This window comes from Microtus pennsylvanicus, chromosome 15 (assembly GCF_037038515.1).
Source record: "Microtus pennsylvanicus isolate mMicPen1 chromosome 15, mMicPen1.hap1, whole genome shotgun sequence".
NCBI lineage: Eukaryota > Metazoa > Chordata > Mammalia > Rodentia > Cricetidae > Microtus > Microtus pennsylvanicus.
Window position 1 is genome coordinate 16,479,496 of NC_134593.1, and position 288,358 is coordinate 16,767,853.

The window sequence follows — 288,358 nt, forward strand, 5'->3', positions numbered from 1 at the left end:
AGTCAGAGGACAGCTGTGGAGTTGGTGCATGTGCAGCAGTCAGAGGACAGCTGTGGAGTCGGTGCATGTGCAGCAGTCAGAGGACAGCTGTGGAGTCTGTACATGTGCAGCAGTCAGAGGACAGCTGTGGAGTCGGTGCATGTGCAGCAGTCAGAGGACAGCTGTGGAGTCGGTGCATGTGCAGCAGTCAGAGGACAGCTGTGGAGTCTGTACATGTGCAGCAGTCAGAGGACAGCTGTGGAGTCGGTGCATGTGCAGCAGTCAGAGGACAGCTGTGGAGTCTGTGCATGTGCAGCAGTCAGAGGACAGCTGTGGAGTCTGTGCATGTGCAGCAGTCAGAGGACAGCTGTGGAGTCTGTGCATGTGCAGCAGTCAGAGGACAGCTGTGGAGTCTGTGCATGTGCAGCAGTCAGAGGACAGCTGTGGAGTCTGTGCATGTGCAGCAGTCAGAGGACAGCTGTGGGAGTCTGTGCATGTGCAGCAGTCAGAGGACAGCTGTGGGAGTCTGTGCATGTGCAGCAGTCAGAGGACAGCTGTGGAGTCTGTGCATGTGCAGCAGTCAGAGGACAGCTGTGGAGTCTGTGCATGTGCAGCAGTCAGAGGACAGCTGTGGAGTCTGTGCATGTGCAGCAGTCAGAGGACAGCTGTGGAGTCTGTGCATGTGCAGCAGCAGTCAGAGGACAGCTGTGGAGTCTGTGCATGTGCAGCAGCAGTCAGAGGACAGCTGTGGAGTCTGTGCATGTGCAGCAGCAGTCAGAGGACAGCTGTGGGAGTCTGTGCATGTGCAGCAGTCAGAGGACAGCTGTGGGAGTCTGTGCATGTGCAGCAGACAGAGGACAGCTGTGGAGTCTGTGCATGTGCAGCAGACAGAGGACAGCTGTGGAGTCTGTGCATGTGCAGCAGCAGTCAGAGGACAGCTGTGGAGTCTGTGCATGTGCAGCAGTCAGAGGACAGCTGTGGAGTCTGTGCATGTGCAGCAGTCAGAGGACAGCTGTGGAGTCTGTGCATGTGCAGCAGCAGTCAGAGGACAGCTGTGGAGTCGGTGCATGTGCAGCAGTCAGAGGACAGCTGTGGAGTCGGTGCATGTGCAGCAGCAGTCAGAGGACAGCTGTGGAGTCTGTGCATGTGCAGCAGTCAGAGGACAGCTGTGGAGTCGGTGCATGTGCAGCAGTCAGAGGACAGCTGTGGGAGTCTGTGCATGTGCAGCAGTCAGAGGACAGCTGTGGGAGTCTGTGCATATGCAGCAGTCAGAGGACAGCTGTGGGAGTCTGTGCATGTGCAGCAGTCAGAGGACAGCTGTGGAGTCTGTGCATGTGCAGCAGTCAGAGGACAGCTGTGGAAGTCGGTGCATGTGCAGCAGTCAGAGGACAGCTGTGGAGTTGGTGCATGTGCAGCAGTCAGAGGACAGCTGTGGAGTTGGTGCATGTGCAGCAGCAGTCAGAGGACAGCTGTGGAAGTCGGTGCATGTGCAGCAGCAGTCAGAGGACAGCTGTGGAATCGGTGCATGTACAGCAGCAGTCAGAGGACAGCTGTGGAGTCGGTGCATGTGCAGCAGTAAGAGGACAGCTGTGGAGTCTGTGCATGTGCAGCAGTCAGAGGACAGCTGTGGAGTCGGTGCATGTGCAGCAGTCAGAGGACAGCTGTGGAGTTGGTGCATGTGCAGCAGTCAGAGGACAGCTGTGGAGTTGGTGCATGTGCAGCAGCAGTCAGAGGACAGCTGTGGAGTCGGTGCATGTGCAGCAGCAGTCAGAGGACAGCTGTGGAATCGGTGCATGTGCAGCAGCAGTCAGAGGACAGCTGTGGAATCGGTGCATGTGCAGCAGTCAGAGGACAGCTGTGGAGTCGGTGCATGTGCAGCAGCAGTCAGAGGACAGCTGTGGAGTCGGTGCATGTGCAGCAGTCAGAGGACAGCTGTGGAGTCTGTGCATGTGCAGCAGCAGTCAGAGGACAGCTGTGGAATCGGTGCATGTGCAGCAGTCAGAGGACAGCTGTGGAGTCTGTGCATGTGCAGCAGCAGTCAGAGGACAGCTGTGGAGTCTGTGCATGTGCAGCAGCAGTCAGAGGACAGCTGTGGGAGTCTGTGCATGTGCAGCAGTCAGAGGACAGCTGTGGAAGTCTGTGCATGTGCAGCAGTCAGAGGACAGCTGTGGAGTCTGTGCATGTGCAGCAGTCAGAGGACAGCTGTGGAGTCTGTGCATGTGCAGCAGTCAGAGGACAGCTGTGGAGTCTGTGCATGTGCAGCAGTCAGAGGACAGCTGTGGAGTCTGTGCATGTGCAGCAGCAGTCAGAGGACAGCTGTGGGAGTCTGTGCATGTGCAGCAGCAGTCAGAGGACAGCAGTGGAGTCTGTGCATGTGCAGCAGTCAGAGGACAGCTGTGGAGTCTGTACATGTGCAGCAGTCAGAGGACAGCTGTGGAGTCTGTGCATGTGCAGCAGTCAGAGGACAGCTGTGGAGTCGGTGCATGTGCAGCAGACAGAGGACAGCTGTGGAGTCTGTGCATGTGCAGCAGACAGAGGACAGCTGTGGGAGTCGGTGCATGTGCAGCAGTTAGAGGACAGCTGTGGAGTCTGTGCATGTGCAGCAGACAGAGGACAGCTGTGGAGTCGGTGCATGTGCAGCAGTCAGAGGACAGCTATGGAGTCTGTGCATGTGCAGCAGTCAGAGGACAGCTGTGGAGTCTGTGCATGTGCAGCAGTCAGAGGACAGCTGTGGAGTCTGTGCATGTGCAGCAGCAGTCAGAGGACAGCTGTGGGAGTCTGTGCATGTGCAGCAGTCAGAGGACAGCTGTGGAGTCTGTGCATGTGCAGCAGTCAGAGGACAGCTGTGGAGTCTGTGCATGTGCAGCAGATAGAGGACAGCTGTGGGAGTCTGTGCATGTGCAGCAGATAGAGGGCAGCTGTGGAAGTCTGTGCATGTGCAGCAGTCAGAGGACAGCTGTGGAGTTGGTGCATGTGCAGCAGCAGTCAGAGGACAGCTGTGGAAGTCGGTGCATGTGCAGCAGTCAGAGGACAGCTGTGGAGTCTGTGCATGTGCAGCAGTCAGAGGACAGCTGTGGAGTTGGTGCATGTGCAGCAGCAGTCAGAGGACAGCTGTGGAGTCGGTGCATGTGCAGCAGCAGTCAGAGGACAGCTGTGGAAGTCGGTGCATGTGCAGCAGCAGTCAGAGGACAGCTGTGGAGTCTGTGCATGTGCAGCAGCAGTCAGAGGACAGCTATGGAGTCTGTGCATGTGCAGCAGTCAGAGGACAGCTGTGGAGTCGGTGCATGTGCAGCAGTCAGAGGACAGCTGTGGAGTTGGTGCATGTGCAGCAGTCAGAGGACAGCTGTGGAGTCGGTGCATGTGCAGCAGCAGTCAGAGGACAGCTATGGAGTCTGTGCATGTGCAGCAGTCAGAGGACAGCTGTGGAGTCGGTGCATGTGCAGCAGTCAGAGGACAGCTGTGGAGTCTGTGCATGTGCAGCAGTCAGAGGACAGCTGTGGAGTCTGTGCATGTGCAGCAGTCGGAGGACAGCTGTGGAGTCGGTGCATGTGCAGCAGTCAGAGGACAGCTGTGGAGTCGGTGCATGTGCAGCAGCAGTCAGAGGACAGCTGTGGAGTCTGTGCATGTGCAGCAGTCGGAGGACAGCTGTGGAGTCTGTGCATGTGCAGCAGTCGGAGGACAGCTGTGGAGTCTGTGCATGTGCAGCAGTCAGAGGACAGCTGTGGAGTCTGTGCATGTGCAGCAGTCAGAGGACAGCTGTGGAGTCTGTGCATGTGCAGCAGTCAGAGGACAGCTGTGGAGTCTGTGCATGTGCAGCAGTCAGAGGACAGCTGTGGAGTCTGTGCATGTGCAGCAGTCAGAGGACAGCTGTGGAAGTCTGTGCATGTGCAGCAGTCAGAGGACAGCTGTGGAGTCTGTGCATGTGCAGCAGTCAGAGGACAGCTGTGGAGTCTGTGCATGTGCAGCAGTCAGAGGACAGCTGTGGAGTCGGTGCATGTGCAGCAGTCGGAGGACAGCTGTGGAGTCTGTGCATGTGCAGCAGTCAGAGGACAGCTGTGGAGTCGGTGCATGTGCAGCAGTCAGAGGACAGCTGTGGAGTCTGTGCATGTGCAGCAGATAGAGGGCAGCTGTGGAAGTCTGTGCATGTGCAGCAGTCAGAGGACAGCTGTGGAGTCGGTTTTCTCTACCATGCGGGTCTCAGTGATTGAATGAACTCAGTTCTTGAAACTTGGCGACAATCACCTTTCCCTGTTGAGCCTTCTTTGCAGCTCAAGAAGGCATTGTATGATGTAAGTTTATTATCTTGGAGTTCTGAAGGTCAGAATTTCCCTGGCCATAAGTCAGGGCTTCTGCAGGGCCAGTTCCTTCGGGAGGATTTCAGGTCAGGATTTTTCTGTCATCCAAGAAAATTATTTCTAACTCTTTAGATCATCACCAAAATGACCCGGTATGTGTTGGTGGCTCACACTTCTGTCCTGGCTACTCAGGGTGCTGAGGTGGGAGGAATTCTTGAGCCCATGAGTTTGAAACCTAGCTCAGGAACATAGTAAGACCCAGTGAGGGTGGGAGGTGCGAAGAGAAAACAAAAGAAGAAAGTAACCTATTCAAGGTCGCACAGAACAAGCATGTGGCACAGCTACCCCACAATGCCATCATAACGTCACAGTTGCTCTCTGGGCCATGAGGACAGGGCATCTCCCACATTCAGAACTATCCATACGTTGAAACATTTCTTATTTGTTGTATGCCTGCTTCCATGAACTGGGTGCCTGTAGAACTCTTTGGTTGGGGTGTGGATAACATTGAAAAAAGCTACTTCTTTCAATGAAGTAGCTCACTTCTCCGATGAACTGTTTGAAACTTACATTAAATCCATCTGTTATTAGGTATGGGAGCATAGCTACAACCTTTTAGTTTCATAAAGGCTCTTGGGTATGATTACCACACGATCACTCAAACAGGTGCAGAGATTTTTAATTTTTTTAATTTGCAGATTTTGCTGTATTGCTCAAGCTGATCTTATACCTAGAGGACCTTGGGATCCTCAGGCTTTTGGCCTCCTGTGTAGCTGAGACTTTAGGCAATACCCTTTCCTCTTTAGAGGATCCGAGGACTGGGGTTGCAAGTCAGCAGTAAAGTTTTTGATGACCTGGATGAGGCCCTGGACTCTATCCCCACAACTGCAAAAATGAAGGTGGGGGTGAGGAAATGAGGGAGAACGAGAGAGAAATAATCCCTAGGAAAGTCATTGGTCAGCAATAGCTTTAGTCACCCTAACACTTCCTGCTACCAAACACCTGGTTGTAGAAACCGTATACTTAAAATCAGAAACTCAATAAAATGAATCAAAGCAATGGTCTCACACCAAAGCTCTGGTTTTATGTGTTTTATTCCAATATTTACTTTGCTTACTTAACAAGAGTTATAAGCACACACATATTAACATCGTCCCGGCAACTTACTACAGGATTACATTTTTATAAACCCATTGAAGGTAAAAATAGCACAAGTCAAAGTGTATTGAACCCAGGCACGGTGCCACATGCCCGTCAGTCCAGCACTTGAGATAACGTAGAATGACGAAGAGCTGAAATCCAACCTGTGCTGTATGGAAAGATCTTGTCTAATAAATAACCACAGGACTGAGGAGATGACAGGAGAAAGAGTTTGCCATGCAAGTATGGGGACCTTGGCTCAAATCTCTAGAACCCATACAAAGCTAGGCATGGTAGTACAACTGTAAGCCCACCTCTGGGACAAGCTGAAGCAAAAGAACCATGAGTTTGAGCCCATCAAATACAAGTTCCAGACCAGCAAGGGCTCTCTGACAAGATGCATTCTCAAAGTAAGAAAAGTAAATGAACAGGAGTACTTAGAGGTGTATTTTAAAAACATATCCAGGGCTGGAGAGATGGCTCATTGATTAAGAGCACTGGCTGCTCTTCCAAAGGACCTGTGTTTAATTCCCAATACCCACATGGCAGCTTACAACTGTCTGTGACTCCAGTTCCCTGGAATCTGACACTTTCACACCAATGCACAAAAATAAATTAAAATGTGTGTGTGTGTGTGTGTGAATGTGTGTGTGTGTATCAAAATCAGCAATTTAGCTCTTAGAGGTTGGGGTTCTTTAACATGTTATTACTTGAAATAAGGACTATATTTATCTAACATCTCAGTATCATAACTAATCTATGGATAGAATCATTAAAATAAGTAGGATAAATGGGATAAATAGTTATTTATGGGCTTCCTCCTCCTCTTCCTTCTTCTCCCATAATCTTATTGAGAACGGGAACTTACCCTGTAGTCCAGGCTGGCCATGAAGTCATGGTCATCCTGACTCAGCCTCCAAAATATTATGAGTGTATGTCATCATGCTAGAATATAAATGAACTTTTGATGGTTTAAAATCTTAAAGTTACATAATTCCAATTAAGTTGACATACATATTCATAAAAAGTCTGAGTCATTTCTTAGTAAGTTAAAACACTGAATCACCATTTACAAATATAGTATCAACTTTGCCCTTGACTTCTTGCATTCCATAGGAAAGATATATGGGCATATGTTTGGGTTTATTAATAAGTAGGCCTTACAAACAAACTATTGTTATATGATTCAAAATTGCTTTCTTCCTGTGTTCTCACTAGAAATTAAGTAACTGAATTAAAAATTTCCATTCATATGTGTGTGATATCATGTTTGTGCTTTGACAAAATAAAGCTTGTTCGGAGTCAGAGGGCAGAACTAGCCACTAATTAACCATAGAGGTCTGGAGGACTGTACAGAAAGGAAACAGGAACTGATAATTTTATTAGATTAATGCTTCATCTGTTAACACTTCATCTGATTAATCCTCATCAATAGAAAATCAGGAGTCAAATATGGGGATAAGAACCCGGAAGATCAGAGAACCGGGAGCAGCCACTGGTGAGCCACTGGTGACTTCTTAACTCCGTGATTTCTCCAACCAAAAGGGCCGAGATCCTCTGTCCCGCCTTACCGTTCCCCATTTCCTCTCTGGAGAGTCCTCCAGACCTCTATGCTTAACTAGTTTCTAGCTCCGCCCCCTGACTACAAGCAAACTTCATTTTTTTCAGAACACAAAGAAAATATCACACAACACTTAGATGTGTCATTCTATACGTAAGGAATATAGGGGAAAAATAAAGATGCATTTTACTGAGAAAGCCAGTAAGATAGGAAATCTCATTTAGTGGCCCTAACATTTCCTTCTACCAAACATCTGGTTGTAGAAACAGTGTAGTTAATATCGGGAACTCAATAAAATGAATCAAAGAAATAGTCACCCTTTATTGAGAAAGGGTGATTTTTGTCTGATTTAAATTGTTTAAATTAATTGTTTCAGAATCTGCTTTTATAGAAGGAAATTAAGAGAGGGCAGATGTGGGATCAATAAATAGCAGAGAAATTGCAAAAGAAGTTCTAGGTCTAAGGATGGATCCTGGGGAAGAAGAAGAAAAGGAGGACGGGCAGTTTCATATGACAAGTTTTTCATTAGGAAGCACATCTCTGTCCTCCAGGGGATTGGCTAGATCATTTCAAAATGCAAAGGAAGAAATCAAGACCACAGCAGAGGGCTTCATGGGTTGTGAGGTCTCTAACAAGCTGCTGAGCCTTTGTGAAGCAAGAATCTCAGAAAAAAAGTTTGTATATGATCAAATAGGTTATGACTGAAAGAGAAATGTTTTCACATTATTTTAAATTAATTAATCAATAAATTAAAAAAAAGAACCTGGTTTATTCTGTCTCTCAATTGCCTCTACCTCTCTCTATCTCTGTCTCTGTGTGTGGGATTGTGTGTGTATGACTGTATGTGACTGTGTGTGTGTGATTGTGTATGTGAGAGTCTGTGATTGATGTTTATGTGTGATTGTGTATGGTGTATACACGTTTGTGAGGATGTGTGCAGACTGAAGTCAGAGTTCAGTGTCAAGCATCTTCCTCAGTCATCCTCAGCCTTCTTTTGAGACAGGGTCTCTTACTGAATCTGCAGCTCGTGGACTCAGCTAGGCAGACTAGCCAATGAGCTTCTAGGACTGCCGGTCTTGCCACGTGCCTTCTGATTATCCAAGTCAGGAGTCTATCCTCCTACAGAGCCATTTTATTTTGTTTTCATTTTTTGATTTTTGTTTTGTCTCTTTGTCTCTGTGGAATCTTGGTGACTATGTTCTTATTCTTTTTTTCTCTTTCTTTCTTTTTTTTTTTTCAAGACAGGGTTTCTCTGTATAGCTTTGGAGCCTGTCCTGGAACTCGCTCAGTAGATTACGCCGACCTCGAACTCACAGAGATCTACCAGCTCCTGCCTCTCAACTGCTGGGATTAAAGGTGTGCGCCACCACCACCCCAGTAAGTTCTTATTCTTTCGGTAGTTAAATTTCTGAGAAGGGGGTCTCGGGCTTTCAAGAGGCACTTCTGAGCTGTAGAGTATGCACGTTCCTGACCATAAACTCCAACATGTGACTACACACCAAGTCCATGTGCTCAGAGTCACAGCCGGCCAGAAACTATAAAACAGAATGAAGAAAAAACGTCAGTGTCGGGGTAAGACTCCAAAGCTGAGCATTGCGGTACCGGCCGTCATTCCCAGCTCCTTGAGAGGCTGAGGATGAGAACGGCCCAAGCCTAAATGTTTAAGACCCACCTGGGTGAGATTCTACCTTTCAAAACTAAAAGAGAACCAGGTGCAGGCCCATAATCCCAGTTGCTTGGGATATTCAGGCTGAAGGTTGCAAGCTCAAGGCCGCTGTGTGCAATTTAGTGAGACCCTGTCTCAAAATGTAAAAGAAAGACTGGGGATATAGCTCAAAGGTTGAATGCCTGCATAGCATGAGAGAACTTGTGTCCAATCCCCAGTACTACAAAAAATTTAATTGATTAATTAACTTTAAAATGCGAAAGATTTCATATCACAACTTACGCTGCTATTATCCCCTAAAGTTTGCCTTTGTGTACACCTGGCAAGATAAATTTCACAACCAGGGAATGTGGTTCAGTGGTAGAGCATGTGGTTAGCATGTATAAGACCTAGAATTCAACCTCCAGCACCCCTGAAATCAATTCATAATCAATATCTACAAAAGATAACTTAAGAGAAACTGATCTACAGGATCCCTTCGCACACCTGGTGGGTGGGTTTAACACTGCCCACAGAGAAACTTTGTGTCCTACCTATACTAGTACAGCCGGGATTATGATTCACTGATAGGCTGTGTTCTTAGAGAGAACAAGGCCACGGTCTCAACACCCAGTAACCCTTCCCTCCTCCAGGAATGAAAAGAATTTCCAGCTGGTCTCTGTGGAACTCTGGAATCAGAGAAATGTGATTACCCACACCGGGCCCACAAGACTGGGCCCACTAACGCTCTTTGTGGAGGAGCAGGCTCACTAGAACACAACATACTTCACACGTGGCACACCAGGACTGCATGGGGCTCCTACAGGCACCTCATCGGTGTTCACCAGGCTTATGAGGTCCCTCCTCTCACTCAAAATAGAGAAGTCGTTTATGGGTGCTTCTGGGGAGCGACTTTATTTGGGTGGTATAGTTACCCATAAATTGGCCATGCTTTTGTAGGTAACCCCTCACCCACGTTTCTGTGAGTAACACCAATTAAATTCATTAGGGCACCATACTAAACTTGGATGGATGGATTTGTTTTCTAATTTCTTATTACATTCTCTCTCTCTCTTTCTCTCTCTTTCTCTCTCTCTCTCGTGTGTGTGTGTGTGTGTGTGTGTGTGTGTGTGTGTGTGTGTGTGTTTGCCTACCTGGGCCTTGATGTACACATATAGGTTAGAGGTTTCAGGAAGACACCACCACACTTGGCTTCTACATGGGTGCTGGGGATTCAAACCCAGGTCTTCATGCTTGTGCATGAGCCAAACCTCATCTGTTTGAGCACAAGATCTGTTGTCTTACTCCTTGAGATGCCCTTTCCTCCAAAGTCAGACAAATCTATCTATGTTCTTCCTCGGCTTACAGACTTGACAGTGGTGAGGAGGAGAAAGTCACACTCCACAGTGCCTGTTAAATAACATCACTGTCTGTCCCCAGATCCAGCAAGAAGGGTGTCTTACGAGGCGACTCCTACATACATACATATAAATTCGGCCTTATCCTACTCCTCCACTCCTGGGACAGCCCCTGTCCTCCTGCCTGCAAGCCCTTGTTAATCTGGACAAGCTAAACTATGTGGTAATATGAATCTCAGAGTCTTGGTGGTACAGCGCATCAGGGCATTTTCTCTCACACATGCCAACCAGCTGTGGGTTAGGACAATCTATCTCCTTAGCGGCTCCTTAATCAACACGTGTCACTCAGCAAAGCTACCCTGCCCTCAGTCATTCCCAGGTCTTCACTGGAAGTCACACAGCTCAGAGAAAGTGCATTTCCAAGATACACATTTACTGCCTCTACCTAGAAGTGACCCACAGACTTCTGCCAAACAATGTACCTGGGAAAGAGCCTCAAAAGTGCATGCTCACACCCAGTACTTAGAAAGTATTGTGATTTCTAAACCAGGCAGTGGTGCACAGGCCTTTAATCCCAGCACTCGGAAGGCAGAGGCAGGTGGATCTTTGTGAGTTCGAGGCCAGTCTGGTCTGCAAGAGCTAGTTTCTAGGACAGGCTCCAGACTCCAGAGAAACCCTGCCTTGAAAATCAAAAAAAAAAAAAAAAAAAAAAAAAAGGTACATTGATTTCTGCAGTAGAGCTGCTGTCATGAACTTGTGGCTTTAAGAAATGGATACAGAGACTAACAAGAAAGCTCAGCAGGGAAAGAAGCCAGTTGCCAAGCCTGACTGTAAAAGGCAAAAAGGCACGGTGCACACAGATAAGCCCTGGAGAAGCCAGGAAAGGTAAACAAGCGGTTTACCTCTTCAGTGGAATGAGGTGTGTAACTGCTCTTCCTGGAACGCCAGGAATGATGTTGTTTACAATCTGGTGATCTTTGCTGGCTGATGAGACAGGCTCTGCCCTTATCTCCCATAATTTATGCTTTTACTTATCCGAGACCCTTTCCCCCTAAATCTGGAGCACTGCTTTTAGACCACAAACCCACTGTTAGGAATGATGTCACTTTTAGACCACAAACCCACTGTTAGGAATGATGTCACTTGTGCTTTCTAACAGCCTAAGCGACTTCTCCTTAGTGCCAGGCCAATCCCAACACCCACAGACATTGTGTTTCCCTCAGTCTCCCTAGACTATTACCCTGAGCATTGTTTCTAAGCCAACAAGAACCCATCCTATGGATAAAGCCATATGTACTTCAATGTCTTAAAATTGTTATGCACTTGGGATTAAATTAATGTGGGATTCCCCTATGTATGTTGTGAATAGCATCGGTGAATAAAGAAACTGCCTTGGCCTATTAATAGGGCAGAACTTAGGGAAAACTAAACTGAATGCTGGGAGAAAGAAGAAGTTAGGAGAAGCCATGTAGCCCCACCAGAGACAGACGCACTGAAACTTTGCTGGTAGGCCACGACCTCATGGTAACGCACAGATTAATGAAGATGGATTAGATTAAGATGTAAGAGTTAGCCAGTAGGAAGCTAGAGCTAATGGGCCAAGCAGTGATTTAATTAATACAGTATCTGTGTGGTTATTTCAGTTCTGAGCAGCCGGGATGAACAAGCAGCCTCCCTACAACATTGAGTTGTTATCGGAATGCTTTTTTTCCAAAAATTGTGATGTGCTCAAATATGGCTGAAGTAAAATGATATGGGTCAGATTCTAAGAGTTGTTGCCCAGCACAAGTTACAGTGAAATAGGGCTGAGCCAAGTTTCATATTTACTTCACCCTGATCATTTTTTCCCCTGACTGCTGTAAAGCCTGCAAGGGAATCATCACACCTGATGACCTGAGTTCAACCTCCAGGACCCGTATGGCAGAAGGAAAGAATCAAATCCCACGAGTTGTCTTCCAACCTCCACAACATGTGCCGTTGAACACGCAAGGCCCCAAAGGCAGGGAATGTAGATCGGTAACCATGCCTATGCTACTTAAAGAAGACCCTAGGTTGGCTGGTTAGCTGATTGGATTTGAGACACAATCAAGATTTTTCATTGTTTAGAAGTTGTCAACATTTTTTTTTTATTTTCGAGACAGGGTTTCTCCTTAGCTTTGGAGTCTGTCCTGGAACTAGCTCTTGTAGACCAGGTTAGCCTCGAACTCCTACCTCTATCTCCCATGTACTGGGATTAGAGGCATGTGTGCCACCACCACCTGGCTCACATCCTGAATTCTAACCAGTGAGTTTGGATACACATCTGTTGTAACCCAGCTCATAAGGACCTTCCACACCTGTACTTTGTGCTCAAGTTTTGAAGCCCTTCCCCTTGTCTAGCTGGGCTGAAGATGATCTCAGGGTGGTCTTGGAAGCCACATATTAAAGGGAGAAGCACCCTGTCTACAAAATGTTGCTATTCCTGGAGGGTGAGAAGAGGGCCCACACCATGTGCTGTCTTCACTTATAGTGCTAAGGAAAGCCTTCTTCCTCCTGCCTCAGTCTGCATACATTTGGGATGTGTTCCTACTTGATTTAACTGTCTTGTTAGAATAGCCAGCAGCTGCTTATATTTCTCTGTGGGCTGAGCATGTGTAGTAGACCTTCAACAGACATTTCTTCTTTGGTGATTGCCCTTTGGCTGACTGGACACACATGTCCTCAATGAACTTACTCCTTGGGGATCCCCTATTTTAAGCTGCAAAAGTTTCAGTGCTACCTACCATGAGGTCTTGCTAGCTTGAGAACCCATTGCCAGCCTTGCTGGGAATCATGTGACAAACTATGGAATTTTCCATTTCCTCATTCCATCTGCTGAGAGACAAGACCATACAGGTCTCTAAGCACAATGAGGGTTAATAGAGAAAGCGTTTATGTTTATTTTCCAAATCTAGACTGCCTAAGGGAACATCATGTCTCCATAGCTTAATTGTAACTGGTGTCTTCCCAAGTTTTGGTGCAAGCACACACTGCTGAAAAGATCTGAACAAAGTTTTCTTGTCTAAAGTTCAGACTTACCCAAAAATGCAGACAGCCATTCCTTAGAACACACTGGGTGAGCAAATACCCGACTCATCAGAAAAAGAACAAGAAATAAACTGGAGGAGGGGGGGGGCAGAAATTAACATTAAGAAACAATGAGGAGCCAACCAGGGGTGTAGATCATTGGGAGAGTACTTGCCTAGCATACCAGGACCTGGGTTTGGGAACAGAGGGGAGAGCAAAGAGGAAGGAAGTGAGAGATGGTGGGACACAGGGAGGAGGAGATGGGAGGAAGAGAGAGATGAAGAAAGGAAGGAGGAGAAAAAAAGAAACAAGGAAAAACCACAAAATGATGGAAAGATGGAAGGCCCAGCTGGTGGAGCCGGAAGACATTTCTGTTCTGGGTGCACTAGCAGCCTGATTCTTTACAGCTGCTGAGCTAATGAATGTCCCATGACCTTTCACCCACTTTCCCTGCCATGCATATACCAGGGTGTGCAATTTAACTACCTGGAACTGCAACTGGAAACTAGTTTTGCAGCCTGTTTAATCCAGAGTGAAGTGCTGCCAAGGTTAGCAGAAACTGAAGAGTGTTGGGGCTATCACCCCCAAGAGCCGGTGTTGTCTGCCACCAAACAGACCATAAACCAGCACCCATCTAGGCAAAGGACATTGAGAGGCCCGGTGGAATCACACTGACTGTATTAATGACCCAGAGTAGGGCTCGATCAAACTTATCTGATTTAATTGAGTCCAAGATCAGCACCTGACAAACTGTAAAGTAAAGGCGTTTTAGCTGAACCTCTTAGAAATCAAAAACTTTTTTGAGATCCTCAACAGGTAACACTAATGCTAAGATTCCAGCCTCCCCCAACTATATAAAATAGCTGTAAGAAGCTTCTAGATCCTTCCCAAACTACATTATGTGGTCATTAGCCCTACACAAAGGAAACATGACATCTCATGGGCCTCTCTGTCCTTGTCCTTGGGTCATCACTGCAAGGCAGTGATTGCTGGGGCAGGCTGTCTAAGCTGAAATGTCTGTGGCTTGGGTTAATAGTCATGGCCCATTAATCATTACTGAACACCAATATGGTCACACTGTGGGGTGAAACGCAGCACCCAAGGCTGCACACACAAGAAATTATAGCTATAGACTTCTTTCCTGACTTCCTCAGTAACCCATCACATCATTTAATAACATTTTATTTATTCTCTATTAATTTGTGTGTTCTATCATTTCTATTACAATCGCTTTCTAGTTTAATTTCCTTCTCGTCAGATACAATATCAGGGATTATTTCAATTTATTGGTATTTATTAAGACTTATTTTATATTTACAGAATGTCATTTATTTTAAAGAACTCTCTATAACCAATAGGAAGAATGCTATCCTGCAGAGTTTAAAATACCCTGTGATGTTTATTAAATCCACATGATCTCTAATGTCATTTAACTCTCATATCTCTCCGTTGCATTTTTGGATGGCTTGTCCGTTAGTGAGAATGGAGTATTGAAGTCACCCATTATTATTGGGCTGATGCGATTCCTGTAAACAAGAAACCCAAATGCTCTGGTAGAAAACCCTTAGAATTGATAAATACTTTTCACAGGATAGCAGGATGTAAGACCATCTACCACAGTTGCCTTTCTATACAAACAATAGGCATGCTGTGAAGGAAATCAGGAAAGCAATTTCATATGCAATTGGGGTTATATGGGATTATATTAATATGCTTTACTACCTAAGAATAATCCTAACAGAGGAAGTAGAAGAAATCTACAATGGAAATTTTAAAACACTGAAGAAAGAAATTGAAGAAGAAACTTGAAGACAGGTAGATCTCCATACTCACTGATGGTGCAATTCTTTACAGTGAAAATAACTATATTATCAAAAGTGATCTATAGATTGAATGTAATCGCCATCCCAATTCCAATGACAGTCTTTACAGAAATAGAAAAACAATCCTAAAATTTATAAACAAGCACAAAAGTTCCTGGATAGTCCATTCAATCCCAAGAAAAAAGAACAAAACTGAAGGTATCACCTAATCCCAAAACACACTACTGTAGTGTAAACACTACTCTGTAGTGACTACAGAAACGTAGTAACAAAAACAGCATGGCATTGGCAATGGTGCTTCCATGTGGGGTGTGTGTGTGTGTGTGTGTGTGTGTGTGTGTGTGTGTGATCTTCAGATAAATCAGTGGACTATAGCAGCTGAATTTTGACAAAGTTTTCAAAGGCATACACTGAAAAGAAGGGCAGCCCTTTGAGAAATGGTGCTGGGGAAAGTGGACATATGCACTTAGAAGGATGAAAGCAGGCAGCTCTCTCTCACACTGGAACAGAAGTCCATTCAAAATGAGTCAAAGGCCTCACTTACCAGAAGACCTGAAACTCTGACACTGTTGGGAATAGAGGGGAAACAATTCAAGACATAGGCCTAGGCAAAGACTTTCTGAAAGGAACTCAAATAGTTCGGAAAATTGTTTAGATGAGATTGAAAGACTTCCTTGCAACTAGAGAAAAAATTAAAAAAGAGGTAGCCTCTCTGGAGAAAATGGTAGAGAACCTTTGCTAGCTATACTCTGTCAGTACATCTAGCATATGTAAAGAACCATGAAAACTAAAAAAAACTATAAAGAAACTAAAGATATAAACAGTTCTTGAAAATTGAAATACAAACAGTCAATAAACATGAAAAATTCCCAATATCTTTTGAAATTACCTGGCACAAGCGAGAAGGAAACACGGAACACGCAACAAACCCGCTTCGGAGTTTATTAGAGGGGGTGTGTACAGGCCTGGGGAGTCGGTGTGCAGACAGAGAGAGGAAGATGGCGCATCCAGCTTTTTAAAAGCTGTCTAGCACGTGTGCACAGGGGGTTGGTGTGACCATGGCATATGCTGATGACACAGATGACAGGCTCATACATGTGCGCAAGGGTTTAGCTGAGTCATATGTGGATGGAACCATGCATGCGTGCACGAGGGTCACTCGGGGGCCCTTTAACACTCACGCAATTGCCTGAGGGCATGTCTGCACATGCATGGCTCTAGAACCCAGAAGTGCAGCCTTATTTGTGACTGAATAATTACATCTTTAGGTATTAAGGAACTGAAAATAAAGTCACGTTGAGATTCTATCTCATACTGGTCAGAATGGGTTTTGTAAAGAAAACCAGCAACCACAAATGCTGATAAGGATTGGGTAAAGGAGCCCCTATAAGTTGTTATGGTAACGCTAAGGTAAGACCCAGCCTTGACAATCTCAGTAGTTTACCCTAAGGCAATACCTGGTTTCAAGAAAGACTACAAACTGAGACCACCCAGGCACCACCCAGGAACAGACCATCCAAAGGAAATTCCAGCCATTGGTAGCTAGGATCACCTGCCAGCACGCACCCATCCCTTTGTGCCAGGACATCCCTAGACAAATGTCAGCCAATCAGGGGTCCTGAGCCTTAAAAATCCCTCACCCCAACCTCTGCTATTATAAAAACCTCACCCAACTGAGATGGGGCTCCCCGATCACACCAACACATTGGACATACAGAGAGTCCAAGTTTGAACTTGATTAAGAATAAAGGCTCTTTGCTTTTACATACAGGACTCGGTCTCCTAGTTAGTTTTTGGGGAATACTGTGATCTGGGCATAACACTAACTGATCTGGCCACTGTGGAAATCACTGTAGAGTTTCCTCAAAAGACTGAAAATAGCACTCCAATATAGCCCGGCTATACCCCCCCTGATTACACAACCAAAGAGCCCAGTCACCGCAGCACAGAGATACTCGTGTCTCTGTGTTTCTCACTGTTCTGTTCACAACAGCTAAGGAATAAAAATCAGTGGGCATGCAACAAATTAAAAAAAAAATAAAGAAAACGGCACAAATAAAGAGCATAGTTTACTCCAGCCATGAAGAAGAATGAAATTATGTCATTTGGGGGGAAGCTATGCAAGAGGATAGCATCATTATTGCGTGAAATAAGCCAAGACTCGGAAAGAAGCGCCACGTTTTCTTTACTTTGTGGATCCTCTATCTGGCATGAGTACATAAAAACATTTTGTAAAGATATGACATGAAAGTCAAAGGGAGACAAGAAGGAAGAGATTAGTGGGAGGGACAAGGGGGAGAGAATGTGGGAAGGGTAATATGATCAAGGGACACAATAACTTCAAAGAAATTTTCTTTATAAAACCCAGCACTATGCACGAGGAATATACACTAATAAAAAATAAGATGTTAGGATTGAGGGACAACAGGGTAAACATTCATTATCTTCAAATGATCATCTTGTTTATGCAGACAAAGCACACCACAACAGGTTGTGTCGGCTCTGCTGCCTGCCTCTGGCCTCAGTTGGCCTTAGTGCAGGGCTTCAAAGGCCATGGGAGTGTTTGGTTTAATCTTAAGAAAAGCCTCTCCACCAAAACAAGAAACTCTAGTCAAACCAGATTAGACCAAATTAAAATGCCCGTGTTTAATAAATGTGGCACTCTCAGGTGGACCAAGTCAGCATGGCAGGAAGAGGAGCCCACACAAACCCAAAACCACGTGTTTCTTTTCCCTGTGTAAGCCTAAATAGCCTGTGGGAGTGGTCCTGATCCTCCCCGGGAGAGGGGTCAGTGCTTGGCAGGCTGGGAGTTGGAGTCCAGACTGGGGCAACTCCCAGGCCAGGGGCTTCCAACCATCCTAGACTTCTTGGATATAGGGGTGTTAAAGAGCTGAAGTGACACCCCCAACTTAGTATTACATTCCAGACTCTTTGAATATAGAGGTGTGACAAGGAACTGAGGTGATATTTATGACCAACATTTTAGGCTCTCTTTGGATAAAGGGGCATTGGCTCAAGTCTGGCTACTTCCTGTGGGCATGGGGCGACATGAGAGAGGGGAGAGCTGAGAGCTCATGCGTTCACACTCAGCGAGAGGAGTGGCTGGAGCAGCATCTGGTTATCTGGAGAGCACATTGTGAGTTGGTCTTGGCCCAGGCAACAGGAGTGACCTGTAAAATATGCTTGAAACTGGCTGGGGTCAGTGAAGAACTTTAAATCGGAAACCCTGACCCTCTGAAGACACTGAAACCTGTTCATCCTGGACTATGAAGCCTGTTAAAGAGGCACACCTGTCTGTATTTTAGCAGGAAACTTCATTAAATATCATAGATGATGTAATAAGTTAACAGTACCCTAAGTTGTCAAATGCCATTAGACAGATCTGGGAGGAATAAAGGAGTAAAATTGCGACAGATTTTTTAGCTATGCAGGCAATCCCAAGTCCTTTCCTTAGTCCTTGGAGAATACCAGTCTTAGAACCAGTGCTTGCCGATAGTTGCTGAGTACAAGAGGCCCAAAGATTTTTCCTGGGGGGGAGGGGGGAGATTAGTCTACCTGTCTTGGCAGGATGAGAAGATTGATTCCCTAAAAGGCATCCAGGAAGCCGAAGAGGTGGAAGTCCACTTTCTGTTGTGTGGGTTGCTTTGCCAAACCCAGAGGCAAGGCCTGGAGGCGAAAGGTCTTCTGTCTTTTTGGAGGAGCTAAACGGTGCTGCAGAAGCTGCATGTCTGTTGTTAAAACGCCATGTCCTCAGATCTGTAAAGGCACTTGAGAACTAGGTACCATTACCTGTTATTTGAACTGGGCCTATAAGCTAAATTTAGGTGTGTATTTTATCCAATTAGCTACAGTCTAGCAATGCTAGTAGGTGCAAGAAGATTAAAAGGAGTATTTTGAGGACATCACAAAAACACACTTACATAGACTGAGCACATTACGAAAACACGTTTACACATTCACACAGGCATAGTGTGGCCACATCATTTCAACAGACAGACAAGTAAAGCACTTTTGGAAGCCTGTGCTAGAGAGCAGGGAGGGGGCGGGAAGCTGGGAAGCAGAGTGGAAGTACCCGGCAGGTGGGATGAGAGCACTGGCCGTGAATAAGGGGGGCGGGGATTGGGGGCAGGACGAGAACGCGCGGTTAGAAATTTAGAAACCACTGGCTTTTGGAGCATTGTTAATTTAGGTTAGATAACTCCAATTTAAAAGGATTTTTCATAAAAAGGCAGCCAAAGGGAGTTTAGGAATCAGCTTGGAATTGCAAGAAACCTGTTTTAAAAGTGGATGCCTGTGTGACTCAAGCCTGTTGCAGTGCGTCCACCGAACAGAGCCCTTGAGTCAAAACGGAGGTGCATGAGAAATGAGTGACGGATGTCTCTCTCAAGTCCTGTCTCGGCAAAAGCCCCTGGTTTTCGCCATGTGGATCAGGCTTCCAGGCAGACGGCGACTTCAGCGGAAAACCCGAAAAGTGAATGGGTCACCCCAAGACCCTAAGGGCAAGGCAGTTTAAAAGGAGAAACTCACTGAGTGAAACTGAACTTGACTGGAGGAGGGCACGTGGAAAGGGCGTTTTGCAGAAGGCAGCCTTGGGCCCAACAGACCCTTTTCGGTGGGAACCTCCATCTGTTTGGTTTAATCTTAAGAAAAACCTCTCTGCCAATGCAAAAAGCTCCAATCAAACCAAATTAAAATGCCCGTGTTTAATAAATGCAGCACTTGGGTAGACCAAGACAGCGTGGTGGGACGAACTGCCCGTGCAAACCGGAAACCACGTGACGTGTACCTTTTTCCAGTGCAAGAAGATTAAGTCTGTGAGAGCGGTCCTGACCCTCATAAGGGGAGGGGTCAGTGCATGACGGTCTGGCAGTTGGAGTCCAGATGGAGGCAACTCCCAGGCCAGGGGCTTCCAATCAGGGGGCTGTTATTCAAGTTCCTTCCAGCCCTCCAGCCCTTTTTCCTGCTGCTGGTCTTCCTCCTCCTCACAAGATCATTGTCAACTCCTCACCTTAAGATGAGAAAAGAAACTAAGGAATTCATCAGCTCTGAACCGAAGCATGCCTGGTGGTTGAATTGGCTTAGTACCTTGAAAGGAAGAACGAAAATGAAGATTTGTATTATTCAGCCAAATCAAACTTCATGAAAGCTGATGCTAGATGAGCCAATTGTGGAAGGGCTGGTTGGCCCTGTACCCCTCCCTGAACTGAGCCGAGTGTTCCTCTTCTCCTTTTGAACCAACAAAAGCTTCATCTGCCCAGCAAACAAAAGACTTCAAGTGGGTCTCCCCCTAAATACTTTACCCCCCACGAGTTCCTCAAAACGGACAGATTCAGCACTGGAGGAAGTTGGGGAGACACTAATAAACCAACATGTACTTTTCTGCCCTCTGGCAAATGGGTTTCAAAATGTAAGTTAAACTCACCTCCCCCAAAAAAGTTCTCTTTCTTGTTTGTGTGTGCAAGCTTGGGGGCTATGTTTCACCCCCACTGTGTGACCATATTGGTATTCAGTAATTATTAACAGGCCATGACTATTAACCCAAGTCACAGACATTTCAGCTTAGATAGCCTGCCCAGCAATCACTGCCTTGCAGTGATGACCCAAGGACAAGGACAGAGAGGCCCGTGGAGATGTCATGTTTCCTTTGCACAGTGCTATCTTACTTAACTCTTCACATTTTAACGGATTGAAAAGCAGGGCAGCCTATCATTTCTGGGTCTTTGCTCCTCAAAGGGGGACTGCACAAGAACACTGGATTTTGTGCCCAGTTCACACATGGCCACATCCGACCTTACTGATGCCACTCTCTAGCAGGTTGGAATCCATATTTACACAAACTTTATGAGAATGCAGATTAAAATTCTATTTTAAGAATACGATTAGCTCATAAGGAAAATACAAAGTCTAATTGTAAGTAAATATATTTGGGGAACATGTTGCCCTTCCTTACACCTTAGAGATTTATCTGGTTTGGGAGGAGCCGTGCCTCTGACCTGCAATGATGAGCTCATATCTCATAACTTCAAATTTTTTTTAAGGAAGGAACTTTCCAAGATCTTCTAGTCTCTCTTCCTGTTTCTATAATTAATCAGCTGAAGAAGATTCTCTAGTTTCTAAGAAGAGAATGTTGGCTATTACCCATGGGAAAGGTCTGTCTTCTGTCCCTCTTTACCCTACCACATACTTAGGCAGTAGGGTTCAATGCTCTGCATGGCTGAAGGGGAAAGTGGACTGGGAATAAGCTACCCTGCATGAGTTAGATGGAATAAAGCTCACTTGCTCCGTCACCTGCCCAGCATCCATATTTGCCCTCATCTCAGCCCGTCGGCACTAGCTACACCTGTGCAGCAACGACGTGCTTCTGTCTCCTGGGAAGTTTTAAAGACCTTCTGCGGCTATTCTTAGCCTTTGAAAGGAAAGGATGAAGCGATGTTTCCAAGAAAAGCTTGTTTCTATCAGCTCCCATAAAACCCTTGTATAACTTTAATAGAGAACTTTCAACAAACCCTCCTCTCCTTTATGCCCAGAGACAGTAGAGTGAGGCACAGGCTGCATTCCAGAAATACCTGCCCTTTGCTGGCCTGGATTTGATCCTCACATCACCCACTCCATCACTCTGTGACAGCCATTTAGCTCCATTGACTTTCCATCTGCCCACCCAGAAGGGAACTTGCAGCAAGTGTTATCAGTGAGAGTCCAGCTAAAGGCCAGGGAACTGGCTGATGCCTTTGTGGGGACTAGGGAGGCATCAGAAAGGGCTACTCAGTGATAGAACCTAAGGCCACTGTCACAGGTAGAATTTCTTTTTGCTTTGTCACTGGCATCTATGGGTTTCTATTGCTGCAATTGAACACCATGACCAAACATCAAGTGGGGGGGGGCTGGGTATTTAGAGTACACTTCCACATCACCATTCTTCATCAAAAAAAGTCAGAACAGGAACTCAGACAGAACAGGAATCTGGAGGCAGGAGCTGCAGAGGCCACGGAGGGGTCTTTAGCTTGTGTCAAGTTGACTTAAAACTATTAGCATAGGGTTTGTCTATGTCTTTCAGGAGTGAGTTTCCTGCCTTAGCCTCCTGGAGTTCTTGGACTAAAGGAATTCTCAGTTGGGTCTGGCTAACTCTTCTATTTAAGTATTCCCCTTGTTTAGAGAGCCCATCTAGACCTTCTAGAACAATGGTCCCTGCCTAAAGTCAACTAATCGTGATGAACTTCAATCTTCACATTATTCCAGAGCGGTCTCAGTGAGGGCTGCAGTGACTCGTGACTGCTACCTTGGCAAACAAACACGCCATGCTGGCATTCACAGCAGTGTTTATTGCTGCCAAGCCATGGCAAAATAAGATGAGTAATTTCTGCTTCCCCCACCTGAGAGAATCAATGAAATTCGATAAAAAGAACTTCTGAGTGACTCCTGAGTACGCATCAGACAGGATCAAAGCCAGCTTACTAGAGAGAGGCTTGCACACCCACATTAGGAGAGGGAGAGGTTTGCACACCCATATGACTAGAGAGAGGCTTGCACACCCACATTAGGGGTGAGAGAGGCTTGCACATCCATATTCCTGACTAGAGAGAAGCTTGCACACCCACATTAGGAGAGAGAGAGAGGTTTGCACATCCATGTTACTAGAAAAGAGGCTTGCACACCCATGTTCCTGACTAGAGATAGGTTTGCACATCCATGTGACTAGAGAGAGATTTGCACACCCATATTTATTGCCACAGCAGTTACAGTAAAAAAAATTATGGAATTAGCCTAAGGTGCCCATCCACAGATAAATGGAGAAAGGTGGTGTGTGCCCAGAATAGCATTTTACTCAACCACAAAGAAGAATGAAATTATGTCACTTGAAGGAACATGGCTAGAACAGGAGCTCATTGTGTTAAGGAATCAATCTGAAGAAGACGAATATTGATGTTTGATTCCTAGCAGTTATGTTGGTTGGCTCACAAATGCCTGGAGCTACAGCTCCATGATGTCTGGCACTGATAGCTTCTATGGGCACTGTACTCAAGTGCACATACCAACACACAGGCACACGGTTTTAAATGAAAATTGAGCCAAAGCCGGGCGATGGTGATGCACGCCTTTAATTCCAGCACTTGGGAGGCAGAGGCAGGCAGATCTCTGTGAGTTCAAAGCCAGCCTGGTCTACATAATGAGTTCCAAGACAGTCAGGGCTACACCAGAGAGGCCCTGTCTCGAAATAATAATGGTAGTAATTATAATAAATAATGATAATGTTTTAAAATAGAAAGAGTAGTAAGAAGATGAATATGATCAAAGCACACTATGTCACACATGAAAATATAGCAATGAAGATACTTCGTACAGCTACCACGCACTAATACACATTTTTCAGTATGTTTGTGTGAGTGTGGACTATATGCATATGGCACACGCATACATGTGTGTGCAGACTCATGAGGGGGCCAGAGGAGGACATGCGTGTTCCACTCTATCACTCTGTTTTTATTCCCTTGAAACAGGCTCTTTTCCCGTACGTGGAGCTGGGCAAGCCAGCAGCAAGCTCCAGCCATCCTCCTCCACTGTCCCACAGTGCCAGTGTTTGCTACAGGAAAGCAAAACCGTGTCCCACTTTTTACATGGATGCAAGGAACTGAAACTCAGGTCCTGGAGCACATTGAGCCATCTACAAGTTCTTAAATTAAAAAAAGAAGGGAAGGAAGGAAGGAAAGAAGGAAAGAAAGAAAGCTGGAGAGATAGCTCAGCAGTTAAGAGCACTTTCAGGGTCCACACGTTGGTTCACTACCATGCATAACTCCAGTCCGGGGGATCAAATGCCTCCTTCTGACCTTCACAGGTTGCAGGCATGCACATAATACACGTACTACATGCGGGAAAATACTTATACACATAAAAGAAAACAAATCTAAATATTTTTAAAAGAAAAAAGTCAAATAAATCTTGGTGTCTAAACTGTTAAACCTATTAAATAGTCTCATACACACATATATATATTTCTACATAGTTGTAATCAGTAGAAAGATGTTTTCTGCTATTTTTACTTAACTTTGTGTCATTTAGGCACATTCTTAAATTGTATTTTATTAACATTGGTATTTTCTACATATTTGTTACTATCCTCAGTTGATTTATGCTATTCATCAAAATGACCATACTATAGTCATGAGCTGTGGCTCATTCTCTAGTTCCAATTCTTTGTAATTTACTTTTTTATTTATTTATTTATTTTTGTTTTAATATGTAAGAGTGTTTTGCCTGCATGTGTGTCTATGCATCTCATGAATGCTTGGTACTCATGGAGGCCTAGAGAACGCATTGAATCCCTGGGACCAGAGTTACAGATGGTTGTGAGTGGTCACACGGGTGCTTAAAATTGAACTGAAGTCCTCTGGAAGAGCAGTGCGTGCTCTTCACGGCTGCCTCATCTCTCCAGCCCTGCCAATGGTTTGCAATTTAAAAAGCTCTATCAGGCACATAGTTACACAAACAACTTTAAAATTTTGAGCATCCCTGCTAAAGAAGATGTCATCTCACCTAGGTGGGCCAAAAGGCATGAAGAAGCAGGTCACCACAATTACAGCGAGCTGGGCGGCTGTGCAGAGGGATGGGACTGTTCATGCCACATCTAGAACATGCAGCTATTACCCTGCAGCTTCAGTTGGCTTTCCCCCAAGTTGTATCAAGCATGCATGTGCTGATCTTAGAAGACACGGTCTCATAGTAGCTGAAAAGCATCATGTCCTGATTAATAGTGTGCTATCCTTTCTCAGTACTGTGTAAACCATCCACAGCATAGGCCCTCTCATAGTACACTGCTAGCTCACTCTCTTTAGCTAGATGAAAAAGCTACTTGAAAACAAAAGCCATTGTTATGGGCTGGGTGTGGAACTTGGTGGAAGAGTATTTGTCTGGCATGCATGTTGGTCCTTAGTACCACAACAACAAACAACAACAGCAACAACAAAACTGTCAAAGCCGACGCTCTTCGCCTTCATAGCCTCTAAAGCGTTTTGCCTCTGCAGGACAAGCCTGTCCTCTCCAGCACTCGTGGGAGGGGATTTATCTCCCTTCCACATTCATCAAGTTTCCCAAAGAGTTCCTGGAGCAAACTGAGCCTGTGACCTAATGTGCAGGCTTAGAAAGGATACATTATCATAACCTATGGCTTAGCTGCTGGCCAACTAATGCTGTTACATATAATGCTGTTACAAAAAAAGAATTCATCGTTTTTTTTCTGTTGGTTTTTTTCAGTGATGAGTATTGAACTCAAGGACCCTACATATTAGGCAAGCTTTCTACCACTGATCTACATTCTCAGCCATCTTGCTTCTGATTTAATGTTAACTCATAAAAATCGAGCCTGAATTCCCAAAACAAAAATGCAGTAGGCAAGTTCTGTTCTAGAAAATTCCCTTCCGAGAAAGCAAAATGAGGCTCTCGTGCCATTAAGATTCTTAGGGTTATTTTATGGTTAATTAATTTTTAATTTGACAGATTGTAATCATACATATTTAGGTGGTAAAACATAATATTTTTATACACATTGTCATGATCCATTCTGAATAAGTTAACAATGGCTTCAAATATTTCTCATTTATTTACCATTAGGACATTTAAAATCCTCTCTTCTTGCTATTGTTATTTATATAATGTGATGTTGTTAATTATAATCATTCCTCTGCGAAATAGCACACCACAGTCTTCTTCCTTCCTAGGTGTGACTTTGTACCCATTGACCAATATCTCACCCTCCCCTGCATGGCTAAGCCACCATCTACTCTCTGCCTCCGAAAGCCTGGCTCTTTCAGTTCCATGTATAATATCATGCTTGTCTTCCCATGTTAAGCAAGCCCTGGACCACTAAACTGCTTGTCTAGTAAGAGTCATTTCAAGATGCTGAGTTCACATCCGTTGACTATAACGGTGGGGTTTTGACTCATATGTTCTACTCTTTCGCTTTGGGGCGGGAAAGGCTGTACTGTTTTTCCATAGTAACTGTTTTATTGTTCAATGGACACTGTGTCATCTTATCCCCGAGGAAGAAGAGGCTGCCATATGAAACACCAGTGGATATATCATCCTATGATCATGTTCCAGGATGAGGATTCTATGGAACATTTTGGGGAGCTGCTTATAAGAAAATCCTCCTGAATTATGCCTGCCCGAATAATCATAGCTGAGTAACCTGATTCCCTATGGCCTGAGCAGAGAGGCCAAAAGGCAGTCTTTAGACACCTGATTGGATCTTTCCAGCTCCCCAAACTCCAAATACAAGCAGACACAGCTTGTCCTGCATCCTTTATGTTTAGGAAAAGTCTGGAGTATATTTGAAAAGTGCTTATAACTGATACAAAAATTGGTTTGACAACGTACCTGGGCCTCTTTGAGGTTCTTTCTTTTCTTTTTTCTCTTTATCTCTTTCTTCCTTTCTTCTTCCCTTCCTTTCTTTACTTCTTTTTTTCTTCCTTTCTACTCAGTGCCCCAGAGTAGTCCTAAGATACTATCTGGGGCCAGGCGGTGGTGGCGCACGCCTTTAATCCCAGCACTCGGGAGGCAGAGGCAGGCGGATCTCTGTGAGTTCGAGGCCAGCCTGGTCTACAAGAGCTAGTTCCAGGACAGACACCAAAAACTACAGAGAAACCCTGTCTCGAAAAAATCCAAAAAAAAAAAAGATACTATCTGGGCTGTTATTAAAAGTTTTTGCATAAAGCTCCCTATGGCCTTCAACTGACTGGATAAGGCCTACACAGTTTACGAAAAGCTTGTCTGTGTTACTCAACATCTGTGTCTTAATCGTTCATAAAATCTCTTAAAACTATCCTCACAGAAACATCCAGACCCATGTTCAGCATAAACTACAAATAGGCTAGCCCAGTGAGCACAGAAATCAATCCAGGTTTGTTCCAGTTTCAGAGATCTGAAAGGCTGCACCAAGGGAGGGTGGCCTGGGTAAGCATTTTCACCTCTGTCCAGCGCGTCCTCCATCACGCTGATGCTCTTGCCAGAAGACCCAGTTCCCAGCTACTGCCGGGCACAGCTTCTTATTAGTAAGTGGGTGGTTCTAGGGCACAGCCCTGGGAGTCTGAGTCAAGATGTGAAGATGACTCCAAGTCCCAGCCCTTTCAATGCGGAGAGGAATGCCCTTCTTAGGATCCGGTGCATGGTGCTGGAGCACTGAGCCTCCTAGGCCCTCTGGACGGACATCTGATCCCCTCCTTCATACCTTTCAGAACTAAAGCCACCTCCCAGCAGCCAAGCCAGCTTCTGCAACCCTGTGACATCAGGCCAGCAGTTCAAACCCACAGAATTAGAGAGCTGCTAACAAAGCAGGGCTCAGAAACTGAGAGCACAGGTATAGGCTGTGTCCTGTCAACTGTTCTCTGCTAATCTAGAATACTGATAGAGCCCCGCACCCATCTCCAAATGTCAGGAAAGACTCAATCTCTTTCCCTCTTCTCTGCTCCCTATATAACTCATTCTGGCCTATCGGACACCAGGGTTTACCACCACTTGCTGCAGGTATTCAATGAACACCTCAGGCTCCCACTAAGCACCCCTACTAAGGATGCTCAGAGCCTTCTGGCACCAAAGTCCCCAGTAGAGAGAGATATTTGTCACTGGAGCTTTTACCATCACTACCCTCCTTCTATCGACACACACCTAGCCACGAGATGATGCATGACAGTGTGTTGTCCTGTAACTGTAACTCCAGTGACTAAGGTTTTCCCTGGGCGAGGAGGAGCCTGCACTGACCACATTGCTACAGTTAACCAGGTGTGCCCAGTTAGCTCTGAACGTCAGTGCAAGACACAATCTGGGCTCCAATTGGGAGGCATGCACCATAGCAATGTGTTCTCTCGCCTTGTTGTTAACACAGAAATAGAAATTATATCTAAAAGTGCAGGAATAATAGAAACTAGCATTACTTTGGGGTCGTCTTAATGATGTTACTGTAGAATTCATATGTATCTGTATTTATAAAATGTTTTCCACACACGACAGAGATACTCTCACAGAAGCCAGGTAGCACAGGCTGGGATAATTGTCACTGCTGGTGAGACATGCACCTTGCTTCTTTGGCGATGAAACTGACTGTAGCAGCCCACAAATCCACTGCCCATTTTCCTGTGAGCAAGGGAGGACCTTTTATCACAAGAGGTGGTTATGAGACACCTCAATCCACTTAATCCTCTTAATTAGAGCACAACAGCAAAGCACCCTCTTGCAATTGGGTACAGAAAAATCCCTGCGAAGGCACCCAGAAAGACAAAGTAACTAGAGAGTTTTTTAAGTCAGCAAGTGTTAAAGCTAGAAAGTTTGTTTTCTGTAAGATTTTTGACCTGCGAGTGTATGTACAGTTGTGTGTGCACACCTGAGCATGTGCACATGCGTGTATACAATGCTGAAGATTGAATCGCCGAAAAGGAAAGGAGAGAGAGGAAGAGGAAGGAGGAGAGGAAGATACAAAGAAAAGAAAGAAGACAAAAAGCATCATCTTTGTCTTCCAGGAGCACACACCCCAAGGAGACACGGATTTAAAAGATCAGAAGAGTCAAGGACCTAAAGAATCAACCTCTGCGTCGTTAGGATGAACGTGTTTCCAAAGAACACGTAAGGAAACAGTTGCAGCCCGTTTCTTCTTGATCTAGTAGCTACTGTTTTTATGTTAATTGTTGGAAGTGTTTCTCTTGATTCTTTTGTTGTTCTTTGCTATCTTTCTTGCTTAAGACTTCTCTTTTGTTAGGACAGAAAAGATCGTCCTTTGTTAGGACAGAAAGGAAGTATTTGGCACGTGGCTGTGTGGATCTGGGGGCGAACTGTATGTTCACTAGAGCCTGAGTGATTCCAGGTGGCCTGCTGGACTATGAGCTCATCTTTTACCAGAAGCTGGGAGGGTCACAGGACTGCGCCCCCTACCGTTTGCCTTTGAGAACTGAACCCCGGTTCGAGGATCGCCCTGGATTCCCACAGTTTAATTCTCAGACTCAAGAGACCCAAGAATCTCTGCATGGGTGATAAAGATGTTCCATTCTGCCTAAACTGATGGGTGATAACGAAATTTTAAGAACTTTACTCCTGCGCTCACTCACGGTGATAATCTTGGACCCGTGAGCTCCTGTATGGGCAAGGCTTGAGGAAAAGAGAAAGCCTGAAAGTGTTTGTGGTTTTAGTTGGCCTGGCTACAAGCGGACCAGTGGCGCTTCAGCAATGAATGTCCAGATGTGGACAGTCAAGTGGTAAAGGACTCATACCTACGGCTTCTACAGGGAGGAGGTCAGCTAGAGTCAGCAAATAAAAATACCCAACGCCCAGTTAAATATGCATTTAAGTTAAGCAGTGAATAATTTTTTTAAAGAATAAAAGTGTCCGTTCAAGTCCCTATCCCTAACCCAGGCACTATCTCTATTGATGAAAGAGTTTTGATAAAGGTACTGATAAAGAAAAATTTAGTTTTCTCCAATCGAGTCTCACTGGTTATACACATAACAAACTCGTCCGGGATTTGGGAGTTTTGTTTATTTATTTTTGTCAACTCTTAATGTTCCACCTGGGTTTTTTCTTTAGATTTACAAATCTTTTGCTTTTATATATTATTATTCCAATGTTTTTATGGGTTTCCAATGTGTGCTACTGTGGGTCTCTATGTTTGTATGTGTTTCTTTTGGCTATCTTTTTTTAATATCTTTTTTTCCTGTTTATTTTCTCTTTTGGGGTTTTTTTTCAGTTATCTGTTTTCTAATAAGAAATAGATAATAAGATAATAAGAGAAAGAAAGAGTGTGGACTTGGGTGGGGAATCTGGGAGAAGTGGAGGGGAATCAATGATCAGAATATATTACATGAAAAAAAAACATTTTGTTTCAATTAAAAAAAAAAAAGAAGGTGTCCCTTGTTTTTGTGACAGATAACTCCAACAGGGCACTCACTCTGTTTTCTCTGGCAATCAAAAGGAGAGAAATGGTAGATGAGTTTGAGCAGAAATTCCAAGTCAAAAGCAAGCAAGGCTTTCGGATGAGAATCTGGTGCCTAGAAGGGGTGACCACTGAGTTGCTAGACCTGGTATCATAAGTAGCCCCACTGAGACAGACCTAGGATGAGTTTGCCTTGGTAAGGGTTCCTCTGGCTGAACCAGATTCTGGTCATCTTTGCAGGACTTATTTAAATCCTTCCAACTTGAAAACTCTTGTTTAGGAAGAATTGTAAAATGTGTTTCTGGGCTTTAAAATCTTTGTGTTTAAATGCCACTTCTCTTATTGTTGTATAAGGACTCACAACTAAGGCATTGCTTTCTGCAAATTAAATTGGGCCTAGGCCTGGGCCTGCTTTTCTGTCTGTTGTTTTCGGGTCTGCAATTATGCCGCCTGCAATTAGTGAACACACACAGTGTTTGAGTAGCCAATGGCTTCATTTCTCAAGAGGACACAGTAAGATCACCTACAATAAGATCACCCATAAAAGCCCCAAGTGTTTTCTCCTGCATGAACCTGGATAGAGTGTCCTATGGCTGAACAGGGCCCTTCCTATTTCCTACCTCTCTAGAACCAGGAAACAACTGGAGAGCTGGACCGGTGTCTCCTGGCTCCATGAATGGAGCTTCTGCCACCGCCCTTTCTCAGGTGGACCTTCCGATAGCATACGGAAGCAGGCAGCTCCCAATTATCTCTTGCTAGCATATTCTCTCACTTCCTTTCCTTGTTTTTCATGTCCTCATGTTTGTACACAAAATACCTGAAGTTCCAACATGAGGCTTTAATCCTCCTCTCCCTGGTGGTGTGACTCTCTCGACATACTTCTACATCAGCAAGAACTGAGCCTCAGTCTGGAGTTAATGGCTTGAGGGTTTCTGCTGTACTCCTTCTCTTTTGTCCCATTTTCAAGAGGAAGTTTATTATTTTGAGGTTGTGCTTCCAGATATATTCATGACCACTGCAACGGTAGAGGAGCTGCTAATATCTTGATTGGCTGTCACCCAATTAGAAAAGTCGCCGTGCTTTTCTGCAGCTAGAGCAGCTCTGCATTCTTTGGCTGCTCCAACAAATGTGAGCTGCCTGATCAGGGTATCTGTGACTTCTCCATGAATTACTTTTTGTTGTAATTACTGTTCTCTTAACATGAGCAAGAAACTAAGGCCAAGGCTCATTAACCTTCTGTTTTGGAGTAGTCCAGATAATCCACAGTTTCTCCATGATCCGTAGTTGTGCACAAAGGCATACTTGGTCAAAATACTGGGCAGAACCTTTCATCTGTACTAATGCGTCACTGTATTGTTCTACTTCCTGAAGCATGCCTGAATTAATAGGGACATTATTGTTACGGTTTCTTTCTTCCTGTTCATTGTATTCATCATAATATTTTTCTTTCCACATCAAGTATTGTCCTGGGGCTAATGAAGCTTTGCATATTTGCTCATAGTCCCAAGGAATAATAATATCCCCGCTTACATTTTCACACCTTGTATCAGTCAATGCAACATGCATGCCATTGACAGCAACAGATCTTCTGAAATTCTTTAAGAATTTTAAAAGTAAAAGGGTGATATTGACACACTTTGGGGGCTTGAGGATTTCAAATCACAGGCGTTGTAAGGGCTGACATGATTAGAGGTTTAGTTCAATCATTTTCCTGTTGATTAGAGTCCTTGTCTTCCCTAAGTAGTCTTTGAGAGTGAGGCAGCAGAGACTGAATTTCTCAATCAGATTGATGAGAAGGAATATTTCTTGTACATAGATAGAAATTTGGGGGATTTGAGCTGGGCGGTGGTGGCGCACGCCTTTAATCCCGGCACTCGGGAGGCAGAGGCAGGCGGATCTCTGTGAGTTCGAGGCCAGCCTGGTCTACAAGAGTTAGTTCCAGGACAGGAACCAAAAGCTACGGAGAAACCCTGTCTCGAAAATCCAAAAAAAAGAAAAAAGAAAAAGAAAAAAAAGGGAAAAAAAAAGAAATTTGGGGGATTTGAAAGGGGGCAGCTTATCTAAATCACTCTCCTTAAATGTGGGAGCAGCAGCCTTCTACTGAGATGTGTCCAGAGGGTCTTCCTTTCCATAGTTCTCCAGAGGGGGAATCCAAGGAGTAAAGTACTGCACTCCAGACTGCAAAATAATTGACGGGGATTTTTGTCTCCTTTCTCACGGGCTGTTTTTACGTTGACTCCTGTATGCTTCCACTTTTCAGCATCTGTGGTTGCTTGTGTAGGAAACCAAGGATTAAATTTTACAGTTGTTTGTACAAATGCTCTGGGCATTTGTTCCTTAGAGCTGAACAAACCTCTCAATAACTGTATGACATGCTTTGTAACAGAGGACTGAGAACCCATGCTTATGTTCTTCCCTTCTCGCTTACAGTTGTGACCCCTTGGTTGAGAGGACAGGAAACTGTACCCCCTATTCCTAGTTAAGGAAAAGTTTTCTTACTTTCTTTGAGGGCTGAGCCCCTCACATTGGGCACCAGTTGCGGGGCATCTCTACAAACACCAGGACAGGCAGAGTAGTGATCCGAATGAGACAAGAAGGAAATCTGGTTCAACACGACTCTGTAGCCAGTGTTGATTTAAACTTCTAGAGTCTAACACTACCGGGAAGTTTATTTTAGATATTTAAGCACCCAACAACTTTGGGGGAAAGTATATTGAGATTAATGAACTCAATTCCTTGTGTACAATAAAATTTAAGAAATGTTTACATTGAAACTCTTTACAAAGTACACGTGACCTCTTTCATAAAGATGGGTTCTGTTGACTGAGAAGCAATGCTCCAAAGGCCTAACGAGGAAGTGTCTGGGATAAACAAAGTCTCGGAGACTCAGGTGGCCTGGCCCTACAGATAGTGCAGCTCACCAGGCTTTTCACTGCATCGATTCCCGGCCTTCTAGGTGGAAAGCATCCCTTTTGTGGAAGAGATAAGCCTGGGTGTGTTTACATTCCTGGTTTTCCCAGTGCTTACCTGTGAGCACAAGGACTTTGTGCCCTCTACAAGGTTTTAATCCTCCTCCAGTGGCGAGACACTCTCTAGATCTGTAAGAACTGAGCCTAAGCTTGAGGTAGACGGCCCCAGGGCTACCTGCTGTATTCCTTCTCTTTTGTACCACATTCAAGAGTAAGCTTTTATCTCGAAGTTCTGGTTTCAGACACAGTCACAGAGCCAGACCAACTGACTTCATGCTGGCTCTAGTTGTTGAGTAACCATGGACAATTATTCAAAGCACATCAAGGAAAAAGAGATGGCCAAGATAGCTAAGTAATCTTAATCACTACATGTACCTAGCTTGTTGCAACCCTGACTGTAGAAGGTCAAGGTCATTCTTCTAATGCACCCCAGAACCTAGTCTGGCATCATCATCTCAAGCAGGGAAATGTGAAGAATGGGCATGATTTATTTGTTTCACTGGAAAAGGGACAGCAATCTGAAAGATGGCTTTAGTTAATTCCCTTGAATCATCACTTAAAATTGACCTCACTGATGCTAGTAGATCAACTAGCGATATGTACTCAAGAGGAACCATGTATCTTATGATATTCTCTACCTTGGCTCTTAAAATAGCTCTGTTCACCTTGAGAATAAATAGTGCATAAATATGCATTTATTGTGGGCAAGGAAGGGAAGGAGTCATCTCAGCTTTTCTAACGGGCTGGCTGAATGAATATCCTTGGTCTTTTTCCTGGTTTCATTTCGAAGCTCGTTTTGCTTTAGTTTCATGGGACGGGATCTCACCCTGTAACTTGGGTTGTTTGGAAACTAATAATCCTCCTGCCTCACTCAACATGTGGGATGCTGGGATTAGCAGTGTGTGCCACCACACCTAGCTTCAAAGAGTCTTGATAAAGCAAATTATACCTACCGTATTCTCGTTGTGTTAGTTACTTACCTTGTTGCTGCAACACAATGCCTGACAAAGGCACTCTAAGGACAAAGGGTTTATTTTGTTTTCCAGTTCCATTGTAACAAGAAAATCAAGGTAGCAGGAGTTTAGGGCAACTGGTCACATTTTATCCATAGCCAAGAAGCAGTGATGAATGTGTGTGCTCAGCTTGTCTTCACCTTTTCTTCAATCCTGGACCTCAGCCCATAGAATGGGCATAGTTAAGGCAGGTCTTCCCAGTTCAGTTAACCTGATCCGGATAATCTCTCAAAGACACCACCAGAAATTTGTTTCCATGGTAATTCTAAATTCTATCAAGTTGGCAAATATTAACCATCAAGCTCAGGTATGCTTGCGTTGGTTAATTTGGATTGTCAACTTGATGGGATTTAGGGTCACCATGGTAATAAGCCTCTGAGTGTGTGTGTCTGTGAGGGATTCCCTAGATTTACTGAGGTGGAAAGACGTTGTGTAACCACACCCTAGATGTGGTTACACTATTGTTACACCATTTCACGGGCTAGGGTTCCAGGCTGAATAAAAATGAGAAAATGAGCTCAGCACAGGTGCTCATCACGCTCTGCCTCCTGATTTTGGAGTCAGTGTTTGACAAGTGGCTACCCCCAAACTATAATCCAAACCAAGCACTTTCTCCCTTAAGTTGCTTTTGTCTGGTATTTTTATCAGAGCTACAAAACAAGTAACTAATACAGAAAATGAGTGTATAACAGAAGTATGACTGGATAAAGCTGGTCATGTGGTTTTAAGGCCTTTGGAATTGCTTTGCAGGAGACTTATGGAAGGGTTCAGAACTTTGGGCTGGAAAAGCCCTGGGACACTATAAGCAGAATGAGATGAGCTATTCTGCAGCAACTTTGAAGATCAGAATACTGAGATAAATGAAGACAATAGAGCCCCAAGTCATGAGGTCTCGGAGAAGAAGGCTCTATCAGGAGCTGGGCTACACGTCACTTAGATGCTGTTCTAGCAAAGGATCCTGCTCAGGACCTGAGGATGTGAAGTTACGCTTAAGGATAATGGATTGATTTGTTTGATGGGTGAAACATGACAGCAGAAGTGTTCAGGCTGAGGAAGGAGTATTGGAGTTTTGCATGTGCATTTATCCACATTTGCAGTAAAATTTAAAAAAAGCAAAGAATTAAGCAGAAAGGTTTTGGTTTGTATTAATCTACAGAATGACAAGGAAAGAGTACAAGCAAGATTCCAGTGGCAGCCACGGCAGGTACTAAAAAAAGAGGCTGTCACTGTTTAAGGGAAGCCACTCACTCTGCATTGGGGCAATAAGAAAGGTGCCTTGAGGAGAAGACCATCAAAGACTATGACTTATGAAAACGTGAAATTATTTGAGAGGAGGAAGCCACCTCAACTGTGAAAAAAGTCAAAACAACCCTGCTCTATAACAACCCCCTAAGGAAATGGTTCTCCAGTCTGGAAGACACACAGCAGCTAATGCCACACGATGATGTAAGGGGGTACTTGTCCATCTGGAGCTAGCAGCAGAACCTGGCAGCACCATCAACATGGTATTGCTTTTGTAAGCATGAAAGAGACAAGACTGGGATGGGGAGTGTCACAGAATCTCGCTTCACAATTCCAGAAAGCTTCTAAGACCAAGTGATGTGAGGCAGAGTTGGAATCCATACGAGGAGGCCCTGAGGGGCCAAGGAACGACACTGTGAAGGTGAATAGCCCAGGATATTGGTGACACCAACACCGTGTATGGGAGGTCGACAGAGGAAAGTTTTCCGCATGGAGTGGAGTGCAGAGAGAGGCTGTGTGTCCTGTAAACCATAGTGCTGGAGCACAAGGCTACCCAAAGCTTTTGGAGTACAGATGAACCCATCATAGTCCCTAGATGCCTGATGTGGAGCTGTAGGATTTGGTGTTTTCCCTACTGGGTTTCTGCTTCACTTTGACCCAATCCTTCCTGGCTATACCCTCACTCTTCCCTTTTGGAATGGGAATGAGAGTGAAAGGAAGTAACTTGTTTTTATTTTATAAGAGCACAGTCAAGAGATTTCCTGGAGTCTCAGAGGAGACTCAGACTTTGGACTTTTAAACAGTGTTGAAACTACTAAAGACTATGGGTATTTTTAAATTTGTATTAAATATATTTTAGTATTATAAGATGGTTGTGAACCTACGGGGACAAGAGATGGAAGACTGTGCTTAAAAGTGGTAATTTTGTGTGTCAGGTTGACATGGGGTGGAGTAATGATGGTTAATCTTGATTGTTGACTTGATAGGATTTGAGATCACCAGGGAAATGAGCCTCTGAGCGTGGCCTTAAGGGATTTTCTAGACCACATTCACTGAGGTGGGAAACCCTGCACTAAATGTTTGGGTACCACTCTATGGGCTGGGTTCCCAGGGTGAATGAAAAAAGGGAAGGTGAGCTGGGCACTAGCACCACTTTCTGTTTCCTGACTATGGATGCAATGTGGCCAGCTGCCTCAGACTCCTACCATAACCGTCTGTACCCCTAAATTGTGAGGCAAAATAAGCCCCTCCTCCTCTAAGTCACTGTTGTGTGTCTGTGGCAGAGTGGCCATGTAACATAGGTAAAGGTTGCTTACCATGCAGGAAGACCTGGGTTCAGTCTCCAGCACCATATAAAATAGAACACCAGGTGATGGCTCAGATGCCTGATGCCAAGCACAAGGACTTGAGTGCAGTCTTCGGAACACACTATTGTTGAGAACCAACTCCTACAAGTTGTCTTTGGATTTCCACATCACACTCGCACAAATGCATAACCAAACCTGCTGTGGTGGTCTGGATGAAAATGGCCCACAGAGGCCCATAAGGAGTGGCACTATTAGGAGGTGTGACTTTGTTGGAGGAAGTACAATTTTAATTTAATTTTAATCTTAATTGATTATATTTTAGTATTATAAGATGGCTGTGAACCTACAGGTACAAAAGATGGAAGGTTGTGGCTTAAAAGTGGTAGGTTTGAGTATCAAATTGGTAAGGAATGGAGTTATGTGGTTAATCTGGATTGTCAGCTTGATATAATCACCAGGGAAAGGACTCTCTGAATATGCCTCTGAGGGGTTTTCTAGACTAGGTTCAGATTACAATCATTTTTTTTTGTTATTGTTGTTTTCTAACTGCATCTAAAAAGAAGTTAAGCCAAGAGTAGTGACACATATTTCTCTGGTCCCAGAACTTAGGGGGCTTCAGACCAGGAATTCAAAGGCAGCCTGTGCAACATAGTGAGACCTTGTCTCAAAAGAAAAACTGTGGGTTTTTTTTATTATTTTTTAAAACAGTATCTTATCGGGTTAAAAGGGAGGGGATGTTGAGGGCTATAATGGAGAAGGCAAGTAGGAAAATACTTCCAGGAAGCTAAGCAAAAGACAAGGACTACAGTTATACTGAGTGCTGGAACTCTGCTAAGAGGGTAGGTAGCTATGGGCTCTAACTACCGAAAGAAAAAGAGAGAGAGAGAGAGAGAGAGAGAGAGAGATAGAGAGAAGGGGGAGAGAGAGAAAGAAAAAGAAAGAAAGAAGATAATGATGTGAGAAGGTGGATGTATTAACCAGTTGGAATCCAGTAAATCTTTCTGCCTATATCAAAACATCTCTTTAAATAAGATTTATTTTAAGATAGGTATAATGACTGATGCCTATAACCCCAACCCGCTGGAACCTGAGACAGAAAGATCATGGCAGTTCAAGGCCATCCTAGACTACCTGGTGAATTCCGGGCCAGTCTAAGACACAGGAACTTGCTGATCTTGTTTCAAACAAAATAACAAGACATACACACACTTATTTTAAGGCATCTTATTGCTGAAACCAAATGGCAGAGAATGATCACTGGGTCCCAGGAGCTCTACATTTCAGGGGAGCTATCCACAAGGGAGGGGAGACTGTGTCCTGTGACAAACGCATTGGCTCTGCCGAACCCCTGACAACCCTCTCCTGCTTCCGCTAATGCCACTGTTTGCTCTGGCCTCAGTCTTTAGCAGTCCTGAGCAGGGTTTGTACAGAGTTTACGAGTCAATTTCTTCCCTGCCTGGATGTTCATATTCCAATCTTGGCATTTCTCATAATGAAGAAATGAGGAAACAAACAGAGGTGTGTTAGGTTGCAGCTTTGTTTTGCTTTTGTTTTTTCCATTCTCAGTTCAACGTCAGACAGTGCTGGTCAGCAGAGAAAAGCTTGCCCAGTCATAGCCTGGCACACTGAGGAGGTGCAGGTGTGTGGGGAGGGTTTTGGGTGGGGACAGTCCACTGTGTAGGAGAGGCATCCAGAGACAAGGAGAAGGCGAGTGGGCAGGAGAGGCACCAGCCTGTCCGGATGTGAAACAGGAGGCAAAGCTTCCTCTTCCAGTTGTCACCTGGGCCCTCTTCCCTGTTCATTTCAATCTTCAGTCACACCTCACAGCCAGATGGTGAACAGCCCTCGACACCAGACCTTGCAGCCCAGAGGTGGTGAGAGGGGAAGGGGGTATTCCAGGCACCTAGAAGAATTCTAAATCACAGGGAAATAAAAAAAGAAAAGAAAAGCCAGCTGGGCAGTGGTGCACGCCTTTAATCCCAGCACTCGGGAGGCAGAGGCTGGTGGATCGCTGTGAGTTTGAGACCAGCCTGGTCTACAGAGCTAGTTCCAGGACAGGCTCCAAAGCTACAGAGAAACCCTGTCTCTAAAAACCACAAAAAGAAAAGAAAAGTCAAGGAGGCCAAGCAATAAAATGTCAAGCCATCCCCCTACCTTGGTCTGTTTTATTGTGATGACAATATACCTGAAGGTGGATGATTTATCAAGATAAGGGGCTCAGTTTGGTTCATTATTCTGAAGGCTACACCTGGTGATGGTGGTAGACTCTCTGCAGAGAACCAAGAAGTACAACGTATCGTGTGGCAAGAGGGGCACATTGAAGAGACAAAGCCAACTGCATGGCAGGACCCATTTTCCACATTGATTTGCTCATAAACTCTTGACTTGGCTAATCCACTCATGGGGAAGGCCCTTATGACCTAATCACTTCTTAAAGTCAATGTCTGGTCCCACTTCCGTGTTTTCTTTATCCACTTGCTTGTTTTCCTGTATAAGAGAGTAACAACGTACCACTATACTGCATCCCTAGCCCTGATCCCATCTCTTTAGCTAGACTTTCCAAGGGGGATTAAATTTCAGTGTGAACTTTGAGGAGAACATTAAAAACATACTAGCACCCATGGATATTTCTTTTCTTTTAACTCTTAATGGTTTTAGACACACACCATTTAGTTCTAAATCATTTTTCTCTTAAGTCAGTCACTAATTTTCCTCACTAATTTTACCTCAGGGACTCCACCATAATCTCTCTAGAGGGCAGAGAACTGATACAATTTTCATGCTGTTACCCCATGCCTTGTAAGATAATGAATGAGTGAACTCAGAAGCACAAGCTAGGACTATTTCCAAGTCTCGTAGCAAGCTATTCCATTATCTGTCAATGGAACAGGCCCTCGGCATAGGTGGGATTCTTCTGAAAGGCAGGAATTACAGCCTCAAGCAGCAATTCTGCTAGAAGGTGTCCCTGAGAGTGTTCTTTTCCAAAACCAGCCCTTCTGCAAAAGGCCCTCAGATCTAGGTTTCCCAGAGCCCTTTCCCAGAATACCATGGGGCAAAGTCTCCAGCCAAAAGAAGAGGCGTTTGTGCCTAAGAGGAAAAATCCAGTACCCGGGTCTGTAGGTGAAGATCTCTCCAGGTGCTCACAACACACCTAGGGATGCCCAGGAGACTAGAAGCAGCAAGGATTATGGCTCCACTTTTTTTCTTCTTTGGTAGAAATCGAGACTTCCAGATATTACCTGACACCAGCAACTGCCACAAGGGCCAAGGCAGTGGCAGGAGCTAAGACCGTCCCTGGCAGAAGCCAGGAACTGTGCAGGAACCGGTGACGGAGCACAACTTCAACTCTGCAAATCCCAGGAAGTCCCAAAGCGCCTGACAGCGGAAACTGTTGTCCAGTTTGATGCCGTTCCACCCCACACTTGACACAGACACACAACCAGCCACCTTCTAAGTACTCCTTTTGAAGCCCTGCCATCTTGTCATTTTCTCTGAGGCCCCCCCTCTTCTCCAGTCTGGAGTCTGTGTTTTCTCTTGAAATTGCATACTGGCCTTGAGCTAAGAACTACTCTCTGGGATCTCACTTCTCTAGCCTAGCTTGGTCCCAGACTTAAAGGTTGATTAGAACAGCTGGGACGGGGCGGGGGCGAGGGGGGCGCACCTGGGCCCGGGGTTGGGGATGAAGGACAGCAGGGAGCAGACTCCAGAACCCAAGCAAATGGTAGAACAGCTGCTTTGCATAGATTTTGTGGTTCCTTCTTATCTGTAAAATTCTTTCTTTCGAATAGCATTCTCCACTGGAGGAACCAGGGAAGACTCTCCGGAAGTCCACTGTTGCTCCAGTCTGGATTAGAACATAAAATCCCCGGCAACACTAAAGAATCTGTGGAGTGTGTCTACACAGCGAGTCTTCCCAACCTTGAAGAATTGGGACTCGCGGTTGTCTTCCTGGTCTACAATAGGAAAACCCTAGGTTTCAAATTTTGCCCTTTTGGACTACAGGAAGAAGTGAGGGCAGACAGGAGGGGGGCCAAGAGAGAAGCACTTGTGAGGAGCGGTGTGAAAAACAGAGCTATCCTCTAGTGTCATCAAAGTCGTACCCAAAACCTGGGCTCTGCACACAGCAGTCTGCTCCTCCCCAGGAGTTCTGAGCTCCTGCACCTTCCTAAAGCCCCTGCACCTATCCTAGCCCCCCTTATCCTATCTCTTCCAATATTGTTCCAAAACTGCACATTTTTATTTATTTTCTGGATCTTTATTAAGTAATTCAGCTACTCCTTAAAGTCTTCGGCGGTTAGCCCAGGCTGCTCCAGAGTCTCATTTACCTATCTATATGCAAATCCTCTCTAGAGTCGGTATTTATTGCCAGGTCACAATTGTTGATCGAAACTGCAACCCCCAACCCCGCCCCCGTTTACACACTTTTATAAATTCCTTTATTGGTAAGAGAACAGCATTTTTTTTTAAAAGAAAGTGGGTGTAGATTTTCACAAAAGCTCCACAGGGCGTGGGTGTGCCCCTGGGATTCCAGGAGCCCGGGGTCGGACAGACAAGCGCTCGTGGTGCACACGGGGGCAGCACGCACCTGGCGCGTGCCACTGCTGTTGAGCCAGTGACTGAGCTGTTGCCAGACCCTCCCTAAGGAAGACCCCGTGTCCCCCAACCAGGTATCAAGAGGGGCTCCCACCTTAATATTCTTAGATCTTTGGCCACCAACCTCACCCCACCCAGGCCTGTGCGCCCTAGGGTTTCATCCCCAGGGGCGTCCCCAGCCGAATGAGCTGAGTCGCCCCAGGTACGTGGGCGGAGCGCGCTGCATTTAAGGCGCACGCCACAGCTGGCAATTGGCCGCGGAGGTGCATGCAAGGTCCGGGTCCAGGTCGGCGCCTGCCTCTGCAACTCCAACTTCATCACCGTCGCCTCTCAGCAACCAGGACCTGTGACGCCGCCGCGGCCCCCCCCCCCCCCCCCCCCCCCCCGCCACCGCCAGACCGGGACTGCCTCTGTGCATCACTGCCTGGAGTACCACTAAGGCAACGCGCGCGTCTTCATCCCAGCCCGGCTCACCGCAGCACTCCCGCATCCCGTGCCCTCATATCCGTCTACCAGCGGATTGGACTACCATCCACAGAATGCGCCGGGTGCGTGCAGCCTCCACATCTAGTGGGGCCCTTAGGAGACCATCGGGAAGCGCTGGGAAAAGAAAAAGAAATGCCAGGTCTCAGGACAATAGGGGGTGGGCAATCTTAACACTTAACTCACTCCCAGCCATCAAGAATATATATGGCAATTAGTGTTGGGAGTGTATAGAAGTTAGTGCAGATGTGTAGGAAGGGTCTCCAGGGTTGTCAAGCCAGCCACACAGCACCTGCTCTGAAAGCTCAGGTTTGGAGATGACGCTAGGATTCTGTTGGATGCAAGGTGCTTTGAAAAGCCATGCTTACAGTGAGTCTGTTTGGAACTACACCCCTCCCTTAAGAAAAAGAGATGATCCGTCTGGTGCGACCTATCTGGGAATGACCCACAAGGTGCTAGGGAAACTGGCTAACTTTTCTATCTGCCCCATCCCAGAGAAAGGATCCTTGCAAAGATACTGCCAGGACTGTGCCAATCAAGCCTCGTGTCAACGCAGAGAGGAAGAGAAATATTTTTGGAAAGAGGGGGAGGCTTCCCACGATCCTCCACTTCTTCTCCAAGTCAGGGAGCAGGGGGGACCAGCATTTTTATTCCATCTGGGCATCTCCTCACCCTCTGAGAGCCACTTGGCACCTACTCAAGAAAACCTATCTGGGGCTAATATTGCATCTCTGCTTCTCTTCCAGAAAACATTAGAAATTTATTCTGTGGAGCTCAATGGAACTAAAGATGTCAATCAGACAGACCAGGAAGATGACAAGAAGTTCAAGGAGATGAAGAACAAGGATTCAGAACCCAATAAGGGTCATGAGAAAGAAGAGCTTAAGAAAGAGCTTGATCTGGTCAGTCCCCTGAAGGCGAAAGGGCCTGGTGCCCCTTGCCACTGAGAACTTGTCTCTATAACCTCCCTCTCTCTGGTAAAGAAAAACTGGTCTCAGTAGCTTGGGATACCCTGGAAGGCTTCCAACTTCCTTGTTTGTTTGTTGTCCAGAGTGTGATAATATCTTTCCTCATTCTGTCCTGTCCTCCTGTGTCTTCCTGCCTCCACTCATCCTTGTTGCCAAATGCCTGTGCTCTGGTTGGAGGCAGTCCCAGGCAGGACAGGGAGTTAAAGCCTCCCTTGTAAGCCCAAGAGGCAGAAACCATCCCTCTCGTTCTCAGCTGCTTTCTTGAGATATAAATAACTATGTGCCAATCTTCCATGGGCAAGTAAAAGTATTTGAGCTACAGCCTCCAAAGATGGAAAACCAAAGCCATAGGCCTTGTGAGGTTTTATGTGTTCCTGGAAAAACAGCCCTGGGGTAGAAATACTGAACCTGACCAGGCTAAATCTAAGTCCTTTTCTAGGACTGAGCTGTAACTGGGCACAAACACGCTAGCTCCATGGAAACCACCCCTGTCTCCATTCTCCCTATATAAAATGGGAACAAGTTTGTAAGATCTGTGAGGTGGAAATGAGCTATGTATCTTAAGTCAGTCTCTCTGAAGGAAGGACTTTGGGTTATTAAACCTGACCTCTTACAAGCTGCCCTGGATGTGAAGGTTAAGATACCCTTTCAGGAAGGCTAAAGGGAGCCTGAGATTCAGCTAGATTATCCCTGCAGTCTATAGGCCAACCTCAAAGCCCAGTGCTTGCTGGGCTACCATTGGACTGATGCAACTAGGAATGCCTATCCGTTCAGGTTGTGGAGAGGATTAAGTGAGATAGGTCAAGGCCAAGAGCAGTGCTAGATAACACATGAAAAGAATTATTATGTCCTGTATGTCTCTAGCATTTAAGACATGCCTGTTTCCCCTTAAGATTGCTGCTTGACTATACCTCTATTCTCTCATAAGCCTGTTAGTTTTAAATTTTTACCTATATCAAACTATTTATATTCTCTTTGGAGACAGGATCTTGCTGTGAAGTTCAGATTGACCTTGTACTTGATATGTGGCCCAGCTGGCATTGAGCTTGCAATACTCTTGTGCGGGCCTCCTGAGTCCTGAGATTTCAGGCATCAGACATTATGCTCAGCTCTCCCTATAATTATGATGGGAAATTAGAGTACTCTCAATACTGTATAGAAAAATCATTCCCACGGTATTAGCCCATTTTCCTGCTTCGTTGTAAGAAAGGAGCCTCTTGTCCTCCCTCCACTTTCTCAAGCCTCTCACATACGTCCCTCAGTTTGTGACATGATGCTTGGATGCCCTTGAACCTTGATCTCTGCAGCAAACTAGAGCCTTGGAACTAACCCTTCTGAAGGGAGAGCCTGTGCTACCCCGATTCTTAGGAGTGCCGAGAGCATCCACAACCACTGGTGCCTGACTCTACTCTCCCTTCCTTCCTGATCTCATCCCATGGGTACTTTGGGCTTGCCAATCACCTTCGGCCAGTCTTAGCATCCAGCTCTGAGTGAAGCATCCAACTATCTCATAGCTACAAGATGAGGATGCCAGGGCTTGCATGAGGTCAGAGTGTGGCCAGCAGCCATTGCATTGCTCATAGAAATCAAGGACGGGGCCTGGGTGGCAACAGCAAGTGCAGTATGTGCTAACAGGGGTGGAGGACAGGGATTCAAGTCAAGGGTCTCCTGCACCAGAACCTCTACTCCCTGCACAGACTTCTCTGCTTCTCACCAACCTTCTTGGCCCTTTCTGCCTGTGCTACTTCCAAAGCTTTCAAAGTGGGTCAGAGTTGGGGTGGAGTCTTTTGGAATGAGGCCATTTACTCCCTTTCCTTCTGTGAATTCCAGGATGACCACCGACTCAGTAATACAGAACTGGAGCAGAAATATGGTACAAACATCATTCGGGTAAGTCATCAGGGGTCGGATCGTCTGGGGGACAAGCATCCTGACTGTATGAGGAAGAATGCTGGCTTGTGTAGGCTGTGGGTGACTTAGAGCCACACCTGTGAAACTGTCCATTTTCTGGATCCTGAGATAAGCCACTCAGGCTGCTGGAGCTGGCGTGTCTGACCCAAGGCCCCAACCAGGTCCTTTGACTGAGCTAGACGCCCAGGCATAGACAGCAAAGGAGCTGTGGTCCCCAGAATGATACATACTTTTCTCAAGGTTATAGCCAGAAGCTGTTTATGAAGTAAAATGGTGCATGGAACTCTTTTTATTGGTGGCTGGATAGGCCATTGCTAGAAAGAAAAGACCCAGAGTCTCCATCTCAGAGCCCAAGGAACCAGAGCACACTGCACGCCCACGGGACTTTACAAATTCCTCACTGCACAATATTGCTTCCTTCTATGAATTCAAATTCAAGTTCGATTTCAAAAGTTTAAGCCTCTTTTTTTAAGCATTTATTTATATATTATTTATATTTTGTGAGTGTTTTGACTGCATGTAACCACATACATGCAGCACCTGCAGAGGCCAGAGGAGAGCATTACGTCCCCTGGAACTGTTAAAGATGGTTGTGTATCACCACAGGGGTGCTAGCCCAGGTCCTGTGAAAGAGCAACAAGTGGTTTTAACCACTGAACTATCTCTCTAGCCCAAGTTTGAACCCCTTGACAGAAAATGAATATTCATTTGTTTAAATGGAAACAAGAAAAAAAAACTTGTATGTGGTTCACACTGGACTGGCAGTGAGAATAGGTAGATAATCCTTCCGTTGACAGAATCTGTGAGAGCAGAAGGCTGGCTGTACTATTAGAAATATCTCTAGAATTGCCTTGTAAGTTTTCAACAGTTGCTGACAAAAGGAGTTCTGGAAAAAAAGAGGCAAGGTGAAAGGCAATGATGAGTTAGTAGCTCAGAATCCAGCTTTGCAACAAATATTTAAGTCACTACCTAGCGAAAGCATTAGATCCTAGAGCAGACTCCAAAATGAACAAACAAGAGATATTGCCTCTAGCTTACACATAATTAGGAAGAAAGGATATGAACATGATATGGTCTATGATAGAGAGTTTGTGCCGGGTACAATGGCACATGTGTGTTTCAAAGCACTTGGGAGGCTGAGGCAGGATTGCAAGTTCAAGGTCAGTATGGGTTATAGGTCAGTGTCACAAAATAAAAAGTAAAAAGAGGGTTGACTATGATGTAAAAGACTTTCCAAGATCTGAGTGTAAGCCCTAGCACAGTTTCCAAATTATGAAATATTTGTTGGAGACAGATGTTTAACCTAATTTAAACGTTTTGTAATGTATACATATTAAATAACACATGGTACCCCACTGATAAAAACAAAAGTAATCTTTGTCCAAAGGAAAAAAATTAAAAAGTGGGAATTGGGAGAACGAGGTATCCTTCACTTTCCCAGGGCCCTGGGCAGTTGACAAAACATGAAGACAACTGTTTGTTTCTCTGTGTGTTTTTCTTGGCTTTTTCAGGGTCTCTCCAGCGTCAAAGCTACAGAACTCCTGGCTCGGGATGGGCCCAATGCCCTTACACCTCCCAAGCAAACTCCAGAGATTATCAAGTTCCTCAAGCAGATGGTGGGGGGCTTCTCCATCCTTCTGTGGATAGGTGCCATTTTGTGCTGGATCGCATATGTGATCCAGTATTTCAGTGATTCTGCATCCCTTGACAGTGTAAGCAACCATCCTGGGCTCCGCTTGGTTACAAGGAGAAGCAGTCACTAAGCAAGGCTCTCAGTGAGCACAGAGCTGGGCTAAAGCTATTCTACCACCCATGAGGCAGTGGTGAACATAGGGAAATCAGGAATTCTCACACTGTGAAGCAAAGGATGTATCATTTTCCGATGATATAAGTGTGAATTTTAGAATACAGACAAAACAGCTAGTCTGTAATGGAGCCGGGGAATAATGAAGTATTTCTGGAACTCTCTTTCCTCAAAGCTAATCTCTCTCCTTTTCCCATGGAGGGCAGTTATACTGGCTTATACCATAGAATTGAACTGGCTGATACCTTGCTAAGAGAAAGAAACCAGCTGCCAAAAGCTAGGTGTTGTAGGAGGTCACTGGTGTTAAATATCAGATAGGCTTAGCTTTGGAGGGAACGTCCATGGTCCCCAGGTTGGGCACAGTAGCAAAGAGTGAGTGAAAAGAAGTGTTCTAGATCTCAGATTGGGGGTGGGGGCTTGGATGTGTGTCTGTATAAAACAAGATATCTTAATGTTAGCACAAAATTTGTTTCCTTCACAAAATTTGCCCCATCTTTATTGCCTGCAGGTAATTCTTGTCACTACTTTTAGCATCTCTGTATTTGTGACTGGTCACATGAGATCAGGCAGGACTTTTGCACTTTGATGTCACATTGGTAGTTAGACTAGACTGTTTCAGCTTAGGGGTTATTGGGTTAGAGGTTGCTACCCCCATCTGTTTCTCTGACTGCGACCTCTCCTCCCCACCCAGGTCTATTTGGGCGCCATACTTATCCTGGTTGTTATTTTAACGGGGATTTTTGCTTATTATCAAGAAGCCAAAAGCACCAACATCATGGCCAGCTTTAGTAAGATGATCCCCCAGGTGAGTAGGAGCCTCCCAGCTCTGGTGTCTTCCTGAATTCTGGGTAAGGAGGCAGCCCTGACCCCACTTCTTGCTGTCTGGCCTATCTTGGGCAAATTACTTCTGAATAATGTCTCTGATCCTAGTTGAAGGGGTTGAGGGGGTCACAGGGCTAAAGTGAGATGAAGGGAAATGCTCCGTCTAGGGAAAAGCAGGACAGAACATGAGTCATTGCACAGTGTGTTCTGAACCACTTTGGACAGTCACTCAGATGGTTCTAGAATATTTCTCACTGACAGTCAAAGAGATCCATCCAATCTACTCTATTTGTGACTGTTTTTTGCTTTCAGAGCTTGTTGCCCTAAATGTTCCTGTGGGGACCAAGTGCCCCTTTCTCCTCCCAGGAATCATTGTATCTATAGCTAGGAAACCTCTTTGGCCCCAGATGACAGAACCATCAGATAGAAGGGAAGATCTGGGTACAAGAGATGCTTCCTGTAGCACCAAAAAAGGAGCAGGGTACTCCCTCATTAAAGTTCCCCCACCTCGGGGGAATGGCATTATGGCTCAGTGGTTCAGAGAATTGACCACTCTTCCAGAGGATCCGAGTTCAATTCCTAGCACCCACATGGCAGTTCACAACTGTCTGTAACTCCAGTTCCAGGGGACCCAACACCAATAAATATTAAATAAATAAATAATTTCCCCCATCTCATATCTGCCAGGCAACGGTAGATTTTTCTGGTTCCAACTACAGACCTCGAAAAAGATTAGTTCTTGACACCCATGTGAAACAGTCTTCAGTTTTAGCCTCACCACTCTGATAGCCAGGGGTCCCGGGGCCCTCCACTCTGGGGTTTCGTAGGTGCAGACAGTGGAAAGGCAAGTGTGCTTCCCAGGGGCTTAGGCGTCTGCCATGACTTCCTTCCACAGCAAGCTCTTGTCATCCGAGACTCAGAAAAGAAGATCATTCCTGCAGAGCAGCTGGTGGTGGGGGACGTAGTGGAGATTAAAGGAGGAGACCAGATCCCTGCAGACATCAGACTAGTGTTTTCCCAAGGATGCAAAGTGAGTATCCAGGAGCATCTTCCTCAAAGAGCCTGCTGGGAGGTAGCAGGCCCTCTCTCCCCACGAAGGAAAAAGTAGGGGTTCACGTAGCTGATTTTGAATTACTTTTCAACTTTTTCCAGGTAGATAATTCCTCTCTCACTGGGGAATCTGAGCCCCAGGCTCGCTCAACTGAGTTTACCCATGAAAATCCCTTGGAAACAAAGAACATAGGCTTCTATTCCACAACGTGCCTGGAAGGTAAGGCCAGTTGGCTCTCAGGGAAGCATGTCTCACTTGCATCAACTCTCTCTCTCTCTCTCTCTCTCTCTCTCTCTGGGCCCAAGGTTTTTGTCCTCTCCAGTCCCTTGCTGTAAAGCTTTTCCCAGAAGAAATTCAGAATTGAGGGGACCAGAGAACCAACGGCAGCCTTTGTGTTGTCATGTGCTGGCTCACTGTGCAGGCCACCAGAGAGGGCTGTGAGCAGAAAGCCAGGAGGAAAATGTTTTCTTTCCCTGTAGGCACGGCAACTGGCATTGTCATCAACACGGGCGACCGCACCATCATTGGTCGCATAGCCTCCTTGGCTTCAGGGGTTGGAAGTGAGAAGACACCCATTGCCATTGAGATCGAGCACTTCGTCCATATCGTGGCAGGGGTGGCTGTGTCCATTGGCGTCATTTTCTTCATCATCGCCGTGTGCATGAAGTACTATGTCCTTGACGCCATCATCTTCCTCATCAGCATCATTGTGGCCAATGTACCTGAGGGCCTCCTGGCCACTGTCACCGTGAGTTTATGCTGCTAGGTAGCCTGCACCGCCACCACTCCCACCCCACCCCCAGCACTCTTGGCACCTACCGCTGTGGCTGCAGAGCCACGCCTTCTCCCATCTACAGAGCAGCACACACACACACACACACACACACACCAGAGACTACCATGGGACATTCTGAATAGACGGTTTCATTAAAGAATCGTAATGTTTCTAATATCTGGACACATTGTCCTAGAAATTAAATTTTCAAATCTAGCTTAATTCACATAGGTTGTTTCACCTTCTTAACATCTAGAGAAGATGAGCTTTTAACCCCCATTTATAGAATTTCTGGAGGCAATGTGTTCCTCTGATTTATTTTCTAAAACCCCCTCTCCCCACACCTTCTCTTTATGAAGGCGTTAACGCCTTCCTTACCTAGCCTCAAACTTAGCCATGGCTCTCCTGCCTTCTTTTACCCAGATCCATCTAATTCAGTCCTAGACAAAACTCCCTCCTCCCCAAGCTGCTGTGCAGGCCCGTGGGGTAGGGCAGAGGGCTCACATGATAGTCATATAACTACACGAGCGATGGCAAAAGACAAGCCAAAGACAGGAGAAGAATGTTGTTAAGTTCCAGGTCTCACTCCCTGGTTTGGTTTGGTTTTGCTTTGTTTTGTGGTTCTGAACATGGAGCCAAGCACCTCGTGAATGCTAGGCAAGTAATTTACCACACCCCAGCTATTTGAGCTCTCTTTTGAGTTGCATGAATTCCAGCCATAGCTCCATGGCCTATCTTAGCTGCCTGCGGACTTCGGGAGCACTTTCTTCAAAGAAGAGACAAAATGTTCTATAGTTAATCTTTTTTTGAGATTATGGTTAGTAGAGCTTTGGGGTGGCTTTCAACTCACTAATCCAGACTTCCTGTCGTAATATCGCCTTTGGTCTAACTGTATCCTGCTCTCTCCCAAAAGTCAGTCCCAGGTACCGGAGTTCAAACTGATTGTCCTCAAGGTATCTTTCCCCCCATCTTGCCAGGTCACCCTGTCACTGACAGCAAAGAGAATGGCTAAGAAGAACTGTCTGGTGAAGAACCTGGAGGCAGTGGAGACCCTCGGCTCCACTTCCATCATCTGTTCAGACAAGACGGGGACCCTGACCCAGAACAGAATGACCGTGGCTCATCTGTGGTTTGACAATCAGATCTTTGTGGCAGATACAAGCGAAAACCAAACAAGTGAGTTTTGTGGAGGCTTCTAGCCCAAAGACAGGGACCAAGCCAAAGGGCTGCCTGAGTCTCTGGTCTTAAACGAAGGGTGTGACTGGGCCAGGGCAGGCCCAGCACCCTCATTAACCACTGTTCTTTTTCTGTTCTAGAACAAGCCTTTGACCAAAGTTCTGGGACCTGGGCTTCTTTGTCCAAAATAATAACACTGTGTAACCGAGCGGAGTTCAGGCCAGGCCAGGAAAATGTCCCCATCATGAAGGTAGAGCTACCACCATTCTTGGTCTTATGTCACAGGCAGCATGAGGTCACTCTGTGCATCTACCTGGGTGCTTGAGTCAGGCTCTCCAACTGTGTAGAGTTTACCCTGGTAAGAGCAAACCTGACTTATCCTGAGATGAGCAGAAGGTCTTCTTCACTCCCTCCATCACTGAGAAATTATAAGGCCACTCTTGTCACTCTCCACTGTGCCCAGCCTGGCTTCCAGTCAATAGGCTGTCAAAAAGGTTCCATTGACATAATCATTCTGCTTGTCCTTGGGCCAAAGGTTTGGGAAATTATCTTGATTTTTCTTCTAGCGAATGAGCCACAAAGGCCTCCCATTCTTGGTTTGAAATACATACAACCTCATGCCTCTATGATCATCAGTACCTCGCATCTTGATTTCCAAGCCGCTTCTCACTGACCTCCGAGCTTTTACCCTTCCCCTCCATTCTTTTCATTTGCCACCAATTTTCCTTAAACACTGGTTGATCACCTAGCTTTGCTCAGTTTTCCTCTGTGGGTCCCTGTTTTCTGCTACTTGAATCTTGACCACAAACACTTTTCAGGAACCTCCATATCTTACCCTACCCACCTGTACTTCCACTCTGGCAATCTGCTTTCTAGAAGGCCTTTTCTCCCTGATCATCTGTCTCCTATTCACCTAGGCCATAACTCAGGAAGCCCCCATTCCTCACAGAGCTCCCTCTAGCGCAGGCTTCCCTAGTGCCTGTAGGTGGCACCATTGGTCTGTGTTCTTACCATGGTCCTGGCTCAGTCACTGAGAGTCCTGTGACCTTTTCTCTTCGACTGATCAAAGCCTGTTGGTTCATCCAAAACAGTCTCAAAAATGCAAATCAAAACAGCTCTGAGATTCCACCTTACACCTGTTAAGAATGGCCAAGATCAAAAACACTGATGACAACTTATGCTGGAGAGGTTGTGGGGTAAAGGGAACACTCCTGCATTGCTGGTGGGTGTGCAAGCTGGTACGGCCACTTTGGATATCTGTATGGCAATTTTTCAGATAATTAGGAAACAACCTTCCTCAAGACCCAGCAATACCACTTTTGTGTATATATCCAAAGGATGCTCAATCATACCACAAGGACATGGGCTCAGCTATGTTCATAGTAGCATTGTTTATCATAGACAGAACCTGGAAACAACCTAAATGCTCTTCGACCAAAGAATGGATAAGGAAAATGTGGTACATTTACACAATGGAATACTATACAACAGAGAAAAATAATGACATCTTAAAATTATCAGGCAAATGGATGGAGTTAGAAAACAGCATATTGAGTGAGGTAACCCAAACCCAAAAAGACAATTATCATATATACTCACTCATAAGTGGTTTTTAAACATAAAGTAAGGAAAATCGGCCTACAAACCACAATCCCAGATAACTTACACAACAATGAACCCTAAGAGAGACATACATGGATCTGATCTACATGGGAAGTAGTAAAAGACAAGATCTGAGTAAATTGGGAGCAATGAAGATCATGGGAGAGGGTTGAAGGGGAGGGGAGAGACAGGGAAGGGAGCAGAGAAAAATGTATAGCTCCAAAGATCTAGGTGATGAGCTGTAAACATTTTTCTCTTTTGATCCCCAGAGAACTGTGGTCGGAGATGCCTCTGAAACTGCTCTTCTAAAGTTCTCAGAGGTTGTTTTGGGTGACGTGATGGAAATTAGAAAAAGGAACCACAAAGTAGCCGAAATTCCCTTTAATTCTACCAACAAATTTCAGGTGAGTTTTTCTTCCTCTCCTTACACAATCCGTTGTATTCTAGACCATCCCTGGGTTCAAAAGACCTTGGCGGGGTGCGAGGTATGTGAGCACCTGGTAAACTCAGGACAGGTTTGCCAGTGTTGTCATTGTTCTCCTCCTCTTCCTCTTCTTTTAACAACCAAGAAAAGATATAAAGCCAAACTTGAAGTAGGGTAGAGAAACAAAGGCAAAGAGCTTCTTGGGGTCTTCTATTCCTAAGAACAGTGTGCATATCCTGCATGCAAGCTCACACAGAGAGAGGGAGCAAGAGGCTTGGAACACTCTCTGAATACATAGCACTGATATCATATTAGAAGTATAAGTCGCCTAGAGATTCTTTAAGGATTGTTTAAGGGAAAGTGTGCTTATGTCCTGTGTAAACACTATGTCTTGTAATATATTGGGTATGAGGAACACCTTATATTTTAATATTCTTGGGCACTGGAGCCAATCTCCTAAGTACCTAAGAACCAACTAAATAAATCACTTTATTTACTTTATCTAATTTAACCCTTATAACTGATCTATAAGGTAGGACCAGTGAATCCAATTTATGGAGTAGGAATAGAACACTTAGGATGTGTTGAGATCACAGTCTCACAGTGTGTAAGTGGCACCAGCAGTTTTGGCAGTCTCTAGAATCTACAGAGTCTACTGCACCGATTCAGAAATGTCAAACATGCCACATGAAGCAAGCGTGCCTGAGACTGCCCTGGAAGAAGACAAGCCCTTCTGAGGACCAGTCAAGTGTTTTATTTTATTTAGGGTTTTATTCCCGCTCTGTATGCCATTGCTAGGGTCCTCCTTTCTGCCCACTGCTCAGGAAGAACATGGCCGTCATTGCCTAGTGGCTTTGAACCACTATATCAATGGCCAGTCATCAATCATATCTATCCTCTTCAATTCAGGCCAACAAGTTGCCTGCCCAGTGGGATTTCCTACAGAATCCCATGCTGAGCTGAGGGGTATGGCTTTGACTTTGTGGAACAGTAAAGTGTAGACATGCTAGATGATGTCATCGTTGTGTGAGCAGGACTTTGTGTAACAGTAAAGTGTAGACATGCTAGATGATGTCATCGTTGTGTGAGCAGGACTTTGTGGAACAGTAAAGTGTAGACATGCTAGATGATGTCATCGTTGTGTGAGCAGGACTTTGTGTAACAGTAAAGTGTAGACATGCTAGATGATGTCATCGTTGTGTGAGCAGGACATGTGCCACCACACCTGGGTCTAGAGCTTTTCTTTGTGGTTCTGGGGATTGAATTGTGTTATGGGGGGTGGGGGGATGTCTCATATGTGTTAGGCAAGTTCAGCCCCTGAGCTCAGCCCTACTGTCCAAAAAAAAAAAAAAAAGGAAGGCGATAATAATAACCAATAGGAAGCTCCTTGGTTTGGTTAGGTTGAGTTGGGTTGAGTTCTGGTTAGTGAACTGGTTGGTTTTATGCCTTTTCTTGGTCACTGAAAAAAAAAAGGAAACTGGCAAACCTATTTTCTTTCTATTACTTTTAAAAATAATATACATTTCTGATAACTCAGTGTCTAGCAACTATTGATTTGGAATCAACTGCTAATCCCAAAGCGGTGGCAATTTTCTTTATATCTTATTTTCTCCAAAAAGATTTCAAAATCTTCCTGTCCTTGAACATCTGACTCAATGGTAGAGTGCTTGCCTAGAATTTACAAAGCCCTGGGTTTAATTCCCAGCATGAGAGAGAGAGAGACAGAGAGAGAGAGAGAGAGAGAGAGAGAGACAGACAGACAGACAGACAGACAGACAGACAGATACCAAGTCTCTCTGAAATTATTTTATGTGCTGAGGTACAAGTGGGTGTGTCTGCTTGTTTGTCTGACTCTGGGTGGTGCCCACATAATGTGCAGATTTAACCATTTGATTATTATATACTATGATGTATACATATTTTATTAGGCTGATTATCTTAACAGGATGTTTCTAGAAGTAGGCTTGCTGGATCAAGAATATTTGTGTTAAACTTGTGAACTCTGAAGCATCACTGGCTTCTAAAGGCTACTTGTAATCGTTCCTTCTTCCTCTTCGAATTTCCACTGTTTTCCCTTATGTCCAGAGAGTAAAGCTAGATCCATCCTGAGACAGAGAGGCACAGGAATTCCCCCTAGCCCTGGCAGTTCAGTATCTGCAAGTGGTTGCTCAAGGCTGGGGAGATGTCTTAGTGAGCAAAGCACTTGCCTGGCAAACACAAGGACCTGACTTTGATCTACAGAACTCATGTGCAAAAGCTGGATCGGGGAGGCAGAGTCAGACAAATCTCTGGAATTTACTGGCCAACCAGTCTGGCCAATGGGCAAACTCCAAGTCAATGAGAGACCCTCAAAAAACAAGGTGGATGGCACCAAGGAACAAGACCCTAATTTGTTCTCTACCTTTTATACACACACACACACACACACACACACACACATTCACACATGACTGTCATACACACATAGGTATGTACACCTGAACACACATATGCACCCAGACATATACATATGTGTGTGCACACACAAAAGATGGCTGCTCACCACTAGCAGGGAGAGGTGAGACAAGAACCCTCACAATACCTCTGTCCATAGGTTGTTCTGCTGAGGGGTGCATCAGGCCTCCTCAAAGGGCCTTAAAGAGCTAGTGTCTGAAATGCAAGCTGCACCCAAGTGTGGGTTCCAGCTCAGCATGCCCCTCTGAGTCACCCAAATCTAGGTGTTAGCTTCTTAATTAGTTACAAATGCCAAAGGATGGCCATGCTGGGGGTGCCATGATTCTTCCTCTGCTTTTACCCTCGGAGGGCAAATTGAAAGAAAGAAAATGTTTTGCCTGCCTGTCCTATTGTTAACTGGAGGAACCACAGCAAAGATGCCATATCTAACTGGCCCAATCCATGCCCTCCCAGCTCTCCATACATGAGACAGAGGACCCTAACGACAAGCGCTTCCTTATGGTGATGAAGGGAGCCCCGGAGAGGATCTTAGAGAAGTGCAGCACCATCATGATCAATGGCCAGGAGCAGCCATTGGACAAGAGCTCTGCCGACGCCTTCCACACAGCCTACATGGAGCTAGGAGGCCTGGGCGAGCGTGTGCTGGGTGAGCATGGTAGAACATCTGTGTTCATCTCCTGAGAGGCATGAAGAACTCCCATTAACCAGCAGAGTAGCCATGGCAACACAGGGATCATATAAAGAATATGAGGGGCTGGAGTGTAGTTCAGTGGTGCTGCATTTGCCTAACATGTGTGAGGTCGTGGGTTCAATCCCCAGCAGTGAGGAAAAAAGAAAAACACATAAACAAGAGAGAAACGTGTAAAAGATTGCTGTAAGATTTCACTGGGAAGAATGGGGTTCATTCCAGACATAGTCAGGGACTTCAGAGAAGTCACATTTTAAATTGGGCCTTGAGTGGCAGTATTTGGGTGGAAGGAGGGGAAAGAATCCACGGGAGACAATTGCAAAGGCTAAGAGGAGGAAGAAAGGGATCTCTTTATGCACACGGTGAAGCCAGTGGTCCATGCAGTGCTGCGGGATGGATGAGAGGGAGGAGGTGCAGGAAACAGAATTAGGGAGAGAGATTGGGGCCATCACGAAGAGTTCTTAAATACGTGGCGAGGACCTGGAGTTTTGTCTTCCGGTTAGGGGGAGTACTGAAAGCTTTGTCACAACGGTGAGCGGGTCAGTCACAGCCAGGGTTGGTTGTGAGTCATCCTTGCTGGAAGCAGCAAGAGGAGAGACACTGGGCTCCTTAAGAGGTGGCTGCTTTCATTTCACAGAACAAGGGAGGGGTAGGTATTTGACACAAGCCAGGTGGTGGGAGCATGAAGCAGGGTCAGGTGATGGCGCTTTGTGAGCCAGCAGATAAGACTCAGCAACTCCTTAGAAAGGAATGGTGACTTCAGGAATGTTTACTTATCTCAGTTTATGAGTAGGGGAAAGGTAACGAAGGAACTGAGGCGGGGAATATTGGACGTGGAAGGAACTTTAGCAATTCACCACTGAAGTGGTGTGATGGGCAGTGTGTTCCACTATCAGAAGCATGGGTTGACTGAATGGCACCTATTCAGAAGTGCAGAACCAGGAATTCACAGCCCAGGGTTGATGATAAGGTTCGTTAAACACCATAAAAGTGCTTGCCACTTGCCTCGGAATCTGTAGAATGTGTGTTTCCACAGGATATTTGAGTTTGTACAGTAGATAAAATGTGTAAATGAGATGCTAATGAGATGCTAATGATTTAAACACACCCTACATAACCCACAGCACCAAGCAATCTTTTCAAAGAAAGATTGGCCCCCAACTGACCAAAGTCACTCTAGGAACCTCCTGTTTGACCTCTAGGCCTGGTTAGTGAGACGTAGGAAGCAGTGAGCCTTGGTGACGATTATTTACTGTAAAAACTGATGCAAGTCACATGATCTGGGAGTTCTATCAAACACAGGAATGCCTTTGACTTCTGCCCCAGAGAAAAGAATGGTTCTACCCGGTTACTCCTAGTCTTAGCTTAATTAAGGCTGAATTTTCTACCACTCCCCCAAAGACCCAGGGTTGTTTCTTTCCCTGTGCTTGTTTATTTTCCTGAAATGGTTTCCTCACTCCAGCCTTCCTTCTTTAGAAAACATCCATGCTCTGTTCTGACGTGTAGCTCTATGCTACGGTTCATGCCATGTTTAATGTGTTCAGTTGTTAGTCTCACCACTAACCGGAGACATCTTCAGAAATAAAGCACGTCTTACTGGGCTTATCTTGGATGTTACATCTCTAGAGCACAGCATAGAACACCTGACAGGCACACAGGACATTACTTTTGGATGGAATTGGATGAAGTAGGTCTTTCTTTAAAAACATGCATTATGGAATTGAAGGGATCAAACAACTGTTGGTACACACTATATGTTGGTAAAATAGTAAAGGACTGAGTGTGTGTCATCATGTCATCTCCTTCCTGCTTTTGGCTCAGACCCAGCGGCTGACACATGCTAAACATGTCCTCCACCACCAAACCACACAACAACCCCCCCCCCAACTCTTCATCCTCTGTCATACTTAATCCTGGTTTCACTAACTCCAACACGATTGCCCCTTCCAGGTTTCTGCCACCTCTACCTGCCAGCAGATGAGTTTCCCCAAACCTACCCATTTGATGTAGACACCGTAAACTTTCCCACTTCCAACCTCTGCTTTGTGGGGCTTCTGTCCATGATTGATCCCCCTCGGTCCACCGTCCCAGATGCAGTCACCAAGTGTCGGAGTGCAGGGATCAAGGTGAGTGTTCTTTTCCTCTCTATCTATATATCATATCCCTTTCTAAGAAAAAATTACCATGGGAGTCTTTAGTTCTCTTCAAGTGAACATCGTAATTCTCAACTTGGACCTCTTCTTTCACTCTGCTAAGATCTCGGTAACTGTCTTCAAAAAGCAAGACAGTGTCTGTGGGGATGAACCAACGCAGTACCTACAGAAAGAAGAACTTGCCAGTGCCGTGAATTAGACCTTATATTGTCCTGGACTATGATAGATAATAAAGGGTTTTAATACTTTATTTTCCATAATCCATTTGCCTCCATGATATAGAAGTTACATATGAATTTTATTAATAATTCATTTATCTTCATGATATGGAAGTTAAATATGAATTTTATTACTGTGTTAGCATTAAGAAAGACTGTTAAAGTAGCACAAGACTGTCTCTAGGAGACGCCTATAGACCCTTTTACAAAGGAAATCCTAACAAACGGGAAGGCTTCTTCTGGCATCAGGGGCGATATGAAAGAAGCCTGGGCAAAAGGGAGTCCAGACAGGACCAGTGCCTTCTTTAGAAACAGTGGCGTCTGAGATCCAGAATTTCTCATGAGCAAAACCACAGCACTCTCTAGGTCCTTTGAGAGCAGGCAGTATCTTAGTAAATATGACCTATAACCCCTACTTAGCCAGCAAAGCCATTACCCACGAGTTTCTGGGTTCTGTGTCCTAGGTTATTATGGTTACAGGTGATCATCCTATCACAGCCAAAGCCATTGCCAAGAGCGTAGGAATCATATCAGCCAACAATGAGACAGTGGAAGACATCGCAAAACGCCGCGGTATTGCTGTGGAGCAAGTCAACAAAAGGTAACCACAGAACCAACAGAGCAGAAAGTCAAGTTCTTACCCACTGGGCCCTGCTGACTCTAAAGAGTTTTGCTAGTGGGATCAAATTACCCTTTTGACTAATGCCCTCTCAGGGTAGAGCTATGTTGTCTTGATTTATAATTTACATTCATTCGTTCATTGAAAATTTTATTGAGTATCTGGTTCATGACAAGCACTGCATTGCTATCCTTGTCTGGTATTTCAAAATTCAATGAAGTAAAGTTAGGTATAGCTTAACAATAAGCTATGCCCTGTATAAAATGTTAATTTTATTGTTGCTGAATATCCAAGAGTGTGTCCAAAGAAATTAGGATAGCATCACTAGGCAAGATGATCTTATGGGTCCTGCATCATTGACTAAAATTATTGTACAGCACAGGACAGAGATCTGCAAACTTTATGCCTCAGCTTAAAAGAGAAAAACAAAGAGCAGATGAAATCACTTGCTATTGATCCAGCTGTAGGATTAAGGATACTGAGAATCCTGGTTTCATACACCTTAGGTATTTATTTGCATGTTCAGTTGACTTCATAACATGTAGCCATGCAAACATACTGTGCTTTTCTACTTGTCAGAATGGAAGCTTTATTCTGTCAATCATGTCTGTCTTCTGCTCATCCATTCATTTATTCACTTATCGATTAATTCTTTCAACACTTAGTTGTTGCCTTCAGGCTATATGCCAGACACTAGAACACTGTCCCACCAGTGAGAAACTTTCCATCTAGGCAAGGAGAGGGGGTCAAGCGGGGGGGGGGGGCATGGAGAGTGGTTTAATGAGGAGACTCACAGGGAAGGAGCTGCCTAGACCTGGAATAGCATAATGAGTCAAAGACTTCAGAGCGGTGGGTCAAATAAAATGTCACCAGTTGGACCATCTTTCATGCATCAGGGAGAAAGGAAAGAACAATTACCTAGGCCCTTAGGCCTGGTAGGAACACACAGCTGCTGGGTGATAATAATTACTAGGTAGGGTACAACGGTGGCAGCCTCTGGGCACAGCAACAATTGCCCAAAACCAAACCTTGCCATCACTCCTTTGTATAAATAAACAGCCCTCTGCCAAAACTGGGGTGGGGCCTGTTTATTTCTTTAGAACAGTCAGTAAGCGGCCGACATTTTTATGACAGTCACAACATTGACCAGAAGGGAAATGGATTATTTGTTTATTGGTTTGTTTACTTTGTCAGACCTAGACTAGTGCTCTGTCACAAAGCCATGTGACATCCCCAGCACAAGTGACACTTTTTGTCAATATTTTTATTTATCCGCTTCGTCAGCTCTGGCTCCATATCCACACATTCGAGCAGCTGTAGGAAGCAAGGAAATACTCTTCCTTCTTATCTTGCCTTGATATACTTTTTGAAAATACATTTTCATTAGTTCTTTGAGAATGTGCATACAATGTATTTTGAGGCATATTTGCTTCCCCATCCCCTAACTCCTCCCAGATTTACCCCACATCCTCTTTCAACTTCTTGTCCTTTAATGTTGAGTTCAATTTGTGCTGCCAAAGAGCTAGAATTCTAGTATTTGGTATCAACAAGAAAAACAAACGTGAAAAACTGCAAACTTACAAGACATAAAAAAATAAGGCATGCAATGTTTTGTTTCTACCTTATGTAAGCTGAGATTCGAAGGCTAAAACATGAAGTATTAGTTAAGGGATGCCCAAGTGAGAAACGCCCATTCCTGGAAAGGGAGACAAGCGTAGAGACCTTAAGGTAGTGGAAGCATTAGCACCTCAGAACCCAAAGAGGCCGGTGGGTGCGAGAGGAGAACCCAAGACTCTAGGAAGGTCAACAGCTCAAACTGTACTTGACCTTGTCTGCCACATTTGACCTTCAAGGCTGCACTTGGCCTTATTGGCAAGCCAATAAGGGATCCTGGGGTCTGCTCAGGGACTAGCTAGGACTCTGATGAAGAGTTCATCAGAGGAGTAGCACATTTTATCTGTATAATCAAGAGTCCCCGGAGCAACAATTCTCAAACTGGGGCTTGAATGACCCTTTCACAGGGGTCACCTAAGGCCACCAGAAAACACAGCTATTTACGTTATCATCCATAGCAGTAGCAAAATTAGAGTTATGAAGTAACAGTTGAGGGGGGACGGTCATCACAACATGAGGAGCTGTATTAAAGGGTTTCAGCATTAGGAAGGTTATGAACCACAGCCCAAGAACCTCATTTTTATAGTCAGTGGGTAACGGTTGTGCTCCAAGACTTCACTAAACTATTCTTCCAACTTAGCACACTGTACACGGTGGGCTTCTATAAACCCGAAACAACAAAAGGGCACTTTATCTATGTGTATAGGCATAAGGGGAGTCTAAACACCAGAACATAAGAACAGGGTTTGTATGTGTTTGTTCTGTGTTGCTGGCAACCAGACCCAGGGCTTGGTGGTTACTTCAGCAAACTTTTCATTTCTGAGCTCTGTACTCATCCCAAAGAGGCAATTTTCTGCTTGTGTAGTAAAGCATTGCCGCAGGGAATCACCATTTCTCACCCATTTCTAGAAGGAAAAGACTAGTTGACATTTATTCCCATTATTATAGAATAATAGGAAATGGTCTCCTGTTTTAGAAAAACAGAAACCATGCACAGAACTGGGTTTCAACACAAGAGCTGGGCTTTGGCTTCACCCTGTCTCTTCTGGCCTTCCTAGAGAAGCAAAAGCCGCTGTGGTGACAGGCATGGAACTGAAGGACATGACCCCAGAACAACTGGATGACCTTTTAACCAACTACCAAGAAATCGTATTCGCCCGGACATCGCCCCAGCAGAAACTGATCATCGTGGAGGGCTGTCAGAGGCAGGTATGTCAGCAGCAGCTCCCAGATGACTGGAAAGGCCTGGCTACCCCACTGGGAAGTGTGGCGCCGATATCGGGAGGACTGGCGTTCTTTTCGCCTCTGAGATCATCCCATAGCCATGCAGTCTCTCTTTCTTTACTATATCACAAGAACATTGGCTCTGATCGAGAAGCCACTCAAGCACTTGCCGCTGTGGTAGAATACAGATATAGAGAGATTTTCTAAATGTAAATATATATAACAAAGGAAGTGAAATGTAAGAAATGGTCCTTCATAACTACGGGGGAGTCGTTTCTGGAACTCCTACAAGTACAAAACACACCATTGCTCAAGTTGTATTTATAAAATTAACTAATATCTGTATAGAGTGTACTCACACTCCATGTATTTTAAATCATCTTCAGATGATTCATAGTATCTGAAGCATATGTCAGTGCTGCATAAACACCATATAGTCCATATTGCTTGGAGGAAATAATGTCAAGAAAATCTGTGCATGTTCACTATGCAGGCAGTTTTCTTTTTCCAATATTTCCCCTTTTCGTCTCTGTCTGTCTGCCTGTCTGTCACCCTTTCTCCTTTTGTTTATTGAGTCAAGGTTTCCCTGTGTATCCCAGGCTGGCTTCAAACTCACAATCTTCCTGCCTCGACTTTTCATGCAGTGTAAGCACAAGCAAGCATATGCTACCACAGCCGGTTTGGTTTTGTTCTTCAAAAATTTTCTAAATTTGGGTGGTTGGATCTGTGCCACCCAATTCAGAACCCCTCAATATGTAAGGCTGACCCTGTGAAACACCTCTTTGTTTGGGCATGCATGCTGGAGATTTTGTTTTATTTCTTCATTTGCATAGTCTGTGTCAGAGTTTCTAAGATTGTCCATCTTTATCTTTCCTTCCCAAAGAGACCTTCATTTTGGCTCCAGTAGTTCTCCAGCCTCAAGACAAAAGGTGTAGGGTGTGCTTCCTGGTGGACCCATGGTCTCCTCACTTGCCTCACTCTTGTTTTCTCACGGGGTCCCCGCAGGATGCGGTTGTAGCTGTGACAGGTGACGGTGTGAATGACTCTCCAGCCCTCAAGAAGGCAGACATCGGGATTGCTATGGGCATAGCAGGTTCTGATGCTGCTAAAAATGCAGCGGACATGGTCTTGCTAGACGACAACTTTGCGTCTATAGTCACAGGGGTGGAGGAAGGTGAGTAAGGTTTCAGGGTGCCATCCTGATAGCCAGGTTGCCTGGGTGACTAGCAGCAAGTCCTATAAAGAGGCACATCTTCCCCAGGTCGCCTGATCTTTGACAACCTGAAGAAAACCATCGCCTATACCCTGACCAAGAACATCGCTGAGCTCTGCCCCTTTCTGATCTACATCGTTGCTGGGCTTCCCCTGCCCATTGGCACCATTACGATCCTATTCATCGACCTGGGCACAGACATTGTAAGTGGTACTAAAAGACCTGGTAATAACCCCAGGGATATAAAGATCATACCTGTTGCCTCCAAGAGCCACATGATGAACAAAATCAATGCTTCTCATAAGTCTGTGCCATGGGGCCATTTCTCCATCTTTAGTGAGCTTCCACGTGACCCTTATTCTGTGGGTCCACAGGCCATGCTTCCCAGCAATAGACTAGAGATATCGGTCAAGTGTTTGGAAATGAAAATTATTTCATTCCTGGCAATTCTAGATAGAGCCAGTTATAACATAAAACGTCGTTCTTCCCCTTTGGCATGTGTCCAGACCACAAAGCAATGTGGCAGAATAAGACTTTTAAGATAAGAATCATGGCTAAGGATACAGCTCAGTGGGCTTGATCTCCAGTACTGATTTTTTATTCTTTTAAAGACATGGTTTTGGCTCTCTCAAAGAATATGCCTTCATCAGATTCAACTCCTATGGTTTGGAGAAGCAATCACACAATAATACTCTGGGGAAGAGGAAGTACCTGGGGTGACAGCCCACAGTCACCCCATGCTAAGTTAGAGGACAGTGAACCGGAAGGGCCTCACTAAATACACAATGAAATAATGGACTTGGTTTTTGCTGCTGTTTGGTTGGGGCTCTTGCCGGGATATATTGAGTCTCTTTGTCCGGCATTTTCAGAGTTTTGTTGTTATTTCCAACAGTCATTCATCTAAGACTCCCCTCTTACAGCCTGTATCCATTTTTAAAAAAAGCTTCACGAAAGCCCCCATATGACTCTGGCTTATCCAGGCCAAGGAGGAAAAGAAAAGTAACAGAGGGCAAGTCAAAGTCACAGTCCAAGGCGGCCCTGGCCATGGCCTCACTCCCTACGTCTATATAGTACCTAGATCTGATCCCTGCTTTATGAGGAAAATAAAAGATTTTTGTCTTTGAAGGGAGAACTGAAATAACCTTCCTAAAAGAGAATGCATCCATATTCCAACATCCCAAGCCCTTCTACATTTGCTCATTTTCTCAGCCTGCAGTGATTCTCCAAGCGTGGGCCAGGTTTGAAATATAATTCTCTAGCCAAGCCCATACCTCTGCATCGGAACATCTGGATGTGGGGATAGTCTGTCTTTTAAGGGATTTCTTAGTGACAGGACCTGTGAGAGCACCACTATTCTGCCACATTGCTTTGTGGTCTGGACACATGCCAAAGGGGAAGGATGACATTTTATGTTATAACTGGCTCTATCTAGAATTGCCAGGTAGTTTTAAAAAGCAGATAGACTTTTTTTTTTTAACCCAAGGCCTCGCTTGTGCTTCTAGTTAGCATCATGGTGCCACTGACCACACCCTCAGCCCCAAAACACAGACTGATTTTTAAAGATGGAGGCTTGTAAATCCCATGTAGGCAATGCACCCTTGTTATCTGCACTCTGAATGCACCCCCATTCCCCATCTCTATCACCCACTTACTCCTACCACTGGTCCCCCCTTGCTCACTATCACTCTCTTTCCAGAGTTCCGTTTCATGGGGGTCTTTCCTTCTCTAGATTCCCTCCATTGCCTTGGCCTATGAAAAAGCTGAAAGTGACATCATGAATAGGAAACCTCGCCACAAGAAGAAAGACAGATTGGTGAACCAGCAGCTTGCTATCTACTCTTACCTGCACATTGGTATGAGGAGGGTGTATCATCGTTGGCCATCCCCCTACCCATGGCTCATTACACAAGAGCCCTCCCAAATAACACATTCCAGTCCTAGGCAGGGGAGGAGGACGGCTCAGAAGAGCACTAGAACAAGGCGGCCCTCTGGGCCCAACACAGCACTCACATCTGGATCTTTGACTTTTTCAGGTCTCATGCAAGCCCTGGGCGCTTTCCTCGTCTATTTCACTGTCTATGCACAGCAGGGCTTTTGGCCCACCTCTCTCATCAACCTGAGGGTAGCATGGGAAACAGATGATATAAATGACTTGGAAGATAGTTACGGGCAGGAATGGGTGAGTCAAGAGTCCTTCCACCACCTGGCCCTCTTCTCTTCTCACTGCCCACCCATCCTGTCATTGAACCCCCACTCCCCTGAATGGTCTTGATGAGACAGCCTTGGATGCTACTCGGTTAATAAGTCTGGAAGACCTCTGGTGACAATGGGGTCTTTGGGGAAGACACCTCGTCTCTCAAACTCACTTTGCATTAGTTCGGCAGTCGATGTGGAAGCATAACCAAGCCAACTCCCACAATGGGGTAGCAAAAGCTAGTATCTTTCCCTTACCGTCTATTTAAAGAGAATGAACACAAGGAGACAGTCGACGCTGAATCTGGGTGAAGTGGGGAAAGAGGGTCAGATTTCAGTTTTCCTCTGGGAGAGTTTTCATGGTCTCATCCATCTCTACCTCTTGACAGACAAGGTATCAGAGAAAATACCTAGAATACACAGGTTATACGGCTTTCTTTGTTGCCATCATGATCCAACAAATTGCAGATCTGATCATCAGGAAAACCCGGAGGAATTCTATCTTCCAGCAGGGGCTCTTCAGGTACCTCCATGTCTGACCTAACTGTGGCACAGTCTTCTGGGTACATGACCATAGACACATGGAAATTCCACATCTGTTTGCTTCCGTGTGTTTTCCAGAAATAAAGTCATCTGGGTGGGGATCGCCTCGCAGATCATTGTGGCACTGATCCTGTCCTACGGTCTCGGGAGTGTCACAGCCCTGAGTTTCACCATGCTCAGGTGAGTTGCCCTTCAGTGGGATCACGTAGGACACCAGCTTCTGCTTTGAGCTATCACAATCTGAATAAACATAAGGGTTCCCATGGGCTCTTTCTCCAATCTTCCCAAAGAGATTAAATCGACCCCCAAGCTATGGGAACCCATCCCTTGACCTTCCTATTTCCCAAAGGGAAAAAAAAAAGCATTCTTTAGGCCTAACTGGACCATCGCCACTCTCATCCAATAGGGATCCTCAAAGGCCATTGCTGCTTTTAGCAGTCCCATCTTGGGTTAAGTAAGACCTGTCTTGTGTGATGTAACATATTTGCTATTTCCAGTGAGGCAAGGAAAATTAAGAGAAAGCCCCCGCCCCTGCATCCGCTATTGGCCAGGGTCTGGGTTATCTCCTCAGACAAGCCAAGGCTCACTTTCCTCCTTTTGTTTGCAGGGCTCAGTACTGGTTTGTGGCTGTGCCGCATGCCATTTTGATTTGGGTGTATGACGAGATGCGAAAACTTTTCATCAGGCTCTACCCTGGAAGTGAGTATTGAGGAAAACGAATTACGTTTTTGTTTTACTGAGCTGGAAACCAGACCAGCTGTGCAGGGCAAGCCCCTGGTCAATGAAGTATACCCCCATGACTGATGATGCTTGTATCAGCTTGTACACCACCTCCCACAGGCTATTTCTGATTTACCCTTCTCTACCTCCACAGGCTGGTGGGATAAGAACATGTATTATTGAGATCGTGTCGCTCACTGATCTCCCAGAGGCATGTCAGAGATGTTCTTCTTCATGTCTGGCTACTCCCTAGGAGGCTTCTGCACAATGTGAATGCTGTCAAATCCCATACAAGAGGGACTTTCCTACAGAAAACTGTATGAAGCATACATTATGTTTTGTATTTTAAAGCTGAGATTTAACTGTTTATATAGAATTTTTGTCTCTATGTCTGCCTCCTTATTTTAAATTATGTGAAATTCAGATAGCAGCACAGGGAAGAATGTATTTATATGTATATAAGACTCACTGTGTTAAATAACTTTGTATGGTCAAGGTGTGTGCTGGATCTGCCTTAGGCTAGGATATGATTCCTCAAGTCTCACTTTCTTGTCTTTCTTTGTTGTTGTTGTTGTTGTTGTTGTTGTTGTTGTTGTTTGAGACAAGGTTTCTCTGTGTAGCCCTGGTTATCCCGGAACTCACTATCTAGACCAGGCTGGTCTCGAACTCAGAGATTCACCTGCCTCTGCCTCCTGAGTGCTGGGATTAAAGGTGTACGCCACCACCACTTTTCTTAGGCCTCACTTTCTTAACCTCATAGAGGCCTAACAAACCCTCCTAAATCTACCCAACACACTTTTTGCTTACTGGAATTTAAAATCAGCGGAGGGTACCTGTGACTTAAATAGTGATATTTATTTCTGGTAAAACATTGCCATGCACTCGCCAGTGATCACTTTATGTCAGTTGTGTTTTTGTGTTATGACTGCTAGGTGTGTTTATGTGTGAGACGTGTAACTATGTTGAAAGACCCAGTGATACCTTGTTTTTAAGTAAAAGACATTTTATAAAGCAAAGTGTCATTGTGGTATTATAATTCGAGGGTGTTTCCAGAATGCAGCACACAGGACACAAGAAGATAAAATGTGATTTCCATTTTGATCTTGGATTTGTTGTTGGTTGCATTTGTTGGGTTGGGTGGGCGGTGTTAATCCCTAAAACCACTACCATAGTTTAAAGTCAAATTTGAAGCAAGCTTTAATTAAATACTGGCCAGGTAGCTTGACTCTGGCCAGGTCCATCTCTGGTTTCCCAGAAGAAGAAAAAAAATGGCCCTGAGTCAAGTTTTGCAGTGGATTGAGTATTTCCCATCAGGTCCTATCAGGGGCAAGCATACATCCTGGTGCGTTTCCTGCCTGTGAATCGAGGGCCCACATGATCAAGCACATCTGGTGCAGCTGGGTCAAACAAGCTTGTTTAGGAGTGACAACATGTGTCTTGTCATCTCCCATAAACATCAGCTTTGGGCAAGGGGCTGGCAGATTAGAGGCATTGTTTGGTTTCATGGCTCTCTTAGGTATAGTAACTAAAACTCCAGATGTAACTCTGGCACTCACGGTGGTTTTGTTCTTGCTCTCATTTGCCCATGGACAATCTGGGAGTGTGGAGCTTTCCTTCTCAACTCTTTCATCACCGTCCCTCCATCAGGATTCCTTTCTCAGCAGCACGTTAGAGAGAGCTGGTTTCCCAACCTCTCTATCACATGCTGATTTGATGGAACTGATGGTGCTCACTTCCAGCGGGGTGCGGTATCTGCTGCTCTTGCTGCCGGCTGTGGGCCACAGCTCTGGAAAAGGCAATCGGAAACCTAGGGCCATGTGTGCTCAGGGGACACACTTAGGAACTTGAAAGAAGTGAGGGCTACTGTTTGTGACTGTCCTCTGAGCCCAATAGCCCCTTCTTCAGGAGTTTCAGATGTGCAGGTTGCTAAGATCATGCCAGCTGGGCTTGTTGACTGTTTACGTCCCCTCACAGAGGGGCAGGGAGGGTCACAGGACCCTCCCCAGAGTACCCAGCTGTTCCCTACCATCCGCATCTGCAACTCTAATTGCATGGAGGCTTGTGGGCTCAGCAGGAGGACTAGAGTATATGGGCCAGGGAAGACTATGGATTTCCATCTATGTGACTGTGAGCCAGGCATCATTCCTGTTGAGTAAGGACTTTCGAGTACAGCCACACTCCTGTAGCTAACCCCCTATCTATGACCTATAAGGAAGCCCAATAAAACCATTGGTTCCTCGGAGTAAACTTGGGTGGAATCATACTTAAGTTTGCCACTGTAACCTTAAGAGGAGGGGTAGACGTTGCTATGTATCCCTCCCTGGAAAGGAATTTGAGCACAGGGCTCATCACTGAGGTTTATATAAATATTGAAATGTCCATTATATATTGTGCGTCAAGCTACAACAATGTTGCCTTCCTCGTGGTTTTTAATTTTTAGTTACAGTAGCAATTATTACAGAGTTAATCTCTGTCAGTAATTCAGTGAACTAGAAACCCTCTCCAGGGTTATGGACAGGGTGAGGAAGCCCTCGTCCTAGCCCTGAAAGGCAGCTCAAGCTGTCTAGGTGTCACCTGTCTTCCTCTGTTTTCTGCCAGACCACCTGAGTGCTTGTGGCTGAGAGACTGGCAACTCTCAGCTCTGCCAGGGCTGGTGGGAAACAGCAAGCTCTCTGATACAAAGTCTAATATTTAACGTGGTAGGATCAAGAGGGAAAGTATTTAAATTTGAAGTCGATGTTCATTTATTTCTGTCTTTTTTCTTTAAAAGTCTGCATCTTGTCTTTAAATCTCTTGACAGTATCTCTGATTAATTTTTTATGTATTTCTCAAAAATTAAATTAGGAGCTGGGAGGTGGTGAAACATACCTTTAATCCCACCACTTGGGAGGCAGAGGCAGATGAATCTCTGTGATTTCGAGGCCAGCCTGGTCTACAAGAGCTAGTTCCAGGACATGCTCCAAAGCTTCAGAGAACCCCTGTCTCAAAACAAAACTAAATTAAATTAAATTAGGGAATTAAAAGCATTAATTTTTTTCTTAGTTTCAGTGTGTGTGTGTGTCTGTGCGCAGGTACTTATGTGCACATGTATGTGGAAGCCGGAGGACTATTTCAGTGTCATTGTCTGGAATCCACCCATTCTCTTTGAGGCAGGCCCTGTCACCAGGCTGGAGCTCACCAGCAAGCTAGTAATAAGCTTCCTTCGCCAGAAAGGAAATCTTCCTTCCCTGGATATTTACCTGTCTCCACCCTGCCAAACAGAGATTACAAGCACGTGTGACGGCCCCATGCCTGGCATTTTTAAATAGGTTTGAGGGCCAAACTCAGGGCCTCATGCTTGCCAGGAAAGCACTCTGCTGGCATAGCTATCTCCCCCAAAGCACTGCAAAAGTTCTTGATGCACATTGCCAAATTTATACTTAGATAAATCGTACCAATGCATAGTACCGCTGGCAATGATAAACAATACATATATCTTGCCTTTTACGATGTGAAAGCTCTGGCAAGCATCAAATATAAGTTATACTAAAAGCTACATACCTAGCCCTATCTTTTATTTATTTATTTATTTATTTATTTATTTATTTATTTATTTATTTTGAGGCACAATTGTGCCAAGTTGCCTAGGCTAGCCTTGAACTCACCTGGTAGTCTAGAAAGGTTTTGAACTTGGCATCCCTCTGCCTTAGCCTCCCAAATAGTTGTGATTAAACCTGTACTACCCATCAAGCCTGGCTCAAGAGAGGCTTTACCTTCCCGTAGCAAAGGTGAACACAGAACAGAACTGGGGGTGTAGCTCAGTGGTAGAGCACTTGCCCAGTGTTGTGAGACTCAGACTCCAGACTGGAAAAGGAAATGTCCCCAACCCCCACCACACACGCAGAGGGAGGGAGGGAATAGCAGAGAGAGACAGAGAGAAAGCTGCTGCTCTGGTGATAGGACAGAAGAAAATAGTCAGCTGGGCAGTGGCATGCCTTTTTAATCACTGCACTCGGGAGGCAGGTGGATCTCTGTGAGTTTGAGCGAGTTCCAGGACAGGCAACAAAGCTACACAGAGAAACCCTACCTTGAAAAAAACAAACAAAAAAAAAAAAGGAAAGAAAGAAAGTAATCTGAAATAAAGGTTTGAAATTAAAATGATATCACAAGACTGTTGGGATGGGGTAGAGTGTTCCTGAAGAGGAAAATGAGAAGTCACTTGTCAGGAGCAGAGAGAATTCTGGATAGGGACAGATGAGCAAAGCCCTGGGAGAAAAGAAACCAGACTCTCTGAGCTAGAGGATCAGGAAGCGTCTTAGCCTAAGGTCTCTAAGATAGTGTGATGGGTTGGGCTTCCATAAAAACAGGCTAATGAAGCTGACTCACAAAGGTGGGTCCCATCCAGGTGATGTATTACAATCTCTGGATCTTGATGGACTAGGACTCAGTGAGTTTCTCAAGATAGCTCTGGGCTCAGCCTAGGCTGGTGGTGAAAGGTGTGGGGCCAACATGGGAGTCACCTGGTGGGGGCAGGGCTATAACTGATCAAATAGATTCCAATAAGGATTTTATAATGGAGATCACCTGTAGATGTTTCAACTCAGCCCACAAAAGGCTACCAAAATCATCCTAACTGATCACATTATGATCAAGATGAAGGGAAAAGAAGACACTGAGGCAAGTACAGTAGTCTCCCTTTATCCACAGAGGGTGTAGGGTCCATCCCCAGGGGATGCCGATGATAACATTTCTAAGATGTCCTAAATTTAATTACAAGATCTTGAGGCTAGAGCGGATGAGAAATGGGAGGTCGGTCTGTTACCAAACTCCCGGCTGCTGTCAAAACACCAATGCACAGTCTATAATGCATGTTAAAGACTTAACTCAGTTCCTTCTCTTGGTGCTTCTGTACCCCGTTGACAAACACAGCCAATCCAGAAGCAAGGGTGATGTCTCCTTGTGGTCCTTCTGTCCACTGCGTTGTTGTGCCTCACCCCACCCTTTACCTACAACCAGTGTAGGATCAATGTAAGCAATGTATTCCTTCCTTCTCTAATTTTTTTCACTATTTCACTATTTTAAAAAATGCTCAGGGATATTGTTCAGTGGTAGAACATTTCACTGTCATGTTTAGAGCCCTGGTTTCTATTGCCCAGCACTGCAAACTATAATAAATATAATAAACAACAACAACAAATAAAGAACAATGACTGAAATCAATATTTTTTTTGTTGTGCTTTTCAAGACAGGGTTTCTCTGTGTAGCCCTGGATGTCCTGAAACTCGCTCTGGGATTCAGAGTGGCCTCAAACTCAGAGATTCACCTGCCTCTGCCTCCTGAGTGCTGGGATTAAAGGTGTGCGCCACCACCACCTGGCAATATTTGTTATTAACTATCTAATGCCTACAATAGGCCCCATCGACCTCATCAAACTTGCTTCACACCAAGGAAACTGAGCTCTAGAGGTCAGTAGCTCAGTGAATAAAACTTGGGGATGGGGCCACAAAAGGGTTCTGTTTTAGAACAGGGTGTAAGAACAATAGCCTTGCAAAGCAGTGTTTGTCTGTAGATCTGCAGTGACCCAGTCCTGGGGAAAGACTCCCCTCCCTGGAAAAGCCAGTTCTGCCTCCTCTGCACGATCAGTGACGTTCCTGCATTCTAGATAAGCTTGGGCTTCCAGGCTCCTTTGAACCAGTTAGAACAACTATAACTGCCTAGTTCCCTCCCCAAATTACAAGCTTAAATAAAGCCTTTAACACTTGTTTACTTTATATGATCTTACCCTTTAAAAAAATTATCCCTTTGCAATGAAAAGGGAGAGCAAACTGCCCCTTGTTTTCTCTGAACCGCTCTGCAGAACTGCTGCCAGCTGGGCTTGACCTGCTCTGCAGTTTGTTTTCTGTTTTGACTTTGTTGTTTCTTAGATGCTACTTACTTTTCCTACTTCAGACCAGATCTCTCAACAGGCTCCTTTCTCTTAGGGCCCCATTCCTACTTGCTAATCATCACACTGACATATTGGGGCATATATTGACACAGATGTCCCACTGACATGTCTCAGTGCAGAGATTCTAATGGAAATGTAACGGGAAAGCCTACTTGTTTAAAATGAATATACCCCCCACACACACACACACTAGTCATTCTGAAGATAAAGGAGTTACTGCAGAGCACAGCATATCAGCTCTAGAATTTACTGGGATTTCTTTGTGTGATGGCTGTTTATATTTTGTGTTTACAAAATGGAGTTTCTGTTGGAATCCGCTGGCCTCCTCTGTCAACTGGTACCCTGTCCCTTTAAGAGACCAGTCCCGCCCACTCTCAATCCACCCCCCCCTTCCAGCGGCAAACCTATCTCCGTCCTCCTCTCCAGCTCTCCCTCTCCCCCCCTCCCTTCCTCCCTTTTCTGAAGAGGCAGCTTCTCTCTCTCTCTCTCTCTCTCTCTCTCTCTCTCTCTCTCTCTCTCTCTCTCTCTCTCTCTCTCCCCACCCCCACCTTTTCTGAAGAGGCAGCTTCTACCCCCCCCTCTTCCCCTCTTCTCCCCTTCCCCCCTCCTCCTCGTCTCTTCTCTGTAACTTACTAATAAGTAAACTCTATACCCCAGCTCTCTCTGCATGGCGTATCTGTCTGTCTCTCATCCGCCAAGGGGACCCGCCAATGCCTCAGGTGGCCCAACGCTGCCCCTCGTGGTACCGGCTTCGGGTTACCACCTTTTATGAATGATAACAGTTTCTTGTCTTCAAATTCATCCTTTAAACAAAGCAAGTGCCTGCCGAGGCATACCGCCCCATGCTTGCCAGGGTGCTGGCCACTCCAGAGGAGAAATGAAGCTTTGGAAAGAAAAGCCATATTTACCAGGAAGCTATCAATCCAGGACAGGATGTGGTACAAACAGCAAGAGGTACAGTGTCTCCTGAGTGATCAGGGAGACTTCCTGTCAGGCACAAAGTGGTAGTGTTTCAGGGGCTAGCTGAAAGGTCAAAGGCCACAGTAGAGTTCTAGGGAAAGTATCCTTAGGCAGAAACTCATGGCCTGAGCCCAGCAACCACCTGGTTGTCACTGGGGAGGGTACAGCGTCTGCTCACTAAGCCCAACAGAGACAGAAATAAAGGCCCTGCAAGAAGGAAATTCTCATCAGCGCATCAAGGGCGATAGCAAAGATGCACAGAAAGTCACCTCACATAAGAAGAGGCGAGTGAAAGGGCTGCTAGAGTCAGAAAAGGGCTGCTAGCAACAGACACAAAGAGAAGGGGCGGGCCTGGATCCTACTACAGTGATGACACAAAGAGAAGGGGCGGGCCTGGATCCTACTACAGTGATGATACAAAGAGAAGGGGAGAGCCTGGATCCTACTACAGTGATGGTACAAAGAGAAGGGGCGGGCCTGGATCCTACTACAGTGCTGATACAAAGAGAAGGGGCGGGCCTGGATCCTACTACAGTGCTGATACAAAGAGAAGGGGCGGGCCTGGATCCTACTACAGTGATGATACAAAGAGAAGGGGAGAGCCTGGATCCTACTACAGTGATGGTACAAAGAGAAGGGGCGGGCCTGGATCCTACTACAGTGCTGATACAAAGAGAAGGGGCGGGCCTGGATCCTATTACAGTGCTGATACAAAGAGAAGGGGCGGGCCTGGATCCTACTACAGTGCTGATACAAAGAGAAGGGGCGGGCCTGGATCCTACTACAGTGCTGATACAAAGAGAAGGGGCGGGCCTGGATCCTATTACAGTGCTGATACAAAGAGAAGGGGCGGGCCTGGATCCTATTACAGTGCTGATACAAAGAGAAGGGGCGGGCCTGGATCCTACTACAGTGCTGATACAAAGAGAAGGGGCGGGCCTGGATCCTATTACAGTGCTGATACAAAGAGAAGGGGCAGGCCTGGATCCTACTACAGTGATGGTACAAAGAGAAGGGGCGGGCCTGGATCCTATTACAGTGCTGATACAAAGAGAAGGGGCGGGCCTGGATCCTATTACAGTGCTGATACAAAGAGAAGGGGCGGGCCTGGATCCTATTACAGTGCTGATACAAAGAGAAGGGGCGGGCCTGGATCCTATTACAGTGCTGATACAAAGAGAAGGGGCGGGCCTGGATCCTACTACAGTGCTGATACAAAGAGAAGGGGCGGGCCTGGATCCTATTACAGTGCTGATACAAAGAGAAGGGGCGGGCCTGGATCCTACTACAGTGCTGATACAAAGAGAAGGGGCGGGCCTGGATCCTATTACAGTGCTGATACAAAGAGAAGGGGCGGGCCTGGATCCTATTACAGTGCTGATACAAAGAGAAGGGGCGGGCCTGGATCCTATTACAGTGCTGATACAAAGAGAAGGGGCGGGCCTGGATCCTACTACAGTGCTGATACAAAGAGAAGGGGCGGGCCTGGATCCTACTACAGTGCTGATACAAAGAGAAGGGGCGGGCCTGGATCCTACTACAGTGATGATACAAAGAGAAGGGGCGGGCCTGGATCCTACTACAGAGATGATACAAAGAGAAGGGGCGGGCCTGGATCCTACTACAGTGATGATACAAAGAGAAGGGGCGGGCCTGGATCCTACTACAGTGCTGATACAAAGAGAAGGGGCGGGCCTGGATCCTATTACAGTGCTGATACAAAGAGAAGGGGCGGGCCTGGATCCTACTACAGTGCTGATACAAAGAGAAGGGGCGGGCCTGGATCCTACTACAGTGCTGATACAAAGAGAAGGGGCGGGCCTGGATCCCACTACAGTGATGATACAAAGAGAAGGGGCGGGCCTGGATCCTACTACAGTGATGATACAAAGAGAAGGGGCGGGCCTGGATCCTACTACAGTGATGATACAAAGAGAAGGGGCGGGTCTGGATCCTACTGCAGTGCTGATACAAAGAGAAGGGGCGGGCCTGGATCCTACTACAGTGCTGATACAAAGAGAAGGGGCGGGCCTGGATCCTACTACAGTGCTGATACAAAGAGAAGGGGCGGGCCTGGATCCTACTACAGTGCTGATACAAAGAGAAGGGGCGGGCCTAGATCCTACTACAGTGATGATACAAAGAGAAGGGGCGGGCCTGGATCCTACTACAGTGCTGATACAAAGAGAAGGGGCGGGCCTGGATCCTACTACAGTGCTGATACAAAGAGAAGGGGCGGGCCTGGATCCTACTACAGTGCTGATACAAAGAAGAGGGGCGGGCCTGGATCCTACTACAGTGCTGATACAAAGAGAAGGGGCGGGCCTGGATCCTACTACAGTGCTGATACAAAGAGAAGGGGCGGGCCTGGATCCTACTACAGTGCTGACACAAAGAGAAGGGGCGGGCCTGGATCCTACTACAGTGCTGACACAAAGAGAAGGGGCGGGCCTGGATCCTACTACAGTGCTGATACAAAGAGAAGGGGCGGGCCTGGATCCTACTACAGTGATGATACAAAGAGAAGGGGCGGGCCTGGATCCCACTACAGTGATGATCACACACCATGTTTCTTGCTGCCTTCTTCATAACAGCAAGGTGGTGGAATCTGCCTAGGTGGCCATCAAGAGATGACCAGAAGCACAAATGTGGTACATACACTCAACAGAATTATATTTAACCTTAAAAAATAAACATTTGTGGGAAGATAGATAAAATTGGGAAATATTGTTTAGTGTGATAACCTAGGCTCTGGAAGACCAACACCACATGTCCTCTCTCATATATATGTATGTATATGTATGTGTATATATATATGTGTGTATGTGTGTGTGTGTGTGTGTGTGTGTGTGTGTGTGTGTGTGTGTGTTTATGTGAGAATGAGTGGGGAAATAGAACAGGAAAGGAGACCATCAGGCTTTAAGGACAGGTACTAGAACACAAGTGACATGGAAGTGGGGAGGTGATTCCTAGGAGAGGACACACAGGGAGGAGTACAGGGAGGAGTACAGGAAGATGAAGTAGAGGACTGGGTGACAGAGGGAAGACCAGTGAAAACAGTCCATGAGGAATTCCAGAAGGACATTTGTGACTTGCTAGCTAATTAAAATTCGAAGATAATAAGAGAGGAATAAAAATAGGAGCAATGATTTCTAAAGGACAGGCCCCAGGGTTTGTCCCTAGAAGCCTTATCGGATAGATGGGCTTGGTCCCGCTACGCCATGTTGTGGGCACCCTCTGCTGTGCCCAGTCAGGAGGGAATACGACTTGATGTTGCCAGCTGTACCTCAGAGCCCGAGCTGGATCTACTCTGCTGGGACCTCGACTTGCACCATGGAAAGGAATCTCAGGATGAGTCATGGTGAGGTCTGTTAGATTATTGAAAGGCAGCTCCAGAGAGACAAATAGGAGGTAGAAAGAGAGGTTTGGTCAGACCTTAGGCAGGACCATGTTTATTCATGGCAAGGGGGCATCTTTGTCACTCATGTGTTGAGAAGATATAAAAATGCAGGACAGAAGTGTTATTGCTGTTTTCTGCTGATGTCTTTCTTGGAAGGGGTTGATCTGAGTCAACTGAAGAGGGGGTCCTCTGGTCATGTAGCAGGGGGAGAGTCTTAACTTGATCAGCTGTGATGCATCAGGTGATTGCTGTCCTGTATTCCTGAAGAGACTTGGGAAATAATTATGAAAGGCTGGAAGCAGATGATTTGCTTACAGAGTAAAACTGAGAGATTTCCCTGGAAGGTTGAAGGATAGGGAAGAATGTAGGAGGGAGAAAGTGAGCGTAGAGTTGATTCAGGATGACAAGTCTGAAGAAATCTATCATGCCTTCATCTTCTCTTTGAAGCTATAATCGCAGTTGATGCCAGCACTGTCAGGATGGTAGCCAGGATTGGTGAGACAAATTTAATGATATCTAACTAGAGCTAGAGGTCAGGATGGCCTTAGCAACAAAACCAGCAGCCACCAACACCAGGAGACAGTATGAGAACAGAGCAGTGAGTTTTTATTCTTTTGTGATGAGGAAGTCTTCCCTCCACAGAGAAGGGCAGGTAGGAGAAGCAGCAGGTGTGCGCGGCCTCTGCAGGTGTGGGTGCTTACAATCAGAGTCACACCCTCTGGTAGGAATGCCTGGCACTCAAGTGGTATGCAACCAAGAAGGACAGTGTGAAAGCATCACGGAGAAAAGTTTCAGACAATAGGCTATTTACTACTGAAAGTCTACTCTAACTCTAACGCTTGCTTCAGCAGCACATATATTAAAACTAGAACAATACAGACAAGATCATGACTCCTGAACAGGGTGACAGGCAGGTTCGTGAAGCAGTCCATATTCTTAATATATACAACTTTTATTTCTTACCTATTGATAAAAAAAAATAAATTTAAATTTTTTAAACAATAGGGGGAAAAGGTCAACCCCAAACACCCTTTCTTCACTCACATCACCTCAGAGAAGGCTCATGGCCTGGGCTTGGATAGACTCCGCCCTTTTGAGATAATTAATGTTAACTCAGTGTAAATAAACCCAGTCACCCAGAAAAGCTGAGGCAGTCAGCGGTAGTGGATGCTTTGAAATGGAGAGGCTACAGAAGGGTAAAGAGATAAAATCTCCACTCTGTAAGGCAAGGCTTTTCAGTGCATGACACAGGCCAGTGGCATCAACCACCAGAACAGCTATTAAAGCGCACACACTGGAGATTTGCTCCCAGCCATAGAGGCAGAACCTCAGGGTTGCAAGCATGGGTAACATGGATTCTTAAGCACACCAATGTCTAGAAAGAGGAGTCACTCTCTGCTGGCCAAGTTCAAGCTTGAGGTGTACAACCCTGGTTCTCTTCACTAACACATCATAAAAGCAAGAGATGCAAAAAAAGCCTCCTAACTCTTCCCCAAGGCTGCTATGATATCTGTTCACTGGCCCCATATTTCATCTGTTTTCATTCCCTAAATGGAGTCTTCTGAAAATTAAAAAAAATGTATAAATAAAATAAAAATTAAAAAGGAAGAAAGAAAAGTGATTGCAGAGTTTGGAAATCAGAATAGCTAGGGCTCTTACTCAGCCCAGTAAAGTCAGAGTAGTTCTTAGCCTTGGCTTCACCACTCTAAACAAAAAGATGACCAGGAGAGGGCCTTCCAAAGCTTCTTCCCGTCCCACCACCTTTTAATTTTTAAGAAATAAAGGCCAATCATTTCTGAAAAGAGTTGGGTATTCTACCTTTTCTGGGATATATATGGAAAATAGCCTGTACCTTTATTATTATTATTACTTTGAGAATTTCATGGTTTTCATATCACACCCCTCCAGAGACAAAGTAGCAAGTGCAGATGTTATGAGTCCAGTGCTGTCTGGTGCATTTCGAGACCGTGGCACGCTGGTTGGTATGTTCTCCCTACCGCCTACCATCTGGTGGTGCCGAGAAACACAGCACATAAGTATAACAACAGCATTAAACTAGCACTGGGTGCATGCTGCATGTTTACAATAACGTTACTTACTACCTGCTTCCTTAGTAAAAATGGCAAACACAAAGTTATATTAAAGATAAAACCAAAACCAAAGGTGAAATGCTATTATGAAATTAATCTCTCCTTCCTCCGTCTCTCCCTCCCTCTCCCCACACCTCTCTGTGTGTGTATGTATGTGTGTACGCACATGCATTTGCTCAATGTACTTTGAGATTGTATTACAAAAACATATAAAGGATAAATTAAAATTCTCGACACTGTTAAAATTATTGTGTCCTTGTAGTTTGGTTGGTTTTGTTTTTTGTTTTGTTGTTGTTGTTTTGCTTATTTTTAAGACAGAATCTCACTGTGTAGCCCCGGCCATGTAGAACTCACCATGTAGATCAGGCTGGCCTCAAACTTACAGAGATCTGCCTGCCACAGCTTCCTAGGTGTTGGGATCAAAGGTGTGAAACACCATGACCAACCGACATTCAGTGGTTTTGATACCTGGCACCCCCTGCTCATCTAAGAAAACATGAGAAATCAAATTGATTTTTAAAGTGAAGGTAATGGAACTTATGCAAGTTATTTGTGCAATAAATATGTCATGGAATGTGGAATGAATTATGGAAGATAATAAGGAGAGTGTTTATCATAAGAGAATTTTTAAAAGCAAATCAGAAATCTTTTTTTTTTTTTTTGAACATGAATCTTTATTGGCCACAGCTACTTGAGGGGGGATGAAGCGTGAGGAGTGGGTGGCACCGATGCCAGGCCGGCCGTGCTTCACAGGCTTGTAAGTAATGGAGAACTCACCCAGGTAGTGGCCGATCATCTCCGGCTTGATCTCCACCTGGTTGAAGGTCTTGCCGTTGTACACGCCCACCATGCTCCCCACTACCTCGGGCAGGATGATCATGTCCCGCAGGTGGGTCTTCACCACCTCGGGCTTCTCCATGGGCGGCGCCTGCTTCTTGGCCTTTCTCAGGCGCTTGAGCAACGAGTGCCGCTTCCGCCGCAGGCCGCGGTTGAGGCGTCACCTCTGCCTGGCGCTGTAGAGCTGCATCAGCTGCTCATGGGACATATCCAGCAGTTGGTCCAGGTCCACGCCGCGGTAGGTGAACTTGCGGAAGGTCCGCTTCTTCTTCTGCTCCACCTCGGCCATCTTGGCGGCGACTCGGAAAAGGAAGCCGCAAATCAGAAATCTTATTGAAAAATCACAGAAAACTAAAGTGTCTCTAAATAAAAGATATAAACAAAAAAAAAAGTCACAGACCAGAAGAGTATATCAGGGATGGAATCTAGAATAAAGAAAGATTGTCCCATATTTATAAGAGCAAAAAGGACCAAGAGATGAGACTACAGGAGCCCAAATGAATAATAACCTTGAGAGGTACCACTCCACTAAACCAATCACTAGAGAAATGAGAGCAAATTCCACTTAGCAACCTTATAGTATACTCACTGAATTCTTTTTATTAAAAAAATAATATAAAAACTAAGTGGCTACTGGCTCAAGCATTTTCATGGCAGGATCTACTACAGTGGGAGTAAGCAGGTAGACCGAAAGGCAAAGAAATTTGTCAATCTTGTATGACCTTTAGTTCAGAAAACACTCCTCTGGTAATCTAGAATATTTACTTGTCTCCGGGTGGATTTGGAATTTGAAATCATGATCTTTGAGTAATCAGGTAATCCAGGATAAGACAAGGCAGAGAGAGAGAGAGAGAGAGAGAGAGAGAGAGAGAGAGAGAGAGAGAGAGAGAGAGAGAGAGAGAGAGAGAGAGAGTTAATAGAGCATCATCATGGTTAGTGGCATACACCTGTGATTTCAGTACTTGGAAGGTACAGGAAGCATGAGTAGGGATCAGTCTGAGAACTATAGCAAGTGCTAGGCCAGCTTCAGATAGATAGTAACAGCTGTTACTACACAACAAACAAGTGATCTTAAATACAAGATACCGTGGGGCACCAGGAAAAAAAGCAATAAAACTTAGAGAAATGTATTTTTAACATAAGCCTCACAAGACTCCAAGCTAAGTACTTTCAAACTAAAAATTGTAATCAAATAAAAAACCAGGTGGAGAAGCAAGTCATCATGCATAAGAATCAGCAAAAACAATTTATAAACCTATATAAGATATGGTCAAAATATTAAAGAAGGGGCTTGAGAGAAGGAGCCATAGTTAAGAGCACATACAAATCCTGTGGAGGACTGGGGTTCGGTTCCCAGCACCTACATAGTGGCTCACAACTCTCTGTATCTTAGTTCCAGGGGAGTCAGATATCTTCCTCTGGCCTTCACAGGCACCAGGCATACACACTGTGCAAAAAGCTCATAAAAATTAATAAATCTTAAAAAAACTATTAAAGAATAAAAGTAGAATTTAAAAACATAAGAAAGGGATACTATTTTACCCAAAAATATTGTACAAATTTAGAGGTTAAGGGAAAGAAAGTGTAGTCATGGAAATTGTAATATCTACTAGTCATAATAAATATCAAAATAGATGCAGGTGAATAGTGAGTTAAGTAAGATATGGATCTAAAAAAATTAGCCAGAAGGTAGCACAAAGATGTTTAAAAATAAAAACTATGAGCGGCATTGTAAGAAATTAGTCCAATTTGTTGTCAAGAAAAATAAAATTCCAAACAAAAATAATCAGGCTTTTCAAGACCTGTAAGACAAAACTGCTCAAATCCAACAACCACAATCAAATAGGGTAAATTTTATGATTCAAATGTGAAGCTTTCCCCAAAAAGGCCTGTATGCATTGTGAGCCTGGTTCCAAATTGCTTGCACTGTTTTGGTAAGTTTTGAAAACTTAAAGAGGTGGAAAGTGGCTGACAGAAAGAGGTCACTGGGGGTTGTGCCTTGGAAAGTTCTATGTGTTGAAATCTCTACCCACTCTTTTGGCTTCTGGTCTACCATGAGGCCAACAACTCCTCCATACATCCTGCCAGCACGGCACTGCTCTTCCTCACCATGGGTCCAGAATCTATGACACAAAGAGCTATGGACCAAAGTCTCTGAAACCAATGAGCCAAATAAATATTTCATCATTCAAATTGTAATCTCAAGTATTTGGGGCATCACTACACAGAAGCAAATGGTACAATAAATAATTACTGTGGCTATATAGAATGCCAAAGAAATACAACTTGCTTTTAAGGAATGACAATTTAACACACGATTTCTCAATAACAACAGAAATAATAAGTCAAGTCATTTGAGAAAATAACCTAGATGTTGGGGATCACAAAACAGTCCATCAAAGCATGAGAATGAGAAAAATTCCTTTTCATGAAAATAAAAACTGACCCCATTCACCAGTAACAAATTCTTACTTAAATACACTTAAGGATGCCCTTGAAGAAGAAAACTTACCTAGGTGGAAGGTATAGACCACAAGGGAGAATTAAAAACATAACCAACAGTCAGTATAGTCTAACATATAATAAAACGACAACCTAAAACTAAATTATCTTTTAAACTGGTTGGAAGGTACATGGGCATTTGCACCTTTATTCTTTGCTTCCTTATTTTTAAGGGTAAAACATAGAAACAATTTTAATAGCAGAGGGAAGAGAGTTCCAGGCAGAAGTTTCTGAGATTGGAAAGAAATTGATCCACTGTTGTGGGATATTTGTACTCTGTGTGAAGATGTATTGTTGTGATTGGTGTAATAAAAAGCTAAACAGCCAATGGCTAGGCAGGAGGTATAGGCAGGACTTCTGGACAGAGAAAGAACTCTGAGGAGAAGAAAGACAGAGTCACCAGACAGATGTGGAGAGGAAACAGAAGGTGCAAGATGGAAGAGAGGTAACACCACGTGACAGAATGTAGATTTTAAAATATGGCTTAAGTCATAAGGACTAGTTAGGAACAAGCCTAAGCTAAGGCCAAGGTTTTATAATTAATAATAAATCTCTATAAAATTATTTGTGAGCTGGTGGCCCAAAGATCTGACTACAATTACCTATCAAACTGAGAACAGTGTGTCTGGGGAAATGAGACTAGAGAGAAAAGCAGACACCAAAGTTGTAAAAATTTATCACAGTCATTGGCAATAAAGGGTTCCAAACAAAAGACCTAGCCATTGTAGATTAACTTATTAAGACAACTCTGTTTTATTTGTGCATTCTTTTTAATATTAAGTACCTACTATTAGGGTCTAAATGCATATCATTGTATTCTTCACTAGTCCTGATTTATCCAAGATTATTCAATTTCTGAGATTGCCAAAGGCATAATTCTCTGCCCCATGCCTGATAAGTCAGAAATACCACTGATATTCAGAAGTACCACTATCCTGTACTACATCACAGATTGAAATTTTGGCCAAAATGAATCTCTATGCAATGAGAGTCTTATTATTCAAATTATACTACAAGAAGAATAGTGGCGTTTATGCTTGTAAACCCAACAGCTGTGGAAGCTCAGATGAGAGATCACCTGAGTCCAGAAGTTTGCAGCCTGGGAAACAGACTCTTACACAAAATCCAAAAGTAAACTAACCTAGAGGAAAAAGACTGTTGTACGTGCTCAAGTGCTAGTCAGCATGACGATTCAAAGCAACCTACAAAGACTGCAAATACTCCAGTTTGATAAAGAGAGGAAGGGTTGAATGTTTCAGATGCTGGGAGAGAGACCAAACCTCCCCCTCCCACCCCCAACCCCCATAAGAATAATCATAATAAGAATACTGGCTTGATTAGTATTAGGAAGCATCTTAAGTTCCATTATCAATGAGTCAATAAAAACTACTGGATGGGTAAATGGGGACAGATTTAAGCATTCATAATTCTTCTCAAAGGTAACAAGGCACAAGGATTTTGCAGTAGTATTAAAACTTTTTAAGCAGTCTATTATATAAAGTTCTCAACTGGTAAAAGTTGGCTTATTTTCATACCCATAAATATTGGTCACTATTTTCAAAAGACATTCTAAAAAAGCAATCATGTTCATAACAATTTACAAGTAGATGGCACACATCTAGATTCTGAGGTATACTACATGTTCAGTTTTACAGTGTTTCAATGCACATGTACAAAATTCAAGGTACAAAATTGTTTTACAAAAAAATACAAAAATGAGTTTCTGTTCTACGAGGGGTGTGCCTCTGAACACAATTTATATTTTATTTTTGTAACATACAATCACGTACACAACACAGACAGGAAAAGAGAAGCTAAATACACAGGCTTTAGTTTTCACAGCTGAGTCAGTCCTGCCACTTCCAGGCGCTTCTTCTGCCTGATTCTTCCATTCTTTTTTCACAAAACCACTCCGGTGCTTTCCTGATTAAAGAGCGAAGTCCAATATTCAGGATGCTACAAAATTCCCCTCCAAAAGTCCCACATTAAGGAAACCAATACCCTGGCTGAATGATCTATAAATTAATTATTTCTCAGCCACTGTATCTTCCAGCTGAAGTCTCTCCTTGTGTTCTTTCTCTCCGGAATGCGTACTTCCTGTTTTACTCTTATTGTCTAGGGGAAAGCTTGCAATGTCTAGGAAGACTTTCCATACTACTGTAAACCGTTTTGACTTCTTATCTTTTTTTTTTTTTTTTTTTTTTGGTTTTTCAAGACAGGGTTTCTCTGTAGCTTTGGTGCTGGTCTCGGAACTAGCTCTTGTAGACCAGGCTGGTATCGAACTCACAGAGATCCGCCTGCCTCTGCCTCCGGAGTGCTGGGATTAAAGGCGTGCGCCACCACCGCCCGGCTTGACTTATTATCTTAAAATACTTTATTACTTGATACATGCCTCTCAAGCTGGCATCCCTGATGTCTTCCAAGACAAAACCTTGCAGACCAGTCGCAGCAGCTGTTAGTAATGTTTGGAATTAACTGATCTCCCACAAGGGTGGCTAATTGACTTCTCTGCTACAGCTGCTATCAAGGTCTAAGCTTGCTGCCCTGACACAGATCAGAGAAGGGGCCTCCTTTGTTCCAAAGACCTGATGCTTGAGGTCCCCCACGGTGTAAATAATAATATGCAAAGCCCAAATGTGAATCGATTACGGGTGTAACACGGTGACTCCTGGGTAAGTAAACTCAAGGCCTCTTTCTGGAACGCAGGCGGCCAGGATAAAACTGAAAGCCCAGCTCCACGCAGAAGTAACCTGGGGCGGGACCTAGTCTCTCTGCCTCCTGATTGGCTACCTTGGCCACGGGCTCCTATGATTGGCCCTTGCCGCAAGGGCAGCTGGGACTCGCACGTGCTGCTGCTCCCCACCGAGAGAGGAGCGATGGCGGCCGAGGCCTGGACAACGGGGCTCAGCGTGTCTTCCTGCCACAAAGTGGGGAGTAAGAGTGCGCAGGGTGCTTCTGGGTGCCAGTGCACTCGGTGTGGAAGAAAAGTGTCGGTGGCCTCCGGTGAGGAGCCTGGGGGTTGCTGGGTGTCCCCGTGGGGGTAAGCAGGCTGGCGTCTGTGGGAGTTGTACTGGGCCTGACCCAGAGGGAGTGAGGGGCCATGGCTTGTGCGCGGTTGTACCCCTCCAGGTTCTCTCCACACACCCAGAAGGACAGAGACGCCCTTAACCCTTCCCAGGCCACTGCCAAGTCTCCGGAGCACTTTCCCTCACACTTCCGCCAGTTGATAGACTCATGAAAGAGAGGGCCGAGAAGTGTATTATTGACTGGAGTCACCCTCCTCAAATTTTTTACCCCTTTTGCTACAAAAAAGCAAAAACAAAACAAGAAAAAAACAGGCCAGGTGGTGTTGGCACACACCTTTAATCCCAGCGCTCAGAAGGCAGAGGCAGGCAGATCTCTGTGAGTTCGAGGCCAGACTGGTCTACAGAGTGAGTTCCCGGACAGCCAGGGCTACACAGAGAAACCCTGTCTTGAGAAACAAAAACAAATGTTGTGTGATCCTGTGGTCAAGAAGGAATGAAACTTGATTTTCCTGGGTAGTTTTTCTTGTAGGAGTAACAAGTAGACTGAAAAGCACTTAGGTCAATAAATAAATAAATAAGATAAAAAGGCCCAGTTTATCTTAAAGCACTGCTTGGGAAACTATAGATCCTTTTGTGAATGTTGTGATATGAATTTTGTTTTCTGAGGTGACAGTACAGAGTGTTTGCCTTTGTTCACCATACTTCTAGTAAGCTCATTTACAATCTACAAAACGAATATATAAGTTCAGGTTATTTTAATGTAACTTGAGTACTTTAGAGAACTTAAACAGGAATGAGTTGTTGACTCTAAACACCTGGAATGACTAAAAAGTTTTGTTCCTTTTCCTGTTTCTACTTTAAAAGCAAAGGTCAGTGGGCTCTTTCAAAATGGACACCATTTAGGAGACAGAACCTCCTGTAGAGAAAGCTGGTAGCATTTTCCATGGGGAGTATCATCTCTATGGAGGCATTTGTTTTTCAGTACCAGGAAGAGAACCCAGATCCTTGTACATGCTAGGCAAACTAGCTGCCCTTGTTCTAGCCTCCTAAGTAATTAGGATTACAGACTTGTACCACTAGGGCCTGGCCCTATTTGGAGTTTTGATCAATGCTTCTGTTAGAAGATGTCTTTTTTTTTTTTTTAGACGGGGTATCTCTGTAGCTTTGGAGACTGTCCTCCTGGAACTAACTTGGTGTAGACCAGGCTGGCCTGGAACTCACAGACATTCACCTGTCTCTGCTTCCCGAGTGCTGGGATAAAAGGCGTGCGCCACCACCGCCTGGCCTAGAAAATGTCCATCTTAAGGTGAAAATTATTACAAAAGGTTCTTAAGTGTAACCTTTTAAAGCCAGTGGTTTGTCTGTGCATTTGTCTTACAAGATTTGGAAATGCTCAACTGGTAAAATAGTTATGCTTTGTAAGCTGAAGTATACTATAGGCCAGCTTGGACAATATCAGAAATTTTATCAAAACAATTGAGAATTTTTTTATTGCTTTGGTAATATTATCTCTGAAATATAAGTATGACTTTAAAATTTGTTGCCTACTTTCAGTTCAATGAAAAAATAAAATACTTTAGTAAAACGTCAAATTGGTGATATTATAATTCAGCAAGAGTTCCATAAATGTGTTCTATCAAAACATTACTAACTTTAATTTCCTTTATTAAGAATGATTTTATTTTGCGTATAAGGGTGTTTTGGCTGTATGTATGTCTTATGTACCCTGTGTGTGCCTGGTACTTGACGGGGCGGGGGAGGGGGGGGAAGCAGAAGCAGATCTCTGGGGCTTACTTGCCTGCTAACATAGCCCATTTGACATGCTCCAGGCCAGTTGGAGAACCCGCCTCAAAAAGCAAATACATTATCATTCTCTTTGTGTGTGTGTAGTATACTCATACACGTATTCGAAAGCCAGAAGAAGAATTCGCCGATTATGTAGGTTCTAGGGATCAGGCCATCAGGCTTAGCAGACAGCACCCTTGCCCACTGAACCATCTCAGTGGTCCACATTTACATCTTGACATCTTGATACTGTATTTTCAGCCGAGGTTATGGTACTTTTCACAAACGTTAGGTTTACAAAAATAATCTTAATGTGGGTCATGTGTATGAAAATAGTAACATTTGTCTTCTATCCTGGTTTTCATCCTTGCTGACATCTTAGATTACTATGTGAGAATGCTTATCAGTGTTTCATTTCAGCCTTTCCTAACCTTTTCATAAGATGAGAAATGTAAATTAGCCAAGGGTAGTGTTAGCAAACAGAATGAAGTTGGACATGGAAACAAGGTTGGAGTCTGGATTAAACTTTTTAATTAGCCAAATTATCAATATGTTTTTCCATCTTTTGATTAGACATAATATTTGCAGCCAGTTCGACATATTTACAAAGGTCAAATAAAATGTCAAAACATTCTGTATGATTGTAAGAGGTTGGAAAATTCATTGTTGTATAGGTTCAAAACTGGATTCATGCAAATATATAGCCCTGCATGATTTTGCTTCTTATTTTCTCCCCTCCCCCTTTGACTTTGGTCATTTCTCCTAAATGTTATTTTAATAAGTCAACCAATCTAACTAAACTAGGTTTCTTTTCCTGTATGATAGAATACTTTTTGAATTTGCCCTTTGATGGGTAGCTATTTCCCCATTAGATATGAACAAATTGTAAAATGTTTAATTGATGAAATTTCGTCACTAGGTCACCACCATGAGTTTCAGTGTGGACATGCCTTTTGTGAACGGTGCCTGTTAGTAACTCAAGAATATACCACAAGTAAATGCCCTGATTGTGAGGTAAGTTTTATAACCTTTCATATTTAATGATTCCTCTTGTTATAGATAAAAATGTTAGACAACTAAAATGTTTCAAAATCAGAAACTACAAACTTATATTTTGACTGTTTAGTCTCTTCATAAAGAAGCATTAACAGAAGATAAAATTGTCCATGGGCCAGGAGATGGATCTTTAAAGTACATGCAGAGCAAGCCTGAGGACTTGAGTTCACATCCCCTAGACCCATGTCAAAGAGTGATGTATACGTGTGCACTCTCAGGCACAGATGAGTTCACATGTACATAAGACATAAACATTACAATGCAAAGAAAACGCTTTTATCAGTTTTTCATTCTTCAAAGTGATGAAGAAAGTAAAGTCCTAGATAATGCCCATGTATTTTTGACTCTTGGGAGACACTGGTGGAAAACTTACCTCTTTTTATTTACATCAGTGTAATACATTCCTTTCAAAAATACTTCCCCATTTTCTATGCCAAAACCTTGCAAACAAACTTGGAACTCTGCTACTCTTCATCTTTGAGTGGTCGTTTGTAGAGACATGGTGCTGTACAAAGACAGAAAAGCAAAATAACTGCTGGATGGTAATATTTACCCCAGAAATAAGTATATTTCTAAGTATATAGCAGTTCACCTAGGGCTAAAATCTTTCAGCCCTCGAAAGTGAGAACAAATTGGTGTTTTGCATTTAGGACAAATACAAACACCGTTTGGTTTCTATAATACATTCCACAGAACTGACTGTAAAATTCTGTAAGTTTACCGTTCCACTGGAGACAGGGACTGGATTTATAGCCATTGTTCCCCGGCAGGGCAGTATTTAATATGGAGGAGTAGATAAAAATAGAGCTCTTGTTTTGTCAGCCTCTTCTGAGCTTTTGCTCTCATGAGATGGGAATAATGCCTGCTTTTTCATATCATGATTTTAAGAATCACAACTGAATGATATAAACATACTCTGTAAACTTCCAGGGCATTAAAATAACCTTTTAATATTTAGTTGTAGGTTCATTGGCTTCCAAGTTATATACAATCCACCTATATAAGCTATAATTTGTGAATGCTTTAATTATAACAAGAATATCTGCTGTCTTGTCTGCTTTGGAATTACAATCTGTGCCCTTTATTGTGGGAAATTCCTGTACACTTTGATCTTCATGACATGGAATTCTTCGGGTGTGGCGGTTATATGAAGACAGAGTCCCTCATCTCCCATGATTATGGTGGTAGATTTTGACAGATTCAGTCTTGTGATGGAGGAGATGTACATGAAGGGAAAGGAAAGGAGAAGGCACCTGAGACGATCTCTGCCCTTGTCCCAAGTAATCTGTGTCTTATTCTTAGGATTTTGAATAACATAGTATCTAGAATGTATTTACAAGTAATGGCTTTATTTTTAGGGTTGAAACATTTGGACAAGTTTTATTGTTACTTTGGGAGGGATATGAACTGTCTCATCCTTTCCTCTGTATCCCCATCCTTAAGACACAGTCATAAGGTTTATATTCAGTATTTTGAGATTTGCTGGATTGTCCCTATTTAGATCTCTGGGAAGTCTTCCTGAAACTGGTAGCCATTCCTTTTGTGTTGGTACCTAAGACATATTGGAATAATGTATAGGGAGAATAAAAAAAAATCTACTCCAAATTTAGTCAACAATCTGAATTTAAGAAATGTGGTTTATCACTTTGGAATGGTATCTGTGCTCTAAATATTGAGTTTTTTTTTAATACTTGTATTCAAAGATAATTTATAGTTATATTTGCATGGAAATCAAGTGCTGTTTACTTAAAATTTAAACCAGAAACTATTCCATTTATAATTGACATTTTGTTCTTCTGAATTTAGTTCAATATTGGCTTACATTTGTTTTTCCTAGTTGTATGGTTTTTTCCTATTACCCATACCCACTTTTGATTGGTAATAGTTATTGATAATGACCTCTATATAATTTTATACAGCAAAATGACAGATTCTGTACTGTGATAGGATCATATAACTAGCACCCTAGAAATATTGCCATTTTCTTGACCTTTAAACTACTTTCAAAATAGGTTAGTTCAAGGGAAAGGTAAATCATCATCCAAATAAAGAGATAATTAGTATATATTATTAAACTGCCATATGATTAGAAATATCACTATAAAAAATTTCAGATGTAGTTGGTTGTGGTGGTCCATGCATGTCTTTAATCCAGCAATCTGGAGACAGAGTCAGGCCTCTTGTGAGTTCAAGGTCAGGCGAGTCTATAGTGAGTTTAGGATATTCAGAGTTATATAGTGAAACCCTGTCTCAAAAAAAAAAGTAAATTAAGAAATTTTAAGTAATTAAGTAATTTGTTGTCTTGGACAGGAAAGCCTTTTTTTGTTTGTTTGTTTGTTTTGTTTTGTTTTTCGAGACAGGGTTTCTCTGTGGTTTTGGAGCCTGTCCTGGAACTAGCTCTTGTAGACCAGGCTGGTCTCGAACTCACAGAGATCCGCCTGCCTCTGCCTCCCGAGTGCTGGGATTAAAGGCGTGCGCCACCACCGCCCGGCAGGAAAGCCTTTTTATATACATCACTGGGATGAGAATCATAGAAGAAACATGTTAAAGTTGACTTGTTTGTAATCAAGTGGGGAGAAAAAAGACATAAAAGCAGATAAATGACTATCTGGGAGAAGGAAGAGGCCAGCGAGGGGGAAGCTGGGAAGAGCTGGGGTGTGCATGAGTGAGTATGAGCGAGGTACATAATGTGCACATATGAGACATCCCAGTGACACCAGTGCTTTGCATATTTAGTGTACACTACTAATAAGGGTCACTTTTTCATTTATAAGCAACAAAAGTAACAAAATTTAAGAGAGAAGAGTGGCAGGGCTTGGAGAGATGGCTCAGCCATTTAGAGTACCTGTTCTTGCAGAAGACTGAGGTTCAATTCCTAGCACTCACATGGTGGCTCACGACTATCTGTAACTCCAGTTTCAGGGGATCTAACTTCCCCTTCTGGTCTCCACAGATCCCAGATATGAACATGGTATGTAGATATACATGCAGGCAAAACAATCATATACATATATATGCACATGTGCATTTATTTAATAATACGTATTATTAAATACCTGCGTTTTAAGTTAGGATTCTTTATACAGTTTTAACTGAAATCTTGCATCATTGTATTTAATATTTTCTCATATTTTCTAAAAGAAATGTCCTTTATCACATCTGTTTCTGGTTACAGTAACCTCTTACTAGGAAATGATAAGCTTAAGGAAGATTAAGTAGAGATAGAATTTCACAATTAACCAGAAATTAAGATTTTTTTTTTAGCTCTCAGTTTTGAGGATATGCTTTAAAATATCATTTAATATAGTGTGGTTTGTTAATAGTAACATTTTCTTACCTAACTAACTGAATAATATATAGATAGGTAGCACATTTTACTTAGAATGTTGGAAGAAGGACAGGAGAGGGATGACTTAGTGATTATTGGCACAAACTGTTCTTGCAGAGGTCAGCTCCCAACACCCATGTTGGGCAGAACAGTTATCTATAACTCCAAGTCCTGGGGGATCCAATGCCCCTGTCTTTCACAAGTACCTCCTCTCACATGCACAGACACACAAATACAAATAATTTTTAAAAGATAAAAAATAAATTTTGAGGAAAAAAAATCTTCACTTAACAACTCTTCCATACCAAATACTTGCCTTTCACAGTAATGACAATTAATAGAATCCTGTAGTCTGCCTTATCTCTTTACAACATTTACCCATTCTTGTGAAAGTCCACAATAATGGATATGTAATAAAGTAATTTTAATTACAATACAAGGTTTGTACAATTTCTAAAACCCATTCCCATTAAAAAAAAAACCTGTCAGCAAGCTTGTAATTGCTAGTTACAAAATTCAAATTTTGAAATTCATTTTGAATTGTCATGTTCATTTTAATGTTTGGCAGTTTATCACCTTGTTAAGTTGTAATTTTACTTGATAATTGCTGGGGGTGGTGGCACATGCCTTTAATTCCAGCACTCGGGAAGCAGAGGCAGGTGGGTCTCTGTGAGTTCGAGGCCAGTCTGGTCTACAAGAGCAAGTTCCAGGTCAGGCTCCAAAGCTACACAGAGAAACCCTGTCTCAACAAAACAGAGAGAGAGAGAGAGAGAGAGAGAGAGAGAGAGAGAGAGAGAGAGAGAGAGAGAGAGAGAGAGAGAGAGAGAGACCCACTTGATAACCCTGTTATGAAGTGACTTTTCTTGTATCATACATGTGACTTACTAGTTGTTCTCCTTTGAGGGTCCTTAACAGAGCCTTTGCATATCCTCTTTTGAAGTTATCTTTTCTCTTAACTGTAAGGCTACTTTATACAGTGGGTTAGCACTGTCTTGTGTAAATAGAAGACTATTAGAAGTCTTCTCTACCTCTAATGCTTATTGTATTTTGTTTTTCAGAAGTGTTTCCTTCTTCATGGCTTCCAAGAATTTTAAAACCAGACCTTTCTACATCTCAGTCATAAATACGTATATGTTTTAGTACTTGTGTTATAAAGAGCATATATTTGGAGCCAGAAAGGTGGCTTTGCAAGTAAAAGCACTTGGGGCCCGATTCTAGTTTTAAGCCATGGTGATCTGATAAGATACCTGGGGTTATTCCAGTTTTTTGTATCAGTTGAGGTTTGTTTTGTTACCAAGTATGTGGTCAGTTTTTGAGAAGGTTCCATGAGGTGCTGAGGTGAAGGTATATTCCTTTCTGTTTGGATAGAATATTCTATAGATGGTCTGTTAAGTCCATTTGAGTCATAACATCTGTTAGTTTCCTTATTTCTCTGTTAATTTTTTGTCTGAATGACCTGTCCACTGGTGAGAGTGGAGTTTTGAAGTCTCCCACTGTTAGTGTGTGGGGTTTAATGTATGATTTAAGCTTTGAGGGTGCCTTTGTATTGTGGGGCATAGATGTTCAGTATTGAGATTTCCTCTTGATGAATTTTTCCTGTGACTAATAATAAATGTCTTTCTTTGTCTCTTGATTGATTTGACTTTGAAGTCTATTTTCTTAGATATTAGGATAGCTATAACAGCTTTTTTCTTAGGTCCATTTGATTGGTTATTTTTTTCTAACCCTTTGCTGTGAGGCAATGTCTGTCTTTGAGGTTGAGACATGTTTCTTGTATGCAGCAGAAGGATGGATTCTGTTTTCGTATCCAGTCTGTTAGCCTGTGTCTTTTTATAGGTGAGTTGAATCCATTTATATTAAGGGATATTAATGATCAATGATTGATTGCTATTTCCTGTTAATTTAGTTTTTATTGTTGGTGATGTTAATTTGTGTGTTGTTCCCGTCTTTGGGATTTGCTGCTGTGAGATCATCAATTGTCTGTGTTTTTGTTGATATAGCCAACTTCCTTGGGTTGGAGTTTTCCTTCTAGTACTTTGTGTAGGGCTGGATTTGTGGCTAGGTGTTGATTAAATCTGGCTTTGTCATGGAATATCTTTTTTTGTCCTTTTATGGTGACTGAAAGTTTTTCTGGGTATAGTAGTCTGGGCTGGCATTCATGGTCTCTTAATGTCTGCATAATGCTTGACCACAACTTCTAGCTTTCATGGTCTCCAATGAGAAGTCGGGTATAATTCTGATAGATCTGCCTTTATATGTTACTTGGCCTTTTTCCTTTGCAGCTCTTAAGAGTCTTTCTTTTTCCTGTATGTTTAGTGTTTTGATTATTATGTGGCCAGGGGACTTTTTTTTTTTGATCCAGTCTGTTTGGTGTTCAGTAAACTTCTTGTATCTTCATAGGCATATCTTTCTTTAGGTTGGAAAGTTTTCTTGTTAAATAAATTTCCTGTGCTTTTGAGTTGAACTTCTCCTTCTTCTATGCCTATTCTTAGGTTTGGTCTTTTCATGGTGTCCCATATTCCCTGGATATTTTGTGTTAAGCTTTTGTTAGATTCAATGTTTTCTTTGACTGATAAGTTTATTTCCTCTATTTCTTCACCGTTTGAGATTTTCTCTTCCATCTCTTGTATTCTGCTGCTTATGTTTGCATTTGTGGTTCCTGATCATTTTCTCATGATTTCTGTTTCTATAATTCCCTCAGCTTGTGTTTTCTTTATTGTTTGTCTCTACTTCAGTTTTCAAGTCTTTCATATGTTTGATTGCTTTTCCTTGGTTTTCTTTAAGGGATTTGCTGATGTCTTCCAATTTTTTGTTTGTCTTTTCCTCCATTTCCTTGAGGGAATTTCACATTTTCTCTTTAAAAGTCTCCAACATTCTCCTGAAGTTATTTTTTAGGTCATTTTCTTCTGTTTCATCTATATTGGTTGTTCAAATCTTGCTGTTGTAGGGTCTCTAGATTTTACTGGTGTCACATTGCTCTTTGTGGTGTTGCATGTGTTCTTACCTTGTCTACTCATCTTTTCCTCTAATTGGTGTAATTGGGGCTGTCTGTGATTCTGGTGATTAATCTTCTAGGTGCCAGTGGATCCAAGGCTCAGATGGTTGTTCCTTGTGGTACAGTCAGTCAGAGCCATGGTTCTAGTTACCCTGTTGGTCTCTCAGCACTCCCGGTGTTTGCTGTCTCAGGACTGCTCTGGTCTAGTTTGCCAGCTTAGATCTGTTTCTGTAAATGTCCCTGGTCTGGATCTGCTCCTGGTCCTGTGAAGTTCACTATCCCAAGCCCACTCCAGCCCAGGTTGCTGGATCAGTCCTGCTCTTGTGGAGTTCACTGCCTCAGGCCTGCTCTGACCTAGGTCAATAATAACCCTCTGCATTCATGCTCTCATTCCTCTATCAAATGACACATATTAGCAGATTTGATTAAACAACGCGGTCTATTTTCTTCCTCCAAGATACACATCTGAAGATAAACTGTTTTATTGAAAAAAGTATTTCAAACAAATGAAACTAGGAAACAAATAGGCATCTCTAACTTATAACAAAATAGACTTCAAAATGAAACTAGTCAGAACAGATAAAATAAATTCCTGCTGATTAAAAGAGCAATCATGAAAATGCAAGAATTCTAAGTATACGTGCACCAAAGTTCATAAATACTAGATACAAAGTTACAAATTAACTTTAACATGTAATTATTATTAACACAATGATAATGGGTGACTCTCACCAAGATATTATTCTACTGAAAACTAAACATCAGAGTTAAATGATATTATATATAGATCAAATAGATTATGTAAAACACCACAGACTAGACATTCTTCTACGTATCCTATGGAAGTTTCTATAGAACAAATCACACATTTTACACACATTTTAGTGAGACACAAAGTTTCACCAAATAGAAGATAACTGAAATAGTCTCTTATAGTCTGTCTGACCACAACAGAATAAAGCTAGAAATAAAAAGTTTGTTAAATGATGGGTTAGTCACTAACCATTTCTAGAACTGAATAAAAGTGAATATACAACACACCAAAATCTAATAGGATGCAGTGAAACCAGGCTCCATTATGGGAAACACTGTGAAAGTTTCTCAGAAAACTAAAAATATAATTTTCATATGAGCCAGGTTTTCTGTCCCTGGGCATATACCCAAAAGATTCTATATCCTACCCTAGAGTTGCTTGCATGTGCATGTTTATTGTTGCTCTGTTCATACTAACAAAAAAAATGGAAAAAGTCTAGGTATTCATTAGCAGATAAATGAATAATAAAAATGTGATATGTATACATAGTAGAATTTTATTACACCATAAGGAAAAATGTAATTATGAAATTTGCAGGAAAATGGGTGAAACTGGAAAATATTAAATGAGATAACTCAGGTTCAGAAAGACAAACACCATGTGTTCTCTCTAATGCCACTGCTAGTTTCTAACTTTGATATATGTGCATCTTTGTATAAGTGGGTACATGGAGATCCCAGAAAAACTAGGAAAGATCCCGTGGGAGAGGGATTCTTTAAGAAAGGAAAGTAGAACATGTGATTCAAAAGTGGAAGGGTAAACACTGGGAATGAGAAGAAAATTTAATGGCGGGGGGGGGGGGGAACAGGGAGATGGAGGAAAGGATTGGAAACTAAAGGTATATGAGAAGACCATAAGAAAATCTGATACTTGATAAACTAATCACAAATAAGTGTTTTAACAGAAGTACCCTTTGTGAATGGATAAAACTGTCCCCCAGAGGTTTTTTTAAAAAAAAAAAAATTCAGTGCTAGAGTGGCGACTGTAGACTCATAACTGGTCAATTCTCTGAGTTGTTGGTCAAAGAAGACCCCAGAAGCCTCTAAACAACACAGGTAATTGCCGCTGCCTTTGGTTGCCCACCAGAACTCGGTGATAAAATACTATTGCTGAAGACACCGAATGCTTTAAGCAGAGAGCCTAGAGAAATCAAGCTGGCAGTGGGCTAGAAGCTTCCTCCGTGCTGGCAGGAGTTGCGATGGGACTTGCTAAGGCTGACTGTCATCAGTGGTCTTACTCAACTGTAGACCGTGAGTTCAAGCCATCATCCAGGCAAGATGAACCCACTGGTTTAATAGTGGCCAGTCTGTTATGGGTAGTCGATGGCTTCCTGATCAGATCTGATGTCTGCTGCACAAGAGGGAATTCACACGTGGTACTGTAAATCTGGTCAAAAAGCCATCACTGGGGAAGGAAGTCTTTAATGGGGAATCTTCTGCTGTTGATTTGCTAAACAGATATGATGTGCCTTCCAAACAGCTGTGGTTTTGCCCATAGATTAATGGAGCTATCGGCTTTGGTCAGAGTAGCTTCTCTTTTCGGTGGTCAGTGGTTACTGCAGAGACTCATAACTGGTCAAAACACTGATAATACATGACTGTTGAGTGCCCGGCCACAAATGACACATCTCCCAGGTTCAGGGAACAATGGCAGAACAGGCAAAAAGATGTAAGCCAGAGGAAAGAGAACACAGGCTCCCACCCCTAACCAAGACGCTTTATGTAGCTGATAACTGCTGGCAAAGGAAAAATCAGTTTCTTCCAATGAAGTCTGACTGGATATATTAACCACACTCCAGTGTGAGTCCCATTCCTAGGAGTAGTTGGACAAAAGGTCTCAATGGTATTTTTATAGACTTACTGCTTCATTTTGCTTTGTTTGGGGCAATTTTTGTCTTACTGGTACTTTGCTCATTTTGATTTATTTTTTTTTAGGATTTTTAAAAAACAGAGTCTTGCTAAGTTACCCATTGCTGTTCTTGAACTTGAGAACCCTCTGTTTTAGCCCCCTGTAGCTGGGGATACAGGCCAGTGCTACCAGGCTTGACTACTTTTTATATTTGGATAACTTTAGGATTTTAAGTCTATCTCCAGAAAATGGGCATAATTCTTCATTTATTCAATATTTGTTTTATAGCCAATAATGTTTTTAGAGTTTATACTAGATAGTATTTTGCACTTTTGAATACAGTAAAGATATCATTCATTGTATAGTTTAATAGCAAATTTTACAGTGTTATTGCAATAATTTCCTTTAGAATTGTAACTAAAAGTTATTTTGGTAAATTTAATGTTCTGTTTAATCATTAGGGTGCTAATTTTTACCCATATTAATTAATGTAAAACCAAAAGTACAATTTTCCCTTGACTTACAGAGAATTTCAGAATCTTTATAGTTATCAGTTTTATTTATGAATAGCACACAAAAAATAGTTTGGGTTTTGTATTAGCAGAATTTATTGAATAAAGTGAATTTCTTTAATCTCATTTTGTCCTAAGGTTCATACAGCTGTCAGTATGAATCAAGGTCATGGATTTATTAAAGAAGATTCTTCTCTGGAAGCATTGCAACCTAAAATGTATGTTCATGTGGACACTTTAGCATTTAACACTCGGTGTATTTCTAAGCAATTTTAAAATTATTGTTAAAATGTTATTGTTAAATGTGTTTCTAGCCTGTTGTTTATAGAATGCTATTAAGTTCATTAGTTTGTCCTGTTAGTGGAATGTAGGGTCCAGCTTCAAAAGAAGCAGCATTAGTTTGTCCTTATTTAAAATAAAAGAATGAAGAAAGCCTTCAAATAGGAGGCTGAGTTCCAGAATTATTAGTTATTGCAGCTGATAGATAGTAAGTTATAAAGAAAAAAATACTTTTCTGTTGATCTTAAGAATGGTAGAAATACAGTGTGATGATATAATATGGTTGAGAGGTGATTATAAAAAGAAAAATAGCAACTTTTGAGTTCCCTTATTTTTCTATTCTTCTTTGTGATTTAGCCACATAAAAGAATGGAAGAACATAGGGTGTGTGTGTGTGTGTGTGTGTGTGTGTGTGTGTGTGTGTATACTGTCTTTGAATTAGATATTTTAGTTCCATATATTATATGAAGTTTATTATATTTTCATACATGCATATATTTTATCATACTCACCCCTTTTTCCTTGATAGAGATTTTTAAGCATAATTATACAACCACTATGTTGTTATTTTATGGCCTTAATTATTCTTAATTATTTATCTTTTCAAAATCCCCTGCTAGTCTATAACCCTATTTAAGAGCACAGACCCATCTTATTTCTCTCCATACCCCTAGAGCAATACACAGAGAAAACATGTAATGTTTGTTAGGTAAAAAGCGTATTTTTATATTTTCTGTAGTTTTTCTGAACTCATATGTTAGTCCCATTGTGGATAGGGCCACTCCTGAGCTGGGTCTTTCTACATCAATCACTAATGCCCAACAGATTTGCCCTACAGACTAATTTCATGTACACATTTTTCTCAGTTGAGGCTCCCTCCTCTCTGATGACTCTAGCTATGTCAATTGGCATGAAACTAGCCAGTACACTAGCTTTCTAGGACCTTATTTACATAGTTGCTCATATTTACATAGATTTTAACTTTTTCTTTTTGGTTTCTTTGAGATGGGGTTTTTCTGTGTATCCTTGGCTGTCCTAGAACTTACTCTGTAAATCAGGCTGGCCTTGAACTCACAGAGATCCGCCTGCCTCTGCCCCCGAGTGCTGGGATTAAAGGCGTATGCCCCCACTGCTCAGGTAGATTTTAACTTTTAAAATAATATTTAATATAGTAGTCAGTCTAGACTTAAAAATATAGGAGTTTTCAAGGAACTATCTCATTTGGAACTAATTTTATAAATAATACCAAGGAAATTATCCAGATTTACCATATTGTTTTTCATTTACCTCCTACATATTCTTGCTTTGACAGTTTGTTCTATGTCTATTCCGGTCTTCCATCGCTACTACCCTATTTAATTCTCTTGTTTTCTTCTCTCTATCTCATTTCACTTCCATAATTTTCCTTGCTCTCTAGTTCTTCCTGGTCTATCCAGTTAAAATCTCAAATTCTTTGAACTTGAATTACTGGATTTTCACAATACCACCATAGTTTTTCTTTTCATGTTTTAATGAGTTAGAGAGAAGCTAAGTTGTGTCTCTGGGTGGAAAACTCTCACCTGAAGTTTGACATCTAGGTGTTGACAGTCACAGTACTTCTCTCACCTACAAACATAATCATCAGTCACTTTCTTCATGAGGTCTGCAAATGATGAGAACACAACTTCAGGAATCATGTGACTAAGTGATCGTAGATCTTTTCTCCATAGAGTGGCCATTTTTATCAAATTTGGGGTTGCCAATTTGGACATCTGCAAAAATAAAACAGATAATTTATTGAACAGTGTTGACTGAGTTTAAACAAAGAATAGAGATTGTGGTAGATGATGGCTCACTCCCACCAAAGGAGGCAGTTCCTCCTCCATGCTAGCCAGTCATTGCTGTGTTGAGTGCTTTAGCTTTTTTGCTTTACTTCAAAGACCTTTACTTACTTTGGAAATTTCTGACTTAAAATCTCATATAAGCTAATCAAATTGTACTTTTGTCTATATATGTGTAATGTCTAGTAAAAGTTCAAACTTTGTTCTAAATGACCAGTTTTTAAATTAAACGCTCTACATAAATTTATATTAATAGCTCTTCATTCTTAAATGCAATTTGGTTTAGACAGTTTTATTTATGGATTGTGTTATGTGGAGTTTCAAGTTTTCTGAAATAAGGTCTCTTGTTACCCATGTTTATCAGTGCACTTTTAATAGCTGACATTTCTGCATGTAAGTACTTATTTGTATGCATGCATTACTTTAATTGAGGAACTTAAAACATTTCAGTCATTATTAGTATTCCTTCCCCCAAATACCAAGTAAATAAGGTGCTTAAGAAATTAAAACATGGTATTTTAGGAATTTGCTTAAGTTAAATTTATATTAAAATTAAATTATGTGAAAGTAATTTTATTCATGGATTTTCCTTATTGATAATTGAGAACATATTCTTATAAGTTATCATCTGGATTATTTTTAATAGAGAATAAAAATGAGAATGCAATGGAGATTATATTCATGCTTGTATTTCAAATAACATGCTTGACGTTTTCAGGGTAAAGAACTGTTCTTCAGACCTTAAAAAGACGATGGACCAGCTAATTGTTGATTTGGAACATTCATCCTCCATTAACAGGACTGTTTCAAGCCTGTCAGCTGTAATGTCGGTATGAAAAACATTGGTCATGAAGCATTGTGAAACCAAACTTTATGCTGAGTAGCTGAACATTTCCTCTCAGGGTTCCTACAATTATTGATTCTTTTAGAAGACTAAAAGTAACAAATCCACTCTCCTCACTTGAATTTTTTGCTTTGCTTTCTGCTTGAGCAGTTTTAGCCTGTGTTTATAACAAACCTGTTTGTAAGTCCTTTTCCTAAGACATGCTTTGACTGCCTTGATTTTGAAATTCTTGATATTTACATGACTATAGTTTTTTCCCGTTATCTTAGTTACTTAATCCAAATGCCCTGAAACAAGTACAGTTAAAATTTTCTAAATTCTGAATATAGTTTTCCAATTATTTTAATGACAGCTAAGAGGCCTAGTTGCATTTGTTATTGATAATGATGTTTGTTGTTGAAGATTGAATTTTACTTTACGATTCTGAATAATGTTAATGATGAACATTTGCTGAAATTGAGCTTAGAAATAGAACAAACTCTAAAATGAAGCTAAATGAAGTAGAGACTTTTTGTAAAAATCATTACTGGTCTTGAAAAGGGGAGTGAAGTCTAAATTGTATTCATTCTGTTTTGTTTTAACTCTAATTTAAAAACAAAAAAACAGAACCTCATGTTGTCCAAATTGGACTTGAACTTACTCACTACATAGTTCAAGATGATTTGATCCTCCTGCCTGTACCTCCCAACTGCTCTGATTACAAATGTGTGTTACAAATCTGATTATCAAGTTAAACTCTTAACAGAGCCATATTTATAATCATCTTTTCTTAAAAACTGTTTCTATTTATTTTTCATGATACATTTTCTGAGATAATTTTAAATTGGAGACTGGATTCATGCTGCAGTTTTACTGTTAAGCAGTATCTTTATGGTGGCCTTGCGACACATGTTTGTACTAACAGCAAGCGCTTGGGAGGCTGAGGCAGATGACTCGCGGGTCACTAGGTGTGGTGGTCTATTACTGTAACCTCAACACTATAAAGACAGGAGCAGGAGGATTACTGCAGGTTTGATGACAGTCTGGTCTACATATTTGAGTTCCTCTACTGACTGAGGATATAGCTCAGTGGTAGAATGGTGCCTAGCATACCTGAGGTCCTGAGTTTCTATTCATAGTGTGGAAATAAAATTGATATTTTTTTTCAAATTTTAGACAAGCGGGATTGTATTTTTATTATTGTTGCATGCTTTTATACTCCTTTGGTAGATCTTTGTTGCATTTGTAACCAAAATTACAGCTCAAATTTTTACAATTATAATGTAGCTAAACATCTATTTTTGTGTTTTATATTTGTACATTGTTCTTTCTCTTAGGAGACAGAAGAGATCGATGAGGCACTGAAGATAGCAGGCTGTAATTTTGAACAATTAAGTAATGCTGTCAAAGTAAGCATTTTGAATAATTCTACCAGGAAGTAAAGCATGGCCTCTTTATGAAAAAAACCACACTTTTAATAAACTTTATTATAATAAGTTTGTAAATAAAAAACATCATACACCAAAATTCACCACATCTAAAGTCTGTACATCTCCCTGAACTTCTACATGGTTAGTACAGAAACTGTTAAGCTGCCACACCTCATGTGAGATTTTATACTTCACTATTGAATATATACCAGAAATCCACGACATGTTTAGAACTAAAATAACCATTAGCTTCATAACTTCTTCCAAAGCTTATATCCTTTTTCATCTCTTAATATTTACTATTTCTTGTTCTCTTTCTACATGTTATTCTGTACACACTTACACATGTGTATACACATATATTACTGACTATGTTCTGCATATAAGTGAGAGCATGTGCGTGTTTTTTTCCTTCCTGAGATTGTGTGCCTTCACTTAATAAGTCCACTTGTTTCCTCTTTTTAGGGAGGAGGGTGTGGCAGTGCCAAGGATGAAGCTAGATTGTAATGCATGTGAAGCAAGCACTTTGCCCCTGAGCTACAGCCCCAGCCAAATGACCTCTGTAAAAGTGCACACTTGTATGTGTATCACTGAGGTTAGGTTTTATACTCAGTTTTTAAAAGCAATAATATAATAATAGAGAAACATGCAGAAAAATTGAAAACTACCCTGTCCTGCCAGGATTGGGTTTGTAACATTGTTACTCTAAGAAGGAATAAAATCAGAGATTATGAGGAATCAGGATATATCCTTTCTGTAAACTGGATTTTTTCATCTTTGCAGAATTTGCCCCTTGTTTGGCTGTGTTCTCCAACAGAGCTGCTTGCTCTGCCTAACAAGAAACTAGCCCCTTAAGCACCCATTACCAAAAGTTTTAGAATTAAGGATTTCAGTGGTTTTAGCTGGTTATGTTGTTACCACTTTTTACATAAGAGAGGGAGACATTGTAGATTGATTAAATTTCACTATTAAAAAAAAAGTTTTCAATGACTATTCCTTCATTTGTTAAATCTTTAAACAATATTTTTTTTTTTTGGTTTTCAGTGAGCACATATTGAACTTTCTTGTTTAAATTTATGCTGTGTATTTTATTCTGCTTGTTGCTATTGTAAAAGGTACTGCTTCCTTAATTTCATTTTCAAACTGTTACTGCTAAGTAGAAATATAATTAAATACTTCATGTTTAAAAAGTCAGCTTCCTCAAAATGAATTAGAAATGCAATAATAGTAATGGCATGAGAGTTATGAGAAAGACAGACCTCGAGAAACGGCAGGGGCAAAGAATGCAACCTGTGATGACAAGCTTGTGCTCGCAAGCTCCCCTATGTTGACATAGTATCTGAATTTGAATGGGCACAGTTCAGCCCCAAGCCATCCATCTTCTGCTCCAAACCCAATTCCTTTTTTTTTTTATAATATGCAGTGTATCTACCCCAACCTGTCATCCCCAAACCTCATAGTTCTAGTATCAACCCTGTGCCATCAGATGTAGGTGAGACAGTCATCCTGAATTCCTTTCCAGCAGGGGTCCTGTAAAATGCAAAGTAGTGGTCTGCTTCACAGTGCTTTCCTGAGACTGGTAAGGTAGGCGTGACCACACCAAAAGAAAAAATACAGCAGGATAGAGGCCATGGATCTCAAGCAAAAATTTTTAATGTTTTAAAAATAAACATAAAATAGCCAACATTTTTACTCAAGTTTTTTGTTTTGTTTTTTTAATAGAATGTAACATGTAGTGTGTTTTACTAAATACATTTTTACTGAAATTTTTTTCATATATTTTGATCAGATATTTTCCTTCCCACAATTCTTCCCAGATTCTCCTCTTCTCTCTACCCACCCAACTTTTCACTCTTTCTTTCAAAAAGAAAAGAAGAAGCAGCACCAAAGTAACCCACAAAAACACAAACACAAAAAACAAACAAAGACCAATAAGACAAAAAAAAAAAGCCAAAACAAAATGAAACAACAAATTCACAAATCTACCATGGAGTTTATTTTGTGTTGGCCAATTACTCCTGGGCATGGGGCCTGCCCTGAAGTGTAGTTGATATACCCAGTGAGATTCCACTGGAGAAAACGGATCTTCTCTTTGCTTCTGAATATCAATTGCAGATAGCTTATTGTCCACTTCCCCTTCTTAGTGTGGGGCGTTTGTCTTGATCCTGTGTGGATCTTGTATGTGCTGCCACAATGTCAGAGTTCATATTTGCATCAGTTTTTGTTGCATCTAGATCTTGTTTCCTTGGCGTCATCGTTATAGTCATCCATTACCTCTGGATGTTAGAATATTTCTGTCTCCTCTTCCACATATACCTGAGTGTATGTGGGATGGGAGTAGGGGGTTGAAGACATTTCATTTAGGACTGACTGCTCCAAAGTGTCTCACTCTCCGCATACTGTCCAATTGTGGGTCTCTATATTAGTTCCCATCTCCTCAGCTTTTCTGATGAGGGCTGAGTAAAGCACTGATCTATGAGTATATCAGTATACCATTTCTAGTTATTTTATTACTATGGTCCTTTAGCACAGTGGTTCTCAATCTTCCTAATGCTGCGACCCTTTAATAAGTCCTTCTGTGTCTTGAGGACCCATAAATTATTTTGTTGATACTTCTTAACTAATATTGCTACCGTTATGAATTGTAATTTAAATATCTGATATGCAGAATATCTGAATGACTCACAGGTTGAGAACCACTGCTTTAGCAGAAGAAGAATAATAGATTTTCCTCTAGGGCCCATGACCTATTTAGTCTAAGGTTCTCGGTCACTGAAACAGTGACGGCTATGTGTTCCATTTCATGGAGTGGGTCTTAAATATAATCAAAAGCAATTGCTACTCCTGTAAATAACATCCCATGCTACTAAAAAAGTATGCCTTGCAGGTAGGTCATTGTTGTAGGTTGAAGGAGTTGTAGCTTGGTGATACTGATGATTGCCTTTCTCCTCTAGTAGCATACAGAGTACCTTCCAGTACATGAATGCTAGTCAGTTGGGGTGAAGTTTCTAGTTAGGCACCAGCTCAACTTCTCATTGTTTGATGACGTTAAGTAAGCATTGTCTTCAACAAATAAGGCCATACTGTCAGGTTGTAGAGAGTGAATAATACCCTTGGTATTACCCTGTGATGACAAACTATAACCCATTTCTGGCAATAGAGGTTTTAGTTGGTGACATAAGATGTCTAGTCTCTCCCTCTTTGGTGACTCTATATTTCTTTAATACATATACATATTTTTAAGAAGCTTCTGCAGCAGTAGGCTTCCATATAGTTTTACAACAGCCTTTCTTGTTAGTTGTCCTTCCCCATATTCCCTCCTTTACCCTTCTCTTCCATCCCAATCCCTTTTTAGTCCTCCTATTCTAGTTTTCCCATTTTCTTTCCATAACTCTGTCCTATTTCCCTTTCCTTGTGAGATGCTCTCTTTCCCACTAATACCTTACAGGTACCTAACATCTGTTGCTACTTGACTTGGCATACATTTTGAAAAACTTAAAAGCTAAAGAGCATTCACATATAAGAGAAAACATTAAAATATTTCTTTTGGGGTCTGAGTTACCTCACTAAGGATGTTTTTTTTCTTCTATTTCCATCCATTTACCTACAAATTTCATAATTTAATTTTTTGCTTAATAGCTGAATAATCTATTGTGTAAATATGCCACCATTGCATTATCCATTTATCCACTGAGAGACCTGTAAGCTATTTCCAATTTCTGGCTGTTGTGAATAGAGTAGCAGTGAAAATGGTAAGTAATTATCTCTGTAATAGAATGCAGAGTCCTTTGGGTGTGTGCCCAAGAACAGTAGAGTTCAGTCTTGAGGCAGATTCATTCCCAGCTTCTTGAGGAAACACTGATTTCCATAGTGACTGTACCGGTTTGCATTCCCACCAGAATGAAGTGCTCTTGCTAGATTGAGCTGTCATTTGTTTTATTGATCTTGGCCATTGTGACTAGAGTAAAATGAAATCTAAAAGTAGTTTTTATTTACATTTCCCTGATGACCAAGGATGTTGAACATCTCTTTGTTTCTTGGTAATTTGTGTTTCATCTTTTGAGGACTCTGTTTAGTCTTGTACCCCGTTTTTAATTGGGTTGCTGTCTTGATGTTGTATTTTAGATCTTTACATATTTAGAAACTAATTATGTGTAATTGTTAAAGATCTTTTCCCATTCTGTAGGCTGCCCTTTGCCTAAATGATGTGTTATTTGCCGTACACCTTTTCAGCTGTCAAGCTGACCAGCCAGTACAAAGTCTTTAGAGTTAAGTTTTGTGCAAAGTAATAGAACAGGAATCTATTTTCATTCTAATACATGAAGTCATCTAGTTTGACCAGCAACAATTGTTGCTGTCTTTTCTCCGGTGTGTATTTTTGACTTTGTCAAAAATGGTGTGTTCATATATGTGTGGATTTGTATCTGGTTCTTCAGTTCCATTCATCAATGTGTATGTCTGGTTTTGTTTGTTTTGCCAATACCATGTATTTTCATTTCAGTAGCTCTGTAATACAACTTGAAATCAAGGGTGGTGATACCTCCAACAATTCTTCAGAATTGTTTCAGCTATCCAGTTTTTGTGTGTATGTGTTTTCATATGAAGTTAAATTTATTTAAGAGTTGTGCTGAAATTGTTTTATTCTTTCATTCAATTGTCTATATTTTCTTTTACTTTATTTACTTATTTTGTTTTTTGAGACAGGGTTTTTCTGTGTAGCTTTGGTGCATGCCCTGGAACTAGCTGTTGTAGACCAGGTTGGCTTCAAACTCATAGAGATCCACCTGCCTTTGCCTCCCATGGGCTAGGATTAAAGGCATGTGCCACCACCACTCAGCTAATTGTCTATATTTTCATTAAAGCATTTATTTCTATCCTTTTTAAGGTTCTTGAGCATATTTATAATTGCTGTTTTAAAGTCTTTGTTTTATGTTTAAATTGCATTTCTCAGGGCCTAGTACAATGGGTTAATGGTATCTGAAGGAGGCGTATTCTCTTGACTGTTCATGATTGTGTTTTTGTGCTGGTATCTAGGACTCTGCAGTTTGAGGTGTTTCTTCATGTCAATATCAGCAATTGTCTTTGCAGGATAGATATTCATTCTTTGGTTGCTGTTGCCCATTCTGAATCCCAGGCCAGTGTGGTAGCTGTGAGGTCCCTGGTAAAGAGTTGGTCTATGGATGATGATACAAAGGAATAGCGCTGCGGTAGGAAGAAAGGCTGAGAAGAGGCAACAGGAAAAACTAGGGAAACCTGGGTCCACACCAAGAAGCAGAATCCCTGGGGAATGAAGGTGGGGTGGAAGGAGGACCTTCTGCCTGCAGTAAGACTTAAGTTTGGAGATAGGAGTGGAAGAACTGGGGGACCCTAGGTCTGCACCAAGAGCTGAAGTGTGTTTTCCAACTTTGGTTTAGGGATTTTTGTTTTTGTTTGTTTGTGTGTTTCAGTAATTTAAGAAATACTGCTGTAGAGAAATTCTGTTGTCCAAAATGACTTTTGTTCTGTAATGACAAAAAGGAATAAGAAAGAGGTTTTATAAAATCTATCAGCAGATTTTTAGGTATTTTTGATTTTTTCTTTGTTTTATCAAATTATTGGTACAAAAATGCTTAGAAGATGTGATCTTGCTGACAAGCACCAGAAGATAAAGTTGAATTTAATGGTTTGCTCTGTTTATTATCTTATCACCTCCATGGCTATTTTTGAAAAGTCTGAAAAGTATCTTTTACATTCAGCAATATATTGATGATACAACTACTCCAAAGTAAAAATACCAGGTGAGTTTATTGAATTATTTTTTTCAGATGCTTGATGGCACACAAAATCAAACAAGAGAGGAAACACACAGTCTAACAGAGGTTGTGGAGAAAGAATTTGATAAACTTCTTGCTTCTCTTAACTCTAGGTAATAACTTAAAAATATAAACTTGATGAAACCAGTGTTCTTAATATTAACTTGTCATTCTGCTCATTTGTTCAGATAGATGGAAGCAGTAACATGTAACTTTAAAATAAGCTTAGAAGGTCGTATGTGAGCCTTTTTTTTTTCTTTGACAGTATTTCTCTGTGTAGCTTTGGAGCCTGACCTGGAACTTGGTCTGTAAACCAGGCTGACCTCGAACTCACCAAGAGATTTGCCTGCCTCAGCCTCCCAAGTACTGGGATTAAAGGTGTGAGCCACCACTGCCCAGCAGTAGGTGATTCTTAATGGCTGATTTCTAGCTGGGAGTGGTAACTCGTGCCTCTAATCACAGCATTCATTCAGGAGGCTGAGGGAGGTAGGTTTCTGTGCATTTGAAAACAGGCTGGGCAACAGTGTGAGATTCTGCCTCAAAGAAACAAAAAGACTGACTTTCAGAAGTTCAAGTGAAAATTTTTCTATACTTCCAAAATTCTGTCTGTTTTGTAATTCTAAAGCTAACTTTAGAGTTAAAAAGCTTCTTTCATTATGCCTCTGTTTCCCACCCCTCATTTGCACACATATGTGTGTGTGCGTGTGTGTTTAAAGCTAGGGTACCACTCTGTAGCTTAGACTGAGCTCAAGTACATGATCCTCTTCCCCCAGTCTCCCAAGTACTATTACAGGTCTGAGCTACCACTTTTCTTTCTTAAAGCAATTAACAAAGAAAAATATTTTCTAACTCATGTTACAGAATTCACATATTTGGGGAGCTACAAACATCTTTTCTTCTACATGGCCATGTCATTTTCTCATGTCATGTCAATTTCTCATTATTTGCATCAGAAAAGAAGGCTTTCTGATAGGCAATTACTAAAAAGCAATTTAATATTACTTTTTTCAAAGCTATTTGACATGTTATGTTTAATCACATACATCTCAAGAAATGCTCATAAAATTTTTGATAGGACTAAAGCAGTGTGCTTAGTAATGCTATTTGTCCATTTGTCTCTTCACCAGCCCTTAATCTCCTTAAATTTTTATGGCATTTTATGCCCAGCGCATAAAATGGTTGTTTTATCCCCTTTGGTGCTAGAGATTAGACCAAGGCTTTGTGCATGCTAGGCAAGTGTTCTGCCATTGAAGAATGTACCTAGATGCAAATATTTTTATGAAGTCGACTGATTTGTTATTTCTTTTGTTACAGTTTATGCTTTTGGTTTCCTCTCCCTGTGCTTTCTTTTGTAGTTGTCATTCTTAGACCTCTGACTTTGATTCTGCCCTACTTTGCTTTCTATTACTGGCTTGTTCTCTGGATCATGCTTTCTTATACAGCCCAGGCCTACCTGCCCAGGGATGATGGTGCTCACAGTCAGTTAGGTCCTTCTACATCAAATTAGTCAAGATAATCTCTCATAGATATGGCCACAAGCCAGTCAAGGCAGTTCTTCAACTGAGATTCCCTCTTTCCTCGTGACTCTAGTTTATGTCAAGTTTACAAAAACAAAAGAAAAAAAACTAGCAAGCACACTTAAGTTACTTTAGGTCTTGTCTTAGTCACTTTTCTATTGCTGTGAAGAGATACCATGCCCAAAGCAACTTCTAAGAGAGAGCATTTAGTTGGGCACTTGCTTACAGTTTCAGAGGGTGAGTCCATTGTTATGGTGTGAAGCTTGGCAGCAGGCAGGCAGACAGACATGGTGCTTGAGAAATAGCTGAGAACTCTTTCTTTGATTTGTAGACAGAGAGCCAGGATCTAACCTGGGCTTTTGAAATCTCAAAGCCTGTCCCCAGTGACACACCTTCTCCAGCAAGGTCATGCCTAAATTTTTCCAACAACCCACCAGTTGGGAACCAAATATTCAAATATATTAGCCTGTGGGGATCATTCTCATTCAAACTACCACAAACATATACCCAAGACTGTTGTATCTGGGTTGTACAGTGGTTTTATTTTTGTTTTGCTGAGAAACTTCCAAACTCATTTCTGTAATAGACTGGACTCATTACACTCTCATCAGCAGTGTGCAAAAGTTCATGTTCCCTCTACATCCTGAACAGTGTTTGTTGTTTTCTTATTGATAACCATGTTTTTTCTTGTGTTTTTGTTTTGTGGTTTTCCTATTTCCTTCTGTCTTTCTCCTCTCCTGTTTGTCTCTCATTTCTTTCCCCCCTTTTTTAACTGATTTTTTTTCTTTATTTTATTTTTTATGTGTCTGGATGTTTAGACTGCAAGTATGTCTGGGCACCGTGTATCTGCAATTCCCATAGAGGCCAGAAGAGGGCATCATATTCCCTGGCACTGGAGTTCTAGATGGTTGTGAACTTCGATGTGAGTGCTGGGAATCAAATCTGGTTCTCCTGGAAGAACAGCCAATGCTCTTAACCTCTGAGCCATCCCTCTCCAGTCCTTCTCTGCCTCTTTTCTAAGACAGCTTTGCTAAATATGAAATTCTGTTCACAGATTTTTGTTTTTCCTTTCCACACTTTATGTATATTCCTCCATTGCCTTCTGGCTTTGACAGTTTCTCCTGAGAGTTTGACCAGTGATCTTAGAGGAACTGTTGTGTATGACAGGTTACATTTCTCTTCCTGGTCTCATGATTGTTTCTCTGCTTTTCAAAAGTTTGACTGTGTGTGTTTATTTTACGTGGAGTTGGTTCATAGATCTTTGTCCCATTAAATTTTGGAAGTTGTTTTTTCTTGTTTTGTTTTTTTGTTTTCTTTTTGTTTTGTTTTCTGGGTTTACTATTTCCTTCGATCTTTCTCCTTTTCCTGTTTGTTGCCTGTTGATATTTAACAGGTTCTGTAGGCTCTTTTTTTTTTAATTTTTTCGTTCTTTTTGCTGTTGTTGTTGTTGTTGTTGTTATTGTTTCTGGAAACAATTTTAATTGTCCTTTCTTCTAACCTTGCTTTTTCATGATTCTGCTTCCACCATTGCCTTCTACTTTTATTAATGTTGTTTGTTTGTTTAACAAGGCCTTGTTGTATAATCCAAACTGGCCTCAAACCCACCATGTAGCCTATGCTGACCTCAAACTCAGAATTTTCTTGCCTCAGCCTTCAGATGCTGAGATTACAGGTGTGTTCCACCATGCCCAGATCTCCAGCCCAGGGTCTAATGCTGTCCAGTCATGCTATCAGTGAGCTGCACCTGCAGCCCTGATTCCTTTTCATGTTCTTTTTGTCTTGATATTATAATTATTATTCTTAGGCCACTCTTCTAACTTCTACTTCTTTTTGGGGTTTTCCTTTGTTTCTTTGAACATATTTAAGACAGTTATTTCAAATCAGTCTACGAAGTCCATTTGCCTATGCTTCTTCAGAAAGTCTACCTTTCTGTTCTCTTCCTTTGAGTGAGCCATATTATGTTGTAGTTGTTATACATCCATATTCCTTGTAGTGTTTGTGTTTAAACTTGGGCGTGAAAAACTAACAACTTTTTTCAGTCTTTATAGCTCGATTATATAGCTGGAACATTCTAAACTTTAGGATCAGTGTAAGATGAAGGTTTTAGGTCTACTCTTGAGTGGCCCAAGTGTGACTTTGTCAGTTCCTCAGTGTACACAACTACTCTTATATCTTAATTTTTAAAAGAATCTCAGCTTCTCCTAGGTCTCAAGTTGTCTATTGTATATCTGCCTATAATCTCTTACCCCTGTATGTGTGTCTTGCTGCAGTGCCCCTGAGCATCTCCCATGCTTTTCCACTGCCTTAGATCTAAGACAAGAGATCAGTCCTTCAGACAGCACAAAACAGATTTAGCTAATGTCATCAATCAGTTCTGGTTGGAGTTGAGGAATTGGTAACTGTATTCCTGCTTCCAGAAAAAGCCATAAAATGTCTTTTTTAAAAAATGCTATTTCCCAAAGTTCTCATGAAATGATAGTAGCCAGTTTGGTTTTCTTTTTCCTATGTCCCGTGGTGGAATGAGGCTTTCTTACTCCTTTTGAATGTCATTCTGTGTATGTAAGCTTTTAGGAACTTACTATAATTTAACAAAATAAACATGTTTCCTTTAAAGAAACCACTTTCAAAAATTATTTATATGTTACCAAATGGTTTGGAGAGTATCTGTTTACTTCTAAAACCTAGCCCATTTTCTGTAGTATTAGCAAACTTCCTTTGCTAGAGGCTAGATTTGATTTGCAAGAAATAATGAGAGATTGTTTTGTTTAATGACAAAAATACTTGACTTTTTCAGTTCAAACCTTTTAAATTGCTATAATAAAGCAATTTCTAGAGAAGAAAAAAAGATTTATGTATTGGTATCTAACATCTGGTTTGGTACTGTTTATAAGTCTTATTGTGACATGGACTGTGTACCTATGGTAATACTTAAATATGCAATAAACCTTTCAAAAAGTGAGTACATATGTCTTTGTAAGGGCACAAAAGACTACAGGATAGATACAGGCAGGATTTCTCCTGGTTAGGCAGAATGCTCTAAAGTCTCCTTCATGTCTATGACATAACTGTCTTTTAAAATATTTTTTCTTTTTAAGATTAATTTTTTTATTTTTTAATTTCTTTATACCTGTTTATTTATTGTTAAGTATGAGTGTCTTGCCTGCATGTATGTATGTGTACCACGTGTGTACCTAGTGCCCCATGGGAGGTGAGGAGAGGGCATCAGATTCCTTGGTACTGGAGTTAAGAGTCAATTTTAAGCCACCATGTAGGTGTTGGGAACTGAACCCAGGTCTTCATAAGAGCAGCACTAATTATCTAAACCATTAACTCATCACTCCAGCCTCAATTATTTTATTTTTTAATTTTATATTTTAATTAATTTTTTTACTGTGTGGGGACATGTGCATGTGAATGATGGTGATCGCAGAGGCTAGAATGGGGCATCACATTCCCTGGAGCTGGAGTGATAGGTGGTTGTGAACTGCCTGATTTGGGAACCAGGAACAAAACCCAGGTCCCCTGTAAGAAGAGCAGTAGGTTCCCTTAACTGCTGAACCATCTCTTCAGCCCCTTTGTTCTTTATTTACACATGAATTTCAATTGTAATTTATTTCAATTTAGTTGAATGATTCATTTAGCCACATTGTATGTCAAGTTTATCAACTCATAAAATTATCTTTTCAGGTGCTATTTGGTTAGAACATGCTTCTTTTACCCATATTATTTAAATTCATCATCAGTGAAATCATTCTGTTATTTTAGTTAAATTCATTACTTGGTAAAATTAGAGCTACTACTCAGTCATAAATTTACATTTACATAAATGTTAGTAAATTATCACAAAATAACTTTCTCTTAAATGAAGGAAAAAGAGCTTGTGTCAAGAACTTGAAAGGCGTACAGATGATTATTTATCAAAATTAGCAACAGTTAAAAGCTACATCGAAGAGAAAAAAAATGATTTGGATGCAGCTATGAAGATAGCAAAAGAACTCAAATCAGCACCTTCACTGAGGACCTACTGTGACCTGACTCAGGTAATTTTAATGTTCAGTGTGAATTAGTTTTGTCGTGGCTGACTTTATGTACTTTAGAACATAGACTTGGTATATCAACTCAAGAAGAGTTTTTTTTAATTACACTAAACTCCACAGGTACTCCTTGACTTGTGATGGGATTACAGTTTGATAAACTTATTACAAGTTGAAAATATTATAAACCAAAAATGTTTTTAATACAGATAACCTACCAGGCAACATGACTTAGCAGCAGTGTACTGTAGAAGGTCCATTGCCTACTCTTTGGACCCTGTGATTCTCTCTCTGACACTGTTCAGCATTTAAGAAAGGATCAGACTACAGAGGCAAAAGATCAAAAATCAGATTTTGCTTTCAACTTAGTGCATGCTGCTTTTGGAATGTTGTAATACATATATACATATATTTCAAACTAAGGACTGTCTTTTTTGGTAATTGATGCTTCTTAGGTGTTTGAGTTCTTTCTTCTGTTTTGTTCTGTTTGACTCATGCTCTCCTATGTAATCCTGGAACTTGCTGTGTAAATCAGAGTGTCCTCAAACTCAGAGGGATCTCTCTGCCACCTTAGTGCTGGAATTAAAGGCAAACACCATCACACCTGGCAGCATTAGAATTCTAAGACACACACGATTCCATTCATTTAACCTTTTATTATTTTTAATGTCTAAAACACATAATCTGATAGTATGTCAGTGAGGTAAAAACTGATGTTTGTGTTACTTAGATTTTTCACCACTATGATAAATATCTGAGATAATCAGCTTGTAAAAGGAAAGGTTTGTTTTTGCTCACGGTTTGAGAATTTTCACCCATGATTGATTGACTCCTTTGTTTTGTGTCTCTAGTGCACATCATGTAGGAGAGTATAGCAAAACAAAACCATATTTCTCTGGCCAGGAAGGAAAAGAGAGCAGAGGTTGAGATACAGCTGTCCCTTTTCAGTGACCTAAAACTTCATTTTAGTCCTTATCTCTTAAAGGTCCTCACACTTTTGGTAGCACCACTCTAGGGTTCTGTAGAGGACACTTAGGATGCAGGCTATACAAGACACTTTCTAAGACACTTTAATTAAAGGTGAGTACAGATAAGAGCAATAAGCAAAATGAAACTGTTCTCATGAATTTGTAGTTGAACTTGTGGCTTAATTTTTTTAATATCTATTTAAATTATTTATTAATCCCTATAAGGATAGATGTAGTAACACCTTGATAACTGATTTGATCACACTGATGGGCATTATAGCTTCTATGATTAGATCCAAGGATAGGCTATATGATCGAGCTCAGGTCCACCCTTCAGACAAGGAGGGCTTAAATGCTTTCTTTCATTACAATGATCTTTAATTCTTGAAAGTATTTACTTTCTATCAATACTGTGTGCACAAGACTTATATTTTTTAATTTATCCATCAGTTAGCTTTTTTCTTTTTTCTTTTTTTTTATTGAAAAAAAAAAATTTCCACCTCCTCCCAGCCTCCCATTTCCCTCCCCCTCCTCCCCCCACTCCCCCTCCCTCTCCAGTCTGAAGAGCAGTCAGGGTTCCCTGCCCTGTGGAAAGTCCAAGGTCCTCCCCCCTCCATCCAGGTTTAGGAAGGTGAACATCCATACTGGCTAGGCTCCCACAAAGCCAGAACATGAAGTAGGATCAAAACCCAGTGCCATTGTCTTTGGCTTCTCATCAGCCCTCATTGTCCACCATGTTCAAAGAGTCCGGTTTTATCCCATGCTTTTTCAGTCACAGTCTAGCTGGCCTTGGTGAGCTCCCAATAGATCAGCCCCACTGTCTCAGTGGGTGGGTGCACCCCTTGTGGTCCTGACTTCCTTGCTCATGTTCTCCCTCCATCTGCTCTTCATTGGGACCTTGGGAGCTCAGTCCGATGCTCCAGTGTGGGTCTCTGTCTCTATCTCCATCCATCGCCAGATGAAGGTTCTATGGTGATATGCATCAGTTAGCTTTAAGTAGCATACAAAACATCAGGTTTGAATACAGTATTTTCAAACATTTGTTTTCATTGAGTCTTGTCCCCCCCCCCCATTCCACTGACCTTTCTTGACCCTCTCTTTCTAGCAACCTCCTTCTCGCTTCCATGGCCCATGTTTTTTGTTGCCCTTCCACAAGTCCTCTAAGCTTCTTTCTGTCCTATAAAGGTCCATAGCTTACAGTCCCACCAGCATCCACATACATCCATTTTTTTATTCTTTTAACATTTACTGATTCTTTGTGGATTTCACATCATGCATCCCTATTCCACTTATCTTCCTATTCCCTCACATCTATTCTCTGCCCTTGTAACCTCCCCTTCAAAACAGAACAATTTTTAAAAGAAAAATAAAAAGACCAAACAAATCAAATAGACCAAAAAGAAAAAAAGAAAAATCACATCATGGAAGCTGTAGTGTGGCCCATTGAGTCATACAGTTTACTCTTTGGTTCATTCTTCTTTACTTGTATTTATTGCTGTGAGTCATTGATCAGGTTCAAGGTATCTGACTTCTGATACTATCAATAGTAGGTTCTCATTGGGGCTACTCTTGGGCATCCTGTTGTCCTGTGTCATGGAGATCTTGCTGTTTTGGATGTGTAGGTTCTACCCCTTAACATGTGCCAAGAGTTCACAGATGAGGTGGATGTTGGGGTGGGCCAACTCATAGCCCTGGTTCTGGGCCTGGGTAGTATCAGGGTTTGTCAGCCTACTAGCTTTTCCTCCTCATCGCTTCCCTGGGTGAGCTCTCCAACACTGCCTTGGCTAGCTCAAGCTATGCAGCCTGCAGCAAGGAGCAGGGCCACTTCTAACTCAAGATCCCATTCTTCTTGTCTTCTTATACCTTCAGAATGTACAAATCAGGAAACAATTACTTCATTCATCTCTTGTCTTGTGCCTAGAGAGAAAAGTTGTGCAAAATAGAAATGTCTTTCTTATAGCACAAATTGACAGGACAAGATTAACAATATCCTCTTTGCTAACTCGACTTCACTTTCTAAGGGAGGGAATCTTCTCTAGTAATCTTTGTGTCCTCAGAGTCTTATTTCCCATAAACAACCAGATGCAAATGATATACTGAAGTACAGAATTGGAATCTATTGATTTATTGTCTCCATAATCTCTAACTTCAAATGAACAGTGGAGAATTTGCCAGTATCTTGTTACTGATTCTCCCCTAATGTGATTTTAAAAGCAGTATGTTTACATGCAAGATTTTGGAGAAAAATGATAATAAAACATGGTCTTTACTCTGGCAAATTTAGTTAGGAAGATGAGGCAAGAAGAGGAAGCATTTAGGGGCTGGAGAGATGGCTCAGTGGTTAAGAGCCCTGGCTGCTCTTCCAGAGGTCCTGAGTTCAATTCCCAGAAACCACATGGTGGCTCACAGCCATCTATAATGAGATCTGGTGCCCTCTTCTGGAATAAAGGCATACATTTAGATAGAGCACTCGTATACATAAAATAAATAGAATCTTAAAAAGAAGAGGAGGAGGAGGAGGAGGAAGCATTTGACAATACCACTGGTGCTTAATGAATCTGACTGGAGCTTTGTATGTCTGGATGGTTCTAATTACTTGTTGGGGTGTCTGTTAATGTAGGTCTCTAAACAACTTTCAACTCCATTAGAGACTGTTGTAAAGACTGATTTCTACCCTTTGCTTTGAGAGCTCAAAAAATAGCCTTGAATTTATCAATTGAATACCTAAAAGGCCTTTTCCCTCTAAAATCCTCTTTTAGCAATATTTTAATAAAAGAAAATTTACACATGAAGTATACATCTCTCTTGATTCCAGATTATCCGGACCTTGAAGTTAACATTTGAAAGTGAATTGTCACAAGTTAATTCTGTAATTCCAAGGAATCCCCCGAGGTGAGTAAGTCTTGATTTAGGAGCCCATACCAAGAGTTATTAAATAGCAAGTGATTATAATTTGAAATTTTGGATCATACATCTTTCCTAAAGTAACAACCAAATTAAAATAATTGTAATTTGTGAAAAATTACTTAAATGCTTTCTTTTAAGTTAGCTAATGTTGGCTACTGTTGTATAGAGGAGTAGTAAATTTCTAAGAACATTAATTTATGTACTACATTTTTTAGGTTGAATATAAATTGCAGCGAGATTATCTGCATGTTCAACAGTATGGGAAAGATTGAATTTGAGGACTCAACAGAGTAAGTGTTTTTAAGAATGGCAAAATGTTCGTATCTGATAGTGCCTAAGACCAAGAGACAAATGAATGGTTAATTTAATTCAGGAACTAAAATTTATCTAAAAAGCTGCATTTCTATAGTTATGTTTGTAGTGCTTTTTAAAAAACCTGGAAGAGATTAGTATTAGTGGTTTACACACTGAAGCTCTTTGAATTCATTCTGTTAACAAGCATGAACACTGCTTTTTTGTGCTAGACCCCAACGTTCTAGAAGGTAGTGAGATAAACAGAGAAATTACAACGCATAAAATAGAAATGAAAAACAAATAAAATGCATTATGGATGTGATAGTAGATGTAAATAGAGCTGTTGCAGAAAATGGAAGGATCATTTCTTCTTGGGACAATCGAGAATTTGGAAAGGGATTTTATTTTCACTTAACTGTGAAAAATGAGTGTCAAGTAGAAAAGAACAAGTGGAAGGCAGGTGTCTGAGCAGCATATCGGCAGTAAACTAGCATGCCACACTAGAAAGCCTGCTGCAGTTCCATTCTGTATATCCCTGTGTGCATATAGAAGCTAAACCTAAAGACTGTGCTGCTGTCTGACAGCATTTAAAGTTTATTTTCTATTTATTCACTGTTCAATATGATAGCTACCAACTAGGTGTTGCTTAAATTAAGCACAAGTTAATTGAGACTAAATAAAATGACAGATTCATTTCTTTGGTTTTATAAGCCAGATCACAAATGCTTAGTTGTCACATGTCTTAGTATAATCTTGCTGTTGTAATGAAATGCCCAAATAGAAATTTGTTTCCTCAGTCTAGAGACTGGAAAATTCAGTCAGGGCACTGACAAGTTCACTGTCTGGTGAGAATTCTTGTCTCTGCTTCCGAGATGGCAACTTACTAGCATGCATAAGGCCCTATATTCAAACCTTAGTCCAAGGATGGGTGGATAGAGTTGACACCTTCAGTATTGTTGGCCTCACAGGGTGGAAAAAATGGAGTGCACAGAGTAGAAACAAATGTAGCATCATTTGACAGAACAACCAGGGGTTCAGGACAGTTCTTTCCATTTCATTATTTTGTTGTTGTTGTTGTTGTTGTTGTTTTAAAGACAGATTTCTGTATGTATTTTAAACTGACCTTGAACTTGTTGTGTAGGCCAGGCTGGCTTTGAGCTTGCAGTGATCCCTCTGCCTCAGCTTCCCTCACTATCTGTCGCTACACCTGGTGTCTCCATCCATTTTAAAAGGTACAACTCACAGTCTAGCAAGATGGCTTAATAGGTAAAGCTGCTTCCACCAAATCTTTGATGGCTTGAGTTCAGTTCCCCAGAATGTACACGGTAGGAGATAACTGATTCCCACAGGTTTTCTCTAACCTCCACACATACACACCTACACACACATGTACACATGCCATGGTACATGCACTCATGCACAAATATATACTTAATAAATAAGCAAATGTGAAAAATATTCTAACATACAATGCCATTCAAGGGAGTGGGGTCTTGGTATTACCAGCATGAAATTGTTTTGAGCAGCATCTCAGTACCACCAGCATGAAGACTGTTTTAACATGAGTGTTAAAGCATTGTTAGTTCATCACATTACTGCTATCACTAGCAGTTCTGTTGGTGATAACCACTTAGAAGATTTTTAAACTTGAAAACAATAGTTAGATTGCTTTTTTTATTTTCTTAGGATTTTCTTTTTTTCTTTTTATTTTTTTATATGTGCTTCTTTGTGTGTGCATATGAGTGCAGGTACCTGTAGAGGCCAGAAGAGGGCATCTGATCTTCTGGAACTGGAGTACAGATGACTGTGAGCTATCTGATGTGGGTGCTGGGAGCTGAACTCAGATCCTTTGGAAGAGTAGCAGGTGCTCTTAACTGCAGAACCACCTCTCCAGCCCCTCTAGAGATTACATTTTTACATGTTAACTCTGGCTAGGTGTGAACACCTTTAATCACAGAGGCAAGCAAAACTTTGTAAGTCTAAGGTCAGCTTGATCTACCTAGCAAGTTCCAGGCCAGCCAGAGCTACATAGTGCTATAATCTGTCTCAAAAGAAGGAAATAAAGAAAAGCTGTTTTACACACACACACACACACACACACACACACACACACACACACACACACACACACACTTAGGAATATAAGAATAAAAATAAATTGAAAAGGGGGATAGGCATATGTTCCCTGTCTACTGGCCATTTGAGGAGAAAGGTGGAGGGGACACTTGAGTAAATGTAGTAAAGTTTAAGGCAAGATCTTGGACTTGATCCCAGGTTTAGGTTATTTATGTTATTTATTCAAATACCCAGAGTAGGAGGGCGCTTGTTCGTTTCCCGGCTGCCCAGACTCCCGAAATAGCCACACAGAAACTGTATTAATTAAATCACTGTTTGGCCTATTAGCTCTAACTTCTTATTGGCTAGCTTTTACATCTTAATTTAACCCATTTCCATTATTTTATATTTTACCATGAGACTCGTGGCCTACCAGCAAGGTTCCAGAGTATCAGTCTCCAGCGGCAGCTCCATGGCTTCTTCTTGACTCCACCTCCTTAATTCCATCATTCAGCTTAGTTTTTCCCATCTAGCTCTGCTCTACCCTACCACAGGCCTAAGACAGTTTCTTTATTAACCAATGGTATTCACGCATACAGAGGGGAATCCCATATCAGTGAGGAACCAAATTATCAGGAGTTTGTTTGTTTGCAACTTTGTTTGGAATAATAATCAGTGTCCTGGGTAGTCTTAATTGTGAGTTTGTGGCAATCATCTGATAGGAGACTCTACAGTTGCCTACATCAGGCTGGTTTGAGAGCATGTCTATAAGAAATTGCTTTGATTACTAATGGATGTAGAAGGGCCCAGCCCAATAGGTTTCACCATTTCTAGTTCAGTGGTCCTTTTGTATGAAAAATACAGTTAAGAATGAGTCTATAAGCAGGTTTTTGCTTCAAGCCCTGCTTGGGTTGCCCTGACATCCCTCAGTAACAGACTATGACCTGGAAGTAAAGGCCAAACAAATTCTTTTCTCCTCAAGTTGCTTTTGGTCAGAGTGTTTTATCACAACACCAAGAAAGGAAACTAGCACAGATGGCACCAGACTGAGATAGCCTATTATCCTCTTTGTCATAGAAAGGCCTTGCTAGAGGAACAAGGGCACGCTGGGTACCAGTCTTCCCACAGGCAGTGCCCTGGATTAGCTTTGAGGGCTTCCATGGATAGTCGTAGCAACCTTTTCAGGCAGTGTGTTCTTCTAGATAATTTTAGAACTTGAATATAGTTACTATCAAATTTCTAAGGTTAAAACCATTCTGCCTCTTTATAAAAGTCTTTGCTAATCTTGTGTTGATTTTAAATGAATACTCTGAGTTAAATTTAAAACTTTTTTCTGAAAGCAAATTCTATACGTTGTATGTCGTATTTATCAAATGACAGCTTAGCCTGATGACGCAGGTACAGAAAAGGTCAAGGGTAGTGCTCTGGAAAATATTTAAATCTATCTGCCTCTTTATAAAAGTCTTTGCTAATCTTGTGTTGATTTTAAATGAATACTCTGAGTTAAATTTAAAACTTTTTTCTGAAAGCAAATTCTATACGTTGTATGTCGTATTTATCAAATGACAGCTTAGCCTGATGACGCAGGTACAGAAAAGGTCAAGGGTAGTGCTCTGGAAAATATTTAAATCTAAAACAGTGGAAAAGTGACCTGAAAAATAAATAAGACTTAGATGGTGCATAGAGAGAGAGGGGATGAGGCAGACAGAAGAATGTGGAGCCTGGAGAGATGGTTCAGCAGGTAAGAACACTTGCTGTTCTTCCAGAGGACTCAGGTTCAATTTCCAGCACCCACATGGCAGCTCACAACTGTCTGTTACTCTACTTCTAAGGGATCTGACACCTTCACACAGATACCGTCAAAACACCAATGCACAGAAAATAAATCTTAAAAAATAAAAATGTGGTGTTGTAAAATGAAAGGTTAATTAGACTAGAGCCTAGTTAACTTAAAAGTTGAGTAAGGTCTGATGAGAATTACTATGGAAAGGTCTTTATAATACAAGGTTGTTTACACACAAAGACCTTTCAGAAGAGCCCTTTGTACAACTTAGATTGATTCTCCCTAGTATCAAATGCATACCTTCTGTTGGAAGGGACAGGTAAATGTGTTATTAATTCAGTTGTGTTTCTTTAATTCGTAAGTTGGCATACTAATATTTTGTGAAGAAATAAAATCCATTATGAGCTAACTAAAATGTAACTTTTATCGACTCATTCTCTTGCATTTTAAAATTTCTAATTATAATTTGGTAGCCTGAAATTGTATGGATATGAAGAGAAGGCAGAAAAATAGGAAGTAGGGCTGAGAAGATAACTTAGTCAGTGAAGTGCTGCTGTGTAGCTTACCATGCAAAACCTGAGTTCAGATCTCCACACCCATGTACAAAGCTGGGCACTGCTGAATCCAGGTTCTGTGAAAAATCTTGTCTCAGCAAATAAGTAAGATGGAGAGAGACTGAGGAAGATACCAGACATAAATCTCTAGCTTTCACACGTGTCTGTGGTACACACATGCATGCATTCACACATGAGTCAGCACACACACACACAGACTAAATAAACATGCCATACCCAGAGGATTCAGGGAATATAACTATGAGCCTGGTGGAAGATTCTTAAGATTTATATTCACACTACAATCCCAGAGAACTTAGACAACAATGAAGACACTAAGAGAGACTTACATGGGAAGTAGAAAAAGGCAAGATCTCCTGAGTAAATTGGGAGCTTGCGAACCCTGTGGGAGGGGTGAAGGGGGGAGGGGGGAGGCAGAGAAAAATGTAAAGCTCAATAAAATCAATTAAAAAAAAGAAAAAGATTTATACTCAACATTCTTTTCTATACCTATTTTAAGATGACAAATTAAGAAACAATCTTAATATAATTTAAATGAAACTCTTAAGCCAAGTCAAAATGACTTATTTGGGAAACCTATAATATTTTAGGATCAGATTATTATGATTTTTTATTGATCATACATTCGTTTTCTTGACTTTTTAAAACCCTAAAGCAAGCCAAGTGTGCTGGCACGCAGAGTTTAGTAGTCTGAGGCAGAAGGATGTGAGTTAGAGACCAGGCAAATCCCAAGCCAACGTGTACCACTTAGACCCTGCCTCAAACAAAACAATAAAACAGAACAGCCAGTCCCAAAGGTGGCTTGTGGCTTTGATTAGGCTGTTTCTTTTGGAGTTTGAAATGGGTAAGAGGGTTTCTTTAGGGGTAATGACCATGTTCTAAAATTAGATTGTGGAAAGGTTATGCAGCTCTTTAAGGTTACCTTGAATTGTTTAGTGTATTTCTGCATCAGTGAAGATGTTTACACACTGATTTCTGGTATGGGAAAGAAATAACTTAAGGGTCAAAATTAAAGTAGTCCTGCTGTGTATTTTTAAACAGATGTTACCCGCAAGAAAATGAAGTTGGACAGAACGTTCCAAAGCAGTCTAATAATAAAGAGGAACTTGGTTGTGCTGCATTCTCATCACTAGAAAAGGAAAGGGCAGGTGCAGCTGCCCTGGCTGGTGAAGCACCTGTACCTCCTTTGCAAGCAGAGACCCCTGACAAGCAGCTAGAAGGAAAAAGCAAGCAGCCACAGAAAGAGGTGGCTGTAGTGATGTCTCCCAAAACTATTGCTGTGCTGCCTCAACTGGGATCTAGTCCTGATGTGATAATTGAAGAAATTATTGAGGAAAACATAGAATGTGAGTAAAAACAGAAATGGGAGGATCTGTTATCTGTAGTTGAAAAGAATTGCTGTCTTTTGTTCATGTGATCAATAGAAGCATACTGCTCTGTGTATCTCATATCCTCATCATGAGTTCGTATCTATTGATCCCATACTCCTTCCTTCACATATTCCAAAGCTGGAAAATTTTGTTTTTTAGCCTTTTATTTATTTATATTGGGTTTGGGGCTGCTGGAGAGGTCTCACATTGTAATGCAGTCTGGCTTAAAATTCACTAGATAGCCCAGGCTAACCTTCTTTTTATTTTTTATTACTTTATAAATAATACCAATCAAAATTTCCACTTCCTCCCCTCCCCTCATTTCCCTCCCACCCCCCACACCCTTCCCTCTTACCCCTCCAGTCCTGAGAGAGGGCAAGGTACCCTGCCCTGTGGGAAGTCCAAGGCCCTCCCTCCTCCATCCAGGCTTAGGAAGGTGTGCATCCAAATAGAATAGGATCCCCAAAAGCCAGTACATGCAGTAGAGACAAATCCCAGTGCCTTATCTTTGGCTTCTCAGTCTGCCCCAACTGTCAGCCACATTCAGAGGATCCAGTTTGATCCCATGCTCATTCATTCAGTCCCAGTCCAGCTGGATTTGGTGAACTCCCATTAGCTCAGGTACACTGTCTCAGTGGATGGACCAACCTCCTCCCGGTCCTGACTTACTTACTCATATTCTCCCTCCTTCCGCTCTTCAACTGGATCTTGGGAGCTCAGTCCAGTGCTCTGCTGTGGGTCTCTGTCTCTATCTCCATCTGTCACCGGATGAAGGTTCTATGGTGATATTCAAGATAGTCATCAGTAAGCAGTCCTCCCACCTCAGTGACTTGAGTGCTGGGATTACTGACATGAGCCACCATGCCTGGTTTGTTTTTTAAAGGCCTCTGTTGGCAAAATCCTTTAATTCCAGTAATCAGAAAGGAGAAGTAGTCAGATCTCTGTAAATTTTAGGCTATCTTGGTATACATAGTAAGCCCAGGCCAGGCAGAGCTGCACCTTGAGATGCTGTCTCAAACAGAGCAAAAACAGACAAACAGAATTGGGCCTGGAGAGTTGGCTTAACAATTAAAACCTTATTACTCTTGCAGAGGACAAGAAGACCTGGATTTGGTTCCTAGCACACTTGTGGCTTACAAACATTTGTAACTCCAGTTCCAGAGGATCCAGCACCTTTTTCTGACCTCATAAGGCACAAGGCACCAGGCACCTACCATGTACTGCACATAAATACCTGCAGGCAAAATATCAACACACATAAAGCAAAATTTTTAAATCTAAGAAAAAAAGAAAACTTCTGAGGTGCAACTTTAATATTTTATTTACTTAGAGTATTTGACATTTTTATGTTATATATTTAAGCCTGATACATATAATGCAAATAAATGGTACATGAAATTTGTGGATGCAGTTATATTATCCTGTTCTTAAACTAAGAACACCTTGCTGGGCAGTGGTGGCGCATGCCTTTAATCCCAGCACTCGGGAGGCAGAGGCAAGTGGATCTCTGTGAGTTCAAGGCCAGCCTGGTCTACAAGAGGTGGCTCTGGGACAAGAACCAAAGCTACAGAGAAACCTTGTCTCAAAAAAAAAAAAAGAACACCTTTTAAATATTTGTTCTGAAATTCAGTCTGTTTGGAGCTAAACTGTTCTGAATATCATTTTATAACAACTAAATATTAATTAAATATAAAAATATTTTTAAATTAAATAAAAATTGTTTGATAGTATTTTGTCCATTTTTATAGTAGTGGAATGCTACAATATGTGATCTTGCATTAACCATCTTCTTTTGACAATTTTTAATACCATTGTCTGTTTTATTGGTTGACTTTGCAGAAGTTTTTAGTTGAAATTTATTTGAAATATTTTAATAGAATTTTAAAAACAGAAGAGAAACAGAGATAGAGAGTAAAAGAGACATTTTTAAAGGAAACAGTAGTGCCCACTCAAAGTGTAGGCTTCTCAATAGAGACCCAGAATGAAATTTTAAATACAAAAAAAAAAGAACATATCTTCCTCTAAATTATTATCATTGATGTTTGAATTACTGTGATTGCCTATCATGACTTATAAGAAATCTTGCCAACCAGGCAGTGGTAACACATGCCTTTAATCCCAGCACTCAGGAGGCAGAGACAGGAATGAGTTTGAGTCCAACCTGGTCTACAGAGTGAATTCCAGGACAGCCAAGGCTACACAGAGAAACCCTGTCTCCAAAAAGAAAAAAGAAAAAGAAAAAGAAATCTTGCCCATTCCAGTATTTTACCAATTTATTCACAGCTTTTTAGACACTAGTGTCTGATCACTATCAACATTAACAAAACTCCTAAAGTTGTCTTTTTTATTTTGATAAAGCATGCTTCAAAGATGATCCTATGGAGAGTCCTGGATACCAAAAAATGCCTGCTCAGAAAGAGCCATCTGCTCCTGTTGGACCAAAAACAGGTATGCAAAAAACTGTCCACACTTGATGGAGTGGCATTTGCTTGCTGTATGGCAACTCTTTCCTAATATGTAGTGTACACAAAAGCATTTTACTACCTAAATCTATTTTCCTTTTCATGTTAAATGTTTTTACTATCTGAAAAATTAATTTAAAATTGATAATGTTTCTCACAGCTATAACTTCTAGTTACATAGTTACTTGGGTTCTTCAAATTTTTATGTCAGTTTTTAAATTTATGAAGTACAGTAATAGGTTTTCTTATGACATTCTCATACATATGTGTCTTTAAACTTTGTTCTCATTTTTCCCTCCTGCCACTTGCTTGGCTCCTTCCTCTTCTCAGCTGTTCTTCTTCTGCTTTCATGTCATGAAGATGGAAGTCACAAAATAATCCCACACCAGCTCAGAATTATGAATAATAAAATGGTTATTTATTTAAGGGAAAAACTTATAGATTACTGTCCTAGATAACAGTCCTCTGCACAAACAGGAACAGAGTCTAGCAGCCAGAAGCAGGAGCCGGAAGCAAGAGAGTGGGCGCATGCTTTACAGCTGCTTTTTACAGTATCAGAGACCACACACACACACACACACACAAACACACACGCGCACGCGCGCGCGTGGGCTGGTATCTTAAAGGCTGTTGGCTGAAGGGGCAGAATGTGCTCCCACAGCACTTCCCCTTTTGTTTAAATGAGAGAGTTCCAAACCCAATATAAAACTATATACACTAGGAACAGATATCAAGTATAATTATAATTACAGCCAGCATAAACAATATTAAGCAAGGAACGTATGCTAAATGTTTTAATAAACATCCTATCCTAAGGAGTCTTAAGTCTTGTATTGGAAATGGCTTGGCTAGATTATAAGAGTACAGTAACTATGACTATCTAATCTTTAACCCCATCGAAGGCCTGAGAAGGGAGATAATATTGCTTGAGCAGGCAGGAAGCGCAATCAAGCAGCTTCCAAAGTGAGCAATATATGATGGAGACAATTAGCTACCTGAGCAATCACCCAAAGTCTCATTTTGTAATGTTGAAGCAACCAGCTTTGGCTAAGGCCTAGTGTAACTGACAGACCATTTTCAGAGGCAGAAAAATTTTCATAACTGTCTTACCCTGTCTTGGCAAAATTTGACAGTCTTTTTCTTTTTTGTTCTGCTTATCCATTTCTGGAAACCATGTACTTTGTCAGTGGTTGAGGTATGGCCAGTTCCTTGCCCAAAGGCCAATGGTGCCAAGAAGAAAACAAACTCCAAGTGGAGTGTCTTTGGTGCTCAACATTCTCTTGGGAATAGATTGATGCTGTCAGGAGCAATCATGTCTCATGTCAACAGAACCCTAAGTTATTTAAATGCCATGTTCTACAGATCCTTGAAGTGGTTGAAGATTACCTATCTAGACAGAATACAATCTCTATGTATCTAAAGAACCTAATTGATCTGACTGTACAACAAGCATGAACAACTATTGATCTATAATATTTTATATCTGTATAAATTAAAGATTAAAACTTCATGTCAGAAAGTTAAATAATCTGTAAACAAATGTGCAACTAATGAGGACAATGACCTCAAAATGTAAACAATCTGTAATGTTGGCTATAGATGACCTTTATTATGTTGACATGTTCCTATTTCTAGCCTTTTCAGGTCTTTTATTGTGATATTGAACTTTCTCAAATGCCTTTTCTTTATTGAGATTTTCGTGTGATTTCTACCCTTAAGTCCATTTATGTGTGTTGTATTAAACTTACCAAGATATATATGTTGATCCAACCTTGAAGCCAACTTGCATATGGTATATGATCTTCTTTATTATTATTATCACTATTTATTTTCATATATATTATGTCCCAACCATAGTTTCTCCTCTCTCCCCTCCCCCCAGCCTATTCCCCTTCTCTGTCTCCCCTTAGAAAAGAGCAGGCCTCCCAGGAACATCAACAGACATGGAATAATATGTACAATACTACCAGGCACATATCATCATATCAAGGCTGGATGAGGTGACCCAGTAGGAAGAAAGTGGTTCCACAAACAGGCAAAAGAGTCAGAGACAGCCCCCTACCCACTGTTAGGAGAGCCACAAAACCACTTAAGCTATTCAGTCATAATTCATATATGTAGAGTATCTAGGTTATACCCATACAGGCTTCCTGTTTTCTGTGAGCCCCCATGAGTCCCAGTCAGTTGATTCTATGGACTTTGTTCTTTTTTTTAATATTTATGTATTTATTTATACAATATTCTGTCTGTGTGTATGCCTGCAGGCCAGAAGAGGGCACCAGACCTCATTACAGATGGTTGTGAGCCACCATGTGGTTGCTGAGAATTGAACTCAGGACCTTTGGAAGAGCAGGCAGTGCTCTTAACCGCTGAGCCATCTCTCCAGCCCCTGGCCTTTGTTCTTACAGTGTCCCTGACTCCTCTGGTTCCTCCCATCCTCCACAGGACTCTGCATATGCTCCCATCAGTTGCTGGATGCAGTCTCTCTGAGGACAGTACTGCTAGGCTCCGGTCCCAGAACACTCTGCAGGAAGGGCAAACTGCAGGTCAAAGGTTTTGTAGCTGGATTGGTGTCCCAGCCCTCCACTCATGACCTTGCCTGGTTATAGAAGATGACTGGTTCAGGCTTTGTGTCCTCTATTACTGGGAGTCTTTGCTATCGTTACTCTTTTAGATTCCATGGAATCTCCATTGCATTATGTTTTCACCTTGCCCCTGAAATGCCCCCAATTCCAGTCATTTCTCCTAGTATTTTCTCTTTCCCTCTAGTATATGATCTTAATGTGCTGTTGAATTCACTTTGCAAGAATTTTATTGATAAATTTTACTTTTGTGTTTATCAGGAGAGGTTGGTGTATAGTTTTGTTGCTGCTGTATGCATAAAAAAAAGAAAAATAAGCACTCTTGGTCAGAAAATGATTACAGATACGCAATAAGACAGATTCAAACAAACGAAAGAACTGAATGGGTCACGGTACTAGATAAATGTACAGGGCTTATGAGAGAGAGGAAAGAAGACAGAAAGTGATAGATTAAAGGAGTAAAGATAATAAAATATGAGAGGTAAAAATAACTAAGCCCCGTAAAGATGGAATGTACACAGAGAGTTTGGATTTTCTGGCTGCAGAGAGGCATTTGATTCTGGAGGCTGCCAAACTAAACTAACATATATTTTAAAGCTATCTTGGCTTCAAATTTTGAGTCTAAGGATATGTTGCTTTGGAAAAGAGGTTTTACTTTTGTTTCCACAGAAGGTGAGAACCTATGGATTCCTTCCAGGCTAATGTGGTTTGATGGAACAAGACCCCAAAAAGGTCTCTGTGAACCCTAAAAATATTTTGCCCAACAAACAGCAGAAAGCAGTTGGGAGAAAACAATGCCCAAATTCCCAAAATGATTGTTTATAAATGTTTGTTTTCATTTTAAAAAGGGTTGGTTATAAATGTTTAATGGAAATAAGGAGGATATGCTATAGAGATGAATATTTTGCATTGGTATGGATCTTAGTCTATTGATACAGATTTAAGATCGATTTTGTTACACTGTGTATATGTATTTCTGCTCTTGTTTAAGATACTGTATACAGTATCTTAAAAATGTAATGTATGATTAAAAATTACAGATCAATAGTCATTTATAATAGTCAAACTTGTAGTCATGTCAGTTAAGTTTTCTAGATATGCAGAGATATATTTCAGTTAGATAATCTTCAACGCTTCAAAAACCTACGGACTATGGCATTTAAAATGTTTTAAGAACTTAGACTTTTCTCGACAGTGAGACATGTCTGCTTCTGGCAGCACCAATCTACTTCAAGAGGATGATGGGCATCAGAGAGGTTCCTTATGGAGTTTGCTAGCCATTTGGGCAAGAAACTACTCTTACCTGGACTGCTTGACATTATGCTATATAAACTGGACATTCATGACCCACAGAAAAATGATTGCTGAACTTGTCAAAAGAAGGTGAGACAGTCCTTCAGGGTTCTGTTCCACAGAAGAAACTGCCAGACATTCTGCAGGACACAGAAGAAAATGACTGACAGAATTTGCCATTACAAAGCAGAACAGATCTTCCAATTTCCTGCTTCACTGAAGTCTTCCAGATACTATTGACCCGTAGGCTATGGATGCCCCAATGTAACAAAAGAACTTCGGGTGACTGTCCAAGCAGCGAGATGAGAGGTCTCTGTCATTTCTAGAACTTTGGAAGTTGCTTACAATGCACTTCCTGTTTACTTAAGTAATATTATAACCTTCTGGGGTCTTTGAAAACAGTTAGGTATAATAAAGATAAATTAGATATGAAACTTTAGACTCACAAAGACAAGATAGATGATAGAATATTTTCCTTAATTTTTGCCTTATATAAATAGACTATTGTAACTAATTTTTGCTTGATAATTGTTTCGTTATATGTAATTTTACTATGTTAAAGTAAAATTTTTCCTCTTTATTTAGACAGAAAAAGGGAGAGATGATATGGGAATCCTGTCTGTATGCTATGAATATGCTTTATTAACATTGGTTAATAAAGAAGCTGCTTTGGCCTATGTCAGAGCAGAATACTAAACTGAAAGTAGGGAGAAAGAAGGCAGAGTCAGGGAGATGCCATGTAGCTGCTGAAGGAGAAAGATACCAGAACCTTACCAGTAGGCCACAGCCTCATGGTGGTACATAGATTAATAGAAATGGGTTAGTTTAAGATGTTATAAACTAGCTAGGAATATGCCTAAACCATTAGCCAAGCAGTATTGTAATTAATATAGTTTGTGTGATTATTTAGGTCTGCACAAACAGGAAACTAAATTACAGCCTCCATTTACATGAGGTCTTTCTGAAGGTGTGGTATGTTGTCTGAAGTTTTTGTCCCGCCCAATCCCACACAGCTGTTTAGTCCCAAATAAACACAGAGAGGTCTACGTTAATTATAAACTGATTGGCCTATTAGCTCAGGCTTCTTATTGACTCTTATAGCTTATATTAGCCCATAATTCTTGTCTGTATTAGCCACATGGCTTGGTACCTTTTTCAGCAAGATTGTCACATCTTGTTTGCTCTGTGGCTGACTTCCTCTGTGTCTGGGTGACAACTATAGACTGAAACTTTTCTCTTTCCAGAATTCTTGTTGCCCTACCTCTCCTTCCTGCCTGGTTGCCCCACCTCTACTTCCTGCCTGGCTACTGGCCAATCAGAATTATATTAAAATACAATTGACAAGGTACTGACCATTTCCCCACAGCAGTGATAGAATCTAGCAGTAAATACATCAGATTCTCAACTTTTCTAAGGATACTGCTTATTACTGCTTCAGTCTAAATGCTTTTTTAATTAAGATTTTATTTAATTATTATGTATCCAGTGTTCTACCTGCATGTATGCCTGCAGGCCAGAAGAGGGCACCGGCACCAGATCTCATCATAGATGTTTGTGAGCCACCATGTGGTTGCTGAGAATTGAACTCAGGTCCTCTGGAAATGCAATCAGTGCTTTTTCACATCTGAGCCATCTCTCCAGCCCCCAGTCTAAATGCTTCTTATAGATCTTTTTGTTTATATCTTCTTGATTTAGTTTTGCTAGTTCCTGTATGTCTAGTATATGTCTAGTAATTAATCCCTTTCTTCTAGGTTTTCCAGTTTTTTATAATATATGTTTTCAAGGTATTTTATAGTAATCCTCTGGATTTCACTGGAATCTGTCTTAGGGTTTTTCTTTCTATGAAAAGATACCATGAGCACAGCAACTCTTATAAAGGAAAGCATTTAGTTGGGGCCTTGCTTATAGTTCAGAAATTTTTTAGTCCATTGTCATTATGGCAGGAAGCATGGTGGCTTATAAGCAGACATGGTACTGGAGAGGTAGCTGAGAGTTCTATATTTGGATTGGTGGACAGCAGGAAAAGAATGAGACACTGGACCTGGTTTGAGCATCTGAGACGTCAAAGCCCCAGTGATACTTCCTCCAACAAAGCCCATACTCACTCCAGTAAGGCCACACCTCCTAATAGCACCACTCCCTATAGGCCTATGGGGGCCATTTTCATTCAAATCACCACAACATCCCTCTTTTTTATTTCTAATTTTATTAGTTTGCAATCCTCTCTTTTGGTTAGATTGGTCAGGATTTGTCAATTTTATTTATCTTCATAGAGAACCAATTCTTTGATTGTATTATTTAGTCTTCATTCTAAGCTGATCATTTATTATTTCTTCTGCCTGAAGAATTTAGCTTGCTTTTGTTTTTCTGAAACCTTGAAGTACATTTACTTGAACTTAGTCTAATTTTGGGTTTTAGGGGAGTTGATACAGGGTCTTATATAGTCCAGAGTAGCCTCAAACTCACTATAAGTGAAGATAATCTTGATCTCCTAATCCTCTTGTCTCCATCTCCCCACTTCTGGGATTACAAGTGTGTATCACCATGTATGGTCACTCATTATTTTTAGTGTGAATGAATACTCAGTAACTATAAACTTGCTCTTAAAACTGCCTAATAAGTTGTAAAACTGTTTTCACTTGATTCTAAAAATTTTGTTATATTTTGAGACTGGCTTTCACTATGTATCTCTGAAGGTTATCCTGAAGCTCACAGAGATAGCCTCCTGAATACTGGCACTAAAGGAATGTATCACCACACTCAGCTTTTATTCTAGGAAATTTTTAATTCATTCCCTCATTTCTAAAATATACTCCCACATTTCTTGAGGTAAAACCAGTTTATCTAGAGTTCAGATTCCAGGTATTTGTATAGTTTCATCTATGTCTCTCTTTGTTTTCTAGCTTTAGTCTACTGTTCTGATAAATACAAAGAATTTCTTAATTCTCGTGTATATTATATATGCTACTTTGTATTCTAAAATGCTGTCTATTGTATGGAAGGTTCCATGGACTACTGAGAAGAATGTATATTCTATATTCGTTAAATAGAATATTCTGTAGATAATGATAGGTCTAACTGTTGCATGAGATAATTTAACTCTTGTTTCTTTGTTGATTTTTAATTTAAATGAAAGGGTATTGAAGTTGTCTGCTATTATTATATCAGTACCTGCCTGATTTTCTATGCCTTTTAACGTTTGTTTTATGAAAGTAGAAGCACCAATACTTAGTATACATATATTTATAATTGTCATATTTCTTTATGAATTGTTCCTTTTGTTGCTATGTAGTGACCTTTTAGGTAATTTTGTTTTGAAGTCTACCAGATATAATAGATATACCAATTTAATTTTTACTCCTTTGACTCCTAGTCTATGGATATCTTTGTCAATAAGATGCTTTTCTTTGACGATAACAGAACAGCCATATGCTTTGTAATCCAGACAGCTAATTTGTCTTTTAATTGGTGACTTGAGACCTGTCTTGATTACTATTTTGTTGCTGTGATAAGACACCATAGCCAATACAACTTATAGATTAGTTTATTTGGGACTTATAGTTTCAGAGGGTTAGAGCTCATGACCACCATGGCAGAAAGCATGGCAACAGGCAGGCATGACATTGGAGCAGTAGCTAGTATCTCTCATCTTGAGACATGACCATGAGGAAGTGAGGGCACAATGGGAATGACATGGGCTTTTGAAATCTCAAATCCCACTCCCAGTGACGCACCTCTTTCAACAGGGCTACACCTCCTAATCCTTCCCAAACAGTTCTACCAAATGGGGACTGAGTATTCAAATATATGAGCCTATGGGGACCATTCTCATTCAAACCACCACAAGTCTATTTGCATTTAATGCCATTTTTGAGAGGGGTTGTGCTGTTATTCATGGTTAGGGTTGTTTTTATTGTTGGTTGAGTTACTGTTTATTCTTTTCCTCTTAGTAGTATCTAGGGCCTGCTGCGTTATTGTGTTGGACATAATGGACCCTTCCTATATATCCTGTGTTTATCTCTTTTTCCTTATTGAGATAAAGTCTCTTCCTTATTCTTCTTATATATTCAGTATAGTATTTCTGCTAAGTACCTTCTGCAGTTCTAGCTTGATGCCTTAGTTTGGGCTTTTTTTTTTAATGTCTTTATATGTTCCCACAGATTTTAGTAGAAGGTTTGCTGGATATACGCATTTTGATTGACGGTTGTTTGCTTTCAGATTTTGGCATGCCATTTCATGCTGTCCTGGATTTTAGGGTTATTGATAAAGATCTGATGTTATTCTGTGTTTGCCTTAGTTGGGGAGTTTGTGTCTTTAAGAGAACAATCAACCTTTACTTGCCTCAGATTTTTCCGTGTAATCAACTTTTAGAATCTAAGCTAATATATAGCTATAATCTTAAATTATGTTCTCTTCCATGCCCCCCAACCAGATAATGCATGTGTATTTGCTGAAAGCAGAAAATACAGAAGTTGAAGCAACCTTCTAAAACCTACCATAAAAGTTGAAAATAGCTAGGCAATGCTGGCGTATGCCTTTAATGTCAGTACTGGGGAGGCAGAGGCAAGAAATCTTTGGGAATTACACAGAGAAACCCTGTCTTGAAAACAACATTTATGGATATTGGTTGATAAATAATGATGTTTGTTATTTGGGACAGTTAGATTAGTAAGAAACCATGACTTAAGCCTTGTAAGACTACTAGAGATTTCTGTAAAGAATCCCTTTCCTTCCCCATGTGATGCTTTCTGTGCTGTTCAGTACATACAGAGTAAACCCTTTGTGAGGGACAGACACAGATACAGATGTAGGCATATATTCACATTTATGCAACAGAAGACATGGGGGCATGAAGTAGGGAGTTCAAATCTGGACTTGCTCTTTATTAATGGATCCAAGAAGTGCTTTTATTTCTTTCTTCAATGTGACACCGATGCATTACTGGTACTCAGAGTTAGTCACTAATGTATATAATCCTTGCAGTTGTGAGTTGCCATGTAGGTGCTGAGATTTGAATCCTGGTCTTCTGAAAGAGTATCCAGTTATCTGAGCCATCTCTCCAGCCCTTTCTGATCACTATTCTTTTAATTGATTCTATTTTAAAATTTTTAATGGTTATTACTTTCAATTATGTTGTTAATTCTATTTGTTACCCATTTGTGGAATTACTTTAGATGGTTACACAAGCCTAAGACCACAGACTACCACTTCTATGTGGAGGTAGGCCAGCTTCCTTACCAAGACCTCAGATTTCTTTTACCCAATTCTTAGTATTATTAAAGATAGTCTGTGTAGTTTATATTAGGTAGTTCAAATGGTCTGTTGCTCAGTTTCTGCCATATAGCTATACTTGTCAGTTCTAGAGCTTATAGCCTTTGTTCAGTAAATAAGTATATATTAAGTAGTCAAAAATGCTAAATATATATGAAAATATTCTTAAATTTATATTGAAACATTCTCAGTTGTCTTGCCACCTGTGCTTATTCTGTTCTCTATCTCTTTGTATAATTTATTAATGTATATGCAAATAAATACACATATATTATCTTTTTTAATACAGAATGCATTATACCATATACACTGTTTATGGCATTTCCCCTTAGCATAATTTGGATCTCTTTTTATAGAAGTAGAAACAATTGGACTAATTATTCCTATATAAATAACAAATTTCACTGTCATTAAATTTCTCTGTTCCATGTACACCAAAGTGCACACTTCTCTAACTATTGTTATGTACTTTGTTGACTTTGCGTAGGCATTTTGCCTTTTAACTTAATTTGTAAGACCTGGATGCAGAGTAGCCATAAGCTATATTGCTTTTGTAAGTATTTATATGCATTGACCTGGTTTTGGTGGACTCCATGGTATTCTAAGGTCCAAGTTCAGAAAAAACACTGAAGGTTTATGGTAGAGTTACAGCACATACTGTGACTTTATAACCTTACATGAACTTGTTCCACCTATAGAAAATGTTTGTCAGTCAGACAAAATGTTTGCAGCTCTTGTTACTAAAGAGTTGATAGTAGAGGCACTTGTAGTTCAGTGGTAGGAGCATTTGCCTAATGTGCATGGCAGCCAGGGTTCTGGTCCTGACCCCATACACACACACACACACACACACACACACACACACTCACTCACTCACACACTTGGGGACTTGGGGTTTAGACTCTTTGCTGAGGCCTTATTATTTTAGAAATGCGTCGCTATAAGACAGGTTTGTTTTTTGTTTCTATTTGTTGTTATTTGTTTGGGGTTGTTTGCTTTTAGGAAATTACAGATGCTCACCTTTTATGGTTCTTTCCTAGGTCATGTTTTAATAATATGCTTTAAATATGGATTCTTGCCCAGGTGGTCCAGAGCTAGTTTTTGTAAGCCATATAATACATCCTTGCCACTTCTATGTGCGGAAATATTCACAAATTAAAGATGCTATGGTGTTGGAGAAGAAGATGAAGCAGGTTTGCAATAAGAGCTTGCACCTAGATCCTTCAGACATTTTGGAGCTAGGTAAAGATTCCTCCAGATTATACGATCAAGTTTGTTTAAATAATGTAATTTTTGGCCAGCCTACATAGATTTGCTAAAAGATTTTTTCTTTTTTAATGTTCACATAAATGCTTTGAAATTATTTATGTAAATTTGCTAAATATTAAAATGAAATCTTGACACATAGAGTGTAACAGCTCCATTATGTGAGTTGCTTTTTACATTAATGAGCCCATGACAGTTTCTCTAGGCCTCTTGAGAATGAAGACTGTTAAGAGAATGGGTTCCAGCTTACCTGTTTCTCCTACCTCACTATGACTAGAGCTCTACTTGCAGCCTCTCTCCTTTTGTTGGGATAGACAAGAAGTTAAGTTTACCCTTTCCTGCCTACCATCCAGACTATAGCCAATGTTCTGTAATGAGACAGGTTAACAAGAGAGAAGAAGAAATATATTAATGAACATGGGAGGTTGAAGCTTAACTATTTAGAGAAGAGAGAACCAAGGTGGAAGAGAAGGAAACCAGAGCCAGTAGTTAATTATGGCAAATACAAGGTGTCTTATGCAAATAAAGCCCTTCAGGCAATTCTGAGAACTGACTCAGAATAGACAAAAAGCCTATCTCTGCTATTTGATGACTTTTTACTGTCTTCTTTTTTCTGATGTTTAATCTTTTCTGTATTTCTGAACATTATTAGGGAGTTTAAGAAAATCCTAATATTTTGGAAGTTCTCTTAGATAAAGAAACTGTGGGGAGGCAAACCTTATACTTGTTGAGGGAACCCCCCCCTCAAAAAAGGTTAGATTAGAGAGGCCTTGGTCCTGGCAATTTGTTTTGCTTACTATGTTAAAACGACACATTTGACCTTTGTCTCCTACTCCATGTTGGGTATAGTGGTGAATGTATTCAAGCCCAGTACTGGGGAGGCAGAAGCAGACAGATCTCTGTAAGAGTTCAAGGCTAGCCAGAGTTTCAGGATAGCCAGAGCTACATAGTAAGACCCTTTCTTCAAAAAAGAAAAAAACAACTCCATATGATTATTATACAGTTTAAGAGGATTAAAACACAAAAGGATGAGAACATTGACAGCTCATAGGATACATTCATTTTCAGGCCTCTTAATCTTTTTTTCATGGATAGTAATTTGAACTAAGTCCCTAGTTTATCCTCCCCTTCTGAATCACACTGTTAATGAGTATTAATTAATTTTGGAATTTCAGATACTACCATTCATTGTATCTTAATTCTAACTTGCTTTTACCAAGAGAAAATAAGTATATCATGTTAGTTAATATATTCGTGTGTGTGTGTGTGTGTGTGTGTGTGTGTGTGTGTGTGTGTGTGTGTGTGTGTGTGTGAATAGTGAGCTAGTGATTTCTGAAAGGCGTTCCTTTAGCTTTCGGATGGCAAGACAATCTCATGTGACTATGCTAATATAGTTTGTGAAACAAGATCCTCATTGAGTAACAACTTGTACTTTATGTGTTTTTAGCCCCTCAATTAGTTTATGAGTTTTTTTTAGTAAAGAAACTGCCACAGTGTGTTACCTTTTATTCTTACAGCACTTGGCAGTACTGTATAATTTAATAAATCAATGAATTAAGATTTCTTAGTAGGAAAACTAAGACACATATTTGTAAGTTAGAGCTTTACTTGATGTCTTTTTAAATAAACACTAATGATTTGTCTCTCCCATTAGGCGCAAGAATATTTGTCAACAGTATTGAGAATAGAATGTGGTGTCGAGGAATTATCACTGAAATAATTCCAACAAAAACTAAAAATATTAGAAAACCATGTAGTCCAACCAAGTTCTCAGTCTGTGAAATTTCAGTAATACAGATATTCATGGTAGATTTTGGAAATTCTGAAGTCCTGATCATCACAGGGTATGAATCTTTGTGATTATTTTATGTTCTTGGCCTGCTTAGAAACATTTGTGGGAAAGAGGATTGAAGGAAGGAAGGGAGGAATAAGGAGGGGAGGGAGGAGGGAGGAAAGTCAGTAACAGTTAAAGAGCTATCATTCATTTCCAAAACAAAAAAGCAACAAGTTTTATTGTTTTGCTGTATATTTGTCTTACAAAGTAAGTTAAATACTGTCCTTTATCAGTATTATTAGAAGATGAACTTGAGAAAGAGCTTTTTCTGTGCTCTAGATGTGTATCTTATGTGTCTCAGAGCAGGGAATAATGTACGGATGGTTCTAAATAAAGTATTAATAGTTAGCTACTAGTGGTTGGCTAAATTTTTAATCTTACTGCTATAAATTCATTAAAGGATGTTTGAGTCATGCTGTCTAACTCACTATAGGTTTTAAAAACTCTTTGCCTGGGTCTTAGGGAAAGAAATTGAAATGATTTTGTAGTGAGAACCACTATGCCTGTAGCATGGTTACTTTATTTAATGCTCACAGTTTCATAAATATGAATATATATATACATATATATATATAAATGTGTTCATCTGAGACAGTGGGTCATTCTCTTTAAGTTGAATAAATTCAAATAAAGGTAGTCAATATTTAATTCTATGTAGTAAAATAATTTGTTTATAATAATTAATAATAAAATAATTAATAAAAAGTATTACTTTAGAATATACATTTCGGCAAGATTTAACTTCAGGTTAATTCATAGAAGTACATACCTTGTAAAGGAGAAAAGACAATCAAAGATTGAAACATTATTATTTTTTTTTATCTTTCTTGAGACAAGGTCTTAACTGTGTAGCACTGACTGGCCTGGTGCTCACTATAACAACCCAGGTTGGCTTCAAACCAGCAAGAATTATCTGCCTCTGCTTCTACCTCCTGTGTATTGAGATTAAAGGCATGCATGACCATGCCTAGTGAAATCTTACTCTCCATATTACTTCTTCCCAGAGTTGGTGACACACACATGCGACCAGAGCATGTTGGTGAACAACGTATTACACTACGTGAATTCTGTCTGCTTCTGAGGAAGTCTGAACCATATAGCGAAGAGCTGTTGAAAGACATCCTCCCTTTAGCACACCTGTGCTCCTTGAAGGACATCGTGCCATACAATGCTGTAAGTGGAGTGGAGAGTGAGTCTTCCCTCAAAGGCTGTTGGAGTTTTAGTTGTGTTGCCAGTGAAATTGCTGAGCTAGTCTGAAAGAATGAGTTATGTCTTGACAAACACATTCTGCTTATGAACTGTTAGTGCTATAAGCCTCCAGCTTTCATAGCTGACATATTTTAATGAAAATTTGAGTTCAAGAAAGTTCGTATGAATGTAATGAAATATCCAAGTAAAACACTACATTTTAGGATAAATTTTGTCAAAATGAATCAGGAAATGGGATGTTGTATATTTCTAGACATTTCCCCCTTTCTCCATATTTTTATGCAGGGCTTGTGTAGCATTCTATTTTAAATTTTATTATACTTTTTTTATTGGTTTTTCGAGACAGGGTTTCTCTGTGGCTTTTGGAGCCTATCCTGGAACTAGCTCTTGTAGACCAGGCTGGTCTCGAACTCACAGAGATCCGCCTGCCTCTGCCTCCCGAGTGCTGGGATTAAAGGCGTGCGCCACCATTGCCTGGCTCATTTTTTTATTGATATTTATTGAGCTCCACATTTTTCTCTGCTCCCCTCTCTGTCTCTCCTCTCCCCCTCAACCCTCCCCCAAGGTCCCCATGCTCTTAATTTCTTCAGGAGATCTTGTATTTTTCTACTTTCTACTTCCCATGTAGATTAGATCTATGTAAGTCTCTCTTAGTGTCCTCATTGTTGTCTAGGTTCTCTAGGATTGTGGTTTGTAGGCTGGATTTCTTTGCTTTATGTTTAAAAACCACCTATGAGTGAGTACATGTGATAATTGTCTTCTGTGTCTGGGTTACCTCACTCAAAATAATGTTTTCTAGCTCCATCCATTTTCCTGCAAAACTCAAGCTGTCAATTTTTTCTGCTGTGTAGTACTCCATTGTGTAAATGTACCACATTATCCTTATCCATTCTATGGTAGAGGGGCATTTAGGTTGTTTCCAGGTTCTGGCTATGACAAACAATGCTAAAAAAGAGGTTTATTATCTCCCCCATTGGAAAGACAATCCTATGTGCTTAACATTCCTAGTTTCTCTGGAGATCTGTGGGCACAAGGATCTTTGTGCTATGCTGCCAATATTTAGTGTCCCTTATTTAGTCTCTTATACTGTTACAGTACTGTGGTCTTAAACTCAGAATTCAGAATTAACTTTTGAAGTTTTGTAATTTAAGTGGAAAATTCATATTCAACATACTGTATTTTTAAGTCATTATAATTTTCATTAATATTTTTGTAGAAGTATATTATGTTTATGAACGTTTGGCCTCCATGTATGTAAGTGTTCCCCTGTATGTATGTAACAGATTCCCCTGGAACTAGAGTTACAGATGGTTATGACCCACCATGTGGGGACTGGAAATCGAACCCCAGTTGCAAGAGCAGCAAGTACTCCAAACCATTGAGCCTTTCTCCAGCCCCCAGTTATCATTTACTATTCTAAAGGGACTTACAAACTTACAGCTATCTTAAGGTTGTATCTGTAGATTATTATTAGTGTGTCAGTATTGTGCATATATAGACTGCTCTTAGTTTATGGTCTCAGCTCTTTCCTAAATGCATGATTGGTTCAGTGTCTTTACTTAAAGTTGCAGGTGTGCCGGTGTAAAACTTCATCCAGCACTGTAACATTAGACCTAACTGTAATTACTAACTACTTTGGAATTTTATATTTCTTTCCCATAGAGTGAAGGCTGGGAAAAGGAAGCAAAAGTAGAATTTTTGAAAATGGTAAATAACAAGGCTGTTTTAATGAAAATTTTTGGAGAGGAAAATGATGTGCTTATTGTAGATCTGCAGAAACCACCAACAAATAAAATCAGCAGCGATATGCCTGTGTCTCTCAGAGATGCATTGGTTTTTATGGAACTAGCAAGGTAAGTAACTTGTTAAACTTAAATATTCTTCAATATTGAAGTGATATGAATTTGAGAGATGGCTCAGCAGTTAAAAGCCTAAGCTGCTCTTACAGAACACATACAGTTTGGTTCCCAGCACCCACAAGGCAGCTCAGAATTATCTGTAACTCCCGTGCCTCCTTCTACTCTCCTTAGACAACAGACACACATGTGGTACATACACATACCTGCAGGCAGAATACACAGAAACATAAAAGTAGATTATAGCTATAAATAGGAAAAGAAAGTTTTTAAGAATAAAGAAATCTGGCCTAGGCATATAACTCACTTGTTAGAGTGTCTGCCTAGCATGCACAAAGCCCTGGATTCAATCTCTAGTACTGTATGAACTAGTCACAGTAGCCATTCTGATAACCCTAGTACTTTACCTAGGATGTAAAGGTAGGAAGATCAGAAATACAGGGTCATCCTTAGCTACATAGCAAAATCAAAGCCAGGACTGACTACATGAGCCCCTAACTAACTCAAATAGTGATGATGATTAAAAAAAAGAAAGAAAAAATCATGGGCTCATGCTGGCGAGATGGCTCAGTGTTTAAGACTATGTGCTGTTTTTACAGAGGACCGTGGTTCCGGCACCCACATGGTGACTCACAACCATCTGTAACTCCAGTTGCAGGGGATCTAATTCTTTCTTCTAGTCTCTGAGGGAACCAGGCATGCATGTGGTGTACATACATGCTTACAGATTCATACACATAAAATAAATCTCAAAAATTTTATTGTGGCCTTTAAACTGAACTTTAGTGGTTTCAAAACATTGCTATCATGTTTTCTAAGTATAGTTACCTGTGAAAATTGCCTTTAGTATAGTTTAAGAAATTAAGGCAAAGCTGAGAAAATGGTTCAGTGGTTATGTAAAAGTGCTTGCCACACAAACTTCAGGGACTGAGTTCTAATCTCCAGACCCACATAAAAACACCTCTGGACACACAGCACAAGCATCCAATCTCAGTAATCCTATGGAGATGGGAGGGAGACAGAGGCAGGAGAAGCCCTGGGAGCTCAAGGACCAGCTAGTCTGACCTACACAGAAAGAGAATGGAGATCTTGTGTCAAATACGGTGGAAAGTTAAAACAACCTGAGGTTGTTCTCTGACCTCCACGTGTGCCATGAACACCCTCATTTTACACATACCTTACACACATACACACACACACACACACGGTAAATAAAAATAGAAAATGTGTATAGATATTAAATGTATTTTGAGTTTTGTTAACTTTATAAGAATCTATTAAGAGTTCCAAGAATTGTAATTTAGCTGTTCCTGCCTTAAATTATTTAGCCTTTGGGATGGGTTCATGATCACTAATCTAATTAATGTCTGAATCTAACATAGATACTTAGCATTTCCCTTTTTGTTTGTTCCACACAAACCAAAATTAAGTTGATGTAAGTAACTATGGAGACAGCAAAAGGTTCTAACTCTGCCCTGTATGACTAGATAAGTCCAGAAATGACCCACATATGTTTCCTTTAGAAAAATAAAGGAGCATTGAGACTAGGAAAGGCCACAGAGATTTCACTGATCTCACCTGGGCACCACAGTCCACAGCAATCATGAAATGCTTTTGACCAGTTCCAGCCCAAAAATGCATAAATCCGAGGCTTTATTATTGAACTCCTGTTCATCCAGGCTGAGTAAGTGGAAACCATGCCAAGATATTTAAGTTAGAAGAGGACACTGAAAATGGTGAATAAGTCAGTGTTTGTACAGGCCAGAACCTTTATAAGAACGGCTTTGCTTATGCTTTTAATTAGGTTTAGGTCACAGTCACCAAGAAGTCACAGTGAAAAAAATACAACTTTATGCTACCATCCCCCCATTTTGCCCGAAGAGACGACAGAAGTTTCAGTCATGGTTTGCCATATAAATAGCCCTACTGATTTTTACCTTCAGTTGGTAAGTATATGTTCTTTTTTTTTTTTTTTTTTTTTTTTTTTGGTTTTTCGAGACAGGGTTTCTCTGTAGCTTTGGAGCCTGTCCTGGAACTCCCTTTGTAGACCAGGCTGGCCTCGAACTCACAGAGATCCGCCTGCCTCTGCCTCCCGAGTGCTGGGATTAATATGTTCTTTTAAGAGTTTTGTTTGTTTTTTTCCAGAGCTGAGGACCAAACCCAAGGCCTTGCACTTGCTAGGCAAGTGCTCTACCACTGAACTAAATCCCCAACTCTTAGATTTTTAAGTAGACATGTTTAACAGGAGTGAATAAAAATTAGCCAAACAATTCTTGAGTACATTTAAATTTCTTCGGAGCTGCACTTTTAACAGGAAGTTTACAGGATTTATGACAAATTCAAAATCTCTCCTACAAGTTAGTCAATGGTAGGCAAGGACAGGAACTGTACTTACCTGTGAATGATTTTGCTACTTTGTAGACTCAAGAGACGAGAAAAACTGCTTCCAACCCCAAATATCTAAGAACTGTTAGTACCAACTTCATAGTAGATTAAAGACTTCAGATTAAGTTTGGGATGTGTGATTGATCAATTAGTTTAGACATCAGATAAAATACCAGGCTCATCATTGACCTCTCATTGCTTTACATGAGTTACCTCATATAAAAACCTTATGTTGCTGGGCGGTGGTGGTGCACACCTTTAATCCCAGCACTCGGGAGGCAGAGCCAGGCGGATATCTGTGAGTTCGAGGCCAGCCTGGTCTACAGAACTAGTGCCGGGACAGGCGCCAAAGCCACAGAGAAACTTTGTCTCAAAAAACAAACAAACAAAAAACACCTTTTTTCTTTGTGTCAATCAAAATACTAAGATGGGGCCTGAAGACTGCCTTAGCATTTAAGAGCACTGGTTGTTGTTCCAGGGACCCACATGTTGGCTCACAACTGTCAGTAATTCTGGCCTTTAATGATTTTAAACATGCAAGTGGAGCACAAGCATGCACCCAGGCAAAACACTTAATACACATATAAATAAATACCTTGATAAAGATGTTACTGTTCTATTTGGTGTGGAGTCTGACCACAGGAATAAAGCATCTTGTCGATGGCCACACAGCTCTGAAAGGGGACAGCCAGGCTTAAACTAGGCCATGTTGCTTCAGAGCCTGTCATCTCCAATGTAGCACCACACTTGCAGGTTGCCTGGATGATTAGCAGAAGTTTCTAACCTTGTAATATGTTAGGACGGGCAGTTTTTTCTTCCAGTGTCTTTTTATCTGGGTAAATATGCATAATAATTTAACATTCTTAATTAAAATATTTTGAGAACTTCATAATTGAGTACCATATTTACATAATTTCTACTCTTCCCTCTACCCACTCTACAATAGTCCTGAGCCTTAAGTATCAGGAATGTGTTATAGGTATATTACAGTTGAAAAGATGTTTAGGAAAACCATAGGAAAATATATTACTTTATTATTTTATACACACACACACACACACCAGCACGCATGCACGCACACACATACACACATGCTTGTGAATGAAGTTATACCATTTGGGGTGAAAATACTACCCTAAGAGCCATAAATTATCTTAACAAAAACTCCTATGCTAGGCAAAAAAAAAAAAAGTAATAGGGTTTGTGATTTTACTGCATTCTTGAATAAAATAGGTTTCTTTTATTAAACAAGGATATTTTGTATAGCATGAAGGTATTGTTTCTAAAGTTCTGTATTTCTCTCTCCCCTAATCAAGGGTATTTGATTAGTTCTCCAAATGCCAGTTATTAATGTTAAGAAAATTTGCTTGTTTTTTTAAGACAAAATCTTGCTATCTGTCCTTGGCCTAGAACTCAGTATACAGACCAGGCTTGCCTCAAACTCATAGAGATCTGCCTGCCTCTGCTTCACGAGTGCTGGGGTTACTTACCTATTGCATTTTGATTTAAGAGAGAATTTCCAATTTATTTTAAAACTGTTAGATAAATTATACGAAATGGATATTTGTGGCATCAAAGCTATCAGACTAATTTAGTAAGCACAAGAAAAACAATATTACTGTCTGATAAGTCAGACTCATGGTCACAGTTACACAGGAATTTTAGCATACTAATAGTGAGTTGTAAGTATTATATCTTCCCATGTGTTGTAGCATGAATGTACAAAATCACCAGTAAAAGTTAAGCAAAAAGATTTGGCTGAAATCTGTCAAACCTTTGGATATAATGGTCACTTTGGGGGGAATACAGTGGCTATACTGTACTCGGTAGCATAAGAAAAATGCTGGCAAGATGGGTCATCGAGTAAAACACAAACAAACAAAAATAACAACAGTAACAACTTGCTGCTGAGCCTACCAACCTGAGATAGGTCTGGACAACCATATGGTAGGAGAGAACTGATTTCTTCAGGTTGTTCAGCCTCCACAGGAATGGTGTAATACCTGTACCCACACATACATAAATGTGATTTTAAAGATTTTTAGTAGTATAAGGATGTAACCACATTATGGTCTTTGAATGTAATATTGTCCTCATAATCTCATAGGGAGTGACTATTAGGAGGTGTAGCTTTGTAGGAGCGAGTATGGCTTGTTAGAGGAACTGTGTCACTGTGGGGTGGACTTTAAGGTTTCCTATGCTCAGAATATGACCCAGTAGTATACAAGATTATTCTGGATGGTCCCAGCATAAAATAATAAATATCTGAGGTAATAGCTATGCCAATTGCTCTAAACTGTTGATAATACATTAAATATATGATATTGAAATGCCATAGTCTATCCCATAAATGTGTACAACTATTATGTACCAATTAAAAATAAAAAGCATATTTTGAAACAAAAAAAAAAGAATATGACCCAGTGAGTCAGTCAGCTTCCTGTTGCCTGCAAGGTGTAGGACTCTCAGCTGTTTCCACACCACAGCAGCCTGCACGGACATCATGCTCTCCGCCACGATAATAATGGACTAAACCTCGGAGCCACCCCAATTAAATGTTTTCTAAGAGTTGCCGTAGTCATAGAATCTCTTCACAGCAATAGTAAACGCTAACTAACACGTATAAACCCAGAAGGTGGAAAACTCTACAGAAAAGGAGGCCCTGATTTATATATATATATAAACAATAGTTTCTCATTTTACATACCAATCCTAGTTCCCACTCCCTCCCCTCTTCCTGCTTTGATTTTTTCTAATGGTGTAAATGTGGAGATCAAAGGACAACTTGCCAGAATTGGTTCTCTCCTCCCACCATATGGATCACAAAAAAATAGATTGGCAGACTTGGCAGTATATACTTTTGCCTGCTGATTCATCTCACTGGCCCATAAGAGGTTAGTTTTTCAAAATGTATTTTCATTATTTTAATTTTATGTATGTGGGGTGTGCTTATAAGTGCAAGTGGTGGGAGAAGCCAGAAGCTATGAATTCTCCTGAATTTGGAGGCCCCCTGACAGAACAGAACTTGGGGCCTCTCCAAGAGCAGCATGTACTCTTAACCACTGAGCCATCTCTCCAGCCCCCACCCTGGAAAAGTTATTCTTAAAAGAGGGCTGTGTTAGCCTCTAGAGTTAGTTTATGAATTTCTGATATAACTGCCAGAAACATTATGTAATCTTAATACATAACCATTCCGGTCATTTAGAGAAAACTAAATATGACCTAGAAACATGAGTAGGAAAGGAACGTTTACTGAAGTAAACTGAGAACTGGTGAAAATGCTGCTCACTAAACTGTGCATGCAGTGAGCTGGAGAGATATGCAGTGGTTAAGAGCACTGGCTGTTTTTTAGAAGGCCAAGATTCAGTTTCCAGTACCCACATGGTGGCTCACAAACATCTGTAATGCCAATTCCAGGAGATTCTAATGCCCTCTCCTGCTTCCCATGGGTATCATGTATGCATGTGGTGCACAGACATTCATGCAGGCGCAACACACATACACATAATATAAAAATCTTCAAATTTTATGTACAATATGACTTAGTTCTACTAAAAACAAAAGTGTATATATACAGACATGTCTTGATAAACATGCAGGAAGAAGTTACCTTATTGAATAGAATTCTAGTTTTGTTACGTCTACACATAATAATTTTATACCGATCTGAAAGTCTCAAAAATAAATTACACAATGCCTACCTGATTAATAGATCTATATTGAATGCCGGGTTTAAAGTTTATGAGTTTCTGAGGAGTGCCTATAATAAATTCAACATTTGAGTTTCTATTTTCTATGAAGCTACAGTGCCATATCCCTTTCTTTCTCAGATGGAGAATCTGGACTTTTTATCTCTTTTAAAGACAATTGAGGAATTCTATAAAGGAGAAGATGGAGAAAATCTAGAAATCCTTTGTCCTGTTCAAGATCAAGCATGTGTAGCAAAATTTGAAGATGGAATTTGGTATCGTGCAAAAGTCATCGGTAGGAAAGTGCATGTTGTTTCCACAGGGAAATGTCGAGTGTAAGGGCTAGCATCTTCTGAGCTGTTAGAAAGTAAACCATGGAGGTGGTGTTACCTTCTCCTGCCCTGTACTCTGTCATATGTCTTTAGAAGGCAGTGGTGATATTAAGAGGTGAGTCTCTGGCTACTAGAATTTTATTTGCTTGATTAGGAATTAATCATCAGGAATCTGGGTAGAAAACCAGTAGGTGACACAGAGCAGCAAAAAAACATTCTTGAAAGTTGGCTGTCCCTTTCTCTCTGTTTCTTGCTCTTTTGTTTGCTTATTTGTTAAGGTACAAATCTCTTAACTTCTTTCTGAATTGTTTTATTACTTAATTTTCCTAGGGAAATTGTTTTATTATTGTCCCTTTCTTTCTGTACATTTTTTTACATTCTCCTTAAGTAATTGAATCTAGCTCACAAATAATAGAATTAGAACCCAGCATGATAGGTCACACCTCTAATTCCAGCACTAAGAAAGCATAAAGAGGAGAATCACTTCAAAGTCATCCTTAGCTACATAGCAAGTTCAATGCTAACCTGAACTATATGACTTTATCTCATGTCTCAGAAACAACAGCAAGAACATTACAAAATGAAATGATAAAAAGTTAAAAGTAAAGCCAGGTGTTATGGTCCTGTCTGTAATCTTAGCTGCTGTGGAAGCTGGGGTAGAAGGACTGAAAGTCCATGGTCTAAGTGATTTATCTAAAATCATAACTCAGGATGAAATAATAAAATGATCTGTGGACATAGCTAAACAATAGAGCATTGGCCTAGCATGTGTCATGCCTTTGCTTCAATTTCCAATAGCAAAAAATACATTAAATATAAAAAACAAGGATTGGATATTAAAGATTTCTGAAAATGAAGGTACTAGCAAGAAATAGCGAACAAGTATGTTTGTTACTCCCTACCTATGGCTATGAAAGAACAATTATGTATAAAGCTGTGGGTTTCAGAAGTTAGATAGACCATGGGCAGTTTCAGTCCAGGACACTATGTGCGGGTTTTTGTTTGGTTTGGTTTGGTTTTACTTCAATAAAATACATGTCAAGACCTGGTCCTCAGTGCAGCAGTATTGGAAGGTAGAACCTAGCGGGAAATTTTTTGGGTCATGAGAGCAGAACTTTTATTGGAAGAGTGAACTCTTGCTCTGGATTAATTTCCAAGAGAGTAGGTGATTTCAAACAAGGCTGCCTCTCACTCCCTCTGTCACATGCACCCACTTGCCCTTCCACTTTCCACCATGAGTTGAACGTCCTTACCAAAAACCAAGCAGACTGTAGCCATGTACTATGGTGTTTAACTTTTTCACCATCTTTCTGTACATTTTCTACATTCTCCTCAAGTCTACATAGCCTTTAATTCCAACATTTGGGGGCTGGATTCTCTAGAACAGTGAGCCATACATGTGCTATAAACCAGTTTTTATTTATAGGTCACACTGTCAGATACTCTGATAGCAAGAGAAAAGGGAATAGGTCCTGTTTGTAATCATGTTTCTTTTTATTTAAAGGATTGAGTTTAGTTTTGTACTGTTCAAAATGTTTCCCCTATTAACCTAAGAATCTAACTAGCTACTACTAAAACAGAAACTTTTAAATCTTATATGAAAATCATTTAATCTTCCAAATTAAGTTTTTTATCCTCAGTTATCATTTATTTTAATTCAGTCTGTGGTTACTATCTTAAACCAACTAAAATATTTTCAGATACAGTTCTTTTAAATGTCTTTGTTTGTGTTGCTATAACCAAATAGCACAGTCTGGGTTGCTTATAAACAGTAGAAACACTGGTCACACTTCTGGAGTCTGAGAAGTCTAAGTCTGCTTCTAAGAGTTAGCATTGCTGCATCTTTCAAGCAGCACAAGTGCCATTTCCATAAATGGCAGAAGGATGAAAATGAGTGTGTGTTTTCTTCATTTAGCCATTTTACAAGGGCCCCTAGTCCCATACTCTAGAGCACAGACCTTATGACTCAGTCATTTCTTTTGTTACATTGGGAATTAAGCTTCAACATGAATTTCAGAGGAAACGAAACTATTTAAACCATATGAATAAAGATACCAGTGTAACTTTTTTAACAAATATATGTGGAATACATGTGAATTAAAAGAAATTTTTAAAGTCTACTTTTAAAATTAGGATTACTAGCTTCAAATCATTTATTTGTTGAACAGTAGACTCTTTTAAGTAGTGATGTTAGAGACAGGTTCAGTCTTCATGGCAACTTTAAAGGTAGAATGAGTATCTATATATGACTCAGTGGTTTTGCCTTCCTGTATCTTCCAGCTTTACTGGATGACACATTGAAGGCTGTACATGGTAACAGGTTGGTTTGGTTTGCTTTGATTTCCTAGTGTCTGTTTCATTTGCAGTTTCATATCCTCCTCAAATACAGTTGTTTGTGATTCTTTCAATTGGGTGGGAAGTGGTTTTGTTTTATCTGTCATTTCTTCCTAAAATCTTTAACGCTTCTCTCAAGGCTTCAGTTACAGATTCTATCTACTTATTTGTTACTGTGTAAGATGTTTTAGATCGCTGTATAGCTCTTTTGTCCTCACTTCTCCACATGCTTGTATCACTATTTTAAAGTTCCTATATATAGATACTCTCATTGCTAATCTGTAAAATAAACTCTAATTCTAGGTTGACCATTATGACAGATTTTCACTTACATTATTTTCTTTTAATGTATACATTTTCCTAATACCTCAAAATTTTTTGTATGATTAAGCCTTTAGAATAATCTTAGTTTTGTTGTATCTTTAAACCATGGAAGCATTCTTCCATTGTTTTCCCTCACTGATAGTGCTTAGTCTCTCAGATTGCTACACATTTGTTGTTCTGAGACTTCATGTCACCTGACAATACACTTCATTGTTCCTCTGTATGAGAGCCCCTGTTTCCTATGTTTATCACTTTAAGCTACTCCTGTTTTGGTGCTGCCATCTTCCATTGCTTTACTCAGAAAAAATGAAAGAATAAATAAATAAATATGGGATTTCCCTGCCTACTGGCTCTGTTCTCATATGTGATTTATAATTTGGATAAAGAAAAAACACTGTTGATTAAATTTCATGCCAATAGCCTTATACAATTTAAAACTACATCTCAGTCAGAGTCTTGAAGAGTAAAAAAAATCATGATGCTGGAAGAATTGAGACTTCTAACCTAGGGGTGCATGTAGGAGCCTGGGAGATTTCTCCACCACCTCAGCCATTCTGGATGTTTGCTATCATAGACTAACTTCTACAAGTGTCATTTTGAGTTCTGTGCTGTGCCACCTCTCCACATCTTCCAGTCAGTCAGTAATACTGGATTCCTTCCTCTGTTGTAGTGATAATGTTGCTGCATTCATCTTTCTGCTTAAAAATGATAGCAATGAGTTTCATAGCCATGTATGTATGCTCAGGAAATCTAAAGCTTTGGCCATCCACTTGGATGATTTCATATGAGTCAGTTTATCCTTATTCAAGTTTCTGCATAGTCGAGCTTCCCAAAGTTTTCTTTATAGTACAGACCAGACCAACAGAGAGATCCGGTATGTTTGTGATTTCTAATTTTATAACTTTTAAAGGATTGCCTGGACATCGGGAAGTAGAAGTCCAATATGTGGACTTTGGTAATACTGCAAAAATAACACTTAAAGATATGCGGAAAATAAAGGATGAGTTTCTGGACCCCCCAGAGAAGGTAATTCACCTGTTTCAAACACTGCAGCTAGAATATTAATCTATATGAAATAGAAGGTTTTTGTACATAGAAATGCCATGTTAATGTCTGTTTTTACCTATAAACAGTTTCTGATATAAGAACTATAGATTAAGTGCTGCTTTATAGATAAAATAATCTTTAAGAAACACTTTATGGAGCTAGAAGGTAGAATACTTGCCTAGCTTGTACAAGGCCCTGGGTTCAGTCCCAAACTCTGCAATAATAATAATAGATATATGTTGCCGAATAAATATAAACATTTAATATATTTCAGTCATAAGCACCTACTGGTGTGGAGCTATTCATTCATCCTCATGAGCTATCATGTAATGTGCTAAGAGTTTCAGTTTCTTGACACATTGAGTGATAAAGTTCATTTCAGAAATACTTTTGCTGTTGTTTAATTACTGTATTAGTAGTCAAAGATCTACAATAGAAAGAAATGTGGGCAAATATATAAAATACTTAACCATAATCTCTGAGGAGTAGGATAAGAAAGAGGCTTACTTCTCATTTATATTCTCTTGTTATTGAATTTTTTAAGATGTCTTTAAAAAGAGATTTATGTCACTCTATTCACTTTTAAAATGTATTATTTTATTTTTCTTTTGTGTGTATGTGCACATACACAGATAGGCCATAGCATTCATGTAGTTAGAAAGACAACTTGTGGAAATTGGTTCTCTGCTTCCATTATCTTGGCTTCAGGGATGGGACTCAGGTTTTCTGACTTGGGAACGTATACCCTTAACTGTAGCGCCATCTCACCAACACAGGCTGTCTTTGTTTTTTAATAGGAAGTATCGTAAAAAGAATCTAGAAAATACAGATGAGCAAAAAGAAGTGAATCACTCAAGAATATTCAGTGAGGCTGGGGAGATGGCTCAGTTGTTTAAAGCACTGACTGCTCTTCCAAGAACGCTGGTTTGATTCCTAGCATCCACATGGCAGCTCACAGTCATCTGTAACTCCAGTGTCAGGGCTTCTGATTCCCCGTATGGTCTCTGTGGGCACGAGGAATGCATGTGATGCACAAACATGCAGGAAAAATGCATACATTGCATAAATAAATATTTTACAACATATTCAACTTTTTAACCAGGCATAGTGACACATACCTATAATCTCAGCATCCAAGAAGAGGTAGACAGATCTCTGTGAATTCAAGACCAGCCTGCTCTATATACCAAGTTTTGTATGATCCAGAGTTACATGGTAGGACCCTGTATCAAAAAAGCAAACCAAAAATATTTAGTGTTTTTAATATATGTTCTTGTGGGATACGTCTTTCACAATGTTTTTCTTTTTTAGACAGTTTTACTATCTTACTGTAGAGCTCTGGCTGACCTGTCACTAGCCATGTAAACCAGGCTGGCCTCACCTCACAAGTGATTCACCTGCCTCTGCCTCCCAGGTTTCGGAATTAAAGGTGTGAGCTACCATGCCCATCCACCTTTCACATTTTTATCAGTTCTAGAATGAATATAAATTGTCTTCTATGTGTGCATTTCTCTTTACAATATATCATAAATGTCTTACTTTTAAATGAATGCTTATCATTCATATATATATATATGAATTGTAATAATTTCATTCAACCAAGTAGTTAATTCCAATTATTTTAATTTATAAAGTTATGGGTACTAAACATATTCCATGAATTTTAAATAGTTTGAATTAGAGGGTTTTTTTTAAGGTTTTACTTGATTTGATTTAGGATTTATTTATGTATCTATTTGGAGTTCTGCAGTTAGACTCTAGGACCTCAAGCATGCTTTTCTAGTGTTGTGCCAACCAAGCTATGGAGATATTAGTTTTCTATCTTTATGTAAAACTTGGAAATAACTAGGAATTAAGATATATATATACGTATATGCTTATATGTATATATATTTTTTCCCTGAAGACAGGCTTTTGGAGCCTGTCCTGGAACTCACTCTGTAGACCAGGCTGGCCTCAAACTGGCAGAGATCTGCCTGTCGTGAGATGGTTCAGCTGTTGAAGGCTAGGCTCACTACCAAAAATATAAGTTCATATTCTTAATAGTGGAATTTCATTTGATACAGGCAATTAAATGTAAGCTGGCATATATTGAACCAAGTAAAAGAACACAGTGGTCCAAAAAGGCTAAAGAAAAATTTGAAGAAAAGACTCAAGACAAATTTGTGACATGTTCTGTTATTAGTAAGCTATTTCTATCTTTGTCTATTATTATTATTTAAATAAGATTAACATTATATAATAATGTTCATATTTTAGAATAAATTCAATGTGCCTAGATAATAGTAATAATGAGAAATAACATTCATTTAGAATTAGAACTGGGGGATTCTTATCTTTGTTAAGCCTTGTAGTCAAAGCACATCAGGGGAAAAAAAATCATACCTTTGAAAACTAAAGTCATCCTTATGATAGATAATGGTTTGCACCTTATAGTCTCTGCTACTTGAATCACTGGGGCCAGAGACTTGAGGCCAGTATCAGCAACATAACCAGTTCCCTTTTAAAACAATGAAATCATCAATCCACCTTTACTGTGGCCTTTTGCAAGCATAAAGCCAAAAATTAGCTTATTTATCTGCATTTACTGGGTCTAAGGTTTAATCTTATGCAAGTGAAGGGAGGCAGAACTTGGTGAGTAAATAGCTTTTGTTTGTTTCCTTGGTTACTTGGGATTTTTTTTCCCTTTAATTTGTCCCATTCAGTTGTAGGTTCTCTCCATATTTTGAAAAAAGGTATTCCAGTTTTACATATTTTCAGGCCTACACCCCTAGATGACCACTAGCCCAGTTTTCTAACAAAAGTTCTGAAAATCAAAAGTTGGATGGCTGAGTCTGAGTTGTTAGATGTGTGTGCTTTTATCTGAATTGGAGAGCCTTTGTCTTCTTTTCAGTAAATACACATTCTGCTTCAAAGCAGAAATGGGTGTGGTCTGCTTGCCCCACACTCCATTTTGAGTATTCATTGTAGATAGTGTGTGTGCATTCTTTAGATTGAAGAATTCTGAATCTCCAAACATATCTGTCTGGTCCTAAAGATTGTCAATAAGAAGATGTGAATCTTAGATAAAAAATACACACACATGCATATACATACATATGTTTGTTTGTATGCAATTTTTATCTTTTCCAAATAACAAAATCTAACAGTGTTGGGTTTGGTGAGCCCTAGTATATGAAATACATAGGCCGTGTTTATTTAAAGAAGATCTGTAGTGGCTTTTCAGCTCTGTCACAGTCATGAATGAATACAACTCCCATAAGAGGATTAATTTCTGAAGGATTAATAGGATTAACTTCTGAAGGATTAATAGGAGGATTAACTTCTGAAGGATTAATAGGAGGATTAACTTCTGAAGGATTAATAGCTTCAGTGATACAGTGTCTATTTAGAAGAAATGTTCAGTTGAAGAGAAATATGATTATAGAAATTGCAACCTTGGTGTTTAGAATTTTTACATCTGGCTTCTCTGAGATGAACAACAAAGTTCTCCTAGTCCTTGAGCAAATTCTTCTGAGTTTGGAACAACTTTAACTTGGATAGCTGCTGCTTAACATTTGGATATAAAACCTTTGAATATATATTAATTTTTATAAATCCTTAAATTGCTTTTGGTTCATTATAGAACAAATAGCACATGATAGCCTACTGTAAAATTTGTAGTACTCTTTGCATGCTGTGCACTAGGTAGATCACTGTGGCTTCAGAATACTGCTCTACCTCCTAGGAAAACTAACAGTATTCAGCCAGAAATCTCATATATACAAAAGCCAGAAGTTGCTTCTAATTTTTAGAAGACAAGTTTACTAATTTAGTGCACTTTTTAGCACATGTCTTTCTTTCCCAAACTAGTTTTAATGATTTTACAGAGATTCTGGAAAATAATGTGCTCTTGGTTGAGCTTTTTGATTCTCGGGTTCCTGGAGCAACTGCTGTTAGTATTAATGACCAGCTTGTCAAAGAAGGCCTAGCGACTTACGAAGCGGGGTAAGTGTTGGTACAGTATCACCTTAGTTCATAGGTAATGCTTTAATCACCAGAAGAAAAGGAATTTCCTGTTCCTGCATGAGAGAAGAGATGGTAGGGGAGATGGTTAGAGTCATTAGTCTGAGGAGGAGTAAAGCAGCCTTCTTTTCACTTCTAGCTGGAATGAAAATCAAGAGAAGGGCTTCTTGAGATAAAGACTGCTTCTAAGATAAAGAGGCTAACATATTATTTCCAGGTAAAATCTGCTTAAGCAGCATCTTGGTCCTATTTAAAAAAATCAGAATGAGAAGCAGCACTAAGGACAGTGGGAGAGTCTGCATTCCCAATTTAAGAAATTTTTATTAACTGGGTTTGAAGGATTACGTTAGTCAGGCCTAAACTTTATTGTCCAAAGCAAGAAGCAGCCAGTGGTTGAGGTGATTTCAGGTGATCTCACAAGGGCAGAGTGGTGGTGGGTAGTTTAAAGGTCAACTGAAAGAATTCTTCCACAAAGGAGGCATGCAAAGAGGGCAGTCCTACAGGGTCTTTTCAGAACCACCTATATGTAACCTTCAAGAAAGCCAACATTTGAACACCTATTAGTAAAAGCCAGAGAGACAGTAACTTCCAACCAAGGCCTGCAGTGACTCCTACTAACAAGAATGACCTATTATGTTCCCCCTTTCACTGTTAAGTCTCATGTGGAATACAAAGAAATGAAAGTAAACATTTAAAACTATTTTGAGATTTTTCTTTTAAATGCTAGGGTTTGGGGGGAGGCTGTCCATATTTGTGGAATATGCATGCATGCACTTGTGTATATGTATGGTGTACACACACGGAGGCCAGAGATAAAACACAGGTGTCATTCCTCTGGAGCCAAGCAAATTTTTTTGGGACATTATTTTTCAGTGCTACCTGGGGCACATATATTATGGTAGGCAGGCTGGCTGGCCAGTGAGACGTGGAGATCCTCTTGTCTTTGTTTCCTCAGTACTAGGATTACAAGCATATACTACCATGCCTGTTTTTATTTTTTTATTATTATTATTATTATTATTATTATTATTATTATTATTATTATTGGTGCTGGGAATCAAACTGAGGTCCTCAAGCTTGTATGGCAAACATTTTACCAACTGAGCTATATCTTCAGCCCCCAAAGCCAGGGTTTCTTTAAGATGCATAGATAGCTAAGTGAATTTTAACAAATAGTTATATATCCATCAAGTTCTGCCCTGACCTCCATGCGTGTACTATGGCATGTGCATGCCTACACACATATACCACATACACACAAATGTAAAACATAAAATTAAAATAACTATAGTGACTATAGATAAAAAAAAGTCTAGGCATAAAAGGAAATTACTATACACTGTGACAAAAACCCTTTCCCTTAAGATCAGAAATAAAAACTAAGGCAATTTCAGCCTTTCTATTCAGCAGAGTACTGGACTCATAGCAGACCACTTAAACACGAATTCCATCTTAGAGAAGCAATTTTAAAATAGTTCTTGTTCATAGATAATTTGATCTAACATGTAAAAAAACATTTTAAAAGACTGCAAACTTACAATTAATAAATTTAACAAAATCAGCAGGATACAAAATCAACATGTCATGTTTTCAGAGGGCATGATTCTCAACCATGGATGCAGAAATTGAGACGAGTGCTTTAGCACAAGCAATGTCTTAATCCAGTAATGGACTCATAATTTAATGTTGTTATTGGGAAAGGATGTAAACTTTGGGAGGTTGGGACTAGCTGAAGGATGAAGTCACTGAGGATGTAGCTATGAAGGCGTATCTTGGCCCAGGGTCTCCTGTCCCACTCTTTCCTAGCTACCTTGAGGTAAGCAGCCTCTGCCACACATTCCCTCATCCATGGTATTCTGTCTCATCTCAGGCCCACACAGTGGGTCCCACCAACCTTTGATCAAAACCTCTAGAAACAAATCTTTCTTCCTTGTTAGTTTCTACTGGCTATCTACCATGTGACAGAAAACCTATCAACAAAATCAGTTCATTTTACATGATAATGGAAATTTTACAAAGAAATGAAGAGTGCAATTTTGTTACAGTAGTATCAAGAAAAACATGTTTTAAGAATTAACCAATATGCTGGTCAGTGGTGGTACATGCCTTTAATACCAGCTCTTGGGAAGCAGAGACAAGCATATTTCTGAGTTTGAGGCCATCCTGGTCTACAGTGAGTTCCAAGGAGGCAGCCAAGGCTACACAGAGAAAACCTGTTTCAAAACATGAGAAAGAAAGAGAGAGAGAGAGACAGAGAGAGAGAGACAGAGAGAGAGACAGAGAGAGAGAGACAGAGAGAGAGACAGAGAGAAAAAACAGAAAAATAAAAGAATTAACCAGCATGGGGCTGGAAAGATGGCTTAGCAACTAAGAACACTGGCACCTCTTCCAGAGGTCCCAGGCTAAATTCTCAACACCCACATGGTGTTCACAATCATCTGTAACTCCAGTTCCAAAAGATCCATCACCCTTTTTTGACTTCTGTAGGCACTGCATTTACATGGTGCACAGATATACTGGCAGACAAAACATCCAAGGCATAAAATAATTAACCAAAGTGGGTGGAAAACATATACAGAGAAATCAGAAGTTTTCTGAAAGATATTAAAGAAAATGTAAGTGGAAATTTATCCCATGTTTATGGATTAGAGCATTTGATGCCATCAGTACCACCCTAAATTAACAAGAGATTAATGATCTCTATCCAAATTCTACCAACAGTTTTTCCAGAAATAGGAAAATCTATGCTAAAATTCATATGGAAATTCAAAATAATAAGTAGCCAGGGCATTCCTGAAGAACCTAAAGGACATCCTAATTTCAAATCTTACTACAAAGCGAAAATAATCAAAACAGTATGGTATCAGCAAGTACATGAAGGAAATAAATTCATAAATCTGGTACTCAGAAGAGATGTGGTGGGTGATTTAAATGTCAGCAACATATAAATGATAAACAAGGAAAATGAAGTTATCTCATTAGTCCCTCAGTAAAGATGAAACCCTGCGGGTTACCATGTTTAGGAAAGGGACAAGAATGTGAGCCTGAGGCAGGTAAACTAGAAGTAGATAATACTTGAAAGAGTAGCTGTATTAAATTCAGGTGAGAACTGAAAACTATCCATTAGGCAAGAACAAAACAAACAAAAGAAGAGCAGGGCAACAAGAAAAAACCTGTTAGTGATCTTTGAACCAGACCTCAGCTTAATGGGAAAGAAGTTTTTTTTTCTTCATCTAGTTGTCTGTGGTTAAAATATCTATGGGGGTTTTATTGATGTTGTTTGTTTTTCCAAGACAGGGTTTCTCAGTATAACATCCCTGGCTGTCCTGGAACTCACTCTGTAGACCAGGTTGGCCTTGAAGTCACAGAGATCTGCCCCCCAAATGCTGAGATTAAAGGCAAAATATATTCTGTTAAATGTAAAATACTTGAGTTGTTTCACTGAATGCATTCTAATGGTAATTACACTTCTGTTTACAAACTGATACTTTTTACTGACCGATACTCTCTAGCCAAAGGTTGTGAGACTCAGAGTTGTTTTCTTTGTGATTTGAAGTTGTGAGTAAGGTTGGTAAATTAATCTATTGTTAAAGTTAAAAAGTTTGGGTTTAGAGATGGGCTGTGGTGGCGCACACCTTTAATTCCAGCATTCAGGAGGCAGAGGCAGGTAGATCTCTCTGAGTTTGAGGCTAGCCTGGTCTACAAGAGCTAGTTCCAGGACAGGCTCCAAAGCTACAGAGAAAACCCTGTCATGAAAAAACTAAAAAAAAAAAAAACAAAAAAAAAAAACCACCAATTTGGGTTTAGATTGTGTTTGTGTGTGCCTGCTTTGCTTTGGTGTTGGTGAAGCACTCTTTTTAAAGAAAAATTAACTTTAGTAATTGCTATTGATACCAAAGTTTGGAAACAAAATTATAGATAAAACATGTTCTTCTCTTAAAACAAGCAAATATTAATATCTTACTGACTATTCTTTTTGCCAACTTCTGTTATTTTTTAGATATACCATCAAAGATAATTCTAAAAAGCATCTTGAAGTATGGGATCCTTCTCCTGAAGAAATCATTTCAAGTGAAATAAACAGCTTAAGTCCTCTGTCTGTAAAATCTCTACCTAATGAGAATTTCCAGGCCTTATATAACAAGGAGCTGCCTGTGAATATATGTAATGTAATATCTCCTGAGAAGATTTATGTTCAGTGGTTATTAACAGAAAACTCACTTAATAGGTATAACAGACAATTATTAATAGGTATAACAGACAATTATTAATAGGTATAACATAGAATTGTTAATAGGTATAATAGACAATGAAAGTGAGTGCCTGTGGTTTCATTCTTCTTATACTTTGCTTCAAATATCTAGATGCTATAGTGTTTAATTTTTGAAAGTCATGAAATTATTTCAACTAAATTGACTCTAAATTATTTTTTTAAAAAAATCATAACATCTCATTTTTGGCTATTGTCATACTAGAATTTATGCCATGAGTACTTACTAAGTACCTTACTCCATGACAGCCTGTGTTGCTGTTGAGGATTCTTTGTTGGCATAGGGCTTAAACTACAGTCAAGAGAGATGATGAACAAATAAAACTTTGTGTATGGATGATAAAAGAGTAATAAACAGAAGTAAGACCTTTGAGAAGGAGAATGGTTTTAAGATGTCTGAGGGTCTTTTCAAATGTGTCCTAAGCTAAGCACTAAGGAAGCAGAGGCAGGCAGGCCTCTGTGAGTTCAAGGTCAGCCTGGAAAACACAGTGAATTCCAGGTCAACCAAAGCTACATAGTGTGACCCTCTCTCTGTACAAAATGATGTATACCTGTGGGGAGCTCACATTCTAAACTGCTGTCAGTGTGTCTGTAGAGAGACTGGAGAGCAGCCCAGGGTTGTATATGAGGAACCTTAATCTCAAGCAGAGCGAAGAACGAGTTCAAAGGCAGAGATGCTTTATACAGTCAAAGTTGTATCCAGATTGACCAGAGGGGAATGACTAAAGGGTTTTAGAAGAAAATATCTTGTCAGACAGACCGATAAGAGATTATTTGAAATTAAAACATTTTGTATCCTACAGTTTGGAAGAGAAGATGACAGCCGCCTATGAGAACTCAGAATGGAAACCTGTTAGGTGGGAACGTGACATGCACTGTGCTGTTAAGGTCCCAGCTAAAAGTCAGTGGAGAAGAGGCCAGATTATCAGAATGGTCACGGACACATTGGTGGAGGTAAGTGTCATCGTGAAAATGCATTTTCACTTGTTCAGTGATTACTTCAGTTCCTTTTATGCTTTACAACTCGAAAAAAATTCTTAAAATGTTGCCTTTCCCTAAATGTAAGCTTACTGTTCTCACAGGTCTTGCTGTATGATGTGGGTGTTGAACTAGTAGTGAGTATTCACTGTCTAAGAGAACTTCAAGACAGTCTAAAGACCATGGGAAGATTGTCTCTAGAATGCTCACTTGTTGATATAAGGTAGTTTTTAACTAAGTTAATTAAGTTTCTCGTTATTATATATTATCATTTTAAATATTTTAGCATGGTTTGTCAGTTTTAATTAATACATTCTGAAACTTTCATCAGTCTCATTAAGGGTGTTTTGAGAGGGATGTTGAGGTAAGTTTCTTCTTTGTCAGTGGTTCTTAACCTGTGGGTTGTGACCCCCCACAGGTGTCACATATTAGATATCCTGTATATCAGATATTTATAGTATGATTCATAACAGTAGCAAAGTTACAGTTATGAAAACAACATGAGGAAAAAACTGTATTAAAGGGTCACAGCATTAGGAAGGTTGAAAACCACTGCTCTGTGTAGTCCTGGAAGTTGCTCTGTAGACCAGAGATTCACCTGCCTCTGCCTCCTGAGTACTAGAATTAAAGGTGTGCACCACCATGCCCAGATTCATTAAGGGTTCTAGGAATAGGGAATAATACATGTTTGGGCCTATAAATGGAATAACACTAAAGAAATAGAAGGAAGCTAAATAGAATTTAAACTGTTGAGAATAAAAAAGCTTTGAGGAAAACTAAAGGCGGATGGAAATATAATATGCTTCATAAGCTTCCAATTATACAGGAAGACAGAAGTGTAAATTAGTAACAGTAGTAGGTGGTATGAAAGACCAACAGAAAATAGAATTAGAAAACTGAAAAATCAACTAAATGTGATGTCCATACCTGAAAGTCTAGCATTCAGGAGACTGACGCAAGAGAATCATAAGTTCAAAAACCAGCCCAAGCCACATAGTGAGACCTGTGTTCAAAAACCAGCCCAAGCCACATAGTGAGACCTGTGTTCAAAAACCAGCCCAAGCCACATAGTGAGACCTGTGTTCAAAAACCAACCCAAGCCACATAATGAGACCTGTGTTCAAAAACCAGCCCAAGCCACATAGTGAGACCTGTGTTCAAAAAAAAGGAGGAGAGAAGGCAGAGTTAGTTCAGAACAAGATGACTGACCAAAAAAAGCAGTTTGAAAAGAGATGGCAATTCACAGCCCAAGAAAAATTAGAAGTAAATAGCAGAAAATTGGGGATAAACTAGGAAAAGTACAAAAGCACCTCTGACTGTGGAGATGGCTCGGTGGGTGGAGGCACTTGGCCACTGTGCCAAATGAGGTCAGTCTCCAGGACCCACATGCAGAGGAGAACCAAAGCCCCAAGTTGTCCTCTGATCTCCACATTTGTATTAGGGCATTTGTGAATGTGCATACACATATAGAGAGGATAACTTTAAAAAAAATAAAAATAATTTTAACTTTGAAAAAAATCCACAGAGTTCAAAAGAATAAAGATCTCTTATCACCCAAGAAGAGTCAGCATAAGTTTTATAAACATCTCAAGGAAAAAAGCTGGTAACAGTACAAGAAAAAAACATTAATTTATAAAAGACTTCAGAACTATTTATCGAGAAAGTACATGGCTTATCAGAGAAAATCAATTCAGAATAGTGAACTCTCAGAGATAGTTGGTTTACAAAAGAAAGAAAAGCCTAATGTCATCACTAGTGCTTTATAATAAAAATAATTAAGTAACATATATAAATACTTAAAGAAGAGGGAAGGTATAGGTTTTCTATCCAGACAAACCAGTGTAGCTGTAGAACAGACACACACACACAATGTATAATATATATAATACAGAAATACATATATTCATTAGCTCACATAGAAACAGGATAAAGGCAATGAAAGTGGGAAAGAAAATGATGTAAATAGCATAAATTCATGTTCACATTTGTTTCTCACCATATGAGGGTTCAAACCATGCACGTTTTGATATTATTTGTAAGTATATCAGTACTCTGTGATACGCACTGTAATACAGATAGTTATTCCTTTTGCTTCAGACCAACTGGTGGAAGTGACAGGTGGACAGCAACAGCCTGTGACTGTCTCTCACTGTACCTTACTGGAGCTATAGCAACCATAATCTTGCAGGTAGGTACAATGTCCTGGCTAGTTTTATGTCAACTTGACCAAGCTAGAGTCATCTGAAAGGAAGGAACTTCAATGGAAAGGAGCATTCTCTTAATTAGTGATTGCTGGGGATGGCCCAACCCTAGTGGGTGGTTCCTCCCCTGGGCTGGTGGTCCTGGGTTCTATAAGAAAGCAGGCTGAGCAAGCCTTGAGAAGCAAGACAGTAAACAGTGCTCTTCCATAGCCTCTGCATCAGCTCCTGCCTCTGGGTTCCTTCCCAGTTTTATTTCTTGTCCTGACTTCCTTGACACAAGATAAACAATTATAACAGATATTTGCTTTTATTTCATTGAAGTTGTCATCTATTCTAAGTTTATTTTCTTGTTGAGAAAATAACAGCAAAATATTTGGAAGATTTTTCCAAACTATGTTGATCTTATGTTAAAGTAGTATACTTGTGCATAATAACTTTGTGGTATGGTGGCATATAATAATTTAATCCCAGAACTCAGGAGATAGGAGGAGTATCAAAAGTTAAATCCCTAGCAGGGCACGTTAATGTACTACTCTAATTCCAGCACTCTGGAGGCAGAGAAATCTCTGTGAGCTGGAGGACAGCCTGATCTCTACAGCAAGTTCTAGGCCAGCCAGGTGCTACATAGTAAGACTCTGTTTTAGAAATTAATTAATGAATTAATTATATAGGTGTGTGTGTGTGTTTATTTATTTATTAAGATACACACACACTGTGGGCACTGGTGGCGCACACATTTAATCACAGCACTCTGGAGGCAAAGGCAGGCAGATCTCTGTGAGTTCGAGGCCAGCCTGGTCTACAGAGCTTAGTTCCAGGACAACTAGGACTGTTACACAGAGAAACTCTGTCTTGAAAAACAAAACAAAACCCAAAAAGGTATATACAGGCATATCAGAACACAAGCCATGGCTCCTATGTAGAGGTCAGAGTACAATTTATAGTAGTTGGTTCACCTTTTACCTTGTGGGTCCTGGGATATTGAACTTAGGTCATTAGATTTATCAGTAAGCAGCTTTACCTGCTCTGCCAGCTTGTCCAGCAGAAAAGCTACAATAAGTAAACAAGTTAAATAGATAGTCCCACAAGTGTTCATGTGACTGAATCGAAGTATTTCTAAAGTCATGTGCTTGAGTTGAAATTGTGTATGTTAGAAAATAACATATAAAGTAACTATTGGACTAGATGACTCAGAAGTCTGGCTTCTTTTCTAGAGATCTTGAGTTCAATTCCCAGTAACCACAGGGTTGCTCACAACCATCTATAATGAGATCTGCTGCCCTCTTCTGGCCACAGGCAGAACACTAATAATAAACCTTGCCAGGCCTTTCATTCCAGCACTTGGAGGGCAGAGGCGGGTAACACTCTGTCTTGAAAAACCAAACAAACAAACAAATAAGTGAATAAACAAACTAGCTAATCTTTAAATAAAATAAAACATCTTTTTAAAGTCTTTAGACAGTTAAGCTCAGGCTTAGACTGGAGAGATGGCTCAATGGTTAAGGCTAGTCTTTCAGAGTTTGACCGGGGTTCAATCCCCAGCACCCTCATGATAGCTAACAACTGTTTGTAACTGTAGTTCCAGGGGATCTACTCTCACACAGACAAAACTCCCATGCGTATGAAATAAAATTAAAAAGCTATATTTTTAAGAAAATTAAGCTCATAAGTCAAAAAGAACTGATACAATGTGCATATTTGTGGGTGTGGCTTTGAGAAACATGCCTTTATAAGAAAGGGTTCTATTTTCCTCTGTTTTGTTCTACTTCATTGAATTTTCTTATGTAACTCATTTTCCATGTTACCTTTTTTATGTATACTTTCTTCACTTCTATACCTTTTTGGTTTTTTGTTTGTGTTTTTGTTTTTCAAGGCTGGGTTTCTCTGTAGCTTTGGAGCCTGTCCTGGAACTAGCTCTTGTAGACCAGGCTGGCCTGGAACTCACAGAGATCTGCCTGCCTCTGCCTCCCAAAGGAGGCAGGATTAAAGGCGTGTGCTACCACCACCCAGCTACTTTTATATCTTTATGAAGTAGAGCATGTTTTGTAGTATCTTCCTTTGTGTTTTGTAGAAAAGTGAAGCACACATTGGATATTTTCCAGAACTGAAGGGAATAGAGAAGCATGCTAGCTGGTGATACTGCCTCTCACCTCAATTAGGGAGGGTAAAATTTTTTTTCCAGTTCACTTGATTGGGATTTTTGGTGGTGAGAGGTTTGTTTGTTTGTTTTGACCATAGTAGTGAGGTCTTCCTAATTCATTCCCAAAACACATACCTGAAAAGAGATACAATATAAAAATTAAAATGTTTCTATCAGTACTGACTCTCTTCCATGCTGTTTCCCTTATATATTTAGATGTCAAAATAATGTTAGCTGGGATTGATTCTTTCATAGAAAATGTAGAAGAAATTCTTTTGAAAAATACTGCCTGTGAGATTTCACTTTTTGTCTGATAAATCTTTTCAGGAAAACAGCACAACATGGCCATTACCTGTGAAAATTTTCTGCCGAGATGAAAAAGGAGAACGTGTTGATGTTTCTAAATATTTGATTAAAAAAGGTTTGGCTTTGAAAGAAAGAAGGTACAGACTTTTGAATGATTTTTTGGCGTCAATTTCTAATGATGCTTCATAACTGCCTATGTAATCTGTGGGTATTTTCAAACCTTTGCTCTTAAAGATGATTTATAATCTAATTCCTAATGAGCTATCCCAGAAATAAATTGCTTATTTCTTTATTCCCATGAGTAAAACTCATGCATACCAAAATCCACCTTATTATGTACTGGCTTTCAGAGATACATGTGGGCTTCTCAAGAGAGAGCTTTGTCACTGGGGTCTTGGGGAACTAGTTTTATGAGCATGTTAACACAGGGAGGATTACTTGTATGATAAGCTGGGGAAAGACAGAGAATCTGAATAAGAGGAGACCCCCAGAATAGGACATATTCCCCCCCTTTTTTTAAAGATTTATTTATTATATATACAGTGTTCTGTCTGCATGTATGCCTGCAGGCCAGAAGACAACACCAGATCTCATTATGAATGATTGTGAGCTATCACGTGGTTGCTGGGAATTGAACTCAGGACCTCTGGAAGAACAACCAGTGTTCTTAACCACTGAGCCATCTCTCCAGCCCGCATATTCCCCTTTTTGTCCTTATGCATGGTTTTCTACATGTGCCATGGCATCTGATCCATGATGGTGGAAACCCACAATTTTGGAAGCGAATGGTTTGGAGCAAAGAGTATCCATTTTCTCCAACAGCCATACAGGTTCCAGCTTTGGTTAGGCTGAAAGCTATCACAAACAGCATGGCAGGAGGACTTGAAGAGGGGAGGAAGAGAGAAGGGACAGAGAGAGTGAGAGCATGGAGGCCTGCTTGGGCTGGAGTGATGGTTTAGTAGTTAGGAGTACAGGCTGCTCTTGAAAATGACCTGGGTTCAGTTCCCGGCACCCACACGGTGACTCACAGCCATCTATAACTCCAATTCTAAAAGATCAGAAGCCCTCTTCTGGTCTCTGAAGGCACAGACATACATGTAGTCAAAAGACCCATACTCAAAAATCAGTGTTTTTAAAACAATATCGTAAATCATAGTAACATTAACAAATTAATTTACTAACCTGCTAAAAAAGAGTTATTTACAAATTGCATTTGTAGCAGGAGCTGGATGGAATTTTTTGAATATCTTTGAACAATAAATTATGTAGTTACCAAAAAAGGCAGAAGCATTTTATATGTTAATCTTGGTGTGTTCCTTATTTTTTGAATTTTCAAAACAACTTTTGTGAATAAAATCATATTTAAATGAAAACTCGTGAGGTTGACTCTTGGCACCAAAAAAAATATATTTTACAAAAAGAAATATTTCAAGTACATTTGTAAGAAATGGATGTTTAATTTAGTGTGAAACCTGCATATACGTATATATACTATGCATTTGTATCTGTATAGATTTACATATCTTAAAATCAGATGAGTTGATAAGTAACTTACAGGCCTTATTATCTGAATTAATCACTTTTTTCAACATAAAATAATAGGACACAAATTACATAAAGTGAATTATGTAAAACCCTTGGGAAAACATGTCAGCTGGCCAGCACATGACAACACTGAAGGAACCCTTTCTTATAAAGGATTAAAGAAGTGTCTAGGGGAGTTTTTCTGAGAGGAATCTAGGAGTTGTGCCTGCTGCTTGACTGAGAGTTGCAATACAGGCAGGGGATGAGAAAAGAGGACGGGGTTGGAGCTTTGTGTAGCTTCTGGAGAGGAAGGAAAAGGTATGACTGGAGGCAACTTGATAGGCTAGAGAAAATATAGAAGTCATATCCTCTTGAGCGGCAGCAGTGGGTTTTTAAAAAGCCAGCTGAGGCCCTGAATATTCAGTTCACAGCTTGGATTTTACCTGCAAAGGAGATACCAGCAGATATATAGATGCAAATAAAATAGATACAGGAACAGGTAGGTAGAGATACAGGTACACATAGATACAAATGGATATAGATATAGATACATACAGACATAGATTTTTTTTTTGAGAACTTTAACTTTTTTAGTTTTATAATTGCCTGTTTATCTATCAGGGTGGCAGGGAGGAGACCAAAAGATGAACAGAGAGGTTCAAGTAGGTTGGACAAGAGAATCTTAGCCCAGTGTTAGGGGTTTAAGGAGAGCTCAGCAGTCGCAAGAGAGGGTGACGTTCACCAAAGTGGTGATTGAGGGTGCAGATAGCCTGAAAGATAGAGCTTTCTTTACATTAAAGTTTAGCTCTGGATAAAAGGGAAGAAGAGATAAGCATCCCTGGATGGCATGGGGGGGGGGGGGGGAGAGGACACAAACACTAGCACATACAGAGCTTTCCAGAGCACTTCTTACTTTCAAAACTACCCCAGAATGGGTGTCTGTCTTAGGGTTTCTATTGCTGTGATGAACAGATGAAACATCATGACCAAAAAGCAAATTGGGAGGAAAGGGTTTGTTCAGCTGACAATGCCGTATCTCAGTTCATCATTAAAGGAAGTAAGGGCAGGAACTCAAACAGGGCGGGATCCTGACGCAGAGGCCATGGAGGAGTACTACTTACTGGCCTGCTCTCCATGGCTTACTCAGCCTTTTTCATAAAATCCAAGACCTCCTGCTCGGGGATAGCACCATCCACAATGGGCTAGACCCTCCCCCATCAATCACTAATTAAGAAAATGCCCTACAGGCTTGCTTACAGCCCTCTCTTATGGGAGGCACTTTCTTAGTTGAGGTTCCTTCCTTTCAGATGACTTTAACTTGTGTCAAGTTGACATAAAGCTATCCAGCACAGTGTCAAAGAAGCAGATTGCTTATAGTTTCCAGTTTCTTGTAGAGAAGTAGATAGCAGAGTGATCTACTAGGTGTATGATGCCATCTACAGTTCCCATGCTGCTTTCCTCTTTCCTTTTCCTCCTGTGACTATCTAGTCCACCTCATGAAAGACTAGTTCATCCTGGACTAGAGGAAAGGTTTTAGTTAAATGTTAACACATAATTTGAATGATTTTTTTTTCATTTTTTCTTTAGAATTTTATCTTTGCTTCAATTTAGATATGTTTTTGTTGTTGTTGTTGTTGTTTGATGTTACAGAACTAGTAAATCAAATAAGAGCCATTCATCTGAGATGTCTTTGGAAATCCCTCTGGAACAAGGAGAGTCAATAGTTACTAAGTGTTTTAAAACTAACTTTGATACTAACAAGAAAAATGCTGATAAAATCAATGAACACAAAGTACCTGATTCAAAGGAGAAAAAATCAGAAACCAGAACCACCGGATGCTATAAACCACCAGCTATTCCTAACACAAATGCATTTGAGGCAGTAGTGAGCTACATTGGTAATGATGGAACTATATTTGTAGTGCCTAAATTATCAGGTAAGGTCTTTTATGCTATAAAGGTTTCTTCAGTGACTCTGTACCTAGCAGGATAGAAAAAACTGAAAGTCTTTGGGAATATTTACCCTCTCTGAACCTCATTTTCAAGGGCTTATGAGGAGAATTAGGTTATTTCATCCAGTGTATGCAGAGTTCTTTTAAAAATTCCTAGCTAAGCTATTGGAGGGTTTTTTTTTCCTTAAATTACTTTAAATAATAAATTATTTCAACATATTTCCCAGTTCTCTCCAGCCAGAGGACTCTCTGTGTCCCAGTGCTTGTCTACTAATGTAATTTCTCCATAGTTGGAGAAGTACAAGGCTGGAGACATGATGGCTCACTTGTTAAGATGCATACATACTGCTCTTGCAAAAGCCCCAAGTTCAGACCCCATCACCCAAGTTAGGTGTTTCAAAATTGCCTGTTACTCCAGCTCTAGAGTATCCAACACTGTCTGATGACCTTCCTAGATATCCACATAAACATGCTTGTGTGCATATAATTAAAAATAAATCTAAAAAAAGAACAAAAGAACAAGCTAGAGAAGTGGCTCAGTAGTTAAGGGCATTAGGAGTTTCTATGATTGACAGGCGGGTGGAGGTCTTTTGCTGAGGCAGGCTGCTCCAGGACTAGATGCACCTTTCCCTCCCCCATCAGTTGACCATCAGGGCAGAGAAACCAGCATTACAAGGTTTCTGTGGAATGCTGAGTTTGTTTCTGTTTACCTGATAAGAATCCTCTCTGTTTACCGGGTCAGAATCTGCCTGGATTGGGACCAGGCTCTCATCTTAGGACATCGTCAGCAGCACTGCCATTCTGGGACCTCTTTGTGACCTAACAGCAGGTACCACAGGAAGCTGAACTTAAAAATGACCTTCAAAGAGAATATTGAGGGAAAGCTTCCTTCCTACACTACTGCCTGTAGCCTGTTGAAGTGTGTGTGTGTGTGTGTGTGTGTGCGCGTGCGTGTGTGCGCGCATGCTGCTCTGGAACTTGCTGCTCTAGCCAGTGGTGCCCCGAATTCATAGAGCTCTACCATTTTCCATGTCCCAAGTGCTGAATCAAAGGCATGTGTCTTCTAGCAAACTCAGATTAGTCAGCTAAAATTTTCCCTTAGAGCCACCAAAATATCATAGGCTTAATATTCCCCATGTTAAGACAAATTACAATAGAGATCTCTCACTTTTTTTTCGTTTGTTTTGGTTTGGTTTTTTGTTTGTTTCTCTGTGAACCCCTGGTTGTCCTGAAACACTGCCTAGACTAATCTGGCCTTGAACTCACAGAGATCCACCTATCTTGAGCCGGGGAATTAAAGGCAAGGCAAGCAAGCACCACCACCACCCGACTTCAGATTTTTAATTCAAATTCAAATATAAGGAAGACAAGTTTCTCAAGAGTCTTGGTTCCACAGCACAGCAAGGCTATACCAATGACTGTTCAAGCCTCTGACAGTGTAGATACTTTATCTCCCATCAGTTTGTACTGTAGACTGACCAAGAAAGAGCCAAATGGTTCCCACTTGGAGATAAAAACTAAGCCAAAGTCTAAAGGTGCATGCCAAATCAGGCTACACTGGAAAGCAAAGTGGGTGTTCTACCAAACTGAATCTGAGCTTTGCTGTTTACATAGCCAGCCCTTCAGCATTCAGTGTAGTCCTCAAATTGACAGGCATTTCAAACATCCCTTCCTTAGTAATTGGCACCAAGAGCACAAAACAAACCAAGGTCCTGACCATAGGGGCTTAAGCTTAAAGGCAGAGAAGAGTTCAGCGGCTAGGAGTGCTCAGGATTTCACTGTTGTAGCTGGAGCTTTAGAGCAGAAGCAAGTAGGCCAAGCTCAGATACTGAAGTAGAGGGGACTTGGATAATAGAGTTGGTGTTACAAAGAATTCAATAATGAATTTGCATAGGAGACATTAAGTCACACAAAGTAAGGTTTGCTAAGGGAAGTCTCCAAAATACCCCAAACTTAAGTTAGTGTGCTGACCAGAACTGTTAGAGATAGGCAAAATTCAGGATGCTAGGATGTAATACTTATTTACCAAAATTGCCCAGCCATTAGTCTCCACTCTGTAACTAAGGAGACATACAACCTGCTGCTGGGCCCATTTCTCTATCAGAGATGTCTCTCAACAGACCAAGGGGCAGCGCAGGGTGACAACTATCTTTTAAGTCCTGGCCTGCCATAAAGGCTATAAAGTCCCAGTTACCTTTTGTTTGTTTATTTGGAGTTTTTGTTTGTTTGGTTGGTTGGTTGGTTGGTTTGGTTTGGTTTTTTGGTTGTTTGAGACAGGGTTTCCTCTGTAGCTTTGAAGCCTGTCCTTGAACTCACTCTAGACCAGGCTGGCCTCAAACTCCCAGAGATCCACCTGTCTCTGCCTCCCGAGTGCTGGGATTCAAGGTGTGCACCATCACTACCCATCTCACCAGTTAACTTCTTAAGAAAAGCATGATTTTCCAGCTGAGTAAGATGATCCTAGGTAACAGCTGTTTGAAATACGACAACACAGTGTATTTAAAAATAATTTTGGCAAAAATTTCGTTGTAGTGTAAATCTCCCATCAGCCTAAATGGCCAGACTTGAAATCTCCTGTTTCTGTTTAAATTATCAAAATGTAACCTAGGACCCAGACCTGAAAGAATTTGAAGGATAACACCACATGTGGAACAATAAGCCCAAAGTGTACAAAAATTAATAACATCTATCTGTGGCCGGCTTCCCTTTGGGCATTAGCCAGAGCCATGTGTACAATAGGTCCTTCTTTTCCAGAGTGTAAATTCTCATGGGTGGGGATGGGTGCATATTTCTGCTATGCACCCATCAAGGTAGGACTGGAGATTTAGCTTGCTGTTAGAGTGTTTGTTTAACTTGCTTAAAGCCCTGGGTTTGGATCATTGATTGGCACCATGAAAAATCCTTTTTTGTTCTGAGATCAGAAACATGTTCTACTATATCATTTTTATAGAAGACATCTACAATTCTGCTTTCTAGGTTTGGTTTTCTTTATTTTTGCTTGTTATATGTCATTGAGTGAGCAGGAGCTTCTTTTTTCTTTTGAATGTTTAAGATAGCACTTCACTGTGTGGCCCAGGGTGACCTTTGATTTGTGTCTCTTGGTAGTGCTTCCTAAGTGGTGGGATTACAGAAATGGACTACTGGACCTGGCCTTTATAAATTTGTTTTTCACTTTAGTTTTTAAAGTATTCTAGAATTGTTTTTGTTTGTTTGTTTGTTTGTTTGTTTAGAGAGCTGTAAAGAAGATATTCGACTTCATTTTGTAAAGCTTTAATAATTTTGACCTAGCCCATTTACTTAGTATGGCTTACTTTCCCTGCTGCTAGGTAGTGCTGCCTTTACCACAGATCAAGGCTCCACCCTCAGTAGTATGCTTACCTGCCCAAGATCCACAAAGATCATACCAATTGACACATAGAGATGGATGGAGGGAATTTCCACCAGGCCCCACCCCAAGATGAATAGCCATATGCAAGCTTGTAAAATGTATAAAATGCTCATGATTCGGGGGAGGGGAGGTGGGAAGAGTCGGATCAAGGAGAGGGAGGTGGAAAGGATGCAAATAGAGCATAAAAGTATGAAATTCTCAAATTAAAATATTCTGTACATGTATTGATTTTTCTAAACAATTCTCATTTATTCTGTGTTGGCAACTTTACCAGAGTATTACCCCTAGTCGTAATATAGTCCTTTTCCTCTTCAGTATATATTATGTCATGTCACATAGTTACTTGATCTATGTCCCGTAGTCAGTGTAAAACAAAGCTCTTTCTCCATTTGGAATGAAAAAACATCATTTATTCTGAGCAATATGTAAGTGACCATGGCTCAGGAACATGGATTCAAGTTTCCCTGAATGACATGTTCCAATGTACAAATGGTTGCATTATTTCCTTATAGTCACTTAACAAAAAAAAAAGGGATCATAAACCGGTGCATCTGGATGCTCTCAATGAAAATAGAAAATAAAAGTTTGAATTTGTTAAAATAAGAAATCACTGCAAATATCTGCAAGTTCTTAAGGCTGCCTGGGGTTCGAGTGCAAATGCAATGTTTGCTTTCTGAAATGATCCCTAACTCAGGTAACTAGCTCGCACAGACTTAGACTCAGGAGCCTCATTAGGGGGACACCTGATGACAAGGGTTTGATAACTATGAATATACTGACATTTTCCTCTTAGTTGCTGAGCACCTGAAAGAGCAAGCCTTGTAAATACTTGAGACATAGAATAACAACAGCTAATCTAGCTTAATTTGAGATGTCCAATCACTTAAACTGTTCGACTGTCATAAATTGGTATCCCATCTAGTCCTCTTGTTATCGATAATGTGGGTAGATGCGGTCATACCCAATTTACAGAGAACAAACCGAGGCTTATACATCTACCTAAGATAGCAGAACTAAAGAAGCAAGACTGGGGTGATCACTGACTCCAGAGCTTCCCTTCAATGGAAGTAGTCATAGGAGAGCATATCAATACTGTGGAAATAATGAGACAGTTTGTAGTGAAAAGAAAAATTAGGGCTGGGCTGAGGAGATAGTTCAGTCATAGGCAGATTCTGGGGATTTACTAGCCAGCCCAGTCTAGCTAGCTGAAATAGTGCATTCCATGTTCAGTAAGAAACCCCATCTCTGAAAGTGAGAAACAATTAAGGAAGGAATCTGGCAATCAGCGTCAGGCTTCATGAGTACTCAGATGTGCATGCACACATTACACACACACACTGTTAGAAAATAAAGCTGAGCACGGTGGCACTGAGGAGACAGTGACAGTGGATCTTTGGTGTTCACTCGTGTTAGCCAGCCCAATCTTTGTTTTGTTTTGTTTTTTGTTTTTCGAGACAGGGTTTCTCTGTGGTTTTGGAGCCTGTCCTGGAACTAGCTCTTGTAGACCAGGCTGGCCTCAAACTCACAGAGATCTGCCTGCCTCTGCCTCCCAAGTGCTGGGATTAAAGGCGTGCGCTACCACCGCCCGGCCCAGCCCAATCTTTATAGCTAGTTGCCCACTAGTGTGAGACCCTGCCTCAGTAAGACAGAACGACATTTGTGGTTGCCTTCTGGACATCTTCACACGTGCATACACAAATGAAAGTTAGAATTTTAGCTTCTGTCTTCAGTATTCTCTCTGCCTAAACATAGACGAATACATGGCTTGTGTTGTACTTAGCTGTGCCCTCAAACTGACACCTTAAACTCAGTTCTTTCATGTTAGGTTGTCTGGTAGCTGTTAATGGAAAAGAGTACTTTGATATTTGTATTTTCAGAAGAGTGAAGTATTTATGTGCTGTTAGTAAAACTTTTAAAAAACAATGTATTAAGTGCTGACTGAATTAAATGTTTATAAAAATTTTATTGGAAACCTGTTCTTAATTCTTTGTATTACCTAACTTAGGAAGTTAATAGGTTGTTGGTGAAAAGTAATAACACATTTTCTCCTAAATGTATTATATTTTCAATAAATTCTTCAGAGTTTGAACTCATCAAAATGATGGATGAAATTCAAAGTAATTTAAAGTGCCTTGGTCTTTTGGAGCCATATTTCTGGAAAAAGGGAGAACCTTGTGCTGTGAGAGGATCTGATACTTTGTGGTATCGTGGCAAAGTCATGGAGGTTGTGGGAGGCACCATCCGGGTGAGTCTAAACATTAGAGGAGTACATGGCCAGACTAGATGAAAACACCTTTCGGTGAATTTAGGAAGATCAAACACACTATATTATACTGTTATTTGTAACAGGATTTTCTTTTTTATTTCCTTTTTGTTGTTCTTGGTATTTTTGTTCTGTTTGGGTTTGGTTTTGAAACACAATCTCTCTATGTAGGCTATACATGCAATTTGGGATGCTCCCACCTCAGCCTCCCAAGTGCCAGTATTACAGACCTGCACCACTACACCCAGCCTCTGTTTCCAGATGTACTAGAACCTGAATAATGAAGAAATCACTGCAGGTGTGATGTGACTGCTAGTGCCTAATGGACATACCCCTAGCTGTAACCGGTAGCCCTGTGTAATCGCACACATATTATTAAGTAAAACAACTTATTCTTGGCAAGTTTGCTTGGCATAGCTCCTTGGCAGATTTGTTTAAGGCCCAGCTAGTCTTACCAAGTTATGGGTTAGTTTACCTTTCACAACAGTGAGGTAGCTCTTATATTTCTCTAGAATCTTTAAAAATTGCTTCATGCATTGAAAAATGAAAATGTAAAATTTGGTATAAATACCGCCGTTTACCTAGTAAAGTGATGAAATTGATCAGATATTTTATCTATATAATACTAGAAATTTAACTATTAATTGGGGTGGGGTAAAATATTAAAGAAAAATATTTTGCATTTTTACTTAGACAGAAATTTACCTGTTTGATGATGGTACCTAATAATTACATAGTTCAAATTTCAGCTTCTTCCACATTTGTAGAATTAACATGCCTACCTAGTGAAAAATCACTCTACGCACTTAGAGATTACCAAGAAAAGAACTCGTTAATAAGGCACATCTGAGTCTGAGTAATGCAGGGAGCCTGCCCTGAACAGAAAGTCTAACCAGCTCATCATATACACCTTAGGCTCACTCATTCTGTCTGTGCTGTTATCCTTACCTCTCATCCAGATCCCTGCTCCAGGGCCCACTTGGAGCAGTTTAAACAGAGGCAGCAGACTGCAAGCCTGGCCACTTGGGCAGATGGGAGATTTACACAGCAAGGATATTGTCAGAATTATTTCTTTTTTTTTTTTTTTTTTTTTTTTTTTTTTTAATTTTTTTATTGATAAAAGGAGGATAAAGAAAAGAAAAAAAAAAAACAAATTTCCACCTCCTCCCACCAGCCTCCCATTTCCCTCCCCCTCCTCCCACTCTTCTCCCCCTCCTCCCACCCCTCTCCCCTTCCCCCCACTCCTCTCCCCCTCCCTTTCCAGTCCAAAGAGCTGTCAGGGTTCCCTGCCCTGTGGTACGTCCTAGGTCCTCCCCCCTCCATCCATATCTAGGAAGGTGAACATCCAGACTGGCTAGGCTCCCACCAAGCCAGCACATTGCATAGGATCAAAACCGCGTGCCATTGTCCTTGGCGTCTCATCAGCCCTCATTGTTCGCCATGTTCCGAAAGTCTGGACTTTCGGAACATGGAGAATTATTTCTTAAGTCATACACCAGTGTTGTTCTTTTCCAGCCGTTGTTACCCACAGTCACCTTGCCCACCTGGCAGGATCATGCTTCTCCTGATAGAGAGCACGGGGACTTAATGGCAGGCTAGGACTTGATGTTGTAACCCAGTGCTGCCCCCTTGAGCTTTCCTGAAGAAGCATGTTCTTTGATATGGGAATGGGCCTAATGGCCAGTTGGAAGTTAGGGTTGTCTCTTTGTGTTGTGGGAATGGAGCCTATTTGGAGGTGATCTTAGCGCATAAGCCTTAGCAGCAACCAGCCCAAACTCCAGTTGTGTTGCAGGGCTCTCTCTCCTGGTACTTCCATCAGGCCTGGCTAATACACAACTTACCTTACAGCTCTATTGGAGGCAGCTGTCCTTTAGCTAAATTCAACTTTGTGTAACTTAATGTTTTCTACACTGTTTACTTTATATCATCAGTTTCACTACTTCAGGTTTCTTCTGCATCATGAACACATCACCACACTGAACAACATTTGGAGAGAGATTTTTTTTGTGGGCTACATTGAAAATCTTGTCTCAAAAGCAAGCAAACAAAAAACCTTATTTTAGTACTCCTTATTTTATGACAGTTTAACAATTGAATGATCAAAAGAAAGGCATTTCCAAAACTAGCTGAGGTATTTAATGCCCAAGGGTTTCATTTTTTGTTTTTAAAGTTTTATTTTTATTTCAAATTATGCACATGTTTGTGATATATGCAAGTGAGTGCAGGTGCCTTCGGAGGCCAGATCCCCAGGAGCTGGGACTACAGGTGCTGTGAGCTACTTGATGTGGTTGCTGGGAATCTTAACCATAGACTTCTGGAGGGCTGCGCATCTCTAAACTGCTGAGCCGTCTCTTCAGCCCTGTTGCAGTGCATTATTTGTGCATAGGTGTGGGTCGCATGTGCACCACTGCATACTTGTAGAAGTCAGAGGGAAACTATGGAGTCTGCTCTCTCCTTCCACCTTTCCGTGAGTTTCAGGGATTTAACTCAGACTGTCAGGCTTACTCAGCAAGTACTTTGTCTGCTGAGTCATCTTACCAGCCCTTTAATACTCAAGTTTTAAAAATAATAATAATAAATTTGGTTTAAAGGCTACCTGTATGACTGACTACCTCTTTTAACAATTAAGTTTCATTCTCTATGGAATGAGGTAATATAGATGTTCTTTTTATATATGTCTCAGTATATAGGTCTGGCTGGTCTGGAACTCAATGTGTAGACCATGCTGGCCTCTAACTCAGAGATCCACCTGCCTCTGTCTGTGTGTGCTGGGATGTCCTGCTATTGAAAGCAAGCTTTTAGCTTGTTTTTCCTTTGGAGACTGTGTAGCCTAAGCAGGCTTCGAAGTCCAAATCCTCCTGCCTCGACCCTTCTGAAACTGAGATTACAGACATGTGCCCATGCCTGTCTGTTCCTTTGTTCATCTTTGTTGTTTGAGACAGGCTCTTGCTTTTTAGCCATGTCTGGCATGAAACACACTGTGAGCGCATACTGTTCTTGAATTTGTGGCAGTCCTTCTGCCTCTCTCCCAACTACCAGAGTTAGATCTGCACCAGAAGACCCAGAGGTTTTGTTGCTTTTTAAACTTTAAAATTTTGTCATTGTCAGGGATGTGTTAGGAAGGATGCTTCCTGCCCTAACTTGTGGAGGTAAGAGGACAGTTTTATGAGTCATTTCTTTCCTTTCACCTTTATATGTGTTCCAGGAATCAAACTCAGGTCTTTAATTTGTCTGCATGTATGTCTGTGTACCATGTGCGTACAATGCCCCCAGGAGCCAGAAGACATTGTCAGATCCCCTGGAACTGGAATTAGTTAGTTGTAAGCTTTCATGTGTTGCTAGGGACTGACTGACCCCGGGGTCCTCTGAAAGAGCAGCCAGTGCTCTTCACTGTAATACTCCACCCCCAACTTCTTAAAACTAGGAAATCTCCTTTGTCATCCAGCTTTTAGATACATTTTAATCAAAACTTGGTCTGTTTCAGGTGCAATATTTAGATCATGGGTTCACTGAGAAGATTCCACAGTGCCATCTTTATCCTACTTTGCTGTATCCTGACACACCCCAGTTTTGTATTCCCTGTCAGCTCTATCAGACCTTACCGGTGAGCAGTGTGTGGGCAGTCACTTTTAGATTTGTCTTATATAATTAATAGTTTAGAAATTAGAGTATATAACTAAGACCCTTTCGATTGTAATACAAATTTTTTCTTTTTAAATTTTGTTTTGTTGTTGTTGGTTTGGTTTTGTTTGTTTTAACAGGGTCTCACTATATAGCCTTGGCTGTTCTAGAACTCACTAAGTAGACCAGCTGACCTCAAACACATAGAAATCTGCCTGCCTTTGCCTCTCAAGTGCTGGAATTAAAGGCATGCACCTGTCCATCTGGAACCATATACCAAAATAAACTTTCTTTTAAGAAAAAAAAAAAAGGCATGCACCACCATTCCTGACAAAGGGTTTGTTTGTTTTTAATGTGTCTGAGAGTTTTGCCTGCACGTATGTAAGTGCACCATATGCATGCAGTGCTCATGGAGGCCAGAAGAGGGAGTAGGATCCAAGGAACTGGACTTACAGATGCTGGTTAGCCAGCATGTAGGTGCTGGGAACCAACCCAAGTCCTTTGAAAGAACAGTAAGTGTTCATAACCACTGAGTTCTTTTTCCAGACCCCATCCAGCAGTATAAAATTAAAAATATCTACAAGTAAAAGACAACTTAAAGACCTTTAATGAGAAAGACTACACAATTTATTACAGTATATAAAACCTCTGAGTAAATGGTCACACTCTGCTGAGACAGTCGTAAGCAGTTATTTCTTCAGTTTTAGCAATAACAAAGCTCAAACAGTAAATTCCTTTCCTGTTGCAGTTTCTGGGGCTCCAGGGTCAGAGATGGCTTGGCTGGGTGGTTTGGAATTGAGTCCTTTGTGATAGTGATTGAAAACGTCACTGAAGTACATCCATTCAGAGAATTCCTGGAGATCCAGGAGCTATTTGCAAAGGGCTCATCACATGGCTGTTGTCTTGCCTAGAGGCTCCAACATGTTAAGAAGTATGTCCCTTGGTGAATATATACTGTTGGCCTGTATAGGCACTGCATGGGCAGATTGAACTGGTTTTAGAGTTTTAAATATGACATGTTGTCTTTAATATAAATTTAGGGTTTTTTTAAGGGGGGTTCTTTTTGTAGCCTTACAATTTTTGAGAAGTGATGGTTTATAGCCCTGGCTGGTCTCTAACTCCCTCTGTACCAGAGGATGACCTTGAATTCTGATCTTCCTGCTTCCACTTCCCAGGTGGTTGGGTTATAAGTGTGTACCACCATGTCTAGTTAATATGACGCTGATGATCAAACCCAGGCTTCCTTACATGCTAGGCAAACTCTCTACCAACTAAACTGCATCCCCTGCCCTAGTTTATGCTTTGAAAGCATAAAATGTTGAATACAGTAGGGAGAAGCTCAGATAAATATGAATTTCTTAATAGATATCTTCTATTTTTCTAATACATATGTGTCCTTATGTGGGTATATACATAAGTGTGGGTGCTACAGAGTCCAGAAAGGGGAGTCAGTTGTCCTGGAACTGAAGTTAGAAGTAATTGTGAGCTGTCCAACATGGGTGCTGGGAACCAAATTCTAGTCCTCTGCACAAGGGGGAAGACCTTGTCGCTGCTGAGCCATCTCCAACCCCTGGATAGGAAATTTTCGAGATGATTCTTGTTGGCTGCCCATGATACTCATGTGAATTTGGCTCTACCACCAGACACTCCCTGCTTATGGCTGTTTCTTTGTGTCTTAATTTATTCTTGCTTGGTGTCATGTTATGAAGTATAAGTGTGTTCATTCTACACAGGTTGGAAATGTGTGGCAGCCAGATGCCATAGAGCTGCTTCAGGAGCTGCTTCTAAAGAGAGAGGTGGACATTCACATTATGGTAAGTTGTCTTTAAAGTATAGTCAGTTGAAACTGTTTGTCATGAAGTATTATAATCAGTATAATTTGGTGAATATTTTTGATGACAAGCCATTTTATATGTGTTCATATGAGAATATAGATTATTTGTCAAGGTTATAAGTTATTACTTTGGTTGCTATGCTTATTTTAAATAAGCCTAATTTTGAACAAGTTCCTGAGAAGTTTCTTAGGCATTAAATTGGATGACTGGAAGATCTGTTACTAATAGTTTCTTTACACAGATACAGGGCAATATGCCATTGTTGATATGCATCAGTAGACACCACAGTGTGCAGAGTCTGCTGCCATACAGCATTGTGTAAGGTGCAGATGGTCCTAGCAGAGTCTGTCATAATCTCTGTCCTCGAAGGCCTCCCCCAGTTAGTGAAGCAAGACATCCGTTCTGCAGAACAAGATAAGCCAGAAGACAGTGGAGAAGCAAGCAAAGCAGGATTTACAGAGGAGGGGATTAAAGGTGACAGTCCTGACAGGGACCCAGAACTCACAAAGACATACTGGGACAGCGTAGGGAATAGTCTGGTAGAAGGGTAGAGGTTTCTAGAAAGAGGAGAAATGGGGAGTAGGATGCAAGAGTGGCCTGTGAAGGATGCTGAGCACTAAAGTAGTAAGATTAATCCATAGTCATTTGAGGCCTGGCATTGGGAGAGAAGAAAATGGTTAGGAAAATACTTCTTCATTCAGGAGCCACAGGCGCCACCTAAATAAGAAAGCTGGTAGGTTATTGCTAAAGGTTCCTGCCCAGCTACTCCAAGAATCCTTGTCAAGTCACCTAATAAAAGGTAGAAATTAATTTTTTTTTTACTTAGTCAAGGTAATTTTCTTTACAGCTTAGCTTTCAGAAAAAGCACTTTTGGTTTTGCAGCCTGAATGTTCAGTGTTCCTTAGCTCACTTGGCTCCATGTCTTGCCTAGACATGCTCCTCCAGCATTAGATATGCTGAGAAATGCTTCTGAGGCTTGAACAAAGCAGCCCAGGCCATGTCCGTGGAGCTGTTCATGGTGGAAACAGACAGCAGATGGAAGTACAGTGACCTCACTGACCTATGTAGTATAGCAGGCAGATGGTGGTTTGGCAGACTCTGGTATTAAAAGATGCAGCTGGGAAAGAGGCTCCATGTTAACATGAATGTCAGGTGACATTTAAGTCAAGACTGTAAGGTGTGGCAGGACAGGTCATGCTGTTGCTGGGAGAAGGTGCTATGGACCCACATAGAAGCAGCCATGTTTGGAAGGATGGCAGAGATGTGGTGATTGTGAGGCCTGGCCTACCCTGCCACACAGGCACGCAAGGTCAGACACACTGTGTGTTCTGGTTATTTCCTACTGGCTACTTAATATAGTTGGTTAGTAAGAAACAGAAGCAGATAAATCATTCAAAGGCATTTCCCTTCCTCTATGAGGATGTTAGTTTGAAGAATAGTAGGACTAGTGGAAATGGGAAAGAAATTACCAAAAAGAAAAAAAATAGCTTAACTACAGATTCAACACAATACCCATCAAAATCCCAGCAAAATTCTTCGAAGACCCTGAAAGAATGGTACTCAACTTCATATGGAAAAGCAAAAAGCCCAGGATAGCCAAAACAATCCTGTACAAATAAAAGAACTTCTGGAGGCATCACAATCCCTGACTTCAAACTCTACTACAAAGCTACAGTACTGAAAACAGCCTGGTGTTGGCATAAGAACAGACAGGAGGACCAATGGAACCGAATAGAAGACCCGGATATCAATCCACACATCTTCGAACACCTGATCTTTGACAAGGAAGCAAAAAATATCAAATGGAAAAAAGAAAGCATATTTAACAAGTGGTGCTGACATAACTGGATATCAACATATAGAAGAATGAAAATAGACCCATACACAAAACTTAAGTCCAAATGAATCAAAGACCTCAACATAAAGCCAGCCATACTGAACCTTATAGAAGAGAAAGTGGGAAGTATACCTGAACGCATTGGCACAGGGAACCACTTCCTAAATAGAATCCCAGCAGCACAGACACCGAGAGAAACAATTAAAAAATGGGACCTCCTGAAACTGAAAAGCTTCTGTAAAGCAAAGGACACAGTCAACATGACAAAACGACAGCCTACAGAATGGGAAAAGATCTTCACAAACCCCACATCAGACAGAGGTCTGATCTCCAAAATATACAAATAACTCAAGAAATTGGACACCAAAAGAACAAATAGCCAATAAAAAAAAATGGAGTACAGACCTAAACAACTCTCAACAGAGGAATCTAAAATGGCTGAAAGACACTTAAGGAAATGTTCAACATCCTTAGTCATCAGAGAAATGCAAATCAAAACAACTCTGAGATTCCATCTTACACCTGTAAGAATGGCCAAGATCAAAAACACTGATGACAACTTATGCTGGAGAGGATGTGGGGAAAAGGAAACACCCCTCCGTTGCTGGTGGGAGTGCAAACTGGTACAGCCACTTTGGATGTCAGTGAGACGATTTCAGAAAATTAGGAAACAACCTTCCTCAAGACCCAGTAATACCACTTTTGGGTATATATCCAAAGGATGCTCAATTGTGCCACAAGGATATGTGCTCAACTATGTTCATAGCAGCTTTGTTTGTCATAGCCAGAACCTGGAAACAACCTAAATGCCCCTCAATCGAAGAATGGTTAAGGAAAATGTGGTACATTTACATAATGGAGTACTACACAGCAGAAAAAAATAATGACAGCTTGAATTTTGCAGGAAAATGGATGGAGCTAGAAAACATTATTTTGAGTGAGGTAACCCAAACCCAGAAAGACAATTATCACATGTACTCACTCATAGGTGGTTTTTAAACCTAAAGCACAGAAAGCCAGTTTACAAACCACAATCCTATAGAACTTAGACAACAATGCGGACACTAAAAGAGACTTACATAGATCTAATCTACATGGGAAGCAGAAAGTAGAAAAAGACAAGATTTCCTGAGTAAATTGGGAGCATGGGAACTTTTGGGGAGGATTCAAGTTGGGGGGAGAGGCAGGGAGGGGAGCAGAGAAAAATGTAGAGCTCAATAAATATCAATAAAAAAGAAATAGCTTAACTAGCTGTGGACCTACCAATTCTTGGTAATTATGAGTGGACTTTGTCAGTGCTAAAGCCATTATCGTTATGATATCTTACTTGAGAATGTTGATTTCTTCTTATTCTTGATATTTGGAGATTTTTAGTTAAAATTCATTTCTTTGCCTCTTAACCTGTTCTTAGTATAAATTAGTATCAACTAAAGATGATCCATCTGTAGTATCTAATAACTAGGAAATCTGTGTGGTATAGATATGCAAGTATATTTTATATAAGTCTAAGAGTAGAATTACTGCTTCATCATCTGCCAAAATATCAGGAAAAAAATTCTTGCTGTGTGTCAGACTGTTTGGTGATGCTGTTATTGTTGGAAACCCATGTCATATTTGCTAACTGTAAAAGTTTAGGCACTGAGTTTTTATAGTAACAGTCTTCCTTATCAAAATTAATAGGAATTGCCTGAAAATCCATGGGGAAAGTTGTCTGTTCATCTCTATTTTGATGGGATATCACTTTCTCATTTTATGGCTCATCATAAATATTGTATTTTTGAACATTCTGAGGAGATATTTAAAGAAGTAAGTGAACTGTTTTCCTATAAATAATATACATTTTAGTTGATTCTGATTATAATGTCACAATCTGTTTACACCTCAAGTCTCCTGTAGCTCGGGTTGGCCTTAAAAATCCTAATGCTTGTTCCTCTTTAAAATCCCTCCACCTGCTGGGATTACAGGCAGGTGCTGCCACATTCTGCGTATACCACAGAGTGTAAAATGAGAAGTTGCCAATTCTCTTTTAAAAAGAGTAACATGCTTTATATATTATGAAAAACATTTTATTTACATTAAAAGTCTACTAATGTTTCTGTATCTTCTGCACTAGTAAGGCTTCTTTATGTTAATCAATGTTTGAGTTTGAACATGAGATGTACTGTATAAAATCTGTATATAGAGTTTCATGCCAATACAGGACTCTGTCCCCACATAAAATGTGTCATTTAACTTGAACTAGAAGCCTTATATTACAAGGTGAGTGTCGCTAATCTAAAAATCCAAAATACGATGATCTGAAATTGAAAATGTTTTGGGTACCAACAGATATTGAGCATTCAAATTTTAGCTGGACATGATGGAGCAGGCCAGCATTTGCAAACAGAAACAGGAATGCTATCAGAAAATCAAAGTCATCTTTAAACTACATAATGAGTTGGAGGTCCACCTGGGCTACATGAGTCCCTGACTTTGAAAATATAATGGGATTTTTATCTTGATTTTTAAAATTTAATTGTTTAAATTTTGTTTTATGTGTATGTGGACCACATGCATGCCTAGTACCCCACTTATGTCAGAAAGAGGATGCTAGATACCCTGAGACTAGAGTTACAGATGGTTGTGAGCTGAGGGGGTCCCTGTAGGCGTTATACAGGGAAGCAAACTGCACAAAGAGATAAGAATGAAAACCTGGTGCAGATGGACTTCATCAGCCTGGATCAGAGACTTGGGGGAGTCTAATGCCAAGTGGTTCATTGTCGGCATATTTAAAACACAGTAAAATTTGGGGAAAGGTTTCCAGGCAACAATCAGTCTAATCAGTCCAATTCCAGGTGCACAATGAAGCTTAGGAGTGACTACATCGGGAGCTGGAGAGATGGCTCAGGTTGGGAGCACTGATTGTTCTTCCGGAGGTCCTGAGTTCAATTCCCAGTGACCACATGGTGGCTCACAACCACCTGTAATGAGGTCTGGTGCCCTCTTCTGGCCTGCAGACATGCATGCAGACAGAACACCAAACAAAATAAATGAATCTTAAAAAAAAAAAAAAGTGACTACATAGAAACTTCTTTACAAAGTACATATGACCATAAAGGTAGGTTCTATAGCTAAAAGACCTGGAGTCTAGTGTGGCTCTGACAGATGCCATAGAGGCCATCAGACATGTGACAACAGTCTAGGGACTAGAGAGGGAAGAATCTGGGATAATCATTCTAGGGAATTTGGATGAGGTCTGCCTCTGTGATAAAGAGTGGATGAGGTCTGCCTCTGTGATAAAGAGTGGATGAGGTCTGCCTCCACAGAGAGCAAAAGGCCATCAGTTCATTAACAAATCCACTCCCAGCTTTCTGGATGGAATGCAGGTGTTTGATTTTTATCTTCTCCATTGAAGAAAGACACCCCTGTATGATTAACATTCCTGATTCTCTTAGTGCCTCTCTGTGAGTACAAGGACCTTTGTGCCCCAAACAGTGAGGTGCTATATGGGTGCTAGGAATTGAACCCAGGTCTTTTTCAAGAACAAAATGCTGAGCCATTTCTCAGCATTAGGGAGGCAGAGGCAGGTGGATCTCTGTGACTTCAAGTCCAGCCTGGTCTGCAGAGTGAATGCCAACATGACTTATGCATCTAGTTTTTGCAAAGTATAAAAAAATTTTTTTCAAGAAGTATTTTGTTAGAAGATAAAAGTAGTTTTTAACTGATAAATAATACACTATTATTTCAGAAACCAAGAGGTCAGGATAAAAAATATGAAGATGAACACTGGAAAATAAGATTTGAGGTAAGTTACAACCGAGATATTTTGGAAACTTTCAGCAATAGAAAGGATCTGATACATAACCAGCAAGCTGGCTTAGCTGAAAGGGCAGTTAGCAAGAACAGTTGCTGCCAAGGCTGACACGAGAGTTTGATCCCCAGAACCCAGGCGATGGGAGAAGAGACCTGACTCACACAAGCTGTCTTCTGACCACCACACATGCCCTCTGGCTCTTACCACACACAAAAATAAATTAAGAAAAAATTTTGAAACAGGGTCTCACTATGAAACTATAGACCAAGCTGTCCTCAAACTCACTAAGCTCCACCTATCTCTGCCTTCCAACTGTGTTGGTATTAAAGGTGTGTGCTACCATGCCCAGCCACAAAAATTACTTTAAAATTAAAAGAAGAGCCATGCTTTTGATCCCATCACTCAGAGTTAAATGGATCTCTGAATTTGAGGCCAGCCTGGTCTACAGAGGGAGTTTCAGGATAGCCAGAGCTACACACAGATACCCTGTCTTGGAAAAAATAAATAAATGAAGAAAAAAATTCAAAATATAACCATTTTATTGAGCTACTGTTTATATGCTATAAATGTACTTTCTTCAAATACATAACTCATTGGATTTTAATACTTACTGAGTTGTGCAGCTAGCACTACTAAAACAAGAACATTGCAAAAAGAAACAACTACAGTCGTCTTCTATCCTTTCCTTTCTCAGCTTCTGGTTACCACTCAATCTTGTCTCTATGGATCTTCCTATTAAATGAAGTCAAACAATACATGGCCCTTTATCCTTTACCTATACCATTTGTGTATTCCTTAACGCTTGGCTCCCACGATCTTCTTGAGAATCGTATGTGTTTGCTTTCCCCTGTACTTTATAGAACTTAATGTCTTACCTTCTTAGTGACTTTAACTTACCTCCTATGAGCATTTGTGTGTTATTTTAGTTTCCTTAAAAACTACTTACAAAAGTAAACGAATGTTATAGAATAAGGCAGCCCAGTGTGGACGCACAAGCCTTTAATCCCACACTTGGGAGGTAAGGCAGTCTGATCTCTGGGAATTCCAGGCCAGCTTGTGGACCTGTCTCAGAAAAGGTGTATGTGTGGGAAATGTCACCCACTCTGTACCTTCCACTCCTTAGAGGTAGTCATTGTTGAAACTGTCAACTGTGTTCTGTCTCTATGTGGATATACATCAGTGGACCTGCATGCCTTTGTTTAACCCTTCTTTAGAAGTGAGGAGTCAAAGAACGATGAGTCACCCGCTTTTTGTGGTGTTCAGTACTTAGGAGGACTTGGTTTCTGGTAACTGAAATAAGTTGGCCCCATAATGAAGTTTTATGTTAATTTTCATGATTACCATTCTGAAATTTAATTTGTTGTGTGGTTTTAGGAATTGCTTTTGCCTGAAATGGAGGCTCCCATTTTACCACCATATCTGTCTTCACTTCTCCCTCCACCAGAGGAGCGGTATGCTGTGCAAGTGAAGCACATCGTCTCACCTAACGAAGTACGTGTCAGTCTCCATCTTCCTAGCTGCAAACGACGGAGCCATCCTGTCGGGTTGTCGGATATTTGTTGGTACTCGGACACTGGTGTTTCTTAGCCATCTACCCATTTCCCAGGGCCGTCTTCTTTTATTTACTCATATGCTTATATGGATTGTTTAAATTTTTTAGATTTAGATTTATTTAATGTTATGGTTTTTGCCTATACGTATGTATATGCACCACATACATTCCTGGTGCCCATGGAAATCAGAAGATTTTATCAGGTCTCCTGGAATTGAAATTAGATGGTTTCCAGTCATTGTATTGTGGGTGCTGGGAGCCGAACCCAGGTCCTCTACAAAAGCAACAACTGCTCTAAACTACTAAGCATTCTCTCTAACTCCAACCCCAGGTTATTCTTAAAGCATATTCATTTTTAACTTATTTTATACCTACGGGTGTTGTATGTCAGAGGCCCGAAGACGTTGTGCAGAATCTCTAAATGGAGTTACAGATGGTTATGAGTCAACACCTGGGTGCTGAGGTACAAACCCAGGTCCTCTGAAAAACAGTTCTCTGTGTTCTTAACCAGTGAGCCATCTCTTCAGCCCCAAATGTGTAGCCCTAGTAAGCATATCCTACTTGCCTGATTACTTATGTTTTTAAGGTGGACCTTTCCCTTCTGTGAAATATTGAACATCTCACCCTTATATCTCTCCCTGCACTGAACTTATGTTCTTATCCTTGCTCTGGTTTTTCTGAACTACTAAAGACATTTCCCACACTGTCTATTCATGGTATTTGACCGTCTTTGTCTCTAGACGATAAGTCCATGTGTGGAGGCGTGTGTGCCTGTGCCGAGGTCAAAGGTCCTCATGCCTACATGGCAAGTGCTTTATTTACTGAGCTGTCTCTCCAGGCCTAACTAAATAAGAATTCTTTGTTTTACCTGGGATGAAAGTGTAATTAGAGCTATTTCTTGGGAAAATTTTACCTCATTTTTAAAAGAAATGTTATTTTAAAGTTGTTTATAAATTAGGAATTTCTTCATTCTGGCAATACATTACTATGAAATATCTCTTACATTCTAAGAGACTTGAACTTTTGCTGGATCTCACAGCCAGAATTATTATACACACTGTGAGGTCATTTAAGCCGTCCTCTGACTTCCACACAGGTGCTCTGGTACTCATGTGCCTCCCCCACAATATAAATACATGTCAAATAACTTTAATTAAAAATGTACATGATGGTCAAAACCCAAATAGTTTCTTAATTAAGTCTAGCTCAATACTTCGTTATGTTGCAGTCAAGATACTGATGGGGACTATAGAATCTACTTCTGAAGAGTCATTGCCAGGTATGGTGATACATGCCTGGGATTCGAACTCGGGAGGTAGAAGCAGATGAGTAGTGGTTTGAGGCCAGTATTAGCTACATGACACTCTGTCTCAGAACAAGTAAATATTCACTTGATATGTCTAGAAGGCTCACTGCTGGCTTGGTGCCCTTTCAAGGGACTGTTCCAAGCATAGCTTAGTACTTCCTGGAGCACACATTTCTACAAGCAGTCTTCACAACCACACTCTTCTTCAGTTAAGTCTCGGCTTCAAGATCAGTGTGGCAAGACACAGAGGGCACCCACAGAGCCACAGAACAGGAAGCAGTGGCCACTGGGCCCTAACTGGATGCCACACGTAGGTGAATTCAAGAAATTACAGAATTTGCAAGACTGTTCCTTCTCTCCCTGCCACTCCCTTGTAGGTGTATATTTGCCTTGATTCTGCAGAAAGCTGTTCTCCCCATCCTGGTGACATAGATGACAGTGGAATCAGTTGGGAATCTGAGTCAGAGAACCTGGAAGAAGCACTGCAGAGATACAACAGGGATGTGGAGAACTTCCCTCCCCTGACAGACTTTAGCTCAGGTATGCTCATGCTGTGCCCGGGTTCTTGGTAAGATTGCCCTGTATCCAACGGAGGGTTATTTATAATTTAAGTGGCATCTCCTCTCCTCAGCTTCACATGTAGGCTTTCTAGATCCTAAAGACACCCGTTTCCTAAATTAGGAAGTGACCCAAGTGCATGAACTAACATGTCTCTCTTGTGGGGACAGTTTCACTCTGCAAGAGTCAGGTGAGCTGGAAAACTAAGGGTCTACGGATGCTTGTTTTTAAGTTTGAGACTTTCCCCCTAGCTCAACTTGTGAAAGCTGACTTTCAGACTGCAGTGGTAATGACTGACTACAATAACCTGGATGACAGTTCTGAGGCTGTAATGGTTTGTCAGGATAAGTTAAAATTCTTACGTTCTCCTTTTCAGTCTGTTCTTCACATCTTTATTAAATATCCATGATTCTCTTCTGAGGAAAATTTACCCACTTGCCATTGACAGTCCCTGAATACCAGGAGTATCTTCACATTTTCCTGAATGGGGCATAGAGCTGTATTTATTCATGGTCCGTTGAATGTAACTGTATGTTTAAGCGAAGGGTAAAACATACCAGCCTAACTTCTTACCTGATTTAACTTGATAATCTTCTGGTAGGCTATAACTTATTTTGGCTGATAACTGCTTTTGCTTGGATTGTCCTTCCCTCAGACTGTCTATCACAGTAAAAGTCTCTTGCTCAGCTCTCCCCATTTTGGAGGTCTTGTCTTCTTTTACCTCTCCCAGCATGAAGCAGCATTACCCCCTTCCCCCCTCCCAGGCCCATTACAGAAGCACAGTGAGCAGGTACCACTCGGCTGCATCTGCAGTGATTGCAAGGGCGCTGTGCACTTAGGCCTCACAGTTACCAAATGAGTGTAAGAGGAAACTCATCAGTGGGTTTTGTGTGCACAGACTTTCCAGTCCAGAAGGAAAATCCTTCCTCATTCATACATACCTCCAGGAAAGTCCTAGATGGGACATAATGCAATTTCTGGATCTAAACACACATGGTCTGTTTATTTCACAGCTACTTTATGCCTCCACGGTTGCTTTTCTTTTTCCAATGCTGAGGATCTAATCAGTACTTTGCCCATGTGGAGCAAGTATTCTACTCTACCAGTGAGCTACATTCCCATTTTTTGCCAGTGTGACCTTACCTGTGTGAAAGTGGAACTAGGAAATCTGAGGATGGGCAGGTGTCTTTCTTCAAAACATAATAGATATTAATGAGAAAAGTTGATAAATGTAGGCAGAAAAGGGGAAGCCACCACAAGGCCAGACAGTCTTCAGTTCTGTGTAGTGACCACATGATTATATATTTATTTCTTTGTACTTTTTTAAGTTTATGATTTGTTCCCTCTTTCTGCTTTTCCAGAAATGCCTTGCCTTGCAGAATATTCTGACGGCTTGTGGTACAGAGCAAAGATCATTTCCATTAAAGAATTCAATCCTTTATCTGTCCTGGTACTATTTGTTGATTATGGGTCCACAGAGAAGCTGACAGTAAACAGGTAAAGGAGAAGAAAAAGTTGAATAAGAGGCTTTTCTTCATTCTGGCAACACATTATTATGAAATATCTGTTGCATTCTAAGAGACTGGAACTTTTGCTGGACCTCACAGTCAGAATTATGAGACCACACTGTGAGGTCATTTAAGACTTGAGACTGCTGACTGTTCACCCAAACTGCTTATTTAACCTGCCTTTAAGGGAACAAAATAGCCAGACAATGGTGGCACATAACGTTTGATCTCAGTAGAGGCAGGCAGACCTCTGTTCAAGGCCAGCCTGATCTACAGCGTGAGTCCCAGGACAGCCAGGGCTACACGGAGAAACCCTGTCTTGAAAACAGAGATAAAATCCAACCTTACTTGCTTTGGGTTTCCCATGTAATCAACTTTTACAACCTAAACTAATGCATAGCTTTAATCTTAAATTTTGTATCTTCCATACCTCTGACTCAGAAAACGGTGTATGAGTGCTATGAAAAATCATTTGTTATAAGCAACGAATAGGTTGAAAAGCAACCTATAAAAATGAATGTCATATATGTTGAAAGCAACATACAGACATTGCTTTATAATAAAGTATTTGTTAATCTGTGTCAGTGGGGATGGGTTGAAGTTAGTAAAGTTTCATCACTCATAAAATTCTGTTAAACATTTCTCTAAAGTGTCTCTCATTTCATTCCCATGCTCTGCTGTTCAGTAAAAGAGGGAGCAAAGCCCTTTATTAGGGACACACAGACACAGGGACAGATGGAGTCCTAAGGCAGCATTCAGGCAAGCTGGCAGGCACATATTTAGACTCATAACAGACAGGCAGGGGCAGAGACATGGAGAGCATGAAGTAGAAGACTCAGATCTGGGCTCATTCTTGGTTAAATTACTCCAAGGAGAAGCGCTTTTCTTTTGCTTAATTTTATTTATTTTTTATTTTATTTTAATTTTATTTGCAACTAGGCTTTGCACTAATGTATTAAAACTGATACATTTCATTAGTTTTACAGTTACTTTACAGGTGTATATATATACACATATATACCATCAGACTGGACTGATAATTTTAAAAATATATCCATTTTATTATTTTTTACTTATGTGTATGTATATGGGTTTAATGCAGATTAGCACAGGTATCAAACAAGATCATAGGTATCAGATCCTCTTGGAACTGAATTTACTAGTAGTTGTAAGCCACCAGATATAGGTACCGGGACTCCAGATCAGGTCCTCTGCAAGAGGAATATATGCTCTTGACCACTGAGTCATTGCTTTAGCCCCAAATTGGGAATTTTGAATATAGATTTTTATTTTGATAGGATATATATAAAGTTTATCATCTTAGTACTTTAGGTGTACAATTAATGGGCTCCTAAGCACATTCACAATATTGTTCAACTTTATACTTTACATTTCCAAAACATTTTAAATCAATCTACACAGAAATTCAGCCCATTAAATAACCATGCTCCTTTTCACCCTCAGCCCAGTAAGCTACTTTCTGGTCTTCCAGACTCATCCATGTGACATACGCCAGTTTGCTTCCTAGGCCGCTGCACGGGTCTGTCTCCTTCAGACCCTTCATGAACTGGCATGGGCACTGCTCTGCTTCTTCCTGTTGTGAACAAGGCTGTAATGGATATGAGTATATAGGTACCTTGTTAAATTTGAAATGTATACCAGAAATGGAATTGCTGGGCCACATACTCTGTTTTACTATGTATGGAACTTTCATCTATGATTCTCCATAGCAACAGTACCATTTTACATCCGTAACAGTGCCCGAGGGCTTTGGTTTCTCTGACTTTTCTTCACTGTGCTCCTAGTGTCATCTTCGCAAATTCCAGTGTCATGAAACTTATGTTTTCTACTGACTGATAGAGGGTTTTTGTTTTGTTTTTGGATTTTTTCAAGACAGGGTTTCTCCGTAGCTTTTGGTTCCTGTCCTGGAACTAGCTCTTGTAGACCAGGCTGGCCTTGAACTCGAAGAGATCCGCCTGCCTCTGCCTCCCGAGTGCTGGGATTAAAGGCGTGCGCCACCACCGCCCGGCAAGAGTGATAGAGTTTTAAATATGAGAATTTGGATTGTGACATTGTGATCATTTTATCAATCTCTTTTCTAACAGACTCCGTCAGATTCCTGTTCAGCTTATGCAATATCCAGCCCAGGCCATAAAAGTTCTCTTGGCAGGATTTAAACCTCCCTTAAGTGACTCGGGAAAGGCAAGAATACCATACTGTCCCAAGTGGAGCATGGAAGCATTGTGGACTATGATAGACTGTCTCCAAGGAAAACAACTTTACGCTTCCTCTGTGGTAATTATCTATTTTAATTAGCCAAATTACCTTAAAAACTGTTTACATAAACCCTACTAACTTTGCAAAGTGTTTTGCTTCTGCTTATGAACAATAGTTAAAGCACAGAAAGCTGCATAGACTATAGAAGTTCAGTCTTAAGGCTAGCTAACTCTTCCTAGCGGGGGAGGGGGCTTGGGATGGAACTCAGTAGAGCACTTGCCTCACATGCACAAAAACCTGGTGAACCAAGTGTGGTGAGGTACACCTGTGATCCCCATTCAGGATATGCAAGCAGGTGGTCAGCACCCTGGGCCCTGTCACACCCACTAAAGAAAAAAATGAGCTTTAACAAACTTTATTATCCTAAAGTGATACATATAATGAGTAATATAAAATATAAAGATGTATATCCTATAATCAAAGAACCTACAAGTTAATGAAAAACAAGCATGCATAGCATTAATTAGAGGTAAGATCAAACAAAGTATAGTAGAAGTATAGGTAATTTTGTAGGCTCGGGAGAAATGTAAGAAATGATTATTTCATCTGAAGAGACCTGGAAAGGTACTTAAGAAACCTCTTAGTAGGCACTCAAGTAACTCACTAGGAAAGTAGGCCTAGAAAACGACACCCAAGCTGCATCCTGAAAACTGAGGAGCACTATGGTCAGAGAGACTGGAACTGTAAGGTGGCCAGACCTATATCAAAACTACAGGTCAGGGGGCTGGAGAGGTAGCTCCAGTGAGGAGCAAGCACTTGCTGCTCTTGCAGAGGGACCCAGGTTTGGTTCCCAATGGCTCACAACTGTCTACCCCTGTTCCTATAATTTGCCCTCTTCTGAGCTTGCTGGAACTGTATATACACTGTGAACTTAGATCATGAAGGCAAAGCATTCATACACAAAGACAGATTAGTTTAAAAGATTAAAAAAATACTCTAGATAGTATCTAAATCTTTTTAAGCTTAACATATCACAGTAGTATCCCACAGGCAACCAGGAACCTTGTTTTGCATAGTATCCTAGAACTGGAAAGTTTATACACACACACACACACACACACACACACACACACACACACAAAATCTGGCTTCTGGTTTAACATTATAAACCCCAGGACTCCCAGACCTCCTTGACACAGCCCTGAGCTGGTGACATAGAAGGTACCTTCTGGGTTGCCTTTGGTCCTTACGACTGGTATTCAGGCCCTCCTGCTTCCCTCCTTCATATTCTCTGCCAGATCCTAGAACAAAGAATTATGCACACTGCCTTCCATAAGGCTCATGGTGAAACAAGGCTATTACTAGAAAATACTTTTGGAATACTCCTATTTTGTATCATGCATGCTGTACATAGTTTATACAAGATGTTTCTAAGAAGTCAGTGAAAGTACAGACTGGCCAAGTACTTATTGCAAATACAAATATCTTCATCTCTATGAACAGCCGCCAAATTTGAGTTTATGCATAGCGGATATAATGTGTGGTGTATAGAATGTAAAGGTACTTTAATGGGGGAGAATGGAAGGAATAGGATTTAGCAGGAAACCATCAAAGATGTCCTCTGAAGGTAGAGTATTAATTAGTCGTAGGAGCCTTCTTCCCATTCAAAGAAGGCATGGAGGAGGGAAAGGACACCCAAGACAATACTGTGTTTTATTTGCTGGTGTTGGTTTTTGATCTTCCTGATTCTGCCTCCTGACTGTTAGGATTACAGGTGTACACCCAGCTACATTATTATTTTCTTGATAACTATCTTTTTGTTTTGGTTTGGTTTTTTGAGACAGGGTTTCTCTGTGTAGCCTTGACTATCCTGGAACTCTTTGTAGACCAGGCTGGCCTCAAACTCAGAGATCTGCCAGCCTCTGCATCCTGAGTGCTGGGATTAAAAGTGTGTGCCACCATTGCCCAGCTGATAACTGTATCTTTCAATTTTAGGCTCAGGCACCAGAACAAATAGTGACATTATATGAAGATGAACAATACCCAGTTCATATGTCCTTGGTAGAATTGGGGCTTGCAGATAAAGATGAATGATGTAAGTGTACATTCTTGGTCAAATATTTAGTCAGCAGATGTGTATCTACACATGACTGCTATGGCAGAGATTAATGCTAAATTGCCTATGAAAGCACCTCAGATATTCTAATTTCTCAAAAGATGAAGTTCTATAAGAACTCTCCTCCAGATTTTGTCACCTTAGGCCTTTCTGCCCCTGGAACACCATTATCAATGACCCCTTGTATTTGTAAATATGATCAGGAATGACTGTCATGACTGCCCTAGTCTGATGGGTATGGGGCAAACCAAACAGGACAGTAGGCACCACAAGTAACTTGTGCTTATTACCAAATAGCAGGCATACAGAAGCACTGGGGGACCCAGCCAGCTAACAAGTGGTTTAGCTAAAATAAAGCATTAAAGGCAAGTCTTACATTAACATTTTTTTTGTTTGTTTTTTCAGGTGTACAAGAGCACCTGTAGCTGCCCAGAAAGCTTTTTGTTAGATTTATACCATTTGAGGTTTGACTTTTAACTTGTTCTGTAGTGGTATCATTTTTCCTCCTTTAGTCATATTTGTTGTATTGTTAAAGAATGGTGTGGGGAAAAGTTAATATTTTCTTTGAAACTTTTGTTTTTTACTGTAATTTCAAAATAAAATTTAGGCACATAGAAATTTTAGTTCATGTTATTAATTAACACTTTGCTTAAGAAATATCAAAACTGTTGATGGTCCTGCAGTGTCTCACCCCATCCCCCACTCCCTTACAGAAGTATGATTGAGTTTGATGTGTATAGCTACATAAGTCTTTGTATTGTAGCTGCATATGAATCTGTAAGACTGAGCACCATTAAGCCTAGGTAGCATTTCCACTGTTGGCTTTGCTGTGTTGGCAGCTCTACTGCACTAAGCTCCCTGCCCATCTGAGTACATGACCTTACTGCTGGCTGTTGAGCTGGCTACTGGGCTTTGCTGTTGTTTTTCAGTTGCATTCTTCTATAGGCCTTATACATGTGAGAGGTTCTTCTATGTGCGTAGTAGTGGAATTTGCTAGGTCAAGGAGTAGTTACTTTAGAAAAGTTAGACATTGCTGAAGATGGCAGTTGGCACCTTTTCTTTTAAAGTTTATGCCCTACTTAAAAATTCTTCCACGTTAGACTGGTAACAGTTTTGTATTTTGTTGTTTTTCACATTTAGGATTTTGTTTTGTTTTGGGGGGGCTTTGTTGTTACTGTTGTTGTTGTTTCTGGATTTTTGAGACTGGTTTCTCTGTGTAATAGCCCTGGCTGTCCTGGAACTTACTCTGAGGACCCATGCTGGTCTCAAATTCACAGAGATCCGCCTGCCTCTGCCTCCTAAGTGCTGGGATTAAAGGTGTGCGCCACCACCTCCTGGCCATTCAGTTCTTAAATCAACTGGAACTGGAGTAATTGTCAATACCTATTGTCCTAGTTATTGTTAACTTACAGTGAGCAACTTGCCCTTTCTGGTAACAACATGAAGGCTGTAATTTGTTCATGCCTGCTACTTCTGTTTTGTTTTGTTTTAAGATTTATGTTTGTACACAGTATTCTGTACTGCACATATGCCTGCAGGCCAGAAGAGGGCATCAGATCTCGTTATAGATGGTTGTGGGCCACCATGTCGTGTCTGGGAATTGAACTCAGGACCTCTGGAAGAGCAGTTAGGGCTCTTAACCACTGAGCCATCATCTCTCCAGTCCACTGCTTCTGTTTTTGACAAGTTATACAGCACCCAGGTTGTAACTGCGTTCTCCTAAGACTATTTACTACTTGTAATATGGTTTGGCCTATTTGTGTTCATGAGTCTTTGTAGCAGTAAATGACAGTTTTCATTTTCTTATTGGCTGCATAATGTTTTGATGCTCACTTTCTGGGAAGCCACAGCCTGGGGAGCAAGTATTTGAGACACCTCTTCTACTTCTTATTTTAAAAGCCTGCACAAGCCATGTGTGGTGGCACATGGCTTTAATTCTATCACTGGGGACACAGAGGCCGGTGGGTCTCTGTGAATTCTACGTTATGCTGACCTACAGAGTAAGTTCCAGGCTAGTCATGGCTACACAGTGGGGCCCAGTCTCAAAAAAACAAGAACAAAAAAGCACAGATGTTAAAAACAATTAAAAAAAAACTGTACATAGTCTACAACAAAGTAGTAATGCTTTCTCTTCCTAATTGTAGAAAGACACACTAGGGGAGCTAGCTGCTTCTGTGTTTCAAAGAATGTAAAACAGGAAGAAACTGTGATAAAACTTTAATTTTAAAAATCAAATAATCTTTACATTTAGACATACACATATGCACACACACACACTATAAATTAAATTAAACAACTGAACACACAAGAAATGTACATACTCTGAACAGAAAAGCTATTTAGTGTTAGTTCATGATTAATCCCATGAAGATCTTTACAGTTCTGTGTCCATTAGAACATTACCATCTTTGTCCTTTACTCTGACTCGACCAGATGTGTACTTTGTCTCTTGGTGGCCATTTGCATAGACAGTTTTAACAGTCCCATCTGGATATTCTCGTCTCTTGAACTGGGCAGTATGGAGCTCTCTTTGGCCATTATTAAACTCTATGATTTTGTTGCCATCACTGTAAAATTTAAACCAGAATATAATGGACCTACGCATAGTGGCAGGCAGATGACTATAATACCAGCCCTCGGGAGTCGAGGATAGGAGGACAGAGTTCAAGACCAGCCTGAGCTACAGGTGCAAAACAGGGCCCCTAAAATTTAAAACAGAGCTGGAGGTAGCTCAGTGGAAAAATACTTGCCTGGTGGGCATGAGACCTTGGTTCATTCCTCAATAGTATGTAAGAATAGAAAAGAAAAGAAACACACAACAGGAAAGCTAGCTAAAAGCCTTTTGATTCTGGAGATTATTTCTTCTCCTAAACACACTCCTTGGTCCTCTTCCCAACTGTAATATTTCATTCTAGCTACCAAGTTAGCCTTTACATGTGACCATCAAAGTTTCTCTTAATGGATTTATTTGTATTTTTACTATGAGAAGTGTTCAGCATTTTTCTTCGTTTTTTTCCTTTTTTTTTTTTTTGGACAGTTTCTTTGTGTAGCCCTACCTACCTGCAGCTCACTATGCAGAGTGCGCTGTCCTCAAACATCCATCGATCCACTTGCCTCCTTAGTGCTGGGAGTAAAGGCTTGTGCATGTCACTATGCCCAACTTAAAGGGGGTCATTCATTGTGTTAAAGTTTAGCTGTTCAGGTTCCTTGGGGGAAGGCTGGGATGGCTCCCTCTTTTCCCCCACTAAATTGAAGACCACCTAAGTACTTTGAACAACAAAACAAATAGTCAGAATATGAAAAAATGAACACAAAGACATATTGGGCATGTCTGTGGGACATTCACAATAAATTTCCAGGCTTAGGTCCAAAGTGCCATGACCAACAGAAGCCTGGAAATCAGCAATTTGTAACACAGATGGGCAGGTGTTACTAGCAGAACGTCCTGTGCCACACACACACAAGACCCAAATCCATTCCAAGAGTTGGTGCTCTCCTGGGGATCCCTGCCCAGCACAGCTGCATATCAACATCCAGGTGGTTCAGTGGCACACTACATCTTGGGAGCCACTGCTCTGAACTAATTTGGAAACAAGACTGGCTCTGAATTAATCTATGTTGAAGCTAAATGCATAGGTACATACTTTTTATTTCTCTGCTTACTACACAAAATTTCAAATATAAGAGTAAAAACATTTTAAGTTTTTCCTGATGTTACTCAATGTATAGTAGCTTTCTAATTTTTTCAACTACTGTTTATTTGCATGTGTATCAGATTTCTACACTAAGGGGGAAACACTGCACTGACCAAGTCGGTGTATCACTTGAATCAGTTTTAGCTTTCTTGGCAATTTGTACCATAGGCTTCATGTTGGTTAGTGTGTTGTTTCCAAAGATGGGATACTTAGTGGGCACATCCTAAGGTAAAGAGGGGAAAACTCAAGAATTGGATGTAGCAGATCTTCACCAGGGCTGTGATTAAAATGAACTCTATATCATTAGGTTGGTTACAGTGCACACCTATAATCTCAGCATGGGGTAGGCAAAAACAAGAAGGTCAGGAGTTCGAGGCCAGCCTAAGCTACAAGAGACTCTGCTTTTAAAAAGTCCCTAGCCAGGCAGTGGTGGCACACACCTTTAATCCCAGCACTAAGGAGGCAGAGGCAGGCTGATCCCAGCCTGGTCTACAAGAGCTAGTTCCAGGACAGGCACCAAAAACTACAGAGAAACCCTGTCTTGAAAATCCAAATTGATAGATAGAGATAGAGGAGATAGAGAGAGAGAGAGAGATAGACTGAATGAATGAATGAATGAATGAATGAATGAATGAATGAAAAGTTCCTGGCAGCCAGGGACCACATAAAGCTAACTTTCAGAAATAAAATATTCAGAAGGACAAATAAAAGAGTTTGTTGGTTTTGAAAGGTTTGGATTAAATATGTCAAGAGAGTAAACTGTAACAGATTGGGCAGAGAGGTTGAGAATTTAAAAATACAAGCAAGAGAGGACAGGTTCAGTGGCTGTGTCAGCTGCACAGAGGGGCAGCCTGCTTTCTGTGCCTCATTCTGCTTTCAGGGTTCACAAGACTTCTGAACAAATACCTACCTCTCCCTTCCTCTCCTGAGTACTGGGCAGCCTCTGTAAACCCCGTTAGCTCACACTGTTCTACACTTGACAGTGCAAGCATGCTTTTCTCAGACTCTGCATTCAATTCTCATTCAGCTCACTGAGACTTCTAGTCACTCGTATATTTCATTTTGTATTTGGGAGGGTGCAGAGCCAAAGGAATTCTCTACTTTATTCCCTTAAAACAAGGTCTCTCACTAAACTGGAAGCTTGCCATTTGAGCCAGGCTTGCTTACTAATGAACTTCCAGAACCCACCTATCTTTCCCCTGCCCCATCTCCAGTGCTGAGGTTCCAGGAACATGCAGCCACATCGTGTACAGGTGGTAAGTCCCACCCAAATCTTCATGACTACACAGCAAGTGTTCTTCTCTACTGAGCCAGATCCCAACCCCAAATGTTTTAGATTTAAAAAAAAAAAAAGTTGAACCTTGAAAATTTGGAAAATGGAGGAACAGATTTAAGAGGCGGCATACCGTTGCACTCGGACAATTGTGCCATCTGGAAAGATGCTCTCTTCTTGACCATCAGCAAATAAATTCTTAATAGTTTGGTCAGGGAATGTGATTTCTTTCCTTCCATCTGGGAAATGTTTTTCTGTTTTAAAAATGGTTGTTATCAATATATGTTTTTAAGAAAGGTTAGAATTTAACTAAGTAGACAAAGTGAGTTTGTACCTATTTGTCCACTTGAGAAATGTAAGACTTGAAGGCCTTCCGGGTATGTGGTGTGAGTGGTCTGGGCAGCAGCATAGTAGTAGACCTGCAAAGACATTTGGTCAGTCGCCCCTGCTCCTGAGATGATGCCCCTAGAAGCAGTGCCCTGAGCATACGTACCACTCTCTCATCAGGCATGACCTGCTTCACATCACCATTAAAAAACGTAACAGTGATGCTCTTCCCATCTGCACTCACTTCTTTCCGAGTTCCATTGGGAAACAGTATAACCCGGCATCCATTTTTATAAACCTTTTCTACCTAAAAAGACACAAGGTAAGATTTCCTCCTCAGACCGTGCAACAGATATACAAGGAATCCCCGCCTGTTTACCCATGTCCATATTCTTAAAATAAAAAGTGAAACACTTCCTAAAATCAGAAGTAGAGAACACCTTCTGGGTACTTCATCAGGGTCATGCTGCTCTGAGTTAGTTGTTGCTGTTCATATTTCATTTATACTAACAGAACTCACCTAAAACAAAATGTCTCCTCATCATCATGGTACCCTACAGGAGACTCAGAAAACATGGCAACTTCCTGAGGACTGAGAAGGATAAAACAGTTTGAAAAACATGGCTACTTCCCTACTGTTTATCCTCCTCAGTCCTCAAGGCTAGCCTAAACTTTGGCCATATCCTTTCAATTAATGATGAGGATTGGGGTATATGAAACAGATCTGTCCCTTAGTCACCTCCTCCAAGCAAATATCATTGATGTGCTTTTCACTCCTTTTGATCAGCACACCCCCTTTTTCCACTTAGAAATGTTTGTAAGGCCAAGACAGAGACAGAGAGGTGGCTTACAGGGTAAAGGTACTTGCTGTCAAGCCTGAAAAACTGAGTTCAATCCTCAGTACCCAGATGTTGGAAAGAGAATACCAACTCCTGGAAGTTGTACTCTGACTCCCTCATTTGTGGCACACACGTGCCCACACAAATAACTGTAAGGCCAAGAACAAAGTTGTGCAGGCTGGTAATAGACCTGGCTACAGAAGAGTATTTCAAAGACCATAGAAGAGAAAATCTAGGAGACCTTCTACTTGTATGTGATTTAAGAACATAGAGGACAATGAGGAATACTGAGAACTCAAGAACAATCGCAGTGGGTTTTTGATCCTACTGCACGTACTGGCTTTGGGGGAGCCTAGGCAGTTTGGATGCTCACCTTAGGAGACCTGGATAGAGGTGGGCGGTCCTTGGGCTTCCCACAGGTCAGGGAACCCTGATTGCTCTTCGAGCAGATGAGGGAGGGTGACTTGATCGGGGGAGGGGGAGGGAAATGGGAGGCGGTTGCGGGGAGGAGGCAGAAATCCTTAATAAATAAATAAATTAAAAAAAAAAAAGAATGAAGATAAAGGGTGATATTCCTCCTTTTGTATATCATGAAATGTTCAAGCCCCACAGTCCTGAAGCTAAGCAGCTCCATAGCCTTCAAGACTCTAGTCACACACCAGGAGAGTCACTGATGGGCTGCATGCATAATGTTCGCCCCTGCTAGTGCAGTGCAGCATCACATGACATGTTTGTGGTGACAGTGTAAGCCTATGCTGAGTTACCAAATAAAGTACATAATACTTGATAACATAAAACAGCTATGTGCTGGTTTATGTGCTTTCTGTGCTATGTTCTCAGCACATACTCCTGTATAAAAGGGTTTACATGAACTCCATACTGTGTGTTTATATCATCACTGTCTCCTGTACTTACGCTCATCTTGTATCACTTTGTTCAACTAGGCCCTCAGGACAATAGCTCTACCATATACATACCTGTGCTCACACACGCATACGCTCATACATGGACATGGCATGCCCCTGGCCTGAGGTAGATGATCTCGTTTAGGTCTGTGTAAGCTCATTCTAAGATGTTCCTGTGATAACATAACCTGTAAGAATGCAGTTCTCAGAACAGTCCCTGCTGTCAAGTGACACTCTTCTCAGAGTACAGACCCCTATTTTATGCATGCTTATTTGTACTATACCACATTCGCTATTTTTTAAATGATTTATTTTTATGAGAATTGGTGTTTTGCCTGCATGTGTGTCTGTGTGAGGGTATCATATCCCCTAAAACTGTAGTTATAGACAATTGTAAGCTGCCATGTGGGTGTTGGGGATTGAGCCTGGGTTCTCTGGAAAAGCAGCCAGTGTTCTTAACCACTGAGCCATCTCTCCAGTCCCATATTCATTACTTTAAATTCATTTACCTTTCCATCAGGATGACTGATTTCTCCCTGGATTTCTTCCTCTTTTTCCTCTTTGTTTTTATATTCAAGATCTGGGAAGTTCACTGGTTCACGAGGCTCTTTGGGCAAGGCAGCCTAGAAGACAAGATATATTAAGCAGTTACAACCTGTACCTACTAAATAAAAGCCATATTCTAAAATTATGTGATACTGTGTCCAGTGTTTGTTGTTATATAAAACAACATTTACAATGTTAAATAAAAACCCTTCTTTATTCCCGGTTTAGAAACTCAGCAAATCCATTTCAATTCTGAATAAAGTACGTTCACATATTTAACAATATAAAAAAATTTACTTGTCCTTTATCCGAGATGCCCAAATCACGAGGAGGCACAGACTTGGCTCTTTGAGATAGATTCCCTGTTAGAATGTAATTATTAGAGTTAGTTTTAATACGTAATGAAAATATTTAATTTATTGGTCTGGTAAAATATTTCCTTTGGGGGCAGTGAGATAGCTGAGCAGGTAAAGCACTTGCCACAGCCTTGAAACAGTCATCCTCGGGACCCAGTGGGAGGAGAGAACCAGCTTCCACATACCCACACCAGACACAGAGCATTTCCTTTATCGGTGCTGTTTTATCTAACCCTACCTTCTTGTTTATTTATTTGTGTGTATGTGTGAGTCTGTCTGCCAATATACAATGTACTCAGGCATTTGGGTACCAAAGGAAGCAGGAAGAGGGCATCGGATCTCCCAGAGCTGGAGTTACAGGCAGTGGGGAGCTATCCAGTGTGGGTGCTGGGAACAGAACTTGAGTCCTGAGAGCTCCATCACTGAGCCATCCCTCTAGCCCTGCCTTAAAAGGTCCCAAACCGCCAGCATCAGCAGTTCCATACAATAATGGATTTAGAAAACACCAACATCTGAAAGGTTAGTTTATGGACGATCGAAGAGTGCAGAGGCTGGCTGTAAGTCCACCAGAGGGCACATGGGAGCCAGGGGTCTGGTGCCAGCAGGATGTGTCCTCTGTTTGCACAGGACACAAGAATGGCATTCTTTAACTCACAGGGCAAGTGTGCAAATTACATTATACAACTATATAACTGCCACATCGTTTCTAACCTTTAACTCCATCAGAGATGAGCTACTTCTCCCTTTTTATAGATGAGGAAATGAGACCAAGGCGGAGAGGATAAATTACTGTATCTCTAAGGCAGAACCAGAATTAGTGCCCTGCCAGCTGATTACACACCGAAGTCTCTGTTATAATCTAATATAAAACTGAACCCTCAAACTATCTACAGCTGGACCAGGGACAGGAGCATGCAGAGATTTCTAGGTGCAGGCTCGTCTGCAGTACTGTACAGACAGGCGTGACATAAGAGGGAGAAAAACTAGATAACAAGTGGTCTTGAACAGATTTCACAGGTGCTGTGGCTCATAACCTGATAAGGGAAAACTTAAAACACAGGAGGCTAGAGAGATGGCTCAGCAGTTAAGACCCTGACTCAGTTCCCAACATCCACAGAGCAGCTACCAACATTCTGTAACTCTAGTTCCAGGGGATCCAGTGCCCTCTTCTGGTCTCTGCAGGCACCAGGCAGGCATGTGATGCACATGCCTACATGCAGGCAAAACATCCATACACATACTTTTAACAAAACAAACGCCACCATGCAAGGAAAAAAGAGGCCCTGCAACATTAATAATTTTTGATAAATAAAAGAGATAATGAGCAGACACAGGCCAGCCTTAGCTTCATAGCAAGTTCAAGGGTAACCTAAACTCTGTGAGACCCCATTTTTTTTAAGGGTTTGACAAGTAATAGACTAAGAAAAGATATTTGTGATAAAGGTAGATCAGAATGGTTAAAGGCCTAAATAAGTTGTTTTCAAAAGAAATCCATGGCTGAGTTGAGTTGTAAAGCACCTTTCTTGAATACATGAAGCCCTGGGTTTCAATTCCCTGTAACTGGGGGGAAATTCATATAGCTAACCAGCAAAGGCAGTGGTGTTCAATGTAATTAATAAGAAAAATGCAAATTAAAGCAATGATAACAAGAGTTATACATTTACCTGGCTGTTAAAAACTAAAATCTGACAGTGTTGAATATTGGGCAAGAGTGGAACCAGGTACTTTCCTAGCTATTGAGAGTACAAAGCCAGGGCTAGTGAGGTTCAGTAAAGAAACACACACACTGCCAATCTAGAGCACCCACGTGGAAGGACAACACTGACTCCTACAAGTTGTCTTCTCAGTCCACATGTGCAGCTCACAAGCAACACAATAGATGTGAAAAACTGTAAGAGTGTACTCGTATGTTTTGGGAATATTTTGGTACAATCTAGTGGCATTAAAGATATTCTACCAGTTGCCCAGTTAGGCCAGCACTTGCTATGTCCTAGAAAAAACATGTGTATTCCAGTTACAGACAGGAATGTCCATGATATTGATGCAGCGCACACTGATTAATACAAGTGAATTTGTTGACGCTGGAGAGACAACCCAACATTTAAGAGCACTGGCTGATTTTGCAAAGGACCTAGGTTCAGTTCTCAGCATGCACCTGGCAAACTCATAACAATTACAGAAAGAAACAATGTGAAACAATTTATCAATTGTATGGGCACATGAAGGTTTTTGTTTTGTTTTTTGTTATTTTTAATGTTTGTTTCTTTTTCTAATTTTATTTGAATTTTTTATGTATGAAAGCTTTGCAGTATACCAACATGCAGGAAGAGGGTATCAGAGCCTATTACAGATGGTTGTGAGCCACCAAGTAGTTGCTGGGAAATGAACTCAGGACCTCTGGAAGAGCAATCAGTGCTCTTAACCTTTGAGCCATTTCTCCAACCCTGAGCACATGTAGTTTAAAAGATTACATGGAATGCTATTAGGAATTATCTGAGGAGTAGGACCAATAGAGAGACCCCCGCTAAAGAGATACACCCCCCTACGCATACAGACACACAGGCACACACGGTTCAAGTTTCTCCAGGAAATTTATGATGAAGTAGGGAAAGGCTACACACAGTACAGGCTCCAGCGGAGGAATGGGCCTCAGGAAGAGCACTCAGTTCTGACAGCTTATCTCACAACTGAATACATGCATATTTCCTGGCCTTTGTGTATAGTCTAATTTAACCATTACAGTTTGCACAAGCTATAAATGAATCCACTTTTCTTTACAAGTCTGTTCCCTAACTCCTTTTGAAACGGGAACTAAGGCAGCATCTTACATGCTGGTGATGCAGAGGCTCAAGATCATTCATTTAATTCCTAGACTACAGTCTTCTCTCATCCTCCTGCTGGTGGAGCAACAGGCGTGGTCACCACACTCAGCTCAGATTCTCTAAGTTCTGAAATAGAAAAGGGCCATGCAGCCTCTTACCTTGTGCTGGCAAATACTTTTTCTTATATTTTTCTACCTGGGCTCTTGAAGAAACATGGCTCTTTTGAAATTGAATAGATGAATTCTATAATATGAGACAATTTTAATATAATTATTAGTCTACATTTCATGTCACTGAGTAAAATTAACTCATTTAAGAGCTGTTCATCTGCACTCCCACTTAACACAGTAGGCCAGGTGAATAATTGGTGGCTATCTAGGAATGAACCACACACTATCCCCCAACTCAAGACACACAGCAGACCTTCCTATCAGCCTCTTCCACAAGCTGCCCTCTTGTCCCCACTGGTTGATGAGGAATTTGTCCCCATTACCAGCACTGTCAGGCTCTCCCCACCACCAATCTGTGCTCTGTCTGGCCTTAGCTAGGACAATCCCAGAAGTTGCCACCATCAATTCTAACAATACCGCCAATAAACAGGTGCACAAATCACAAAGATTTAGACTGTTGGGTGGCCCACCAAACAGTTCACCAGGTATTCTTCTAAAGAGTCAGGGTTGCTTCATAAAATGGTAAAGTATTTAAAGGCCAGGAGGCCATGATTTCTACAGCTCTTTTCCACTGCTTTGGCCACACACAAAGCATGGTGAGATGTTCAGAGCAATGGCAGTTTGGGGCTTCATCACACCCCTTTCATCTCTTCACTAGGAAGCTTCCATGATGAAGTTCAGAGGAGGACAAGCGAATGCCTCTTCCAGAGTATTGTGTAGTGATAGTGATATTTCCTTTGTATTATTTTGTTGTTGTTTTTCAAGACAGGGTTTCTCTGTAGCTTTGGAGCCTGTCCTGGAACTAGCTCTTGTAGACCAGGCTGGCCTTGAACTCACAGAGATCCACATCTGCCTCTGCCTCCCGAGTGCTGGGATTAAAGGTGTGTGCCACCACCACCCAGCTCATTTGTGTTTTAATAAAAGTTTGCCTGAAAGATCAGAGTAAAACAGCTGCACTAATCAGCCTTACAAACCAGGCGGTGGTGATGCAACACCTTTAATTCCAGTAGCTACACGAGTTTGCCATAGAAACCAGGCAGTGGTGGTGCACACCTTTAATCCCAGGCCTAGAGAGGAATATAAAATGGGAGGAGACAACTCTCTGTCAGTCTCATTCAGAGATTCCTAGAGACAGGATCGCCATTTCGGACTGAAGTAGAGGTAAGAGCCCGTGGCTGGCTGTTTTGCTTTTCTGACCTTCAGTTTGAACCTCCAATATCTGTCCCTGGGATTTTATTAATACTATAGTACTGTATCCTGTCTTTGCAGATCATTCCTCTAAACTCTCTTCCAGTCAATGTTCACAGCCTAGAGCACACAAGGGCCTAACAGTCTCTTGATCCATACATGTTTGGTACATCCTCCACCTGTAGCCTTCAGCTACAGCTTCATTCATGGTTCATGACAGTTACTCTTGCCCATTGCAAACCTGCATCCTCCTCCCCTGTGAGTAGCATTCACCTTTGCCACTCTACACCAAAAGAGCTCAACAACAACAGCAGTTATCATTTGGATGCATGGTCTCCCACTCATGTGCCCCCACTGCAGCCACAAACCAGCCTTCCTGCTATCCTAGTTTGCTTTCTATGGTTGTGATAAAGACTGTGGCCAAACGCTGGGGGAAGGGAGTGAGGGTGTCCTAATTACAGTCCACCACTAAGAAAAGCTACGGAAGGAACTCAAGGTAGGAAATGAGGCAGAGCTAGATCACAGAGGAACACCGCTTACTTCATGTAGTTGGCTTGCTTATACTAGTCAGGACCACCTGCCCAGCAGTAGCCAGGCCTACAGTAGGCTGGGCGCTCCCTCATTAATCAAGTAAATGCCCACACCAACTAACCTACAGGCCAATGTAATGGAAGCATCTTCTTAACTAAGATTCACTTGTTCCAGGTGACTATAGTTTGGCCAGTATACCGCCATAAGACCTTTGGTTTCCACTCAAACAACTTCCCCACATCTACCTTCTGCCTCCTCTTCCTTTTAGATCAGGTGAGCATGCTCCTGTTTTCCTGAGAAAGAGCTTTTGGTGATTTCCCACCAGCTGCCACTATGTATCAGCCTGGTCTGGGCTTGTCACAGACTATGCCTAAGCAGTGCCGTCTTCCCTGAGTGAGACTAACCTGTTCCTTCTACAGTAACAAAATCCTCCCCCCAGCCACTACCTCAATCCCTTCACCCACGATCAACGGCTCTACAGGAATCTTAAGCTCTACCATGTCTTCCCTCTTTCCACAGTCAGCACTCCAGGGTTAGAGTCTTAATGTGCACATCTTTCTGGGCTTAGAAAATAACCTGGCCAATTTAGTCCTCAACAGGCACAGCAGACCACTCTGAATCTCAAGGTACTGTCCCTTGACTCAGGACACCATGACGGCCTTCTCCCTCCCCACTCTCTGGCCGGTCATCCTCGTGACTTTACCACTGCTTTATCACTAAGCCAGCTCTTTTCCAGAGTACCTAATGAAGCACAAATTCTAAATGTATCAAGTGTCGTCCCCAACCTGCACTTTCTCTAACAGCATCCAGGGCAGCACTCTACATGATAGCTAGGAGGCCTGCCATGTTTACCTCATCATTCCTGAGAACCACGGTAGTCTGAATAAGAATGGTCCCCATTGGGTCATATATATGTGAACACTTGGTTCCCAGATGGTGGAACTGTTTGGGAAGGATTAGGAGGTGTGGCCCTGTTGGAGGAGGTGTGTCACTGCGGATGGGCTTTGAGGTTTCAAAGTCCACCCCATTCCCAATGACCTCTTTCTGTCTCTTGCTTGAGGATCAGGATATAAAATCTTAGCTACTCCTCAAGCACCATGCCTGCCTGTTGCCATGCTCACCACCATGATATTTGCAACTATGAGCCTCAAATTAAATGCTTCTTTTATAAGTTTCCTTGGTCACGAAGTTTTGTCATAGCAATAGCAAAGTGATTAAGACAAGTGATAAACTAACTACATATCATCCAGAATTCCCTTCCTGAAACAAATTCAAGTTGACGTGTGAACTACAGTGCTTTTGACTTGTGCAGTTATCACCCCTGAACATTTCCTGACTTTTGAGTCTTGAGAGAGTCCTCCTGGATCTGTTAAACACTAACTTCTCACCCTTTGGATCCACCACTCCATTTCCTGGCTTTATGAGTTTAAATGAACACACATTTACCATCACTCTGAGTTGGCAAAACCAGCTCCCCCAAACCTACCGTGGTGTCATCCTTTTTTGTGGCTGTCACGTACTGAGCCTTGGGGCTGCTCTCAATAGCCTCTGCTCTCTTCCAGGCCTCCAGTCGGAATCTTTCCATTACCTTTATCTCTTCTCGGAGGTCTGTATTCTCTTTGACTAGCATTTCTATCTGGCTTCTAAGGCGACCATGTGCACTTGACCATTTTGTCTCCTTCCTTTTCAGATCTTCCTGTAAATCTGTTATTTGCTGTTTCAGAGCCTCTCAAAAGAAAAGTTATTAGAATTAATGCAATGGGGAAAGAGATACAACAATAAAACAAAGTGTCAGCCCACTTCTGCAGGAGAAGAGGCCTAGACAGTAAATGACACTGGGGTTTTCAGGAGCTGGGACGTGAAGTCAGGTCAGTGCTCACCTGACACTGTCAACAACGAGTGAAAAGCCAGGAGAAAGCAGAGCAGCACTGAGTGTGGTGTGAGGGAGCGCAGCATACCTAACCACTACTAAAGCAGCAGCAGAGAAAAATGACGGGAACTCCTGCACAGAAGACTGGGGGATCCATGAGTGAGCCCGTCCAAAGGTGCAGAGTGACTTCTCACTGCTCGGTCAGTTCCAAATTACATCCCTTGTTCAACGCCCAATCCCCTCGCACTATGCACTTGACTAGTCTTTTAAAAGTACTGTCAGCCAGGCGATGGTGCACGCCTTCAATCTCAGCACTAGGAGGGCAGAGGCAGGCAGATCTCTGTGAGTTCGAGGCCTGCCTGGGCTACAGAATGAGTTCCAGGACAGCCAGAGCTGTTACACAAAGAAACTCCATCTCGAAAAACTGGAAAAAAAATTAATGAAAATTAAGAAAATGATGGCGGAATGTGGCTCAGCAGTGAAGTGCTTGCCAGGCAAGTACAAGATGCTGGGTTCGAACCCCAGCAGCACAGTGAGAAGGAAGTAGGGAAGGGAGGGACAGGAGTGGGGAGCGCTGGGAATATGCTTAGAAGTAGAACACTGGCGTATGTATGAGAGCCTAGGTTCAATCCCAAACAGTAAAAAGAGAAATAAATGAGCTCTTCTAGATGGATTAAGTGAAGTAAGTGAAGAAACTGCAGGGGTACGCACGGAAATAACGACTAGAGTCAGGACAGAATGTCATCAGTGGTTTGGAAACTACAGCAAGCACACAACAGTCTACCAATACTATTGGCAGGCCATTTCATTGAGCAGAGTGACTGAGAGTTGAACTAGGATTATTGGGGTCGGCAGTGGAGAGAGCCCCAACATTTCCCAGCAGAAGGGAAAGTGCTCCTCTTGTACCCTGGAGACTAGTGAAGCAGGCTCACCTCACAGGGCTGAGACATGGCTTTCAGTGCCTGCCTGGTTAGTGTTAGTACCTCTACTTCATAAAATTGAAAGGGAAGGAACACTGTAAGGTTCATTCATTCTGTGAAACCAGTATTACTCTGATACCAAAACCCATACAAGCACACAGCAAAGATTCACATTTGTGTAGTTTCAGGCCCCATCTTGGGTTTCAGGATCCTCAGTGCTGAGGACTGATTGAGCCCTGGGGTTTAAGAATGCCAGGCAAGTGCGGAGTTAGATCCTCAAGCTTGAAAATTCTCAGTAAAAGTATATGCCGACCAAATTAAATAATACTTTAAGGCTATACAATATGATCAAGCTGATTTCATTCCAGGGGTCCAGGAGTGGTTAAATATATAAATTCATAAATGCAATACAACACATAAATAGATTCAGGAACAGAAATCCCATGTTCGCCTCAATGAATACAGAAAGTCTTAGACAATATTCAATATCCTTCATAATAAAATCCCTGAAGAAACTAGGAACAGAATCCTAGAGCAATAAGACAGGAGAAATAAAAGTGATACAAATAAGGAAGAAATTCAGTTGTCTCTCTGTGAAGAAAACATGAGCCTATCTAAAACCCTAAAGCCTCTACTAGAAAACCTTCAGATCTGACACATTCAGCAGAGTTACAGGATATATAGTCAATATACAAAATATAACTAATTCAGTAATACATTAATCTCATTCACTTGGGAACTTAGCAGAAATCAGGAAAACAATCTGGTAAAATAGTGTATGTATGTATATATATCAGAGGCTGTGGAAATATGCAGCAATGGCTGTATATTTGAATGACTGATGAAAGTTAATCCTGTCTAGGAAGGTCTGCAGGACCACTGACTCTGGAAACTTGCTCACCTTTGCTAAGGCAGCTTGGTGTCTCCCCAATACCTGCATTGTAGTGTGTACTCTCATGTGATGTGTATACGTAATCTCACGATTGCATCTCAGTCTTATGGGCACATACATCTGTGGGTGATCAGGAAGACAACTTCTCATTTAACTATATAGTTTTGATGTATTTACTATTTATATTATATACTTGAATATTTTACTGGGACATGCTTCATAACTAAATCTATTTGTCCCACAAGGATTGTAGACACTTAAAAGCCTGCCTTGTTCTTTTGCTCAGTCTAAGTTAGCTCACTTTCACCTCAAAACAAATTCAAAACTAGACTAAAGCCTTTCTGTAAATGGATCGTAAGTTTGGAACTTTGCAGCTATGCACAGGGTCGGAGTCACAGATATCTAACCAGGTTGCTACACAGGAAGCCGAGACAGTAGGATCTCAAAGCCAGTGTGGACTGTGCAGTGCAATCCTGTCTTAAAAGCAAATATATAATAAAACAAAATCCTAAGTAACTAATGCTTCAGGTGTGCATCATGGGATGACATGATGGCATTGCCCCTAGGTGCCATGCAACATGGGGAAAAAAGAAAGCATAGGCTGGAACCCACAGCACTAATATGAAAAGTATGGAAAGCAGGTGAGCTCACATTTTATGCAGGAAATAGCGGACAGCCATGTGAAACTGTGGTGTTGAGAAGCTGAGGTTGTTAAAGTGTAATATATTTACTAGGTTTTTATACTTAGTTAAATGAGTTTTCTCCTTAGAAAGCTTTGCATGTGTCAATGTATAGCACATCATCTGGTTTTCCCAGGTTTATAGTTCTAATAAAAATTCATGCCAGGCGGTAGTGATGCACACCTTTAATCCCAGCACTTGGGAGGCAGAAAGAGGTGGGTCTCTGAGTTCAAGGCCAGCCTGGTCTACCAAGTGAGTTCCAGGACAGGCTCCAAAGCTACAGAGAAACCCTAAGGGGGAAAAAAGGCATTCATGGAGTTGGAGAGATGGCTCAGTAGTTAAGGTCACTGGCTGCTCTTCCAAAGGACTAGGGTTAGATTACCAGAACTCACATGGTGGTTCACAACCATCTCTAACTCTAGTTCCAGGGGTTCTGACACCCTTTTCTGATCTTCAGGGTCTGCACATATGTAACACACATACATTCATGTAGGCAAAACACTCATACACGTAAAAATATATAGTAATAAAAGAAATGGATTTATTCTTTTTAACTGCTCCTTTCCTCTGATCATGCCCATGTCCACCTCTGCGATGCAAAGAACCATTATTTGCCCTGTCATTCTGTAAGTTTTGGAACTAAACCCCTAGTTAGTATGTGGGCATAAATGACTATGAATGAAAAGAACTAGCAGCGGTCACTGTGTGACAGGTCAAAATGAGGGCACAACACGGAACTGGGGCACATTCGAGTTCTGGCTTCTGGGCTGCACAGGATCTTTGTGGGAATTCTGCTGGTCTAAAGGACTGGTGACTGTATCTCTCAGAGTTGGACCGAGATGTTCGGATGCAGTGTTGTAGACACCCACTTTTCTCCCCACACCCCCTTCTTGAGGTGGGGTTTCACTCTGTACCCTTTTCTACCTTGACCTTCTAAGGGCTAAAATTAGTAACACACATGATAGCCAGCTCACACTTTCTTTCTGAGACATCAAATAGCTCTAATGGGTCTCTTACAAGATTGCCATCTTTGTTAGCCCTTGACTGTGCTGTAGAACCAGATACCTGTATTTCTTCACGCTCCTTCTTGTCTGGAAATGTCCTTGCAGCTGCTGTGTACTTTTCAAAGACTTTGCGTTCCTTTTGTAGTTTCCTTGTCTCCTCCTTTTTATACTCTTCTATTCGAGCCAGTTCTCTTGCCTTTTGTTGCTCAAAGTCAGCAATTTCTTTCCTACAACAACAAGCCACGATGTCACGGGATAGTCTCAGTATAATGATCCGTGTGTGCCCAAGTGTGATAATATACACCTTTCTTTCTAGCATTGGGTGGCACAGCGTAGATACAGGATCCTTTGAGTACCAAGAACTCAATACTAGCCTGAGCAACACAGTGAGACAGATCTCTGTCTCAAAACTAAAGAAAGCCCTGATGCTAAATCCTAAGGCCCTAATCACCAATGCTAAAAATAAAAAAAAATAAATAAAAATAAAAATAAATGCCATCAAAATGGAACCCAGGGCCAGCCTGAAAGTTACTGATCCAAGTGAATCCACCTACAATGCACTGGCCTCAAAGATTAGCCAGTATGCTTTCCCTAACATTCATTCAGCAAGCATCTACTAGGTACCTACTGTGAATCTACAAAGTGAGACACCATAGCCTCTTACATGCAATGGAAAAAACAAACAGTAATAGTGCCAGCAAGATGGCTCATCAGCTGAAAGTGCTTGCTGCACAAATCTGACGACTTGAATCAGATCCCATGGTGGACAGAGAGAACAGACTCCTGAGAACTGTCCTCTACCACACTGGCCCCATGGCGTGCCTAAGCCTTGCAGTCTCACACACACAACACATACATGATACACACAAGTAATAAAAAGGAAAATAAATGTTTGAAACATTGGAAGCAGTAAGGAGAGAGCCAAGAAGTACCACATGTACACAGAAATGCTATGAGGAAAGCTGGTGGAGCAGGGAACTGGCGAAACTGTCCTTCCAACCTAAACCAAGCCAAGAGGAGGCAGCAACCTCAGAACTCTGCGGTCTACTAAAGGTGCATCAGGTATACACAGGTGAAGAAAGCCAGGGCTGGAAATCAGTTGCAGGATTCCCTAGGATCTACTAGTAACCCCTTTTATCCCGGGCCACTGGCAGACAGTTCTAGGAACTGTCATCCATCCGGAGGCACCCTACTGGTGCCAGGCTGAGAAAACTAGACGCCATGTGCTTTGATCTGTCCCACAACTCACTGAGGGGCAGGCAGAGCCAGACCCATGTTTCAGCATCCTTCCCAGGGAGGCTTGTTGAAGGACTGTAGAGACAAAGCAGCTCATGGGGGTCAAGATGGCTAACTAGAAGCACCCAGCACTCACCTGCTTCTCCACAAAGAAGAACTAAAGCAACGGGTATATTGCTCACTGAGTGAGCAATCACAGAACACTGGAAATCAGCAGGAGAAAAATGGTCACCTGGACCAGGCAGGTGAGACTGCTCAGAGGGGAGGGCGCTTGCTACTAAGTCTGACAACCTGAGGCTGATTCTCAAGACCCACACAGTAGAGACAAGAGCTAGTTCCAGTACAGGCCCCAAAGCTATAGAGAACCCTAACTCGAAAAAAAAAATTGTTTGGTTTGGTTTTTGAGACAGGATTTCTCTGTGTAGCCTTGGCTATCCTGTAACTCAGTCTGTAGACCAGGCTGGCCTCAAATTCAGAGATTCTCCTGCCACTGCCTCCCGAGTGCTGGGATTAAAAGTGTGTGCCACCACAGCCAGCAATAAATATAAATTTAAAAATTCATTTAGAAAAGGAAACCTTGTAAGATGTAGACATCTAGAACAATGGTGTAACAAAAACAAAATACCCTGCTATTACTATGACTACCCCAGTTTCACAGACAAGGACTCTGCTCTGCACCGGGTGGGTGAGAGAGGCTCAGCAAACTCAAGCATACAGATGTTCCCAGTACTACCTGCTGGTAAGTTTCAGTTTCCACAGGCTTATTATCCACTAGATACATAACCTGAAATCTGCACAGCAGTACTGCTTTGGAAAAGGACATCATATCTCCCAGGGAGCCAGAGATTCCTGTCTGTTCCCATCTCGGAAGCCCACAGACATTGTACTACACTGACACAGCAGTAGCTGCCTCAGGAAACAAAGCTGGCCGGAAGAGTGGCTGACTCAAGCCCAGAGTGCCCCATAACGCAGGAGACTGCTGTTTACACAGAGGGGATATACCCTTAATTAAAAATATATTGATAGAACAGAAAGTTGTCCTTTTTTCATTTATACTTGTTATTTAAAGTGATCAAAACTTCTAACACAGTCTTAAAGAAACAAATCATAAAAACTTACCTCAGTTTTTCCAAGGCACTTTCTCGTTCAATTCGAAGTTTAGCTAAAGATGTATTCTCAGCTTTAAATTTTTCTATTTCTGACTCCAATTCAATAACTTTCTCTCTCAAAACCTGAGATCGAACACTGTCACCTATAAAAGAGACGATAAACTCTGAACTTTACAGGAGCCTTACAACAAACACTGGCTATCTGTGAACACTAGAGCCAAGAAGGTTTATCATTGAACCTGTCATCGTATTGCAGAGGAAACAAAACTTCAGGCAGCAGAGAAGGAAGGAACAAAGGAGACCTAGCTTTCTAAAAGAACCAAGGTGGACTAATGCATACCTGTAGTCCTGGCACTCGGGAAGCAGAGGCAGGAGGTACTGTAAGTTCAAAGCCAGCTTGTTCTACATAGTGAATTCCAGATCAACAAAGGACTGTTATTACAGGTAAAAAGAAACTAACATGAGATCTTAAGGGATAATCAATACCCAAACCAAAATGTAAGCTTTATTATTATACCAAAGAAACACAGCTGAGCATGGGTGTACACCTGTACTCCTGGCACTCTGGAAATGAAGAGAACAGGATTGCAAGTTTAAAGGCCACTTGAGGTACATAGCTAGTCCAGGTCAACTGGTCACCATCCTGTCTCAGACACACACGGGAACAGGGGGAGGGAGGACAAATTCAGATTTTTCCTTCACCCTTTAAGACTCAGTTTCCATCTGGAGTCAATCTTGACTTATAAGTCATTTGAGTTCAAGCTGGATGTTTTCCAATAACCTTGAGGGCTGTGAGAGACTTCTGATTTAGCCCATGAGAAAGAGTATTTTGGCCATGAGAAAGGGACTCTATCTAGTAGAGCTGACACCAAACCACAGGAATGTCAAGACAGAAAGTAAAGCTGCTTCCCCTCACCCAAGGACAGGAATGGTCTTGTGGTTAGACAGACTGACTATGCTATGTTTTGTTCTGTCTTTGCATATAAGCAAGTTCTGAAATAAGCTCTGGACTGTTTGGCTGTTTCAGCATGACGGAACAGACCTCAAGATTTTATCCTGTGTTTTCTGTCTCAGTTTCTTTTATCTGACATTTCCTTAGCCTTAATGTCCCCCCAATCCAGGAACCCTAGCTGACTTTGTGGGAGCGAGCTCCTACAATCTAGTTTGCTATTTTAAAAGTAAATAGCTAAATTTTTAAAGTATTTTTATTATTTTAAGTTGTATGTAGGTATGTATGTCTATATGTAGATATATACATGTGAGTGTGGTGCCCACTGAGGCCAGAGGCATCAGACCCCCCGCCCAGCCCCCAGAGCTAGAGTTACAAACAGTTGTGAGCCACCTCATGTGGGTGCTGGAAACGTCCTTTGGGCCCTCTGTAAGAACAGCTGTGCCCTTAACTTGAGCCATCTCTCTCCAGTGAATGCTTTTACCCTTCAGCTTCAGCAATCAGTTCATCACTTAGTTCTATACCCCTGAAAGATACATCCACAAAATATGTCCCCATTCATAAGAAAAGCACATAGGAAAAGCATCTACAAGGAAAACCCCCCAAACAGCATGGAATTTACCTTTGGAAATTTTAGTTATAAATGTTTTGCTTTGTTACATTTTTAAGCATTCAAATTCCCTACAAAAGTATTATTTTTATTTCAAATTGGTTAAATTATAATTTCTGTTTAAACCATCCAATACTTTTAGCTAGATATTTAGAGTTTATGTGTATGTTAGAATAATCTTAAATTTTTACCTTAAACAAAGGGTAAGAAAAGATGACTCAGCTGTTAGGAGTACTTGCGACTCTTCCAGAGGATCTAAACTTGGTTCCTAGCACCCATTCACAACCACCTATAGTATCAGCTTAGGGGACTGGATGCCCTCTTCAGGCCTTCTCGGGCACCCACATAAATATGGAATACACATAATGTGGGATTTCCCTCTGTATGCTGTGATTACCATTAATAAAGAAACTGCTTTGGATATATAGCAGGGCAAAACTGAGTTAGGCAAGGAAAACTAAACTGAATGCTGGGGAAGAAAGGGAAGAGCCAGAGGGAAGCCGGTAAGCCACAGCCATGTGGGGATACACAGATTGATAGAAATAGGTTAAATTAATATGTAAGAGTTAGCCATTAGCTAGAGCTAATGAGCCAAGTATTAATTTAATTGATACAGCTTCTGTGAGATTATTTCAGGGCTGAGCAGCTGGGAACCAACAAGCGGCCCCCTTCTTACAATATACACACACACAATTCTTTTTTTCTCTAACAAGCATGTTTTCATTTCTGTAGAAATAATATTCTAATACATACATACTCATATATACACTTCTCTATGTATAGATTGTCTCAGAATGCATAAATGGGATGCATGATAATGTTTGTGCCACCATGAAAGGGGATAAGGCCAAGTATAAGGAAGGGAAAAACTGTAAATTTATAGCACACTCTCATACATACACAGGCACACTGCACCTTATCAACAATTTAGAATTTCTCAGTTTCAGTTCCTAGCAGCCAACTCCAAGCCACAAATATTTGATGGACAACTTCTGAGATTATTTTTAAGCTACACTCCATTCTGAGTAGCAGTACAATGTCACACTGAAACATCACCCTTCTGTTCCGTGTACATCCATGCAACTCACAAAGTCACTTAGTTCCAAGATTAGGGTATCAAATCCACTGTTGCGGAATTGCAATGTCTACATTTAAATAACCCTTTATGGCCCCAAAGGACAAGGGTAGTGGTACTGGCAACTTGACTGTGCCAAAGATAAGCTGCATGAAAATGATATGGACATAAAAAGACAAACTACAGTGCAATGGCCCGTGCCTGTAACATTTTCTCATGCCTTGACTTACCTGGTGGTTGGTCTTGACTCATGTTTAACTTGGGTTCATTTTCCAAGTGTGAATCTATTTTGGGTTTTGGTTTCAGAGAAGGGAAGAATTTCACCATCAAGTCAGATGGAGGAGGGGGGCTTCTGCTCCTGTCAGACTTGCTGAAGTCCTCTCCCTTCTTGACTGGCGCAACCTTCCTTTTGATTGTTTTGTCCAGAACACATACTTCACTCTTACTGGGGTACTGTGTCTGGGGTGTATCATATATGGCTTCATCTCTGAGAATAACATTATGTTTACATGAGTTCTCCTCAAGGTCTGTCCAAGATCTTTCATCATCAAAGTCAATTTTACTCACATCTTGAGATGAGGGGAATCTTGATGGCTCAGATACTTTATTTTTCAGGCTTTCGACTATGACGGACTCGTCACTGCTATACTCTTTCTCAGACAGGTCCAGATCAGCATCTCTCCATTTACCTTCTTGAGTCCCAGTGTCCCTAAAAGGTCCTTTAGCACTGCAGACTTGTGGGCTGTCCTCTTTGTTGCTGAAGACCCTGTCCCCAGCCTCGGGGGACGGTTTTATGGTAACATCAGGCTGCTCCTCAGAGTCGGTGCTGCTCTCACTGTTGGCAGCATCGTCGTCACTTGCACCCCAGCAACGCTGACTTCCACGAGGGCTGGTTTGGAAGGCTTTCTTACTAACTTCCCAGGACGGTTCCCTCGAGCCATCAGCTGAGGACCCTGGCTCCAGTGGCAGGAGTATGGCCTCACTCTTCCTCTCACAGGCAACATTATCACTGCTGTTCCTCTGCCCACTGGGATCCATCTGATGCGCGTTCTCCTGCCGCACAGCTTTGACAGGAGTAGAAGACATCCTGTGATCTCTGTAGAGCTGCTGATCCCGTTCTAAGATTTTCAATACAAATGAGGAATTACTAGAAAATGATATTTCATCAGCAGCCCGTTCCAAAAATAAAAATTCATCTAATTCTAGGTTTTCCTTTTCTTTTTCTCGTTCCCAATTCTCTAACTTTTTCTGAAGAGAAATGTCGAGGGACGATTCTGTGTCTTTCCCTGTCTCATTTCTCAGGCTCTTAGAAGTCACACCGTCAACTAGCCCTGTGGAAAGAGGAAGTCTCTCTCTCCCCTGTGTCTTGCAGCCAGCATCACAGGACTTCATACATGCAGGTACATTTTCCTTATTATTAGCTTGTACATTTCTTTCTGATTTGATCTGGTGTCTAAGTTGTCCATCACATTTCTTCCCCGTCTGTCCTTTCGGTCCTGGTGGAGAGAGACTTTCCCTCATGTTGATCTTGGTCACTTTGGATTTCTGACTGAGTGGGGCAGAACCAGCCTTGGTTCTGGCTTTCCTGTCCTTTTTAACAGTGGGAGTCTCTGCACACAGGTCTTTATTTATAAGAGCAGTTTTCCTCGACAAGTGTTGTCTATCTCCTTTACATACTGACCGCTCCTCCGGTGGGCTCTGGTTATTCACTGGTTTACTCTCTTTTCCTTTTTGAAACTTAGATTTAGCATTAGTAAACCTGGCTAAACCTTCGCCTCGTTTTAAAAATGGTTGCTTGGGTTTTGCTTTCGTTAGCAATGGTCCTTCCGCTTCCTAAAGTAAAAAGACAAAATCCAGTGAATGTGCGTACACGAGTGATCTCAGTCATTCCCAGAGCCAGTCGCCACTGGAGAACCAGCACCACTTCATGGAAACAGCACTACTCACCTGCAGCCGCTTCCGTTTCAGTTCTTGCTCCTCCAGTCGAATCTGCTCTTCTAAGTAGTCCTCGAACGTCTGTCTCTGTTCTCTAAGGGCAGCTTTGATGGGCCTGGTCATAAGACAAATGGCATGACACTCAGCTTACAATGGGAGCAGTTTATACTCTGTAGCACGACACAAACACAGAGACAGATACTGGTGCAACCTGAAGGTCAGAAAAGCAAAACAGCCAGCCACTTCTTACCTCTACCTTTGTCTGAAATGGTGATCCTGCCTCCAGGAATCTCAGAATGAGGCTGTGTGTGTGAGAGCTGTCTCCTCCCGTTTTATATTCCTCTCTAGGACTGGGATTAAAGGTGTGCACCACCACCGCCTGGTTTCTATGGCAAACTAGTGCAGCTACTGGGATTAAAGGTGTGTGTCACCACTGTCTGGTCTGTAAGACCAGCTTTTTAAGCACATCAAGGACTTCCTTTAAGATGTACACAGTGGTACACACCTGTCATCTCAGCAAATGTAGGGCCAGTCAGAGCTGCACAGTGAGACTCTGTCCCAAACAACACAGGGTTGGCAAGATGGCAACAGGTAGAAGTGCCTGCTGAGCAATTCTATGACCCGAGTTCGATCCCCAGAATCTACAGTGGAAGTAGAAAACTGACTCCCAACCTTATCCTCCACACATGTACTGTGGCAGACATGTGCTTCCTATGTGCTCGTAAGCGTGCGCGCACACACACACACACACACACACACAGAGAGAGAGAGAGAGAGAGAGAGAGAGAGAGAGTATAAAGAAAATAAAATTTAAGCAAAATACACAAAAGACTTCTATTTACCTTGTCCTTTGAAAATCTAATGAAATTTACAACCTTCTCTAAACCCCAAATTACAGAAATGCGTAACTTTGAACAGGACTTGGGGGGAGTTCAGAACCCCTCTGAACTCCATCCACTGACCACAAACATTCGCTGTATAAAGTAGCATATTCACTATTTAACCTTAGACATTTTATATATACAATATAAAATAACTGATATATTAGGTATATATTTTTAAATTAAGGAAGGTCCTTAATATTGTAAGTAGTGCCATAATCAAAAGTTATTTGGTCTATAATATATATAAGAAATTTAAAGGTATTTTTCAAAGGGTCTATTTAAAAGATACTTTTATTTGAAATAATGTTTTTGTTCTCTAACTTAAACTAATTATACAATTTTAATTTATAACTACATCAAATGTGAAATTTCAACATCTGGTTTTCCTTTTCTCCACAACTGCATTTAAGATATATTTTTTTTAATGGGAGGGGGCAGTCAAGGTCACACTGTATATTCCTAGCTGTCTTCAGATTTTGCTGTGTAGCCTCAGTGCCTAAGATTATAGGCTTTGAGCCATAATGCCCAGCAGAAGGGTTTGTTTTGTTTGTTTTTAAGTTCGTCCAGTACATGGCGACTTGAACTGTCCTATTTCCCAACCAGGGTCTCTTGATTGACAGATGCAACAGCTTATGTCATCAACTTTGTTCATGGAAGCATATCCAAGTGAAAATAAGAAAAGCATAGATCTTTTGAACATAGTGCTCAATAATGAAAAAATACCAAATGGCTTCATTTCTTATTACTTTGAATATGAGTCATACCTTTCTTCAATATTAACCACTTCTGAGGAATCTCCACTTTTTCCTAAGTTCACATTCTTTCCTTCCTCACTCTTCCCCATCCTTTTTTCCCAGCATGGCAAAACACCTTCTCCTAGAATAAAAATTAGGAACAATTTAGTTCAAAAAATGCAGAATAAAGTTTTAGACATCAGACAATCACAAGGTACTACATAATACTAGGGCCTTGGATTTAGCTCAGTGTAGAACACTTGCCTGTATACCTAAGGTTGATCCCCAGCAGTACAAAAACAAAAGACAGCACATATAAAAGAAGAATACAGCCAAGTGGGGTGACACACACCTGTAATCCCAGCACCTGGGAGGCAGAGACAGGAGGACTGCCATAAACTCAGGTCAGCCAGGTTATATAGCAAGACCCTATCTCAAAAAACAAAAGAAAAAAATGTATTCCAAAAATTTTAGAAAATTCAAGGTTTTTTTAAAAAATTAGATAAAGAAAAAATATAAAACAATTAAGATACCTAACATTCTTCAAGAAGTTGTGTTTTAAAAAGTAGGGATGTTTACTGGGTGGTAGTGGCACACACCTTTAAATCCAGCACTTGGGAGACAGAGGCAGGAAGATCTCTGAGTCTAAGGCCAGCCTGGCTTACAGAGTGAGTTCTAAGACAGCCCGGGCTACAGAAAAGTCCTGTCTCAAAAAAACAAAAAACAAAACAAAAAAACAAAAGGAAAGGGCATGTAATTTTCCATATCAATGAGTAACTCTAGGTTACGAAAGAAAGTATTAGGCAAAAGAGAATTAATTCTAAATGCTACATAGAGACACTTTTTATTATGCTGTGTTCTTTTTGTAACATAAATTACCAAAAAATCATAAAAACACATTAAATTTTTGAAATGTTGAAAATAACTTTATCTCCACAAAATGTATTAAATAGATATATTATCTGATAGTTATTCTAATAATGATGATTATAGAACATACCAAATTTTTCCATGGCGAATAGAAAAAAAAAGTATTATATAATATTCATAATTGCAAAAAAGTAAAAAGAAAAGAAAAAAGCCAGGCGGTGGTGGCGCATGCCTTTAATCCCAGCACTCAGGAGGCAGAGGCAGGTGGATCTCTGTGAGTTTGAGGCCAGCCTGAGCTAGAAGAACTAGTTCCAGGACAGGAACCAAAAAGCTACAGAGAAACCCTGTCTCGAAAATCCAAAAAAAAAAAGAAAAGAAAAGAAAGAAAAAAAGAAAATGGGATACTGTAAGGAGAAGCGGGCTGTGTCCTGCCACCCGGCTAGCTAAACCCCCAAAATAACCACACAGAAATTGTATTCATTTAAACACTGCCTGGCCCATTATCTCTAGCCTCTTATTGGCTAACTCTCACATATTAGTTTAACCCATCTCCATTAATGTGTATCGTCACTTGACTGTGGCTTACAGCCATGAGTCTAACCAGCATCCGTCTTGGGCAGGAAAACCATGGCATCTGCCTGTCTCTACTTTCTTCCTCCCAGAATTCTGTTCTGTCGTCCCTGCCTATCTAAGTTCCTGCCCTATCAAAAGACCAAGGCAGTTTCTTTATTCAACCAATGAAAGCAACACAAATACAGAAGGCCCTCCTACTCCCATGGGACAAGAAGCATGGTTGTTATTTTTTTTTATTGCTTGACTGAGGAAATGAGTGTGGCACACACCTTTAATCCCAGCACTCAGGAGGCAGAGGCAAGTGGATCTCTCTGAGTCTGAAGCCAGCCTGGTCTAACAAAGCAAATTCCAGGACAGCCAGGGCTACACAGAGAAATACTGTCCCCAAAATCAAAACAAAACAAAACAAAACAAAAACCCTCTGGCCATGCTAGCAGGAGGACTGGAGTCTGGCTCTCCGGAGCCCCCCTACGTGCTGCGTGGGCATAGTGACATGCCTAATAATTCCAGCCTCCAAAGGCAAAGACAGGTGTTCCCCAGAGCAGGACTGGCCATACTGGAGAATCTGAGTTTGACTGAGACTCTGCCATCATGATTAAGATGGAAGAGTGATTGACAATGATTCCCAAAATCACCCTTGGGCCTCTGTATGCAAATGCACACACATACATGCATGCATACATACATGCATGTAGAGTAAAATGGAAAAAGAAAAAAGAGATTAGCTAGAGGAGTATAGTATAATGTACTTACCTAGGATGCGTAAAGCTATTCTCAGCCTGCCTGCCTCCTCCCCCGTCTCTGTCTATCTGTCTGCCTCTCACATACACACATACACACACAGAAGACAGAAGGTAGGGAAAATTCATCAGAAAAGCCAAATGAGCTCCAGGGCTTTGTTACCATCGAAGAGTAAGTCCAATTCTCTGGCAGGAATGTGTCTCGCTGCTGGGAACACAGAAGTACAGCGAGACAACCTAAGTATTGTGAGGAGCAGTGCCCATCACAAACCTGCTTCTCACGTGTCACAGCTGACCTGCAGGTCATCAGTTCTCACCTACCAAAGCTTTCACAAGGAGTTTTTAATCAACCCCAAACTCTCTCTAAGCTCTCTAAAATATAATCCATGCAGAACTCGCTGCCTCCCTCTTTGAAGACCCCATGCTACCTGTGACGTATGGAGCAGGCATGGATATCACAGCTGACTTAAAATGTCAAAGTCTGGCCCAGCTCAGGGTCAGTGGCCATTACAATTAAAAAGTGGGACCTTACAATTAAAGTGACAGAGGATGGAAGAAAGATACAGAATGGATGACCCTTTGTCATAGGACAACTTGATAACAGTTATCTGACTCACCTGAAGGATGGTTATGGTTTTCTTCCTTTAAATCCTTTCTTTTCACATGTGTTTCTGGATATTGTGATTCATAAAACAAATCAGAAGCATTTTTTAAAGTTAAAACAGAATCTTGATGAGTAGTTCTAGAGAAATTGCTTTGTTCATCGGATAAAATGTTGGAAGCATGCGGGTTTTCTTGAGCTGGATTTCTGTAGCTTTCTGATGGCAGAAGGGGAGTGGCTAAACTTCCTGGAGTTCTGTGTGTCTGGCTCTGGTCATCAGGCAGCAGCGTACCTTACAGATGGAAACAATGACAGCTGAGACATCCTACAAGACTTTGACTTTTACACAGGAGTGATCCCTCACCCCACAAAATAGTTTCCAAAATAATGAAAGTATTTTCTCCTCATTAGTACATTGTTTAACAAAACTACCAAATTTCTACTCAAGGTAAACATACTTGAAGGTTAGAGGATATTTCTACTAGATTTTCTAGAGTGAAGATGGCACAGCTGCAGTACTCCTGCCTCGGAAGGCACTACCCCATGGCAGCTGTCAGCTCTGTCCAGGGACAGGCAGGCACAGGAGCAAAACAGTGCAGTGGTACAAACGATTGGGGCTCCATCAATTGCTATGAGGTGACTAATCACCTCCTTCAAATCAACCCTAAAATTTTGGTATTGTTGGGTAAAGAAATTATTAACCTACTTTTTAGTTTCTAAATGTATGTTACTTTTGTCGATTTTGTTTAAGTCTCAGCCAGACATATGCCTCTAGACATCACTTCTCAGAGGATGGAAGGCATACCACATGCTCTCTCTGCTCTACCAGCCCCTGAAAGCCTGTTGCTTGCCCTGTTCACCTAAACCTGGGATAAAGACACGTGGAGAAGGGTTTAATAAAAGTCACTGCTGCTGGGATGCAGTTCAGTTGGCAGAGTGCTTGCCCAGCATGAATTGAGTCTGTGTTTGATCCCAGCACTGCATAAAACCAGACATGTTGGTGCATTCCTATAACCCAGCACACAAGATGAGACAGAAGGATCAGAAATTCAAAGTCATCCCCAGCTATATATGGAGTTTAAGGTCATCCAGGAATATATCCCTGTCTCAAAAAACAAAGTAATCATTGCTGCCTATTATGCATCCACTTCATCCCCAGCCCACATCTAAAATGAGAAAGTCAGTACCCCATAGAATGTCAGCTTCAGCTTCTCGTTATCCCTCCCCCCACACACCCCAGCATCTAAATATTTTTGAGTGGCAGACATCTAAATGTCTGAATCTAAAAAGTTCTTTGATAAAAATATCCCAGGTAGCCATTTTCAAAGTATGATCTATATATCCCAAAAAATCTTCAAGACCCTCTGAGGAAACTACCAAGTGAAAACTATTTTCATAAATTATCTATCGGTAAAGCAATGGCAAACTAGAAAACTGTCGAACTCTTAGTTCAAAGAAGGACAGCAGTGTTGTGTTAGCACAGTGTTTACTACCTCTGGGCATCACAGTTTATAGTAACATTTTACCCAGAAATGCTGCAGCCAAGCTCCTTGGTGCCCAAAGATGCTACGCAGGATGCTGAGGGAGCAAAGTCAGCACTTGCCCTACCCAGTGCTGGGTCCCCATGCTAAATACTGAACTGCCAGGCAAAATGTGACCGCTGCTGCCATAGTAGAATGACTGTGAGGGACTAGCTGTTTCTTACTGCATTTCCAGCCTGCTCCCCGGCAGGGAACTGACTCTAATAATACTGTAAACCTGGTCAAAAGTGCACTTTTTGTACTGTGCTATCTGTCAATATTCTGAAGACCTATGTAATTCAATAAATCACTATTTTCTGGATAAGCAACACTTTAAATCATATATTAAAAACAATCTATTCAAAATGTCTAGATAGTCAATTTATTTAAAATGAAGAAAGTTCATTGATATGGTTTTAAATTCCATGCAGGAAACAACTACTAAGAAAAAAACATTTCCTTCACAGTTATCTGTAAAAGACATTAAAGTACCCTTTTCCCCTAATAACCTAGCCACATAAAAGGTGGACTTTTTTTTTTCAAACACTTTACTAAAACAGTATCATTCGAGAGACCCGTTGTAGAAGTAGATGAGAATCAGCTGACTTCTTTTCATTTAAAAAAGATGTAGAGTACCACAAGGACATGTGCTCAACTCTGTTCATAGCAGCATTGTTTGTCATAGCAGAACCTGGAAACAACCTAAATACCCCCCGACCACAGAATGGATAAGGAAAATGTGGTACATTTACACAATGGAGTACTACACAGCAGAAAAAAAAATGACATCTTGAATTTTGTAGGAAAATGGATGGAGCTAGAAAACATTATTTTGAGTGAGGTAACCCAAACCCAGAAAGACAATTATCACATGTACTCACTCATAAGTGGTTATTAAACATAAAGCAAAGAAAACCATCCCAGCACCTACATGGCAGCTCACAACTGTCTGCAAATCCAGTTCCAGGATGCTGGACCCTAGAGTCCAAACACCGAGGAGGAGTCGCCCCCAGAGACCACCTCTCACACCATAGCTGATGCAAAAGCATGAGGATTTTATTAATTCTGTCATGACAGGGTCCCTCAGTATTTGGGAAGCCGAGAGACCGCCAATAGCTGGTACAGGCTACTTTTAAAGGAGAAGGCCACAGAAGCAAGGGAGGTTGTTCTTTGACTATTACGATTGGCTTATTCGAAAGGGCCAGTAATTGGCTGGAGAGCTATGGCCAGATCAGATGAGGGAAGAGGTCATTTTGACCCCGTTTCCCAAGGGACTAAATCAAAACATATGTATATGGGTAATTGTTCAGGAACTGAGTCGACATCTTAAAGGTTATCTTGCCCCAATTTCTGTTAGGTCCTTGGTTCCCAGGGGAGGAGGGTAAGCACTAAGGCATGGAGGCTGAGAGGGTTCAGAATTGTCAGAAATGGCTTCAGAATTGTCTTAAAGTTTTACAAGGGGATCTGACACCTTCACACCAATGCACATAAAATAAAGTTAAATAAATCATAAAAAATTTATTGTAAAAAAAGTGTGGAGTGACACTATGACCACACTACAATGAATATAAGTGTATGAAATGCCATAATGAAACTCTTTAATGAAAAATCGACAAGGAAGCAAAGTAGACCTTGCCACAAAAAAGACAGGGAGGGAGGGAGATAGATTTTGGGTCTTGAGACCTCAAAGTCTGAAAACAAATCCCTATGTTGCTCAATAGTAGAGTGTGTGCTTTGCAGGTATATGGCTCTAGGTCTAACCTCCAGTACCAAAATAAAAATTTTTAAAAATTGAAAATTAAATTAAGAAATTCAGAATCCCATTGTGTCAAAGCTAAGTGTTCCAAACTGTATAGGGCTGGATCTCACATGAGTAACTGCAATCTGCTCCTGTCACTCAATCATCCGTACTTTACAGTAAAATGTGTCATAGCCTGTTATTTGAATCATCTTTTGTGGGGGGAGGGGAAGGGGTTCAAGACAGGTTTTCTCTGTAGCTTTGGAGCATGGCCTGAAATTCACTTTGTAGACCAGGCTGACCTTGAACTCACAGAAATCTACCTGTCTCTGCCTCCAAGTACTGGGAATAAAGGCATGTACCTTTATTGTTTATGGATTCTACAAAGCAATTATAAACTATTCAATTATTTTAAGATAAGCTAAGTGTAGTGGTACACTTGGGAGTTCTGCAAGTTTGAAGACAACCTGGTCTACATGGAGTTTCAGGCCAGCCAGGGTTACATAGTAAAACCCCATCCCTGTCCCTGTCTCTTTATCTATTGATAGGTAGGTAGGTAGGTATGTAGGTAGATGATAGATAGATAGATAGATAGATAGATAGATAGATAGATAGATCCACATTTCTTACCCCCCCCCCACCGCAGCCCTCTTAACCACTCTCACTTGGCATACTTATTTGGCACACTCATTGCCAATGTCTCTTTCTCCGTATTCTCAGTGTCCAGTACTGTATCTAAACAAAACAGGCACTTCCTGGACCTCTAAAATATGTCTCTTATAGGGTAGTGCCAAGAAGCAAACATACTGCTCCAAATCACTTCTTTCAATTTGTGAAACATGTTATTATCCGTCTTACGGTTTCTATTGCTCTGAACACATCAACTCATATAAAGAAAAACATTTACTTGGGGCTGGCTTATAGTTTCAGAGGTTTAGTTCATTACTGTCATGGAGAGAAGCATGGCAGCATGCAGAGCAGACAGACATGGTGCTGGAGAAGGAGCTGAGAGTTCTACATCTTGATCCGCAGGCAGCAGAAGACTATATGCCACACCGGGCGGAGTTTGAACATATGAGACCTCAAAGCCTATCCCAACAGTGACACACTTCCTCCAACAAGGCCACACCTTTTAATAGTGTCATTCCCTATGGACCAAACATTCAAACATATGAGTCTATGGGGGCCATACCTATTCAAACCACCACCTCTGATAAAAATTTATACAAGTACTGGGACTAGAGAGATGGCTCAGCAGTTAAGAGCACTAACTGCTCTTCAAGAGGACCCCAGTTCAATCCCCAGGACCCACACGGCAGCTAACAACGATCTGTAACTCTAGATAGTTGAAATTCAACACCCTTACATAGACATGCATTCAAGAAAACCACCAATGCACATAAAATAAAAATATTAAATTATTTTTAAAAAATTTACACAAATACTGGGGATATAGCCTAATTGGTAGAGTACCTGCCTAGCAAGCATAAAGTCCTGGGTTCAGTCTCCAACACTGAATAACTGAGCTTGGTAGTCCAGACCTGTCATCTCGGCATTCTGGAGGCACAGACAAAGTGAAAACTATCCCTGCTACTTGCACCAGGCACACTAATAAGCACTGACGATATGGAATTTGCTTGTCCTCAGTCATGACTGAGGAATGTTTTTGTTACTGCTCCAGGTCAAATTCCAGTGCTGTTTTCTCTGGTAAGTGCCTGATGCTTCCTGTTAACAGACTCAGCACTCGAGAAACCACTGCCATCTACTACCCCAGGAAACACACAGCTCTTCAATCAGGAAGAATGGGCTCTACAGTTTTACCACTGTAGCCCTGAAGAGTTTCCATGCACCAGTCAGGAGCTGGACACCAGTAACTCTACATATAACTTAGCTTTTCTTCTCCTAGGTCCCCGCACCCCCCCACAAAACCACTGTCTAGCTGGGGATGTAGCTCAGTGAGCATGTGAGAGGCCCTGGGTTCGGCCCTTAGCACCATGTATACATGAGAATGCCCTCAAGCATGGCACATATACCCCGAATGCTAGAACACCTCTCTGATCCCAGTATTATTACACTGTCATTTCACATTTATCTACCTGACCCTGAAGAAGTCAGAGTTCCCAACCTCTGACAGGCAATGTAGAGATAATCTGCCAAGCAATTATAAAAGGTAAGAAGCATGTGTAACTTTGTCTCATTGTATCAACTGATGGCCACGTATAAGTAAAACATACCTGGAAGCATGTGCTGCCCAGATACCATGATGAGCAGCTTCTCTTGTTCTTCCATGAGCCTCTGCAGTTGCTCCAACTGCTGCCTCTTCAGTTGTTCCTGCTTCTTTTGCTGTATTTCTTTCAGCTTTTTAAATGTAAAATCAAACTAGCATTACACTTCATGACACCCCTTACCATTTATGTTAATTCCTTCATTCTCCCTTCCCAGATTGTCCCTGATAAATAAATTCAAAGATAGACCCCCCCAAATAAATAAATCTGCCATAACAACACTAAAATCTAATCTTTTTCCTAAAGGAAACCATATCAGTATCTCAAATAACAAATGGGGAAAACAACTCCTTCGAGTCTTAGAAGGTGATGGGTACACCAACTATTTTTTAATATTTAATCAATCATTTCCAACTTCATGTTTACCAAACAAAGTGGCAATTTAAAAACAGGAATTTGTCTTAACAGCTACATTTTGTATATGTGTATCAAACACATCAGACAGAAAACAAAAATCTGGAATTTGAGGATTCAGAGTAAAGGGAAAACAAGATAACGATAATGCAATGCCTATAACAACACAAAGGAGATCTCAGGCAAACCCTACCTGTTCCAGTTTTTTAAAAAGCGGGTTTTTATTAGTCACTTCTTTGAGTTCACTTGAAAGATCAGACATAAAGTCATTTTTGTTATCTTCCTCGTATCCAGGAGCATCCTGACATGACACTATTGGTTCCTTTTTAACTAAAGGAAAAACTGCACAGGCTTCAGAGCTTTCTGAGTGTAGTTTGTAAGGTCCTCCAGCCTCCAACTTCTGTTCTTCATGAAATGAATCCTCTTCACTACTAAAGCTGAAGCTGTTTGAGAAACGGGTTGCTTTAACAGGGAAGCTGGTAGAGACATTTGTAATTGCTTGTTTCTCGTCTGCTTCCAAAACAGGAAATCCTCGATTTAATATGACCCCGGCCCGAGAAGGACTGGTCATCCACTGGGTTAGGAAGTCCTGTCCACTGTTTAATTCTGAAGAGGTTGGCATCAGGAACATTTCCGTCTAATAACCCTTTTAAAAACAGTGGGAAATCCAGAACACCTGTAAGAAGGAAAGCCAACAAGTGTTCAATAAACTGTCACAAATCCTCTGCCCAAAGTAGCACATCCTCAACCCAGCTCAAAATCAAACATTAGATACGCAGACGACTTTAATGGGGAGTGACAAGTTGGCTTAGTAGTAAAGACACTTGCCACCAAGCCTGATGGCATGAGTTCAATCCCCAGGTCCTACGTGGTAGAAGAGAAGAACTCCTACAAGGTGTCCTCTGAGCTCAGCATTCTCGCACAACACATACACGAACATGCACAAACACATGCAAACACACACACTATATAAGTAAGCATAAAATAAAAAGACTTTAATGAAAAAGCAACTAAGTAATAAACTGGATGATTTGAGTTTTGCCTTCAGAAATCTAATTTGAGCAGATCAGAAACTTCAGGACACTTCTAGCCATTCTAAGATACACACATGCTAGATCACTTGACTTAAAACTATAGGACCTTAGACACTTTTAAGTTGTTCAGTTACTATAAATAAATAAATAAATAAATAAATAGATAGATAAAATCAAGAAGGCACAGCCAATGTCAGGTAGTATATACTTGTTTCTTTGTCCAGTTGGGGAACTAAACAAAAGTCATCACACAAGCACCACCCACAGCTCCACAGGCCTGCTTTGGTACCCCATCCCCATGTGCACAGCTCCTCAGCCACTGGAGTCCTGTCTGTATTCCAGATGACCCTAGCCTCGACATTTAGCACGGATCTCGGTATTAATGGCATTTTGTTAGCATGTTCGTTCATACTCTACCAAACTGGAGATCCTGAAGAGCCTATACCCTCCACTGCCTAGCTCCATGCAAATAGAAGGAACTTGGTAAATCTGTTTGCTAAAATTGTTAAAAATAAATCAGAACTTTCCATTTAAAATAAATTCAGTACAACAAAGTATTATTTGTACTCATTCAATACAATAAAGATTACATTGGCTCGAGTCATAGGAATTTCCTGTGTGAATCATCAGACTTGATGAGGAACTATGCTACACGGAGAAAATAGACTCCTTCCTTTAATGTCTGATTTTCCTCCATTACCATTTTCTAATTTCATGTTCTATGTTAGGCTCTGGGTACATATAGCTGTTAACAAGGTCTTAAGGTTTCTATTGCTCTGATAAACACCATGACCAGGGCTAGAGAAATGGCTCAAAGGTTAAGAGCAGTGACTCTTCTTCCAGAGGTCCTGAGTTCAATTCCCAGCAACCACATGGTGCTTTACAACCATCTGTAATGAGATATGATGCCATCTTCTGGTGTGCAGCATGAATGCACACAGAAACACTGTATTCATAATAAATAAATTTAAAAACAAAAACAAAAAACCGCCATGTCTTGAAGGAGAAAAGGGTCTATTTCACCTTACAGCTTGTATACCCATCACTTAGAGAAGACAGGGCAGGAGCCTGAAGACAGGTCATATATCAATCTGTTGATTTCATTGGTTAAGCAATAAAGAAACTGCTAGGCCCATTTGATAGGTTAAAACTTAGGTGGGAGGAGTAAACAGAACAGAAGGCTGGGAGAAAGAAGCTGAGTCAGGGAGTCGCCATGATTCTCCCCATCCAGACAGACGCAGGTTAAGATCATTCCTGGTAAGCCAGCTCGTGGGCTACAGCAGATTATTAGAAATGGGCTAGTCCAGGTGTGAGAGCTAGCCTAGAAGAGGCTAGATAGAAATGGGCCAAGCGGTGTTTAAAAGAATACAGTTTCCGTGTAATTATTTCAGGTAAAGCTAGCCGTGGGGGCGGCCAGGTGCCAGGAACGCAACCCTGCCGCCCTTATTTCAACATCCTGGGAGTTTCCCTTGCACTAGGTTTCTTCCTTATGCTGAAATGCCCCCTTTTCCAGTCATCTCTTTTAGTACTCTCCCCCTCCATTCCCCAGCCCGATCCTTCATGTTCCCATCCCCACCCGCAGATGCTTAGGGAGTGGAGAGAGTTGGGTATTACAGCATAGGCAGATGAGAGAGTCAGAAGGTAGAGTGAAAGAGGGAAGGGTGGCCTGGGAGCCTAGGGCCCCTTGGGCATAGGTTTAAGCACTCACACATACATATACACACACAAATATGGTGATATATTGTTTATGCTATAACAAATAAAGTGTGCAGAGGTAAGCTACTAGTCAGCCATAGAGGCCAGGCAGTGGCGGCACACACCTTTAATCGCAGAACTAGGGAGACTGAGGCAGACAGATCTCTGTTAGTTCAAGGCCACCCTGGGTTACAGGGGAATGTTCCAATCTAAAAGAGAAAGGAAGCCAGGTGGTGATGAAATGGGAGGAGACAGAAGCTCATTACACTCAGTCTGAGGAGGCATCTAAGGAGGCAGTCTGAGGACAGGTCTGAGCATTGGTAGAGGTAAGAACTCTAGTGAGCTGGCTGCTCTGCCTCTCTGATAGCTGACTACAGGTTTTTATTATTAAGAACAATTAGAATTCGTGCTACAATATACCTTTTTTTGCCCCCAAGCACTGGGTTGGAAAAGACTGAAGACTGCTAATATTCAATATGACAAAACAGAATTTTTTTCAGTAAATATTCCTTTGATATATAACATATTTTGAAAGTAAAGCAGTTTTCTATCCAAGGTATAAAATGCACAAAAGCCATGACCTAGCAATATTGCCTCTAGACATTATGTACCACTGTTATATTGGCACAAGATCACATTTGCAATAAACTGAAAGTAAGCCAGATATTGTAACCCACACCTGTTATGCCAGCACCGAAGAGACTACGGCAGAGGGAGTCCAGGCCAACCTGGTATACAGATGAGACCCTGCCTCAAGATGTAGCTTTGTGATGTTTGTTTACCATGTGAGACCTGGATTCAGTATTCCACACTAAAATAAACAAGCCAAGTGTAGTAGCCCACATCTATAACTCCAGCACTTAGGAAGCTGAGGCAAGTAGATTACCATGAGTTCCAGACCAAACTAGCTTACATCATGAATTCCAGGCTGGCTGCCACACAGAGTAAGACCCTGTCTCAAAAAACCACACAAGGGGTTGCAAAGAGGGCTCAGTGGGTAAGAGTTCTTCCTGTTCTCCCATAAAACCCAAGTTCAGTTCCTTGCAGCCACATGGGAGCTCCACCTGTAGCTCCAGCTGCAAGGAATCTGATGCCCATTTCTGACCTGCCAGCACTTGAATTCATAGGGCACACACACACATAAATAAAAACAAAAACCTCGGGGGCTGGAGAGATGGCTCAGTGGTTGAGAGCATTGCCTGCTCTTCCAAAGGTCCTGAGTTCAATTCCCGGCAACCACATGGTGGCTCACAACCATCTGTAATGAGGTCTGGTGCCCTCTTCTGGTCTGCAGACACACACACAGACAGAATATTGTATACATAACAAATAAATAAATAAATAAACAAACAAAAACCTCTAAAAACTAGCCAAGATATACTGTTAATCATAATAGTCAGAGCAATGTGTATTATAAGAAATCTAGACAGGGGAAAAAAACAGAAAGAAATATAGACGATGGGCTGGAGAAATGGCTCAGTGGTTAAGAGCACTGCCTGCTCTTCCAGGGGTCCTGAGTTCAATTCCCGGCAACCACATGGTGGCCCACAACCATCTGTAATGAGATCTGGTGCCCTCTTCTGGCCTGCAGGCATACATGCAGACAGAATATTGTATACATAATAAATAAATAAATATTAAAAAAAAAGAAAAGAAATATAGACGAGGCTGAAGAGGTGGCTCAATGGTTAAGAGCATTTACTGCTCTTATAGAGGATGTTCAAGTTCCAGAACCTATCTGGTCACTCAAGGCCATCCAAAACTCCAGTTCCAGGAAATTTCACACCCTCCCCTGACCTGTGAGGGCACTACACACATAGTGGAGCACATACATGAAATTCACCTGTGAGGGGAAAAAAATCGAGTTATAAAAATCAGAACGGTGGTTACCCAGGGTGCTGGTTAGTGTTTGTCAACTCGACACAACTAGAGTCACTTGGGAAAAGGAACCTCACCTGAGGAACTGGCCTCTAGGCAGGTCCTTGGGGGCACTGTCTCGATTAGGAACTGATGTGGGAGGGCCCAGTCACTGTGGGTAATGACACTCCTGAGCAGGTGATTCTGGGTGATGTAAGAAAGCAAGCTATGCCACGAGCCAGTAAGCAATACTCTTCCATGGTCTCTGTTTCAGTTCCTACCTCGATCAAGCCCCTTTCCTGCTTCTCCGAATGATAGGCGTAACTTGTAAGCTGAAACAAGGTCTTTCGTCCCCAAGTTGGTCAGTGTTTTGTCACAGCATAAGGAACCAAACTAGAACACGGAGAAAGACAGGGATTGGTTCTTCTTGGGAAAGGGCTTCTGCCTTCAGGGAGTACAGACACTATGTGATACACTTAATGGATAAGGAAAATGTGGTACATTTACACAATGGAGTACTACACAGCAGAAAAAATGACTGACGACATCTTGAATTTTGGAGGAAAATGGATGGAGCTAGGAAACATCATATTGAGTGGTAACCCAGACCCAGAAAGACAACTATCACATGTACTCACTCATACGTGCTTTTTAAACATAAAGGAAAGAAAGCCAGCCTACAAATCACAATCCCAGAGAACCTAGACAACAATGAGGACCCTAAGAGAGACATACAGGGATCTAATCTACATGAGAAGTAGAAAAAGACAAGATGTTCTGAGTAAATTGGGAGCATGGGGACTATGGGAGAGAGTAGAAGGGGAGGGGAGAGGCAGGGAGGGGAGCAGAGAAAAATGTAGAGTTCAATAAAATCAATTTAAAAACAGGAGTAGCATACATTAACTGGCTGTCTGTAACCAGTATATAGAATGGTAATTTCTTGTAAATCTATTGTAAGAACACTAATCCTAATTTTCCTTACGTTAGGAAACTACCTAAAAAGGTACGGTGGGGATTTTTCAGTCAACCTTGGTAAAATTTCAACATCCTTAGTAAGAATTTTTTTTAGATCCAGACTTGGGGGCTCACACATGGGATCCCAGCACAGAAGCAGGAAGCTGGTAATCAGTGTGAAGGCAGTATGGCTACAAGGCAAGGTCCAGAAGACAGTGTGAGTTAATGTAAGGAACTGTCGTAGAAAAAAAAAGCCAGAAGTGGGGAGAGGGCTCAAAGTGGGAAAAGTGCTTACGGCACCAGCCTGATAACCTGACCTGGTGCTGGAACCCCAGGTGAAGGAAGATGCCAACTCCATGAAAATGTACCCTCACCTCCAACATGCATGAAACCAACACAAATCCTAAACACGGTAATAATATTTTAAAATAGTAATCTTTAAATGAATAAGAAAAGTCTAAATTTATAAAGTAAACAAACTGCAGTCACTCTAATGTGAAAACCACCACTTCCCTACTAGACTATAAAAGTGTAATGTTGGTTTAAGACAGCATCTTAACACTGTCTTTACACGTGCATGCACACACACACACCTTTTGTTAAGCCCCATAACTTTGTACCTTTGCAACAATTCCATTATTATGATCCTAAAAATGCACACACTGCCATTTTGAAGTATAGAAATGCTGATCTGCAGTCGGGCATTGGTGACGAGTGCACACCTGAATGCAGCGTTCGAGCTGGAGGCCGGCTTGGACTACATAGCAAGCCCTTGTCTCAAGAACGCCACAAATGTTCCCCCTAAATCTGCTTCTTATGACTAAGTCGAAGGCCTTGGTAAACCACAAATAATAGAATGTCTAGAACAGTATATTATGTAGACTCAGACATTAAAATCTGAAGTACAATGGCATCTGCTCATAACGCTGTAGATAAAGCTGTCTTTAAAAATCTTTTTTTAAAAAAATCTAAAGTTTTGACATCTTTAAAGTTAGATAGGGACAAAACATAAAATATCCACACAGGAGGCGGAGGAAGATACGAGGGGACAATTCAGACCCTGAAAACTTTTGGCTGACAGGTCCGCCTCCTCTGACACACTACTAACTCCTTGAAAGCAACAAAGCTTTTGGAGAAGGCCGGATGGACCCTAAAGACTACAGCAAGCGGCGCCACTGCACCCGGCTCGGCGAGACAGCGTCCCCGGCCCGAGTCACCGAGCTTCTCGTCCACCTCACCCGAGACAGAAACCCCCACCACCCTCCCTTGAGTGGCGACCTCCAGGGTCCTCGAAGGAACAAAGCGGACTTACAAGCCCCGGAACCACCGCCGCCCGACGGGCGCCCAGCCCTCCGCGCCTCGCCAGCCCGATGCCCGAGCTGGCCTCTCAGGACCCGGGCGACGGAAGGGTTCTTTCGCTCCTCTCGCCCACCAGTTACCGATCCGCGAAGACCCAGCCGTTCAGACCACTCCAACCAGTGACACAGTCACCATCGAGTAGCCACGGCATTTACGAATGAGCCGCCACAACCACCGCGGCGGCCAGAGCCCTGCCTCCTGGACAGGCCCCGCCCGGCCCTGCTCCGATGACTCTTGGGAAGTGTAGTTCCTACCGCCCCTGTGAGCTTGCGCGCAGGCATCGCGTGCACACGCAAACTACAACTCCCAACAACACCGCCACAAACGTTGCTAGGGGATGCGCTTTGCGCGCTCTTTTGCGGCGGGCACTGGTCAACAGCTGCGTTGTTCCGGGGAGTAAGCTGAGGTAGTCGTGATACCTGCAGTAACAGAAGGCTTGGTCACAGGTGCCGGGAACATGGAAACCCAAACTTAACCTGAAGATGACAGGTTTTGAAGAGTTTTGTTGCCTTCGCTTTTCTCTGTAGATGAATTAGTCTTAATAAAGACCTATTGAAAAAAAAAAAGCAGTGACATTGTTTGGTAGGCTGATTAAGTGACGATAACTACGGATAAATTCACTCCGGAAATAATCATCTATTTTGTGGGTAATAGGTGGCTTGACAAAGTGTGTTTGTTCTGTATTTAAATTTTATATAGACTCCTGAAAGTGCACATATTCAAACATGTGGAATGCTGAACGCAGATGTCACTATTTGTATTGCCACCAGAGGTCTTCCAGAATACAAACCTGACCCTTTAATCTAAAAGCCACAGTACTTCATGTTACCACAGTGTACAGTTCTGGTTTGAACAACCTTGTAGACAAAATAGCACTTTTTTTTAGGATTTTGTTATTATTTTTAAGTTATTTTTACTTCATGTACATGCATGTTTTGCCTGAATAAGCCCCACATGTGTGTCTGGTGCCTGCGGAGGTCAGAAGGGGACATCGGATCCCATGGAACTGGAGTTACAGATATTTGTGGGCTACCAGGGTTCAGTGAGTGAACCTGTCGCAAACAAATAAGATAGAAGGGGGCTCGAAAGATGGCTTAACAGTTAAGAGCACTTGTTGCTCTTACAGAAGACCAGGATCAATTCCTTGCTTCTACATGGCAGCTCACAACCATCCATAAATCCATTTCCAGGGAATCCAACCCCCTCCTCTGGCCTGCAAGGGTACCAGGAATGTATGTAATACACAGACATACAAGTAGTGAAACACTCATATACCTAAAAATAAGTAAGTTAGATAAAAAGGCTAGAGGGCCAGGGAGATGGCTCAGCAGGTAAAGGTGCCTCTAAGCCTCAGCTGTGTGAGTTCAGTCCCTGGAACCCATATGGTGGAAGAGAGAACTGACTCGGGAAGGTTGTCCTTTGATCTTCACTAATGTGTCATGGTACATGCATGTACACACATAAGGGATTTGATTTAATAACGTGGACAATGATGGAGGTAGATGCCTAATAACAACCTGTAGCTTACAACCTCATGAACACATGAGCAAACACACACACACAATAAAGTTATTCTTCCTAACTTATGCCCCTGGTGGCTCACCAAACTCTCTCCATCCTCTCCTCCTCCTTCAATAACTTCTTTTTGGGATATAGGGTTTCGTGCAGCCAGCCTCACCTTGAACTTGCTGCATAGCTGAAGGTGAGCATGAATTTCTCATTCTCACATTCCATGTGCTGAGACCACTGGCCTACCTTACCTTGCTTGGTTTACTTGGTGCTGGAGATCAAGCCTGCCCCATAACATTTTTATTTTTAATTTGCTTTTCTTTTGAAAGACAAGATCTTGTGTAGTCCAGAATAGCTTTGAACACATCATTTCAGCAACGCTAGCCTTGAAGGCCTGATCCTCCAGTCCCCATGATTCCCGAGTGCTGGGGTTACAGGAATGCACCTTACAAGGAAGTGCCTTGTTTCCACTCTGATTGGCAGTATGAACCTGGGAGAGTGGAGCCTGAAAATGAGGCACACCAGAGTCTCAGGGAGTAACCGACTTTATTTGGGGCATCAGACGATTTATGCTCTGAGGGTTAAGCAAGGTCACGTGAGCAAAGTTCACAGGAATTAGGCTATATACAGTCGTGAGGGCGTGTTCACATGAGTTAGGCTGCTTGATCACAAGGACGACCTCAGGTCAGGACATTGTCTAAGCAGAAAGATAATCTGCAGAAAACCCATTCGTACTTAACACACCGGGGAGGGATACCAAAGAACAGTTCAAGAACAATTTTGTGCTTAGAGAGCGTGTGTGTGTGTGTGTGTGTGTGTGTGTGTGTGTGTGTGTGTGTGTATGTGTGTGTGTGTGTGTGTTTGCTAGAACATGTAAGCATACAAGTGGGAGGGTTTGTACATCTGTGTAAGAGGATTTGCCTGTGGAGGCCAAGCCAGAGGGTCAGTGTTAGCTTGGGCGTCCTCAATTGCTTCCCACTTTTTAACTTTATTTCTGAGGCAAGGTTTCCCCTCACCTCCACCATGGAACTCGCCAGTTTTGCTGAAGTGGTTGACCAACAAGATCCTCCTGTCTTTCTCTGGCTGCCCTGCACGGAGGCTACAAGCATGTACTACTGTGCACAGACATGTTTTATTTTATTTTCTGAATGCTGGGAATCGAATGCAGGTCTTCTGCTGATCTGCTGGTGTCTTAAGCACTTTACTGACCGTGCTAACCTGAGCTATCTTCCCTCCTTTTTTTTTTTTCATTCAATTTTAATGCTAGAGATCCATTCCAGGACTTTTTACAAACTAAGTAGGGCTTTATCAGTAAGCCAAATAAATTTTTGTTGTTTTTTGTTTTTCGAGACAGGGTTTCTCTGTGTTTTTCTGTGTATGTAGCTTTGGAGCCTGTCCTGGCACTAGCTCTTATAGACCAGGCTGGCCTCGAACTCACAGAGATCCGCCTGTCTCTGCCTCCCAAGTGCTAAGGTTAAAGCCATGTGCAACCACCACCTGGCTTTGTATTTTTTTATTTTATTTTTAAATAAATTTGAGGTTAGCCCAGGCTGGCCTCAAACTTATAATCATCCAGCCTTGACTTCTTGAGTGCCAAGGTAACAGTAAAATTGCCATCACATGCCTCTAGACCCTTATATAATGTTCTATTACACATCTGTGATGCTTTACATTATACAGTAATTAGATAAACCATTTTATACGTTCTGATTATATATATTTCTTGAGGCAGGGTCTTACCTTGTAACCCAGACTGGCCTAGAACTTACTACGTAGTCCACCATAGCCCCACATTTATAGCGATACAGCAGCCCGCCCTCAGCATTTCCAGACTCTGAGACTACAGGTGAGGGCCTTGATACCAGGCGGCTTTTTGTTTTGTTTGTTTTGTTTCATTTTCCTTTTTTCCTGGTTCCTTGAGTGTAGAGTCAGGTTGTCGGTTTGGCCTTTTCTTGTTTAAATGTAAGCATTCAGGCCTGTGAAGTGGCTCAGCTCAAGGTAAAAGCACTTGTTCCCCATGACTGATGGCTTGAGTTCAACCTGCAGGATTCACAGTGGAAGGTGAGAGCCACCTCTCAAAGCTGTCCTCTGGCTGTGGGGGCCTCTGTGCTCACATGCACCTGTGCACATGCACGCAGGCGTACGCACGTACACACACATACACAAATGCAGGCTTTCACAAGTGTGAATTTCCTTTAGAACACTTTTACTATGTCTCGCCAATGTTGGTGTGCTTTGTGGAAACATTCACTCACATGTATTTTCTGCTGTCAATTTTCCCTGTTCCAGGTTTCCAGTTTCATCTTATTAAGGTTCAGAGATGGTATTTTCTATGATTTTTATTATGATAAATTTACCTAGAATTGTTGAATATAGAATATTTCTGGTGCCTTGGTCTTTTTATATAAAAATATGATCGATTCATGTGAAAACACACAAAAGCTATGCTCATTGTACATCTCCATCTTTCCACGCCTACAGGGTTCGGTCACAAATTATACCTTTACACACCGTGTGCCTGTTGATGAGCTTTGTACGGATTGTGTTATACATTTCCATTTGTCTTTTAAATCATAAGCTGATTTCTTTTTGAAAGATAGGGTCTCCCTGTTTGGTGTAGTAACTCCAGAGGCAGGAGGTGAATCATTTCATTGTGAGTTCATTGGAACTTCACAGTGAGTTCCAGGCCAGCCAGAGCTACACAGTAAGACCGTATCTTAAAAAAAAAAAAAAAAAAAAAAAAAAAAAAAAAAAAGATAGTGTCTCCCTTTGCAGCCTGGCCCAGCCTGGAATTAGCTGTTTGGCCAGGCTCTGCTTAAATTCTTCCAGCCTCTGCTTCCCCAGTGCTGAGATTATAGAAGCGAATAGTTACGTCCAGTATAAAGTGATTCGGATACAACCTCATAAAATAGGTTGTATGATGAAACCTGAACCCCGCACCCACGTGAAGTACCTTGTCTACAACTCCCCAGCAATAAATCGCGGCGCCAGCACTCAGCCCCGTTCCTTTTACACTCACTTCTCTATTCCAGACCTTTCATTCTCATTTTGGTCATCTTATTCTGAGGAATCAAAGGATTTCCAAATTAGTCCCCACTCAGTACATTTCTGAACCCAGCACCCAGGACCCACACATGTGAGTCTCCGGTTAGAGGCGGATCTATTGTGAGCTTCAAACTCAGGAAGTTTTCCTTTTGTTCCACGGATGATGCTGAAACTCGAATTCAGGCCTCCCCCGAGTGTTAGTCAAGTACTCTACCCACGAGCTACCTCTTCAGCCCTAACTTCTCCTGTTTGATCCCAAACATTTGGGAAACTTGTCTCTTACCTGTCCTGAGATTCCGGTACTTTACCTAGCACCCATCCACAGTTACTTCTCTGTCAAAGTCACCATACATTACGTCTCCCAGATTCAAAATTTGGATTTACCCCTACTGGCAATTTACAGTCTCTGAGACGAAACCGAAAGTCCTGAAGGCTAGGTTGATCTGGAAAGCAGCCGCCAGCGGGGACGGTGGCGAGACACTCCACTAAGCGCTAAGGGGCGCTGGCGACGGCGCAGGCCCGGGATTCTGGAGGCAGCCACGGCCCCGCCCCGCCGCGCCCCGCCCCGCCCCTCTGCGCCCCGCCCCGTCCCGCCCCGCTGTACCGGGAGCGGAAGCACCGCGGCTGGAACGCTGGCTGCGGGGGACCCAGGAGCCGACTGTCCGGAGCCGAGGACGTCCACCGGGATCGCCAAGCAGGTGCGTCTGGTCGTTCTGAGGGTCCTGGTAGTACTAGCTGGGTGGCTGTCGTGACCTCGGCTGACGCCTTGCTCAGGGGTCGCGGCCGTAGGCCGGGTGCACCCGGGAGGTCAACCTTGTTCTGTGTGGCCAAACGCCCTCGAAGAACCGCCCCAGAACCCTACTCTCTGAAAGTTAGATTTCCAAGGAAACTCATGCAAAAGTACAATAGTTTGGTGAATACTGCGGCATATGTAGGAAGCAGGGTAGCGGAAGAAAAGAGCTTGTTGAAGTCTGGAGTTGAAATTTAGCCAGAGCTGACTGTAAAACTTAGCTCTGGGTCCTATTAAGACAAAAACTTAAAAATAAATGAAAGGAGTAGGTGGGTTAATTTACACTTTTAGCCAAGACCGGGAATAGAGAAGTTCTTATCTGTCTGGGCCTTGTCTGTGTCAAAGTTACAATTTATTTAAAAGAAAAAGAGGTGAAGAAATACACCCTGTAGGTTTGCCCTTGGGTTGGATTTGTGCATCTGCGCCACTAGAAGGTACTTCCTGCGTTCTGGCTATTCTTGATGGTGAAGCTGACGCACCTAGGAAGACTGAGACTGCCTCGGGGAACGGTCTCCCTCAGATTGGCCTCGGGGGCGAGTCTGCAGGAGCATTTTCTTGCTAACTGACTAGCCCACTGTAGGTGTCTCTTCTGGGCAGGTGGTCCTGGGTGTGTAAGCAAACCAGGTTGGGCAGAACCAGAAAGCAAGCCAGTACGCTGCGTTCCTCCCTGGCCTCTGCCTCCAAAAGTGGTTCTCATCTTCCTAATGCTGCCACCTCTTCTTGTGGTGACCCCCAGCTATAAAATTATTTTCGTTGCTACTTCATAACTGTAACCTTGCTACTCTTATGGCTCGTAATGTAAATATCTGTTTTCCAATGGTGTTATGCCCCTGTGAAAGGGTCCTTTGACCCTGGGGTCGTGACCCACGGATTGAGAACCACTGGCCTTCAGGTTTCTGTCTGGAGTTCATGCCCTGACTTCCTTTCGTGGTGGACTGTAAGCTGTGAGATGAAATGAACTCTTCCTCTTCAGGTTCCTTTTGCTTATGAACTTTATGACTTATTTCCCAGCGTGGTATTTCTTGCAGGAATCCTATTTAAGGCCCCATTATGAGACATTCAAGTCAATAAAATAGTTCTTGCTGGAATTCCAAATGATTCATTAGGGGATGGAGTGGGTAGACCTCAGCCTTCTGTGGATTCTGGACTGTAAATGACAATAGATTGATAGTAGCAAACTAACCATGGTGTTTGAAGGGGAAAGACGCCCTGAGTAAGAGCGTGCTGCAGAAGTTTTCATCGCATTTGACTCCATCCTTATTCCGGAAGTACTTTTTAGGTATATAGTTTAATGCTGTGTGCCAAGGAGATGCATCCAGAACGTCTGTTTCCCATTCCAGACGTACGCTGTTGGCACCGTTTAGTCTGGCCATGCTGATCATGTCAGAAGGTTTTTCTATAACCCAGGGCTTTATGCGTGAGTGTTTTAAAGTGGTCTGGATTCTAACTAGGCATATAAATAAAGCATAGCTCCTAAGTAGAATTAGCTTCTATGTAGAAATGATGACAGAGGTGGAGAAGAGCCCATGAAAGAAAAGTAAGATATGATCAATTTTGGGACCGATGGCAGGGTAGCCGATAGGAAGACAGTTCTTGATGGGTCAGCCTTAGGACTTCCAGAAAGGAAGAAATGTGAAGACTACCCGCTACCGTTTACTAGAGAGGCAGCCTTTCTTTGCTGTGTGGTCTTTAAACTTTTATCAGAAGTTAGGTCTCTGTAGCTGTGTGGGCTCCCTAGAGTCTCTGTTCTATGGCATCTGTGTTTTTAGGTCAGTACCATGGGGTTTTGGTTACTATGGCTCTGCAGTGTACCTGAGCTGAGAGCATCCTTCTTTCTGCTAAGGATCACTCTGGCTATTGGGGGTCTTTTGTGCACCCACATGAATTTTAGGATTTTTTTTTTTTGGTCTTCTTTGAAAAATATCTTTGGGGGCTGGAGAGATGGCTCAGAGGTTAAGAGCATTGCCTGCTCTTCCAAAGGTCCTGAGTTCAATTCCCAGCAACCACATGGTGGCTCACAACCATCTGTAATGGGCTCTGGTGCCCTCTTCTGGCCTGCAGGCATACAAGCAAACAGAATATTGTATACATAATAAATAAATAAATATTAAAAAAAAAAAGAAAAAGAAAAAAAAAGAAAAATATCTTTGGGATTTTGATTGCTTTGAATCTGCAGATCATTTTCAATAATACAGCCATTTTTATAATATTCTGTCAGCACATGGGAGGCCCTCCTTCTAGTTTCTTCTTCGATTGTGCTTTAAAGTGTTCCTCATAGAGGTATTTCACCTCCTTTCATTGGATTTATTTATAATTTGATTTTTTGTTTGTTTTTCGAGACAAGCTTTGGAGCCTGTCCTGGAACTAGCTCTTGTAGGCCAGGCTGGGCTGGCTTCGATCTCACAGAGGTTCGCCTGCCTCTGCCTCCTGAGTACTGGAATTAGCTTCTAATTTGATTTTTAGAAGTGACCTCCCCCCCCCCTTAGAGTTGTTTTGACAAGTTTGTTATTGGTTCATAAAAAGGATGCCTATCTTTGTTGGTTTTGTTTCCTGCCACTTTTCTAAGAGTCTTACCAAGTCTAAGGACCTTCTGGTAGAAGCCAGTCATGGAATCACACACCTGTAATCCCAGCACTCTGAGGGCTAAAACAGGAGGATCACCGTGAGTTTGAAGCCTGGGCTTCACACTGAGTTCTACAGCCAGTACAACGAGACCCTAGTTTAACACTAAACCAGCCCAGAAAGTGTGGTGGTGCATGCCTTTCTTTAATCCTAGGACTTGGGCAGTAGAGGTAGACAGCTAGATCTCTGAGTTCAAGCCCAACCTGGTCTACATAGCAAGTTCTAGGCTAGCCAAAGCTACAACAATGAACACAAATACCTAAAGTAAACAAAAAAATGCAATAAAAATCAACAGTGCAAAGTTTCTGGTGGAGTCCTTAGGATCTTTTGAAGATGGCATCACGTCAATAAAAATCAACAGTGCAAAGTTTCTGGTGGAGTCCTTAGGATCTTTTGAAGATGGCGTCACGTCATATGGAAATAGGGATGAATTGCCTCTTTTGTTCCGTGTGTGTTTCTTTCATTTCTCTCTCATCTCACTAGTCCAGTAAGACTTCTAGCACTATGTTGAAAAGAGTGGAGAGTTGTTACCCTTGTCTCTTTTCTAATTTTATATAAAATTCCCCATTTAGTGAAATGTCATGTTTAACTCTTACTATGTTGAGGTTCATCCCTTCTGTTTCTGCTTTCTCATGGCCTTTGTCATGAAGGGATGTTGGACTTTGTGAAAGGCCTTTAATGCATTGATAGATGTGATCATGTGATTTTTGTCATGAAATCTTTTTGTCCGTTGTATTACATTTATAGGTGTGGATATGTTGAACTGGGCTTACATCCCTGAGATGAAACTAACTTTTACAGTGTGTGATCTTATAAATGTGTTCTTGAAATCGATTTACAATATTTTTAAGGAATTTTGTAGTTGTCGGAGAATTTGGTGTGTGGTTTTTTTGTTGTTGTTGTTGTGTCCTGTCTGGTTTGATATCAGGGTGATACTGACTTTGTAGAATGAGCTCTGAGGAGCAGTTTGAAGAGTTGGTGGTGTTGGCTTCCTCTTAACAGTATGGGAGATTGTGGCAGTGAGCCGTCCCGTACCGTGTGCCACTTTGTGGGCACATTTATTACTATCCCAACTTAGGTACCTGTAGCAGCTGCTTAAGTTGTCTGTGTCTTCTTGACTTAATTTTGGTAGGTCATGTATTTGTAGGAATTATTCATTTCCTCCAGATTTTCTAGGGCTTTTGTTTTGTTGTTTGTTCATTTTTTGTTTTGTAATGCAAGTTATAGGATTCCCAAAGATACTGTGCATTTTATTCCAAGGTATTGTAACATCCCATTTCCATCTCTAATTTCTTAACTTCTCTCTCTCTCTCTCTCTCTCTCTCTCTCTCTCTGACTTTCTGTCTAGCTGATGATAACCTTGAACTTCTAACCCTCTACGGCCACCTGTGGTGCTGGGATTATAGACTTGTACCACCATGCCCAGTTTAGCTGACACTGAAGAGTCAGCCCGTGACTGTGCAGACACTCCTCAAACTGTATTTTTGGTCAGCCTGCCTAGAAGTTTGTCAGTGTTGCTTATCTTTCAAAGAACCAACTTTTCGTTTGGCTAACCCATGCCTCGTTCTTTTTTAGCCTGTTTCATTCATTTCTGCTCTATCTACAACTTTTGATTTTGACTTGTTCTTGTTTTCTAAGAAGTTAGGGGTGAATCATTAGTTTGAGATTACACTGATTTGTTTTATTTTTGAGACAGTGTCTCACTATGTAGCCTTGGCTGGCTTAGATTTTACAATGTAGACCAGGCTGGCCTCAATCTCAGAGAACCACACTCTGCCTCTTGAGTGCTGGGATTAGAGATGGATGCCATCACACCCTGCCCTACTCTGGTCTTTTAGTGTAAGCAATAATAGCTATAAAGTTCCCTCTTAGATCCGTCTTTGCTGTAGCCCAGACTGGCTGAGCCTCTCCTTTAGTCTTTCAGTGTCTCTCTCTCTCTCTCTCTCTCTCTCTCTCTCTCTCTCTCTCTCTCTCTCTCTCTCTCCTCTCTCTCTCTCCGCCCCCACTGTGTCTCTTAATTGGTGAGTTAAGCCCTTTCCATTTGAGGTTATTATTGAGAAATGTTTACTACTTCCTGTTATTTTTTGTTGGTTGTTTTCCTGGCCGGGTGGATAGTTTGGTCTCTTCTTTTTCCCTATTCCTGATAAGAGTTTGCTGGCTTACTGCGAAGTTGGCCCCGCTTTGTTTTCATGCCTCCCAAAAAGGTGTTATTCCTTCTGCTCTTCTGATTGAGGCTATTTTTCCTCCTCTGTGGTAGTATGAGCGTCATTCTTGAAGTGTCTTCTGCAAGCTGGCTTGTTGGCTATGAACTGCCTTAGTCTGTGCTTTTCTTGGAATGCCTTTGTTTATCAATCAAATTTATTTTGGAGGGATACCAAGTGGGTTTTATTTACTTATTTATTTAATGTATTTGTTATATATACAGTGTTCTGCCTGCACATATGCCTGCAGGCCAGAAGAGGGCACCAGATCTCATTACAGATGGTTGTGAGCCACCATGTGGTTGCTGGGAATAGAACTCGGGACCTCTAGAAAAGCAGCCAGTGTTCTTAACCACTGAGCCATCTCTCCAGCCCCTCACTCAAATTTAAGTGATAGTTGCTGGATACAGAGTAATCTAGGTCATCAGGCATTTATATTCAACATTTAAAATATTCAGTCCTGTTCTTTCCTTGCTTTTAGGTTGAAGATGAGATTATGTTCTGGGCTCTGTAGGCAAATTGACACTTTCCCATTATGTTGTTTGCTTCTGCTTTTGACATCTTGACTAGTCCATGCCATGGAGCATTCTCCTAGCTGTGTCTGTCTATCTGTTTTCTTTCTCTAGATTTGGGGACTTTACTGCTGTAAGTTTATTGACTATAAAATAAAACACTAAAAATAGTAAGGAAGGGTAGCAATGGGGAACACATGGAGAAAGAAAGAGTGTGGTGGCTCACTCTGTAACCTAGGCACTTATGAACTATGCTACATCATGAGTTCAAGTCCAGCATGTGCTAGAGAATGAAAAACAAACAAAAATAAAAAATAAATGAACAAGGATTTTCCCCAATAATGACAAAACAAGTATAAACAAAACTAGGTGAATATTTGAAAATATAAAGCATTTCAATTTTTGGTGTTTTTTAATATGATAAAAATGAAAATTTTTATAAAAGTTTAGTGAAAAGAGTATCTTTTTTTTTTTTTTTTTTTGGTTTTTTCGAGACAGGGTTTCTCTGTAGCTTTGGAGCCTGTCCTGGCACTAGCTCTTATAGACCAGGCTGGCCTCGAACTCACAGAGATCCACTTGCCTCTGCCTCCCGAGTGCTGGGATTAAAGGCGTGCGCCACCACCGCCCGGCAAATTTAACATGGCTTTTAAATCAGTCCCTTCCTTGGTAAACTGACCTTTTTAAGGTCAAAAACTGAGCTTTCTTCTGTCGTCCCAGCACTGAGTTGGAGGGACGTTTGAGCTCATTGCCTGTGCTATTCTTTCAGCTAACTGAGCATGTCCGTTAGTTTTGAGATGTACCCGTTGAGGTCTGCTCCCCAGCCCCTCTTACCGAGGGCTCCCTTTGGCTGGGCGAGCCCGGCTCTTTCCTTTGCTACAGCTAAGCGATCAGAGCTCTTTCTGAAGTGGACAGCACCAGAACAGACCGTATGTTCCTATTTCTCCAGCATGGCTGCCCTGCACAGGACCCTTTGAGCAGGTAGCAGGCTAAACCATTCCTTCTCTGCGAAGTGCACAGCCACATCTTTGAAAGTCACGGATTCATGGAGCCCTACAGATAAAGCGAGAGCTAGCTGCCAAGATTGGATCTTTGGTAAATGGAGGTCATTTTGTGTTCTGTGTGGTGGCCGTCACAAGCCAAACCTTCACGCCTCTTGTCATTTAATTTTTACTTTAGAAGTAAAGGCTCTGGTGCTGGGGGACGAGGGTGCACCTCAATGACAAAGGCTTTCAGCGCAGCCCGGGTTGGATCTCTAGCATTTCAAGAAAATAAGAGAAGGGAAGCATGAGAAGAAGGGGGGCGGGGCGGGAAAGGAGAGAGAAAGGGGGAGAGAGAGGGGAAAGCGTCTATGTGTTCTTGAGCCACAGTAACTATGTCTCATAGTTAGAGGGCCCTTCATAGTCTACACTATGGCAGCACGTTTGTTCTTCATTCTGGCGGAAGGAAGCTGCACATACATCCTGCTGATTGTTCTGAGTCAACCTTCAGTGTGATGTTGTCATCGTGTGCAGGAGGAATGTGAGACCCAGAGTGTCCTTGGTGTACACAACCCTCCCAACCCCCGCCACACAGGGAGAGGAGACCATGTGATGGAGGGCTCCACCATCAGCAGCCATAAAGACACGATCACATGACCAAAGACTAAACTGTAGTAATAAGGGCGGCAGGGCTGTGTCCCCAAGACCCCAAGCCGCCTGCCCTGCCCGGCTTCGGCTAGCTTATGCCCCAAATAATTACACGGACACTGTATTCTTTTAAACACTGCTCTGGCCCATTTCTAATCATCTGTGTAGCGCCCCTAGGTGCGCTTACCGGGAAGATTCTAGCCTAAGTCCATCCTGCGTCGGAGCTTCATAGCGTGCGTCTTCCCTGGAGCAGGTAGCATGGCGTCTCTCTGAATCGTCTGCTCAGGAGAGGAGAGCTGAGGAGTCTGACCTCACTTCCTCTTCCTCCCGGCATTCTGTTCTGTTTACTCCTCCCACCTATCTCCTAACCAATGAGAGCCAAGCAGCTTCTTTTATTTTAACCAATGACCTTCCTCCATCACTAAACCTTGGAATGATAGGCCGTTTTTATTTCTCCTCTGCATACAGCCTGCCTAAAGATGAGGTAGAAGGCAGATCTTTAAGATGTCAACCCATTACCAAATTACCAAATAAACCGCCAAATTTCTGGATTTCTGAATAAAGCATAGATTAAAGATTTAATTCCTGGTGGGTCAGGGCGGTGGCCTATGCTTTTAATCCCAGCATTCAGGAGGTAGAGGTGAGTGGATCTCTGAATTCAAGGCCAGCCTGATCTACTGTGTGAGTTCCAGGACAGCCAAGGATACATAGAGAAACCCTGTCTTGAAAAGAAAAAGAGAAAGCTTACTAGTTTTTGCATGTGCCAGTCAGCACAGAGCAGCTACAATTTCAATAACGTGCATTACGAACCCACAGAAAGGATTCTTAGTCATAATATCAGCCATGAAAACTAAAAAGTACTCCAAAAACAACATATATTAATATTGTTGCAAGCTAGGATGGTCATGTTAGCCTTGGGTTTTGGATGGGATGGGTGGTTCAAGAGGACACTGTGACACATTCCTGGGGACTAAGAAGTTTGTTATTGCCACCACGAGCAGAGAACCGAATGGACAGTAACTGTGGTGGGGGTTCCAAGGAGTGTTTAGGCCCCAGCACCAGAGAGAAAGAGAGAGACCTTGTGGCTTCATTTTATCCTTTCTGTATGGTGGGAAGGTGCATAGTAAGAACCTGCAGCCAGGCTTCCTGATTCGTGGCTGGAGGATGGGAAGGGGACGGGGAGCAGGATACTCCTTTTGATGTAGATTCGCTTCCCTAAAGTCACTGTCAGCGGTATTGGCTGGAAAGTACCTCCTTAAATGCTATGACTTGAGCTAGCCGAGATCCCAGGACACAGCTGAGGCCAAAGAACTGTTACAAGTTCAAGACTGAGATACAAAGTATGTACCAGGCCAGCCAGGGCGACATAAAAACTCTGTCTCAAAAATCGTGTGTGTGTGTGTGTGTGTGTGTGTGTGTGTGTGTGTGTGTGTGTGTGTGTGTGAGAGAGAGAGAGAGAGAGAGAGAGAGAGAGAGAGAGAGAGGGAGGGAGGGAGAGGGAGAGAGAGAGGGCGACAGTGGAATCAAGGGCTCAAAGAGTCTCGACAAAACAAGTTGACATATCACAGAGATATTTGCACATCAATGTTTATTCACAATAGTTAAATTATGGAACCAACGTAGGTGTCCGACAACAGGAACAGATAAGGGAATATGATGTATATACACAATCGAATTTCTTTCAGCAATAAAGAGGAGCAAATCATGTTATTTGCAGAAAAGTGGATGCAACTAGATTAAGCCAATCCCAGAAAGACAAATATATTTTCTCTCATTTGTGCGTCATGACTTTCATATAAACATATAAAATCACACATGTATGTATGTATGTGATACATATGTATGTATCCAGAAGTAAAAGTGTCTAGAATGAGACCACAGAGTGAGGGGGTGGAGGTATGGAAGGGGTGTGTTCAGTGTATCATATACACAGAGATGACAATCAGTAATGACAACAGCAGCTGAAGCCTGTAACTCGAAACCGTTTTTTCTTCCAGGATGGCTTTAGGGATCTTTGCAAATTGTACGTTCTGCTTGAAAGTCAAACATTTACCTCGTCAAGAGAAGAAGAAGCTGCAGGCTGATATCAAGGAGAATGGAGGAAACTTTTCATTTTTATTAAATCCTCAGGTATTTCCAAATCTTACCAATTACTTTCTGGTTAATACGAACTTTCAGGGAACACGGCTCTGGTTAGAGTAAGCAGAGAAGACTGGCAGCAGGCGACACTGGGGTGTGGTTCCCTGGGGGATGGGCCAGAAGAAGCAGGGGGTGCCAGAGGACTGAGCCCAGCCTTCTGCGCTGGGAGTTCCTACGTTGGGAATCTGATACCATTCGGGTTTAGGCAAAGACGTAAATAGAATTTCAGACCAGCCATGCCTGTTTTTTAAAGAGGAGAGTCATAGTGTACCTGCTTGTGAAAGGCACGCTGTGTCACTGGCCAGGAGGGCAGCGCAGGGGCAGAAGCGCAATGTGAACTAGTCTTTCTGCAGTAGCTTTCTTACCTCAGAAAAGCTGAAGGAAGCTGCTGCTTCTCACGAGATGAACTGTAGGCCTAAGAGTTTAGATACAGTTTCACAAGTGGAATGGAAGTCTCAAGGCAGTATGTCCCAGACCTGCTAGCCCTGTCTTTCCTCTCCCCTGTGTTGCTAGGTCTGACCCTGGTTGCCTCTCCCTGGGTCCATCCGGGTATTACCATGGAGAGCCTCATCATCTCTAAGAGGCCAGTTCAGCTCCAGCAGGGCACCACAAAGAGCAGTCCCCACTTGCCTCAGTCCAGGCAGATATCTGCATGCATCCATCACATGGCTTCCTGAGTTCCCAGCCTCTGTTTTCATGGGTAGATAATAATCCACTGAGAAGTAATAAGTAAACCTGGTGGTGGTGGTGCACACCTTTAATCCCAGCACTCGGGAGGCAGAGGCAGGCAAGTCTCTGTCAGTTCGAGGCCAGCCTGGTCTACAGAGAGAGTTTCAGGGTAGCCAGGGCTACACAGAGAAACCCCATCTTGAAAAACCAAAAAGATAAAAAAAAAAGAAGTCATAAGTAAGCTGTCTTCTGGGTAGAGACAAGGGTCTCCATTGTTTGGGAAACTCTCACATGCTGTGTGAGATCTTTTGAACTTTTGTTATTTATTTATTTATTTTTGCCAATGTATGTAAGTATTTGAAACATGCACAGCAGCAGTGATAAAGGAGACACAAAGCCAGGTACGGTGGCTCCCATCTGTAATCCCATCACTTGGAAGACTGAGGTGTGAGGGTAAAGTTCCAGACCATCTGGGCTGCAGGAGACCATCTTAAAAGGAAAGATGCAGTCAGATGTAACAATAAATAAACATCTGTATATACCTAATGATGAGGAATGAACTTGAAGATAAACTTTCTATAAGTGGAAAAGCAAGCTCAGATAGTATAAAAGTGTGCTACCCTCTGTGCGGTTATACCCGTTGCCTGTGAAGAAGAGCTCTAGAAAGATCTATGAGGAGCAGCTGTGGGGGAGGGTCAGTGGATCCCTGTTATTACTTTATAGATATCTACAATATGCATGTACTCTTTATTTACACTGTAGCAGAAAAAAACGGGAGGCTAGGGTGATGGTTCAGTGGGTAAAGTGAAGATCTGAGTTTGGACCCCAGAAGCTATGCAAATGAAGAAACATGGTCTGTAATCCCTGAGCTCCTACAGTGATACGGGAAGTAGAAACAGAAGTATGTATGTGTGGATACACACACATATGTGTATTATCTGTGGCAAAGAGATCCTGTCTCAAACAAGGTACATGAAGACTGACATCCAGTGTTGTCCTCTGACCTTGATGTGCACGGTGTGGCTTATACACGCACCCACAGCACACAGACGAACAAACACATCACACAGAGACACACACGTGCAGTCCCAGTTTTTAAAAAACCAAATAGAACTATAAAGTAACAAAATAAATACCTTTTGATACCTCCGTTTTCTTTTTCTTTCTTTTTCTTTTGTTTTCGTGTGTGTGTGTGTGTGTGTTTTCCTCTTGAGACAGGGTTTCTCTGTGTAACCACTTTAGCTGTCCTGGAACTTGCTTTGTAGACCAGGCTGGCCTTGAACCCGCAGAGATCCTCCTGCCTCTGCCTCAAGAGCTCATAGAAGAAGTACTAAAGATGTATGCATGAGTGCACTCCCAGCATGGAGCACTTGGAAGCTACCTGTGATGTAGCCCATCCATACCCACAGTGTGGTCACTATTGGCTTAGGTCAGAGGATGGAGCTCAGTGGTGGGTGCTCTCCCAGCAGCAGATCCTGGCTCTAGGTTTGGTCTAGAACTGGGGCTGGGGCGGGGATCAGGGGGTGACAGCATGTTCATTTTTAAAGTTTTTCTAGAACTGTACATTGTGTTTTTCAAAATCTGAAAAAAATCACTATGAACGTAAACACTTTTAAATAAAATAGGACCTTTAGGGGTTAAATTTACTGTTGGTAAATATTATTTTTGCTGCTGTATAATGAACGTACTGTTTTCCCTTAGTGCACACATGTGATCTTAGACAATGCTGACGTCCTGAGTCGGTATCAGCTGAACTCCATCCAGAAGAATGATGTCCAGATTGCAAGCCCAGATTTCATATGGGACTCCATCAAGCAGAGGAGACTCCTGGATGTGAAGAACTATGATCCCAAGTCACAGGCTGTCGTGTCCCCTCCAGATGACAAGAGCTGTGTTGGTGAGGCTGTCGTGTCCCCTCCCGGTGACAAGAGCTGTGTTGGTGAGTGTGTCCTACCAAACCCTTAATGTGTGATCGATGCCGTGGTAGACATTTGGACATGTCACAGGTGTAGTGAGGGAAAAAATTATCCAGGAATACTACAAAATAATTCATTTCACCTCAGACCCAGGAAACAAAATCCTGAAGGATAAAAGGCCGGCTTAGCTACAGATAGAAATTTTTCAATGTGTAAGTCTACTGAGGTTAGACTTAAAATGACTAGTAAACCCTGACTGCCTCAGAATATGTGATGTGTAATTTTTTAAGAAAACTGTTATATTTTAATGTATTTATTAGATAAATGCCCCATGGTGCACATGTGCTGTCCACCTCCTTTTGGATAGGGCCTCCCACTGGTGTGGAGCTCACCAATTGGTCTAAGAGGGTCTGAGGGAGCCCCAGCGTCCTCCTGTTTCCTGCTGCCCAGCACTGGGGTTTCTAGATTGCCCTGCCGTCCTCGGCCTTTTGCTTGGCTGCTGGGGCTGAAAATCAGCGCCTCACACATGCAAACCGCTTTACTATTGGTGCAATCCCCAGGCCCCATGTGTAAATTTAACTGGGGGTAGAATAATCCTTGGTGTTGAGAAAGTGATTGCTAGCCAGGTGGTGGTGGTGCACGCCTTTAATCCCAGTACTCAAGGAGGCAGAGGCAGGTGGATCTCAGTGAGTTCGCGGCCAGCCTGGCCTACATAGTGAGTTCCAGGACTGGCTCCATAGCTACTGAGAAATCCTGTCTTAAAAAACCAAGAAAGAAGAAAGTGATGGCTGGGCTGATGAGATGATACAGGAGGATCACTGGGGCCTAGGAGTTTGTGGCCAGCTTGGGAAACATGGTGAAACGCTCAACCAAAAACATCCAAAAAAACCCAACAAAACAAAAACTTAACTGAGGCTGAGGGTATGCGATAGAATGTTACCTGGCTTGCATAAGGCCCTGAGTGTGAGTCCCCAGAACACTGAATGGAGAGGGAATTATATCAAATTAATTATGATTATTAACAAATAATCATATTTAAGAATCATAACAAGGTCAGGTGGTGGTGGCACATGCCTTTAATCCCAGCACTTGGGAGGCAGAGGCAGGTGAACCTCTGTGAGTTCGAGGCCAGCCTGGTCTACAGAGTAAATTCCAGTGACAGCTAAGGCTACACAAAGAAACCCTGACTAGGAAAAAGAAAACAAACAAACAAACAAAAAAATCATAGCAATTCTAGCAGTTGGGTTCACAGTTAATTGTAAATCTTTGAACAGCTAACAAGTTTTCCTTTTAATTCCAGAGGTGGAAACAGAAGATGTGTCTTTGGACAACACACCAGAGAATGAAAACACTGATGTCACCCAGTAAGCCAAATACTTTGAAAACTTCAGTCGTGGTATTGAAAGTACAAATGGTGCTAAGGGGGGTGATGCGTGCCTGTAATCCCAGCACTTGGGGGCTGAGTCAGGGCTGAGCTACCTACGCAGACCCTGCCTCACAAAACAAAGCCAACAAGCAAAGGACAGGTGATACTCTGGACTCCTTTATACTATAAAGGACTTGTGGTTCAGAAAACCATTGCTTGGAGTCAGAGACCAAACACGCTGACTAGAGAAGGTGGCCCTGTCTTTTGTGTCTGCTTCTGTAGCCTGTCCTCACCTCCTGTGCACTAGGGTCTGGCTTTGGTGCTGGGAGTCCGGAAGAGGAGGACGGAGATTTCCCTGGTCAGCCCTCACAGATCGCACAGGTTAAATGATTATCACATCCCACCTTCAATGTAAAACCAGAAAATGATAACTAATCAATTCGTTATGCAGAGCTCCTTTTTCACAATTATTTAACCATTTCTAGACTACTTGAGGAGGCATCGAGAACTTACTCCATATATCATAAGGAATGGGGGATCTGTTGGGAGATTCTGTTTGGTCCAAAGCTCCCTTTTAGTCTTAAATGGTTAATTATATAATTTTCAGGGTTTCTGCGGAAAATGTCGAAATTCCTCATTTTCTTCAAGACTTTGAAGTTGTGAAGTATAACGTCTTGGAAAAAGTAAGAGTCTTTTTTTTGGGGGGGGGGGGGGGAGTTCGAGACAAGGTTTCTCTGTAGCTTTTGGTGCCTGTCCTGGAACTAGCTCTTGTAGACCAGGCTGGCCTCGAACTCCCAGAGATCCGTCTGCCTCTGCCTCCCGAGTGCTGGGATTAAAGGCATGCGCCACCACTGCCCAGCAAGAGTCTTATTTTTCACTTAGAGAAAAGAAACTGATTAATTTCTGAAAGTGTTTCCTCTTTGGTGATTTCCTCATTGTTTTAAGAAGCTGTTCATATTCTGAACATCACATGTCCTGTAACTCGAGTTGGCTGTTGTGCTCAGAAATTGTTTAAATTTTTGCCTATTGTAGTACTTCATGCCTATAATCCCAACACTTAGGAGGTTGAGCCAAAGGGTTATGAGTTCAAAGACAACCGCAGCTATACAATGAAACCCAAATAAACCCTCTCAAATGAAACCCAAAAACTAAATAAATTTTAAAGAAGAAAAAGAGATTCTTTTAGTGTTCTTAGTGGAAGTCATTCATGCTCATGCTATATTTGTTTTTGAGACAGGATCTCGTGTATCCCAGGCTGGCCTTGAACTTGCTACATAGTGGAAAAAGGCTTTTAACTGATCCTTCTGCCTCCACCTCCCAAATGCTAGGGTTATAATTATGCACCATCCAGTTTGTCCAGTGCTTATGGTCAAACCCAAGGCTTGCTAATCAAACACTCAACTAACTGAGCCACAATCCAGCCAAATATTTAACAATCTAAAACATCAATATGGCATTAGAAATAAATCTCTACTTTGTCATTAACTGTTTCTAATATTTGGAAAAGATAGATTTGACACCAAACATTTATGCCATGTTGAAGTGTTCTTTTTGGATTAAAGGAAAACAGAAAACTTTATTGATAGAGTCACACAAATTAAAATCAACATTTGCTTTTGAAGTGATGTCCCAGTTATATTTTTGGATGTTTGAATAAAATATAAATTTAAAAGGGTATTTCCCTCTATAATAAAAAAATGTGAAAGTCACATTATAAATACACAAAGAAAAATTATACAAAAATATTGGTAGTGATTATATTACTATGATAGGGTTTCGGGTGATTTTTACTCTCTTGATACTTCTGTGTTTTCTAAGATACATTGCTCCAGCATATTAGGCAGCCTTTTCTGATGTGGAGGGTGGCTAGTTTCCACAGCTCTGCTTCTCAAAGGTACCCTGTCTTGCAGGTGGGAGCGGACAGAGGCCGCGAGACTGTGGTAGTAGAGCTGCAGTCTTCCCAGGACCCCGGGGACTGCCCCTTTGTGATATCCGCACACTTCCTCCTGGCTGACGGCGTGCAGGTGATGCCTTGAGTTATGTTCCTGTGTCTTTACTCCTCCTGTTGCTAGCTTGCTTACAGGAATCAAGCCGCCTACCTACCTGCTGTTTTCGTTTCTGGGGGCACAGTCAGCTGGGATGTGAAATGGATAGTATGGCTACTGGGTGGCTCAAGCAACAGAAGCTGTTTCCTCTGTGCTGGATGCTGAAAGTCCAAGATCAAAAGGTAGCAGAGATCCTCTGCCACCATCTTTCCCTCCTCTTCCTCCGTCTTTCCCTCCTCTTCCTCCATCTTTCCCTCCTCTTCCTCCATCTTTCCCTCCTCCTCACCCATCTTACCCTCCTCCTCACCTATCTTCCCTCCTCCTCACCCATCTTTCCCTCCTCCTCACCCATCTTTCCCTCCTCCTCACCTATCTTCCCTCCTCCTCACCCATCTTTCCCTCCTCCTCACCCATCTTTCCCTCCTCCTCACCTATCTTCCCTCCTCCTCACCCATCTTTCCCTCCTCCTCACCCATCTTTCCCTCCTCCTCACCTATCTTCCCTCCTCCTCACCCATCTTTCCCTCCTCCTCACCCATCTTCCCTCCTCCTCACCCATCTTTCCCTCCTCCTCACCCATCTTTCCCTCCTCCTCACCCATCTTTCCCTCCTCCTCACCTATCTTCCCTCCTCCTCACCCATCTTTCCCTCCTCCTCACCCGTCTTTCCCTCCTCCTCACCTATCTTCCCTCCTCCTCACCCATCTTTCCCTCCTCCTCACCCATCTTTCCCTCCTCCTCACCCATCTTTCCCTCCTCCTCACCCATCTTCACTCCTCCTCACCCATCTTCCCTCCTCCTCACCCATCTTTCCCTCCTCCTCACCCATCTTTCCCTCCTCCTCACCTATCTTCCCTCCTCCTCACCCATCTTTCCCTCCTCCTCACCCATCTTTCCCTCCTCCTCACCTATCTTCCCTCCTCCTCACCCATCTTTCCCTCCTCCTCACCCATCTTTCCCTCCTCCTCACCCATCTTTCCCTCCTCCTCACCTATCTTCCCTCCTCCTCACCCATCTTTCCCTCCTCCTCACCTATCTTCCCTCCTCCTCACCCATCTTTCCCTCCTCCTCACCCATCTTTCCCTCCTCTTCCTCCATCTTTCCCTCCTCCTCACCTATCTTCCCTCCTCCTCACCTATCTTCCCTCCTCCTCACCTATCTTTCCTCCTCCTCACCTATCTTCCCTCCTCCTCACCTATCTTCCCTCCTCCTCACCTATCTTCCCTCCTCCTCACCTATCTTCCCTCCTCCTCACCCATTTTTTATTACTCCTCATCCATCTTTCCCATCTCTTCCTCCATCTTTTCCTCCTCCTCATCTTTTCCTCCTTTGTTCCTTTTCTTTCCCACTCTACCCCACCCCCATATCTTAAAGAGACTTTCTCACTCTGTATTCCAGGCTTTCTTCAAACTTGGCACTCCTTCATTAGCCTCCATAGTGTTACCATTACAGGCATGAACCACACACCTGCCTCATAACAGAGTCTTCCCTGGGACTCACTGGGACAGTCCGGACTCTGTTGTGCATGTGAGGTGAAATTACCTGGAGCGGGTGAGAAGGAAGCACGAAACACACAACAAACCCATTTAAGAGTTTATTAGAGGAGACACGTACAGGCCTGGGGAAGCAGAAGGAGAGGGCTAAATATGGCTGCCTAGCTCATGCACACAGGGGGATGACGTAGCTACGTCATACGGAGCTCAGACATGCACACAAGGGCGTATGTAGCTGTGTCATATGTAGGTGACCCAACCATCCCACACGTGGGTCATGCCAGGTCTTTAATGTCCCTGGGGTATTTTTGCTGAGGGCTTTGTCTTCACATGTGTGGCCCTGGAACCTGGAACTGCCAGCCATGCTGATTGGCTAAAATCATAACATGAGATACTCAGGACTCAGGTCACAGAATGCTGGACATCACAAGGAAGGCTTCACAGAAGCCCAGTTCAGTGTCAAGTCAGGAGCCCAGCTGTTCTAAAACAATTCTGAAATAAAAACAGATCCAGAGCAAACGCCCAAAAATTAAATCAAGTGTGCACCAAGCATCGCCCACCAGGGAGTCTTCTCACATAGATAATCAGCCTTGCAGATCTACTGTGGCCAGAAACACAGCGGCTGGCAGGACACAGAGTCCATTCTTCAGTGAGAGAGGTCCTCACACAGGTCCACACAGGCTCTGGAAGCTTCTCATCTGGCCCCTAGCCCAGATGTCACCCAGGTGGAGAGGAAAGATACACACCTCAGATGGGACCATTCAGGAATCCCTGACCCTCAGGTGCTCATATGTCAGAGCATGGGTTCCAGGTGACACTGGAGATATATTGTGTCCTATGAATTGCTACTCTCAAGAAAGCCCAAAGCAGTGAAGTCCTAACCTTGGTGCGAGTTTACTGGAGGTGTCACTACAGGTTACAGCTGTTTTGGGAGGGGTGGAAGGTTGGAGACAGATCTCACTCTTGCCTCAACCTCTCAAATGCTGGGATTACGAGCCTACTGCACCAGCCTCCTAGCTGACTTATCAGGTTTCCCTGGGGACAGAGTTAGAGCCTTAATCCAGGGTCAGATGTGTCCAGGTAGGAGATGTTTAACTTTCTATGTGGTTACTTGTTATTTGGATAAAAAGTAATTTAAAAAAAAAATCATGGGCTGTGTTATATCTTTAAGAAAGAAGAGAGTAACTCTGTGTAGATCATACTGTTTAGCTGGGGGCTTCACCCTAGCTCCTGACCTACGCTCCCTCCCCAGGAAGGGTCAAAAAAGCCTGCCAAATGGTGACCCCCCCCAAGTCAAGACCACTCCCACAGGCTATTTAAACTGCCCCCCAGAGAATGAACACATGGCCTCCCCATTTTTGTTTTTGGGTTTTTTGTGTGTGTGTGTGTGTGTGTGTGTGTGTGTGTGTGTGTGTGTGTGTGTGTGGTCTTCCGTTCCAAGGGGCCACCCAGGAGTGATGATGGTAGCCATTAAACCTGGGTATCTTTTAATTTGGTCTGATCTGATCTGATTGGAATTACTGCATTGTTGGCATAGAGGTTTGTCGCCTAAGAAAAAATACTTAACACATACTAGTGTGCTTTGGCTACCCTCCATCCTTAGGAGGCTCAGATCCCAGCACTCCAGCAGAGGCTCCTGGTGTCTGTGTGGGGGAACCCTGGCCACCTGCCAGGGGAAAACCTCACCTAAGCAGTAGTGAGAGGTGTTCTAGGAAGAGGCTTCTCCTGCTTGCCCTGTCACATGAAGCCATCTTAGCAGAAATCTCCATTGTTAGGACGCTCTCCACCACTTAACAAATTACCTGAAATAACTAACTTTAAGAAGGTTGGTGCTAGAGAGATGACTCAGAGGTCCAGTGCTTGCTTTGGCTCCTAGCACCCATTTTTAACAATTAAAAGAAAAGAAAAGCTTTAAGGGCCAGACTCTTGCTCAGTGGTAGAAATCCTGCCTAGCAGGTATGAGGCCCCTGTGGTTCTCTTTGGCCCTGGTCCAGTTAAGATCCAAACTCTAGCATCTGTCTTTTAAATAGAGTGACTTGGGAATATACATCATTTCTACACGGTTCAGGTGCCCCGACACGAACAGTCCATGACTGTGACATCTCCCTGTGGCCGTACACCTCAGAGTCAGGATTAGTCAACATCTAGGGGACACCAGGACTCCATCTTCCTCCATTGTCTGGGGTCAGTGTCAGCTGAGTTGCTCAGTGTCCCGGGGCGGGTTTCTGGGAAGAGCAGAAAGTGCCTCCTGTGAGTGGTCTTGAGGGATCTGTGCCTTTCCCTTCATCTGCCTGAGCACAGAACCTTCCTGCGCTCTTCCTCCTGGGAGCTCACTTTGTCCTGACTGATGCTGTCCCCAGCTGTACCATCCTCTTCAGGGATTTCTTCTCTTCTTCCCCACCCTTGATTGACCTTCTGCACTTCCAAAAAGAAGAGGAGTACCAGTCTTCCAAGTTCATTAAACCGTTGTACGAGGAACCCACCAGCTCTGAAGGGTGCTTGAACGAATGCTTCCCCACCAGGAGTCTTTTCTGTGCTGCCCACTCGGGCTCCCCCCACCTCACCTTTAAGGCTACCCTGGTGAAAACGGAACAGTTTACGTGTTTCTTTTCTGTTGCTGTAATCAAAACACCAGGACCAGTGCAACTTAGAGATGGGAGGGTTTATGTGGACTTTCTGTTCCAAGGGAATAAGACTCTTAACCATATCAGGGCAGGAAAGTGTGCCAGCCTGCCCTGCCACCCCCATGATGTTCTCCCAACCACCCATCCCCCCACCGCAAGGCCATACCTCTAAGCCTTCTCAAAAATCACCTGCCAACTAGGGACCTAGCCCTAAGGTCAGCCTGTGGGAGACATTTCCATTCACACCAACATGGTAATTCTTTTTTGTTGTTGCTTTTGTTTTGTTGTTTTTTGTTTGTTAGATTTTTCAAGACAGGATTTCTCTGTGTAGCTTTGGAGCCTATTCTGAAACTAGCCCTTGTGTGTAGACCAGGCTGGCCTGCAACTCACAGAAATCCGCCTGCCTCTGCCTCCCAAGTGCTGGGACTAAAGACGTGCACCACCACTGCCCAGCAACATGGCAATTCTTTAAGAAAAATAGTGTTAAACCCCTTTATGGCAGGGTGTAGGTATTCACTGAGGATGAGCGTGTTCCTAAGTACCTGTGTCCTTTCTGTGTACTGTGTTTCCCAGACGAGAAGAGAGAGCACTGGAAAGCAGACCTCTGAAGGCGCCAGTGAATATTATGACCGCTATATTGAAGACCTGAAGAGACAAGGATTTCTGCTCCAAGAGAGCTTCACAGTGGAAGCAACACAATTAGCATCTGAAAAGCTGCAAGCAGTAAGCCAGGATTGTGCTGCTTTGGTTGAGTGGGGAGGGGGTGTGTGTGGTTGTTGTTTGGTTTGGTTTGTTATTTTAGATACTCTCTCACTCTTTAGTCCAGGATGGTATCAAACTCAAACCCCCTGCCTCAGCCTTCTTGGTGCTGAGATTTTAGTGGGGTACCACCACACCCAGTTGATTTTCTTTTTAAAGCAGAGCCTTACCATGTAGCTCTGTCTGGTTTAGAACTTATTATGTAGATCAGGCTGGCTTTAAACTCACAGATTTATCTGCCTCTGCATCCAGCAATTCGAGTATGTATTTTTAGTTATTTTATGTGTATGATGTTTTGCCTGTGTGCCTGTCTGTATACTGAATGTACAGACGAGTGTTAGCATCCAGGCACACCTTAGCCTTGCCCCTTGGGAACCTGGCATGGCACAGTTCTGTCCCTGTCCCTTTAAGAGACAAACCCTGCCTACTCCCACTTCTCTGGGGAGGCAGCTCACTGTCTCTCGGTCTCTCTCTATCTCTCCCTCCCTCTCCTCTCTTCCTCCAATAAACTTTCCATGTGAGTCCTGCCTGGTGGCGTATTTGTCTTTTATGCGCCATGGGACCTCCTAAATGTCCCACCTTACTCTGTATTCATAACACAGAGGCCAGAAGAAGGCACCAAGTCCCATGGAACTGGAGTCACAGGTGGTTATGAGCCGACATGTAAGCACTGAGAATCAAACCCAGGCCCTCTGGAAGGGGAGCCATTGCGCTTAACCACTGACTCATCTCTCTACTTTTTAAAAAAAATATTTATTTATTTATTTATTTATTATGTATACAATATTCTGTCTGTGTGTATGCCTGCAGGCCAGAAGAGGGCACCAGACCCCTTTACAGATGGTTGTGAGCCATCATGTGGTTGCTGGGAATTGAACTCAGGACCTTTGGAAGAACAGGCAATGCTCTTAACCTCAGAGCCATCTCTCTAGCCCCTCATCTCTCTACTTTTGACTTCATTTATTTTTTTGTTTGTTTTTGTTTTTGAGACAGGGTTTCCCTGTGTAGCCCTGGCTGTTCTGGAACTCACTCTCTAGACCAAGCTGACCTTGAACTCAAGAGATCCACCTGCCTCTGCCTCCGGAGTGCTGTATTAAAGGTGTGCGCCATCTTGTCAGGTATGGCATCTCACACTTATAATCCAAGGCTGAATTGAGAAGATCCGAAGTTCATTTATCCAGAACTGCATAGTGGGTTTGAAGCCAGCTGTGATTTCCTGAAGGCCTGTCTCAAAGAAGGAAATAATGTCTTAAGTAAAAAAACAAAACAGGAACAAATCTGGCAGAGGAGAAGGGAAGCTACGAAAAACCATAAACTTAAGAGATGAACACTGTTATTCTTAAAAAACGATCCCTGGGCGGGCTGGCGGAGCCCGCCATGAGAAAAGCGGCTACAGCTTCCCACCAGCGGGAGGGCATGCGCCGCACAGGCGGTGGCGGCAGGTAACAGACACATAAACACAGGAAATAGCCATAAGTATTTATTAAGGAAGAGGGAGAGAGAAAGAGAGAGAGGAGAGATAAAAGGAGAGAGAGACAGAGAAAACGCATGCGCATGTCAAGGAAGCAGAAAAGGAAGGGCCCAAGATGGTGGCGGGCAGGTCAGAGGTAATGGGAGTGGGCGTGGCTTTCCCTTAAAGCGACAAGAAAGCACAACAAACACTGGCTAGGATGTGGGAGAAGCCACAAGATGTGTTGTGTATCTCAGCAACAAGCTCAGTCTTTGAAAGAATTCACTGCAGTCGGGGCTATGACTCCAGGCTCCTTAACTCTTACTGCATGTGGTTTAATGCCACGGATAGGCCTCCATCTTACAGAGTATAGGAAAAGGCAAGAGGAAGAATAAAATGGGAGAGAAGTGTTAGGAGTGGGGGCCTCCAGCAGGAGTATGTGCAGTGAGCGACGAGGAACAGGAACCCCAGTGGGGAAAGGAAGCCTGAGTTGCCAGTTACCCAGCATCCTAGTATGCTCTCTGTTGCTGTCACAAGATACACGAGGCTAAAAACCTTACGAAGAAGTTTATTTGAGCCGGGCAGTGGTGGCGCACCCCTTTAATCCCAGCACTCAGGAGGCAGAGGCAGGTGGATCTCTGTAAGTTCGAGGCCAACCTGGTTCCAGCCTAGTTCCAGGACAGACTCCAAAGCTACAAAGAAACCCTGTCTCAAAAAAAAAAAAAAACAGCAATAATAACAACAAAAAACAAGTTTATTTGACTCACAATCTAGTGGCTTGAAGGTATAAGCCCCTTGACTCTGGCATCCTGTTGAAGACCACTTGTCTACATAATGACATGGAGAACATCCATCAAGAAAAGTATCCATGCACACTGAGGCTCCGCCCTGTGTTCTGAGTACCCTCCACCAGTCTCTTCTTTCAGGGTCGACCACTGTGGGGTGTAGTGGGGATTACTACCCCACTGTTCCACCGTGGGGACCAGGCTGCGAGCATATGAACCCTGAGGGACAAATCAAGCCATTCCCTGCCGCAGTGTCTGGCTATGGGAGTGGGTGCCTCTCTTGGGCTCTGTTATGTTTTCTAATGCTTCCTTTCTGGATATATGCTGTTGTTTTGTTTGTGAGGCTGGACATGGAACCCAAGACAGGTGCTCAACTACTGACCCATATCCAGCCCCTGTGTCTGTTTCGCAAAAAATGCTCATGAGGACTTTTTTTGGTGGTGATTCTTTGTGGTTTTGTTGTTTCAGTTGCTTTTGGAGGAGGTCATAAGTTCAGGCGCTTTGAGCCAGGAGGTGAGCACTTTGGTGGAGATGATCTGGGCAGAAGCTCTGGGGCACCTGGAACACACCCTTCTCAAGCCGGTGAACAGCATAAGCCTGAATGACGTAAGTCAAGCATGCCATTGAATCAGCACAATGAAGCTACTTCCTGGTGGGCTGGTGTACACGTTAGTGCCAACTGGTTGCTTTCCTCTGAAGTCCACCCCGTACTGTCCTCTCCTCATTCTCTGAAGAAAGGGAGCATCAAGAGAACCAGATGTTCCTATCACGTTGGTTCTCAGTGGTGGCCAATACAGGCCTCAGCGTTGGTGCCAGGGGTGTTGTTGCCAAAAGACAGAGTGGTAGCGCCCCTCTTCGATACCCAGATCCTGGCCTACTTTGAAACAACTCCTTCAGCCTCTCACCTTCTCAGTGTCTTAGGGAAGGCAGGCTTGCTTCTAGCACACCAGGACATGGTGTTCTCTTTGCTCTTACGTATAATGGTGGCTGAAAGAACAAATGATTGACAGAAGATATTCCCAGTGATGCAATGTTCATAATGCACTCGCATAATTAGGATCATGTCTCTGGTTTGATGCTGACATCCCTCTATGTTTCTCTATGAAAAGCAAGTCTTAGCTGGGCGGTGGTAGTGCACGCCTTTAATCCCAGCACTTGGGAGGCAGAGGCAGGTAGATCTCTGTGAGTTCAAGGCCAGCCTGGTCTACAAGAGCTAGTTCCAGGACAGGCTCCAAAGCTACAGAGAAACGCTGCCTTGAAAAACCAAAAAGAAAAAAGAAAAGCAACAGTTGCATTTGTCTTCCTGTCCGTTCATGTCCACACATGTATAGTAGATGACCCTGCGTCTTTCCTCAGTGGTGTAGAAAAGCAAGAGTTGCATTTGTCTTCCTGTCCGTTCATGTCCACACATGTATAGTAGATGACCCTGCGTCTTTCCTCAGTGGTGTAGCCACTCATAAGTTGCCAAGATCCAGAGAATAACCCTGCACTTAGACAAATGCGAGCAACCCTCAGTAAACTCAGTGGGTTGTTTCTAGAAAGATGTTTGTGTAGCGGGGCACGTGTTGAGAAGAAGAAGGATCCAGGAGGAGCAGGAGAGGGATGAGAGAAGGAGTGGGTCTGATCAAAACGCACGCATGTGTAACACTACCAAAGAATAAATTAAAAATCATTTTTAAAAAGACGCGAAGAGCCCCTGGATGTGTCCCCACAGTTGAGCCGAAACCAGCTTTGCAAGCATCCTCCTTGCTGGCCTCACTCACAACTGAGCTGGACCTTAAGATCAGCGTTTGCTCTGGTGGCTGTGTGAGTCAGTTTTCAGTCACTATAAGGACACACCAGAGACAGTCCATTTCTACAGAGAAGATTTCTTATGACCCACAGTTGTAGATCTCAGGCTTTGATAGATTGGGCCTGTTGTTTGGGCTTCTGAGGAGGCAAAGCATCCTATCAGGAGTGTATTGTGATGCAAAACCCACTCACTTCAAGGCCAAGAAGCAAAGGGAAAGAGTGGCTCTTCCTCCTAAAGGTCCCACCTCTTGCCTGAAGCACCTCCCTAGAGACTAAGCTTCAAAATCCGGACTTTAGGAACACAGTTAAGACCCAAACTAACAGGACTGAAACTGTGAAAGATTTAATAAAAGATATTCTATTTTTTTAAAGGCCCAAACTGTAGCATAGTCAGCGGTCTACAGAAAACTCGTAGTTCCAATGTCCCCAGCAGCTATTTCAGATACTTTTATGCACGTCTCTTCTATGATTATCAGGATTTAAACTTTAAGAAGCATATTTGCTTTTCTGTTGGCAGGTGAGTAAAGCAGAGGGGGTTCTCCTTCTCGTAAAAACAGCACTGAAGAATGGAGAACCAGCAGAGCAACTGCAGAAGACAATGGCCGATTTCTACCGACTGATTCCTCACAAACACCCGGCATCTGAAGAAGTTAACCTGAGGTTGTTAGCTCAGAAAGAGGACCTTTGTCAGGTACGGCCCTGGAATAAAGAACTCGGTTTAAAATGTGTTGCACTGTCATGACTTTAAATTTTGGTGAATTGGGACTGAAGAGATGGCCCAGTGGTTAAGGGCACTGACCACTGTTGCAGAGCACCTGAACTCAGTTCCCAGCACCCATGTGGTGGCCCACAGCCGTCTGTAACTACAGTTCTAGGGGACCCAGTGTCATCTTCTGGTATCTGTGGGCACCAGGCATGCATGTGGCATGCATACATGCATGTGGGCAAAATACTCATACAGATAAAAATAAATAAGTTTTTAAAAAATGAAATAAAACTGGGCATGGTGGTACATGCCTTTAATCCCAGCACCTGGAAAGCAGAGACTGGCAGGCCTCTGTGAATTTGAGGCCACCCTGGTCTATATAGTGATTTCAAGGTTATCCAGGGCTCTGTAGAAAAGCTCTGTGTCAAAAAACCAATGAAAATATAATAATAATAATAATATCTATGTGGTGAATAAAGCCAGGCAGGGTAGTGCACACCTGTAATCCCAGCACTCAAGGGAGGCAGAAGGAGAAGGAGCTCAAGGGCAGTCTCAAGTACATAGCAAGTCTGAGACCAGCCTGTCTCAGGGGAGGGAGCGTGGTGATTAGGAGCTCTTGTTGCTCTTGCCAAAGATCTGGTTTCAGTTCCTAGCTCACGGCCATCCACAATTCCATTTCCAGGGGACCCCATGTCCTCTTCTGACTTCCACCAGTACCAGGCATATGCGTAGACACATCCATACAGGCAGGCAAAACATTTATACATACAAAATAAAAGATAAATGAATCTTGTAAAGATGATGCGTGTGCCAGACAAGGTGGCCCACACTTTAATCCCAGCACTCAGGAGGCAGCGGCAGGTGGACATCTTTGAGTACCAGACCAACCTGGTCTACACAGTGAGTTCTGCGTCAGCCGGGGCTGTGCAGAGAGACCCTGTCTCAAAAAAGAAACAAAAACAAACAAAAAAGTCATGTTTGTGGTGATTGTGTGTGTGTGTGCTCTTGACGTTTGTGCTGATTGTGTGTGCTCTCAATGTCAGTTTGTGCTGATTGTGTGTGTGTGCTCTCGACATCAGTTTGTGATGATTGTGTGTGCTCTCGACGTCAGTTTGTGATGATTGTGTGTGCTCTTGACGTCAGTTTGTGATGATTGTGTGTGCTCTTGACGTCAGTTTGTGCTGATTGTGTGTGTGTGCTCTCGACATCAGTTTGTGATGATTGTGTGTGCTCTTGACGTCAGTTTGTGGTGATTGTGTGTGCTCTCTACATCAGTTTGTGATGATTGTGTGTGCTCTTGACGTCAGTTTGTGGTGATTGTGTGTGCTCTCGACGTCAGTTTGTGGTGATTGTGTGTGCTCTTGACGTCAGTTTGTGGTGATTGTGTGTGCTCTCGACGTCAGTTTGTGGTGATTGTGTGTGCTCTCGACGTCAGTTTGTGATGATTGTGTGTGCTCTCGACGTCAGTTTGTGGTGATTGTGTGTGCTCTCGACATCAGTTTGTGGTGATTGTGTGTGCTCTCTACATCAGTTTGTGGTGATTGTGTGTGCTCTCAATGTCAGTTTGTGGTGATTTTGGGTGCTCTCGACATCAGTTTGTGGTGATTGTGTGTGCCCTCTATGTCAGTTTGTGATGATTGTGTGTGCTCTCGACGTCAGTTTGTGGTGATTGTGTGTGCCCTCTATGTCAGTTTGTGGTGATTGTGTGTGCCCTCTATGTCAGTTTGTGATGATTGTGTGTGCTCTCGACGTCAGTTTGTGGTGATTGTGTGTGCCCTCTATGTCAGTTTGTGGTGATTGTGTGTGTGTGCCCTCTATGTCAGTTTGTGGTGATTGTGTGTGCTCTCGACGTCAGTTTGTGGTGATTGTGTGTGCTCTCGACATCAGTTTGTGGTGATTGAGTGTGCTCTCTATGTCAGTTTGTGATGATTGTGTGTGCTCTCGACGTCAGTTTGTGATGATTGTGTGTGCCCTCTATGTCAGTTTGTGGTGATTGTGTGTGCTCTCGACATCAGTTTGTGGTGATTGTGTGTGCCCTCTATGTCAGTTTGTGGTGATTGTGTGTGCTCTCGACGTCAGTTTGTGGTGATTGTGTGTGCTCTCGACGTCAGTTTGTGATGACTGTGTGTGCTCTCGACGTCAGTTTGTGATGATTGTGTGTGCTCTCGACGTCAGTTTGTGATGATTGTGTGTGCTCTCGACGTCAGTTTGTGATGACTGTGTGTGCTCTCGACGTCAGTTTGTGATGATTGTGTGTGCTCTCGACGTCAGTTTGTTGGGATTTGGAATCCACCTCTCAACATTTCTGTGAGGACGTTTCTAGAGCTGTTTGACTGAGGAGAGACGATTTACCCTGAATGTGGGCAGCAGCGTCCCATGGACTGGGGTCCAAGACTGAGTGCAAAGGAGGAAGTGAGCTGACAGCAGCGTTTCATGTCTCGCTGCTTCCTGACTGCAGACAACATGGCCAGCAGTCCCACGATCCTGCCACCAACTTTTCTCACCATGGTGGGCTATCCTCCCTAAACCAAGAACCTAATCAATCCTTCCTTCCTTAAGTTGTCTTTGTCGGGCATTTTGACACAGTAGTGGGAAAAGTAGCTAATTTAAAGTATAATACTAATGCATACTTCCACTGTGGTATCAGTGAGGCAATTCTTTCTATGTCTGTCTGTCTTTGAGATGGGAGTTTCTGTTATGCATCCCAGACTAGCCTTCAACTCCTGGGCTCAAGTAATCCTGCCTCAGTCTCCCAAGTAGCCAGAAAAACTGGTATTGTACCAAGCCTTCTGATTTTTAGAAACTTTGTTTTTCCTTTTGAGAACAGTCTTGCACTGCAAGTTGGGCTGGCCTAGAATTTACTGTCTAACCTGGGCTCGCCTTGCACTCATAGCAGTCTTCCTGCCTTTCCCCAAGTGCTAAGGTTACAGATGTGAGCTGCCATGCCCAGATTTATTCAGTTTAGTATACAACACCAACTATTAATCAAAAACCTTGTAGGAAAAACTAATTTTTCTCTTTTCAGAAAATATGAAGGTAATACACACATTCCCTTGGATGTGTGGTAGCTAACTTCTCTTGTATCACTTCTACCCACAGCTAGTGAGAGACATGGTGAATGTTTGTGAAACGCATCTATCCAAACCCAACCCGCCGTCTCTTGCCAAGTACCGAGCCTTGAGATGCAAAATCGAACATGTTGAACAGAACACTGAGGAATTTTCCAGGGTTAGAAGAGAAGTGTTGCGGAGTAATCACGGGTAAGCACAAAGCAAGTCCCTTGGGCTCTGTAACAGTGCTGCTCTTTGAGGTCCTGTTAAAAAGCCAATCGAGGTAATTAGAGAAAGTAATCCTCTACTTTCAAACAAGACACCTGGAGTTAGATGACAGAGAAGTGCTTTCTTCTGTGTTTACAGTATTATCTCGAGGGGCTGCCGAGATGGCGCAGTGGGTCAGAGCACTTGCTGCTAAACCCTATGACCTGAGTTTGATCCCCAGGACCCACGTGGTGGAAAAAGAGAAGCAGTCCCACAGGTTGTCCTCTGACCTTCATAGGAGTTCGGTGACACCCATGGGCATGGACGTGCGCCCCCACACACACATACACACACACACATACACGACAAATACAAGTAAAATTTAAAAAGAAAAACCAGTCTCATCCAGGGGCATATCCTGTACTAACAGGTTCTCCTCATTCTCCCACTCTGCTTTCTCGGTGACTCAAATTTTATTGCTATTATTATGGTGATTGTGTGCATATATGAAGTGTGCGTGTGAGTGGAAGTGTACACCTATCACAGCACCCATGAAGGGGTCAGAGGACAACTTTCCAGGGTTGTCCCTCTTCCCTGTGGACGCTGGTTTACTCCACAAGCACTTTCCCCACTGGGCCATCTTGCCAGCCTGTGACCTAATCTTGTCGAAGGCTAGATTTAAACTTCCAGAGGAGAAAGGTGGCACAGCTTCTTAGTGTGCATAAGGCCTCGGGCTCCGTCCCCAGTGTCACACCACCACATACACAGTGTTTCAGTTTCTCTTCTAGTTAAGAACGTAGCGCAGCGTAGGTGTGCATTCTTCTCACATGTCCATCTATGCATGAAAACACGTCATTGAAAAGCTTGGGGAGAGTTTTATTATTACTGCATTTTATTTGAGTGGTATGGGGGTGTACCGTGGCATATGTGTGGGGGTCATAGCACAACTCTGGGAGTCAAGTGTCTCCTTCTGCCCTCTGGGTCTCAGAGATGGAACTCAGATTGTCAGACTTGGTGCCTGCCAACCCTGGGCTGATTATTTTTTAATAGTCAGCTTTATACAACCTGTCACCTGCGGGTGTGTCTGTAGGAGGCTGTCTTGATCTTTAACTGAGCTAGGAAGACTGGTCAGCACCACTCCGTAGTTTGGAGAAGCTAGCTGGGAGAAAGAGCAAGCAAGCAGGGATCTGCGCTTTTACTCTCTTTCCTTGCTCTTGGTTGTGGGTGTGGTATGAGTAGCTGCTCTGAGTTCTGCCTGTACCCTTCATCAGTAATAGACTATTGTCTGGAGCTGTAAACCAAATGAATCCCTGAGTTGCTTTCGGTCAGTGTACTTTAAAACAAAGCAGAGCTGAAACCAGGTTACAGGTCACTGAATACGAGCTGATTTGAATTCTCAGCCTGTGATTAATAATTCCTCTACATTACATTTTCCTTGGCTAAAACAGTCTGGTTTTAGTTTGAGACAGGGTCTCATTCTTTCCTTGAACTTACTTAAAGGGATCCCCCTGCTTCAACCTAAAACTAATATATTTTGTGAAAGTTTAAAAACTGTAAAACTACAAAGAAATCACCAGGCAGTTGTGGCACACTCCTTTAATCCCAGAACTCGGGAGGCAGAGACAGGTGGATCTCTGTGAGCTCAAAGCCACCCTGGTCTACAGAGCAAGTTCCAGGACAGCTAGGGTTGTTAACACAGAGAAACCCTGTCTCAAAAAACCAAAAGAAAAAAAAGATCAGCCTCAACCTCACTGTCACTGCCCACAGGTAATAGCTACTGTAGTATCTGGGAGTGGAGCGTCTCTCATTGTTAATTATTCTGTCTTTGATTCGCCTTGGATATGCTGGTAAATCAGCTCTCTGGATTAAATACCCTGATTGTTGACAGTGGATGGGTTCAGGCACGATCTTACTATGTAGCCCAGGCTGACCTGAAATTCACTATGTAGACCATGCTGGCCTTGAGGTTGTTCCATCCTCCTGCCTGTTTCCCAACTGCTAGGATAACGGCGTGCACCACCATGCACAGCTTTGAGTGACATTTGTTCATTTCTGTGGTATAAATACTCCACCCATGGCCGCTGTCAAGGTACAGTAGAATGCTTCTGACCAAGGCTTCGTGGCTTCCTCAGCCCATAGCCCACTGTCCCCCAGCAGTGCCACCATGAATGTTTTCATCACATCCTGTCCATTCTTCCTTCTAAGCACCTATTATTTCTTAGTCTCTCTCCATTTACTCTACAGTCATCTTTGGTTGGGATGACATCATCCCACCCGGACCTGCCACATCCTCCCTGATGTGTTTGCCCCTCCTACCCCACCCACTTGAGTTCCCCTAACAATGTGTCATATTCCAGGAAGTGTCGCCTAAAAAGAGTAGCCTTCCTACCACGGTTTTTTCCTGAACCTAGTTGTTTCCTTAGTAACATAAACAATTTAGTAACTTCTTAATTTTTGTCTCTCCCATTAGAATGTAAACTCAAGGGGCTGGAGAGATGGCTCAGTGGTTAAGAGCATTGCCTGCTCTTCCAGAGGTCCCGAGTTCAATTCCCAGCAACCACATGGTGGCTCACAACCATCTGTAATGAGATCTGGTGCCCTTTTCTGGCCTGCAAGCATACACACAGACAGAATATTATATACATAATAAATAAATATTTTTTTAAAAAAAGAATGTAAACTCAATGAAGCCAGAAACCCTGTGGTGTTATTTCTAATTCCTGGGGAATTCAGTATGGGTTCTGATTGTGAGTGCACAAAGGAATACATTTCCTACCCATAGCCAGAGGGATCCTGCTGTAGCTCGACACAGCCCACGGATGGAGCATCTAGAGGACAGATTGTAGTGATGAGGAACGGCAGGCTGCGTTCCGCCTCCCAGCTCCTGGCCACCAGCTAGCTTTACCCAAAATAATTACACAGAAACTGTATTCTTTTAAACACTGCTTGGCCCATTAGTTTATCCTCTTATTGGCTAACTCTCATATCTTGCTTAACCCATATTTAATAATCTGTGTAGCACCACGAGGTGGTGGATTACTGGGAAGGATCTTAACCTGCGTCCATCTTGGAGAGGAGAGCTATATCATCTGTCTCATTGCCTTCTTCCCAGCATTCTGTTCTGTCTACTCCGCCTACCTAATTTTCTGTCCTATCAAAGGGCCAAAGCAGTTTCTTTATTAACCAATGAAAGTAACACATAGACAGATAACCCTCCTCCATCAACAGATCACATTATATGTGTGTGCTGCTTACTTTCTGTCATCTTGACATAAAGTATAATCATCTGGGAAGAGGGAACCTCAACTGAGGAATTGCCTCCATCAGATTGACCTGTGAACAAGTCTCCAGGGTATTTTCTTGATTGATGATTAATATGGATGGCCCAGTCCACTGTGGACAGTGGCAGCCCTGAACATGTGCTCCTGAGTTGTGTAAGAAAGCAGTTCAGGGCTGGAGAGATGGCTCAGAGGTTAAGAGCACTGGCTGCTCTTCCGGACTTCCCAAGTTCAATTCCCAGCAGCCACATGGTGGTTCACAACCATCTGTAATGAGATCTGGTGCCCTCTTCTGGCCTGCAGATATACATGCAGGCAGAATACTGAGAATACTGTATACATAATAAATAAATAAATTTTAAAAAGAAAAAGAAAGCAGTTCGAGAGGAGCCAGCCAGTAAGCAGCGTCTCTCTGTAGTCTCTGTTCAGTTCCTGCCCCCAGGTTTCCTGCTTGATGGACTGTAACCTATAATCCAAACAAAAACAAAAACTCTTTTCTCTTGCCTTTGGTCATGTGTTTATCATAGCAGCAGGAAGCAGTGTGTGTGTGTGTGTGTATGTGTGTGTGAACAGATTAAGTGGATTCTTTCATATGTATGTGACTGAAATGATACATTCTCTGTAGTTGACAAAAATTTGGAATCATATTTTGCATAAACTTTTGTGGTATTATTACATTTATTTATTTATTTATTTAGAGAGAGAGGGTGTGTGTGTGTGTGTGTGTGTGTGTGTGTGTGTGTGTGTGTGTGTGTGTGTGTGTGTAAACGCATGCACTTGCCACAGCATGCATATGAGGATCAGAGGACAGTTGCCGGTTCTCCCCTTCCACCATATGGGCTCTGGAGACCATCAGCTTACTGACAAGTGCCTTTAACTGCTGAACCACGGACATCTGAGTTTTCTGGAGTTTTCACTCATTAACGATTTTTATTTTTTTTCTAACTGTGAACTCAAGGTTTTCTTCTAATTCTTCCAGTGAGAGTCCAGGAGATATCTTGCAGATATTTAGAGTTGGCAGAGTGAACGAAGCCACAGAGTTTTTGAGCAAACTGGGCAACGTACGGTCCTTATTCCATGGATCTCCCGTGCGGAACATTCTTGGAATCTTGTCCCGGTAAGATGCAGTATCTTTAACTTTTAGTTTTCAGGCTCCTGAATGTGAAATGTTCCCTTTTCTTGTCTACTTTTGTCTAAGTTGTGTGTCTTTGATCCTAAACAATGCCAAAGTAAATAAACAAATCACATGGACTTTTCAGTTAAAAGCAGCAAATCTATTCATAGAGAAAATTATATGTCACTTAAATTTTGTATTTGTAATTATGTATTATATATCTGTGTTTTTTTTTAAGTGTTCCACATAGGTATGAGTTGCTCCTTTAGAGTTTGGGCATGGTGATGCCTATAATCCCAGTACTTAGCAGGCTGAGGCAGGACAAGTTGCATCTAGTGCAAGCCCAGCCTTGGCTATAGAATGAATTCAAGGCCAGCCAGGGCTGTACAGAAAGACCCTGACTCAAAAAGACAAAACTGCACATGAACACACACATACACACACGCAGGCATGCACGCGCAAAGCCAGAACAATCAATTACTCTTTCACAATGACCTCATATAAAAATGAGCTAGTCTACATTTCACAGTCAGTGTCCAGGGAGTGTGGGTTATTTACCCAAAGCACAGCCCTAGTTTTCTGATTGCTTTGGATAAATTCTCAATATTGGAGGAGAAGTTGAAGTTACAGGGTTAAGGAGAATTGTGAGTATATTTCTGTCTTTTAATCAAGCACTTAGGAAAATTGAAAGGTACCATCTGGGTGTGACAGTGTAACTCTGGAGGCAGAGGCAGGAAGATCTCTGTGAGTTCAAAGCCAACTTGGTCTGCATAGCCAGGTCCAGGTCTCCTGAGGCTACATAGTGAGACTCTGTCTAAAAAGAAGAAAAGGAGGAAGAGGAGGAAGAAGAAGCTGAAACTTAAGGGCTGGGGATGTGGCTTGTAGTAGAATGTCCGCCTAGCATGAGTGAGGTCCTGGATTCACTCCCAAATTCTGAAAAACAAATTAATTGTATAGAAAAGTTCTTTCTGTATAGGACAAAACCCCAAAAGCCAGGGTTTCTCTGTATAGCATCCCCGACTGTCCTGGAACTCACTCTATGGACCACGCTGGCCTTGAACTCACAGAGATCCACCTGTCTCTGCCTCCTGAGTGCTGGGATTAAAGGTGTGCGCCACAACTGCCTGGTCTCAAAAGCCATTTTTCAAAATTAACTCAATCTTCTGGTGCAAAATTCAAGCAATTGATATTTCTGTAATCCATAAGAGAAGCCTGCCTTGTCCTGTCTGTGTAGAGAATACCATGGTTTTTGTGCTGGGAGAGTTCTGTACTGATGAATTTTTTTTCTGAATATTTTGAATCCATGACTGGTTGACTGCAGGTATGAAAGGCCAGCTGAACTCTGACCTGAGGTTTGTAAAGACAGGCGAATCTGCTGTTGGTCACTGAGTTTCAAGGCTGTGTGGAAGAGTCCTTTCTTCTGGTAAATCATGGTCCTGCCCTCTCTTTCAGAGGACTGCTTTTACCTAAAGTAGCCGAAGACCGTGGTGTGCAAAGAACAGACCCTGGAAATCTGGGAAGCGGCATTTACTTCAGTGACTCACTCAGGTTCGTGTGTTCTGTACCATCCCCCACCACTGAGTCCTCCTTGCAAACTTTCTTCTCTTTAGTGAGGGAGTCTCTCACCCGTAAACATACCATTGAAAGTAGCCAGCTCCCTCAACATACAGTAGAAGCATGGCTTCTATGGTGAATGTGTGGGGAAATTGTGTTATTTCCTTGCCAACAAACCAGGACGAGGAGCAGATAGACCCTCTATTGTGGCATCTTGGAAAACCAGAAGGTGGAGTGTCCTAACTGCTGGACAGACCAAGTATCCTGAGTAGGGGCCTGCTTGAACATGGAGAGATGGTACCAGTATGGGTGTCCCAGCTGAGGGGGGTGGTGAGGATTTTTTACCTGTATGGGGTTTGGAGACATTTTTAAATTCTTTCTTTCTTTCTTTCTTTCTTTCTTTCTTTTTTGTTTTTGTTTTTTGTTTTTTGAGACAGGGTTTCTCTGTAGCTTTTGGAGCCTGTCCTGGAACTAGCTCTTGTAGACCAGGCTGGCCTCGAATTCACAGAGATCCACCTGCCTCTTCCTCCTGAGTGCTGGAATAAAAGGCATGTGCCACCACCGCCCAGCTTAAATCTTTTTTCTAATATTTGGTGCTGACTGAGAAATGAGATGAGTAGCCAGGACCATGGCTCCCACTGGGGAGGCTGGGTCCAGTCTAGTACATTGAACCATGGTCTCTTGTAATCGGTGTAAAAAAATGACTGGGTTTTTGTCAGTGTGATTTCCCAAAGATTATCAAAATTAACTATTTTTTTCTGAGACCATCTCTGTACCCTGAAGGAGGCAGCGGACCATGATGTCCCACCTCTGTGGCCTGTTTTGGCCTGGTTGATAATCCCAGTGTGGTTCTGTGGCTGGCAGGGCTACTTCCCCACAGGGATTATGCTGTCCACTAGGTGGGCCTCATCTGCATACTGTCTAGCTGCTGCCTGAATTCTACTTGGCTCTTCAGAAGTGAGAGTAGAGGCCTGGATGACAGAAATCATGCCAGGTTAAATCGTAGGTCTAAGACAGATAGTGAAACTCCTTAATATAAACAGAAGGATTAGCAGAGAAGGAACCCAACCGCTTTTCTGTCCTCTCGGGAGGTAGCAGGAGCTGATGGCATCACTAAAGTCCATGTTCCCTTCTCTTTTCCGGACCATCTAATTCCTCAGAGCGTCACTGTGCAAAGTCAGGCAGGTGCACATCTCTTGCCCGACTTTTCACAGTGATGATCTAACTTGTATCTTTGGAGATGCCACAATGGTGGTAAACTTTGGAAGGTTCTCCCTGGGAAGTCTTTTGACAATACAGGCTTGAGTATCCCTTGTCTGAGGAATTAGACATTTCTTTCAGATTTGTTGTCTGGGTTTCTGTCCTGTCCGGTTCCCGCAATCGTTAAGTCCCAAAAATTGCACAGAGGTCTACATTAGTTATAAACTGATTGGCCCATTAGCTCAGGCTTCTTATTAACTCTTATAACTTACATTAGCCCATTATTCTTGTCTATACTAGCCACATGGCTCGGCACCTTATTCAGCAGGGCAGTCACATCTTGTTTCTTCTGTGGCTGGGTCAGGACTGCATACTAGGACTTCCTTCTTCCCAGAATTCTCCTGTTCTCGTTGACCCATCTCTACTTCCTACCTGGTTGTCCCGCCTATACTTCCTGCCTGGCTACTGGCCAATGAGTTTATAACTAATGTAGACCTCTGTGTGATTTCTTTGGGGCTAAACAGCTATGGGAACCGGGTAGGACAGAAAACCCCCACCAACACAGATTTGAGATTATTTGTATATACACGATGACATAATCTTTGGGAACACCCAAATCCACATGTGACATTCATTCATGCTTCATCTACACCTGATCAATGTAGCCTGCTGGTGATTTTATAGACTGTGTTTAGTGCTCCCACCCTCAGACTGCAACCATCACAAGGTTAGGGCAGAATTTTCCATCTGTAGCGTCACACCAGGGCTCAGCCTTTTCCATTTCAGAGTTGTTTCAGCCCTTGAGTCACAGTTTTGGATTTGAGACTCCCGACCTGTTTCTTATGCAATGAAGGTAGCAGGTGATAACCTCTGCTTCTGTCCTTCTCCCTGCAGTACAAGCATTAAGTACTCACACGCGGGAGAGACAGATGGCTCCAGACTCCTGGTTGTCTGTGATGTTGCCCTGGGAAAGTGTATGGACTTATTCAAGAAGGACTTTTCTTTAACCGAGGCACCTCCGGGCTATGACAGTGTGCATGGAGTTTCGAAAACAGCCTCTGTCCCCACAGACTTTGAGGTATTTTATTTCGGGAAACATGCAGACCTGGGGTTATGGGTCAATAGCTAAGCCCTTGCGGAGCACTTAACAACAAATCGAACAATCGGGCAAACAAACAGCAAAACAGACAAAATGGGCCCCAATGTGCAACCACCAGCCCCAGAGGGTTGTTTCTATTTTTATTAAATATGTTTTCATTAAAGTCATGCCCATCTATCTGCCACCCCAATTCAGTCTTTGCTAAGTTAACGAATACGAGATTCTGCCTCTCTGCCAACCTCTGGCTGTTCTTTTCTTCTTCACCTCCTGTCAATTCCCATTTGCTCTAGGATGACGAATTTGTTGTTTATAAAACCAGTCAAGTTAAAATGAAATACATTGTTAAATTTCGCATTCCTGGAGACCGAATAAAGGACTTCCATCCTGATGAAAATACTGAATTAGAGGAACACAGAGCTGAGCCTTCAAATGTTTCAAAGGTTGAAGGTAAGACAAATTTCTTGAGTGCTATTTTATGAGATAATATAAAATGGAAATATTTTTTCAAAAGCATTTATATTCATGTTTGGTAAGCAGCACCCATGATCTCCTATTTCATTTTATCTTTTATCTTGAACATATAAAAGATGAAGTGATCTCAGAATCCTCCACTTTGTCACTAGCATGCCTAAATTTGGGGATTGTGGTGACTCCCCTGCAGTCTTTATAGCAGGCAGGGAAAAGGGCATCCATGAAGAGACAAGAATGAAACTCGGCTCAGCCCGATTTTATTGTAACTAGTGCTGGATAACTACTTTTAGAGTCTGGCCCAGATCATTTTACTTTAGCCATATTTAAGCCCAGCACAATTTTGGAAAAAAGTATTCAGATAACAATTAACTCAGCCCCAAGTGTGCAATTTTTTTTTTTATTTTTTCAAGATAGGGTATTTCCGTAGCTTTTTTGGTTCCTGTCCTGGAACTAGCTCCTGTAGACCAGGCTGGCCTCGAACTCACAGAGATCCGCCTACCTCTGCCTCCCAAGTGCTGGGATTAAAGGCGTGCGCCACCACCGCCTGGCTCCAAGTATGCAATTTAAAACATGTTTGCATTGAGATTCCTGACAAAGTACAGTTGACTTCTTTCACTAGGATGGGGACTGTTGACTCAGAGATGGTGCCCAGGATTTAGGGTCTATGGAGCTTTACTGAGGTTAACATAATTCCTGTGGTGTTGGAATTGGCCTGGCCCTATGATAACATAGAAGTCACTGTTAGGTATATTTCTTAAGACCAGCCTCTCCGCTGACACAAATAATTCCAATCAGACCACATTAGACCGAATAAAGATGCCCGTGTTTAATGCAGTGTTCCCGGGTGGTCCGGGAAAGCATGGCGAGGGGAAGAGTGCAGGGGAGACCACGCAAAACCTGGAGACCACATGTTCCTTTTCTGGGGGCGGCCTAAATAGCCTGTGGGAGTGGTCCTGACCCTCCTTGGGGAGGGTAACTGCTTGCTTGGCTTTCCCGGAGGTGGAGTCTGGACCAGGGTGACTCCCAGGGGAGGGGGCTTGAAATGGAGCTTCCTGCCAAGGATGGGTGCCAGGGGCTGGGGTGACACTTCTAACCCAAACATCCCAGAGTCCTTGGATATAGGGGTGTTGAGGCTGGGGTCTCACTTTGGACCAAACAGTCACTTAGGCTGTTGTGAAGCATGAATGACCTCACTCATAAGAGTGGGTTTATGGTTTAAAATCAATGCTCAAGATGTAGGGGAAAAGGCCTTGGATAAGTAAAAACATAAGTTCTGGGAGATGCGGGCAGAGCCTGTCTCATCACACAGCAAAGGATCACCAGGTTGTAAACGACATCATTCCTAGCCTTCCAGGAAGAGCAGCTTCACACCTCATTCCCTTGAAGAGGTAAACTGTGTTAAACTTTCCCGGCTTCTCCAGTTTTTATCTGTGTGCACAAGGCTCTTCGTTCTCTACAGGGGATGACTTAATAATGTAATTCATTTTGGGGTCTCTTTTTTTGTTGCAATAACAAAATACTGTGTTCTTTTTTTAGTAATGAGATATTTAATCGCTGCACCATTCTTCATCATACATATCTGCTTAAATTATATATCTGCCCTTGGTTTAAATTTGGTCAATCAGGCCAGGTGGTGGTGGCACACACCTTTACTACTGGCACTTGGGAGGCAGAAGCAGGCAGATCTCAGTGCATTTGAGGCCAACCTGGTCTACAAAGCGAGTTCCAGGACAGCCAGGGCTGTTACACAGAGAATCCCTGTCTTGAAAAACCAAAATTAAAAAAAAAAAAGAAAAGAAAAGAAATCAGTCAATCAGGAGCTGGAGAGATGGTTGAGGGGTTAAGAGCACCAGCACTAGAGGGCCCAGGTTCTATTCCAAACACCCACATAGCAACTCACAAGTAACTCTAGTCCCAGAGGATACAATGCCCTCTCTGGCCTCCACAGACCAGGACACACATGGTACACAAACAGGCATACAGGCAAAACACCCACACTTTGAAGATAAAATTGTCTTAAAAGTTTGGTAGATTATATACATCTAAAAATTCATCCAATTCTTTTAGATTTTTCAAATTTAATGACAAGTATTTTTTTCTTTCTTTCTTTCTTTCTTTTTTTTTTTCAAGAGAGGGTTTCTCTGTAGCTTTGGAGCCTCTCCTAGAGCTAGATCTTGTAGACCAGGCTGGCTTCAAACTCACAAAGATCCACCTGCCTCAGCCTCCTGAGTGCTGAGATAAAAGGCGTGGGCCACCACCGCCCAGCTGGCATGAATTTTTTAACTTATATCGTAGTGACTTTGAATTCCATTAGTAACTATCTTTCATCACTAATTTTATTAATTTGAGTTTTTCTGTCTTCTAGTTAGTTTATCTATCTTAACGAATATCAGAAAAATTAAAGGATTCCTTGTGTTCTGCCTTACCACAGTGGGATAGAACTGTATCAGAGGGGCTGCCCAGATGGTTTAGCAGTTAAGAGCATTGACTGTTCTTCCAGAGGACCTGGGTTCAGTTCCCAGCACCCACGTGGCAGCTCACAGCTGTCTGCAGTTCCAGTTTCAGGGAGTTGATGCCTTCATGCACATAAAATAAAGTTAAATAAATTATTTTAAAGAAAACTGTATCAGAGGGCTGGATGGACGACTTAGGGTCTCAAAGGGTCTGGATCCAACTCCAGTGTCCACATGGCAGCTCACAACCATCTGTAACTCCAGTTTCAGGGGACCCTACACCCTCTTCTGACCTCTGTGGGCATCAGGCACCCACTTGGTACATAGACATACTCAGAGGCAAAACACCCATATACATAAAATTTTAAAATGTAAATAATTTAAAAATAGAAACAGACAGTGATACAAAGAATCAATGAAACAAAGAGTTGGTTCTTTGGAAAGAAGAGCAAGTTAGGTCCTATTTTGGTCTCCAACACAAATAAATAAGTACTTTAAAAAAATTATTAATGTGTGTGTGCATGTGTGTGTACATGTTTCAGTACATGTGCACATGTGGAGATCAGAAGACAATCTGTGGTGAGTCGTCCTTTCCTTCCTGTGTGGGCCGAAGGGATCAACTTCAAGTTGTCAAGTTGGGAGCAAGTGCCTTTACTCAATGAGCGTGCTCACTAGCCCAGTACAGTACTTCTTTAACGAAACAGGAAAGTAGAAATGCGTTTGAGAATGCTGTCCACACTGGGTTTGTGTTTCCTAACTGAGTATTAAAAACAGTAGTGGCTTTGAGTGTAGCTCATTTGGTAAAGAGCTTACTTCACATGAATGAAGCCCGGGGCTCACTCCTGAGCACTACCACCACAAAAGCAAAAAGACAAACAAGGAGGCTTGGGAGATGGCTCAGAGGCTAAGAGCCCTGACTGCTCTTCCATAGGACCCAGGTTCAATTCCCAGCACCTACATGGCAGCTCACAACTGACTGTAACTCCAGGATCCAACACCCTCCCTCATACAGGCAAAACATCAATAAAATAAAAATAAATTAATTTGTTAAAAAAAAATCAGTCACTCAGGGCTGGAGAGATGGCTCAGAGATTAAGAGTACTAACTGTTCTTCTAAAGGTCCTGAGTTCAATTCCCAGCAACCACATGGTGGCTCACAGCCATCTGTAATAAGGTCTGGTGCCCTCTTCTGGCCAGCAAGCATACAGACAGACAGAACACTGTATACATAATAAATAAATAAATCTTTAAAAAAAAAAAGTTCAGTCACTCATAGTGATATTTAAAAAAAAAAAAAGACAAAACAAAACCCAAATCGAGTAGCAGCTGGATGTGGTAGCACACTCCTATAATCCCAGCACTTGTGAGGCTGGGGCAGGCAGCTTTGCAGTTTGAGAGTAGACTAGGCTAGCAACATAGGAAGATCTTATCTTAAACAAAAACTCATAGAATACTATGAATATAATAGTATTTTCCATCTTCCCCTAACTGTAATGTCTAAACAATGGAGTGAGTCATGGGGATGAAGGGGATAACAACAGAGCCGTGCCTGCTTTCAGGCTGACATTGTGTTTATAACCTGCAGATTTCCAGTTACCAGACGTCGAGCCCCTCACCAACGTCAAAGCTGGCCTTCAGGACAAATCTGCGAACTCTGTCCCTCTTGACAGTGTTCACATCAGGGGAAGAATAATAGACTTTGTAGCCCAGGTATGCATTTTGTGGTTTTATGACATGGAATTAAATGAATATAAGTCACAAATAAGAATGTGGTTGCAACCAGGTGGTCGTGGCGCTTGCCTTTAATCCCAACACTCGGAGGGAGAGGCGGGCGGACCTCTGCGAGTTCAAGGTCAGCCTGGTCTACAAAGGGAGTTTCAGGACAGCCAGAGCTACACAGAGCATCTCAGAAAGAAAAAAAGAATTTGGTTACAGCTGGGTAGTGGTGGCACACGCCTTTGATCCCAACACACAGGAGGCAGAGGCAGGTGGGTCTCTCTGATTTCAAAGACAGGGAGGTCTACAGAGTTAGTTCTAGGACAGCCAGGTCTACACAGAGAAACCCTGTCTTGAAAAACAAAACAAACAAGGGGCTGGAGAGGTGGCTCAGAGGTTAAGAGCATTGCCTGCTCTTCCAAAGGTCCTGAGTTCAATTCCCAGCAACCACATGGTGGCTCACAACCATCTGTAATGAGGTCTGGTGCCTTCTTCTGGCCTGTAGGCATACACACAGACAGAATGTTGCATACATAATAAATAAATAAATTAAATTTAAAAAAAACAAGCAAACAAAGAATTTAGTTGAGGTTATATAAACTAAATGAAATACATGTATCACTTGTTTAAGGAATAATGGAAAGGAAATTTTTTTTAATTAAGTACTTAATACATACTGTTTTTTCAAATATTGAACCCATCATGGAATTAGCATCCACGGATATAGAAGACCAATTATATATTATTATAAAATCTACTCATTGAATGCATTTCCCACTTAGGTTTTTAGTTTATCATGGATTTATTAGAACACGGCCCCCATCGTAGGGCCAGGACTGTCTGTACTCCAGAAGTTCCCAGCCACATGACACTTGGGAGGCAGCAAAATTCTTAGCACGAGAGGGGCTTTTTGACTTCTACTGCTTGGTCACATATAACTGCCTAAATACGCAGCTGGTGTACCTTGCCAGTGACGTGAACAGGTCCGCTGTGGGGTAGAAAGCATCGAGCCTGGAAACCAGGCTTGTGAATTTGGGAGGCCTGTTGAAAAGTTAAGGGGTTTAAACTGCGCTCAGTGGGGACACCTGTAATGCCAGTGTCGGAGCCTGCTCCAACAAAATCAGCTGGGGTGTCTGGGTAGGGGCACAGGGATTTAGGAAATGACAATTGAAAGAAATTGATATGGAAACCATGGGATAGATTTGGAGGACTGCCAACTTACTCTGGACAGCCTCGAGTTTATTTTTCAGCCGTCTCTCTCTGTCTCTCTCTCTCTGTCTCTCTGTCTCTCTGTCTCTCTGTCTCTCTCTCTCTCTCTCTCTCTCTCTCTCTATATATATATATATATATATATTTACAGGCAAAGCAGATCAAAGAACAGCAGAATCCGTTGACCCCTTCCCTGCACTGACTTTGAGAGACAAGTAGCCTCATTACCTACCCCATGAGTCCTGCTAGCAGCAAACAGTCTCTGTTTTTTAACTGGATGTACCTGTGGCTGGCATTCAACAGTCTGTATCTTAATAGATAATGTGTTCTCTCACGTGGGCAAAAGTGCTCTTTCCCATGGGCTTGATCAGAACTTTCTCACAGCCCTCAAGGATACCAGAGCAAGCGGAGCAGACTAGCTTGAGCTCAAATGACTGTTAAGTCAGAATGGATGTCAGGTGGAAACTGAGTCACTTATGGGCTACCACAGCCTAGTACTTGGTAGGTGAAGAAGAAAGGCAGGACAGTCCCAGGTTCAAGGTCAGCTCCAGGTACAAGTTCATGGCCTCCCTGGGCTGCAGGCGACCCTGCCTCAAAAAAAAAAAAAAAAGAGCAAAACAAAAAACATTTAGGAAATGAGGGTGTGTAATTATTTTCATTAGTTGTTTTTGTAAATGTTCCATGTGATTTTATCGATTATGTAAAAACAAATTTTCCCTCCTCTTTCAGATCATTATTTTTCAGACGTACACAAATCAAAGTCACGTGCCTATCGAGGCAAAATATATCTTCCCTTTGGATGATAAGGCAGCTGTGTGTGGCTTCGAGGCATTCATCAATGGGAAGCACATAGTAGGAGAGGTAAGAAGAGAAGGCACACTGAGTCCCACATTCCCAAATTGTCCTTGCCTGAGTACCTATGGCAGTGAGGTGGGAAATAGCAGCCTTAAAGCCAGAACTACGAGCCGGGCCGTGATGGCACCCACCTTTAATCCCAGCACTTAGGAGGCAGAGACAAGTGGATCTCAGTGAGTTTGAGGCCAGCCTGGTCTACAAAGTGAGTTCTGGGACAGCCAGGGCTGTCACACAGAGAAATCCTGTCTCGAAAAACAAAACAAACAAGCAAACAAAAAAGCTCATACTTAGAGGTTTTGTTATTGTTGTTTTGTTTTTTAGGTTTTTGTTTTAGGTTTGTTTGTTTATTTGGTGTTTTGTTTTGGTTTGGTTTTCGAGACAAGGTTTCTCTTTGTAGCCCTGGTTATCCTGAAACTCTATAGACCAGGCTGGCCTCAAATTCACAGAGATCTTCCCACCTCTATCTCCAAATGCTGGGATTAAAGGCAGGTGCTACCACCACCTGGCATACATATAGGTTTTTTAAGATTTCATTGTACAGTTTTCATTGTGTGGCCCAGGCCACCTCACACTCACTCTGGAGACCTGGCTAACTTTGAACTTAAACTATTTCTTCCCCAGTCTCTGAATGTTGGGATTAAAGGGGTGCACTATCACATAACTTCATAGCTCTTATGTAAGTAAGCAAAATGAATCCTGCTGAACTGAAGTGAGCATTTAGATAGATAGATAGATAGATAGATAGATAGATAGATAGATAGATAGATAGATGATTGATTGATAGATGATAGATAACAGATAGATAGATAGCAGATAGATAGATAGATAGATAGATAGATAGATAGATAGATAGATAGATAGATAGAAAGATAGATAGATAGATAGATAGATAGATAGATAGATAGATAGATAGATAGATAGATAGACAGACTGTACCCCAAAAAAAGTAACAGAAGCTAGGTATATAGATACAGTATCTAGGTGGAGCACTTGCTTAGCATACACAGGCCCTGGCTCTATCCTAAAGAGTAACCAACAGTTGCAATTATAACCCATGACTTATTAAATTTAAAATAGACTTTGGGGATGAGGACTGGTTCTGTGGTTAGAAGCATCTGCTGCTCTTGCAGAGGACCCTGGTTCAGTTCTCAGCACCCATATGGCAGCTCACAACTGTAACTCCCGTCCAGGAGATCCAACTTCTTCTTCTGGCATGGGAAGCAAGTGCATATATAATAATACATAGTCGCACATGCAGGCAAAATACTCATATCAAATAGAAATTAATATTTTAAAAGAAATTGCAGTTTAATAAATAAATGGGTTGTAAATGGTAATAAAAAGCTGATATAGCGGTGCACACCTTTAATCCCAGCACTCAGGAGGCAGAGGCAGGTGGATCTCTGTGAGTTTGAGTCCAGCCTGGTCTACAGAGTGAGTTCCAGGTCAGCCAACGGCTACATAGTGAGACCCTGTCTTTACAAGAGAGATAGAGAGAGTAATAATTTTAAAAATCACTAAATTAAAAAATAAATAAATAGCCGGGCGGTGGTGGCGCACGCCTGTAATCCCAGCACTTGGGAGGCAGAGACAGGCAGATCTCTGTGAGTTCGAGGCCAGCCTGGTCTACCAAGGGAGTTCCAGGACAGGCTCCAAAGCTACAGAGAAACCCTGTCTCGAAAAACCAAAAAAAAAAAAAAAAAAGAGAGAGAGAAAAATAAATAAATAAAATAAACTTTTTGTTGTGTCTGACAAAAGTTCCAAACTTTAATTTTCAACTACTGGCTGGAGTTTGGTCCTAACTTAGGATTCTCTTTAATCGCCTTTTCTAGTTCAGACTCTTATTGGGCGGCGCACTCTTGCTTATCCAATTATGTAAGTTTTCATGCATCCGAGACTTAGTTTCCTGGCTTTCTCTAGGCTTTAATAAACATTGGCGTCATTTTCCTATGAAAGCCTAAAGTCACTCTTCCTATAATGAACATTTTAAAAGTCTTTCTCGAAGTTGGGCATGGCGCCTCACACCTGTGGTCTCAGCAGAGGCAGGAGGATTGTTGCAACTTCAAGGCCAGTCTGGGGTACATGGTGAATTGCAGGCTAGTCTAATATAGAGTGAGAGCTTGTCTAAAAAATCAAAATGAACAAAAGTATTATAATAGTTGTCTTTTCCAGATAAAAGAGAAGGAAGAAGCCCAGCAGAAATACCGAGAGGCTGTCAGCCAAGGCCATGGTGCTTACTTGATGGACCAGGACACTCCGGTACAGCTCGCTACTCACCCAGTAGCCAGCGTGGGTGGGAAATAGTTTGAAATAGGAATCCATAATAGAAACCAAGATCATTTACAGTACTCTAGGCTCATAAGATCTCTTGTGTATACTACACGTGGTGCCGTGCACCATAATCTCAGCACTTGAGAGGTAGAGGCAGGAGAATTGCTGCAAGTTCAAGGCCCACCTTTTCTACATAGTGAACTCTAGGCTGTGCAGAGCAACCTGGAAAGACCTTGTCTCAAACACACTCACAAGGGCTGGAGAGATGGCTCAGCGGTTAAGAGCATTGCCTGCTCTTCCAAAGGTCCTGAGTTCAATTCCCAGCAACCACATGGTGGCTCACAACCATCTGTAATGAGGTCTGGTGCCCTCTTCTGGCCTGCAGACATACATGTAGACAGAATATTGTATACATAATAAATAAATATTAAAAAAAAACACACTCACAAAAATCCCTTAGAAAAAAAGGGGGCTAAGCCAGGCATAACCATGGGAGTTGTCTAACGGGGAAATGAAGTCGATGCTCTAGGAAACAGGAAGAGCTGGTGCTGCCGCTGGGCACTGGGTTGCCAGAACCAATGGCACACATTTGAAGTACACAATTTTCATCCCAACTGTAAAATGTAATAGAAATGTTTTTCCCAGAACTAAACTCACTTACCAACATGTCCAGTTTTCACCAAGCTATAACCCAGAAGGCATTCCTGTAAGCGCTTTTAGAAATTTAATGTTTGGTTGAGGGAAGAACACACTAAAGGTTAATACAGATCTAAGAGATAAGTCGCTTTAATTTTTTTACGTTCATTCATTCATTCGTGTATGTGCGCACACTTATACCACAGCATACAGAAGTCAAAGAACACCTTTCTGGAGTTGGTTCTCTCCTCCTACCACATAGGTCCATCAGCTTGGTGGTTCGTGCCTTTATTCTTTAATTCCCTGTCATTGCTTTAGCTTTTTCCTACAGATGGATGTGCTTAATGTCAAAAGCAGAGATTTAGGGCTGCTGAGATGGCCTAGCAGGTAGAAGGGCTCGCCGCGCAAGCTTGACACCCTGAGCTGGATCCCCAGAACCCACTTAAAGGCAGATGAGAACATGGATTTCCTTTGTTACTTTGTCCAAATGTGTTAAATTTTTATCATAGCAGTAGACTGGCAACTGTACTGAAAGATGTTGAGGTGAGCTCATTAGATACCAGGAAAAAAGATCTGTCCAGAACTGGGCACATTGACACAGAATTACGATGCCTGCCCAGTGAGAAGCCAGCATTGAGAGGTGAATAAGAAAGAGGTCCTCACTGAGAGTGCATGACCCTTCTGGCTGATGCACCAAAGAGAACCAGCCCTGAGCAGAAACCCGCATCCCCCGTGTGGCAAAGGGCAAAGTATGTGACTACAGTGGGAGCCCTCGAGCCCTTCCCCAATGGCCGTCCTCCCCTCTGTCTCCCACAGATGTCTCCCCATCACTAGTGAACTGCTCCAGAGCTCCCCCTGAGCTAGCCGTTGTCTATCACCATATTCTGGGGAGGAGCTTGACTGAGTGTCATTGACGTCATTCTAGCGCTACGAAGAACAAACTACTGGGTGGATCTGCTTCTGAGTAGCTCTTTGTATTTTAGGATGTTTTCACTGTCAGCGTTGGAAACCTTCCCCCTCGGGCTAAGGTCCTCATCAAAATCACCTACATCACAGAACTCACCTTCGAAAGCCCTGTGGCTGTCTTCTTCATGCCTGCCACCGTAGCACCCTGGCAACAGGACAAGGCTTTGAATGAGAACCTTCAGGTGGGTGTGCTTAATATGCGATCTGATGGAAGCCAGGTATAGCATGCTTTAATCCCAGCACTTGGGAGGCGGAGGTGGGCAGACCTCTGTGAGTTCAAAGCCAGCCTGATATACATAAGGCCAGAGCACCATAGTGAGACTCAGTCTCAAAAAGCCAATATATACACACAATATATGTGTGTGTATACATATATATACACATACATACATATATATACATACACACACACATATATAGTAGGGGCGCACAGGAGAAATGGCTCAGTGGTTTAAGAGCACTTACTGTTATTGCAGAAAACCTGGGTTCAAATCCCAGCACCCTCATGACAGCTAAGAACTGTCTCTAACTCCAGTACCAGAGGATTTAGCGCCCTCTTCTGGCCGTCTCAGGCACTGCACCCATTCACCTAGT

General features: G+C 41.9%; 4 protein-coding genes and 2 pseudogenes across 7 annotated transcripts in view; 4 read left to right on the forward strand and 2 right to left on the reverse strand.

Annotated features, from left to right (window-relative positions):
- Window positions 1–40,833: 40,833 nt before the first annotated feature.
- Atp12a (ATPase H+/K+ transporting non-gastric alpha2 subunit) lies at window positions 40,834–66,543 on the forward strand. The gene is made up of 23 exons (XM_075948974.1): window positions 40,834–41,423; window positions 42,105–42,260; window positions 44,157–44,216; window positions 45,749–45,949; window positions 46,733–46,846; window positions 47,759–47,893; window positions 48,016–48,133; window positions 48,394–48,662; window positions 49,667–49,865; window positions 50,006–50,115; window positions 51,737–51,871; window positions 54,799–54,991; window positions 56,984–57,159; window positions 57,869–58,005; window positions 60,696–60,846; window positions 61,867–62,035; window positions 62,123–62,277; window positions 63,804–63,927; window positions 64,108–64,253; window positions 64,657–64,790; window positions 64,889–64,990; window positions 65,418–65,509; window positions 65,685–66,543. Exons 1-23 carry the CDS (start codon window positions 41,415–41,417, stop codon window positions 65,711–65,713), a joined length of 3,114 nt encoding a protein of 1,037 aa, XP_075805089.1. The 5' UTR covers window positions 40,834–41,414; the 3' UTR covers window positions 65,714–66,543.
- Window positions 66,544–76,655: 10,112 nt separating this feature from the next.
- Window positions 76,656–76,754, forward strand: LOC142836228 (U6 spliceosomal RNA; annotated as a pseudogene).
- A 1,558-nt stretch (window positions 76,755–78,312) lies between these two features.
- On the reverse strand, window positions 78,313–79,047 carry LOC142836136 (small ribosomal subunit protein uS19 pseudogene; annotated as a pseudogene).
- A 5,074-nt stretch (window positions 79,048–84,121) lies between these two features.
- On the forward strand, window positions 84,122–193,488 carry Rnf17 (ring finger protein 17). 2 transcript variants are annotated; one of them, XM_075949439.1, is made up of 36 exons: window positions 84,122–84,248; window positions 86,976–87,070; window positions 96,748–96,827; window positions 99,427–99,538; window positions 100,869–100,940; window positions 106,766–106,866; window positions 112,139–112,310; window positions 116,088–116,164; window positions 116,395–116,469; window positions 121,928–122,232; window positions 134,948–135,106; window positions 136,785–136,974; window positions 137,969–138,137; window positions 139,836–140,026; window positions 141,834–141,975; window positions 146,245–146,398; window positions 150,004–150,119; window positions 152,207–152,324; window positions 154,010–154,127; window positions 158,146–158,373; window positions 159,219–159,369; window positions 159,498–159,616; window positions 161,491–161,585; window positions 162,780–162,790; window positions 164,062–164,177; window positions 167,215–167,501; window positions 172,986–173,149; window positions 176,652–176,771; window positions 178,522–178,602; window positions 182,141–182,266; window positions 184,188–184,244; window positions 185,628–185,744; window positions 187,489–187,651; window positions 189,031–189,166; window positions 191,283–191,472; window positions 193,390–193,488. In XM_075949439.1, the coding sequence occupies exons 1-36, from the start codon at window positions 84,122–84,124 to the stop codon at window positions 193,486–193,488; spliced, it is 4,833 nt and encodes a 1,610-aa protein (XP_075805554.1). The 2 variants fall into 2 exon arrangements, with proteins under 2 accessions (XP_075805554.1, XP_075805553.1); XM_075949438.1 differs by lacking the exon at window positions 162,780–162,790 and having other exon boundaries at window positions 161,491–161,581.
- Window positions 193,489–195,560: 2,072 nt separating this feature from the next.
- On the reverse strand, window positions 195,561–235,851 carry Cpap (centrosome assembly and centriole elongation protein). The gene is made up of 17 exons (XM_075949440.1): window positions 235,594–235,851; window positions 228,935–229,417; window positions 228,337–228,460; window positions 222,861–223,136; window positions 220,091–220,202; window positions 218,455–218,557; window positions 216,738–218,340; window positions 213,884–214,016; window positions 211,590–211,755; window positions 207,649–207,888; window positions 204,432–204,516; window positions 201,393–201,457; window positions 201,059–201,172; window positions 198,972–199,112; window positions 198,813–198,897; window positions 198,612–198,732; window positions 195,561–196,077 (listed from the first exon to the last, which is right to left on the reverse strand). The coding sequence occupies exons 2-17, from the start codon at window positions 229,370–229,372 to the stop codon at window positions 195,885–195,887; spliced, it is 3,999 nt and encodes a 1,332-aa protein (XP_075805555.1). The 5' UTR covers window positions 229,373–229,417; window positions 235,594–235,851; the 3' UTR covers window positions 195,561–195,884.
- Window positions 235,852–240,792: 4,941 nt separating this feature from the next.
- Window positions 240,793–288,358, forward strand: part of Parp4 (poly(ADP-ribose) polymerase family member 4) — a 91,177-nt gene continuing 43,611 nt past the window's right edge. The window contains exons 1-18 of one of the 3 annotated variants that reach the window (XM_075949007.1): window positions 240,793–240,892; window positions 249,942–250,074; window positions 252,454–252,691; window positions 253,969–254,032; window positions 254,642–254,717; window positions 255,945–256,058; window positions 260,768–260,917; window positions 263,657–263,794; window positions 265,497–265,670; window positions 268,785–268,945; window positions 273,200–273,337; window positions 274,787–274,882; window positions 276,983–277,166; window positions 277,478–277,634; window positions 281,697–281,821; window positions 283,766–283,897; window positions 286,064–286,150; window positions 287,782–287,946. In XM_075949007.1, the coding sequence (XP_075805122.1) occupies window positions 249,943–250,074; window positions 252,454–252,691; window positions 253,969–254,032; window positions 254,642–254,717; window positions 255,945–256,058; window positions 260,768–260,917; window positions 263,657–263,794; window positions 265,497–265,670; window positions 268,785–268,945; window positions 273,200–273,337; window positions 274,787–274,882; window positions 276,983–277,166; window positions 277,478–277,634; window positions 281,697–281,821; window positions 283,766–283,897; window positions 286,064–286,150; window positions 287,782–287,946 (2,331 nt within the window). In that variant the 5' untranslated portion in view covers window positions 240,793–240,892; window position 249,942. Of the gene's footprint in view, window positions 240,893–249,941; window positions 250,075–252,453; window positions 252,692–253,968; window positions 254,033–254,641; window positions 254,718–255,944; window positions 256,059–260,767; window positions 260,918–263,656; window positions 263,795–265,496; window positions 265,671–268,784; window positions 268,946–273,178; window positions 273,338–274,786; window positions 274,883–276,982; window positions 277,167–277,477; window positions 277,635–281,696; window positions 281,822–283,765; window positions 283,898–286,063; window positions 286,151–287,781; window positions 287,947–288,358 lie in introns of all 3 variants that reach the window. The other 2 variants (XM_075949009.1, XM_075949008.1) reach the window with 2 other exon arrangements.

Excerpts from the sequence above, each read along its gene's own strand:
- Rnf17 (XM_075949439.1), top strand. The coding sequence starts at position 84,122 with ATGGCGGCCGAGGCCTGGACAACGGGGCTCAGCGTGTCTTCCTGCCAC. Across the intron at positions 87,071-96,747 it reads GTAAATGCCCTGATTGTGAG|GTTCATACAGCTGTCAGTAT; the intron begins GTAAGTTTTATA and ends TTTTGTCCTAAG. Across the intron at positions 138,138-139,835 it reads ACATCGTGCCATACAATGCT|AGTGAAGGCTGGGAAAAGGA; the intron begins GTAAGTGGAGTG and ends TCTTTCCCATAG.
- Cpap (XM_075949440.1), bottom strand. The coding sequence starts at position 229,372 with ATGTTCCTGATGCCAACCTCTTCAGAATTAAACAGTGGACAGGACTTC. Across the intron at positions 218,341-218,454 it reads TGAAACGGAAGCGGCTGCAG|GAAGCGGAAGGACCATTGCT; the intron begins GTGAGTAGTGCT and ends TTTTTACTTTAG. Across the intron at positions 214,017-216,737 it reads GAGTCAAGACCAACCACCAG|GTGACAGTGTTCGATCTCAG; the intron begins GTAAGTCAAGGC and ends TCTCTTTTATAG.
- Atp12a (XM_075948974.1), top strand. Across the intron at positions 49,866-50,005 it reads TACAAGCGAAAACCAAACAA|AACAAGCCTTTGACCAAAGT; the intron begins GTGAGTTTTGTG and ends TTTCTGTTCTAG. Across the intron at positions 50,116-51,736 it reads AAAATGTCCCCATCATGAAG|AGAACTGTGGTCGGAGATGC; the intron begins GTAGAGCTACCA and ends TTTGATCCCCAG.